At 48.0% G+C, this 288,358-nt stretch overlaps 4 protein-coding genes across 4 annotated transcripts; 1 reads left to right on the forward strand and 3 right to left on the reverse strand.

Moving 5' to 3' along the window:
• The first annotated feature begins 427 nt into the window (after window positions 1-427).
• Alx4 (ALX homeobox 4) lies at window positions 428-36,545 on the forward strand. Its single transcript, XM_032903763.1, has 4 exons — window positions 428-1,024; window positions 27,046-27,356; window positions 33,804-33,932; window positions 35,770-36,545. Exons 1-4 carry the CDS (start codon window positions 595-597, stop codon window positions 36,097-36,099), a joined length of 1,200 nt encoding a protein of 399 aa, XP_032759654.1. The 5' UTR covers window positions 428-594; the 3' UTR covers window positions 36,100-36,545.
• Window positions 36,546-53,544: 16,999 nt separating this feature from the next.
• Ext2 (exostosin glycosyltransferase 2) lies at window positions 53,545-187,811 on the reverse strand. The gene is made up of 14 exons (XM_032903764.1): window positions 187,631-187,811; window positions 178,439-179,004; window positions 176,889-176,978; window positions 170,045-170,161; window positions 156,511-156,706; window positions 154,217-154,356; window positions 149,560-149,653; window positions 118,532-118,663; window positions 96,197-96,386; window positions 88,211-88,377; window positions 64,721-64,864; window positions 62,279-62,407; window positions 60,945-61,027; window positions 53,545-54,192 (listed from the first exon to the last, which is right to left on the reverse strand). Exons 2-14 carry the CDS (start codon window positions 178,972-178,974, stop codon window positions 54,054-54,056), a joined length of 2,157 nt encoding a protein of 718 aa, XP_032759655.1. The 5' UTR covers window positions 178,975-179,004; window positions 187,631-187,811; the 3' UTR covers window positions 53,545-54,053.
• Window positions 187,812-193,330: 5,519 nt separating this feature from the next.
• On the reverse strand, window positions 193,331-207,562 carry Accs (1-aminocyclopropane-1-carboxylate synthase homolog (inactive)). The gene is made up of 15 exons (XM_032903765.1): window positions 207,412-207,562; window positions 205,585-205,875; window positions 203,363-203,422; window positions 201,804-201,874; window positions 200,761-200,830; window positions 200,404-200,470; window positions 199,734-199,831; window positions 199,184-199,261; window positions 197,974-198,074; window positions 197,136-197,225; window positions 196,213-196,258; window positions 195,983-196,124; window positions 194,105-194,247; window positions 193,847-194,000; window positions 193,331-193,747 (listed from the first exon to the last, which is right to left on the reverse strand). Exons 2-15 carry the CDS (start codon window positions 205,804-205,806, stop codon window positions 193,650-193,652), a joined length of 1,440 nt encoding a protein of 479 aa, XP_032759656.1. The 5' UTR covers window positions 205,807-205,875; window positions 207,412-207,562; the 3' UTR covers window positions 193,331-193,649.
• A 5,906-nt stretch (window positions 207,563-213,468) lies between these two features.
• On the reverse strand, window positions 213,469-228,173 carry LOC116900341 (probable inactive 1-aminocyclopropane-1-carboxylate synthase-like protein 2). Its single transcript, XM_032902094.1, has 15 exons — window positions 228,119-228,173; window positions 224,496-225,049; window positions 223,252-223,311; window positions 222,771-222,841; window positions 221,961-222,030; window positions 221,670-221,736; window positions 220,647-220,744; window positions 220,351-220,428; window positions 219,900-220,000; window positions 218,369-218,458; window positions 217,201-217,246; window positions 216,965-217,106; window positions 215,047-215,189; window positions 214,806-214,959; window positions 213,469-213,898 (listed from the first exon to the last, which is right to left on the reverse strand). Exons 1-15 carry the CDS (start codon window positions 228,138-228,140, stop codon window positions 213,741-213,743), a joined length of 1,854 nt encoding a protein of 617 aa, XP_032757985.1. The 5' UTR covers window positions 228,141-228,173; the 3' UTR covers window positions 213,469-213,740.
• Between the last annotated feature and the right edge of the window lie 60,185 nt (window positions 228,174-288,358).

Genomic DNA, 288,358 nt, shown 5'->3' on the forward strand with positions numbered 1-288,358 from the left:
AAACCGTGCGTCAATTTGCAGCCCAGCTTCAGAAGCCAAGGGATGGCTGCACTTCCCCAGTCTAGCCTAAAATCCAAAAGGCCCCGAGGCTTCTCCGGGTCGAATCGCCTCTAGCCTGTGAGTGGCGTCTCTACTGAGAGGAAAGGAGGGGCCGGGGAGGGAGGACGGAGCGCTGGAAGAGGAGGGGAGGGAGAAGGGGGAGCAGGAAGAAGCAAGTCAAGAAAAAAAAATCACTTTTTTTTTCTGCTTCAAAACCTTAAGAGGGTTTGGGAGATCTGGTGAACTTTCCGAAGCATCCGAATCATTTTACGAAGCTCTTGGTTCTTTCTCTGGGCCAGCTGTGGGGAGTGAAGGGGGAGGAGAAAGAGAAGAGGCAAGCAAAGGAAACAGAGAAAGGGAAGAGAGTTTTTCTCAGAGAGAGAGAGAGAGAGAGAGAGAGAGAGAGAGAGAGAGAGAGAGAGAGAGAGAGAGAGGCAGGCCAGGGCGCAGAGCACTGCCACCGCCTCCTTGCCTCCCCAACTCCCAGCCAAGGCGCGCGGTGGCGTCCTCGCGCCCCCGCCGGCGCCCCCGCCCCGTCACCCGCGCAGGCCAGGCATGAACGCTGAGACTTGCGTCTCTTACTGCGAGTCGCCGGCCACTGCCATGGACGCCTACTACAGCCCGGTGTCGCAGAGCCGGGAAGGTTCGTCGCCTTTTAGGGGATTCCCAGGAGGCGACAAGTTCGGTACAACTTTTCTGTCGGCCGCGGCCAAAGGACAGGGATTCGGGGACGCCAAGGGCCGGGCCCGCTACGGCGCGGGGCAGCAGGACCTGGCGGCACCGCTGGAAAGCAACGCTGGGGCGCGGGGATCCTTTAACAAGTTCCAGCCGCAGCCGCCCACCCCGCAGCCGCCGCCCGCTCCGCCCGCGCCGCCTGCGCATCTCTACTTGCAGAGGGGCGCCTGCAAAACGCCCCCGGACGGCAGCCTCAAGCTCCAGGAGGGCAGCGGCGGCCACAACGCGGCCTTACAGGTCCCCTGCTACGGTGAGTGCACGTGCGGGACACCGGGCCCGGGGACCCGGCGGTCCGCGGCTTCGCTAACCCCAAAACCCTCTGGGCTGGCGGGAGGCTGGGGGAACTCCGGGTCTGCCCAGAGGACCGAGCGATTCGAGGGCGTCCCTGCGTCCTGCTGCTTCCCCAGCCCCGGCCCGGGCACAGAACACCGTGACTTCCCGGGTTTTTCCTCCGTTCATCCAAACTTCTCGCTTTGCGCTACCCCGCGGGGCCGGACTTGAAGCGGATGCTTCGTCCGGGTTCCCGGCGGGCGGGTGCTAGAAGCTTCTCCCGCGGCACGCGGCGCGCGGCTCCGGGGCCGCCAAGGTTTCGCTCTCCGGCCTGGCAGGCTCCGTGCACCGCAGGTAAGAAGCTGCAGGTGCCGAGCGCGTCGGGCAGTCCTGAGCGCAATCTCCGGGCTCTGCACTAGAATCGCCGACAACGCATCGTGTCGCGAAGCTCTTGCCGGTCTGTGTCCGGGAGAACCAGGCACCTCAGAAAGCCCGAGTCCTGGCCAGGAGCGCGGACTGCATAGGCGACCGTGGCCAGCCCTTCTGTGACGTCTAGAAGTAGCTGGCATCGGGAAAGCACGGTTTAGTACTCAACGGGTGGGAAAGCAGTGATTCTGAGATACAGTCAGCACAGGACTGTGAGCAGAAGGAAAAAACTGGCTCCTGGTTCGGGCCCACAAGGAACCTGATCGAGATGGCCTAAATGACCTCCAAGCCCCCTTGAAGTAGCTGCAGGGTTCAGGCCTGAGTCCTCAGTGCTCAGCTACCATAGTGGATGCGACAGCTGATCAAATGAGTTAGGAAACCAAAGCCATTCTAGCGCCTAAACTTTCTTTCTTCCTGTAGCATCAGAGTTAAGGAACAAGCCAAAACTCCAAGAAGGGAGAAAGACCTTCTCCCCAAGGCCTTTGTCTTTAGGCTGGGCCCTAGTGAGGTGGGCCAGTTCTTGACAGAGCAATGACTCTGGTTGTCCCACTCCAGGTGGGATATAGAGACACTAAGCCTGGGGACACAGGTGAGAAGTGGTAGAGACCTTGATGGCTAGAATAACCCTGGGGACACAACCCAAGTTTAGTGTGCGCGCTTATATACACTCCTTCATATTGAACGTAATCACAGAGGGGGCTGGAACACGGTTGCGGGACTGTAGACATAATCTCCCTTTAACCTAAACTTGAATTCTACACACACACACACACACACACACACACACACACACACACACACACACACACCTTTATTGGCTAGCATGGTCACATACCAAATGCATACATTCATGTGGCTTCAGAAAGTATAAGCCCTCAAACTGACAGGACAGGGCTAAAAGCAGATCTAGAAAGATCTGGTGACCCTTCCTCTCCACCTCTGGCTGGAATAGGATCACTCTACACAGGCACTCCTTCCAGGCCCAGCTCCGGAACCCAGGCCTTGTCACTTGTGACTACCAGGTGAGAGCCGATGGCAGGCTCCCTACAGGAGTACGCCATGTGGAGGGGTCAGGGTGGTCAGTTGATTTCTTCCCCCTGCACTGTATTTTCATAGTTAAAAAAAAATCCATTAGCATGACCTCAGAGGAGGCTGTGATACTAGTCAAAAAACAATAACAAAAAACAAAACAAAACAGTCAAACTACTCTCAAGACCTTGGTGAGAAAAATGTCTTAGGGCCTCCCTGGAGTCAGAAAGAAGGCTAGGCCTGTGACTGACCTATGGGAACATTCAGGATACACAGGCATTATACCACCTGCATTTATTGGAAGGCCAAGGAAAGGAGCAGCTCCTTGACCTGGAACTGCCCCTAATCCACAGAGTGACCCCGGTATGAGTAACTCTACTAAATTCCTATTTCCTCATTGATACCAGGGCAGTAAAGGAGACGTCGTAAATGCCGGCCCCCTCCCCCCATGCAGCCGGCCTCCTACCCACTTCCGTCTCCTTCGATCTCGCGTTGGAGACTCCTGAATTGGAGGTAAGGGAGGGTTTCTCGTGGCTTAGGAACCTCCAATTCTGAAGACGGGGCCAGCTCCTGCCCTGGCGGGGCCAGAGTCCTAGAGGGCAGGTTGGGAGGAAAGTCAGCCTGGAACCTACAAAAATGAAGCTGGATGCTGCCTGGAGTAGAGTCAGTGCTACAGGAAACAGACAACCAAGGCCAAATCACTGTTCCTGTCCCCTCTCTGAGGTGGCTGTCTCTGTACTGAAGGAGAGATCACATCCCCTAGGATGAGGCACACTGAGTCCAAGAGAAGCAGAGGCAAGAGTCTGGCCCGTTAGGAAGTAGCAGGGAGGTCTATGGAGTGGGAGCACTAACCTACAAGCGGGCTGGGAAACAAGACGGGCAATTCAGAATTGACAATTCTAGGGCACCGTTATAAGGGTGGCTACTCAAAGCCGGGAGAACACGGGCTCCAGCAAAAATCCTGAGATGTTCCCAGGAGCTTGGCAAAGCCCCGAGGTAGAGATGGACGTAGGGATTGGCCTGGCCTCGGCGGCTCTGGATCTTCTGCCCGCTCTGAGTCCGGACCCCAAAGCAGTTCCAAGTGGTGGGGAGCCTCGGAAACCTCAGCCTCAGAAAAACTCTGAGGTCCCTTGGGAGGAAAGTGCAGGCCTGGGGGCTGCCCTGAGGCTCAGCTGAGAGAGTGCAGGCCGGGCCAGAGTTTTTGGAGACTCCTGAATTGGAGGTAAGGGAGGGTTTCTCGTGGCTTCAGGCATCCTTATAGGATCCCGAACCTCAGGTGCCCCACCTTTATTTAGTCAAAGAGCAAAGCGAGCGTAGAGCCATATGCGTTTTTATGAAAGGGCTCAACGGAGAAGCCCTCGCCCACTGCGATCTAGACCCCGCCAGGCTCCCTACGGCTTTTCAGCTTTCTGAATTTCTGGTCTGCTCTCAAGGCGGCGGGTGAGAGCCTCGGGAACTGCTCAATGGGTAAAGACCCGCGGTGCTAGGAAAAACCAGGGCTCGGGGCGTTAGGCTCCGCAATCCTCCTCCTGCAGTCTTACCGGTACCTCTGAGGTTGCGGCTCAGCTGGGCACAGTCCTGCCACCTCCCCTTTCGCTTTCGATTCGGTGCACGCAGGTTTTCGTTGAGCGCAATTTGGGACCTCCAACAGCTCATCCGGAATGCAGCGCTCTGGGCGCCCAGGTCTCAGAGCGCTAGGGCCAGACTCGAGCCCGCGTGGCGCCGCAGAGGGGGATGTTCTGATTTCCCGAATTAAACGAAATGTTAAACTCTAGAGGTATTTCTCTTCCCCCACCAACTACCCAGTACAGACACTACTCACAAACGATGAGTCTTATTTGATTTAGTCAAGAAATAAGGATCTTTTGTAAATCCTCCTACCCCTAAAGATGGAGAACGGGGGGCGTAGGAGGACAAGGAGAGCGGCCTAAATCAATCCTCGGGGCCTTTGAGAGAGGATTAAGTCTCTTCTTGAAGGCCTAGATTCCCCGCCAGTTTTAGAGGGAATGCAAGAAAAGAATAGCTTTTAATTTTGTACTTGTTAATTTCCATAGCCCCCAGCCTGCTCCAACAACCCAGGCCTAAAGACACGTTCTTAGCTAGAAAAACAGAAGGCTTATATTAAAAGTCTAATGTTATTTTGAAATCAATGGATTCGGCATACATTTTTCTTTAATTCACACTTAGTGAGGTTCAAAGTCTTAAGTGGAAAAGTCTGGAAAACGGATAGGAACTTGCTCAACCATGGCCCTCTAGGTGTTGAATATGCTCACGAAAACTTTCGAGGGGAAAAAGCCTTTGTGTGTGTGTGTGTGTGTGTGTGTGTGTGTGTGTGTGTGAATAAAGACATTTTCAAGAAAAAATTAGAAGCACGGGGGGGGGACCCCATCACGTTTCTCATAGCAGTATGTCAAGGGCGACCTTTTAACTCTCTGGCGTTTGCACAGCACTGACCATAAAACGAGGCTATAACCAGCTAAGTCTAGAACCTTCCTGGGCTATCTATTCGGGAGCCATCAAAGCCTTCAGTTGCCCTTGAGGTTCCAGACGCGGAGGAAAACAAATTCTGACACTCTGCATTAAATCTTGCTAAGGTCCCATAGGGCTTTGGTTTCCAGCGACAGAAAGACGGACTTTTCTGGAGAGTGCCTTGATTCGGTTCGAGGGCGGGTTTTTTCTGGGAGCGCTGCGCGCAAGTGGCGTTGTTTTAGTGGCTGAAAGACGAAATGGTAAACCTCCGTAGCAGCTGGGAGGGAGGAGAGGTTGGCGGCCGGTGCGTTTGAACCGGGTTGTCTGTTGTCCGCGGATGCTCCGGGCACCTCAGTGCCCGAGGCAGGAGGCAGGGACTGTATGGAAACGCTAATTTCCCGAGCCTCCCGCCGGCCTGGGATTAAGGCTCGCGGTGGTTGCGCTAACAGTGGCGAGCACTAATAAACAGATTGGGTGAGTAGGAAGGTAGGTACTGCTACTCCTGAGTCCTTAGTCTGGAATCCTTCTTGCTCAGGAAGCCTGAGAACTTAAGCGCTTGTCACAGGCTTGTGGGGGACGTCCGGTCTGGTGTTGGCTTCTAGGTGCCACTTGCGCGCTCACTGACAACCGCGGACCTCTCTAGGTATAGCTTGAAATTGTGCAGTCCCCTCACCAAGGAGTCTGAGATGGTCATCTGATTAGGAAACCATACCAGTGCTTGGATCCTGGCTACAACTAGGTGATGATTCTCTCTAACGAAGTCAGAGTGGAAATCAACGGTGACCCCTTGTTTAAGCGCTAAGAGCCACCAGCTCGGCACCATTAGACAAGTGAGAGTCAGCAAGGAGATCCAGCAGCCCTTAACCAGGGTTTCTTCTCTGATACCAGTTACCAATGGCCCCCGGGGATCGCACTTCTCTGCTATAATTGTGTGAATGAGTGACACCCCCATCTCCATTAAAGGTGCTTGTGTTGGTTAATCTTTAGAGGTGTGGAGTAGCCTGAGGCCGGCAACCATTGAGCCACTGGGACCTAGGAAGCCAGTCTTCCCAGAAAGCCTACAAAAATTAAGACGGGTTCAGATGCCTTCTGAGCCTTCAGGACGGTGCTCCCAATCGCATTGAACTCTTCCACTCTGTTCCCAGCACATTCTGTAACTTTTCTTCCCCACACCCACTCCCAACCTTCAGCACCAAGTAAGAGAGAGGGAAGGGAAATTAGTTAAACCCGGGGGCTCAGATGTTTGCAAAAGGTTGAGCAGAGGAGCGAGGAAGCGCAGGGGTGGTATAGCACCGGGACAGCCTTCGCTTTAGTTTCTCTTTAAGAGGCAAGCCGTCGGGTCGCACCCAGAGTACTTCTGGAGAAGTAGGAGCCTTAAGGGTTAGCAGTGCCACTGCCTGACAAGGTACCTACCTGTCCTTGAGGCAGTGCTTGTGCTAGGGAACCCAGGTTTCTAGCGAAGGTCCGGGAATAGAGAGGGAAGCCGCTGTGCGCCTGCCGCACATTGGTTCCGCAAAGCCGATTCTCTTGGTGGGGGAAGAAGCTCTTCCTGAATGAGGAGCCCGTGCACTTTTTAGAAGGTGGGGCTGGGACTCTGTGCTACCGAGATCAATATCGTGATCCAGAAGGGCCTGGAGTCCAAGGAGGGTTTGAGTACGTGTGCAAACTGTTCTCCTGCATGGCCTTAGAGAAAGTCCTCTCTGCTCCTGGCTTCTAATTTAACACAGAAAAAGAGATCTGTAGACTATGCAAAGATTGTCTGAGGGGATCTGCGGGGGACCCCCTCCTTTACTTTCCTACCCCCACGTGTTTTTTTTTTTTCTCGGAGGAGTCCAGATAGATAGAGTGGGCAGAAAAGTCTTTCCTGGAAGCAGAAACCTGTCTTGAATGAGATCAGCAGTCCCGACAGCCCTAGAAGGTAGGGCTGGATGAAGGGTCTGGGCTCCTCGTTGGGGTTTAAATACAAAGGTAAATCACTGTTCTTTGGTGCTCACATGGCACCAGGCTCAAGCCAAGGACGCAAGAATTCTGGCGGCTCCCAGCACAGCCCTAATCTAATGTTCCATTTATGTTCCCCATCCCTGTACTTAGCAGTTGCCTACCAAAGGCAATAAGGGCTTGGTGAACCAAGGGAATGTGGGCCTTCTGTGGCGAGAGCCTAATCCCTTCTGGTATATGTCCTGGAGATTGACTCTAAGGCTGAATGAAGAATTGGTGTTTCATTCAGAAGGTTGGGTGCATCTGAAAGTCTGCCACAACCCGTAGCTTTCCCCCCTCCACCCGCCTGTGTGTGTGTGTGTGTGTTTGTGCGTGTGTGTGTGTGTGAGAGAGAGAGAGAGAGAGAGAGAGAGAGAGAGAGAGAGAGAGAGAGAGAGAATGTGAGCTAGCATGCCTCCTACCCATAGTTACTGGGTCCTCCTCCTACTGTTGAGTGAGTTGGGCTATAACTGTGTGTATTAATGTCTGTGCACTCCTGTGTGAAAACTGTATGTGACCCCAACCATGTTGTCACCCCTGGATGGGAACTTGTGTACTTGGGTGTGTGCAAGGATGAGTGCCTGTGTGTGGCTCTAAAAGCCCCTCCTAGCCCATGTACAACTAAGCTTCCCCTTCAGAGGTTTGTGCCTAAGGCAGGCTAAGTGGCTGGCTGTGTGTCTCTGGCTCCAAGCCGCCCTCCTTCTGGCTGTCTGTTGCAGCTTCCCTGAGGCTGACTCACAGACTAGCAGTCTCCAGGTGGCAGGTCTCCAGCAAGCCCTGGAGTCCCAGATTGGGTCCGTCCAGCCCACCTGCAGTGTCGTGAGACTTATATCCCCTTCGCTGGATACTTGGATGTTCATTTTGCCTTGCATGGCTCACTTTAAGACACGCTATCCTAGCAAGATCCTGATGTATTTTTCAGACTCCTTTTAGTAGATGAGCAGGGAACCAGGAGATAAGGGGCCCCCAAGCCCAGGTTATAGGGAGGGCAAGAATACCTCTTACTGGTAGGTGGAGAGACACTGGGATTTGGGAACAATCTGGTTGGATTGCCTTCTCTTCATATATGGAGCTATGGGAACCACATTGCAGGAGTACCCTGAGGCCAATGACCCACCTCTGCCTCTCTCGCAGTGACTGCCTCCCAGTGCTGGGGACCTTGGTGACCCCAGGAACCATTGTTCCCGATTACAGACTTAAGCGTATCCTGGTATCCCTATTGGGTCCTGCTCGATTTTGGAAGAAATAGTCTTCTCCTGTGCCAATGTCCCGTTTCACAGACTAGGATCATCAGGCCTAGGATGCCTGATTCCACTTACTTATGACTCCTCAAACTGTCTGTCACTGAGCCAGGCCCTGGGAGGCCCGAGATGTGCTGGACCCTGCCTCTGCTTTCAGGTCCAGAGAGAGAGGAGCAACCTCCAGTTCCTCTTCCCTGGCACCAGTGCTGGGCGGGCAAAGTCTCCCCCAGGCTGGCTCACAAACTGCAAGGGCAAAGATGCGCCTGGGTGGACAGCTAGTCTGAAGCCACCGCCCTAGAGCCCGGGTGTACAGTAGTCTGAAGCCACCGCCCTAGCCTACCTGGGCTCCCTTCTCCAGTAAGGGACGGGAACTAAGGAGTTTGAAGACCTTTGCCAACTCTCCTCTTCCCCCTCGTTGCAGATCAAGAGATCTGGGTGCAGGTGCTGACATTGCAGTGGAATTGACCCTGACCTTTAGCACACACTCTCTAGTGGCACTTAGGGACTTCATTTGTTGGATGTGGCTATTTAGGACTTGCTGACTAAGAGGGAGGGGAGGAGGAGGAGGAAGACTTGGGAGCATGGAGAGAAAGTCCTGAGTCCCCACCCCACACACACTCACATCTTTGAGGGAGCTAGAGTATTACAGGTGGCGATGGTGGCAAAGTGTTAATGGGGTGTCATTTGCTTATTATTATTGCTGTGTTGGAGATCAAACTCAGTCTCACACATGCCAGGGAAGCACTACACCACTGCAGACTCTGATCGGATTTTAGGAGAGGAATGGGAACTTTGAGGTCCCCCCAGGATATGTGAGCCTCCCCGACAACTAGAAGTTTCCCTGGTCCTGTCTGTAGCCCCGCCATTCAGATGCCCCCACTCACAGCACGGCTCAGTGAGTCATTGGTCTTGGCCCCATGACAGACAGGACAAGTGTATGCACATTCAGACACAGGCCGCCATGTCTGAAATCCTTTCATGGAATCCGATGGTTTTGCATTGGAAGCCTTGGTCCAGGTCTTGGGGCCAAGCAACCTTTAGAGACTTCAAGAGCCTTCCTCTCTGTCCACTGCATTGTACTTACAGAAGGAGAAGGTTGGACTACCTGCTGCAGGGGAGAGTTTAGCAGGCCTTGCCTGGTGTTTGCCCTAATTTTTCCTTCTACAGGAAGTACTGAAGGCTTCTTGTGTTCTATTTCATTGCAACCCCTTTGTGATGCCATGAGATTGGTACGCCCGCCAGAGACCCGGTAGACAGTGAGGAATATGTACAGGCTGGGGCAGCTAGGAAGGGACAAATAAGTTCTTGACAGCCCCAAGACAAAGCATTCTTTTCTAGGATGAACCCCATATACTTTAAAATCTTTCCAAGGCTATTCCAGATGGCATAGAGACAAAAGACGGGGTCTATTTCAAACATGGCTCCCAGAGAGGTCTTTCTATCATGTCTGGGGTGCCTGATCAAGACTGGGTTTTGGCACTTGGGTAGGGTAGTGTTCCAGGCCTGACTTGGACCTCAGGCATGCTTCTTCACCCATGCCTGGTGTAAACAGCGCGGCCCAGGTACCTAGGAGCTCGAGTGGGGATTATGTTTTGAAGTGCTGGTCAAGCTGAGAACAGTCAGAAGAACTGACTAAAGCATCTTCCTCTGAGAGACAGAGGAGGACTGTGTGAGGCTCTGTCTGTGTTGCTCCAGATCATGTCTCTAGACCCTAAAACAAGGCTTGGGATACACAATAGGTGCTCAATTGGTGTTTGCAGATGGATGCCTGATAGGAAAACGGGAGTGAACATTTCCATTTCTTCTCCTTCCTTCCTCTTTCCTTCCTCTGTGGAGATGGGTGGCAGCCCACAGTACGGACCTCTTTCACCCTTCTGGAAAAGGATTTCACTCTGCAAGGAGCCTGTGGCTCAGGAGCAGGGAGGTCGTGGGTAGACAACCATTTGTTTTGCAGAATTGCAGCAGTTTGGAGGAGATCCATCTATCCCCAACTGTTCCCCTTTAAGTTCATCTCCAAGGCCACAGGCCTGGTGTCCAGCTGCTGTGCCTGCCAGGCCTGGCTCTAATCAGGTGGTTGCTTGCCCCTCCTGAATCTCCTCAGACCTTGCCTGCAGTTAGCTCTAGCTTCTGCCTCCAGCCACATCCCGGGACTTTTGTTCATTCCTACTGCCACACACACACACACACACACACACACACACACACACACACACACACTTATACACTCACAGACTCATACCTCACGCCTGGTAATGTCAGCACTCAAGGGTGGCTTCCACTACTCCAGACTGCCAGGCACTTGGGGGAGAATGCAGATAGAAACAGAGCAGAGCTCCCTTCTCCCTCACTAAAGAGGGAATAGACTTGCATGAGGTATGGGCAGTGCCCTGGGAAGGTTCTTCTATCAGCAGATCCTGTGTACAACACCCCAGTCAGGCATATCCCAGGGTCTGACTGTGAGTGAAAGGTTTCCCACCTCATAGTCCAGCCTCACTTGGATGAGCTACATGGGAAATCCCAGAGAGGTGGCAGTGGTCTGGGATTCCTAAGGACACCTGAACCAGTCCTCAGAGGCTGACTCTGTCAGTCAGCAGAAGGGGCAGGAAATGGGCCTCTGTCATCAGGAATCAAGGGTTTGGGTGAGCAAAGGTCTGAATGCAGCATGATAGGTTGTAGGGAGTTGGAGTCCGAGGACTGGCAGGGGCCAGCTGTGAGGACCTTCATTTCCACAAAGGCTTGGGGCTTAGGGGACCCCTGGAGGTTGCCGAGGGGGCTGTAAAGGCCAGCCCCTTGATGAGTGTTGTGCTGCTTGGTGTGAGCTCTAAAAACAATTTCAGAAACTTTAACCGAGGGGGAGACAGTGTTTGTTTTCTTCATGGGAGTAAAATGTACAGACATGACATAAGTCTGAGTGTGGCCTCAGGCCTGTAAACCCAGCACACGATGGGGTGCGGCATGAGGCTTGCTGTGAGGATGAGGCTAGCCTGGACTACATCAAGGACCTTCCTGAGTTCCATCAAACTGTGGTAGGAAACCTGTCCCCACTTTATAGATCCTGTGCAAGTAAGTTCTAGGACAACCTGGGCTACCTGGTGAGTTCCAGGATAGCCTGAGCTACAGCAAAAGACACTTCTACATATATGTGCATGCACGCACATATAATATATAGCTTTATTACATGTAGCACACCAAATTATACATAGCAGAAAAGTTAATTATTTTAACCATCTTTAAGTGTACAATTCAGTGACATTAAATATACCCAAAATGTTGTATAACCATCTCCTCTGTTTCCAGAACTTTCCCACCATTTTAAATAGAGTCTCTACCTGTTCAACAAAAGCTTACATCATCTCTCCCCAGGCTGCTTCCCTCCACTTTCTGTCTCTATATATTTCCCTAATTTCATTTCAATTTGTTCGAATCCATTCTTGGCCATCTGTGTAACTTTTCAGGAGAAATCCCTATTCCAGATCCTTCTCCATGTTTTGAATCCATTTGTTTGAATGTTTTGTTGGTAAGTGGAAGGATTTATTATTATTTGTGCTGGCAAGGATTGAACCTGGTGTCCCAGGCCTGTGCCCTGCCATTGGTCCACACTCAAAGCCCGTAGAAGACTCTTTAGGCATTTGGATAATAATCTCTTATCACACAGATGGGTTATAAGGATCACAAAGCCTCCCTTCCTGTGGGCTGCCTTTGCCTCTCAAGTGGATGCTGTCTTTCAATAAATGAAAGGTTTTCATTTTGACAAATCTAGTTTACCATTTTCCCTCTTTGTCACCTATTTTTGGTGTCACATCTACATTGATGGCACCCACGTCCTGGATTTCCATTGACTTCTATTACTGTTGGGACCCTTAGAGCAGGTCTTTGGTCTGTTTTGTGTCCGTCTTTGGGTACAGCATGAGATGGGCATTAGCTCCATGTGTGTGGACTTTCCATCCCAGCACCTCAGCAGAAAAGGCTGCCACCGCTCCAGGGAGCAGTCTTGAGATGCTGGATGAGAACTGCTCACCTGGGGAACCTGAGAGCTTCCCTCGGGCATCTCCATCCTCTTGTCCACTCCATCTGTCTGTCCCCAGCAGGGCTCTCTCATGTGAGGTCTGGAATTGCAGAATGCACAGGGAAACACATAGGCCACTCTGTCTCTCTTCTTGCCTCCAGGTTAGTGATTGGCCAGCCACGGAGATTCAAGTCAGGGACATTTGTTCTCCAGGAACCAGAGCTGATAAGGGAGGGCAGAGCTGCAGGCCAGGGCTTCAGAGATGGCCCCTAAGCTCTTGGCTATTTGGGAGCCCCTGGGTTTCTCCAGTTAATTCTAGTGAGAGTAACCTCATATTATTAACATGGCTCCAGAACCTTCTCCCTGTGTGCTGAGAGGATCCCCTGGGAGGAAGCCCATGACCTGTCTGCTGCAGGCTTCATGCTGTCAGTTCTCTTGTGTAGCATTAATTCCCAGAAAAAAGACATTCACATTGCCTGTCCTCTGCCCAGTCATCAATGAGTCCACCAGGCCTTGAGTTCCAGGCACTGGGCCCAGGGAAAGAGGCTCCATGTCCTAAGTATCAGACCAAATGATCAACCACAGCCTTCTGGGGCTGTCTGTAGGCAGGTAGCATGCACGATTTCTAAAACCTTATTTACATGTGTGTGTGTGTGTGTATGTACACATACATGTACACATGTGTTTGTGTATGATGTGTATGTGAGAGTGCGTATGCCACAGCATGTTGTGGAAGTCAGATTTTTGCATACATATGTGTGTGATGTGTGTTGCCATGTGTGTAGACGTCTGTGTACAGGTGCGTACACATGTGTGTTGCCCAAAATTGATGTCAGGTGTCTTCTCAATTGTTCTGTCTTGCAGAACCTGGGGCTCCCAGGTTTTGGCTAGTGCAGCTCTGCTTGCCCCGGAAATCTGCTATCATAGATGGCAGCCATGGCTACCCAGCTTTGACACGGGTTCTGGGGATTAGAACTCAGGTCCTTATGCTTGAGAAGCAAGATATTTATCCACTTAGACACCTCCCGTGTGAGATTTCTTTGGAAGCAAATATCAAATGGCCTTTTCTAGCCCTTAGAAAATTAAATAGCGGCTTTGCGATGGATTGCCCATGGCTTCTTTCCTCCTATCTAAGAGAGAAAAGCTCTTCCCACTCTCCGTCTGTCAGTGAGTCTATGCCTTACAACAACTGCCTTTCAGAAAGGAAGCTGGTCACTGGTGAGGGAAGCAGTCTCCTCCGAGATGTACATGACTTCTCCAAAGGCTGGAAACCCAGCTACACCAGAGCCTCACTTCCAAGGTATTTATAGTTAGATACAAGGCAAGGAAGGGCCACGGAGGCTGGCGAGACATCTTCCTTGCCCACAGCAAGGGCTCCATCTGAGGCGGAAGCTGCCAACAATATACATAGCCAAGTGTGGAGAACAAAAGGAATGGAGTTCAAGGCCTGGCTTTTATGGCAGTTTCACATGTTCTGAAATTTTACAGCAGTTACAAGTGTTTCACCTATTACAGGACCTGCTCCGCAGATATGAAATGAGCTCGGACTGAAGGAGACCCTGGGAGCCACACTGCACAGAGTTTATGGTCCAGTCCATACACGTCCAGGCAGCTGAAGCTGAGAGACTTGGACAGGCACCTGGAAAGGACTGGGAAGTGAGGGTGCTCCTGCCCCTGAGGGGTTTTCCCTTCCCTCTTGCAGCTGTGTGGACCCCATACTTAGACTCTATTATGTGCCCTGGGGGATTTCTTGTGCAAAGGGACCCAGGCTTTCTGCCTCGTTACCATTTTCCAACCATCTGGGGTGTACATTGCTCAGCCTTGCCTCCTAGGCAAGGAAATGAAGGCGCATAACTGTTGCTCCCCCAGAGATGCCCCGGGAGGCTGAGTGGAGGGGTAGCCTGGGAGCATCCTTCTCTCCTCTGCCGTCTCTCTGGTGAGGACAGTCAACATCCCTAGTACAATGAGGCTGGCTAGACAGAGCTTCAAGCTGGCCACCTCAGCACATGGCAGCTTCAGCATAGACCAAGGTTGCCCTGGCAACCCCTCTGTCACCTAGGTAAGGTGGCTCACCTTCTCGTTCTACCAGCCTGTACCTCCCAGCAGCCTTCCCTCTTGAGATGAACATTTGATACTTTGTATTTTGCCAGCTTGTTAAAGTACCCCAGAAACGCTAGATGAGTGAATGAGTGGGATTGGAGGACAAAGAATGGCAGAATAAGGGTAAACCTGTGTCTGTTCCACCCCAGATCCTTCTCATTCCTTCATATTGAGCAGGATTTAAGCTTCTCCGTCTTGCCACGGTATGCTGGAGGGGACATCAGGGATTCAGGCTTTCTTTTGTTGTGAGAAGAAAGACAGGATCTGGGTTATCAAGTTACTGGTATTTGGGGACATACTCAAAGCCACATGGTTTAAAGGAGTCAAAAGAAGCAGTGAGCAGACTGACCACGGGGTTAGAAGCAGGAAGACATGAGTTCAGGTCCCACCTTTCACTGTACTCTGCCACTCAGGCTGGCACACAGAGCTTGGGTTTTAAGGCCTGGGCTAGGCCCTCATTGGCAGAAGCTGGGAAATTTCCAGTCTCCTCAGAGGAGCAGTTAATAGGCTAGTTTGAGTTCTTGTTGGTTTTCAGTCCTTAGATCAAGTAGCTCCTTGACCTTTTCAACCTGCAGCAGCCAGCCCTTCATTTTGTGGACTTTGGTGTCAAGGCACAATGCAGGGTTCACTTAGCAGACTCTCCTGTGACAACTAGATGGTACTTGTTACCTGTCTGTGCCTTCCATCAGGTTATGGCCCTGTATGTAAATGCATGTGTGCTCATGTGTGCGGAGGCCAGAGGTCCCCCTCGCTTTGGAGATGAGGTCTCTCAATAGGTCGAGGACGTGTTTGACTAGACTGGATGTCCAAAGAGCCCAGGAATCCTCCTGTCTCCAACTCCTTCTCTATTGTGTGTGTGTGTGTGTGTGTGTGTGTGTGTGTGTGTGTGTGTTCATGCCATGGTATTTGCGTGGGAGTCAGGACAGTGTTTGGGAGTTGTTTTTCTCTCCTGTAACTGTACAGGACCAGAGAATTGAACCCGAGTCTTTAGCCTTGGCAGCAAGCACCTGTACCCACTATGCCATCTTGCTAGCTCAGAAAATGGAAAGTCTGATAGATTCAGAGAGATTTTATTTTCAAATTCTCAGCTGCAATAAAAGCAGCTTACGGCCCTTTGCTCACAGACTTTGCTACAGGCCTAAAAGTCACTACTGAAGGAAGTGCAGCCTTTACCTGGGGCCCCTGAAGGGCTGGGTGAGATGGATTCACAAAGAGGTGCGTGAGGTATGCTCTGGAACTGGCATCATGGCTCTGCTTAGGACATGGGAGCAGACATTTGAGCCCGAGGATGCTGGGTCATGGAGCAATCACTCCACTCCACCCAGGCCCTGTGCTAAGCGGTACAGAGTGTGCTCTGTAGAGGGATCCTGGATAAGAACAGATCCCTACTGGCTCTTATGTATAATTTCTCCATAAAACCTCTACATTTTGCAAAGGGTTCAGACTTAGGAAGAAGTGCAGTGGGGAAGCCCAGAGGCCCCACACATGGACGCTTTACCACGCCAGCTAAGTCATCCTTGATCTTCTGGGTCTTAAATGAGTCAACAGGCAAATGCTGATTGGCCAGCAGGAACACAGCTATTAGTTTTCTGTGAACTGACTAAGCTGCCTGCCTGCCTCTTTACTTCTAAATACTTTGGTGCACAGTTATGGAAGAAGTCACAAGTCTATTCTTAAGGTCCCTGACAGTTGGCAACACTGGTCTCATGCAGGGGGCAGCCTACTTGGTGTCAGCATGGAGGTGGGTATGATGGGTATGAAGAAGCAGCAGAGAGGAGCCGGCCTCCTGCACTTCCTGCTCTGTTTCCCTTCTTCCTGGGCCTGGTCTCTGGATGTCTAGCTGGTCCCACCAGGCATCTGTCCCACTAAGGCACCTGCCCTGCAGGATGCAGTGGAACTGTCAGAGTCAGGCCACTTTCTAAATAAGCCATCGCCCTCTCTGTCTCCGTTTCTGAAGTTGTGAAATGGGGTGTAAAGAGGGAGTCACCACTGCAGGTCCCAAGGACCATGCAGACCACAAAGTACATTCCCTGTTTTCCACTGTTCTCCATGGTGCTCTGTGTTACTTCCTCTTCCTTCCTTGACTCTGACAGCCCACGCCTCTAAACCAGGAAAGACCCTCCCATGAGAAGAGCCCAGAGAACATCTGTGTAAGGTGGGGCTGTGGGGCCTGCCTCTATTAAGAACCCCCAGGAGATCACGGGCCAGGGGTTACCGCTCCTAGCCGTAAGGCGATCCACCAGCAAGACAAGGTGGTAAACTGAGTAGTTTTGCCATAAGACAGTTATTCACAAGTGAGTCAGATGTTTCCTGCATACCTACTGTGTGCCAATATAGCTGGAACCCAAGAGATACTTAGGGTTTTGCAGGGAGGGAGACGACCTCCAGGAAAAATAAAAATAAAAGCCCAGACCTCAGGCCTTTCATTCAGATGCTGTTGATATAAAACAGGTCTCTGTCTGGTGCCTCATTTTGCCCACTGGTTCGATGAGCTATGACAAGGGCAGCAAGATCTCTGTGGCAGGTAAGCAGTAGGGATGGATACCTGCAGAACTGGTAGATCCTCCCAGGAACCTTCTTCAGATCACCCCAACCCCACCCCCCCACCTCTTTGCCTCAGGCCCAGAAATACTTTATTGGAACTACAGTGCCTCTTAGTGGTAAGTGTGGGAAACTGCAGCCTTGCTCTTGGCCTCTGGGAGTTGGACCTACAGTCTTGACACAGAACCAGCACTGAGGGTGAGCAGCTGCCTGAGACTCCTCCCAGGGGTTGGCCGCCCACAGGACTGGCCCCTCCACAGTGCCTTTTGCACTGCTAGTGGCACGGATTCACTCAGAGTTGTAGATCTGAGGAAACATCCATTGTTAGCCCAGAGGTTTGTTCAGGCTGAAATAGTCACAGGGCCACCTTCATGTCTGCTTCATGGCTGATTTCTTTGAGCTCCTTCTTGAAAGGTCTCTTTTCCATCCATGAGGTAACCAGTCCACACAGGCAGTGTATGCTGAGGTAGGGAGACCCAGGACACTGTGGTAAGGACAGAAATCCACAGAACTAACTCACTCTCTCTCTCTCTCTCTCTCTCTCTCTCTCTCTCTCTCTCTCTCTCTCTCTCTCTCTCTCCTCTCTCTCTCTCTCTCTCTCTCTCTCACACACACACACACACACACAGAATCAGAGACAGAGAGAGAAGTGCAAGAGACAGCACAGGAAGGGCAGCCTCAGAGGCAAGAAACCCAAGGCCACCATGTGGCACATGGTGGGGGCGGGAGTGCTACTGGGGGTGGAGGGTGAACAGGTCAAACTCAGTTAAGCAAGAGGGGGTGATCTGGCTCACAGGGCCCTGAAAGCCACAGTGGGGTTGGCCAAAGTAGCAGAATACAACAACGGACCACGGTTTTGTTGCATTTGACCGCCAAATACTGAAGGAGTCATTCTGTGTATTTCTCATCAATATTTGGGGTGTTTTACTGTTTGTTTTTGAGACAGGGTTTCTATACATAGCACTGGCTGTCCTGAAACTTGCTCTCTAGACCAGCTGGCCTGGAACTCAGAGATCCACCTGCCTCTGCCTCCCCGGTGCTGGGATTAAAGATGTGAGCCACCATGCTCAACTTCTGGAGGTTTTAAAGTGTGTGTGCATGCACGTGTTTGTGTGTCTCTGTGTGTTTGTGTGTATGTGTGTGTGTGTGTGTCTGTGTGTATGTGGGTGTGTGTGCACATGTGCATGTGTGCACACACACACAGCCACATGGAAAGCAGAGGTTGTCAATGAGGTGAGTGTGTTCTTTAATTGTTCTCTACCTTATTTCTTGAGATGGTGTCTCTCCCTGAGCCTGGAGTTCACTCATTCACTGGCTAGGCTGGCAGGCCAGCAAACTCCAGAGATCCTCCTGTCTGCACCTTCCCAGAGCTGCGATCATAGGCCTGTGCCAGTGCAGCTGGCTCCTTATGTGAGTGCTGGGGACCGAACTCGGGACTCGTCCATCAACAGTGTTCACTGTTGCTGTGTGCTGTTTCAAGGAGTATCCTGTCGTGTATTTGGCATCTGAATGAGGCCTCTGGGAGCTGGAAGGAACTTCTGCCGTGGGTTGTGGCATGATGTGTGCCCGCGTCTTAGACACCTACTGGCTGTACCCAAGGATATAAGCCTACAGACCAAGAATCTTAGGAGGAAATCTGGACTGGACTTGAGCATTGGCAGTCAGCCAGCGGTCATAGAGGCCTTGACTTGGAGTCCGTCATGGCCCAGTTGGGAGGGAGGTCAGAACCACCCCACCACGATAATACCACCCCATTGTAGCAGGAGCTTTCTCTGAAGCTGCCCTCTCCCATCCCACTCCATCCAGGCCTCTCGCTTCCCATAACCCCACAGCACACTGTCAGCTCCCTGTCAGCACAGGCTTCCCTGGGATTTCCAGTCTCTGATTCAGATAAGAGCTTATCCTCATCCCAGAGAAAGCCAGCCAGGACAAAACAGGCCAACAAAAGGGAAAAGTTAGTCCACATACTCAACTTTCTACTTCTGGAAAACTTCCAGTATTTTCCAAGGATAATCACTCCCTGCTTCCTTTCCTAGCAATGAGTGTCTTCTTTCCACTTGCCAAAGCCCCGTTCTGTAATGGGGTTCAATCCTTCATTCATCAGGTGTTTACTGAGCAACTATATGTTCCCAGTGCAATACTAAACGCTGGACACAAGGGGTGATGAACGATTTCCTGCTTTCTAATGGGGAGGGGGACAGTAGGAATAAAGGAAAAGCAAGCAAACCGATAGATGCACAATAATTCATGTTTAATCCCAACAAAGACGCTGCACAGAGTAGAATGCACGGAATCTGTGTATGGGAAGGATACCCTTTACCCTGGCTATTTCCATTAACCTCAGCTTTCTACACAGTAGACCATTGGACCTGGTCTCTCATTCATTCCTTAGGTCCATTGTTAATTACTTCTCTAGGATAAGGCCCTAGAAGTGGGACTTTGGGGTGAAGGCCTTTGAACGTTGAATGATGTTCAACACCATTTTGTATCTTCTCATTAATTACATTTTTCATCCCACAAAATAACACCGTGAGAGATGAAGCTCGGTGTGAATCTGTAGAGTCTCTAACGCATCCCCATACAGATTTCTGTACCCATTGACCCCATCACAAAGGCACGATCATATAGTTCGAACAGTCTCTCACATCAACGTGCTCTCTTTGTTGACAAACTCGCCCCCTCCCCCATCCCCTGGCGCCCTGCAGCCAACCCTCTGCCCTCTGTGCCTCCATTCCTACCTTCCCAGGCTGAATGGGTCACACAGTGTGTGCACTCTCAGGCTGGTTCTTTTACACGTGCAGTGTGCTTCCGAGACTCCCCCATATTGTCAGGCCGGTGGGTTTGTTTCTTTACTGAGTGTTATTCCACGTGAGCTCCTCAGCCTGCTCCCATTTGCCTACTAAAGGACCTTTGTTGCATTGCTCAGCTTTCTCGGACTGTGACCAGATGCTCATGACAATCAATTTAAAAGTAAAGAGGGTTCTAGCTGCTTTGGAGGTTGTATCCCAACACCTATCTCTAGTCAAAATGAGATTTGCTTGCCAGAGACGAGCACCGTTCTGTGCTGATGTTACTCTGTAGCATGGGATTGGATCACGGTTGGCTGTGTTGCTTTGGGTCAGTGATGATGTAGCCCATCGTGGCAGGAACAGGATGCAGAGGAAACTGCATGCGGGAAGGGGGAGAGGAGAGATATTCGTGCCCTATAATCCTTTTCAAAGGCACATCCCCAACGATCTAAGACCCACCCACACTTCCCTATAAACCCCAGCTCCTAAAGCTTCCCTCACCTTGCATCGTTGTCAGTTGCTGAGGACCAAACCACATGGCACAAACAAGCCTTCGGGGACGTTCAGAGCCAAGCACAGTAGTGTTTTCTCTCTGGTTTGGGTCTCTGTCTCCTCCCAGATGGGTCCTCATTTCTTAGAGCATTTGCCGAGCTGAGGGCTTTGCTGGAGCCAGGACTAGGTTAGTCTAATCACATAAGAAGCTGCTGACAATTGTGACCGCTGTGACCTGCACCCTGAGTTCCTGTCTCTGTATCTCTGTGAGGGGGTGCTCTGGGGTCTCACCCCAGTTTTCCTTTGTGCTTAGTGGTAGGATTGATGACCTGCCTGTCCCCAGGTTCATTGGCTACCCGTGTGTCTTTGCTGAGCTGCCTGTTCACATAAACCGCCACCTTAAAACAAAAGCATTTTTGTGAACTAAACTCCACACCCAATTCAGATTTCACTATTTCCCATGTGCCGGTGTCTTGGGACCCTCCATCCACTTCTTCTGTCCCCGCCACCTCCTCTGGTCTGTGCCTCCTCATTTCTTCATTAGGGCTCTCTGGCTGATGGGTGCTCAGAATAAGATGCCTTTCGTCCCTGACTAGCTCGAGCACTGGTTGTCACACTCTTTCCCGTCCCGGCTCACCGCCTCTTGAGTGAGGACACACATGTGCTCCCTGTGTTCTTGCTGTCATGCCGCCTGGGTACTTCTTCCTCTGCAGCGTTATTTACCAAGCTGCCTGCTAAGCTAAAGACCTCTGGACAGAGCCCAGGGGCAGATGAGGTGGGTTGAGGATTTATGTGATCAATGGCTAACCTTTAGCCTCCACCCCAGGCCCCCAGGACTGTTTGGACAGCGGTGGGTTTAGTCAGTGCCCTTTAAATAGCATGAAAGGGCCCCGTGCTGGCCTGTTTTGTTTAAGGAGATTACATCGGTGCTGTGCACTTCGCCACAGGGTGTGTGGGGCCGGCTCACCCGGGGAACAGAGAGAGCCGCATGTCCCCCACAAAGCAGATGTTTGGAGGGAAAATAGATGTAATCAAAACCACGGAGGATAAAATTACTCAGACCCTGTAGCCATACATGCCGTGAGCACTGCCTATGCCCAGCCACACACGTACACACGCTCTACCCAGGTCCACACTCGCCCATCCACACTGACACACAACTCTACACATGTCTGCACACTCATGACCCTTGCCCCAGGCAACTGGAAACATGTTTCTCCCACACCCATCCCCAGCTGCAGGCTGGTGCCTATACCCTAGGGGCTCACATCCTCTGAATAGATGGATGCTAAAGGGGCTCTTGGTGCCCTCTAGAAACAGTCACAGGAAAGAATGGATGGCTGGAAGGAGGAAGGAGGGAGGGAGGGGAGGGAGGGAGGGAGGGGGAAGAATACCTTGGAAATTTCTTGAGAGCTTTGGATGACCCTAGATGGGAAGGCATGGTGGGTAGAAGTTAAGGGAAGGAAGGTGGATTTCCTATTTTCTTCCTTTCACGAGCTGAGCCCCAATGGCCAACACTGAGTGGGATCAGTTTGTGATGGTTGGTTCCCAGACGTGGTCTGTAGCCTACCCAGAAGCTCTTGCTTCTCATTCCCCACCTGGGAGCGTTACTCCACAGGAATAACACTGGCTTCAGATTGTTCTAGAGCCTTTGGCACTCTGAGGGAAGACCTTTCTGGAGTAGGCATTACTTTGAACATTCACCCCTTGTCTCCCTTCTCTGGGTAGTCTTGATCTGATTGCTAGGCTTGGTGGTGTGTCCAAATGAAGGTGGATCTCTGTGAGTCTGAAGCCAGCTTGATCTACACAGTGAGTTCTAAGCCGTCAGGGGAGGAAATATGGAAAAGGGGAAACTTTAGGTCAGGATAAGCCAGGCTCTACTCGCTGTCTTGACTTAGGACACACCCACAAAAGGCTCCTTGCATGATTTGGGAAGGAAAACATTCAGTCAGAGTAAAATCTATGCAATGTCCCTGAAGGCTGAGGGAAAGGCAGGCTTGCTGCTGATGGCCTGGATTCAAACCGGCCTCTGTTGCTGCTCAACTGACTCCAGTACTGGGGTCACAGTGTCGAAGGATGCCACAGCTGGGCAAACTGGCACTTCCGGAGGCCACTTCTCTTGTGCAATGCAGTGGTCTGACACAGAGACGACTACTCTCTGGTAGGTGATGGATGCTGGTTTAGATCAGCAGTTCTTAACCTATGGGTCAAGACCCCTTTGAGGGTCAAACGAGCCTTTCACAGGGGTCACATATCAGATATCCTGCATATCAGATATTTACATTATGATTCATGACACTAGCAAAATTACAGTTATGAAGTAACAAGGGAAATAATCTTATGGTTTGGGGGTCACCACAACATGAAGAACTGTATTAAAGGGTCACACAACATTAGGAAAGTGAAAACCACTGGTTTAGATGCTGGCCCCTCCCTGCTGGTCCTGCTTGCTGTGTAAAGAGAAATGTCCTTTAAGGTCCACCCTGACTTTTTCCCCACCCACTTTCCCTCAGTCTCCTCCAGTCTTGGAAAGTGACATGTGTGTGCTCAGTTCCCCTTGTGTACCTGATACATACCTGGTCCCCTCTCCTGCTCAACACCAGCCATCTGCAAGTCTGCAGTGGGGCTGTGCAGAGTGGCTGCACGGGGAGGGCACACTGTAGTGTCTCTTGGCCATGACTCATCTTTTCTTCCACAGCCTCTCCCCACATATTTGAGCCTGTCCCTCCCTATGCTATGAGCTGAGACAAGACGAGTGACAAGACGCTCCCCTTGGGCAGTTGGAGAGCCGGACACCGAGGGCTTCGTTCACAACTAGTCAGAACCCCCCAGGCTGTGAGGGCTGAGAGGAGGACAGAGGGTTGACTTCCGCTCCCTGGGAGAGCTGTTGCAGGCACCTGGAAGGCAGGATTTTCTGGGCAGGCGGTGAGGGGTGAGGGTAGCAGGGAACCGGGGAGGACAATGGCCTCCTCTAGACAGGAGTAACCAGGGATTTCAGACCCATCTTATTGATGAGGAGTGCCAGCATGAGCCAGATTCTGAGCTACACAGGCCTTGCCCAGGCTACTGCCCTAGCCAGCCCCTCTGGACCTTTTGGCTGGCTTCACACAAGGTCCTCCATGCTTCCCTCGTCTCTGGACCCTACCTAATCCAAACAGACCCTGTCTGCTGAGGATCTCATAGGAGTCGTGGCAGGAACCATAGGCTTTAAGGTAGCTGGATGGCATACTTCAGACAGAAGAACTGTGTCCCAAGTCCCTGTAGCTGGGTTGGGGAAGGACCTTGGAGAGCTGGACCAGGAACGATAAACCAGATTCCCAGAGGACAAACAGGGGCTGGCTCAAGGTGCATGGCCTGGCTTCAGGGGCCCCAGGAGGAGGGGCCTTATAGATACAAAGCCAGAGTCTCCGGCCTTAGCTTGTCGTTCTGAGATAGGTAAGTATGGTTATAGACCTTGGGAGATTTCTCCTTTATTGTCTAGAGTAGGAGCCCAGCTTCAGCATTTAAAGCAAGAAAATTAATAATCAAAATTAGCATGCTGACTAGGGTAAAGGTTAACAACTGAACTCTCATTCATACCTGCTGGGAGACGGGAAAATCAGTTTTCTCCAGTGGAGTGACACTAAGTATATCAACTCCTCCAGGGTAGACCTCATGTTGTGTTGTAGGTGACAAACATATAACAGACTCCTTCTCCTTCGTGTGTGTGAGTGTGTGTGTGTGTGTGTGTGTGAGTGTGTGTGTGTGTGTGCGTGTGTGTGCTCAAGCTTTAATTTGGTTACAGTTTGGTGGGTTTTTTGAGAAGGTTGAATTTCGTTTCCTTGGTTGTATTAAGTTTTTATTTGTTTTTTGTTTTGTTTTGTTTTTTCTTAAAGAGCATAAGTTGGGTGAGGGATGGTGAGAGGATCTGGGAGGACTTGGGGGAGGGGTGGAATATGATCAAAATATATTTGAAGTTAAAAAATGTTTTAAATAACTAAAAAGTGAAAAAAAGGGCTGGCAAGCTGGAGGGATGGCTCAGTGGTTAGGACTCCTTGCTGCTCTTGCAGAGGACCTGGGTTCGATTCTCGGAACCCACACGGTAGCTCACAAGCATCCATAACTCCTGGATATTCATGTGGTGCACATTCGTACATAAGCAATGAATGTTTACGACGTTGGCATTGAGGCTTGGGGAGATGGCTGAGTTGGTAAAGCGCCTGCCACACAGGCGTGAGGGTAGAACCCAAGAGCACACTTAAAGCATCTGGGTGTGGTGGGATGTGCTTGTACCCAGCACTGAGGAGGTGAAGCCAGGTGGATCTGCGGCACTCTCTGCCCAGCCAGCCTAGTGGAACAGTAAGCCCCAGACCAACGGAACACCCTGCGTCCAAAAACTTGATAGATGGCTCCTGACCATGTGCATAAGCACCCGTGTGCACGTGTGAGCATGTGCACACACGCGTGCACACGCACACAGAGACACACAGATGCACAGTCCTTCTGGGGCTTTGATCTCAGTGCACACTTTGCTGTGTCCCCATCTCCCATTCACTTGTTCGTGGGTGACTAGATCTGGGCAGGGATACACCCTTACTTCTTTCTCATCAGAAGACTGTGAGCACTGCCATCCTCTCCTGTGGGGCCGGGATCTAGCTCTGTACTGAGGGTGCCTAGAACTTCATCTTAGTCACCTGTGCTCAGGGGCAGGACTTACGGGTGCTGAGAGGCCCTGGAAATAAGTCCTATGCCCTGGTAGTGTAGTCCCAGAGCAGGAGCGGTGTCTGTGGATAATCAGGGCATATCTTTTCTCTCTCTAGCTTTTTTCCCCTCAGTTTAAATGGGAGGCTAGGGTTAGTCCTTCCACCCCTGGTTTCTGTGTAGCTGCCCTCAACTGACCCTCATTCCCATGGGGTTCATGGGGCAAGGGTGAGCCTAGGGGACAAGGATAGGCCAGGAGGGGTGGCAGCTGCCTTCTCTGGCTGGGCTGCCAGGAAGTTGCACAAGAGGAGTGCTTATTTTGGGTGAGCTGGGTGGGATTTCTTTTCTTAAAAAAAAAATGAAAAAGAAAAAAAAGCATAAAACTTATTTGTCTGCCAGGAAGATAAATATCTTTGCTGGAAGCTCTTGGTTCTGCTGGCAGCTGCAATTCACACAAAGCTGTCACCGAAGCTGCGCTCGCTCGCTGGCTGTGTAAGTTGGCTTCACATGGCTGCCATTTGTAACGCCACTGGTTTGGTCAGCCACCCCCCCATAGATGCTTCCAGGCCTGCTCTGGGCACCCTCTCCTCCCTTTCTTCAGTGTCAGAGTTGGAAGGAGACTGACAGGGGCAGAAAGTCTCCCTCACCCTTCCTAATGCTCACAGGGAGTGTGGTAAACTTGAAGCATCAATCCCCCAACCCCTGATCTGAATGGCATCAGGAGGTCAAGGTTAGAGGCATCATCCTGATCCAAAATGCAAATGGCGGCAGGAACCTGTTTCCAGAAGAAACAGAGAGTCAGACCGGATGACACTTATATTCACCTCACACGCTTGTTGTGAATGGATGGGACTTGTGCGCATTTAAGGATTTCCCACCATCTCCCTCCACGTCTATTAATGGTTCTCCCACTGAACCTATCTCTTTCTTCCCAAGTCTCAAATAAAGGTATGTCCAGGTGCTTGCTCTGGCGGCATATGTACTAAGCATATGGCCAGAAAGGGGCTTCCCACATCTGGAGACGTGCCTTGATTCCCATCCCATCCCCTGGTGCTTGGATACATATGTGCACCCCAGGGACTCCTCTCGTGGAGAACTTGTCCTGGGTCACAATCCTCTTATGCTGGCAGGGCCTGGAAGCCTCAAGGCCAGACCAGAAGCAGGCATCAGTAATGGTGGAAGGTTACATAGTCAGCTGGCTGAGTGCCTCTCCCTTTCTCACAGTCCATAAGAAATATCCCATGGGTCTCTTCATTCACCCCAAAATTATAAAGGGGAAAGTGAGCCACAAAGGCTTCATTAGGAGAGTGGAGCTGTAAAGTCAGAGGTGTGGCACAGAAACCCTGGTGCCTGGCCCTGGAGCCCAGACTCTGAGGCCCCTGCTATCGTGAGGCAAGTGTGTGTGCTCGGATGGATGGGTGGGCCAGGAGCTCCTACCCTCCTACCCCGGTCTCCACCTCCCCACTCATGACCTGTGTGGCTTGGCTTGGTTCCTTGAGGCTCTGATTTTCCAGGAATCTACCATGGGAGCCTCATTGTGTCAGCAATCGGCAGTCAGGGCCTGGGCTGTGAGCTGTGTTTACAATGATTCTCTGTGGCCCCTAAGAGGCCATCCCCAGGAGTGAAGGATGCCTCCCAGTTGTGGTAGACAGTGGCAGCTGCTATGAATGGGACCCCAGCATGCACCCACATTTCAGTGAACCCCGCCTGCTAAAGGCCCCTCTGCAGACAGTGTTATAGGTGGAGTGGGGGGATGTGGGGTGGGTCTCAGTGCTAAAGTCTGAGACAGTCTCCAAGGCTTCGCTATGGAATACCATGATACCAACTATGGGTATCAATGTTGTCCTTTCTCTTTCCCACCAAGTCCACTGTGGCTAGAGGAATTCTACCCAAGAAAACCTCCATATTGTGTCAGATAGCCATTGGGCCCATTTCCAAAGAGATTTTGGCTCCTTTGAACCCTTCTAGGGGAGGAGTCTTACAGCCATAAAGTGGAGAGAAAGCCACCAAGGTCAGACTGACCAATCTAGAGCTACATAACACTGGTGCCAGAAGGGCCATTCTACGATGATGCCACAGAGGGTGAGGGAGGGGGACAGACTTGCCCAAAGTCACCCAGCAGGTTGAGGAAAAACTAGAGTATGGAGCTTGAATCTCTTGGCCTGGTACTCAGTGTGCCTCTGGGAGGGTCAAGTGTCCTCCCCTCTCGATTCCCAGATTCAAGTTTCTAACCTTCCTTTCTCTTCCTCAGCCAAAGAGAGCAACCTGGGTGAGCCAGAGCTGCCCCCTGACTCTGAACCCGTGGGCATGGACAACAGCTACCTCAGTGTGAAGGAGACAGGGGCCAAGGGGCCCCAAGACCGGGCTAGCGCTGAAATACCAAGCCCCCTGGAAAAGACCGACTCTGAGAGTAACAAAGGCAAGAAGCGGCGGAACAGAACCACCTTCACTAGCTACCAGCTGGAGGAGCTGGAGAAAGTCTTCCAGAAGACACACTACCCTGATGTGTATGCACGGGAGCAGCTGGCTATGAGGACCGACCTCACCGAGGCCCGCGTGCAGGTCAGCCATGACAGGGCCAATACAATGAATGCCCTCACCATCACTATCCAAACCCAATTTAACCCCACTCAGCACAACCCAACACAGTCCCATATAGCTAGCTGAGCACAGTGCAACCCACCATACACAGGTCGGTTCAGCCCCAGGCCAGCACAACTCAATGCAGCATGACCCACTTACTGTATAGCACGATCCAGTGCAATGCAGCTCAGACCAATACAACCCACCTCAAAACGGTACAACTCGCTACACACAGTTTCGTACCTCAGCACACATAGTTTAACTCACCCAGTACAAGCCAATCCAACAGCACAATAGAACCCAGTACAACCCAACAAGACCCAGCACAACGTTATAATAGCCCAGAACAATCGAGTCAGCATAATTTACCACACACAGGTCAATTAAACTTAATACAAACAAACCCAATGTAACACAGCACAATACAACACAGTAGAAAGACAACCCAGGACATGTTATAGCTCAGCTCAACCCAGTACAACATGGCCCAAGCCAATATAATAGAGCCCAACATAGCCCAGCAGACCTAACACAGTCTAGAACAACACAAGTCAACTGTGTGACCCACAGTACACAGCTCAGTGCAACCCTGTACAACCCAACTCTATCGAATCCAATATTAGCCGAACCAATGCAATGCAACTCATCTCTCCATAGTACAACATACCATACACAGCTCAACCCACCTCTCCATAGTATAACATACCATACACAGCTTAACCCATCTCTCCATAGTACAACATACCATACACAGCTCAACCCAGTTCAATACAGCATAACCCAGTGCGACCCAAACTCAACACGCTCATCCCAGTCCAACCCAGTGCCAAACAAACTCAACACAGTCATCCCAGTCCAACCCAGTGCAACCCAAACTGAACCCAACACAACAGTGCCAGACTGCAAACTCAACACAGTTCACCACACACAGCTCTATTCAGCACAGTTCGACTCAGCTAAACGCCACCCAACTCCACGTAGCCTATTATAAAATCAACAGGACCAAAGCAGGTCACTTTCTTCCACTTGTTCTGCTTCCTCTTAGGGATAGACTCTATGACTGGTCACATTCTCTTGCCCCTAAAATGAGAAACCCGTGATTACTCACCGTGTTGTTTGTGAGACAGGGTCACATGTAGCTCAGACTGGCTTCTGTCTTGCTATGTAACCACAGCTGGCCTTGAACTACTGACCCTCTTGTCTTGCCTTTCGTGCTCTGGGATTACAGGTTTGGGTCACACCTAGCACACGCAACAAAGGCAGCAAATATGTGCAATTCAGTGGCCCTGCTTTTCCAGAGGGTGGTCCCCTGTAGGAAATCATAGAAACAAAAGAGAAAGCCCAAATGCCAAAGTATGTATGACCAAGCCCACAAGCAAGAGTTCAAGCTTCAGTTTAATATGATATCAACTCCATAGTCAGATGGCTTTTCAGCCCAAAGCATGACAAGAATGACACCTGTGGGTTCTGTGCAGGCAGGAGCCTGACACATGTGAACACAGAGGGCTTCTTTTCTTTTTTAAACATGTATGCATGTGTATGTGTTATGTGTTCATGCATGTTATGTTCATGTGTGTTTACAAATGATGGGAGATGCATGCACAAGTATATGTGTGTGTGCATATGTGCATGTGTCTGTGTGCATGTTCATGTGTGTTTACAAGTGAGGGAAGACGCATGCACAAGTATGCATGTGCATGTGCGTGTGCATGTGTGTGTATACACACGTGCGCACGCATGTATGTGAAGGTCAGAGGTTAACATTAGATGTCTTTCTCAGTTGCTCTTATTTCTTTAGACAAGCTCTTTCCCTGAACCCCAAGCTTGCCAACTTAGCTAGACTATGCGACCACTGAGCCTCCTCTCTGCCCCCCTGGCCAGCATTGGAGTTACAGGTGTGCACCCCCATGTTTGGCTCTTTCCAGTGGGTTCTAGGGATCTGAATTCAGGTCCTCTTGCTTCCATGGTGAGTACTTTACAGACTGAACCATCTCCACAGTCCCTAGGCAATCTTCCTTTTTAATGGGCAGGGCACTGTGGCCTGGGCCACAGGGAGTCAGAACAAAGAGCTCCACCGTCCTGGGCAGTCTCATGGACACTGTAGCTTCTGTTCTCCTGGCAGTTACGAGACCAGCTGAAGGACCATCAGCTTCAGGAAGTCCTGTTTAACACATGGAGGCATCTGCCATTTAGCTTGGGCACATAGAAACTATGTGGAAAACCTGCAGCCCCTAGACGCCGCAGTTGCTGGAGCGTGCTGCAGTCTGTGGTGTGATGAAGAACGGCAGAGCAGCTGGGCTTTACTGTCGTGCCCCAGCCTCTCGTGTCCCACGAGACCTCACCTCCTGAGATTCCAGCTCCCAGAGGAGCCCCAGCTTCAGCTCAGGATTGGGGGTAGACAGAAGGGGTAGAGAGGGGGCAGCTGGATGCAAGTCCACTGTACCAGTAGACAGGTAGCATGTTCAGGTGGGGTAAACCTGTTTGCTTTCTGCTTGTATGTGTGCACTTGTGTGTGTGTGTGTGTGTGTGTTACACGCACACTTCTGAAATGAATGTGTGTGTCTAGAGCTTAGGGAACACTCAGCAGGAGACAGAGAACAATACAGACCAAGTATTCTGAGTCACTGCTATATAACCAGGTGAGTGCTTTGTTGACACACAGGGACATACCCAGGCCTACTTCCGAAACGCTGAGAAAATTTACAGCTAGAAATTTGTTTTAGTTTAAGGTCAGAAACCATTTCAAGAAATGGGGTGACTATGTTAAAAAAAATAAAACCCCACCAGGGTTAGACTCCTTGTTGTTTAAATTCAGCCTTGTACTTCCTGACAGCCAAGGTAGAAAGGGAAACCCTAATATATCATCTATCTTCCTATCAAACAGGAAGGTTATGGAATTACTGAATGGTAGTTCAGAAAAGACCACGTCTTATTTTGATGAGGAAGGAAGACCCAGATGTTGGAAGTGATTGCCCAGAGTTAACCACGATGCAGAAGCAGTTCTGAGCCTGGGATCCAGGACGCCCCAGCTCGGGGACAGTGCTTTCCGACTAGCTTGCTGTTCTCAGGCACATGCCAGATTGTTCTTAGACTTTTCTCTGTACAAAGGCAGCAGGGTGGGTGGGATCTCTATGTGCGTCAAACCTCTGGGTTGAGCTCTGAGCCTGGCAGTGCCCTGGGGCCGGCGGGGGGTGGGGAGTGCAGGGGTGTACTAGAACCGCCTTGCTTGCCTCTGCGGAGTTTGCTCAGGACCCACACACTGCTTGCTGGTGGCAAGCCAGGTGCCTGGTGTACCGTGATGGCAGGAACAGGGAGGGGCCAATGGGTGGTCCCAAGATGGTCCTTCATGGGAAACAGCCTGGGGTCTGGCCCTGCTCCAGGGGGCTTCGAGGCCTCTCTCTGCTGTCTGGGATTCCAATCTCCACAGCTGGTGTCTGAAGACAATGAGACTGGAGCCTCCCCGCCCTGGGCCACCCCACCCTGGCCCCAGATGGGCTGCGGTTAGAGAGGCCTCCTCCAAGACAGTTGGTTCCTTGAATGGCCTAGTCCTCCAGAGAGGCCTGTGCTGAGTGGGCCAGGCCCGGGTGGGCTGGGAACGGGGTGGTCCTGGCCACAACATCCAGAATGGAGGCACGGCAGGGACCTTGGTGAGCTCTCCTCCTGGGGGCTTATAGAGACGAGCCTGTGGTTGCACGAGCCCCGAGGCACAGAGGCACAGTTGGGGGTCAGAGATGGGAGGACACCGATTCTCTGCACAGAAACACATACTGGAGTGCAGAGGGAGGCACCAGGTACCATGGTACTTCTAGAGGCTGGGAGGATATTGAAGGCAGCCAGGCTAATAGCTTCCGCCAACGGGGGGACAGAAAAAGGCAGAATTTAGTCTCGGGCCTCAGGCACAGAGTAAAAAGATAGGGACTAAGGACCACCTGGAGAAGGAGGTCCCTGGTAGGCCAGCCCCACCGATCTGGGTTTATCTACTCTGCTCTGCCCCATCTCCAACCACCTTCATCAAATCTTCATCAAATGATCCTTCTCCCCACCCTCCCCCAAACAATGCTCTTGGCTACCCCTTCCCAGATAATGGGACTCACACCCCCCTCGAGTACCATATCCCATCCCTCGCCCCCACTCCTCTCATCCCTGATCCCTTTGCCTGACACCGACTTATGCTCTGGACCCTTCTCAGGCAGACCTGGTTCCCAGAGTCCGTCCTCAGTGATATCGTACACCTCCACCTCCTCTCCACAACAGACACTGGAACCCTCAGGCACAAAACCTTAGCAGGAGCAGCAGCAGCTTCTCTTGCCTCTGCCCCCCAAGAGAGGAAGGAGTGGGGCTATATATTTTGGTGCTTCTAGTGCCCCCCTCCAGAAAACCCTGGGAGGCGGAGGATGGAGCGGAAGACTGAGCTCAGTCTGCAGGAAATTAAACATGAAATGAAAACAAGCTCCTCTGATTGATTCCTCCAGCCCCCCCAGCCCCCACTGCAGCCGCTGATAAAGGGGATCCCATTTCACCATGCAGAAGAGCCCCCATGTCTTCCATTCTCCCAGTGGGCATCCTGGGCCTTCACCCCAGGCCTAGCCAGAGTAAAAGTACCCTTCCCCCAGGCTCTGGGGCAGGGGCCGAGACCCTGAACCTTAAAGAGAGCTGGTCTCTAGGGAGGTCACAGGAAGGACACTGTGTGTGTGTGTGTGTGTGTGTGTGTGTGTGTGTGTGTGTGTGTGTGTGTGTGTGTGTACGCGCGTGCACACACATGCACATGACCAGATAGTACCTTTGTGTGTAAATGTGTATATAAGTCAGAGTAGGAAAGTAAAGGAATACACCCACTTTCCCTACCCGACTCTAATGAGACACACTTCCTGCAGACTTTGACCACTTTTCTTCAGCAAGAGAATGAGGTCAGGAGTCATAAACAAACAGCTCAACTGTTCTAGAAACTTCATGCTGTGTTCCCATCTGCTGTCTCCACTTCTACTCTGACATCAGCCCAGACCTCAGCCCCATCCTAAGGATGTGGAACTTGAGGATTTGGGCAGTTCAGGCACTGCCATGGGCCCATTTTTAAAAGATGCCCTGGAAGCCTCCCATGCCAGCGCCTCAGGAAGGCCCACACTTACTGTTCCTCATCTTTCTCTGCCATGGTTCTTGAGGAGTCTGGGTGTTCTCAGGCAGGATGGCAGAGAGGCTACTCTGGTCTCCATCTCAGAAGTGTGGCTGATTGCCACAGCTAGGGATGCCCTGCCCTGCCCTGTTAATGTCTTTCTCAGAGTCTAGACCCCAAATAGCAGCCTGGGTGCAGACCGCAGGGGCACAAACCTGTCCAGCTTTTGCCACTGTAATGGCTATCAACAAAGCTCACAATTGTGGACCACGCAATTGAGTTACAAAACCAATGGATTTTTAAAAGTGTTTTAAGCAAGTTTACACTTTTGTGTTGGGCTGTGTTTGCAGCTATCCTGTGGTGCATGCGGCCTGCAGGTGACAGACTGAGTGCACATGGCTGAGCCTGTGTACATCTGAATCTACTGAGCCCACTGGAAGATAGAGAGAAAGCTGTCGGCATTGTCCTCTAGGAGAGCCTGCTCTGCCCTCTTCCCATTGTTCTTCTCTCCTGCCTCTCCGACTGCATCCTCCTTTCTGTCCATAACCAGCCCAGTTCCCTGGGGTAGCAGCCTGCTCTTGCCCTTTTCCTCGTATCTTAGGAAGGTTCTCAGCCACCCCATCAGAGATCCACATTTACATCTCTCCTGGCTCTGAGTTTGGTCAAGCCAATGGTGTAGCACCTATATACCTCAGTGACAGGTAGCACCTGTCCAGCACCAGTCAGTCTGTATAAGATTTTTCAACAGCCACCCTACCGACGCCTCACTAAGGGCAAACTCCACAGTCTAGCTCTTGTTTCCACACATCTTTCCTGTTTCAGAGGGCTTCACTCACCATAACATGAAGGAATTGGCTAAGGGAAGAAATTTCTAGAAAAGGTCTTCATAGCTCGATGGGATTCTTCCTGGAGTCTGGAACCCTCTGCATTTTGCATACAGTGCCAGGAAGACCAATGACCAATGGCTTGTACTCATTATCTATGTCTCCTGTGTGTGTGTGTGTGTGTGTGTGTGTGTGTGTGTGTGTGTGTGTTCGTGTGTGTGTGTGTGTGTGCAATATTTGCCTGTTCTAGTATCTGAAGCTTACACAGTTAGGCCCCAAATCACACTGATGGTTACTGGAATAATGGCATCCTTCCCAACTCTGACAATTCTACATAGTTCTCATACCAAAGAGGGAAAGGTGCAGATTGACTCTTTGTGCCCCTAACACACACACACACACACACACACACACACACACACACACACACACACACACACTGCCTGAGAGCAAGGCCTAACCCCTGTGACTACTCGCTGCTTTGTCCTGTAGGTTTGGTTCCAGAACCGGAGGGCCAAGTGGCGAAAGAGGGAGCGCTTTGGGCAGATGCAGCAGGTCCGAACCCACTTCTCCACGGCCTATGAGTTGCCCCTCCTCACCCGAGCCGAGAACTATGCCCAGGTACATCCCCCTGCCCGTTATGTTGCCTCTGACCCTAGACCTGGGATGATGCAGAGGAGGAAGACTAGGCTCAGGGACGCCAGGTGTATGCCTGTTTGACCCTGACTGGGAGACCGAGAATGCTGGGACAGTGCTGTCCTCTGCTGTGGTAAGCATCTGGCAGACAGAAAACCAGGAGCTTTCCAGGGTGTTGGCTGTCCCTCAGGGCACTCCAAGTAAGGATGTGCTGAGATAGCAAGGACTTGTGGTCAGGTTGAAATGCACACGGGCCCAAGACAAAGGTTCCACGGAGTCTTAGAGCCTTGCTCTCTTCATATGTATCTGCAGCTCTCTGAGGCCCAGCTTCTTTGTGTGTAAGTTGGACACGATGTAAGTGTCTGCTTCAGCTCTTCTGTAACACTATTGTAGGGTCTAGGGTCATTGTTTCTGGAAGGTAGCTGCATGGGCTTGACACTCAGGCATCTGCCTGCTGTCTCCCTTCCCTTTTCCAGAAACTTCCCTCCTGTCCACCAGCGAGAACAAGGAGCATTGTGAGTGATGCCAGGCACTGGGGCATCTGGACAGATGTCCTCTTGTCTGAGCGTGCATCCCTGGCACCTCTCTCATGACCTACCTCTGCCTAAGCCTCCTCTAAGTCCTGAGACTTCCCAGCTGCCAGTCACACCAGTGCTCCTGAGTGTGCACAGCTGCGATGCTATCAAACAGCCCCCGCCATCCCACCCCTGACCTGGCCAGTTCTGTACCTCCTCCACCTCCCCCAGGATTTGAGGGTCAGAGGGCAGACCTCGCTGTGAGGCTGAGGAATGAGGGGTGTCTAGTACATCAGCTTCACCTCTGGTCACATTCTTTAATGCCTGTCTTCCCTCTCCCTCTGTCTTCCCAGGGCCAACCCCTGGCTCTCGCTCTTTGCCCTTGATGGCTGCCATCTGAGCTCAGAGCTAGAGGGAGGGAGCCAACAAGAGACATTTGCCCGTCTCTCCCACCTGCCCCACAGACTCAGATCCTAGATCATGTCCAGGAGGGGGTGGTGATCACATTGTCCCACTCTGGGGCATGCTGGGGCCAGGATCAGTGTGTGCTCAGTCTACAGGCAGTTCTTGAGAGCATTAGGAGTTCCTGTGGCCCTTTAGGACCCACTGCCCAACTGGTGGTTCTAGAGGCCTCCTTGAATTCTTGCCACCTTAGGGATGTGCATGCTAGGAGAATCCTGTCTGAAACAACTGAGAGCCTAGAATGTACAGCTGAAAGGAGCTGGTCCTTTCTTCAAAGGGAACCTAGGCACCCCACATTCACCCCCTTGGAGATGCTTAGAGAGCAGAGGACACTGAGGCTAGATGTGGGAGCTGGGGAGAGAAAAAGAATATCAGTAGAAGAGAAGATGTGTAGTTGAGCCTCACCTCAGAGGTGCGGCCACTTCTTCACTGCTGGACTAGTTGGGAACCTTCAAGGGTTCTGTCTTGGAGCCTTAGGCATTGACCTAGGCCTATGGGAGCACTCAGATGCCTGCTCCCCACAGTGATCCCTACATCGCCCCGACCTGCAAGCCTGGAGTCTGTGTCGTCCGCCCCCCGCCCCCAAAGATGCTCTCAGGTCAATCCAGAGCAATGCTTTGCCTGGACCCTAAGGCAGTTTGAAACAATCCTTGCTACTGAATATCGGGTATGGACCTACCCTGGAAATTGAAATTCTAAAACATAAATTCACCACCAGGGGTTCCCTGGGCATCTTTAATGTCAGACACGAAAGAATGGTTTCATTGCAATGATGGACAGCTGAGCCCTTCTGTCCCACTGCCCTCCCAGCTAGCCTGTGACATCTCTTCTTTCACTGTCCCCAGATTCAGAACCCGTCCTGGATTGGCAACAATGGGGCTGCCTCGCCAGTGCCAGCCTGTGTGGTCCCCTGTGACCCAGTGCCTGCCTGCATGTCCCCTCACGCTCACCCTCCTGGCTCTGGAGCCAGCAGCGTCTCCGACTTCCTGAGTGTCTCTGGAGCCGGCAGTCACGTGGGCCAGACACACATGGGCAGCCTGTTTGGAGCAGCTGGCATCAGTCCGGGCCTCAACGGCTATGAGATGAATGGCGAGCCAGACCGCAAGACCTCGAGTATTGCTGCCCTGCGCATGAAGGCCAAGGAGCACAGTGCAGCCATCTCTTGGGCCACATGACAGAGCCCCTCCTGCCACTCCTGATGTCATCCCTTTCCCTGGGGCCCTGGTCATGCCCCTGTTTTCCAGGCCCCCAGCTTCCCATTTGACTTTCCTCTTAGGAACCTGGCCTGGCCCAGGGGCCTGGCCCTCAGCACTTTCAGCCACCCCAAGTCTGAGACCCCAGGGACTGCTGGGAGGGAGGGGGCGAGGGTAGGCTCTTGCCCCTCCCTGGCTCTGAGGTCATGACCCCTGCTCCCTGCCAAAGGCAGTGGAGAAAGCCAGGTGGCCCTGTGTGTAGCTTTGCATCACGTAAGCTGAGGCCCTGTCTCTCTTCCTGTTCTTTTGCCCCTTCCATTTGACTTGAGTCAAAGTTGGGCTCCCTTCCAGACCTAGCAGCTTCAACAGTCCAGCCTCGTCTAGCCTTCCTTTTTTCTGTGGGGTCTCCTGGTCTCCGGGCCTATGGCTGCGTGTCTTAAGTAACAAGCTGCCATGCAGGGCCGGTTCCTCACTTCCTTTGCTCCCTGAAAACACATAGAATCCCACGTTCTGTATCTAAGGCGTCTGCTCATCCACCCACCCAATGGGCCCTGGTGACTGTGTCTTTACTGTCCCCTGTGACAGATGTGCCTGGAAGAAGTAGGAGGTGAGAGGAGGGGACAGAGCTGAAGGACGCTGTTGAAGTCCACCCCTAGCCCTCATGGAGATGTGGGCCAGCCTTTGCTCCTGCAGCTGGCTTTGGTTGACACTGTGAAGGTGGTTGCCAGGTGTGAAGAGAGGCAAGGACACAGAGTTTTCCCCCACTGCTACCACCACACATGGCCATCGGAAGCAGAGAAGATCCCAGAATGATGACCCAGTGGGCTGAACCTGGGTACCACCTGGTGTCTTCTACGGTGGAGAAGTCCCTTGGTCAGCCCTAGTGCCTCCTCAGGGCCCCTCTGGGAGGAGTTGAGATATTTGTCCTCTCCCTCCTGGTCATTCATTGGGGCTGTTGGGCAGTGTCTTGGGCTGGAAGAAGTTACACCTTGGAAGACATAAGCTAGAGCACAGGGCCATGGCTGAAGGGATCAGGAGCAGAGGACACGTGACCAGCTCAGCAGCCTCCAGCCAGGATGGCCTTACCATGTTCAGACTAACTATGCCCACCCACCACCCTGCCACAGCGTCACATCTGCCGGAGCTCCCCATACAGGGTAGGTGGAGATTGGCGCCCCTCTAGGATAAAAGGAGAGCCGCTTTTCAGTCACCCTACACACACTCTCAGAGATCCTATCCTTCCTTCTTCCCCAGAGGCCATGATCTCTGCCTCAGCTGGCCTCAGGAAAGGCTCTGCCTCTGCCTCAGGAAAGGCTCTCATCAAGCCCCACCAGGTCCACTCCCCATGGCAGGAAGTCCTCCTGAAGCCAATCCCCTATCTGAAGGAAGGGGCTCTCTGTCTACCTGACTTGACCTGGAGCTAGGAACTAGGATTTGAAGTGGGTCCAGCCCTCACCTGAGCTGGAGCACAGAACCACCCTTGAGGTAGGTCCCTCAAGCAGGTGGCCTTTTCCTGAGGAGACACACTTGCCTTTTCTACCTTCTGCCTTGACTATTGGCTCACTAGGCCCAGGGTTCAGCTCTCCGAATGGCCTCTTAGGTTGGGCTGAGGACGAGGACCCCTGCCTTCGATCTGTTCTAGGTCTCAGTGGGTGAGAGGGAAGCATTACCTTCCTGCTGTGTGTCCTCATCTGCTCTGGAATGTAGACAGACTAAGCCCTCAGTAGAATGCAGACTCTGGGTTGGGTCGGCCACTCCTAGTTCTTGGAAAGATCTTAGGAAGGCAAAGAAGGTTTGTGGTACCGAATTCAGGGTTCTTGGTGGCTTGGCTTTAATGCTTCAGACCTTTGGGGATCTAGGTCTGTCTTACATGGTCTCAGAATCTATCAAGAGAAGGAAAGACATCAGGTCAGAAGCAACACCTTGGGGACCTTCTTTCATGGCCGTTATGTAGAGAGTGAGAGCCTGGGCAACCCAGCAAGAAGGAAGGACAGGGGGCTTTGGTAGATTCTTCTGAGAGGGAGTGACGTTTAACTTCAAGTTCTATTTTTGGCCAGGCTAAACACAAAGTCAGGAAAACTCCAACCCGGAAGCTTCAGAATGAAAATAGTTTATAGAAATAAATCCCCCTTCGTTCCCAGACAGCCAAGCATTGACATGCCTTCTACCATCGCTCCAGATGTAGACATTTTCACCTAGGCTGCTCTGGAAGGCCTTGGTCTCAGTTGATGCCTGAGTTCCCACTGGGCCTCCTTCGTGTCTTAGACCGTCATGGCAACCTGGCTTCCTAAAGAGACAGAAGCGCAGATGAAGCGAGAGCTCTTCCTGCTGGGTGGTCACTGCTAGATGAGGAAGCTGACTGAGCTGAGGCCAGCCTTGCCTGACAGCATAGTTAGGGGCCATGCTTAGTCCCGCCTGCCTGGCTGTGCCACAGAGAGCAGTCCTGCCCACCACAGCTCAGCTATCCAGGGGCCCCTTCACAGAACCGGGCCCAGGTTCTGGGGCAGACAGGCAGGCCTCCAAGTTTTTCTTTGAGTTGTTTCTTCCTGATTCTCAGTTCTCACAGCCACATCTCCACCTTTGAGGAGCAGGATGAGTGGGGATTTAGGCAAAGAGGCAGCAAGGTCTATGAGTTCTCCAGCATACACTGCCAGGATCATGTTGGACACAGCTCGGATGCCCATCTCCCTGAGCAGACAGGAAGGATTCTATGGAAACCACCATGTCCCCTTTATTCAGTCAATTATCCTCTGGGCTATCCTTGGGCAGAACATCTCTGGGGACTCAGAGGAACCCGAGGTTAAAGGTCAATAGGAATGACCCTGACTATCAGTTATAGAGACACAGACCCAGCAGAGGGAGAGAGGCAGGCAATCTGGCCCCCAGGATGCTAATTCATAACCTTACAATTTCAAACCAGGGCAAGCTTCTATTTCTGCCCTCAGCTCCATTTTGCTGCAAGGATGCCATAGGGAGGAGTTCCCACTGGACAGTATCTCCCACCCTTCCCCTTCCTTTGCTCCCCTTTCACTCACACATAGAGCTAGGCCTGTATACTACTGATTTTGGAGGACCGTTTTCAATGTCTAATAATCTGTTTGGGTGTGCCGTGGTCAGAAAAAAGAGAGAGAGAGCGAGAGAGAAAAGCTGAGTGTGATGGAACATGAACCTCAACAAATACTGGCTGTTCTTGTAAGATAGTTTAACCCTGTACAAATGCAACTTTTCTTTTAGCTTAATGGCCTGGGGTGGAACATTCAAATATATAAATATATATATTAAAATACATTAAAATTTCAGAAAAATGTAAAAAAAAATTGAGGTCCGTTCCATAAAGTTTTACTGCCTATACCACCATGTAACTACGTTATAGCAAAATATTAAAGAGAAACATTCTTTTCTTTTAAAGTAAGTTATTGCACTTACATCTTTTGGAGAGGGGAGGAAGGTGGGAAGAAGCCCCGCCCCCCAGGAGCTGAGGGGCTGAGGTGGGCGAGAGGCAAGGCAGAGGCATCTGACACTCCCCTTTTGTCGGGGACAGCCCAGACTGTCTGTTTGGTTGTTGTTGTTTGCAATAAACTCCTTCCTCCTCTCAACTGGAGTCTGTCTGTTTTGTTCCCGACTTATGACAGATGAAATGTGATCAGAGAGGCCTCTGAAATCTCATGTTAATTGAAGTCGGCAAAAAAATACTAACAGTGCCCTTTTGAACTGCTGACACAGCGCAGGATGGGTTATCAGGCTAGATTAACAACAGGTGGCCAGCCAGCCCTCCAGCACAAAGAGGGGTGCATGGTCTGACAGGGTCTGGACACGCCCCCTCTTCCACTGGGAGCAGCAGACAAGCTGCAGGGAGCAGAGATGCTTAGGCTTGCCTCTTGGGCAGGGGGACAGACTGTGAACCACACGTCTGTGCCTACGCTGTGCCAGCCTCCACGACCCCACTGTCCCCAAAAACAGTGCCAGTGTGCTGAGAGTACAGGACAGGCCTCTAGGAGGGAAACGCAAGGCCCCGCCTGGCTCTGGTAGAGTACTGGTTGGTAGAAGGAACTTTCCCATCAGGAAAAAAAATGGGTAAATGAGTCTGAAAGCCAGGCTGTGAGGACAAAGGATGAAGCAGACAGGGGCTGCAGGAGGTGCCTCAAAAAGAGGCACTGGGTCTCGGAGTAGCTAGTGGAGAAATAGGGTCCCAAGGCATAGGAAGATACCTTGTCCCAGTCCCCAAGTGTGGGGAGGGTTTAATGATTAGATACAAGCATAGGTTATACTCACATGAGATGCATTCATGGGTTATACAAGCATGATATACAAGCATGGATTATATATGCATAGGATGAATGAATGGGCTATACATGCATGGGCTATACATGCATGAGATACAAGCATGGATTATACATGCGTGAGATGCACACATGACTATACATGCGTGAGATGCATGCATGGTTATACATGCATGAGATGCATTACTGGATTATACATGCATGAGATACATGCATGGGCTATACATGCATGAGCTGCATTCATGGGTTATACATTCATGAGATGCATGCATAGGTTATACATTCATGAGATACACGGATGGGTTATATATGTGCAAGGGGTCATGAACGATGGTGGCTGTTCACCTTCTCATCCTCTCAGTCCAACCATCTGAACACTCTCTCAGAGACACCTCAGACTTGCTACCCAGGAGGAGGAAATTCTGTGTAGCACAGATGCATTCCAGATAGATCTGTAAACATACTTTAGAAAATGACAGCTGGCACACATAGGGCTCGGGGTCGCAATAGCATTTGGACTCTTACCCCAAATCATAGGACAGGAACTGAGGCAGGGCAGGAAAAGCCACCTGTGCATGGAAACAGTGGGGCACTGGTTCTACCACCCACTTCTGCTTCCTCCTTGGGAGTTAAACACTTCTGAATCTCAGCGTCCAGACAAGTGCTGTTTCTCCAAGGAAGTCCGGCTGTGGGAGAAACTGGCTGGGTCATGCATCTCTAGAGGAAGTCCTTTCCAGAGACTTGTGCTTCTAAGGACAACCATCCCCAGTAGGCACGGGGGGTTGCCTTCAGGACCTCTAGACACCCAGATCAAAGATGCTCAAGTCCCTCCTACACATGGTGTATCCCCTCCCAGTTTCCTTTGATTGCCTCTCTATCCTTAGCAGTATTACTACAGCGGGAACGCCAGGTACATACACAGAGGTAAATTGTACTGTCTGTGATGTAAGGATAGGATGAGGTTATCGCATGCTCAGTAGGGAGGCACACCTTCTTTAATGTTTGTCTCTGTGTTGAATCTGCTGACAAGACACCTGACACCATGAGGGGACTGACTCTGCTTTCAGGGGAGGGAGAAACTGTCATTGAGTATGGCCCCAACCCCCTGTCTGGCCACCAAACACACACAACTCATGGTCCCTCAAACTCTCAGACCTTTCGTTGTCACCGTCTTTAGGCTTGCCATTCATCTGCCTAGAATTCCTGTCACCTCCTGGATCTCTCTCTCTAGGCAGTCTCCTGCTGATCCTGTGCGTTTCCTCCAGCCGAGGCCTCTGTGGAAGTCCACTCAGTATCCACTGCAGGGCATCTGCTTCTTGGGAGAGTGTGCAGCACCTTGCAGACAGACAGCCCTGTGACGACGACTCTTATCTGTGCACATCCCCACACAAAAGGGTTTCAGGACCCAGGATGTGCTCACACTGGAGAGCAGGTTCTGAAGCTTTCAGACGGGACTTGGAACTATGGTTCAGGGTTGGGAGGGAGGTCGGAGAGAGCCAGCACGGACTGGTGGTATAGCTCAGTTGGTGGTGCGCTCCCTGGCATGTAGAAGCCCTGGGGTTCATCTCCAGCACTGCATAAAACAGGCATGATGACATATGCGAGGCATTTGGATGGCAGAGGCAGGAGGATTACAAGTTCAAGGTCATCCTCAACTATAAAGCAACTTTAAGGCCAGCCTGGGCCTCATGAGACCCTGTAGAGATGGGTGGTGAGGGGAGGGGAAGAAGACAGGAGAGAGACTGACAGACAGATAGACAACACCAGAGGCTGAGTCAGGCCTCTGGAGAGCAGCTTGTGACAGTGAACCCTGCTGTGTCCCTCCTGACTCCTGCACATCTGTGAGGGGCCACAGCATGACAGGGGATCTGATCTCACTATCTCTTCATCCTGGGGTCAAGCCATCCCAAGGCTGGCTCCTCACAATAGTGCAACAAATTCCGGCACAATAGTGTTCCTCTTGGACCTCTCCACTCAGTCCTGGACTCAAGTCCCATGTTTCAGTCTCCCTTAGATAACCCTGTGCCTCACACCCTGCACTCTGCAGAGACGTTTCCCTGTCTTGGTGCCAAGCCCAGCCAAACTGCTTTGCCCCTGTGCCCCCTGCCTTGCTAGAAGAAACCCTGCCAACCCTGGCCACCATGAGTGGCTTGGTCCCCAGACAGCCGAATGCTTGCTGTGCTGAGAGTGAAGAGGGGGCGGGGGCAGGGCTCATCCTCCATGGCCCAGATTTGCATGCTCAGCAGCTATGGAACAATGGACCCTCCACAAATAGCACAAATAGCCAGCTCCCTAAAATAGGGCTGACTACAGATCCTCTGCATGTTCATGGTGAGAAGACGTGAGCCGGCGCCAGAAGACAATGGGTGTAAGAGTTGAATTTTTCCCAGGAATTCCGTGTGATTCCAAACAGATTTTTTTTTCTTTTTAGCTCAACATAGACCAACAGGCTTGAGGAAAGGCAAGCGTGCACACAGAGCGCCGGGTTTATGGCCATGTGCGTACCATGTGTTAAGGTGTTGCCTTGGCTGGTGGGGAGCAAACCCTCTGTGGTCCTTCGTGGGGTCCCCCTGCAGCCCTTCAGGACATGGCTCTTACATGTTCCAGGATTGGCGTGTGTGCGTGTGTGCGTGTGTGTGTGTGTGTGTGTGTGTGTGTGTGTGTGTGTGTGGCACTGCAGTGCTCTTGCTGTGGCTTCTGGGATATCTCTTTCAGTTTTTCACAAGTCCCCTCCCCCTCTCTTCTCAGCTGTATCTCTATTACTCCCAAGTTCTCGGGGGAAAGCTATAGCCCCACCTATACCACGGAATGAAAGAAAAATGGAGAGATATATGTAAGGATTGAGATAGAGATAGAAAGGTATACATGCATACATGCATACATATACACATACATATATTACATACATACATACATACATGCATAATGCATACATACACACATACATTACACACATACATACATACATACATGCATACATACATACATACATGCATACATACATACATGCATGCATGCATACATGCATAATGCATACATATACACACATACGTACATACCGAGGCAGTGGAGAGGATTGGATAAGGGTGGGGTGCAGAAGCAGCCCGTATCTCCCCTCTCACATAGATTTACACAGAGAGCTCTGTCCTGAGGACAGAGGGGGAAAGCCAGGAAGTCACTATCAACCAAGATCAGAGTTGGTCTTAAAGATGGCTTTTGCTCTGCTGCTGCAGGCTCAATTCTGAAATGCTTTTTGCTGCACCTCCCTGGCCAATCCATAAAGCAGAGAAATGGCTCTCCGCTCCTAAAGGGGCCAAGAGTTAAAAGGTTTGACACAGTGAAAGGTTGTAGACACAGGGACACAATGCAAGCAAGAGCTTACTGCCACTCAAGTGGCTAAGGGCAGGACACCAAACCTGGGGGACGGTCACCAAGTGTGCCATCTGACTATGATCCTACATTTCCGGGATGAATAAAGGTGAGCAGTGTAGCACTCGCTCTCCACGGGATGCCAAAACTAAGTCCCACAGGTGAGGCAGCTTAAACAGCAGACATTCAGTTCCTCACATCCCCAGAGCCTGGTCCTGGAGCTGGAGTGGTCTCCCTGTGGCTTCTTGCAGATAGCTACTTTGTCTCGGTGTCCTCGTGTGTCCTCTGTGTAGCCATGTGAAGTAAAATGGCTTAGCTGTCCCTTCTCTTTCTTGCTGACAGAAGAACCCTCTCTCATGGCCTCCTTATAGATGTTGTCTCCAAACACAGTGGCACAGGGTGGTTGTGTGTCAGGGCTTCTGTGAATGAACAGGGGTGAGGTGGGGCAGAATTCAGTCACTAACAAGCAGTGTGGCTTGTGTGTGTCATGTAGGTAAGGAGTAATGGGGATGCATATGAACAAGTGGTTGATCCTTCCTAGAGGATCTCAGGGGTCCCGGTGGCATGGCAACCTCTAGTTTAGAGCCCTGTCACTTTCTTCCTACTCTCTCCCTGGTCCATGTCATCAGAACTCAGACTAACATGCAGTTCTGTCCAGCTGTCCGTAGTGAGAACCCTAATCTGAGAATCTTCATTCTGCTACAGGCTGGGGCTGCAACTCTCACGTGTAAACTGTAGGTGTCAGCCTCATTGGCTGAGTGAACACCTACATTGTCTCTTGTGGGTGGGAGGGCTTTCAAAGGAATCTGGTGTGTATGTCAGGAATAGAATAAAGAGGGTTTGCTCCCAGCATGGGTGTCATCCACGCCATGGCCTGGGGTCTGGGATAGAAAAAGAGACTGAAATCACTCCTTGTCATTTACTGCCTCACACAACTGGTGGGACTTTAGTGACCAAGTCTTTTCACTAAATGAAATGACCCTGGAAGGCAGAAGTTATCTCTATTTCTTTTTTAGTTTGCCCATGTCACCAACACAAAATGCTTTAGATGAGGCAAGTTCTAACCAAAAGCAATTGACTTCTCACAATAATAGGGGCTGGGAGGCCAAGCTCAAGGTGTCAGCAGTCATGGGCTGGTGTGGTACCTTCTTCCTTAAGTGGTAGGATGGACAAACATGCCTCTCTTAGGTCTCTTTTATAAAAGCACTAAATCCTATTGATCTCCCGTCTGCCTGATAGCACTGGAGACCCTTTAGTAGTCTAGAACATGGATCAATACGGTTTGCTTTCTGATACCCATCACCTGTATCATGCCTCTGCTTTCCCTGAAGAGCCAGGCCCTTGCTTACTCTAACAAAGAACCATCTTTGTTTTCAAAGGTTCCCATTTCCTAGCTCATGGATATCTGCTCTCTACTCTCTGCCCACTCAGGGCTTAGCCTTCTCTTCTTAGATAGGAGCTCAGATCATTTTAAACCTTTCCTTTCTAGTTTAAGTAATTCAAGTCAGGTCTGCCTCGTGGGATGCCACTCACACATTTGGTACTTTTGATCTTAACTAAGTTCAGATTTTTTGGTGTGTGTGTGTGTGTGTGTGTGTGTGTGTGTGTATGTGCGTGTGCGTGTGCGTGTGTGTGTGTGTGTGTATGTGTGTGTGCTTGTGTGTGTGTGTGTGTGTATGTGTGTGCATGTGTGTATGTATGTGTGTGTGTGTGTGTGTGTGTGTGTGTATCAACCCAGCAATTATTTAGAAATGTGTTATTTAATCTCCAGCTACTAGGGATCTTCTCAGATATTTGTTACCAATTTCTGACAATTATACTGGGTTCAGAAGATGTAGTTCTTTTTTTAAATAAAAAATGAAATTGCATTTCATTATTTGTGTGTGTCTGTGTGTGTCTGTGTGTGTGTGTGTGTGTGTGTATACATACATGCAAGTCACAGAATGGGTGTGGACAAGGACAAAGGACAATCTGTGGGAATTAGTTCTCTTCTTCCATTATGTGTCTCATACTCAGGTCATCAGATTTGGCAGCAAGCACTGTTATCCACAGAACCATCTCATTGGCCCAAAGTATGTATTTCTAATATTCTCAATTTTTGTAATGTTATTGAGGCTTACTTTTGATGTAACACAATTAGGGAGTGTGTGCACGCAGTTTTGAGAATTGTATCTCAGCTGCAGTAGGATGCAGCAGATGTGCATTAAACCACAGTGTTTGACAGTGTTGCTCGGGTCATCTCTGTCTTCCTATCAGCTTGTTTCACTAGTCACTAAGGTTGGTGAGACATATCATACAACCCCATGTTCTGTTTTCTTCTAGTTGGTTTTGCTTTATATATTTGAAGCAGCTGTTTGTTACATCCATTGATATATTGATGACTTGACCATTTATCATTATCAATACTGAACGTTTCTCTTTCTCTCTAGAAATAGAACCACTCCCATTTAGACTTAAATGCACCGTACTTTCCTGAGAAGAGTGTATAATTAATTGCCCTTGCTGTTTTGGTTGCTATAAGAACCTACCACAGATGGTATCATTTATAAAGAGTAGAGTTGTACTTAACTTATGGTTCTGGAGATTGGCATCTTTTTGGCTTCTGGTGAAGGCCTTCTTATAACATGCCATAACATGGCAGGAGACACGGCCAAGGAAGATGAATTTGCAACTCCAGAGAATGAGAACTCACCCACTTCAACACTGGTACATCAGAGGTAAGGTTTCACACATGGACCAGAGAACCTAGTAAAGCCACAGCACTAGCTGATGATCTCTGTAGTTTATTCACAGCGATTAGGCCATTTATATTTAATGTATTTATTGGTATGTTTGCATTTAAGTCAAAAATATTTCTTTTTGTTTCTGACTGGTTTGTTTATTTATCTTTTCTTTTTCCTCTGTCCTTAAATTGAGTACTTTTTTGGTATTTCATTTCCAATGTTGCTTTAGCAACTGTGCTCTTAAAAATATTTTAACTGTTTGTCCTATAGTTTATGTATTTGTAATTATCTCAGGTAGCACAGATTAAAAGATTTATTTATTATTTTGTGTGTGTGTGTGTGTGTGTGTGTGTGTGTGTGTGTGTGTGTGTGTGTGTAGGGGGCTGTGCACATGCAGAGGCCAGAAGAATATATAAAAGCATGAATAAAATTGGAGTTACAGGTATTTGCAGGGCACCTGGCTTATTATTTGGTGGCAGATATCCTGGCTCTGGTTGTCAGGATTGCACAGTAAGTGCTGTTAACTGAGGAGCTGTCTTTCCAACCCCAGAGACACACTCTTGACATTTCCTCTCAATACACCACCAGTCTGTCATTTTTTCACTAATAGTTTTACTTAGTTGATTCGAGACAAAAATCTTGGAGTTATCTGTAAGCCTTGATTTCTTTCGCCTCCTACCTTTGATTTCTCAATACATTTAGTAGACATTCTAGGCAGTTTAAGTTCTTACCATTCATGCTCCCATCTCTCCCTTTGTGCATAAGTAGTGGCCACACACAGGTTCTTAGGCTAGCTCTTCTCTCAAGTCTTGTCTCTTCATGGCTTGGTGCTTTTCAAGATTTAAAGATTTGCTTAAACGTGCTCTCTAGCCACCCTCCACACAGTACTTTTCTGTGCCCCAGTCGCTACCTGTCTCCAGCATCTGCCTTCTAGTTGTCATAGTATCTATGGATATCTGAAATTACCCTTTCTTGTACTTGCCATGGTTGTCTATTATCTCAGATTCTTGGCCTGCTGCTAGCAAGCATGTGGTTTTGCTCAATGGAGTGCCCTCCCAGCATGAATGGAATCTTACACATAATAACTCAGTAAAGATTTATCAACTCAACGAATCCATCACAGTAGGCTTTTCCTTCTTTTCTTCCTTCCTTCCTTCCTTCCTCCTTTCTCCTTCCTTCCTCCTTCCTTATTCCTTCCTTCCTCCCTCCCTCCCTCCTTCCTTCCTTCCTTCCTCCTTCCCTTCCATTTATTCTTTCTTCCTAATCAAGAGAATTATTAATAGTTAATGGAATAAAAACATAGGAGTGAATATTTACTTTCTCCTGGTCCTTTCACTAAAAGTGAATTAAGTCTTACAATTCTCTTAATAGACTTTGGGGTCTGGTTGGAAAAGACGTCTCCACTGAGTGCAGACTGATGTGTCCTGAGATGAGGATGGTGGTCTGATGCTTGGTGGCCCAGTGCCTCAGAAGTGGTAGGATGTGGTTATAAACTTAACTTCAAATGGACAAGGCTGGGTCCTAGCCATGGTCTCTTGAATAATTTTGGTCCACTGTCCAAAGCTAAAGAAACCAAAGCCCTCTCGAGAGAGATCCTCTTTCAGGACACTCTTCTCACCCAGGCATCCATATCCCAGGTGCCCCATTACATGGCTGCCAGGTTCATACAGATAGCATGAGGCTGAGAGGCACACACATCCTTATGTGTAAAACAGATACCCATCCTTATAACTGCCAAGGAGGGGCCAGGGAAGGGGGAAAGGCACTGGCTCTTGGATCTCCCATGCACTGGGGAAGATGGAGTTAATGAAATCCATGCTTAGCCATGTTGTCAAGATATCAGACCAAACTGGTGACAAGATCAAGGCTGTTAGGAGGGAAATTGCTGGGCCTGTGTCCAGAAAGCAGGACAGGGTACTTGGCGCAGAGTAGGCAGAAGGGAGATGAAGGTGAGTCCCACAGGATCTCCCAGAGAAAGACTATTGGAAATCCTAGAGGGGCTCTGCCACCAATGCACAATTTTCCTTAATTTCCTCAATTGTGGCTGTTATCCCCGTAATGAGAAACACAACTTCACTTCTAAGCAGGCAGTGAGGCTGGCAGAAAGCTGAAACCTGAAAATCAGCAGATACAGGGCTGCATACAGCCTTTTCTAGTGAAATTAAGCCACATCCAAAACACAGGGAAAGGGCTCCAAATAGCTTCAGACAGCAGCCAGCCAGGCAGGGCCCTTACCAGGCACCGGATGGACGCTCTGTGGACTCGTCAAAAGGGGCCCAAATCACAAGTGCTCATTTCAATAACATAAGAAAATAAACACGGGCCTTATTTATAGCACAGGAAAGGGACTGGGGCAAAAGACTGCTCATTTGGTAATCCACCCTGATAGGGCGGACAGGATCCAGACCCCCAGGCTCTCTAGTAACAGGGTAAGCTGGGAAAGGGGCCCGAGGAGGGTTGGCAGCCAGCATCACCAGGTACAATCTGGGAAAGACCCAGGTAAGACAGAGAAGAGGTCAGTGACATCTTGCTGTCTGTGCTCTGGCTGAAGGAAGGACAGCCTGTGAGTAGATAACCTGCGGGCACTCAAGGGAAGGTGGATAAGCCAGGAAATAAAAGAACCTTCCAGAATCCTTGTAAGTGGGGTCATCAAAACTGGGGCATGTACAGGTCCTCATATACAGCTCAGACCAGTCTCTGCTCATAGCTGAGGCATTCACTGGTTCCCAACATTCAGCTGGGACAGACACTGGAGTCCCAACATACAGTTGAGACACACACTGGATACCCTAGTATAGTTGGGTACCCTATACTAGAACCTAGCATACCTAGTACAGTAGGATGTATGGGGGAGTCTTGTGCATATAGTTGGGGTGTATACTAAGTACCAGAATAAGGGTGGGACTGGAACACAAATCCTCAGAGCTTTGGCCAGTGATGGGCTCGGGATACATGCAAGCAGGACAGGCTCTGTGTCAGCTGCAAGTGACAGTGTAAAGGACAGTATGCTGGTTGTGGTGAGCCCGTGTGACATCAGTTTGCACTTGTGAGAAGTTTTTCCAGCAAGGCTCCGTGGTGGCAAGGCCTGGTGGGTGGCTCTGGTCTAAGGGACACTAAGTTCCACTCTGTGGCAACTCTCACTCATGTGCACCTCCTGAGAGGCAGTCTAAGAGCTGGCGTTTGCTGAGCGAGCCTGTAGCAGACGGCTGTCTTTAGGAGCGTAAGGAAACCTCAATTAGAGGTCCAGCCAAGCCAGAAGACAGGAAAAGGCCATGGGAAGGCTGCAGTCTTGAGGAAACCAGATGCTGGTTATGAGAGAGAAGCCTGGAAGTTGGGAGTTGTGGAGGCAGTCTCACTCCAGCCATTTCCTCTCAGTCACCAGCATCCGTGAGCCTGACATTGAAGCCCACGGCAGCAGGATACCTATGACTCCACGCTTTTCCCAGGGAACGTGAGGCTCTCTGCATCTACATCTTCAGATGAACTCTCAAGAGAAGGGACAAGGCTTACAGTCTACAGGGGGGCTTGCCTGCCACTGCCCTGTGGTGAACAGCATGGTGGAGAATGGGGCGTCATGAGTTGGGGGGCGGGGGGAGATTGTTTGCAGACCTTCATCCCATCATGGTTGGTACATGAGGTATGGAAGGTAGCCTCTGCGTTTTCTCAGAAGTAGAGAAAGGATGAACGGTAAGCGCTGGCCTGGGCTGGGAGCCCCTGGACTTGGACAGAGCTCTGTGGTGGGTGGCTGCTCAAGTTAAGTTCAGAGTCTCCCTGGATGGGAGTTGCCTGTGAGAATCGTGTGCATTCCTGCCAGAATCTCTCAGCAAAGCAAAGCAAAGCAGAGGAGACTCATGGCGCTGCAGGGTGGATATGGGTTGGAGGCATGGCTCAATTGATTCAGGCTTGCCTGGAAGGATCAGAAATTCAAGGTCACCCTCCAAGTACCTACTGAGTTGGAGGCTAGACTAGGACGAGACCCAGTCTAGAAAACAAAATAACACATGTCAATGCTGCTGTCCCCGCTCCCCCCACCCCTGACAAAAACCATACATTGGTGCTGATGGGACTCAGCAGCTAAAGGTGTTCTTCTCCTAGTAGGACCACAAGTTGTGAACCTAACAGAAACCTTGGTCAAACCCAACCCCGTCCTTGACATGACCTCTGCATCTTAAGTTTGCCTTGGTCAAAGCCATCGATGGTTCCTGTTTCCTTGCCATTTGTGGTCAGGTCATCCCTAAAGATGCTGGGATCCAAGGATTCTATGTCAGTCTCTCAGCTGATGTGGGCAGGAGTCTGCCTCTGCTGGTGCTGCCCAGCGCATCCCAGGAGATACTCCCTTCCCCACAGACAGAAGAGAACTCAGCATCTCACACCTAAAACCATCAGCTCGAAGGACTGTAAGCTTGGCAAGGCTGGAAGCCAAAGCAGTCAGGGTCTAGAGAGGCCAGCAGAGCATCACTGGGCTGAAAAGTCAGGGAAGAGGATGGCATTTTCATTCAATCTTTCCAGAAAAGGGTTTTGGCCTAAGCCTGTCTGTGCAAGACATGGTAAAATGAGTAAGAAAAGCAAGAACAAAACAAACCAAACCAAAAAACAAAACAAAACACAACTAACCAAACAAATGATGAACAACTAAGTAAAATTAATCAGAAAAAAAATGTCTTCGCAACCCCGTCATTCTCTGAAGGCACATCTCAGCTGGTCCTGGGGAGGGCGGTGGATCAGTGCACACAGTTGGGCCAGATCCAGGGCCAGTTGGTTTTCTTCTCTATAGGCCAGCGAGCTGCAGTTCCTTTAAAAAGATGTCTTATTTTGGAACCAGCTGTTGTCTGCTGTAGGCCAGAACATGGCGTTTTAATTAGCATTATTGTTCTGCTTCTGAAATCAGGCTCTGTGGCGTCCCAAGGGCAGATGGTCCTGACCCAAGCTTAGGCAAGGCTTGCTGGCTAAGTTTGAGGACACAGGGGAGGGTTACAGTCCTTGCCCTTCTAAGACCCCACTACTCGATATGTCTTCTGTCCTGTTTCTATTGAGAGAACCAGCTGTCCCTGCAGACAGAGCCTTTGAGGTTTGGGTCGAGTCTAAGATACAGTTCCATGCTGTAAAGCCTAACTCCACCCTGTCTGGAAGCTATGGGGTATTTTGTGGAGTGCTACTGTCCAGCGGAGAGTCGTGTGATCCTGGGGGCTTCCAACATCTCAGATTACAGTTCCTCTTCAAAACCAAAGTTCTCTTTTTCTTTAAAGTATTTCTGTGCTGTACTTTTTTGTGTACCTGCTCCGATATGAACACGCAGGTCACGTGTGCACACGGAGTCCATAGGTCAGCCTCTGGTGGTGCCCTCACTCTCCTTGTCTTTTGAGTCATGGCCTTGAGTTTTCACCTGGAATGTGATTTGGCTAGGACGACTGGCCAGACAGATTCTCCTGTCTCCACCTCCATAGCAAAGGGATTTCACGTGTGTACTGACATTCCTGGTCTTTCTACAAGGGTTTTGTGGATGAACTAGGCTCTGCGTGCTTCTGCTGCACTTTCCCAAGTCCATAGCCTCCTCAATTAGAAAAAAATGCATGTGGGTCTGTGCGAGATGGTTGGTGCGTGTGTGGTCAGGAGACAACTTTTATGAGTCTTTCCCTGAAATAGCCAGGCTGAGGGTGATGTCACTTAAGCTCACCATGAGTACAGTCCCTGGCCCTCTTCAGGGATTTCCATGTGTCTCCCTGTTCTCTCCATTCCATATCCCTCATCCTGGAGACAGGCTGGTGAGCCCTTAAAATGTAGATGTAGACACACACACACACACACACACACACACACACACACACACACACACACACGCACGCAGAGTAAATCAGGTAGTCCCCTCATGCATCACCAACAATGGAGAGGCCAGAGGAAAGTTTCTGAAGCAGCACAATTGGAGGTAGAAATCTAAAGGATCTGATGCTAACAGAGGGTGAAGTCCGGAGTACCGCAGGAGGGGCGAGGGCACATGCTGCTGATGCAAACACTCCAGCTGTGCCTTGGTCCTTCAACTGCAGATGCTTACGGTGGTCAGCAAAGGATAGTACTTGGTGTGCCAAGTGGGATCTAAACTGGAAGCTGACTCCTCTAAGGCAGTTGCAGGTCCAGTGAGACGGTGTGGCACACTGTGCATGCGTGTGTGCGTGCACACAAATGCCACGGTGTGCTATGTTGTGAAGATCAGAGGAAACCTCTGGGGTGGGTTTCCTCCCCTCCCTCCACTGTGTCTGGGTTCTGGAGATGGAACTCAGGCTATCAGGCTGGTGTGGTAAATGTTTTTATCTTGCTAGCTCTGGAGTGACTCAGGACCACTGTAAGTCAGCGTTCACCACGCTGCTCCACAGAACAATGGGTGGTGTGTGAGCAGCGATGACTGGCATACAACTAGGTTTCTGTAATTATATCCATACTCTAAGCAAATTGTTATGTATTTTGTATTCTGGGGACATATGTTATGGCTAAAGCCCAAACTGTGGCTAATCTTAATATTAGACCCAGATAAATCTGTTTCAAATCTCTAACATTTAACATTTGCCAGAGTAGATTTGTTCATCAACTGGGCTTAAAGAGGTATAATTCACACATGTGCAGCATTAGGAAATGCTGAAATGTAATGATTTAAATACACTGGCAACTGCTGAGACATGGTTACTGCCGCAGTATTTAACATTAGCCAGAACCCTGGTCACTGCTACAGCCACGGCAAAAGAATAAGGGATCCTGGGCACTTCCTTGGGTGGGGCGGGGGATCCCAATTCAATGCCCTCAGTTCTTAAACATGGTAGGAGCTAGAGTGACTCCAGGGGGGCAATCAGAGGCCCCTACTTCCCGGAGCACACCTATGAAATGCCCAGGCTGAGGGAGAAGGACTCATCACTCTCATGAGGCTCCTGGGTCCTTCTTGATGCAAATGGAGCTGGGTCCTCCTGGCCTCATCTTCCTGGATGGTTGCTAGCACAGAGGGTGGGGTTATATGCACAAAACAAGGAAGGGTCCTTGGATAACCAAGAACCAGCATTCTAGACAGAAGAAAAAGGAGTAAAAAATAATTTTAATCATATCAAAAAGCCAAAACGAAGACTTGTTCAGGGACTGTCAGGACACATCTTGGCAGCCTGTGCTCTGCTGTGTACTTGGGCTCATGACTCGGGTCCCAAGCACAGTTCTAACCCTCAGAGGTACTGGGATCTGTAGCATGTTTGAGGTTTCCCCAGAGTCTGCAGATGTGAAACAACCTCATGCCTCTGCTGTGACTCCTGGGATCTGAAGCTGGACAGCTGACCCTCTGAGGCAGCTGCAGGGTCAGTGAGATGGTGAGCTGGGTTGGCAACCCAAGAGCGATAGGCTGGGCTCCAAGCTGCACTTGTCCCTGAGGCTCCCTTCCTTTGGCATTTTCAGAGTCCACGGAGGTGAGAGGACAAAGCAGGGCTCATAGCTCAAGAGGCTCCAGTGTGTTTGGGGAAGTCTGACCCAGGCTGGCCTCCTCACCCCCACAGTGAATGTTGTAGGGCTCCTCCACAGCCCTGGGAACCGGTGAGCTTCACAAGCTGCCGATGTTGGGGAAACTCTTCAGTTTCTCAGGGAAGTCATCTTTGTAGAGTACGGGGTCTGCTCGGTGCTCCACCACCTTGAGGGGCATCGTTCCGAAGACGGAAGCAAACTTATTGATGCACTCAGACCTGTGGGGTGAACGAGAGAGGGATGAGCAGAATGGAAGCAGTTAGCATAGAGACAGCAAAGCTCAAGGGAGCCACTGTCCACAAGAAACCCAAGGTGCTGGAAGGGTGTCCGGCCCATCCTGGGCTCTGCAAAGGGCTGTGATGGAAAGCAAGGTGACCCCAGGCTCCTGGTGGGTCAGAGGGAGAAAGTGAATAGGGGATGCTGTCTGCAGGCTGGCGGGTCAGGACATCTGCCCATCCCCCTCAAATTCCAGTCATTTTTCCAACACTGCAGGCCTCAAACCCAGGTGGATTAGCTCCAACAATCCTTAACCCCATGTCTGCCAGCTATAGGGAAGGAGGGTGATGAAAAGGAAAGAGCTTGCTAAAGTTGAGGAGATGGGTCTCATCCATGCAAGGCAAAGGAACAAAGGGATTGGTGACTCAGAATTTCAAGCAATAAGCACCTAGCTCCCCAGCACTCATGGATGGAGTTCAAGCAATGAGCACCTAGTTCCCCAGCACTCACGGATGGAGTTCAGCAATGAGCACCTAGCTCCCCAGCACTCATGGACGGCCTGTAAATACCCAGCCGAAAGCATGCCTTTCTTACAGCCCAAGCTCACAGAAGGTTTCCTGTGTAAGTGGTGTGATTTTTATCACTCCCACACTAGAACCAGGACCAAGAGCAATTTGGTGACAAGAGCTGGACACAGCAAAGCAGGTCTTCCTCTGCTCCCCCCAGGCCCTCAAAGCTGAGCCTCTCCTCAGAGGAGAGGGTCAGTCAGGCCAACAGAGTGTAGCAGGGTGGTGAGAGGGGGAAGCAGCTTGGGAAAGCTCTTTTGAAGCTGGGGCCCAGAGGGATGGATTTCAGAGGGTCAGTGCTGGCTTAGGCAGCTGGCCCTGAGAGTGATGGCAGGAAAGGCTGAAGAGAGCACGGTCACAGAGCAGGAGCTCACAGGACACTCACCACCACCTCTTTCTGGAAGTGCCATAAGCTGCTTCCACAGAATGTAAACAGAGAGGAGCTCTGGGCTTGGGAAGGTGGCCTTTGTTAGGGTCATCAGCTCTTCCCTGCTTTCTTACACTTTTGAAAAGCTTATGCCATGGAATCATGGACTTATGGCCACCAGTGTCAACAGATTACCAACACCACCAAGAGGTAATGTTCATTACAGCCTTCACTCAGAGCGAGGGACAGCCCCAGGGCTCAGGTGCCTCCTCTGTCCCAAACTCTAATGTGGAGGCTGAGACACTAAGAGGTTAATGTGCAAAAGCTAAAAGTAAAATAAAATAACATTAAATGGGCCACAGCCAAACCCAAGGTTCTAGCTCTTGAGACTAAAGACTGAGTGACAAGACCCAAATTTACTTATTAACCTGTGTGGCCCAATAGGAGGGGTAAAAGGCCACAACTCCAGAACCTCTGCTCCGTGCCAGATAATTTACCTTACATCTTACTGACTTCTTAAAGCACTCCAGTCCCATTTTGACTCTCTTGCCCAAGGCCTGAGTTTATATTAGCCTCATGTCTTAGGTGAGGAAAATAAGATTCCGAGAGGTTAACTAAGTTGCTGGAGAATGATGGGCTAGCAAGTAGTGGAACCAGGATTCAAATTCAGGCCAGCACTCTGCTCTCCTCAATTCTGGGCAGCTGGGTCTCAGAGACTGGGCATGGGGAATGCCTCAGGGAGGCTAGAGGAGGGGTGACATCTTTCTCTCTCTCTAAAAGAAATTTTTTGAAATTACCTTACTAACTAATGGGCTCCCCTAAGGCTTTCATACATCCTTAGTTTTGGCTGAATTCCCCACTACCCCCTTCTCTCCTCTCTCATCCTTGCTTTAACCCTTTAATCCCCAGTTTTCCCCTACTTCTTTCATTTTACGTGCATTCTATGGAATTACCATCCCAGGATGGACAATATTACTCCCAGAAGATATGGGTCATTCAGTGAAAACTGCCACACAAGGTATGGGATGTCTTCCTATAAGTTAACAGTCAGTAAGGTCTCTCTAACAACACAGGCCACTGCCCTTGGTGACCCACCATAAAACCACATGGTAAGACCTTATTGCTGAAGGCACTATTCACTGTGGATGTAGGACAGAAAAGTTAATCTCAAACGGACGGGGACACTGTCTCCCTGTCCACTGGCTTTCGTAGTGTTGGGAGTGCTATGTGGGCTCCAATGTCAGACATGTCCACTTGTGCAATAGTGTCATGACTGTTATAGAGTAAACTAACCTGTGGCTCTCTAACTGGATTTGAGGCCTGCTTCATAGGAGGGAACTTCGTACCTCATACAATCCTGGTCAAAAGCCTGTCTCTAGGTAGAACCTGGCCAGTGTAAAATGATTATTATTCTGATAAATGGTCATGCTATCAAACTACCTTCTAAATATTTTCACTTATTAAAAACCTGGGCTGCTCTCTTCCTTGGTCAGAGACGCTTCTTTATGCCGTGGGCAGAAGTCAATAAAGTGCTGAGTGCTCAGGTCTAGGCAGAGCACCTGTATCAAGTCCCTGCCTCTGGCAAGGCTCAGGGAGGCAGACAGAGTATAAGAGCCAAGGGATGGGCAGACAAGCAGTGGGGCCTTGTCTTCTGCACATGACGTAGTTATTGCAAATATGAACTCAAGTAGGTAGGGTTCCTTGCACAGGACCTGATCAAGAAGAAACCAGCCAACCCCCCCAGGATTGATGGGGTATGCGAACTCCAGGCCCCGCCCTTTACTGGGAGGTGCTGGCAATGGACAGTTGCTGGGTGGGGTAGGAAGACTCATTCTTTATCGAAGACGCAAGGACTGGTAGATTTCCTATGTCCACTGGACAGTCTCACACCCATGGCATGGGCAGCACTAACTGAACTGAGGGGTTATAAAAAAAGACGTATACTTGGGAGGGCAATCTGTTGAGGGGAATGGGCAGGGATTTGGAGGGAAAGAGGTGATAGATTTGATCATATTTCATTGTATGCAGCATACGATCCTTGAGAATAAAAGGGGTTTAAAGAGAATGAAAGACAAGAGGATAAGCTGACCATGCCAAGGAGCTTCCTGATCTTTAATCACAAGTCCAAAGCAGCACAGGCTAGCCCGAGTCTCTCTGCGGTGTTTGCACACAGCAGCAGCTCATTACTCTTCCTCCCGAGGCCAGTGCAGCAGCTCTGTCTGCATAAAAGGACTGCAGCTCTTGCTGGGTGGGAGTGACTCACAGCACTCTGAGGAGTATTGATGACATCTCTGTAACCAGATCTGCCAGTTGCCCAACTGGCAAGCTGCCACTGGGGTTCAGGACAGCCTGGTTGCAGTCACTGCCCAGCTGCTTGGGCAACTGTCTCTTTCCTCCCTGTAGTCTGTGCTGGGCAATCGACACTGGGTCATTCTTGACAGTAAAGACCCTTGGCTGTCTGCTTTCTTCTCCCACAGGGCATCTGGCTGGGAAACAAGCGGACTGAGGTAGGCTGAGAGTGTGACTGGCTATGGATGGCTCACAAGAGTCACACTGTCAAATGTCCAGCCAGCCCACGAGATTCCTGTCCTAGTCTTTTCCAACCAAGGGCTGCACACTAAACTGCTAGGTCTATGTCTACCCGCTGCACGTGTCTAGGGAAGAGAGGATTATGGGCCTTATTTTCCTGTCATACACAGAGCCTTTTAGACACTGTCAGGGCAATGAGTGTAAAGGATACTGCAGGGCCCAACCCAGATCATGGGTTTTCAAGCATGTATTTACTTTAGTCCCTAGTATGTAACACAGTGCTTAGTACAAAGATGACCATATCTGTTTATAGGCTTTTGGCTGGACACCATAATTTGATATATAATGGAAAAGCTGAAGTTCAGGTAAAACAAGCCAACTTCCTTAGGTCAGACTCATAACTGGGAAAGACTGGACATAAAACTGCTTTAAAACAACACTGTGTGCCATGGCACCCTTGGCAATGATTCTGGTCAAAGAGAACAGCTAAAACGTCTCCTTCTTTAGGATCTAGAAGCCCCTGGAAATAGACTTGGAGGAGTAAAAGCTACTTTTCTACTTAGTGGATAGTTCTCCAAGCCTTGGACTGAAGAAGCAGACTGAACCCCAGGCCCCAACATGAGGTCAATGGATGGTGAAGCAGTTTCTAGGGCCCTGGCTGGTGACAGTGCGCTGTGCAGCGGGAGCTGACGCTGAGCAGACCACGTGGAAGGCTCTTACATGAACTGGCTCCTGGGCTCCAGACGGCCCAAACCATCTTCCTTCTTCCAGCCTAAGTGCCTGACTTCCTAACCTGGGACTGACCTCTACCTACAGAGCTTTGCTCACAGCTGACAATGCGTTTGAAATCTGTCTCCCTTTGTTCTGTGACCTGCTGGCTGAGTTACCCTCTGCTTTAGGTCTCCAGTAAATAATTAAGTTCACAGACCCTGTCCCTGAGTGTATGTCCCTTGCAGCTTTCTTGTTTCGGGCTCTACATACCCTGTCTTTCTTTCCTCTATGCTCCCTTTGACTTTCCTAGGTCGACTGCTGTGTCTGGGCAGGTAACTTCCATCCGTCTTCATTTCTGCTGCCCTGCAGAGGACGAGCCCTCACAGCCACCCGTCCCCCTGAGGTCTCCCATGGTTAAGTCTCCTGCTGCACCCATTGCCCTGTTCAGGAGACAGCATTCACCAACTCCTCACCCTCCTCTTGTATTATCTGCAGTGAAAGATCCTGCCATTCTTCTTGACTCCAAAACCCAAGTTACTTCAGTCGTTACCTTCCCACACCTACAAATGTGGCAACAAAACTCTGGCTTGACTTCCTTAGGAAAATGGTGGGCACTTTCATTTGTGCTTCAAATTGGTAGTCCACTTGTCTCTTTAGTAATCTTTCTCTCTTATAAGATACTTAAAATTAATCTCAGAGCAATTCCTTGAGTAAGTTAGTCCCCTAGTCAAATCCTTGGTGGCTTCTCAGAGTCTGAAGGAAAAACTAAAGCTCTTTAATTAGTTCCCCTCCCACCGACTTGATTGTCTTACTCAGAGGATTGAGGTCCTGTGTGTGTGTGTGTGTGTGTGTGTGTCTGTATGTGTGTGTCTGTGTGCTATATGAGTGCAGGTACCTCAGAGGTTACTAGATTCCCTGAAGCTGGAGTTGGGTGTGGGGAATTGAACTGGGGTCCTGGGGAAGAGCAGAAAGTGGTCTTAACTGCTAAGCCATCTGTCCAACCCCCTGGTGATTTCTGAAGCCTCCCTTCACATTTGTCACTTTAGACAAAATTGTTCTGAATAACCCACCTGGTAACAACAATCCTGTCTTGCCTCCCCTTATTATAAACTGCACTTCCCTTGGGGGGACGCAGATTAGGTTTTATATACATATAATGGCTGCTGTGTAAGCCGTTGTTGGTAAATATAAATCACTAAGTTGTACAAAGTGACTGTAACTCTCAGAATGTATTGATTCAACACAGGCCTGTTTCCACAGTTCTCTTCTGAATCAGCCTCCATGGCTCCCTGCTCAGAGCACGTAACATCTTCCTAAGTGCTCTACCCCGCCCTTAACACGGCTTTAAATCTGCTATGCTCTCATGCTACAGAAGGGTTGCTAACCTCAGCATGAACTCCAAGGCTGCCAGCAGGTCAACTTTTCTCCCTTTGCCGTACTGTAACCTCCATGTTAACTGCACTGACAACCACTTGTCTTAATGCTGTGAATTCTCTCCAACACAGGGAGTAAGGTAGGTTTTAATAAGCATTTTGCCTACTCTGGTAGAATTACCACTGGAGCCTCTTCCCAAAGAGTTATGGTAGATAAGTAACTCTGCCATCCTTACAACATTTACAGAGTTACAGGGGACACTCATATATGATTTCACATCAACTGTTGGTAAAGGCCATAGCTCTGAGTAAGATATCTATGTGGGAGCTAAGGAGGTTATTTAGGGTTAGAAAGAAAATATCACAGAAGCGAATACCAAGTGGAAAGTGTCTGGAGTGTTTTCCTGTGGCTATGAACTTCAGAAGTGAACTGTCAGCAAATACACATGCTGACTTGTGGGAACCTGCACCGGAGGCCTCCTCGGAAAGGCTACTGCGCATTCTTGGAATACACTTGGGTCCCTTGACAACCATGCTTTCGGCCCCAAGGTAGAGGGGCATCTAAAAGAGTGAGCAGACTCAGGAGCTGTGAAGGCTGGGGACGGTGAGGGTCTAGTACAGATTCCAGGGGTCTGGAAGAAAGACATGCAGGACATGGTTCTTAGGAATCTTAGCCCAGGTGACATGCCTCACCAAGTGTGACTGCAGAGGAACTGACAGGATGGTCCAGTCACCCTGCTGTTCCAACCTTCTAAGCCTGGCTGTCAATCCTGCCCTTGGCAGGTGCCATAGTGGGGTCAGCGGAAGCAGTTGGTCTCTGCTGGGTTGGGTTTAATTCTTTCTAATCAAGCATTACTGTAGCACCGAGCTATTACCCAGAGAAGCAAGCCTGTGTTGCCTTGGAGACAGCTCACTCCATTCAAGTGACTGCAGACAGTTGACCACTCTGTCTACACACAGGATCAGCTTCTAGAGCTTAAGGCCAGCTATATTTTTCAGACCCTTCCAGCCATTACAAATTGAGTGAGTAGCATCCCAAATTAATTCGCTGGGTGACCTGGGTTTGAACTAACTCAATTCCCACAGTGCAAAAGGAGGTGCTGGCTTCTAGCAGCTGTCCTTCTATCTCCAACATAGGCCCATAAACAGGCTCAGGCAGGGAACACGGATGTAGGCTAGGGTGGGCTTCTCTTCCAAGGCATGCTCACCTCTCTACCATGTGAGTCTGGTCTAGTGAGAGTCCGTCGATGGCTGTGCACTCAGGACACTTGAACTTCTTTCTTGGGGTTACCTGATGAGGAAAATGAGATACACCTTGCTGTCAGTGCCAGGACTATAAAGCCATACCATGATGCCACTGTGCTGTGAGCAGGGGCAGCTTGTTCGTGCATACACACATGCACACACACGCACACACCTCAGCTTTCCTCCATTCAATCTGGGCTGCCTCAGCCAAGGACAGAACTCCCAAGGGCCCAATAACAGCCCTTGGAGGGCTTTTGCCTTCTGTAACTGGGAAGAAGTCGTGATGACAAGCTCCTTAATTCCTGTTTAATGACTGTTTTCTCACTGCCAAGGTCCTTGTATAAACACCATTTGTTCTTGCAGTCATGAGGGCGATGAAATACAGCCTCCCACAACTTACAGCCGAACCTTAGTTCCAACAGGCAGCCTTTTGCCTTCTCTTGCTAAGGCCCAGGGCTGGAGTAGCACCTCTCCTGGTGTTGCCAGCTCACTCCCAATTCCCTTGGTGGGGGTGGGGGTAACTAACCAGCCCTCACCCTGAGACTCCTCTGCCCTAACTCCTCTTAACCCCATCCACAAACCTGAGACTCTTGGTGATCAATCGTTCTAGCAAACTCAGGAGAGGCTGCTCAAAAGGGGGGTAACTGGGAAGGACAGGAGGATGAGCACACTGACCAGGTCAGGACTCATATCTCCATCCACATAGACTCACATCCTCAGGAAGTAGCCACAGCTAAGCACATGTTGAAAAAAAGAAGCTTAACATCTGGGGTCCCTGAAGGGCAGCCCTCACATCTTATAATCTTCCACTTTTCTTGCAGTTCCTTGCCTTCTGAGACACTCAGGGACATGAGGGGGAGTCAGTAAGATGTCACCCATGTTATCAGTCTAAACTTTGAAGATGGGGACCCTTCCTGGCTGCAAAAGTCAATTTCTCACTGCCCAATTTCACATGGGTTTCTAATCCAGGAGATAAAGACGGTCCTGTCCATGTGAGTGGACTTCTACAACTGACCTGTAACTTGGGCTATGATTATAGCAAACACAGAGTTTCAGGAATAAAAATGGTATCTTTTCAGGCCCAAAGACTTTTTGTTTTTTCAGCTTTTCGTATGCTGTGGCAAAGGTACTTCAAAATCATGACAGTTGGATCTTGACAACTAAGGATCAGGACAACTGCACAACCATTCTATTCTCTGTGCAGAGTCAGCACCCATCTACAGTTCCTACAGCTTCTCTGGGTCAGGGAACAACACTGGGTCCCAGAGAGCCAAGTAAGGGTGGCATGGGCTCTTACCTTGATGACAGCTTTCCCTGTGACATTGGCCACCAGGAAATTCATGGCAATATCTTCACAGTTCATGTGAGCATCTACCCAGTTCTTGATGTCCCCAGGCATTTTGTAGGTGTACAGGTAATTAAAATACTGTTGCATGAGACAAAAATGAAGAAACATACAAAAGGAACTCAGTGGTATAGGGACAAGATTCAACACAAGACTTTACTGGTAGGGAGGGAAAAAAAAATTAAGGAGCCCAGTGCCTTTAAAATGGGCTGGTAAGATGGTCACAGGTAAGCCTGCTGTGCACTAAGGCACACGTGTGTTGTACACACACACACACACACACACACACACACACACACACACACAGGGGGAAGGGTATTAAACAATATGAATGTGCTTTTTTTCATTAAGATCTACTTTAATGAGATTCTTGGGTAAGTGACAAGAGCAGATGGACTGCACACATGTGCTGAATTCCCCTTTAAAGTAAAAACATGCAAATAAATACAAGGCAGACAGTTTATGAATATTACATATAATAGATCATAGGTGTATTGTAAAATAAATGCTTCCACTGTCTTCCCATTAATGTGAAGTGTGAGCCAAGCCAAACAGTAAGGATGCTCCAGCAGGGCTTGCTGTGGGCCACGTCCTGAGCTGAGAAGGAAGGCTTGTGAACAAGAACAGCCACAGACAAGAGCGAGGCAAACTTGAAATTACCCTAAGTCCCAGGAGTGAACTAGAAATGAAATGAATGGGTCAAAAATGAATGGGTCAAAAATGATTAGCTTGTGTGGTGGTGTGCTCCTCCAGTTCCAGCCCTGGGAGCCTGAGCCAGGAAGATTGTGAGTTCAAAGCCAGCCTGGGGACCTAGCTAGATCCTGCCTCCAAAAATAAATGTGTGAACAGACACTTGAATAAGTACTTACACTACTGAGATAAACTCCCGAAGTTACAAACAGTAGTCTATTTGGTTTGTTTTATTAAGACCAAAACCCATTTCTTGACCTAGAATTTCAAAAAAGAGGGAGCAGCAGTGATGACCTGACCCCACAACAGAGCAGCAAGGAGCTGACAGGCTCCACACTGCAGGAACCGCACTACAGAGCTCCGCACGTTTGCTCTCCTACTGCTGACGATGCATGGGTCATTCTTTTTAATGAATCCCTATGCTTCCAGAGAGAATGCCAGAGCTGGGCTGAATATTCTAAAACCAAAAGCACAGCCCCAAGCTTACCCTAAAGAACAGTCAAGGGATGAGAGTTAAGAGCAGCCACTGCTTTTGCAGAGGACCTGGGTTCAGTTCCCAGCATTCACATTGTGTGACATACAATGGCCTGTGTGATCCAGCTCAGGGGATCCAGTATGCCTGGGCTCTGCACTCAAATGCATATGCCCTCTTCCCCCATATCTACATCACTAAAAGTAATGAAAGTACACAGTTTTGTTTGTTTGTTATTTTTTGGGTTTTTTTTTGAACAGGGTTTTTTGTTTTGTTTTTGCTTTTGTTTTTGTTTTTCTGTATAGCCCTGGCTGTTCTGGAATTAGCTCTGAAGAGGCCTTGACCTCAAAGAGGAAAAATCTTAAATAAGTCAAACCCATGAAGTACTGAGTCTCAGAACACACATGGCAACTGTCACCTTATCAGGAACTGGTCAGCGTTTACATAGTAAAGATTCATTCTGTTAATCAAAATAGCTAAGTTTAATTTTCTAAGGGCACTGTTATGCAAAGGAAGGCAAGGCAGCCAATTTTGTGTCTTGCTGGCACTGACAATATAGGAATCTGCTCTCTCTGTTGTGATTTTGCCTTTAGGAACCTATCATAATGGTCACAAGCACAACAGTTATAAAAAGGATATAAACTGCTACTTAAGCATTAGATATTAGCATTCTCTGAAATAACAAAAATTAAATAACCAAGGTAGAGAAATACATACATATATGTATACATACATACATACATACATATAATTTAAGGAGCATTAACACAATGGCTTATTACCAATTATGCTACTAAGTAACTGTTTTGAATAAAGGTGAATGGTATGAGGAAACACTTTAATAATGAGCGAATGGGCAGAAGAGAATGTGTACAACCATCTAGGTGTGTGTGCGCAGAGGAAACAGAGGCCAGAAAAGCATCTCACAACCACGCCCCAAGTGACACAGTCAGCAGCTCTTCCTTACCCTGCTGATAGGGACTTTTGGTGCTTCCATATTGACAAGGAGTACCATACAACGTGGCTTTTCTAAGCCTTCTAGGTAACACATTTTTCCTAAGCCCAGTGAAGGCCCCAGAAATTAAACAAGTGAATTAAACAGGTGCTGCATTCATGCACACTGTGCCCACACCCTCACCCTGTGATAGAAGGCTGCACCCATGCACACTGCGCCCACACCCTCACCCTTGTGATAGAAGGCTGCACCCATGCACACTGCGCCCACACCCTACCTTGTGATAGAAGGCTGCACCCGTGAGCACCATGGATACCTCATTGGTCCACTCAGACTCATACTTCCACTTGTTCATCTCGTGGTCCCAGAGATGCAGGCGGCCAGGGTAGCCCACCAGCCGGTCAGGAAATTCCCGCCAGACCTAAGGAGAGAAGCACATCAATGAGCCACCCCTGGCCCAGATGGCCACAGTTGCTGAGGCCCCCAGACTGGCCTTGGCAGACTCCTGGGGTCAGGACAGACTTCTGAGGATTCTGCTGGCAGGCACTAGTGATCCACCAGTGTTCAGAGACAGGGATTTTGATTTCTTCTAGAACGTCATGGGCATGCTTGGCCGTTTCAAGTCGTGTAGAAGAAGGGCTTGCTGAGTAGTGCCTATGCTAGCTAGACATGAAACTGGTGGCCCTGTCCTCCTTTGCATAACATACATTTAGAAAATTAAACTTAGCTGTTGGATACATAAAATGAAGCTACTCCCATGAATACATCACACTCAGAGTGTGAGTGGGGTCTGACAGGGTGGCAGCTCCCTGTGTATTCTGAGAATCAACACTTCATGAGTCCATGCCCTGGAGCATTCTGGGAACAACTGATTTCTATATTTAGGAAGGGTCCTCAGAGTTGATACTTTGGATGGACAGAAGACGGTGCACTAGACAGACATCCAAGAGGCATGTCTGGTACTTTCTTCCATGTGTCCCTGTAACTTAGTTTGACCTTTAGAAGCAAGGAGGGAGCTGAGGGTGGCTAAGTTGCCTAAGTACCTGCCATGAACACACCAGGATCTTGAGGGTTCTTGAGATCCCTAAAACCTATGTAGGGAAAAGGCAGGAACACAGCGGCCCCTCTAGCCACAGAAGAGGAGACAGTGACAGGCAGACCTCTGTAGCCGTTTGGCCAGCCGGGCTGGGTAAATCACTGAGTTTCAGGCTCAGTGAGAAAGCTTTTCTCCAAAAATTAAGGTGGAAATGGATCAAGGGAAGACACCAATGTTGACTGTGGACACTACACGTGTACACCCACGTGCACACAGCCACACTAATGAGTACACATGGGACCACGTAAGATGGCTCAGTGACTAAGGTGCCTTTCACCCAGCCTGGTGACCTGCATTATCCTGAAGACTCATGTGGTAGGAGAGACAGGACTCTTGCCGGTTTTTCTGACCTCCACATGCACACCACGGCACACTCACACCACACCCACAATGAATACATTAAAATGTAATGAAAGACTTTTTTTTAAACTAAGCATACACCACTTCCCCAATTCCCACCTCAGATATAATAAAAGGCTCAATAAGCAGGGACGATTTTGCTGCTCGCCCCACCATGATGCTCCTATCTCCTCTGCTGGGTCAACCTTCAGCAGAAGTCTAAAGGACAGCACCCTCAAAGGCCCCACTTATTTCCTCACTCTCTTTAGGGAATCTCACTTCATCCTAGCCGCTCAGATGCCCAACATCTTTTGGGCTACTCCCACCTGGATCAAAAAGTCTCTCTCCTAACATGCTGTGCAGTACTGTACTCTGAGCAAGACATGGCCACTACTTTGTGATCTGACCAGCTGCGGTTGCCTGCACCAGCCCCTTACCAGATCAGGCCTTCGGGTTGAAGTTCCTTCACAGAGAGGAGGACTGGGAAGGTCAGCAGCTCTTCCCCTGAGATTCCAGCCACTCCCTAGCTCCTGTAAGCCCCGCCCAGCTGTATGCAATCCTTTCCAGGCTGCCTGTGGTGGCAGGAGGTGCTGCTGCATATGGGACACAGAAGGTTGGCTGACGGGGACTTCACCTTAATACTGCTTTCTGTAAATGGTCAAGTGTGCAGGGTTGGGACTTTTCTGCAATGCAGGTTTTTAGGGTCGCTCACACTCCTGTAAGCCCAATAAAATCAGTTCAGCAAGACTTGGGCAGAAGGGCTCCGTCAGTTTGACCATTGGTATAGTCCATCCAGGACGCTGTTCACAGGAAAAGTTAGCAACTCTAACAATGGCCAGAATAGAACTCGATTCCTAGCCCAGAAAGATCCCTCAAGCTTCTCTACCTTAGTAGCCCACACCCAGGCAGCCTTTGTTCTCCTTTCTGGATTCATTACAAAGTCCTGCTGGCTCTACTTCAGGCCACCTCTAACTGCTACTCCTGCCATTCCCTGGATCTCCAACCAGATCCCATGATGGCCACCTCTTCATCCCCATGCTGCACCTCCTGTCCCTTCAAACTGTGACTTGCCCAGCATCTCTAACTGGACCAGTCTAGAAGTCCTAGAAGTCCTACCCGTCTTCTGAGTAACTCAGCCAGTATGCTCTGCCCTATTGTTTCATGAAGATTTTTATTATGTGCTTATCTATAGAAGCAATATACGATCATATTCCAGAGCAGCAAGCAGATCCCGCCCAAGCAACAACACTGAATCTAAGGAGGACATGTAGGTGCCCTTCTCTAGGCGCAGCCAGGGTGCTGGCAGCTGCTTCTCTCCTCTGGGACCACCTGGGGCTCTCATAAGGGAAACCACACACTGGGGGCTTGGATCAGAAACTACTCAAGTAAGGGAAATATGGGAATAATATTGTTATGAGAAGCCTAACACAGTATTTATATTATTATTAAAATTGTGGTACATCCCATAAATAAATAAATAAATAAATAAATAAATAAATAAATAAATAAATAGCAATGGTTGATCTTCAGTGGACATTTGATGGGATTTAGGTTTGCTCACTTTCTAGGAGGATATTTTAATTGTGTAAAATTACCCACCCTGAATATGGTTGGCATTTTCCCATGGGTTCTGGTCCTGGACAGAATAATAATAAATTGAGCTGAACACTCAAAAAAGAAAAAAAGAAAGAAAGAAAGAAAGGAAGGAAGGAAGGAAGGAAGGAAGGAAGGAAGGAAGGAAGGAAGGGAGAAAAGAAACTACTTAAGTGCAGGCGACTAGAAGCCTGAGTCAAGGTCTGTGAGTCAAGCACGTGCTGTGTCTTCCGGCACATTTTCCTAGCTTAAGCAGCAGTTCCCTCAAAAGACACTCTTAGCTTCACACAAATGCCACCTGCAGCCCCTGCTTCTCTTTGTCAACATCTCATTGTGCTATGACCTCAGTTATTATTTACGTCTCTCTAGGAGCGCTCCAGTGGACTGAGACAGAGACTCTTACTCACTGTGGTATCCAGGCCTAAAGACCAGCGCCATGCACACCACAGCACTCTACACTCACTGCTGAGGCACAAAGGGGCTGAGACCAGAGGGGAGTCCTACATTTTCATCATAGCCGTAAGAGTGCACACAACCACTTTGAAAGAGGCATGCATAGCACATTCCACTGGTTAGTGTCAGTGGCAAACTTGAGCGTCCCAAGTGTGACAGGCACAGGAGCAGTCTCCCATCCCAAGTCACATGTTGCAAACTGCTTTTCCAGAAGCTGGGGAGGGACACTGTTTCTTCATCATCTCTAGTTTATGGAACAGCTAACCTGCGCTGTGAGCATGGGAGTCATAAAGAGCTTACTGTTGTACGGCATTGGTGCACATAACAGGGCACTCACAGTAAAGAGCTTACTGTTGTACGGCATTGGTGCACCTAACAGGTACGGCATTGGTGCACCTAACAGGGCACTCACAGTAAAGAGCTTACTGTTGTACGGCATTGGTGCACCTAACAGGGCACTCACAGTAAAGAGCTTACTGTTATACGGCATTGGTGCACATAACAGGGCACTCACAGTAAAGAGCTTACTGTTGTACGGCATTGGTGCACCTAACAGGGCACTCACAGTAAAGAGCTTACTGTTGTACGGCATTGGTGCACATAACAGGGCACTCACAGTCTTGCCCTCATTAACACCATGTTGTCACCAACAGAGCTAATGGGCTACAGACAACACGATAACTGCAGACAAGTGAGTCTAGGGCAGACGGTTCCCAGGCCGTGTGAGCTGCTGCTCATGTGCTCTCTCCTATGAGGTGTGTGTTTCATCAGATTAAAACACTGTGATGCTATTATAGGTTTAGAGAGGCAGGGCAGGAAGAGTTGTGTAAGCGGTAACTTCTGTCTGTGGGCCAGGGCAGCCCTCTTTCCCTCAGCATTAGTGAGTCAGCACCTTGCAGGCTAATCTGCCTCTGTGGACACGAGTGCATCTTTAGCTCCAGCACACAGAGCTAAGCAGCTGCAATGGCAAGATGGAGGGATATGTCCAACTCGCCTGCATGGCTGGGGGGTGGCAGCTGCCTTCCTGGTGACTTGGAGCTAACACTGCTGTACACTGAAATCAAAGGAAGGCCTTCCCCCACCTGCAGCCACCACCTATCCGTATTATCATCTCCTTTTTATTATTATTGTTGCTATTATCTGCTCAGGTTTAGGGCCAAACACTGTTAAGATTGCAGTATGGGATTCTTCCAGTTGGCTGAAGTCACTTACTAACTAACCTCGGCCCGGACTTAATCCGTGACACCGAGTCACAGACTAGCAACCTACAGTGTGCTGAAAGGCACAGGAGGTGTCCTGAGTCTTGGGTTCCTTTCCTGAGCTCTGGCAGCTGGATCCAATCAAGATGCCACCCTTGTCACTCCGTCTATAACTCGGCCGCTGACTACAGGATCAAAACAGAGGGAAGCAGACGGGAAGGCCCTCACTAACCAGCGGTGTAGGGTGTAGAAGCAATCTGATTATGCACACGGTAAAACATTCTCCCAGTCAGAGCAGCAGTGCCCACTCCACGCCCTTTCTCGCTGAGCACCCTGCTCCAATCCCACTCCTGTCCTCCAGGGTGAGAGCTTTACATTTGTCTCTGAGACCCACCTATCCTGCGTTAGTTCCTACTCTGATCCAGCCACAGGCCTTCTAAATAGCACCCCGGTGGACATTTACTGGCATAGCCCTGAGGATCAAAGTCTGTAATAATCTGGATTTTCTATCTGAACACACACTACAGATTCACAGTATTCACACAGCTGCTCCTTCTGTGATCACCACCCCCAAACACTTCTCACCTACTCAGAGAGGTTTTCTGTTTTCAGCACTCACAGATGTAATTACCTGGGCTACTTTCTACTTTCTTTAAGACAACACAAACAACTCCCCAAACCAGAAAGCCACGAGTTCTTCTTTGGCTTCTCACAGGATAAGTCGAAGCAGTTCTACCTTTGTTTTAGTCTCAATAGGCAGCCTAACCAGACCCTTGCACCCACAGACACTGCACAGGGGCGTATGGCCACTTAGACTGCTGCCCCACTGGGCCAGTCACCATGGTTGGTTTCTGTCTGCCATCTGGATTAGGTGAGCACTAATGTCCTTTTCGGGCAACGATCTGCTATGTTCCCTGCTCTTCACAGACTGGTTCTAGGAATGAACCTATCCAGTGTGATCTGTTTCAGGCTGTACATTTCCGAACAGACTGGCTCCCACCAGTGAACTTTGTTAAGTGACATATACATTAGACCAGACCATAAATGTTCCTGAAGAGAGGATGTATGCTACCTTCTGAGCCAGCCTGGGGTGTACAGTTAACCTCAGGAATCAGAGAAAGGAGAGGAAAGATGTGGCCACATGTGGTGTGCATCTGGAGGTGCAATCCTGACACCAACAGCAAAACAGGAACGCTGCAAAGTGGCTGTTACAGTCCTCCCTTCTCAGTTCCACACTGCCACTGGACTATAGGGATGACACAAGCTCCAGGATGACTGAGACCAAAGTACAGGGAGAAGAGCTAAGGGAAGCCACAGTTGGTGCATGCCTGTAACCCTAGCAGAAGTGGCACAGGTAAGAGGCAAATGTGCATGTGTATGAACATAGTTCCAAGGGTGTCCCACTGGGCTATGGTTTCAGGTTTTTGCTTGCCTACAGCTTCTGAGCTGTGTCAACTGCTAAGAATCATAGTGGCACAGAACTCTATGAACTAGCTCAAACCCTGTGGTCCCATGCTTGGGTGAGCCAAGGAAGAGCTGAAAACAGTCAGCAACATGCAAAGACCTTTAATGAGTGGTCTCTTCCCTTCAGGCTCTGTCTTGTATGCTGCCCAGATGTGGAGCTGGCTGGCCTCCATTAAGAAGACAATTACAGGATTCATATTGTCTCTGTCTCTCTCTCTCTCTGTCTCTCTCTGTCTCTGTCTCTCTCTCTCTCTCTCTCCTCTGTGTGTATGTGTGTGTGTGTGTGTGTGTGTGTGTGTGTGTGTGTGTGTGTGTGTCCATTCCTGAATGCACATATGGAAGACAGAATATTGGGTGTATTCCTGAGACAAGGTTCCTCACTGAACCTAGAGCTAGGCTGGTGGCCAGTAAGACCCAACAACCCTGTTTCTTCTCCTTCACCAGAGTTAGGATTATGGACATGTGTGGCCCCACATTGCTTGTTATGTGGGTGCTGGGAACCAACCTGGCTCCTCATAGAGGCATGGCAAGTTTGCCTAGTGTGCTTCCATACCCGGCTTTCTCTCTAGGCCCCAATCGCACCTTTTACACTTACAACTTCCTGAGGTGAAGTGCTAAGGGGCAAGGCAAGTGGTTTCTCTCTTAGCTCAGGCTCTGCATTGCACCAGTAGATGGCAGTTTGTCAGAAGATGGCTCTTTGGAAAGCCTTGGTTCATACCAAGGGCACAAGAGAATGCTGACTAAGTAGGGAAGCTCAGCCATTGTCACCTAGGAGCTTCCTAATGCTGACTAGCATTGATAGATACTTGCACAAACACAGTGTATTCCACAACCAACCTGAGATCACCTCAGTCTGCCTGAGGAACCCTTTCAAGCCATAGCAGAGTTCTGTTTAAAATCAACCAAGCAGGAAAACTAAAAGCACAGGGAATTTTGGCAGCATTCTCGTCTGTCCCAGTCTGCCTGAAGGGTAGGCTTTGGTATGGGTACATGATGTGCGCTTCTCTTGAGTGGCTTCCTCAGGCCCAGGGATGGGCTGTGCTTAGCTACAGAGAACACAGGATTGTGTGCTGTCCCATCTTTCACTGCTGGCCACTACTGGGAAAGCATTTCTGAAAATGGTGGCTCAGAGAAACTTGCCCTATCCTTGAATCCATATCTGATCACCTACGGGTTCGAGAAGACTCAGACTGGGTGATTAGAACTATGAGGCCCTATTCAGATTGTTCCCGGGATCTGCAGCCTTCAAGATCATCTGGAAGGGAGAAGCCATTCCTCCAGTTGCTCAAATGTTCCTCCCAAGATGAAAAACCTGACCTGCGGAGGAAGTGCCTTCCAAGACTTCATGGTTAGGCTGCGCCTATGTGGGTCCAAAGTGCTAAAGCAGCCTGCGTGTGCATCAGGACCTATGGCTTCCCAGCATCCTAAGAAGTACGCCACCACCTTGAGCTCAGTCCTTCACCTGTGAAACCAGACTGAGGCTAGTCTACATCACTCAGTGCCAGTATTCTTCAGCCTGTGTTGTGACAGGTACTGTGAGAGCTACAGAGCTCACTGATCATTCAGGTGGACAGCAGAGCAAGGTTGGGAACAGCAAGGAGACATGACTGGGGGCAGTGGGGGTCGGGGAATATGACTGGGGGCGGTGGGGGTAGAGGGACATGGCTGGCCTTCTGTTCCCATCAGCACTGATCTTTCTAAAGCAGAAGCTTTATTGTGAGTGTTTCCATTTAGAATCAGCAGCTCCATACTCATGGCACGAAGAGAAGCCCCATCAGCTGTGTGCAAGCTAGTGTGTTTCCACAGCACATCTGAGTGCCTCCTGGAACCTCAGATTCTAGGGCAGAGGAAGAAGCACAAGACCAAAGAAGCCAAATGAAAGATTCAACCTGACTGCTCTTCTTCATGAGGCAATGGATCTTTTCTGAGAGATGACAGAGGAGGAGAGGAGGGTGCAGGTGAGGGGCTGGGAGGAAGGTCAGGACTGGGGTGTGCTCAAGCTAGTTCTGTGCCCAAGACCACTACCCCATCCCCACCTACTCCCAAATTTTTTTCTTCATTTCCGGAGTCTCAGGTGTAGTTACACTACTTCGTGGCCTGGTCCTAGGAGGCTATTCAATGGCATTAAAAGCACGATGAGCAGGCAAATGGCAGTTTCCTTAAATCCTGCAGAGAGGACAGGCAGGCTGCTTTTACTCAGGGGACTGTTACTGAGGCTTCGGGTTTCTGCACTGGCTTTGCTGAAGCTGTCTCAGTGACTGCAGATCAGGGAGGCCTGAGCGCTGTGCAGAAGTGAGTTCTGCTGCCTCCAGCAGCTGCTGGGGTGGCTCTCGTCACTTTGCATCAGGGACGATGCCAAGAGCAAAGCTGATGAGTGCCTCCGTTTTTGCATGCAGAGGAAGAAATGATACTTGCAAACTGCTGAGCTTCAGGGACCTTCCTGTTTCTGCCTCTCCAGCTCTGGGATTAAAAGTGCAAACCCAGCTTTTGTATGGGCGCTGGGATCGATGTGAGGTCTTCCATTTTACAGTGTGCACTTTACCCACGGAGCCATCCCCAGCCCGTTGTTGCTGCTTTGTGCTGTTAGAGCTTTGGGAGGGTGTGCTGTGTGCCCTCGAGTTTCCGGTGCATGGTCCTGCGGCTAAGTGTTCCGTCTTTTCTGCTTGCTGCTGCAGCGACTCCTTCCTGGTGGGGAGTCTGTGTGTGCCCTCCTCTTTCTGTCTGGATGGCTGGGATTTTACTGCTGACTTCTGAAGAGTCTTTGTATGCCTGACGTGTTTACTTCTTGGTTGGACATGTGGTTTACAAATATTTTCTCTGTCTGTAGCTTCTCTTTTCATCTTCTTTACAGTGTCTTTTAAGGAGCAAAATATTTTTATTTTGAAAAGACCAATTTACCAATTTGTCCTTTTATAAACTAACCTTTTGTTGTCAAGCTTAGAATTCTTCTCAAACTCCTTGAATCTGAACCCCCACCCCACCCCAAACCCAGTTTTGTGCTTTACATTTAAGTATGTGATTTGCTTTTGGCTAATTTTGTAGAGGGTGTAAAGTTTAAGTCGAACTTTCCAGAACTGTTTCCAAAAGACCCTGCCTCTTCCTGGAACTGCGCTAGTACCTTCTGTCAAAAACCAGCCTGTCCTGGTGCACCTTGGAGTGTCCCACACTTCAGGGAGAGGCACGTGTCTTGTTGACATGAGGTTTTCACCTTCTGGGGAAAGCAAGTGGTACACTCACTAGGAAGTGAGCATTTGGGGAAAGGGCTGAGGGTAGAAAGGGGACTTGTGGATTGGGGACAGAGGGGCAGAGACAAGAAGAAGCTTCGAAGTTTTCATTCTATAGGAGGAAAGTTTAATTACAAAGTTAGGATGGATCCCCATTGCTCACAGCAAGAACAGCATAAAATTCCTCTCTGCCATTTGTTTACTGGCTGGTAGGTAGAAGACCAACACTCCACTGCACAGCATTATGGGGACATACTCCAACAGTTCTTTATAATTCTACTCATAGGGAGTCAATTCAATGTCTGAACCTTAACTCCAGTCAGTCTGCGAGTATTTACTGTATAACCACTATGAGCCAAGAGTCTAGGCAGAGAAGGGCTGAAAGAGGCACCACAATCCCTGCTGAAAGGACCACACGGCCGCCAAGGTTTGTTTATCACCAAGCCCGGCATCTCTGTTGCACACGTGGTCAGTGCTCTAGTTGTGAGAAGCGGCCAGTTTTTCCCTTCCAAGAAATGAGTGTCAACGTGTGATTATGACCTCCACCCAAACCCTCATATCTTCAGCCCAACTCAAAGGCTACTGAGGAACCAAGAAGTATTACTTTTAAAGGTTGCCAAGTTTTGATCTAAACCAGCCAGCAGACAGTAGCAAATACACAGCAGCCATGATTAATGAGAACCCTAGGCACCCATTTCCAGGCAGCAAGAAATAAATATGATCTGAGAAGCAAGCAGTACATTTCAGGCTGAAGAGGTCATCTTGCTTTCTAGAGATTCATCCCATAGTTTGGGCATCTTCAAGGGCAGAGGCCACCTTGAGCCTTTCAGCATTTTCTCCCTCCTTTCATACAGTACCAGGTGGGAGAGGGATCACAAGCCTGTCTTAGATCCAGAACTTGGCAGGCTACAGTTGTGTACATCCTGCCTGAGCACCTGGGTCTAGCATCTCTAGCAATGAAGGCAGGCAAGCGGTCCTGGAAGAGAAGTCCCTCCCACCCGATAACTATAGCCAGAGTCTGAAACTCTGAATTCCAGAAGTGCCAGAGTTCCCTGTGATCAATCTCAATGAGACAACAGGGAGATTGGAGACAATAACCCTCAGACACAAGAATCTGCTCAGGGTTGTATATCACTGCAGATGGCTCCAGCTCAATGGGGTGCGGGGGGCGGTAGGGGTGTTTGTTCAAGCATCACACTGGCTCTACCTAAAAATGGCCTTCCCATACTGTGAGCATGAGTTGCTGAGGCCTAGGGCTGCTCAGGGAAGAGCCAGAGCTACCACCCCAGCCCTGTCGAACATTCACTAACCTGCCTCCCTATGAGTGTGTGGGGAGGAGACACCTTGGACAGGGAGACCTGCAGTGTAAGCATGACCCTCCTCCCTGCGACAGGGACAGCCCTCCAGTGCTGTCTCATTAATGGTTATGTAAACACATCCTGAACTTGCTCTCATCTGCTCAGTGGGAAGACAGTGTCACCTCACTATAATTCCCATCTGGGTGCTTTTCCAAATGGTTGGCTGTTATTTCAATGTTCAGCATATATATACTGAAATGGAATATATATATATATATATATATATACATACACACACACATATATATATATTCCATTTCTTTCCCTTAACATTTTTGTTTGACTTTTTCTCCAGTGGGGCTTGGGTGCTTCAGAAGGGCCTGGCAAGATCAGGCCACACCACAGCATCTCTCCTTCACCTCCTCACCTTCTGCCTTGTCTCTGGATGTCCTTTCAGCAGCGCTCACAGCTCTGACAGCACACACGAGCTATTTTCCCTCCTGTCTCATGCAGGTATAAATCAGTGCAAGCCGGACAGGGTGAACAGGTCTGCAGGCTGCACCCCAGGAGCTGGAGACACTATGGACAGGACAGATCCTGCCTCTGACTACTGTCTTCCCATGTCTGCCTGGGGAAGTGAGGTCCTTCAGGGGGTACCACTTGGCCATTCTGTCTGCTAAAGACAAGAGTATGGTTCACAGCAACTCTTAGGGCACTTAAGAAAAGTAACAATCAGAGGCGACAGACAAGATATTCAGACAGGCAGACAGATGTCCTTTACAATATAATATTGATGCTATGTCCAGGCTCAGGCACGTGGGCTCTTGTAATGGTCTACCACCAACAAGAAGATAACTGGAGACAGTTCTCAATTCAACCAGTCACTACTGGCTAGACCTAGAAAAAGTCCAGGAATCTGAGGTAACCAAGAACCAAGGCCTGGAAATCTGAGGTGCTGATTCCCACCAAAGCCTGTGATGTCTCCAGTACCCAGATTACTCAACCACTGTTCTGTGTGCCTTGTTGTGTGAGTTCCTTGGGGAGACAGAAAAGAAAGGTCTATTCACCCAAATGTTCTAGCTTGCCTATTTGGCTGACAGACCAAAGAAACCTTCTGTCAAGGTTGTCTTGGGAAGTTGTCTGGGGTTACTTACTGGAGCACAGACAACTCACTAAGAGCTGCAGGTCTGAAAAGCCCCACCCACCCAGTCAACCTCCTACCTCCTGCATATTCTAGTACCCAAGGCCATGGAAGCTGGGACAGGGAGTAGTGACCTCCATCACAGGGGAGTGTCTTGTGACTTCCTACTCCTCCCTAAGGAGTGTTAGCAGCCTCATCATCTCCACAGTCTGCGAGCAGCTTTGTTGTTCTGTTTAACTTGCTGCTATGAGCATGGGACAAGGTATCTGTGGGTCACCACAGCCACTTTGTTTCCTGATGGTAACTGTCCATCCAGCTGAGTAGAAACAACCTCTATTTCAATTCCTTCATGGATCCCTCCGCCTCTGTCTCAGCTGTATAAAAGCTCAGTTTTGCAGGATCCTAGGTAACTCAAAGGCTGAGCCTGCCCACAAGCCCACAGCCCACAGTAGGGTGTGCCATAAAGAAAAGTCTTTATAGAGTGCCGTGGATCTCCAACAAGCCTGGTTGAACATGGCTCCAGGCTAGGATTGGGATCCTAGGAAGGTAAGCAGTTACATCCAATCAGGAGGCAGAGGACCACACAGAGACTCCCTTTGCACTCTCTTGCTTCCAGACCTTCCTGGACAGCCCAAAGCAGTATAGGGAGATCACATGTCTCTTACATTATTGCTTCACCTTTGAAGGTACTGACAAGCCTACTTTTAGATGGCCTGTTTTCTTCTGTAGCCATTATAATAAGACGAAGAAACCCAACTATTTAGAATTGCAGATTGTACCCTCTCCTCTGCTGTCCCTGGATGCATATAGCTGGCTGTATTTTACTAATTTTGTTTAAAATATAAATGTCATTGTCATACCACCTCTGATGAATTCAATTAGCCAAGTCCCCCATCATTCATTAAATCCATGCTCTGGGCAAGCAGGCCCTGTTCTCCTGGGCTCTCCGATCATTCCAACACGCAGTCTCCAGACTTTCACCACCTGGGTCTCACTTGTTTTCCTGTCTCCAGTCTCTGTCACCACAAATTTATCCTGGGATCAACTTCTTTTAACACACACCTCCCAGGAGAGACTTCAGTTAGCCTTAGAGTCTGTCCACCCCTCCCTCCTTCCCTCCCTCTCAGCTGCCCCTCTAGCTGCCTAGCTACCTAATGTCCACCCCACCCCACTGCCCACACTCACTCTCACTTCGGAGCCTTCCTCTAGATGAATCCTGCATCAGGAAGACCAGTGGGGAAGGAGCTATGAGAACAAAATGGGACAAGCCCGTTTGCTGTCTTCCATGATCTTTTGAAAATATATAGTTGCCATTACCTTGGGCAGCTGTGAAAAAAATAATGTAAATAAGTTCTCACAATTTATTAGCACCGGGAGGCTTGAGCGGCCTCTGCCATCTCTGGATGCTGAGCGTCGGTCGGCCCGTGCCTGACAGCACACAGCCGCTCTGTTCCTTCCCACTCCTGCATGGAGCCCTAAGTCTATATTTATAGCCAACATCATTAGTCAGGAGCACTTCACCTCTCAGGTGAAAAACGTCCAACACTTAAGTGCCACTAATAATTTTTTATGGTTGGAAATGTGGATCAAAGTATGAAAGGGAAAATAAATCCACAGGTCTGTACACTCAGCCAAGTCTCCACGGCTCATTTTCAACCACATGTTTTAAACTGTCTCTTAGAGACGGGGAGGGGAGTAGGAAGAAGTTGCTTTTTATTTCCCTGCTCTTTAGTGTCTGAAATAAAAGCAGACGGACTATGGGGGAAAAATATCAAACATCCAAGTAACATTATACACTGCTACTGTTCCCCAAGGAGTCACTCGCAAATGAGTATCACGAACTGAATAGATACTTTCCTGGTAAAATACATAAACAGATAAATAAATTATCCCAGGCTGAAAAGAATCTCCCATCTGGTAGCTCACTAGAGCTTGTCAAACAAGTCAGAAACATGCAGGGCCAGAGATGATCATTCCTAGCTCCTGACTGCAGGGCTGGAGAAGAAGGGAAAGTTTCCCAGGGTCCTTTGCCTTCCAAGAGGGAAAGTAACCCCACCGAGACAGGCAAATAACCCATGCTTTCTTCCAAGGAAATGATTATTTCTAGTGCTGGATCCAAATGTTTGTGCACTCAGGTCACAGGATTGGAAGGAACACTGGCCCAGCCTCACGCTCCAGACTTTATTCCTCTGTACCACAGTGTTACACGGTCGTTCTTAAAGACGTAAACTGACCTCTCTGCAGCTCTCCAGGTCCTTGGCAGCAAAGCAAAGAGGAATAGGGTGATCTCTGAGGTCCCGGCACATTCTCACTATGTTTCTTCTGAGCACAACTAGAAAAGCTAACACATGACATACAGAGATCTGAGCCTGTCACCTGATCATCAATGAGGCCAGGGCTGGGTCACACCTGGAGTGAGCAGCCTCATCTGTGTTTTGTGTCACCTAGTTCTGCTAAGATTCAGCCAAGGCCAGGCTGAGCACCACAGGGCTCTACAAACTTCCTCTTGGAAACAAACTGCAGGTCATACTTGGTTCCCAAGCTAATAATACAGGGCAACTTCCTCTGTCACTCGCCTCCTGTGAATCTTTCTTGTCTTTGGGACATGTGTGTTCTATGAGCTGGCCTGTAGTCTCTGCCCTATAACCCATAAGCATGGTGTGAAGGCTACTTCACAGTGGTCTACGTCAATCAAGCCTTCTAGCTCTTTGTCATGCATTGCCTTAGTGTACCCAATCATGTGTGGAAACAGTACAGCTCTGGCCTGGGCCTGCACGCCACACCTGAGCAGAGGCACTGTCAGACTGAACTAAGCAGACTCAGTCTGAAGTTTCTAATGACATAGCTGGGCACCCTTCCCTCAATATCTAGTTAACGTGCTGGTTGCTCTAGATGTTACTCTACACACACACACACACACACACACACACACACACACAGAGAGAGAGAGAGAGAGAGAGAGAGAGAGAGAGAGAGAGAGAGAGAGAAACACACACCATAAAAAAACCCCATATACCTGATGTAGCAAAGAGGGAATGTCAGTGCATGCATATAAATGCATATATATCAATATTAAAACCAATGATCTATGCTATCAAGTAAAAAAACTAGAAAAAAAACCCACTGATTCAAATTTACTAATGCAGAGTGGTGATTAGCACAAAACAAAACATAAGAAAGCCCAACAAAGCCAAGCCAATTCTCTGAAAGCACCATGACAACTGATCTAACCTGACCCTAGAGCGCACCTGCAGACCAGCAGTCGGAGGCAGAGGCTGCAGGATCATGAGTTTGAGGACAACTTAGGTTACAGTTCGAGCCCCTGTGGGGAGAGGAGAGAGGTGTTGAAGAGAAAAGGAAAGAAATGACTAATATCAAGAATAAAAGGGACGCATTATCCCATATTCTAGAAGCTACTGTACATTTACATAATTTATCAAAACAAACACAAGACAGCTGAGCAAGTCTGACTGGTACTGGACGCACTAGGGAAAGCAAAAGTGAGGCGGTGAGGCCCTGCTTGGGGATGAAGTGAGTGAGACAGGACGGGAGGAAGAGCCACCATTGCCAATGAGGCCTCTGCCCAAGCTACAGACGCAGGGTCCAGCGAGGCGAATCTGAGTGCGCCTTCCTTGGTATACGCACTTGTGCAGACGAAAACACTCATTTTTAGGATGCTGTTTTCTGAGAATCACTTGAACCCAGGAGTACTGCTAGGATAAGTGCAACCTGTGCAATTTATACGCATGGATATAAACTGTACAGATCTACAGCTCCTGCTGCAGCCTGCTGGGCCTCCGTCAGCTCTATTTCTTCAGCTCCTTTTTCCCCACTTTTCTCCCCTGAAACTCCAGTGAATGGCACTGTTAAATAAAGCGCTACTCTTTGTCTGTTTGTTTGTTTGTGTTTTGAATGACTGAGTAATTGCTGGTGAAGACTCTTAGGCCCTGGCTCTTGCCCACTGGCCATTGTCCTACGAAGTTCTTACAGTATTGAGCTCAGGGTTGTATAGCTTTAGTGCTGTCGAGTCTACTTTGATCTCCTATCTTCTTTGGTGCTGCACTCCTTGTTTTCCCTGTTGTCTGGCCTGCACATGCTGCTCATCAGAGCACTCTCAGCAGTAGCCACTTCCTCCCCTGGGTGTTGACGCCTCTCAACTGTCTGCCTGCATGATAAAACGTTTTAGAAACGTTCTCAGTATTTCATTTCTTTGTTTCTTTTTCCTGTTACTGTGATAAAAGCAACTTAAGGGGAAAAGGGCTCATTTGGCTTACAATTCCGGGTTACAGTCTGCCATGTTGGGGAGTCACACGGCAAGAATGTGAGAGAATGATTATCACATTACATCCATAGTCAAGAGCAGAAAGCAGGGAATTAATGTGTGCACACGAGGGATCCCTGGAGCTTACTAGCCAGCAACCCAGACAAAGACCTGGGTTCTTGGCTTACTAGGAGACCCTATCTATAAACAAGATGAGTGTAGGTGAGGATGACATACAAGGTTGGCCTCTGACCTCTATAACGATTTGCACTCATATACCCATATCCACACATACATTTGCACATATCCCAAAATATGTGCACTGTACACACACACACACCTTTAATTTAACATAATCTATGAATTATAATTGTCTATGAATTTTCATATAAATTTCATAAGGTTTTCTTAAAAGTTAATGACTAGCATCTGCACTCAAACTCTTCAAAGCTTAGCTGTCTTTCATTCTCATATCTTACCTAAAAATGCCTGAGAGTACAGTGTAAGGGGGGAAGGATTTAATTTTGGTTCACAGTTTCTGGGGTTTCAAGCTATGGCTTTGTGACCCCACGAGCAGAGGTCAAATGTCACAGCCACAGAAACAAGGAGTAGAAAGAGGCAGGAGGAAAAGGAGTTCCTTGGGAACATGCTAGTGACCCACTTCCTCAACCTAGACTCTACCTCTCACAGAGCCCACAACCTCCCAGACAGCACCTCCAGCCAGGAACCAATGTGCACACTAGAGCCTGTGGGCCCATTTCATAGCCAAGCCATAATATTCTGCCCCAGGGCCCTGAAGGCTCACGACCATCTTATAATGCAAAGCTTATTTAGTCCATCTGCATGAGTCCCTGAAGTGTAAACAGTTCTAACACTGTTTAGAAGTTCGAAGTCTCCTTTGCAACTCAAGGCAAATGCTTAGCCATGAGCTGTAAAGCAAACAGCAAGTTACAATGACACAGAATAAACATTCCCAGCCCAGAAATATAGGAAGCGGCATGGAACAATCAAAGCAAGATGCAAAAAGGCAAACGCTAGTTTGTGCAGTTCCTTATCTGCTACCCTGGCTATGTGGCAGCAGGATGTGTGCTTCAGTAGGCTTCCTACCTCTACCACCTTGCTGTTTTTGCACCCCTCACGGCCCTGTCCTGCGCAGTACGTCTCACTTATTGCCTATGGCTTCCCTAGGCAGATGTCCTATGTCTCTTGTAATTATATTTCAGTGTCACACGGTGACTTTCTTTGCCCTCTTAGTGGCTTCCAGCTGGAATAGCAAATCTTCCACATATCAGTCCCTTGGCATTCCTCGGAATGGTGGGGTGGTGGGAGCCCCCCTCTCCTCACTTTTGTACTCTGCATCCCTGCAAAACCAGTGTCAGGTGGACAACACCAAGGTCTTCCACTACAACACGGCTCTATGTAGCCCTGTAGAGATGCTCTTGTCAAGGAAAAGAAGTCTTATAAATGAGTCTAAATTCTTTATCTTAGAAGTATGTGGTGGGGAAGGCCTGGCCAATTCCCTAGGTACCCTCGGGGTGTCTTTTTATTATCTAAACACAAAGCTTGGCTTCTTCCTAATGATACTAATCTCTTTAACAACCATACCAAATTTGTTTGCAACTTTCAAACTGTTCTTTTCTGGCCAGACTGCACAGTGTTTTTGGATCCTTTTACTCTGCCTTTTATGACTGATTATGGCTATAAATCTGGCTGAAAGCAGCTACCAACAGCCACTTCATAGTCTGAATGCTACCAAGGTCTTGAAATTTTCTCTACCAAGTTTTAGGGCACAGACAAAGATGTAGACAAATTCTTTGCAAGAATGTAACATAAATGGCTTTGGTCTAATTCTAGACAGAGACTATTCCTCTGAAACTTCACTGAACTCAGCAGCTCTTGTCTACCTTTCTGCCAGTGTTCTACTCTTCTGGGCATCTACTTGAATGGCCCATAAAGCTCTGCCCACACCATCCCAGAGCTTCTCTAGCTCTCCAAATTACTGCAAATCTTCATGCAAACCAGCTCCAAAGGCCCGTTAGTCAAATGGCCAGGTTCAGTTAAGCTGTAACCCCACTCCTTGTAGGCCTGACCTACAATGCTAGGAAGGGTTTATTTGGTTCATGGTTTCCCAGATTTCAGTCCACAGTTGCTTGGCTCCAGGAACTGGACAAGACATCATGGTCAGGGAGTGTGTGGTGGAGGAGCTTCATGTTCTTCATGACAGGAAGGGGATGAGTACAAGAGGAAAAAGACGGGGAGAAGGGAGGGGGAGGAGAGATGGAGGGAAGAGGGATGGGGGAAGTAGAGGAAGTGGGAGGAAAGAGAGGAAAAGAGGGGAGGGAAGAGGAGGGGAGAAGCAAAGAGAGGAGAATGAGGAGGAAGGAGGAGAGAAGGGGAACATTTGAAAATGAAAGTATTAGAATTCCTGAGAGTGACGATAGGTGTTTTTTCTTTTTGAGTGGCCAAACTTGGGAGTTTACCCATTTTGTTAATCTTTCCAAAGAGCCAGGTTTGGCCATGTTAATTCTTTGGTTGGCCAGTTTTCTACTTCACTGAGTTTAATGTTTGCTTGCTTGTATTCTGTCCCTTTTCCCATTTGCCTCATGGTTTTCTTTTCAGTCACTAATTTTAAACTTTTATTCTTTTCTAATCCAGTAATTTATGGCTATGATTTTTTTTCTAAGTACTGCTTTAGGTGCATTCTGTAATATTTGTTTTCTAAGCTTGGAACTTACAAGCTTATAATCCCATTCATTCATTCATTCATTCATTCATTCATTCTAATCCAGATTGGCCTGGAACTCACTATGTAGTCCCTGCTGGCTTCAAACTTGTAATCGTCATGCATCTGTCAAATGCTGTGATTACAGTTGTATGCTGTATAGCTGGGTTTGAGTTAGATGTTACCTACCTACAGAATCAAAGACATTTAAAACATATTTATAAGAATATGTTCCAATGGGTTGGGGATTTAGCTCAGTGGTAGACCCTGGGTTGGTCCCCAGCTCAAAAAAGAAAAAAAAAAAAAAAAAGAAAGAAAAGGAAAAAAAAAAAAAGAATATGTTCCAATACCATTGAGTAAAAGGACCTTATCATCTGTACTGAACCAGCTTGGCTCTTTGGTTGACAATTATCTAGCCATATGTTTAAGTACTGTGAACAATGACCTCTGGCTGTATCTTCTTTAGCTTACAGTAGCTGTGACTACCCCACACAAGACCTGCACAAGACTAGTGTTCCATCATAAAGGGAAAGAGAGGCTCATCCGGTCTGTCCTCTCCCCCAGCAATAGATAGGCAGTTGATGGTTGCCAGAGCAATGACAAATTCTTCAGTAGTGTAGTACTGTTAAGCTGCCCAGGCTACTGTAAGTAATCATAAATAAATTCATTGGATCAGCAAGGTAGACTTGAGTGGAATGCTTGCTTTGGTCTGTCAGCCATATCTGGGGTAATCAGATGTTTCTCCTCTCCCCACAGCTGTTCACACAACAGTGGTCCATTTCTCAACTCTTATTTCACTGACCTGTATGTCTAAATTTGAATGGCACCAGTGTGTTGTTACAACTTTACATTAATTCTTAGTTTTTAAATGCTACAATGTTATTTTCTCAAAGGGTTTGGATTTTGCAAGGCTATTCTATTCTTATTTAAATTTTAGAACTCTGTATGGATCCTAAACACTTAGATAAAAACGACACAATAATGACACAATGACGATGAAGACATCAACAACAGCAGCAGCAGCCAGGCATGGTTGCACATGCCTGCCACCGTGGCACTGGGGACCAGAGTCAGGCAACCATTGATCTGTCACCATGCTGCATTTTCTAGAAGTCTATACATGTGAACTCAAACTCTGTTCTCTTCTTCATCTTATTTCATGACTCTGCATAATTATTCTGAAAAATATCCACATTGTTGCATGTATTAGTAGTTCTTCCTTATGTATTGAGGGCTGGGGTATAGTCAGTGGTACAGTGTTGAGCTGGCTCTGGATGCCTCCCAGCTCCTCCTCCAACAAATCCTATTTACTGTTTAGTCAATTCCTATTGCAGGATATGCTATTGCTTGCTTCTCCATTGGACTGACTGGCAGACACTGGTTTTGTTTCTCTTCAGGTTCCGGCTATACTGAATAAAGCATCTATGAATATCAATCGGTGTACAGGCATTTGCATAAACTCATGTTCTTACTACCCTAGACCTTATGTGCTGTGGGAAGAATGGTGGGTGACATGGCAGGTGCTGCTATGGCTTGGGTATGTCTGTCTCATAATGGTTCACATGGCAGAGTCCTGGCCCTCAGTTTCACAACACAGAGGTGATATGGGAACTTTAAGAGACAGGGCCTGGTGGGAGGTCCTGGGGTCAATGGGGCACAGTCATCAGAAGGAATTAAAGGAACTCTGGTGGGTCCCAGTCTCTGTGGAGATGAGGTTTTAAGACCTGACCCCTGCACTGCTCTTTGACTTCCTGTTTTGACATGTGATCTCTTCTCTCACATATGCTCCTCCCACAGCAACATCAATCATAAGGTCCTTGCTAGAGGCAAGCCAATTCTGGCACTTGCCTTGGAGTCTCTAGAGCTAGGAGCTGTATTTCTGATCTTTTTAAAAGCCTTTCGGCCAGGTGTGGTGGTGCATACCTGTGTGCCCAGCACTTGGGGGTGGAGGAAGGAAGACCACATAGTGAGTTTGAGGCCAGCCTGGGGTACATGAAGAAAAAAAAAAAAAATATATATATATATATATATATATATATATGTGTGTGTGTGTCTCTGTGTGTGTGTGTGTGTGTGTGTGTGTGTGTGTGTGTATCAAAACAAAACAAAAACAAGAAACCACTAAATAGATAGTGTAAAGCCAGTTTGTCTTGGATTTTTTGTTATAACAAAAATATATAATACATGTGTTTAAAGCACACACCTATGTTTAGCCTTTTAGTCTGCGCTTCACCACAACATTGCATCTGGATGACAAGTCACCACAGAGCAGAACCTGAAGGGTCTGTGACCTACTGAGCCCATGCACCCTAGTCATGGAGGTCAGCCATCCGCTGCTGTGGAACTCAATGAACTGCATTAGGACTTCACACTGGAGACTATGCCAGTGAACAGGATAGCCATGGTTCCTACCCTGGTGCTCATATTCTAGAAGAAAAAACTGAGCACTAAAGAGCAAAGCTCTGAGGTAATGACTTCCTTGTTTTTTAAAAGAGGTAGTAAGTCCCCTGAACTTTGCCTAGATGGGATCGGAAGCTTCTCTGAGATCCCCACCCCTGAGATATCTGGGAAGAGGAAACTGACAAAACTATAATCCCAACAGCTCGGCTCAGTGCCAAAAATGGTTCTGGGCTCTGACACAATTCCCTAGGATGCCTATTTTTATTAACTGATTTATTTACTTACTTAGTTGATGTCCTAATTGCTGCAGGAAAATTAACTTTAGGCTTTGAAGTGGACTTAGAAGCAGCAGTCGTCCCTTCACTCATTCAGCAGAGCACCCTCACCAGAAAAACACTCCAAACAGAGAAGCCAATAGGCACCAGCCTCAGAGACCACAGGAGAGCAGGCCCGAGCCATGAGGACTGAAGCTACAGGAACAGTGTGGCACTTCCTGAGCTGTCTGTATGGCAGGACCAAGAAAGGTTGGGAAGGGAGATTGTCACTGCCACCGTATGGAGGCATAAGCTAAGACCCGGGTTTCACTTAGCTCAGCCTTCTTGACTAGATTTCCTTCACTGTCCAGAGACAATGACCAGGAAGGCACCCACCTGGGCAACATCATTGAATATTCCTGTTTCCACTGCACTTTTACCACCCACCCACCCATCCACCCATCCATCCCTCATCCACCCATCCATCCCTCCACCATCCATCCATCCATCCATCCATCCATCCATCATCCATCCATCCATCCATCCATCCATCCATCCATCCATCCAACCATCCATCCATCCATCCATCCATCCATCCATCCATCCATCCATCCATCCATCCATCCATCCATCCATCCAACCAACCAAAACCTTTGTAAACCTTTGTAAAAGGTACAGAATTGTTTACTAATAGAGAGAGATTCCTCTTCCCCCCTGGCTTGCCTAGAGAACACTTTATAATCTTTCTACAAAAGTGGGAAAATGTGTCTTAGAGTTCCTGCTGCCGGATGAACACCATGATCAAAGGCAAGTGGGAGGGAGGACCATTTATTTCACTTTATAGCTTGTTCTCCACCATCCATGGAAGTAAAGAAAGGAACCTGGAAGCAGGAACTGATGCAGGAGGAGCAAGCCATAGTGCAGTGCTGCTAATGGGCTTGTTCCTCATGGCTTGCTCAGCATGACTCTAGCTTGTGTCAAGGTGACATAAAAGTGGCCAGCAGACATAATATAACAAATGTCACTCATATTCTACTAGGTATAACGACCTAAGCCTCTCCCTATGACTGAAGGTAAACCTGAAAGATGAAAAAAGAAAAAAAGCAGGCTCTGCCAGATACCCCACGTTCCTCCCTGGCTGAACACCTGACCAGAGTGTCACATGTTAATCTATGTTACAATGCCTTATTATCAAATGAGACTAGATTTAAAAGCAACACAAAATGGGGAAATTTTAGCCTTTAATTTTGGTAGTATATTTGTTTAGGTTCCTCTTTCTTCCCCCTTAAATCAATCTTTAAGAACTCCAAAAGAAATTTATATAATAAACATATATGCAAAAATTATGGCTGCACTGGATAGGCTGTCTGTCCGTCCTTCCTTCTTTCCTTCCTTCCTTCCTTCCTTCCTTCCTTCCTTCCTTCCTTCCTTCCTTTTCTTTCCTTCTTTCTTTCTTTGAAACAGGTTCTCACTGAGTGGCTTTGAATGTCCCTAATGTGCTGTGTAGATCAAGCTGGTTTCAAATTGAGAGATCCTCCTGCCTTTGCCTCCCTGACTCTTCCGCCACCAGAATTAAAGATGTGTACTACCATGGCTGGCTTAATTTTCACTTTTTTAAGAACCCCAAATTCAACACATCCTGAGAAAAGAAAAGAAAATGTCTCCTGTCCCCCCAAAGGCAGTGTGACCATAGGATGGATCTCAGCACTGTCCCCTGTGCAGCTGGAGGCAGGAGCTGAGCTCTCCACGGGGCTCTGTCAGACGTGGGCCTTGCTGTCGCCAGCATCATCTCTCTCACATCCTCCCTGACAGGCCTCGTCAGCTCCCACTGCTGCACAACAGGCTTCGACTCTGGCACTTTCCCCCAGGGAGACCTTGCCTGCTCCACGCTTAACCCCTGAACTCAACCTAATCCATCAGCTGCCCCAAAGGAGCAGTGACAGAGACAGGCAGCCAGTCCGTCCGCGCAGAGCTCAGAGCGCAGGCCATCAGAGGGTGACTTCCAAACGCTTGCCAGCACTGCCATTTCTGGACCTATCCATGCTTTTACTACTATGGAGCCAGCTGGTCAGGGCAGAGGAACCTGATGCTTGGAAACATCCACTAGATTGTTCAATGCTATAGACAGACTTCAGAAAATATCCTCTGGGACTCTCATTGGAGTTCCCAAGACTGGGTACAGCTGCCATTGGAGAACTGGGGTCCCCAGGACTTACAAGATAGCTTTACAGCCCATCCTAGGCACATGATGGACAGTTTGGCAATCACAGCTGTCGAGACTGAAATACTCGGCTTTCCAGTGGACTGCTGAAAAGAGCCTCACCTCATAACCAAACTGCAGCTCATCAGAGGTCAGCATGATGATATCATCATCGATGGCCAGCACGGCCTCTGTCTCGATTTCATCGTAAGGGAAGAAACGATTACTTAGCTTGTTTTCTGCAGTCCTCACAACCTTCAGGGGAACACGGATTTTGGGCCACAGAGATTCTGGAAGAAGAATGAAAAGAGGTCTTTACTACTCACCTAGTTCTGTGAGGAGTCAGAGCACCTTGTCCTATCACAGCCAGAACGGGAAGCTTCCACCAGGGACTCTTACATACAGAGGTGCCAGTTGTAGGAGGGGAGGCTCTCACCAATGCACTATCCTCTACAAACCTTTATGGCATTACCAATTCTCAACCATTTCCAGCTCCCAATGAGGACACAGGACAAAGGTTCAGATTGCCACAGTCTCAGGGCCTCGGATCTCCTACCTGAACTTTACCTCTCCTGGCGGATACTCTGCAAAGTGCTTTCCCACCAGCTCAAACTGGCCTGAGGATGCCTGCCATTCCTGTACCACCATAGCCAGCCAGTGGTGGGTGCACCTTACCCAGTGGAGCCCACCACATGTCCTGGACTGAATGTTGCCTTCCTAACTTAACACTTCCCCCTCCATTCCCTGACTCACCAGGTTTGGTTTCTCAGCATGAGGAAGTGTCAGATTTCTAGGTCTGATTGTGTGGGCTTTTCTAGTCCACTGAAAAACAACAACTCACTCTCCTTGTTCCAACCCCACTCTGCTGTGAAATGACCGGAGGCACTCCACCATAGACTCATTATTTTTTATACTGCATTTAGCAAAGCACAAACCAATGCTCTGTTGGTCAGTATGGTACCTATGTCTACAGACACCGGATTCTTCACACAGCATTTGTTAGGTGAGACCAGGAAAGCTAAGCTTGCTGCTCCCACCAGTTTCCTCCACATAGTTGGAGGAAACGAGATCTAGTCTCAGTCACTCCTAAGCCACCAAACTGAAGATACAAGATGAAAGGGTAGATAGCCAAAGGGAAAGCTGGTCTGACCAGAGGCTGAGTATCTAACCTCTGCAGAACTCAATACGGACATGCAACACTGCTGGGGTGCTCGCAGGGCCTCAGGAGGGCCCTGTGTAGTAGAGAAGGCTATAGTGAAGGGAGGCACTTCCAACTTTAAATGTGTTTGTGTCACAGAGCATGAAGTATCCAACTCCAAAATAAGATGGAGTTTACAAAAGAACTGGACCCCCCCCCCCAAAAAAAAGTGACCCTCTGGACTACTGTCTTTTAAAGATGACCACAGTTTATTTTTATGTCTGGCACATTATCAGTAGCCATGTAGGGTAAATGTACAGCCATGTAAATGGGAGCTCTGCCTTTTCTAGGAAGCTTTAAAAAGCCTCTTGGTTTTCTTTTGTATCTAGTGTATGTGTATGCATGTGCATTTGTGCACATCACACTGAATGCATAGGATTCAAGAACTGAACTGGTTATCTGGTGTGTGTTCACATGCTTCTGCCCACTGAGCCATCCTGCCAGCCCTCTGTGAGCTATTAGAGGGAACCCCTTCTTCTCAGGAGTCACAGTGGGGACTTGATTGCTCAGTAGGAATATTCTAGATCCCTCAGAGATGTAGCATTATCCGATATATCCGACAACCTTCTATATGTCAGAAACTACTGTCAAAGCAGTACCTACACAACTCTGAGAGGTGAAGAGTTTGTCCTGTAGCATTGAGTAAGAAACAAAGGCTAGTATTTAAGTCAAGTCTATTGAGTAACAAAGACCAACTATGACCCTGGCTATAATCCTCTGCAGTGTGAGAATTCGGTTTCTCTAAACCTGGGGCACATTTCTGAAGGCCCAAAACCCATCCTGACTCTTGTTTGCATCAGATTCCTACTTAAGACAAGTAAAACCCCTGTCATGTAGCTACCAAGTCCCAGATCCTCAGAACCTGAGCAAACGCCTACAGCAAAGGGGGTTAGCCTCAGCTACGAGACCAAAGGCACTCAAACGTCTGGCCTCAGAACTGCCTTAAATCCTTAAAACTACCAAGAATCTCCAAGGCCTTTAAGTCATATGGATCTACATAAGTATGAATATATTTATACAAACACAGACTTACAAACACACTATGCCCAACGTTATCAATTAAACCGGGAAACTGTAAAACATATGTACACATGCCATCAGCTGGCAGAGTGGAGACGCCATCTTATATCCCCCACTGTGAGAAAGGAGAGATGGCAAGGGTGACTCAACATTACTGAGAGTGACCCCACCCTCTTAACTCCCCAAAGACCCCGTGGATGCTCAGGGTGCCTGACTCACACATGGAGAATGACTGGGTCTCCATGGAACCAAAACCAAATCAAACTTGTGATGCTCCTGCCTCAGCAGCCTGAGAGCTAGGAGTATGCGCCTGGCTCACTGTGCCCAGCTGTGGGTAGGGAGAACCCTCCACAGAGCAGAAAGCACCTCAGACCACTGAAACTGAAGATGTGGTGCTTTGGCCCTGCTAATTCCACAAGGCAACAAACAGCTCGGCTTCCCCCTGAACAGGAAAGCGGCTCGCTGCCACGGTTAAGTGGAAACACGCCTCCGTGCTGCGTGGAATCTGGACTTTCACTTGGGGAGTGTGTACAGCTTGTTCACCCCACAGGCGTTTCCACATTCTTTACCTATATATATCCAAAGAGTCACTGGAGACAATGTCCATAAAGAGCTAACTGCCCCTGTAAAGTCTTTGATGGGGGAGTTTTAGAGAGTGATGAAAGCCAAGGAGGATGATATGGAGCACATGTGGAAGCCCAGAACAAGCCGAGCCTCCTCACACACACGATTACCTCCCCCTGCCCCATGTGGAACCTGGGGAGCCGATGCAGCTTTGACCAAAGGATCCTCTGCTTAAATGGTGTTGGGCCAGTGCTACCCCAGGCCAGGCTGCAGAGATTCTGCCTTCTCTTCACTTGTTCTGGAGAAGGCAGTCCTAGCCTCAAGCTTTGGTCCTCCTGCAGGGCAGATAGATTGGAGGACAGGAGCAGAGCCCTGAACACGAATAAGCAACCTGCTGTGGTTTAACCCTAGAAAGACTGTGTTCAAAAGGCATTAGGGCAGGTAGTTGAGGCAGGGCAGAGCCTTGGGGCACATGGGAGAGAAAACAGTGCTTCCAAAGCAGCTCCCTTTTCTGTCTTTCTCTCAGTCTGACTCGGATCTAGCTCTCCTACATAAACGCAGGCTTCAGATTCAATGACCCACACCCGCTACCTCTGCCATATGCAACTTTGTGATTTGGGCGAATGACCAACCTGAGCTTCATTTTCTTATTTTTGTAAGATGATGATGAGAGCAGCTTCCTCATGGGCTTGTGAGAGAGACTGGAGAAGACACGAGTGACCACTTCGCAAGTCCCCAACCTAGGACATGAGTAGATTGGGTGACGGTCTCCATTGTAGACCATGAGTGGATTGGGTGATGGTCCCCATTCTAGATAGGAGTGACGCAGTCCCCATTTCAGGACATGAGTGGATTGGGTAACAGGACTCAAGAGCACGGGGCACCATCATCTGCACAGAAGGGTTCTTGGACTCTGACTCCCTGTGGATAACTGGAAGGTCAGACAGACAGACATGGGGATGCTCCCGCTGAGGCAGCAGAACACAGCACTGGAGTGAAGAGTTCTCAGGTCTAATCCATGGCTGAGTCTGCACAGGGGCTCCTTCCTTAGTCCCTTAAAGTTGAAACAGAACGGCATACCTTTGTGTGTAGTGGCTAATCTCATGACTGTAGCAGGCAGAACAGAAATGCCACCTATTAATACGATGCTAACAGGAAGAACATGAGCAAACTTATGAAAAACAAAAGTGGAGCCAGGTGCCCTGTAAGTCCACGGAATGAGCCACTCCAGCCCAGAGAGAGCCCTGGAGTCAGGGGCCTGTGAGGATGCTGAGGGTTCCACCCTCACTAAGCATCGAGAGATGGCTTTTTTCACATTAATCCTATTAATCTATGAGTGTGGGAAATCTTTCCATCTTCTAGTGTCTTCTTCAAATTCTTCCTCAGATATCTTTAAGTGTTTGTTTTAGATGTTTCCCACTTGCTTAGTTAGTTACCCCGGTATTTTCAAGCTGGCGTCTATCTAAGAGCCTCACTCACCCCTCACTGAGTTCATGGTACTGGCAGGTCCCTTGCCTGCTAGGAGAAAGGTCATCATCATCATCATCGCCCTGCCTGCAAAATATACTAGTGCGGCAGTGGCACAAATGTCATGGGAGCAGCCAACCACTGTCCGGTTGGATTTAAGGCCCACCCATGAGATGGATCCATGTCTGACACTGCTGAAGTGGCTAAGAGCCCCTGAGGTACTCACAGGCCGGGGAGAAAGCCGCATGCTACTATTCTGCTGAAGAAACAAAGCAATAAGATAACTCCCAATGGCATTCTACTATACTGACAGGTCAGTGCCTCGCCTGGCCCCCATCAGAGAAGCTTCTTGTAGCAGATGGAACTAATGCAGAGACCAACAACAGGACAGTGTGCAGAGAGTGAAATGCTCTGGAGCACCCGGTCCCCAGTGGGATGTCTTCATCAGAGCCCTCCCCTCAAGGCTCCGGGATCTGTGTGGAAGAGGAGGCAGGCAGACTGTAGGAGCTGGAGGGGACAAGTGACTGCAAGCAAAGTACCTTTCAGGTACAACAGGACTGATGCATACATCAACCACAGAGTCTATGGCAGCTCTCACAAGGCCTGCACAGGTTCAAGCCAGACGGGATCCCAGCGCTGCTGATACCTCCTGGCAAAGGGAAAAAACCAAAACAAAACAAAAACCCCCAGCTTTCTCCAGTGGAGTCCCACTGGGTATATCAGCTATACTCAGGGCAGGTCCCATGCCTAGGAGCTGCTGGCCAACACAATACGAACTCAATGGTATTGTTGTAGACCTTGTGCTCTATTTTATTTTGTTTGGGCATTTTTGTCTAATTGGCCTTTTGCTTTTTATCTTGACCTCTGCTTTTGTTGGCAGGTGGGTTTCTTGTATTGTTGCTGCTGTGTATTTACTAATTACACCTGGCCAAAGTACACATGGCAAGGCAAATACCCTCCATATCCCTCAAGCTTAGAGCTGAAGAGCTGGAGAAGAGGGAGGAAGGTGGTCCTTTTCTTCCTGATATACCTTGAAAACATCGTGACGGAAACTCCCCTGACTTCCATTGCCTGGCTTACAGAGTTACTTAAACTTTAAACTCATCAAGTTAGACTGAACTGTAACCCAAAGTTGAAAGTATTTGGTTGGGTTGGAAAAGGGGTTGGGGGCTGAGAAGGAGTAGATTGCCGCCTTCACTAATCCACCCGGCAGCAGACATGCTAACCACAATACTATCCTAGCAAATGTAGAGAAAAACATCACTTTCACCTCTAACACTCAAAGCCTATGCTTGTCTGCTTCATCTTCCTTTTAATATATAGATGAAAAACCCGATGCCTTCACTGACACCAAGTCCACAGCTGACAGACAGCCCCGCATGAACAAGCACCCCAATGGTTGGACAGGCCACAGTCTCCCTGAACAACCAGCCAGACCAGCTGACACACCACAACCGAGGCCTCATCAGGCGCTTTCCTCCTTAGAACCAAAGTGTTCAGAAAGCTAAACTAAACTTATGGTCGTAATATTAACCACTATATTTTAGGAAGGTCTACTGAAAATTAACAGGGCTACCCTGTTCCAAATGCAGGGTTTTGCTCTGCCTTTCATCCCCCAGTGCAGAGCTGGAAACAAACAGCCTCTCCCTTCATACCTGTTCCCATAGAAGTGACTCAGACCCACGCTCCTTCAAGTGGCTACCAGGAGAAGCCTTTTTGGCAGGCTTTATGTTCTATTTTGTTTCTTGACTTGACATATGAAGCTGTGTGTGTTTATGGGACGTGGAGTGGTAGCTCAGTACAGACTTGGCCAGGGGAAAGATCCAATCAGGCACCGGCATCTCTATCACCCCCCCCACCCCCCCCGCAGAGCCTGCACTTGGCCTCGTGGCCAGGACTGAGCATCGGCTGGGTGGTTATCCTCTAAGATGGTGGCCGTAGAGACAGGAGCAAATCCACGTGAGTGAGAACGGAGTAAAGTATGCTCATCCTCTGTGAGTGAAGGAGCCAGTTAGCAGTGCAGGACTTGGAGCTCCAGTTCACGTCTTTTGGAAAGGGCAGCTGTAACTCATGAAGCCAGGAGTCTCATAGATGATCTCTGACTCCTGCCCTCCATGGACCATTTAAATTTTCCTTTATGGTTTCCTTCCATAAGCATCGCTTTTCCCCTCCCACTTTCCTTCTCCAGCACCACCATCATCACCACGGTCAGCACCACCTACATCATCACTGAGGATGGGGTTTTAGGTGTGTTCCACCATACCCAGCTTTCCTTTCTTGTTAAGAATCAGACAATCAAACAGAAATTCTGAAAACTGGTCACATTATAATAACAAGGAAAAAACTGGCATAAACATCTAGCAAATAAAAAATCAGCTATGCTTGGGGGCATAACACAGATAGGGCTTTTATTTAAAAGAGGTAGTTACAAGGCCTGGGAGACGGCTCAGCAAGTAAAGGGCCCCTTTGAACATCACGATCACCTAGGTTCGATCCCAGACACTCTTGTGAAGATGGTGTGAGGTGGTGGGAAGGTCAGTCAGTGGAGGGGCTGCCACCGAGCCTATAAGCACTTGAGCTTGATCTTCCAGACCCACGTGGTATAAGGATACAGTCTTATCAGTTGTACACACACACACACCCCACAGGCATGCACACACACACTACTTGCACACACATAATGCACAGGCATGCACATGTGCACAAATAAATAATAAAGTTGTGTTCAGACCTCTACATCCATGCTGTGACACACATACATGTATGTGTACATATATACCTCATCCTAACACATACCGTAAATAACATTTAAGAAATTAAAAATCTATTATTTACTCAAATGATGGCTCCTTAAATCTAAAAGAGAACATGTGACTCTTTCAGAAAATAAACAAGGCATGAAATACTTTTTTTTAAAGCATGTGTTGGTGTTGGAAGACACTAAAGAATTTTCTTCGGCAAATTCTGAGTGGCCTCACAGAGAGAGAAATGATGCTCTCTCATAGCTTGGGCTCTCACCCACCACTGTGGCTGCCAGGGCTGGCCATCCTGACTTCAGTCTAACCAGTTAAAGGGGACCAGTCATCAAAAGCAGATACTACTGTCAGGCAATAAACTAGACCTTATCGGTGACAGCAGTGCACATTACAAACTTCAAACTCATTCCTTGCTCTAATCCATCAGAAACTTCCTGGCTTTAATGGGCTCTAAATGGCAGGAGCTTTGAAGTCCCTGGGATTAGGGTCAGTAATAGACAGGCTGAACGAGAAGCTAAATGCAGGTGGGACAAACTCTTGTGCATCACGAATTAAAAACAAATTCAATTAATCAAACAAGCCTCACCCTAGTCGCTGCAGGAGATGACAGGGGTGGCCAAGGCAGGGGGCAAGTGCTAGAGCATCCAGCCCGTTCCTATGAGAACCCATTTTAGGCTTCAAGGCTTCAGGGGCTGCGGAGCTGACCTAATCAGAACAGGGGCTATCATTTTTTTGTTTCCTCGAAGGAGGGCTCAATATCAGAAGAGAGATAAGGGAACAGAAAACTAATGCCCTGTAAACCGAGTTTTCACGTAAACAAAGCGGCTGGGAGGCAGAGGGAGCGGAGACCTGTTTCCCACGGCAGATCGGGTCGCCTTTGATCCCCTCGACTCTTAAGCTCCAACTATGCCAGGGCTCAGAGTTCACCGGGCCACCTAGAACACTCATGGTGAGAGGACTCCAAACACCAGGGTCACCTTGCCTTAGCCTGGTAGTGTTGTTGGCAGAGGATGGGAGCATGAGTCCACCCCAAGTCAGTGCAACTTAGGGGTTCAGAAAAGCCCCAAATGCCTCCTTCTGACTAGAGCTCTTCATTCTTCTTACCTTCTGGAGGGTTTTTATTCTGATTATTCCAGACCACCAGCAGCTTGGACAGACTGGGCACCTTGGACACCTCGGTGATGACCCGGAAGAGGCTCTCCACACGGTCATAGGTGAGGACAATGGCAGTGAAGCCTTGCGACTGTGGTGGGATCAGCGGGAGGAAGAGCGGGTTGCTCACACTAGCCCACTTCTGCAAGAGGACAAGAAGACAAGGGTCAGAGAAGGAGCTGTAGCAGGTTGGCTTTGCCTAACACTAGCAAGAGCTCAGCCATCCTTCCAAGTGTCCCCTCCTCACTGTCTGACACCACTGAGAAGGACACAGAAAGAACACCTGAGTTGAGAAGATGTTTCCACGTGGTGGATTTAAAACACACATCTACCTTTGTTTCCTTCCCGGACCACTGAGATGGCAGCTGATGGCTGTAAAAGAATGGGGTCCATGATAGCGAGATGGAGGAAGAGCTGAAAGGCTGGGAGGGTTGGAGAGGCCACAGGCTGGAGAGGGCATGTCCTTGACCCTGCCAGGAGGGGAGCCAGAGCTCAGAAATCAAACTCTGCTGAAAAGGCTGTGTCAGGCAGGATGTGAGACTCCAGCTCGCAACCCTCCCTTCTCCCACTCAGCCAGGTTGCTTCTCTGTGGAAACGGAATCTCCAGACAGGAACACAGGCGCAGGAGGCAAACTCAGGATAAAACTTGGATGTTGAGTGAGGAGCCTGCGGCTGCCTTCGACTCCTGTCCCAGCCATGTGGCTGTCTTGGCACCTCTAGGTCCCAGGGAAGCCCCCAGGCTGGACTTGGGTCCACAAGGACCTACTGATCAGCTTTCAGTGTCTCCTCTCCTAATCATGAGCAGATTCTAGAATCACAGACAGTTCAAGAGCGTCTTTAGCACAAGTGGCAAACCAAAGGAACAGACAAAGCTCAGAGCAGACAGACAATGGACACACAGAACCAAGTTAAAACAATAAGTGATGTCCCCAGGGAGAAAAGGTTTTTCAGCCATGAAAAAGTTATTTTTATTTTAAAATATCTGTCAAAGACTGGAAAGAACTCTTGGATGTTAAAAGCCATGAAAGGTGTGTGTGTGTGTGTGTGTGTGTGTGTGTGTGTGTGTGTGTGTGTGTGTGTGTTTTAAGGGTTAGGTTTCTAGGCTAAGAGATAGTAAAATATTCCAAGCCAGTAAAGAATAAAACAGAAGAAAAAACAGGACAGTTAGTTCGGCATCCGTTTAACAGGCGGTCCCAGAAACGACGCAGCAGCAGCAGCAGCAGCAGCCGCCCCCAAACCACAGAATATGACAAGTGAATCTGTCACAGAAATGAAGCACGCTCTCAGTGTACCATGGGACAGCAAAGCTTCAGACTGCAAGGGACCAAGAAAGAACAAACATGGGGCATTTAAAACAGAGAAATAAAGAAACCAGAAAGATAAACCAGTGAAACTACCCGCCACTTCTTCACAGTGCAGCCGGGGACACTCTCTGCAAAGGTGAATCTGGGTGTGAACATGAATTTCCTGGACAAGTCTCAAAATCTCTCCATTAATTAGAAATTTGATTAAAATAAAGCTTTGAAAGTAAGAGAAAAAAGTAATATGACCTTTTACTTACTATTAGAATCTTACACGATTTAAATATAACAATGTAAGTGAAAACTCTTCTGTGCTGATGACAGGTAGGAAACTTTATTAAAATAATCTTACACATTTTAAGAACTTCCTTTGAATAGAATCCATGTTCAGTAGGTAAGAATGCTTGCTCGGCAAGCACAAAGACACCTATATAAAAAGGCTGGGTATGGTCACAGGCATCTATAACCCCAGTGCTGTGGGAACCTGAGACTTGCTAGCTACCCAGGATTGCACAACAGGAGAGCCCAGGCTCAGTGAGATGACACCTTGACTCAAGGCAGTAAAACCAAGTAGAGATAAAAACTCAAACCTGATATCCTCCTCTGGCTTCGTCTGTATGTAAACAGGCTCCACTCCCAACTACATGTGCACACACATATACTATACATACACAGAACACAATGGTTCTGGTATTTTACATTTTTTTTAAAAAAAAACTACAATAAAATATATGTACCATGTCCCATCTAAATGGCTTGTAAGTACACAATGGGTGTCATTAACTGACCCACAACTGTATGTTAGCAATTTAACAGCCAGAACTGCAGCTTTCACAAGGAGGAGAATGTGGAAAGTCCCGGCTGTCATTCTGGCTGCCTGAGTTCCCTATAACCCTTGAGTCTCTGGATTCCCTATCAACCTCATCTATGCCACTGATGGACACCCATCACCACACATGTGGCAACAGCTGTGTGCCAGATGTGACAGTGCGGGCCAGGAAATGTACACAAACACATGGAATACACATGGGTGGGGACACGGGGAGTCCGACTGGGATTCCTGCAGCCCTGATATGACCGGGAGATTAAAGCCTACAGACAGTGGCTGGATGCTAGTATCCATACCAAGAATCTCGCTACCTTCCTAGGAACCATTTGGTTTCCTGCGTCGAGCCTCCTCCTTCATCTGGTCGTGACTTCTGTGGAACTGCTAAGTCAGCAGGAAGTCTTATTCGTAAGTCACAAGCACTCTTCCAGGACTGCTTAGGTGCCCTCTGCTGTTACCAGCCCAACCGACATGCCCAGAAATTATGAGCCTTACAGTCCACCTAAAAACACCGTTTGAAATGAATATTTAAGATCACCTAATGTGTGGAACGAGGCAAGGCTCAGTGAGCAGTTCCTAAGTGCCATGCACAGGGTCTCACATCCATTAGCTCATTTGAAACTCAACCCCCTAGAAGGGTTGTTCTCATCACAAGTGATGGAAGTTTGGGGCTAGCGATCACAAATTGTGTTCAAGGAAGCCCAGGCAGATTGACTTCAGCCCTTCCTACACACACACACACACACACACACACACACACACACACACACACACACACACACACACACACACACACGGGTGGGACTTCAGGAAGAGGAAGGGAAAGGGATGCCAGCATTCAGTATATCTACCTCTTCACTAAAACAAAAGTCCTAAACATTCCTGATCCTTACTATCAATGCTGTGCCAATTCTGTGCAGGAATCTACCCTTAGGAACTGTAACTGTAGAAAATATGGACAAAACGCACCACACACACAACTCCAGGATAAAGTGGGCACATAAATTTGCAAAGGTAAATACCCCACAGATGCAGAAGGAAAAACGATTAAAACAACAAAACAAGGTCTGTGCTGTGGGAAGAGGGGGAGAATGCCAACGTACTTGGATGCCTGTGCAGTGTGGATATGCAAAGCCAGCCTCAGGGGATGGGCACCCTAAGGGCACTGGGCTCTGATTTTAAGGTGCTGTCAGGACTGATCTTCTCCCTGTGACTTTAGGAAGTGAGTGGTCAGGGCAGGGAAGAAGGAAAGGGACAGTTTGCTGGGGAGAACTGTCATTTCCCACACTGCCCGCCTGCATCTGAAACAGGGCTGGAGCCCTGGGGAAGGCAGCACATGGGGGGCAGATGGAAAAGCGCTCACCAGCCTGAAATCTGGCCAGCCGCTTCCTGGAACTCCAGCGACCAAGATGAGTACAGGAGGCACATGTGAGCTACAGATCCATCAGAGTCGGACACACTGCCAGAATGAGTCAGCGTGACTGGAGAAAGCTCGGGAACCAGGAGGCCTCAGCCTGAGCCCAGTCTCTCCTTAACAGCTATGTAACTTGGGCAAAGTACTTCATGCCACCTATGCCTCAGTTTCTCTCTTAAAATCCTTGTGACACTGCTGCTACCTATCCAGGTAGTGCTACTTGGCACGAAAGAGGGGAAGGTACAGTCCTGGGCACCCACGACACCGGAGGAGGGGAGCCAGTGACTCTCTCAGAAGTGGGGCTGTCTAGCAATCTAGGGTCTCAGGATACTGACTCTGTGAAATCACGCCTCCTCTCCAGCTTCCTTGGTGTCCTGGTTTACCTGAATTCTACCTCTGCTACTCAACCAAATAGACTATTTTTATTTCTATGATTTATTCTTCCCCTTCTGAGCCTCTGTTTCAACCACACCAAAGGCTCTGTAGGGAAGGGGATATAACATCCACTGCCTGCAACAGTGCCTGGTGTCATTCAAAACAACATGGAGACCAGAAGACTTCTGACAACTTAGGCCCTACTGCAACTGTGCTCTGTAGAGACAGGAAGCATGAGTTTTGAAATAGTTTCCAACTTGGCTAATTTATCTTAGAAATACTTCCCAAGAATCTCACCATGTTTCGAACTGTAGAATTTTGCTGCAATATTTAACTGATACAGAGGTCTTGCCACTGATTATACATGAAAACATAGTTGTCAGCGTCGTTTCCTCTTCTTTGAGAATGGGACCGTGGCAGTACCTGTTTCTTTGTGGGCTGATGTTTAATTTAAATGAGACTGTGTATGCAACACTGAGGCTAGAACACATGGCTATCAGTTTACCCTCTCCTCCCACTCTGTGCTTTTTGTCTGCCACAATACACTGGCCACGCAGAAATCACTGGCACCAGTAACGCTCCAAGAACACATGTGTGTGTCTACATTTCCTAATCATGTCCTCCAAGCCTAGATCAGTGTTCAGATGCAAAGATGAACACATTCCTCACTCGCAACAGGGGATTGGCTGGGGAAGGGAGCAGGGCAGAATGATAAGTTAGAATGCCGAACAGCAGGCAGTACATACAACAGGGCTAAACCGGACTCCACACCAGCGAGCAGAGATCCACCAACACCCCCTACCCTGGGGAGGCCAGCTGCAGAAGACATAGGCAGGAGAGGCTGCCAGCTGAGCAGAGAGCTCAGAAGACAGGGGAGATCAGAAAGGCTGAAGCCAAGGCATAAGAGGCCCCATCCAATGGGCCTTTTCAGGTCTAGGACTACCTTCTTTGTTCTTTTCTCTTCTCCCGAGTAGTGCTTTACTGATGAGTAAATATGTCTACCTTTAAAGCTCACAGGTAGGAAGCCTTGGTGAGCAATGGGCTTCTGCACCAAGCACCACCCCCTCCTTGAACATAATCCCATTTGGCCGCAGAGCTCAGCAGCAGGGTAGAGCAAAGGCAGCTTTTAATTGGGGCGCATGCCTTCAGAGAAGTTCTGTGCTACTGGAGTAAGGTCAACAAACCAAGTCCGGAGAAATATTCCACTGGAGAGGGGCATTAAAAAAAAAAAAAAAAAAAAAGGCATTTAGTCACCCCTGAAATACCTTTCAGGACTGACCCCTGCTGGCTGGTCACAGAGAGTGTCTACAGTCTGGGACCTCTTGACCCCACTTTCTGCAGGAAATCAGGCAAGTTTAAACCTCCATAATTTACTCAAGGCTCTGGCTTCTGCCAGGAAAAAGCAAACAATGCTGTCAATTAACCCTAGTGCCTGATTAAGTCTCCACTATAGCAAGGTGGGGACAGGAAAGAAGGCAAAGCCATCCATGAGTTAGGATGATAGGGTTTCCAAACCTATCACGTCTCAGGAATCTACTCATTCACAGGCATTAGGAGATGGGTGAAAATGGGCATTATTTTACCAAAGCACTGGCCTGGGCCACACTGCCCAGCTCTTTTCTCACCCATCCTCCCACCCTGTTTACCTCACCCCTAATGGATATTTGCTGTGGAAATCCCACGAAGAAACCTTTCATTGCTAAACTGCAGTCACACAAAAGTAAATCATAATAATAACAACCATGGCAACCGCCCAGCCTCAATGTCAGCCACAGGGAAGTGCTTGCCTTCATTTTGGTGGAAGGCTTGTGGGTTCCTTTCTAGAAGACTCATGTTTCAGGATGCCTTACAAGTGCAGCCTGGGGAGACCAACCTTAAAGTCAAAGGTAATCAAATGGCTTCTCCTTCAAAACACTCAGACTCGGGCTGCACATGGAGGAAGGTGTTCCTGTACGTCTGCAGCCCTATCCTGGAGTATTCAGTATCAGAGATTATGGTAGCCTGAAGCCTTCCTGGCCATGGTGACTGTGCAGAAACAAAATGGCCTTTGCCAGCCATTCTGAAAAGGTCTTGCTGGGTTGACTTGGGGACTGTAAGAATCAGGAGGGAAAGGCTGCTTTTCATGACTAATCGCAGGCCTTGTCAACCTGAGTAGTCCCAATACCAGCACAGAAGAAGCCAAGGACCAATGGAAACCTAATTCCCTTGGCTCACCATGTCAGAGACGCCTCACGTCCCTCTGTATAACTTCATACAGAAACAAGAGACTAGGACAGACATTAGGTCGGCCTATATTTGATGTAAACAGAGGCACTTTCCTGAGCGGAAAAACGAGACGTCAGAGAAGAGAGGAAGAGAGAACCGGCTATTACACAGAAGCCTGGAGCCCCTGTAATGAGCAGCCCTACCTATTCCTACCTTGATAGAAAGGGCAGTCTTGTTGTTTTGAAGTTATCAACCCTTACTTCAATGTGGTTTCAATTATGAATTACCAGACTAGAGGGGGCTGGGGGAAAAAGCTTTGATTTATTCTTTTTTGCTCCAATTATGCATGATGTGTTTCCACAGAAGACTTTGAAAAGTATTTCATCATGCCTCTTATCCTGCAATGGTCAAAGGGCAACACCGACAGGAGTTAACCCCTTCCTTCCTCACCCAGGTTCAAAGAGACTACGGGTAGATGTGGGCCACGGGCTCTGAAGCAAAGGAAGCCATGAGAGGGTTAAGAGTTCACATCATGTTACTCACTCGCACAGGGGTGGTGTCCCCTGTCCAAAATGGTGAGATGATATTTATGTTAATGGTTACTGGGAGATATGAAAGGGGCAATCAGTAATGTGGCCCATGCTGCCTTAACCATTAAACCTCTACAACCCCGACTACCCACAGCTTTCTTCTAGAGCGTGCTGACGGGCCCATGTGTCTCCAAGCAAGATTTCTTAGTTCATAGAGGAAAGAATTGAAGACAAATCTGGAGTCAACCTCCTGCCTTCCAGATAATAACTGGTTGCTCTGAAAAACAAGAGTAATGGCAGAGGTCAACTTCACTGACGACACGTGAAACAGACATAGGGGTGACAGAGATCAAAGGCCAGAAGACAAAGACAACTGTCAACTATAGGGACAGTCAGCTGCCAGCCAGTCGGGAGCTCTGCCGCCTGCCTCCATGCACTTCTCCACGAGCTTCTTTCTGATGTGGTGCAGGGGATAGATCGGATCACATATGATCACATGATCACATGGCCTCCCTTGCCATGTCTGAGGACACCGAGAGCCACCGTGATGAGGGTAAATTCAAGCATTTCTCTGTCCTCCAGGTAATGGGGCCTTCTCTGGAGGCCCAGCCTACTATGGTGTCCTATCTCACATTTATCTGTACCAATTTGCCTGTGGTTTATTGGTCTTCCTGGGTCTGAGGCCTGGCACTGTGGAACAGTTCTCCAAATTCTCAGCCATCTTTGTTTCCAAAAAGGCCTCTCTCTCTTCTACTTCTCTCCTCCTGCAGCTCTAAGCAGGTGTTGGCTGCTTACTCTGCTCTCCACACCATGTCAGTTTCCACCGCTGTCTCTTTGGGCTGACCTCACCCTCTAGTCTAAATGGGGGTCTCAATAGCTCATTTCTGCTGCTCTTACCCAGGTTTCATGGTTTTGTGGTTTCTGAGGGGGCTCTAACTTCGCTTAGCACTTTATTGAACGGCCTGAGACCTGGACTGAGGATAAAGTCCTCAAGGCAAGGACTGAGCTTCAGAGCATGCTGTACCCAGTTCCCTCTCAGAGCGTACCTGGACCAGCCCTGCGGTGTGAACCTGGCCCACAGCCTACTTGGGGAGGGGTGGTTTGTGAGCACAGGTCTCAGCACTGAGCCAGTCTAGGGAGGTTTCAGGTCACAGACCAGCTCTCCATGTCCTGGTCTGGATGGGTCACAGGTGACAAATCCTGCTCCTGATGCCCCCACTTCACATTTTGGTCATGATGAATCTTTGCATCACTAACGATTCTGGATTTCCACAGTGACGCTTGCTATGCCCCATCCTTCCAGGGCAGCAAGGGCCAATCTGTTTCGGGGCTCAGCTTCCTTTCATGCCAGCTCAACAACTACTTAAAACTGACCACAGTACTTCTCTGGTAGTCTATTACTCAGTTGGGAGAAATCTTTCTACATTCACACGGTCAAGTTAGTCATGCACTACCATGTGCCTTGTTTAATTTGAGGGCCAACTCTGTGTGTAAGTTTACTGAAATAATTCTCTATGAAAATTTGGCAGTAATTATATAACAGTTGAAATGATGGAAACAGAGAACTTCTACACAGGACAGGCTACAGTTCTTCAGACCCCTGTTTTGTCACCAAAAAGGTGAGGTGGTCCATCATTAAGATGCTGGTGATTCTGTGGTGCTGCGATCACACCCAGGGCTTCTGCACTCTAGGCAGGGGTTCTGCTACTGAACTGCACCCTAGCCCAGAGGAAGGTCCTGAAAGCCTCACTCCCTTCACCAGTCAGAACCCAGTTAGCAGAGCGCTCCTGTTGGGTGAAAGGATCGCACAACAGAAATAGTTAAGACAGTCACCTGGGTAATGTAATGTCCCGCTCTACACAGAGTCCCATCCCATTGTAGATTCCTGTTTCCATATGATAAAGCACTATACACCCTGACATCTATATCTGTGGTTCTTGCATACAAAGATTCAACCAAGTGTGGATTGAAAACACTTGAGAGAAACGCTAATTCTGTAAGGAACGTGTAGAGACTTTCCTTTCTTGCTCTTATTCCCTGAGCAATAAAGTAAAACTGATGTTCACAAAGCACATACAGAGACTCAGGCATTAGGAGCAATCTGGAGATGATCTGTCTATAAGAGAACGAGCACAGATTCTGTGCACTCACACCACTGTACACTAGGGGCTTCAGCATCAGTGGGCTTGGTATCCACGGGAATCCTGGGCCCTCCACACAGATGCTGAGGGTCAGCCGCATCGGGGCCAGAACAGTAGCAACTGCTTAAGCACTGTGCCATTTACAAAAATCTTCCTTGTAAATTATACCTCCAATTTTTCATAATCATACTACTTAAGAATTACCCTACACTATTCCCACTTTACAAATAAAGACAGTAAATTTCAAAGAGGTAAGAAATCTACACTGGGTCAAACTAGTGAATGTTCTTGAACTCAGGTTTGAGTCCAAAATGCCCTTTTCTTTGAAGGTCCAGACACCAATAATAATCAGAAATTAACTGTGAAGCACTCCTCTGTAGCACCCGTAAGCCCAGCCCTACAGATATCAAACTGCTGCAGAGGGAGAGTCCCTCAGTTGCCCCGAGCCACTCAGATCACGAGCAGTAGGGGGATTAACACACAGTTCAGAAATGTCTGGGTAGCACTTAGCTTACTGAAGGCTCAGGGTTAAACCCACCTGACTACCTCTTGGAAAGGCTGCTATTAGCTGAGGCTTGGCCACTTCAATCTTTTACATTTGGCCAGATGCCCTCCCTCCGTTTACAGTGCCAAACTCCTGTCAGGAAGAGCTGGAAGGGTGGCCACTGATTGCCTTTCAGGTAGTAGAGGAAAAAGTTGACATTTCGTCTTCTTAGTGCTTGGAAAGGAAGGCGATCATTTATAAGAACCTCATCTGGCTGTAGCCTCCATCAGTGGGATGGACACAAGCCAGTGAACACTCAACATAAGCCATATTAAAAGAATTTGGAATGAGCAAAGAGAAGATTCCAGATGTTGATACTTTCAATAATTCATGAGTTATAACAGTCTGTAAGCAATAAATTTCACTAAATATATCTATGATATGACTGCTTGAGATATTGGCAAAAATCACAACCATTGATTTTACTGGTTTACAATTTGATATATTAAAAATAGCAATTCCACTGTTCGACGGGGGTAGCACAAAGGATTGAGATTATTTTTAGAATAAACACACCATCATCACCCTCGAGTTCATGAGGATGCGGACAATATCTGAAAGAAAAACCTCCGTGAAAGTACTCATGCCTCACTTGATTCCAAGAACCAAGGCTCACCTGTAGTCCAAAGACAGCAATTGAGACTATTAAGCCAGTACTTCCCATATGAGAGGGTAATCAAATTTGCAATCCCACCTAACTATCTCATGCTTGAAAAATTCTAGCAGTTTGAAAGAACACGCATGTAGACTTGTGTGCTGGCAGCCCATTGCTCTATCAGCAAGGTCGGCTGTGAGGTGGGAAGGTTTCACAGGCACTCTTGGGAACGATTAAATTACAGCTCAGGCATTTGAGCTCAGAGGGCCACCACAGTTTTAACCAAGAAAACCAGAGTCTTTGTATGGCTGTGGGAGGACAGGAACGCAGCCCTCTGGGAGAGCTGGTAAGGTAGAAGGGACAGCATCCACAACACAGCCATTTCTTAATTCTCTGGAATTTCACTAAGGCATATGTTTTGTCTACTGTGCTTTCCTCTGTTTCTTCTTGGGGGAAGAAGGAAGGCATGGACCCACAAAGCAAAAGGAACATCGAAGGAGACAACGATGGATCTGGGGCTGACAAATTTTTGGAAGCTGAACACATGGTGGTATTTCTTTTCAAAAATCCTCTTGCTGTAAAACACATAGAAATGTAGGATAAAACACAGTCAAACTCCCTTTCAACCTGTAGCTGAGGTCACAGGAAAAAGGAAAGCCCAGAGGCCAGGAACAAAGTGGAGACCCAGGGACTGGAAGGCATTGGCTGGGCACAGTGGCACCAGAAGGGCAGAGGCTATGGCGGGGCCCAATGGTGATGCTCAGCGCCAGTGCCTTTGAACTGGCCAGGGAGGGAGAGAGGGAAAGGAGTCTTGGACACAAAGCCTGTGTGATCAAGGAAGGAAGAGGAGCAGGAAAAGCCACCTACAAAGAGACACAAGCAACATAATACACTCCTCTTTCTGGGCCTGAGCTTGGGTGCTGTCAGAGGTCTCCTTGGGAAAGTTTAGAGAAAGCAGTCTTTCACGCAGGTTTGGATGTAACAGTCTGTGTGAAGGTACAGACACTCCACCTGAGGGGCTGAAGTAGGAGTGTGATGTATCTCTATGTTGTGTCTAGAGAACCTGAAGAAGCATTAACTCCTTAAATAGTCATTAACCGTAAAGAAATGAATGAAATGAAGTAGAGTGAAAAAGGAAAATCCTAGGAAATACTCTCCCTGCCCAAGTTGTCAAAATTTACACACTCATACACACACACACACACACACACACACACACACACACACACCTCATCAAAGATGAACTCCTGCTCCAAAATTACAAAGCCTTCAAGGAAATAATATAACCAAAGCAACAGACATTGACCCATGAGACAATGAGTCCTCATAAGGAGCCTGGAAAACTGGAGAGGCAGACAATAACTGTCTTAGATTCTTTAAGACATAAAAGACACTAAAGGGAGTCAGCTGAGTTCGGAGTTTAAGGTTAACCTACATAGTGAGACACTGTCTTAACATAAGGGCCAAGCAGACAGATTTGGTTAAAGTAACCAAAATGAACTTCTACAAATAACCACTGAGGTTTAAATCACAATGGATAGATAAAATGGCAGAAAATATTCACAGAGATGTGAAATGTGGGAAACCCAGGAAACAAAAAACAAGAACAGAAGGTAAGGCAGAAGAAAAAGAGTTGCACATGAATTTACCAGGACTCCAGAAGGGATAACTAGTGAAAAATATAAATGCATACCACTCAGAATAGGTGAATAGAAAACTTCCAAAATAACTGACGATGAGAGGTTTGGGTTAAAGGAGAAAACAGCCTCCAAAGCCAGGAAGTGCTGCCAGCCTACTCAGATGGGAGCCCACACGGAGCTCAAAGCGAAGGGTGCAGACTTGGAAAGTAAAGGTATTTACAGTTGGGAGAGCCACAACTTCCCTCACATGACACAGAAGGAGAGGAAACCGTAATGAGGCACTGGAAACACCCGGAAGAAGCCTGTGAGCCACACCAGCACCACAACCCCAGGACAAACTGTGGGTTGAAACACCTCCATGGGTGGAACTACCTTTTCTTTCACAGGGGTCACATATCAGATATCCTGCATATCAGATATAGTATAATTCATAACAGTAGCAAAATCACAGTAATGAGATAGAAATAAAAATAATTTCATGGTTGGAGTCAGCACAACATGAGGAACTGTGTTAAAGAGCTTTCTAGGGTGAGAGCCACAGTGGAAGGTTCAGGAATACACCTGTGCATACACACGGGAAATGCAACCGTGACAAAATGGTAACACCGGAGGAATATAGGCAAGGGGTATATACAACTTTCTACTTTGAAAAACTTCAATTCTGAACTGTGTCAGAATAAAAAAAAACATGCTGGGGATACAGCTCAGGGGCATAACATTGATCTAGGACATACAAGGCCTGGGTTCAACCCCTAGCCTCAATAAAACAAAAAAAGAAAGAAAGAAATGGAATTTTTAGACAGACAAGGAGGCAAACACCCACAATCCCAGGGCTCATGGGTCTGAGAAAAGGAACGTTTATGTCCAAGAGCCCAAGACCAACCTAAGCAATAGTGAGTCTCAAAAAGAAATAATGAGCAAACAAAAGTCTGACTAATAATGAAGGACATAGCAAAGCAAAATCAATCGATCAATTCTTTGCTTCCCAAGAATATCTGTAAAGAACTACAATACAAAAATGGAGGTCACACCTGTGAGAGACTTCTTACTTGGTCTGAGGTGGGTGAACCTACTCTAGTCCAGTCCAAACCTTGGAGGCAGGAAGACACAGGCCTTAAATCCAAATCTCAGGGCAGGAAGCTACACCTTTGATAGGGTAGGCTATACCTCTCTGGGAGTCTGTATGAGGACACAAAGAAGGAAGCTTTGGCTTTCGCCTGCTTGACCTTGCCTAGCTAACACACCCACTTCTTCGTGAGCAATGGAGCCTACATTTTCCGGATTCCAGCACATAAAGAAGACTGGCTGAGGCCTCCAGCCTTGTGGGACAAAGCAACTACTAGCAACTACTAAATTCTTGGATGAGAGAGTGGGGGTGGGGATTTATTCCATTAGTTCTATGACTCTTGAGAACCCTGACTAATACACAGGGCAAGATACCATCTACAAAATGAAGGGAAAGGACGGTCTCCCTCCCTTACTCAGCTTTCCAATGCTTGGGGCCCACACTTACTCATCCCTTCTCTGACCCTCACCTGGGGCACAAAGATAATTCCCCAGAGCAATAAACCAGTCTAAGAGAGATAACCATTAACACCAACATCTGGACAAATGCCAGGGTCCCCACCTTCCTGACTCAGTGCAGCCCATCACTGGCAAAGCTTGTCCAAGCCCAGACCTTCCAATCAGCTTTCCGTGCCTCACTCGCAAGAGCGATGCCACCACTGACCAGGGGCTTAAAGAAAGCTTTTACTACAAAAGAGCAAATAAAATCTTAGAAAAGAAATAAAAAGGAAAGAATAAATAAATACAACCACAAACAATATTTTCAAAGATGGAAAATATGCATCCTTAAAATGAGAACTAATATGAAAGATTAGTTTGAAATAAAAAAAATTGTTGGTTTCTACTCAAAAGAAAAGTTAAAATATAAAGGAAGGAAATGTCACAGAAATGAGAACAGAAAGATGAGACCAGGAAAGAAAAGCAGCAGAGTTATGCCACACATTTACCATTTAGGTGACAGATGCCACAGAAACAGGACAGAAGAAGAAAACAACAAACGATATTCAAGAAGAAAATGCTTCTGCACTGAAAGGCATGGATTTCTAGCTTGAAAGAGCTCGGAACAGCACTGTCAGCAAAAACGCTCATGTGAGGACGCATTACCCTGAAATTTTTAGAACACAGAAGCTGCCAAGAATGGGGGAAAGTTAATATTAAAAGCCAAGAACCAAAATGTTTCTCTTTCTGAGATTACATGGAAGCCCAGGAGAGACAACAGAGCAACCAATTCAAACTTCTGAGTAAATGTGCCTCCACCACAATTCTGCGTCCAAGCGCTCACCACACGGGAAGTAAGTGCATTTCCAGACACCCAAGGTGACTGAGCATTATCTCCCTCTCCTGTGCACTGCCCTAGGCAGCTCTTTGGAAGGAAGAAACCCGAAAAGGAAAGATACTAGGCCCTGGAACGGGAAACAGCACAAAGCAGAGAGGAAAGAGAAATCCAGAGAGGCAGGGGATCAGGCTACAGCTATACAGAGACCAAAGGGACACATCACATTGCAGGAGACAGGGCTCGGAAGCCAGAGAAAGAAGCCTGGCCTTACCTGAGCTGACCGTTTACTATCTCAACTAGAGTGGTTAGTGAAAAGCACTTGAAATAGAACCAAACAAAGTAAAACAAAGATATAGCCATCAACTCCCAGGAAAAGAGGATCTTAAGTACTACTCATAGCTCCAATTACACACTAGGTAAATGCCATTTTAATGAAAAGTGGTGACATGTTAGTGCTGGTCATATACACACAAAAAGACACAGGGAAATGAGAGAATGGGAGAAAAAGCACCAATCTGGACAAAATGGAAAAGATGTCTCTTTGGGAGAAACTTTAAAATTCCGCCCAGAGCATTTTGTATGGGAGCAGGAGACAAGCAGAGGGGGTGGGAAGAGTTGAAAGCAGCTGCCCCAGAGCAGGCTCCGCTTCTTATGTGACTATGTACATGCACCTGCGAAACAGCATTGTTTTTTTTAAATGATTAAATACTGCAGAGAGAGAGGGAGGGGGCTGGGATAAAAATCAAGTGTCAATCAAACTCTGCAATGTGGCCATTTTCTTTTTCTAGTCTACAACTATCATGACCTGATTATGAGACAATCTCAAATATTGCTTTGGAGAGTCTTAAAACTATGGTCTGGGATTGCTGAGGCAACCTGGAGGGAGCCTGGCCATGGCTCCCAAAGGCCAAGGGCCTGCTGTGCTCATGCCTGCTAACTCGTGCACGGCAGCATTGCTGGGGCAGCCAGCCCGTCCCCTGCTCATCTGCTGCAGGCCAAGCCTCCACGCACTCTAAAACATCATTCCACTTGCTCCCTTCACACATGCTGAGCACTGTCAAGAGGCAGCAGGGTCTGATTCATGAATGCTGGGGCCCACGGAACGACAGAGGCAGGGAGTGGGGATGTGTCCCGCTCTGTGTGCTACCCCACATGGTGATGTGTCCCTGTCGGGGTGCCACACAGATGTCTGTTATACAGTGGAAGAGCTCTTCCACTGCAGAAGATTTGATTGACACAGTTATGACCTCAGACACACACCAAGTTTGCCTTTCACATTTCCTATATATTTTCCCCATTTAAATCTGGCTTCGGGCCTGAGCCTTCCTATCCTCCCTCTGACCAGAACTAGTCAAGCTCCTTAGTTTTTGCATCTTCCTATCCATAGACCAAAGCCCAGACTTTTGGCTTTTCCCTGCAGCTCCTCACAGAAAAGTATAGAATTTAATGCAGTCTACTAGACCACTTATGCAAAGGTTACCTAATTCATGATATACTTCTAAAAGCAATATAGGAATTTACTTAAAATGCAAACTAAGTTTCTGAATTCCATACGTAATTTTGTCTTATATAGGTAGTAGGTGGGAAAGGATCCTAGAATCAACCTTGGAAGGCCTCTTCAGGGAAAGAACAGGCCTCGAATTCCAGAGGTTGTGTTGTACACAATCCAGAAGCTAAAGGGTGGTGCTGAGTTGAACTAGGCAATTTGTTAAACTGGTGTCTTTCCCACTTCATGCATCTGACCCTCCTTCCTGGGCTTCCGAGTAATTACTGCCTGTTCACATCTACGGTTAAGTGATCTTTCCAGAACGACCACAGCCATTGTGAACAAAAGCCATCTGGACAGCTGAGGTATGCTGCCTTCAGCTGTAGGCAAAGCGGTGACAGACATAGCATGAACAGCCTCTGGATATTTCTAACCTAAATCCTGAAGGTCAAATGGAGGGTCGAGGTGAGGAGAGATAAGCCTCCTCTAGTCAGCGAGCTGGGGTGTGGAGTCAAACTCCACATGGAAACATGGTCCTTAGGTCAGCATCATCATACATTAGACCTACGGCCTGGGAACCTGTTAGAAATGTGAGTTCTATTCACCCACCCTAGCCAAGCTGGATCTCAGGATGGATGGGCAGGACTCTGTATTAAAGTACCCCACATTTGCCCAACTGAGCCCACGGCTGGCACCTACCAGCCAGGAGCTCTCATGAAACATTTCAGAGTGTAGACAGTCCCTGGCACTTTCTATATCCAAACTCTGGGTTTGGCCAGAGGCTGGCAGGAAGTACCCATGCTTAAATAATCCTGGTTTATCTGCAGGTAAGTGATCACTCTAGCTGATTTCATTGGAACAAGCTTTTGTTTTATACAGTTACACACTTTAAGCACACCCCACCACCCTCCCATTACCCCCGCAAACTCCTCATTTTCAATAGCTGGGATGAGAATGCCTATTTTTCTTCTGTGTTACAGGTCTAATGTCTTAAGGTATCCACTGCTGTGATAAAACATCATGATCAAACAACTTAGAGAAGAAAAGGTCTATTTCAGCTACAGTTGTGGTCTATCATGAAGGGAAGGCAGAGAAAGAACTGAAGGCAGGAACTGAGGCAGAGGCCCTGAAGGAATGCTGCTCAGGGCCTGCTCCTCATGGCCTGCTCAGCCTGCACCCAGGACCATCAGCCCAGGGGGTGACACCACCCACGGTGAGCTGGACCCTCCCATATCAATCATTAATCAAGAAAATGTAATAGGCTTGCCTACAGGCCAAGATGGGGTATTTTCTTTTCTAAAATGGTTGACATAAAACTAGCCAGCATATCTGACATAGTAAATGCAGACAGGAAAAGAGAAGGCAAACTTTCCTAGTGTTGTTGCTGATTAAAACTTGAAAAAATATCTAATCAATGAGTGAATAAAATCACAACACTGATAAGATGGAATAAAAATCACATTATAGACAAATAATGAAGAAATTCACAATTTTAAGAAGATACTACTTTTAATGTTTAAAAAGAATGTTATTGACACAATTCAGTTTCATTAGCACATGCTAGAGATCCAAATGCAGCATAATACCCTGTCCCTGTCTCAGTCTCCATCTCTGTCCTTCTGCATCTCATATATCTGAGAGCAGGCACCCAGAATGGTGTCTGGGAAAAACCTGGCTGCCTGGCCATACCAGAAATGGTTGCAGGGATATCGAGCAATCGAGGCAGGGGGTTTGGGGAAAAGATGACAACATTTGGCTGGCAAGTACAAAGACAGAAACAGATCATGGGTAAACAAATAGGAAAGGTAAAAGATACAGGGAGCTCTGGGGTGAGCTAAGAAAAGTCAGGATAAAACATACACTCTTTCTTTCTCTCATTTATTAATTCATGATGTATAAACGCATGCATATATTATACACACATATATCTGTATATCTATTTTTTATGTTTGAGTACTTTGTATGTACACCTGCACACTAGAAGGCGGCATCAGATCCCATGGGCCTTTAGTCATAGATGGTGCCACATGTGGTTGCTGAGAATTGAAATCAGGACCTCTAGAAGAACAGCCAGTGGTCTTAAAATGCTAAGCCATCCTTCCGGTCTGTATTTTTTCTTTTTAAAAACAACTTTTGATGTGCCTGTGTGTTAGTGTTTGTGTGTGTGTGTGTGTGTGTGTGTGTGTTAGACTTTTTTTTTTTTTGGTTAGACATATTTTTTTCAACTTTTAATCAGTAATAACACTAGGAAATGTTCAGGAGTATACCTGCACACACATTTGTGTGGAGGCCAGGGATACACCCCAGCTCTGGGATTATAGGTATATGCCACCACACCTGGCTTTTTCACAGGAGTTTAGGAGATTGATCCCTGGTCCTCACCTTACTGTCTGAGAGTTCGTTCTCTCTCTCTCTCTCTCTCTCTCTCTCTCTCTCTCTCTCTCTCTCTCTCTCTCTCTCTCTCTCCATTCCTATTTGCCTCTTAACCAGCTTGAGTTCAGTGAGAAGTCCTTTCCCAGGTATAGTCTCTAATCTAGGCAGACATGCTACTTCCAAATAGTGCTCAAGGCTCTCTGTAGCAAACCCTCAAAGGCCCTGAGAGTGGAACACAGTGAGACTGGCCTCACCCTATTGATTAGAACAGTGAAGCACCTGGTGATAAATGCTCCAGGAGGCCACCCCTCAATGTCTGTCACCCACGAGCCACAGCCATTTCTATATTGAATGGAGACAGCTGTATCTATCCAAAATACGGCTTTCACCTCTCATTCCCCTGTCTGAGCATGCACAGAGCAGGCGGGAGGCCAGCAGCACACCTTTGAGCATCCCAGAGCATCCTTGATTTACTGACCACAATCCACACCTACTCCCACCTCGGGTGTCTGACATTGTAAATTTGCTGGAATCTAGAGGAGACACTCCCCTGCAGGCCGGGCTCAGAGTAATCTCATCTAGAGTCAGTTAAATATTCCTGAGGGGAGGGAGAAGTCAACTCCACATGAATCATTGCTACCCAGCCTCCCACCTACGGCTTCCACCGAAGACTCAGAAGTGAGCAGCCCTGGGCTGTAAATCAGGAACTCATCACCTGTCTGACTACAGAGGTGATGAACACCAAAGTGTCCTGAACAGGTACTTAAGAAAGAACCAAATGAAAACTATCAAATGCATTTCTGGTTATGCACCTAGATTTATGCACTCATGTTCTTCACCGAGCTCTAAGTTCCTCTCTGACCATTCTGCCTTAAACTCCAAGCATACCCATTCTAAAAACACTTTCACATTTTCCCTTAGTCTATATATGCAAAAAGAGAACTGAAACTCCAATCATTTATTCTTAGAGCTCTAGATAAACACACAGGTGAAGTCCCTAATTCCCAGACAGTTTGCTGAGTAGCACTTGCTTGCATTCTACAGACGAGCACACGTGAGAATCTTCTGCTCAAACCTGCACCATATGCTAGTTCAGGAGTTAGGTTCCACACTGAGGGGCTCGTGGCTCCCATGGGACTTTACCGGCAGTGTGAAGCCCACGTCCTCACCTGTTTACACAACCTGTCAATTATGTGACCAGCACAGGCCCCAGGCGTTATGTATGCACCGTGAGACTACAGAGGACATCTATCACTTCCCTACATTCTTAGCAGGTGGTATGTGGGGGATGACCAAAATAATGGCTATCATACTGGCATGTGAGTCCTACAACTGCTTAAAACCTCAGAGGAAATTATGCGTCCATGTGTGTTAGGTAATGGGAAGAAACAGAGTCCACACTTTCAGAGGTCGTGCTTCCTGTGTGGGGACCTGCAAGGCCTTGTAGAGGAAGGATGTATGGCAGTCCCTGGGAAGAGGGGCTGATGGCAAAGAAAGGCGCACTGAACTCCTCAAAACAATCAGGAGAGAAGCTAGGAAGGCAACTGAAGCCAGACTGAGAGAGCCCCTCAGAGTAAACGATGTCTCTGGCTCCCCAGACATGGCTCCAGTCCACCTGGACTAACCCTCTCCTGGGTTCCTCAAGTTGTCTCCGATGCTGTCCCATCATTATGCACACCAGTCCTCCACACTTGTTTTTTGATCCCAAATGTCTTACTCTGTTAATGCTGTGGTGGTTTCTCAACATCTATACAGAGCACTGACACCTCAGTTAAGTTATGGGTGTTTTGTGACCCAGTCCTCCTCAGGCTTCATCTCCTTCCTCTCAAAAGCTTCCTCTTCCTCTTCCTGCTACAGTGCCCTTGAGGCTCCCAAGTCCCCTGTTCCCATGTCTCTCTGTACCTCCATTTGCTGAAGAGGCTGTCTTTCGTGTGCTGTGTGGTCTTGACACTGTTATCAAAAAAGTAAGTGGTCATGTACTCTATTGCACTAGTGTGTGCGTCTCCCTTTGTGCCAGTACCACATTGTCTTTTCCACCATTGGCTCGGCAGTGTAATCTCAAATCAAGTTCTACATACATGTAACAGGCCTGGCACCAGTTTTTGTGTTTGGGATTTTCTTGGCTCTCTGTGTTTTTTGTGCTTCCATGAGAATTTCAGGAGCTTATTTCTTTTTTCTAGTTGTATGGAGCCTGACTCTGGAATTTCTGTGGGGACTGTATTGTCTTTGGATTACTTTAAGTAATGCTTCAGTCTACGAGTATCAACATGGTTCCCTCGCCTACTGTCCTCTTCTTCCATCAGTACCCTCAGAGTGTACTATAGAGGTCTTTCTCCTCCTTGGTTAGGGGACTGACTGGAGCTATCGTGAAAGAAACTTTTCTCCTGGTTTCACCTTGAGAAGTTAGTCACTGAGACAGAAAAGCTTTTCATTTCTCTAGGTTGATTTTGAGCCCTGTCACTTTGCTGAAAATATTTATGTGACCTAAGAGCTTTCTGGTGTCCACAGACTCTAAGTAGGACCACGGTGTCAGCAAATGGGGACAGTTTCCTACTGCGTCCCTTTCACTTCTGTCTTGCCTTATTGCTTTAGCTCTAGTGCGGAGGAGTGAAGAGTGGGCACCGGTCTCATTCAGGGTCTGGGGAAATACTGCCTGCTTGGCATAATGCTGGCTGGCTGTTCGCCTCCAAACTATACTTGCCTTGACTTTACTTCTGCCTTTACTATACTGAGGTAACTTCTTTCTGGTCCTATCTCCTTCAGGACTTTTATCATGAAGCCATCTGAACTTTGTCAAATGCCTGTCCCTTATTCACTGAGAAGATCATGTGGTTTCTGTCTTGAAGTCTATTCATCTGATGTGTAACACTTGTTTGTTCGTGAATGCTGAACTAACCTTGTATCCCTGGGATGGAACCAAGTTTGTTGTGATATATGATATTAATGTCCTCTTGAATTTGGTTGTAAGTATTTTGTTGAAATTTTTTTTTATCCAGCCATGGAAGTCGGTCTGTAGTTTTGGGTGCTTATCTGGTATGGTATCAGGATAATGCTGGCTTCACAGAATGTTTGGCAGTGTTCCTTCATTTTCAATTTTATAGCACAATGTGAGTTCCGTGTAAGCTCTTCCTTAAAGGTTTGCTCGCACGTAGGAATGAACCTGCCCCATCCTGGCCTTTCCCTTGGGAAGACTTCATTGCTACTCAATTATGCTGCTTCTTACAGGTCTGTTTAACTTGTCTTTGTATTCTTAGACTATTTCATTTCAGTGGGTGATATATACTTAGGGATCTATCCACTATGTGCAGATTTTTCAGCTTTTTGAAAAGTTTCCACAATATTCTCTAGTGATTCTCCGGATTTCAACGGACTCTGCTGTAACAACTCCCTTCGTCTCTAACCTGTCGGTGCTGCTCTGTTCTTTCCTTTGCTAGTTCGGTCAGAGCTTTGTCAACCTTGTTCATCTGTTCGAAGAATCAGCTCTTCAACTCTGGAAGTTGTTCTTCCACTTTCTAGTTAATTACCTTCCAACCTGATCTTTGTGATATCCGGCCACAGTGCATTTAGGTTTGCTTCTTGTATTTCTAGAACCTTTAGACACCATTAGGTAATTTATTTAAGATTGCTCTGATTTTTAAAAATTTTACTTTACTTTAGATGTATACATATTTTGCCTGTGTGCATGCGTGTGTATTAATAAGTGTACCTGGTGTATTCCTAATTATTAGGTATATTACTGGTCGCTGGTGCCTGTAGAGGCCAGAAGAGAGCGTCAGATCCTCCGGGCCTGGAGTTACAAAGGTTGTGAGCTACTGTTTAGGTTCGGGAATTGAACTGGTGCCTCTGGAAGCTCTCTTAACTGCTGAGCTGTCATACTAGACCATTTATTTCTTTTTCATAATTTGACCATGAACTGCTGTGACTGGCTCCCTCTCTTTCCCAGAAGCTTGGTAGGCTATGCCACCTTTTCATCCGAGTGTAAGAACGTTCATCTGCCTCCCTCACCCCCTCAATAACTCACTGTTAACTAGGGAGTACACTGTTCAATTGGCAAGTGTTTATGTACTCTCTGTGGTTTCTCTTGTTGATTTCTAGTTCTGTTCTGTTGTCTAAGAGGGTAGAATTGCTTCAGCTTTCTGCACCTGCTAAGGCTTGCTTGCTCAGTGACACCTAATGTGACAGTAGAGAAGGTTCTATGGGCTGCTGAGATGTGTACTCTGTTATCTGTTGGATGGCACAGTCTGTAGCTATCTGTTAATCCAATGGTATGGGTTAGCTCTACTGTTCCTCTGCATTTAGATTGAAAGACCTGTTTAAAGAAAAGAATGGTGTCCCGAAGTCCCCCAGTATTACCATATCAGGACTTAGCTGACCTTTCATGACATTTAGTGTTTATAAGTTGGGAGCCCCCAATGTTCTTCTGAGACAGTGGCATTCAACTATCCTTTTCCTGGGTTGTACACATTCCTTTCTCCCATTCCAATGGTTCATGTGGCTAGCACAGGAACTCACTTACCACAGCAGGAGGGTCATTCCACTCTTCATAGGAAATGGCTGCATATGGATAGATCCTGTCATTGATGATCTGTAGGGTGGCCAGGGCGATGGCTTTAATGGACTGGAAGTATGCCTCCCAGAACCATCGTGCCTACAAAGAAAACAACAAGATGCAGGTGAGCCAGTGGGATGTAGGGGACCAGATGCCCTGTCATAATCACTCTAGGGCTAGGTGATTCCTTTATTCTGGGGTGAAGGGTGCTCCCTGCTACCACACCAGCTCTGTCAGAGGTGTGTCTTTATTGATGGCAGTCAGAATAGAATAGAAACCAGGGAAGTACACAGAGTTGTTGTAATAGAAGAGGGGCCTGTGATGATGAAAGTACTATGTGTTATGTCTGGCCATGTTCAGAGTCTTTTTTAAAAGGTTTTTTACAAGGCTGAGATAGCCCTGTCTATGGTTAATGCCCTTGCCAAATAAGCATATATATAAATGCGAGGTGGGCATGGAGCCTACACATAATCCCAGGATCAGAAACTAGAGATAGGAGATCCCTGGAGCAAGATGGCTAACAAGACTGGTCATAACAGTGAGCTCTAGGTTTGACTGAGAGACCCTGACTCAAAAGAATACAGTAGAAAAGCAATGAAGAATGATTCCTCATCTCAACCTTGTGCATTCATATGTACACACATAAGCACTCACACACACGCATACTACGCACATGAAAATGGATAAAATCCCTTAGATATAACATATAGAGAGTATGTTAGAAGTCTTGTGTGCATGGGTAAATGATCGTTTATGTCTATGCAACTTCTAAGGACAGCCCTGGCAAGGCAAGAAGCATTCTAGCACCCCAGATACCCTACGCCATGTCTAGCCAGCATCTCACTCCTTTAAAGGCACCCATGACTCAGATTTCCCTCAAGTTCACTCTTGAATACATTCAATTGGCTTCAAATGATGACAAATATTCTCTTGTCATTTATTTGGTGTTACTTGGAACACCTAAATTATGTTCTGGAATCAAGGTATGGCTGGCCTCACAAAATGAAATGAAACACACACACACACACACACACACACACACACACACACACACCCCTCTCTCTCTTTGGAATTTAATGCAAATTTGTCATTACTTTTCTTCCTTGAAAGGGTTTAGAAGACACAGCTGGGGGAGGTTTCTTGTGAGTATGTGTGCCAATGTTTTATTTGTTATTTTTCCTTCTTCATTTGAGTCAATGTCTCACGATATAGCCCAAATTGGCCTTCAACTCCCAAACCTCCTTTTTATCCTACCTAATGCTAGGATTATGGGCATTTGTCCCCATGCCTGGCATTATTTTATAATACTTGAGACAGCATCTCATCCTGCAGCCCAAACTTGCAATTCTCCTTTTTCAGCATTCTCAGGTCCCAGGCTGCATGCCTTAAAGTTACTGATTTCTCTATGCAGACATAGAACAATGAGAATCTGGATGTGTGAGCTTTAAAAAGGACCATTTTCCAAGGAAGATCTTATCCCACTTAGATTGTTAGATTTCCTGAGATAAAACTGTGGAATGAAGCCCCTTATCCCATCCTTAACCTGTCAGTGCATTCTCTCTGGGTGCTTGTCTTTCTGACATGTAGTCAATTTGAAGATTCATTTTAGAAGGAATATTTTTGTTATTTTTTTCTTTTTCTCCATCATATTTTCTATGGTTTTTATTTCTTTTTAAAACATTTGTTTATCATTGTGTGTGTGTGATGTGCATGTGAATGTGCTATGGGAGAGAAAGTACATGTGCCAGGCAGAGGCCAGAGGAAGACGTCAAGTGTCTGCCTGTCTCTCTACCTGTGTACATGTGCATATGTGCACCTGAATGCTGGCCAACGGCCAACTGTGGAACACAGCCTCTAACTCACGATGCCTCCAGTCATTCCCCCAGCTCACAAACAGCAATTCACTTAGAGAGGAAGCAAGCTCTGCCAATAATCACAACTCAAGTGTCTCAGCCTGAGAATAAGTGAGCTTCTTAGGCTTAATTGCTTCTGCAGGACCTTGATGGTAAGAGCTGAGAAGGCATAAGTTACAGCCCCACCGGGCCTCTCTGTCAGCTACCTGTCCACAGAGACAGGGAGGTTTCAGTCACGTGGACAATGTTCTCTTCCCAAGAGCAAACACAAATACTATGTCACCTCATCTCCAAGAAAATATATGAACTACCTTTCTAGCTATCCTAGAAGTTTGAGGGAGGGAGACTTTGGCAGCCACATAAATGCTCCTGGTGGCTGTACGGGGGAAGTTAGTCATGCAGGAATAGATCAGATCAATAAGATCACAATTAGACATTTAACCAGATAACACTAAGCGAGTAGAGCATTCAGACTTCATAGTATAAGATCACCACATTCCAGACATTTACACACTCGAAACTCTGAGAGGGACAAGACTATAAACGACCCAACCAGGAGCCTGGGGACATGAGTCAAAGCAGTTGCTGTGCAGCCCTAAGGACTGGATTTGGAGCCCCAGCACCCAGGTGAAAGCCAGGCAGGAGTGATGGCCAGCTATACTCCCAGCTCTCAGGAGGTGAATGGAGGATCCCTGGGTGAGCTGGCTGAATAGACTGAGTAGAATCAGGAATTCTGGTTTCAGCAAAAGGCTGTCTCAATAAATAATGTGTTGACTGACTGAGGAAGACACTGGATGCCACCTTTCTAGCTGCACACACCGGTGCATGAGCACATTTGCTAACACACATGTAAACATGCATATATGTACAACATACACGAAAAAACTATCATAAGTAAACAGGAACTCAATTGAACTTGTTATTTCCATTTATGTATCAATTAAATAGCAGGAATGTTTTTGCTCTTCAGTAATGCATGCCCATGGGACCAGCAATAACTGGTTTGCATAAGAACCAGTGCTGGGAGGGAGGCAGTGACAGGCAGCTGATGTGTTTCGCAGCTGTTAAACCTTTGTGCTTCCTAAATCTGTAAGGTGAAGGGTCACAGTGTCTATCCTGTGGAGCTGAGAAGATTCTAGAAGCTGAGGTTTACAGAAACCATCCCCAGGGCTGCTGTAAGCTGAGCATGGCTGTTCTCCCCAAAACATATGCTATGGTTTGAGATATAAAGCACCCTCTACAAGTTCATGTGTCAAACTTGTTGGCTTCCAGTGGGGGTTCTATTTCAGAAGGTTCTAGAAACCTAAGAGGGAGAGCCTGGTTGGAGGAAACATATCACTAGAGGCATGCCTTTGAAAGCTATTCTGAGTCCCTAGTCCCCTCCTTACTTTCTTCTTGCCTACTATGAGGTGAAAAGCTTCCTCCTCCACACGCGGTCACCGTGATGTTCTATTTCTGCAATGGCTGACAGTGTGAGGCAGCACTAGTCCGTGTCTTCTGCTGTGCGTGCAATCCTACATAGAAGGACAAAGTCCTTTATAGTGAGTCGTCTTTCTATTTTTTGCCCTTGATCTTCTCGCTCATGCCTGGCTAGAATGCAGACATGGCTGACTGCAGATGACACTGCAGGTATGACAACTAAGCAGAAAAGGCCAACATGCTGAAAGTGACAGGGACAAGGTATAGGAAGGGAGGGTGGACTCCCTGATGGCTTTGCTGCAGATTGCAAGGCCATGTGAGGCAAGAAGAGCTGTATTTTTAGCAAACTGCAGAGGTGCCCTGTTTTGATTGAGATTTTATCAAAAGGGAACATCAGTTATTTTTCAAATGTATGTGTGTGAGTGCTTTATCTGCAGGTATGTCTGTGCACTACGTGTATGCCAGCTGTGTGTGACAGCCAGAAGAGGGTTCAGGATCTCCTGGCACTGGAGTTACAGAGGTTGTGAGCTGTCATGTGGGTGACTGAACATGGATCTCCTGCAACAGTGGACTGTGATCTTAACAACTGAGCTATTTCTCTCAGTCTGAATTGCTGGATTTTTGTCCAATGATTTTCCTTGCTTTATAAGGTGATCTTATGAGGGCCTCCTTTACTGTGTTAATTCAGTAGTTTGTACTGACTCAACTCACTCAATGTTAAGCAATCTTACATTCCTGCCTTCATTTTGTCATGACCTGCCAACCCGTTCCCTCTACTGCTCAGTTTGCTTGGTAGTAGTATTTTTAGGACTCCTGTGTTCACATAGCACAAATCACTGATTTTAATATGCACTGTTATTTTATATAACACCAGGGACAAAAAAGATCTTCAATTGAATTATGAAATAGAGCTAAAAATATAACAACATACTCTTGATGTCAGTGATGTTATTTTTAATTAAGTATAGGGATAAGGGTATGTGTATGTGAGTGTACATACTACATAGACCAGAAGACGGCATCAGATCTCCCTGAACCTGGAATTTCAGGCATTTGTGAGTGGCCTGATGTAATCAAACCTGGGTCCTCTGCCAGAGCCAGCAGTCTGTGCTCTTAAGAACTGAGCCATTTCTGCACCCCCAGAGACAATGATGGTTAGATGTAGAAAAATATGGGGCTTGGAATCTATTAAGTAGAATGTCTTCTTGTTTGGCCTCCAGACAGGCCTGGGAAGGCAGCAGTCACCTGCTCCTGTACACCAACTCATTTCTGTTCATCACTGTCAGGCTAACAAGCCTACTGGGAAGGGGAAACAAAACCACAGTCAGGCTTCCCATAATTTAGGTTGCCTTTAACACCATAAGTTTTCACCAGGACATACAACTCTGAAGGTCATTAAGGAAACAGAACATGTTTCTTAAACACCTCACCAGGACAGTATCATTAACAAAGTCAAGTGTCCAAACTGAGTGCAAAGACCCCATGCATTCAAGAGTGAGTAAATGAGTCCAGTGTGTCAAACACAGCGAGTCCCAAGAAACGCATAATCAATGAGGTAGGTCGTGTGAGATTGAGATTTTATCAAGAGCAATCACAGTTTAGATTCCTGTTGCGTCATCAACTTGACGAAGGTAATGGAAACAGTGTGAGACATCTAACTTGAGCTCGGCCATGAAATTCTTCCCAGAACACTGATGAGCTGCTTCACTTCCTGGGTCTCAGTGCAGTATCTTTAAATGGAGCTAGAACCACGTAATCCTCGAAGATCCTCCCACACCTGACACTACACCCAAATTTCCTGTTTCCTCTGCTCTTCGTTGTTGAGTGTCTCTCTCTCTCTGTACCCTAAGACTTACCTGGCACTCAATGACAACTTGGTCAAGGAAGAAATAAAGAAAGAAATTACAGACTTCTTAGAATTTAGTGAAAATGAAGAAACAACATTCCCAAACTTATGGGACACAATGAAAGCTGTGCTAAGAAGAAAACTCATGGCTCTGAGTGCCTGCAAAAAGAAACAGGAGAGAGCATATGTCAGCAGCTCGACAGCACACCTAGAACAAAAAGAAGCAAATACACCCAGGAGGAGTAGAAGACAGGAAATAATCAAACTCGGGGCTGAAATCAACCAAGTAGAAACGAAAAGGACCATAGAAAGAATCAACAGAACCAAAAGTTTGAGAAAATCAACAAGATAGATAAACTCTTAGCTAGACTAACCAGAGGTCACAGAGAGTATATCCAAATTAAGAAAAACAGAAATGAAAAGGGAGACATAACGACAGAATCTGAAGAAATTTAAAAAATCATTAGACCCTACCACAAAAGCCTATATTCAACAAAACTAGAAAATCTGGAGGAAATGGACAATTTTCTAGACAGATACCAGGTACCAAAGTTAAATCAGGAACAAATAAACCATTTAAACAACCCCATAACTCCTAAAGAAATAGAAGCAGTTATTAAAAGTCTCCCAACCAAAAAGAGCCCAGGACCACATAGGTTTAGTGCAGAATTCTACCAGACCTTCATAGAAGACCTTATACCAATACTGTCCAAACTATTCCACAAAATAGAAACAGACAGAGCGCTACCCAATTCCTTCTATGAAGCCACAATTACTCTTATACCAAACCACACAAAGACACAACAAAGAAAGAGAATTTCAGACCAATTTCCCTTATGAATATTGACGCAAAAATATTCAATAAAATTCTTGCAAACTGAATCCAAGAACACATCAAAATGATCATCCATCATGATCAAGTAGGCTTCATCCCAGGGATGCAGGGATGGTTTAATATATGAAAATCCATCAATGTAATCCACTATATAAACAAGCTCAAAGATAAGAACCACATGATCATTTCATTAGATCCTGAGAAAGCATTTGACAAAATTTAACACCCCTTCATGATAAAAGTCCTGGAAAGAACAGGAATTCAAGGTCCATACCTAAACATGGTAAAAGCCATATACAGCAAACCAGTAGCTAATATTAAACTAAATAGAAAGAAACTTGAAGCAATCCCACTAAAATCAGGGACTAGACAAGGCCACCCACTCTCTCCCTACTTATTCAATATAGTACTCGAAGTCCTAGCCAGAGCAATCATACAGCAAAAGGAGGTTAAAGGGATACAAATTGGAAGGGAAGAAATCAAAATATCACCACTTGCAGATGATATGATAGTGTACTTAAGTGACCCCAAAAGTTCCACCGGAGAACTACTTAACCTGATAAACAACTTCAGCAAAGTGCCGGGGTATAAAATTAACTCAAACAAATCAGTCATCTTCCTCTACTCAAAGGATAAACAGGCTGAGAAAGAAATTAGGGAAATGACACCCTTCACGATAGTCTCAAATAATATAAAATATCTTGGTGTGAGTTTAACCAAGCAAGTGAAAGATCTGTATGACAAGAACTCGAAGTCTCTGAAGAAAGAAAATGAGGAAGATCTCAGAAGATGGAAAGATCTCCCATGCTCATGGATTGGCAAGATTAATATAGTAAAGATGGCCATTTTGCCAAAAGCAATCAAAATTCCTACTCAATTCTTTATAGAGATAGAAAAAGCAATTTGCAAATTCATTTGGAATAACAAAAAACCCAGGATAGCAAAAACTATACTCAACAGTAAAAGAACTTCTGGGGGAATCACCATCCCTGACTTCAAGCAGTATTACAGAGCAATAGTGATAAAAACTGCATGGTTTTGGTACAGAGACAGGCAGATAGATTAGTGGAACAGAATTGAAGACCCAGAAATGAACCCACACACCTATGGTCACTTGATTTTTGACAAAGGAGCTAAAACCATCCAATGGAAAAAAGATAGCATTTTCAACAAATGGTGCTGGTTCAACTGGAGGTCAGCATGTAGAAGAATGCAAATCGATCCATTCTTATCACCCTGTACAAAGCTTAAGTCCAAGTGGATCAAGGACCTCCACATCAAACCAGATACACTCAAACTAATAGAAGAAAAAGTGGGGAAGAGTCTCAAATACATGGGCACTGGGGAAAATTTCCTGAACAAAACACCAATGGCTTATGCTCTAAGATCAAGAATCGACAAATGGGACCTCATAAAACTGCATAGCTTCTGTAAGGCAAAAGACACTGTCATTAGGACAAAACAGCAATCAACAGATTGGGAAAAGATCTTTACCAATCCTGCATCTGATAGAGGGCTAATAACCAAAATATACAAAGAACTCAAGAAGTTAGACCACAGGGAGACAAATAACCCTATTAAAAAATAGGGTACAGAGCTAAACAAAACATTCTCAGCTGAGGATTATTGAATGGCCAAAAAGCACCTAAAGAAAAATGTTCAACATCCTTGGTCATCAGGGAAATGCAAATCAAAACAACCCTGAAATTCCATCTCATATCAGTCAGAATGGCTAAGCTAAAAAACTCAGGTGATGCAGATGCTGGTGAGGATGTAGAGAAAGAGGAACACTCCTCCATTGTTGGTGGGATTGCAAACTGGTACAACCACTCTGGAAATCAGTCTGGAGGTTCCTCAGAAAATTGGACATTGAACTACCTGAGGACCCAGCTATACCTCTCCTGGGCATATACCCAAAAGATGCCCCAACGCACAACAAAGACACATGCTCCACTATGTTCATCGCAGCCTTATTTATAATAGCCAGAAGCTGGAAAGAACCCAGATGCCCTTCAACAGAGAAACGGGTACAGAAAATGTGGTACATCTACACAATGGAATACTTCTTAGCTATCAAAAACAATGACTTCATGAAATTCATAGGCAAATGGAATGAACTAGAAAATATCATCCTGAATGAGGTTACTCAATCACAGAAAAACACACTTGGTATGCACTCATTGATAAGTGGATATTAGCCAAAAAACTCAAATTACTCAAGATGCAATCCACAGACCACAGGAAGCGCAAGAAGAAAGATGACCAAAATGCAGATGCTCCCACTCCTTCTTAAAAGGGGAAAAAAAAATCCATAGGAGGGGATATGGAAGCAAAGTTTAGAGCAGCAATTCAAGGAACAGCCATTCAGAGCTTGCCCCACATGTGGCCCATATATATATACAGCCACCAAAACTAGGTAAGATTGATGACGCTAGAAAATGCATGCTGAAAGGGACCGGATATAGATCTCTCCTGAGAAACACATCCAGAGCACGTCCAATACAGAGGTCAATGCTAGCAGCAAAGCACTGATCTGAGAACAGGACCCCCCTTGGAGGGAATTAGAGGAAGGATTGAAAGAGCTGAAGGAGCTTGCAACCCCATAAGAAATGCCAACCAACCAGAGCTTCCAGGGACTAAACCACTACAGAAAGACTACACATGGACTGACCCAGGGCTCCAACTGCATATGTAGCAGAGAATAGCCTTGTTGAGGCACCAATGGAAGAGGAAGCCCTTGGTCCTGCCAAGGTTGGACCCCCAGGGCAGAGGACTATGGGGGGGCAGTAAGGGGGATGTATGGGGGGGGATACCCATATGGGGGAAGGGGAGGGTGTGGGGAGGGTATGGGGGCTTATGAACAAGAAACTGGGAAGGGGAATAACATTTGAAATGTAAGTAAAGAAATATATCTATAAAAAATTTTTTAAAAAAAGACTTACCTGGCATTCAAAATCCCTTCTATCTGTCTGCCCAAATATGGCCCTAAGTCATATCACAGACACACACTCACATGCATGCACACATTCTGTCCCACGGACTCAAGATAATTACTTTCTTTGGGAGTCCTTCTTCCTTTTAAATATTGTCTGCTTTCTCTTTCATCTTCCCAAATCCTCTCTGAGGGACTACCAGCTTCCAAACCAGCATTTAAGGAGCTTAGACACCTCTACTCTGTCCTCACACAAGTAAAATCTTGAACAAACTTTAAAAAAAAAATCAACGTTTTTTTCTATCCTCCAGGCAAATGAGGTGCCAGGACAGCCACCTCCCCCAAACTGAAGACAACAATATATGGAAACAGAGCCCCAGTGTGCTGTACAGAACCTTCTGCAGTTCAGTGCCAATGGGAGAGCTGAGCTGAGTGACAGCTATCTGCAGAAACACAGCTACAGAGTTCTGCACTTGTGAGTCTTACTAATCTCTGATGTCTGCTGAGTCTCACAGTGAACATCAGAGACCCCTTGGGGCTTCTGGGCAGGAGCAGGGAGCGTGTCCTAGCTTCATTTCTGTTGCCTTGATAGAATAACTTGACAGAAGCAATGCAGGGGAGGAAAAGGTTATTTGCACTAACATTTTGTTTTTGAGTCTCTTACAGACCTGGAGCTGGCTGAGAAAGCTACCTAGTAAATCCCAGGAATGCCACGTCTTGCTGTCACACCTGGGTTCTGGAACTCTGACTGAGGTCCTCATGCTTGCATAGTGAGCACTGCTGACTGAGACATCTTCCCGCCCTCCATTACTTCTCCTGTGCTGTCTACTTTGGCCATTAGGGACTTTATCGTATCATTCAATGTTATTTTAAATTACAGTTCTGATACTTCCATCGTCCCTCCCATGCCCAATTCTGTCATGAATGTTTTTCAGTCTCTTCCACCATTTTTGTCTTTTGAAGGCTTTACACACTTGTTGTGGTCCAGCCATGGTGATCTGAGGGAGAAGAACTCAGGATAGGCCTGTGGTAACAAGACGTGGGGCAGGGGGAGTGTTCTCTGAGCCTCCATCCACATCTTAGTTCCCTAAGACCGGGGTTCTGCACACGTGAGTGGAGAGGTTGAGCTGAGCAGAGGCAAACGAACAAGCGAGCGAGTGGTCATTTCCTGCTCTCTGCTCTGGCCAGTCTGTTGGAGGCAGAGAACCCAGTGATGCATCTGGTTATACATGCATATGGATATCCTGATGTATAAGCTTATTTTAAAAATGGCATCAGGGAGGGGATGTGGAGTGCTTGTTCTTTAAGGATCTGTGCTCTGTGCGTTATGGTGCACGGTTATTTAAAAACACACCCTGAAGAGCAAACCAGAGTTAAGAACAACAAACAAGCAAATCACAGCTAATGTGACAGCATAAAAAGTTACACTGAAACCCCAAAAGAAAAGGTGGGGCTGTGGCTGAGGGCCTGGGCTGCTGCAGGCCCCAGCACTTGGTTCTCAGCATTCACACTGGTCAGCTCACAGATGCATGTAAGACCAGCACAGGGAATCCAATGTTCTCTTCTGGTCTCCTTGGTACCTGTGTGTGTTTAAATAAAACTCCAAAGGCAAAAGAGAAGAAGGAAAATAAAAATGATATCAAACAAACCCAGAAACAGAACAGACATCTATGGTCTTTAGTTTCTAGAGAAAATGTCACATGGTTGGAGTCATGTAGTACTGAACTCTATAATTCTATTCACATGAGACCTGGAAAGACAAATAAAAATACTGATGGTTGTCACTGGCTATCAGAGACTGTGAACAAAGCTATGGGGGAGAAGTGGTGGTGGTGGTGGGGTGTGTGTGTGTGTGTGTGTATGTGTGTGTGTGTGTGTATGTGTTAATTGACAGGAAAAAGGCATAAGGGAATTTCTGGGGATAGTGAAAATATTCTATTATCTTTGTTATGATGGCACAACACTATATATTTATCAAGACTTATGGCGATTCATATTTTATGGGAGTGAATTTAGTTTATTAAGTTGCAACTTTAATAAAATGTATATAAGGAAAAGAAATGAAACAATAACAACAGGAACAAAACGGAATGAAGCACAGTCAGCCATCTCTCCCGACCGGTGTAGGCAGGACAAGGAAGAGGCTCTAAGTCAACATGGGGCGGAGGAGTGCACGACCATGACCCCCAGCTAAGGCAATACTGAGAGTTGGCGGTTGCTCAGAGAGGGAGGGTTAATTCTCTTTTATTACATTTTTTACAAGTTTTATTGATTGATCAATCCATCAATCGATCAATTAACTGATTGATTGATTTGAGGCAGGGTCTCACTGTATAGCCAGCCATGGCTGGCCTAGAACCTGCTATGCAGAATAGGCTGACTAGAACTCACAGAGATCTACCTGCCTATGCTTCCCCAGTACTGGGATTAAAGGTGTGCACCACCACAGCAGTCGAGGACAGATGATTTTAGCTCGGTGATTTGGTAATGATCATGATTTGGCAATGGTTATTCAAATCTATATGATGGGCAGTCAAGGCTGAGGCCTGGCTAAACTTCAGACTCTTCGAGAGGGTGCTTTCCTAGAGTATGCTGTGTGGGTGAGGAGTGCCTGCTGGGATTGGGGTGCTGGAGTGGGAGAGGCTGTTAATAAGGAAAGGCTATATGGGAACTCTATATGTTCTACTCAACTGTGTTATGAACCTAAAACTGCTCTAAAAGAAACATAATTTAAAGAGAAAAAGCTATCCATACTTTGAGGTTCACATCTTCCCTGAAAGCATCCCGAGGCTCTCCGACACTTCATTGTCTGCAAACCTCAGCACCTGCTCTGTCCCCTGTGACCTCAGGGGAGAACAAGATAAGCTGTAGGGACTGATACTGGCAGCAGGCGCACAGTGCAAATAAACTTTGCCAGCCCTGCACAGACGCAGGCTTCTGAGAAAGGGCCATGCTTTTAAGGTGGGGGATTCCCTTGGTTCTCAAAGCTTCTGTACGCTGGAGCCCCAAACTTCCCTTGGAGCAAAGCCCCAAGTTCCAGGAAACTGGAACAGAAGCAGGAGATAGAATTTTAACCTTAACACTACAACTATCTCTCCCCGGCAACAGCAGAGGACGAACCAGGCCCCATGGCAATGACTATTTTAAGAGACCCTGTTGCTCCAGAGAACAGCTGAGAACCATTTTAATGCAGGCGCAGCTGAGGGCAGGACTCAAGGGACCACACCTTGCTAACCAAATACTTTGCTCTCCTAGGAGCCGATATACAACATGGAGCCTTTGCTCTGATGGCCAGGCTAGCTTTGAACTTAACATCCTCCTGCCTCAGCCAATCAAGTTCTGGAATATAGGTAGGTAAGCACCACATGCAGCCAGTAATTCTTGCTATGAATCAGTTTCTCTTAGGATTTGATCTCACATTTCTTACCTTGCATTTCTATAACCCTGAACGTACGTTAGAGTTTAGAATCCCTTCTGGGCATCTGCTGCGACTGTGCTGCCCCTCTCTCCTTCTCTTTCTTTTTTCTTGTTTTGTGGGTATTTGTGCACATGCATGTGAGAACTCATCCACACGTGTGCATTCCAGGCCATGACCTTAGCATGTCTTCTTCAAGCACCTCTCTATCTGACCCTTTCAGACAGGGTTTCTTACTGAAGCTACAGCTTGTCATTTTGGCTAGGTCAGCTGGCCAGCGAGCCCCGAGTTTCCTCTTGGATCCATACCCTGAGCAGTGAGGCAAAGCTGCATGCATGGCTTTTACTTGGGCACTGGGGTCCAAACTCAGGTTCTCATGCTCACTTATACCAGAGCCATTGAACCATCGATGCAAACCATCCTGCCGTTCAACATTATTAATAGTCTACCAAGTTGGCACACAGGTAGTGAAAAAATATTAAACCAACACAGTTACAATCACACGGCCTATTAAATAATCCCCCATTTTCTCCTTCCCACCCTTCCTGGGAATCATGTTTGTCCATACCTTCCTCTCAGGTGCCAGAGCGTGTTACTTTAACTCCAGCCCCAGCCCTTCTGTTAGCTGTCTCTGAACCCCACCCCTCCTTGAATCCATGTTCCTGGTGCTGAATGAACATTACTGTCAGCCCATGTCTCCCTAGCACAGTCCAGAGAGTTCCTAAAGTGTCTCAGTGTCAGCGCACCCCACCTCATATGACATACCACACAGCTTCCCTTTGTGTCACTGAATTTTCTAGAAGTTCAAGATCTTATCCTTTAACCCAAAGCTCTGGGTCACCCTGAGGTCAGAAGGCAGGAAGAACATGGTTGGTATTCAAATTCTGCCCTCAAACGATTGGCTGTGAAATCCCCAAAGGCTCATATATAGACACATGTCATCCATTCGGAAGCAAAGTGTCCCTTTCTTTTATCTCCAGTCTCACTGTATATAAATTATATTTATGGTGGGTGATTAAAGAATTAACATTCAGCCTACATAGTTCATTTAATGTTGCTTATATGTGTTTACAACTGGGAGAGAGAGAGAGAGAGAGAGAGAGAGAGAGAGAGAGGGAGGGAGGAGTTGGGAAGAGGACACGGAGGTGCTGGAGGGGAAAGAACTTAGGTAAATGAAAAAACTTCATACAGTACCATGTATGAAGTTCTAAAAAAAATTAAATATAGCTAATAAAAATGAATTAATATACAGTAACTCCTTCAGAGAAAACACTCCAGTACACCCTCCTTAGACATCACAAACAAGTGTGAAAGTCTGAACAGTAACACCCACAGGAGTAGTCACTGGCACTGCAATAGTGGCTTGGTGAGTTCACGAGTTTTCAATTAGGGTGTTTTTCAGGGGTCAGTATACGTTTACAAGCTCTTTACAAGTTCACATGGCTTTGGATTACATGGCTGATTCCCAGAAAGGAACTGCAAGCCTAGTTTTCAGAAAAAGAGCTAGAACATAGGCAAACGGAGGTGAGTGCGAAATGGGATGCCTCACACCTTTCGCTACATCATAAAATAGAATTCAGAAAAGAAGTAAATTAACGATTAGAGAGAAAACAGAAAAACCTGGTGCAGGCCAGCAGCCTCTAGGCACAGCAGCACTCCATGTCCCAAAGGCACGTGTCCCCCGTGGAGTGTGACAAGCAAGCTCAGCTCTGCTCTGGGTGAGGCTGGCAGCATCCATCAGCATCCTCACCCCAGCACTGGCCCTGCAGACCAGGCTGCCCGAGAGCGCGTAGGTGTTTGCCTGTTTTACTCCTTGGCTCATGCCCAGCACTCAGAAGTGTTCTGGGACTGGAATGGGGTAGCAGGTGGGGGGTCAGGAAACACCTGTCGGTTAATGAGGCACTTGTTATGCAGAAGGCACCATTTTAAGTGCTTTACCTGTATTCATTCATTTAATCCTCACAGCTCAAGGAATTACTCCTGTTTTATGATGAGAAAATTGAGGCACTGACAAGTTCATGGGGGTTACTGGTCCAGCTTTTCCCTGACTTAAGATTTAACCCAAGGAACACAGAAGTGTGTGCTGAGCTAGGCTCCCACTGAGCTCACTAGAGGGATCAAACAGCAGCTGAAAATTCTACAGTCTACAAAGTCCAAGTCCTTGAGAAGCCTCCTTTTCCCAAATGAGGAGGCCATTTATGATCTGGCCCAGCAGAGGGCATGGGCTGCTATAAGTCTAGGAGCAAGGATGAAAGATCTTCCTGAGAATGACCCCAACCAAGAGGTTTCAAAACTCAGAGACTGGGGCTTTCAGAAACACAGTATTCTCTTTGATTCTGGTAGAACTGTTCTGCTCATTCTAATACAGTCAGGAGCCAGCTCTCACTAGTATATAAAAGCAGAAGGAATCTGGAGGCATCTGAAGGCACAGGACTTGTGCAGGGTGACACACTGGGACCCCAGGAAAGGTCCAGGCTGGTGGCCACAGTGAGCTTGAGCTACAGTGAGATCCTATCTCAAACAATCACAAAGCAAAAAGGAGGAGGGGGAGGAGGGGAGGAAGGGGAGGGGGGAGGAAGGAGGAGAAGGAGGAGGAGGAAGGAGGAGGAGGAAGGAGAAGGAAAGAGGAGGAGGAGGAAGAGGAGAAGAAGAAGAAGAAGAAGAAGAAGAAGAAGAAGAAGAAGAAGAAGAAGAAGAAGAAGAAGAAGAAGAGGAAGAGGAGGAGGAAGAGGAAGAGGAGGAGGATGTATATACTTTTTGCCACATGCCACATGGTGTTTCCCAGCTCTCTTGGGAAGCTGTGATAGGATTGCAGTAGGTTCAAGTCTTGTTCAAGGTATATTATGTATTTTTCCATCTACCCAGCTACCTCTGTCACTTCCCTGTGATCAGGAACCATGTTAGAAGACCCCACTAGAAAACACTGAGGACAGCTGGGCTGAGTCACCTCTTGAATTTTACAGTAGCCTGTCTGCATTTTCTGCACAGGGCAGTGAGGTACACCTTACTACTTCTTCCTGGTAAATTTACCCTTGTGAAGCATTATCCTTCCTGTCTCGATTCCTACTGCCTGTCCTTAGGAGATAGCAGGAATGTGTTAGGAAAACCACCTCAGGGTAGACCTCACAGTGAGGTCCTTCTCAATGGAGCCGCTAACCCACAACTATGGGCTTTGTTTGGCTCTTGTACCTGACACTGTCCAAGCTGAACTGTGTCTATTCCATAACCCTAGGAGATATGACTATGGAGAAAGAGCCCTTAGAAAAGTGAATGGGTCAAAATGAGCTGGGCAGGGGGTGTTGCTCCAATCTATCCTTACCAGAGAGAATTTGGACAGAGTGATGCATGACCTCATGGGACAGTTTGTGAAGAGGCACAGGGAGGGGGCCACCAGTGAGCAAGCAGCCTCGGAGAATCCAACACTGCTGTTTCATCGTGTACTTGAGCTGCCAGGCTGTGAAAAACACCTTGCTGGTGTCCAAGTCATCTGGCTTCCACTACTTTGCTGTGGCAGCCCTAGCTGACTAACTCAGACATGAGCGGAGAGCAAGCACATACACTGATAGACACCACACCCCCACGCCACCCTGAGAACAAAGACCTCAGCCTGTACAACTCACAGTTCAGAAGCTTCCTTAAACTAGGTATTTAAAAATTATTAAGATGATTTTCACAGTTCAAAAGGTGATTTTAAAAAAAAAGAATCATAGTGTTTCATAAATAAAACTTCACACTTTTAAATCACAGGCTTGCAATTCTGCCAATGCTTAGGCCACTTACTCAGCTTCTCTGGCCTGCTTGCTTTCTCTGTAGCAGAGAATGGCAGCTATCTCACTGAGGAGTGACCAGTTCAGAACTGACAGAAATACCACCCCACCCTTCCCTGAGTGAGAAGTGTGAGCTCAGAACCATACCCAAAACACTTCTCATGACCACAGAACGGCCAAGGGTCAAAGGCAAACACAGTGTAGTCTTCGTCCTGAACACAGACCCTGCCACACTGTCCTCTTCTTTCTAGATGACGATGTAATTATCAACAGTTTGGATTCTGGGAAAACGAAGGGCCTTACCGAGGTCCCTCCATCCAGGACTTCACCTAGGCTAAAGATATCACCAGCAGAAGATGGATTTTCTACTGAATATTTTTGGAATGACAAGTTTGGTTCTTTGCCAAAGATGGTAGGCTGAAATCCTCTAATGCCTATGTGTCCCCAGGGCTGCCTCTAAATAGCAAAGTTTTGACTCCTGTTCCTTGGGCAGGAGTCATACAGGGGTGGGAGGGAGAGGTGGGAAGGCAACCTCTGTTCTTTGTCCTCTTGCAAGATGGAGTTGTCCCTGAAAGTTGGGGGGCGCTGGGCTATCTTATGACCCTGGCTTGTTGGATATGAGGCGTCAGGACAAAGCATTGGAGTCCCGTGATCTTTGTAACATCAGTGACACTCCTGGACAGTGAGGGTGGCTTAGGAAATTGCCTGTTTCTGTGGTCTTCACAATTCTCTCAAAATAAATGCCTTGGGCAAAGTTGGGAGAAAATGGAGTAAGAGAGGGCTCTGTGATCACTCTTAGGAAATACCCCGGGGTAATGACCTCCCGTCCTGTGGGAAACAAGAAGGGGTAGAGGAGGAAAGGGGGAAGCCTGAGTCATGTTTCTTGACATGTGACAGACAGGTCCTGAAATAGAAAGCCATAGGTTTCCAGTCTCAGGGGTATCACCTTCAAATATGTCAACGTTCTTAGGGTGGATCAGTTTTCCCAACTGCTGAGGCCCTGCTGTGAGGTGAGGTCCTAAGCAAAACACAAGGCCTGACTGGGAGCCTTTGAGGAGGCAGGAGCCTTGAGGAGTTCAAAGGCAAGGCCGGCCAGTGGCCTGCACCTTCAAGAGCCACAGGGGTGAAAGGTTACTAAAGCAGGAGCCACTGACCAATAAAATTATGTTTGCCCAACTCTCTCAACAAAGAGACTAGAGACTGCATTCTGCCTGCTAAGATTTCGGAGTCATTCTGCCTCCAAATCCCACTGTTATCCAGGCCAGATAAGGAGCTTCTTCAGGGCCCAGCAGCTGACCAGCCTTCTCTCCCGGCTGGCTTCTTGAAAGAACTGAAAGGTGCATTGGAAACCTTTAATCAAGGTCTGTCATCAAAAATAAACAAATAAGACTACAACTTGGGTCAACCAGCTATAAAGGAATCTGCCTGGGGCGAGATTTCGAGTGTTTGCTATGCTAAAACCAGGAGAAAGAAAGCATGCGTTTGTTTAACTAGAGAAGGTAAATATAAAACAAGACTTATTCCAACCAGGCCCACTTGAAAGGCCTGCTCCTATTAATTAAAACACCACACACCACCACCACCACCACCACCACCACCACCACCACCACCACCACCACCACCACCACCACCACCACCAAGTGAACTGAGTCTGAAGACACGGCACAACCAAAGGCTCACTCACCCCCAAAACTACCGCACTGGCACAGGGCCCTTCCGTTAGGGAACATCTGCAGACAGTGGTAGGGGGTGCTCTTAGGCAGGTTCTTTTATTGATATGGACGTGAACTCAGGAGTCAGATGCTCTTACTGCCCTTTCTACTGTACATGCATTCCAATGAAAAGATAGAGAGAGAGTCATTGGTCTACCTGAGTAGAGTCCCAATCCTCTATGAACTGCTGCTAACTGCTGGAGAGCCAACCCCTGCTCCCTTTCTTCCATCTCTCAGCAGCGCTGGGGTTTCTTGCTCCTTTCTCGGAATGCCACTCAGCCACATAGCCCTCACCTGCAGCTCAGAGCCACGAGCAAAGTCAAGGAATTTCTAAAGTAATACCGTGCAAGCATCCAGGCCTAATCCAATTAGGCTAAAATTCACATTTGCCTCAATACAAATATGAACTTTAAAATCTTAAGAAGAAAATACTGTTCCTTCCAGTAAAAGCACTGGGCCTGAAAGGTGACCAGCAAACCAAGTCACCCTGTGTCCTTTCTCACTGTCCTTACTGCCGTGAACAGTAGCTAGTTTATGGTGCTGGGGAACTGAACCCATGACCCTGCACATTCAAGGTAAATGCACTCCCCTAAGCGGCATGCCAACCTGGAGGTCCATGTTTAAATGTAACAAACTAACCCTCAAGTGTCCATAAGAAAGAACACTACGTTGCCAGCAATGGTGTACAGAGAGCCACACTGTCACCACTCCTGAAGTCATTCAGTATTAGCAGACTTTAAATGACAATAAAGAAATAAATGCATGTAATCACTGCCTTATGCTCCAAAGACCCACAACCCAGCATCATAAGATGAATCATACTATTATAAAATTATAAATCACATCAGCCCCAAATAATTATGCAACTTCAAATTCTCTAAGCTCCTGAAAAGCTTAGGGAGGCAATTTATATCCAGATGTAAAGCTCGGTCTTAGCATTTGTAACAACAGACAGAAATCTTTTATTCCAACTGTTGTCAAAGATGGTAGCATATTAATCATGCACCGCGTTGTGTAAATAAACAAAACAGCTTATTTTATGAATCAGTTTAACTCTTACTGAAGAGTTGAAAACACTGTATAATGAAGTCATAAAGCCTACAATGACATTTTCCTATAAGGAGTTCTCAGAGATTTAATAAATAGTCTCACCCTGTGGGACACCAGCTCAAAGACTAAGACAATTCTTATGCGGGCAACAAATTAATGTTTAATACCTTCATTAAAGAGGCCACATCCTGAAGCCAGGCCTCATGTTGGGGACCCATTATGAGGGACTAAGCTGTGGTTAGCTTTAGACAAGGCTTTCTGCTGATGCCTAAGAAGGAATCAGCAGCCACTTGTTCCTCCCTGAACTCCTAGAAGGAAGGCTCAACCCCATATTTACAACGTCACACTTACATTATCCAGTGTGGTCAAAATTACAGTATAAGAGAGGGCTGGCGAGAATACACAGTGTTGAATGGCACTTGATGCACTTGCAGAGGACCTGAGTTTGTTCTTAGTGCCCACAGGGCAGCAGCTCACGACCGTCTGTGACTCTGTTCCTAGGGAATCCAATGCCTTCCCTGTCTGTCCAAGGCACCAGGCACTCACACGGTATGCAAACAGACATGCAGGCAAATTTTATATACATAAAATTTTAAAAGCATGGCACAAGATATTATATCCACTTCATTATCTTAAATTACAATTAGAATATCAATGTGTCAAATGGAAATAGTGAGAAGGTAATTCCACCATTTTGGAGTCTGAGACTCTCTGGCTTCATTGTCCTTCAGTGTTTGCCTATCACTACACTCCCTTTAGAAGGTGTAGGAATAGTAATGGGACCAGTGTTTACATTGTTGCTCAACTCTACATTACAGCTGCATGTCTCAGCCCAACTACCATACCACAAACGCTCCTTGCTTTTTGTCGCAACCTCAAGCTAAATGGCTGTTTTAAACTGAACATGCTTGCAAAACTACTAGAAAAAGGAAAAATAATGTCTATGACAGAAAGGGGTACAGAACATGTATATGTGTATGTGTATATGTATGTCCCCTGACTTTGCTTATCACCACCACGTCCCTCCTAAAACTATCAGCAGAGCAGGGGGACAGAGGACAACCCCCACACCCACACACACCCATGGCAAGGCTGGGAAACTGAGGGGGAGGAGGAGGGGGCTCAAAATGCCTGGAAAAGCATTCTGGGTGGGAGATGCCAAAGATTTTGAAGCTCCCATCAAGCCACTGGCCTCAGTCCAGGTAATGGCTTTTCCTTCCCTTCAGTTACTGGCCGAAGAGTTTTCCAGCAAAGAAAGGGAAAGTGGAAAGGTAAGGAAGGGGAGACTTCCAGTCTCTTCTCTGTGCAGGGAAGGGCAGAGGCTCAGCACTGATGGGCCTGGGGCTCCACAAAGCACTCTGGGAGGATTCTGAGGAGGGGGTCTAAAGGGCAGGGAAGCAGACTTAGCAAAGTCCCTTCAGCTTCAGTAACAGCAGAGCTGTGGACACACAGATGCAAGCTGGAGCTGGCCAGACGCTGCTTTTAGGAAAGAAACCACTGCCAGTCTGGCCATCCCACCCCACCCCACCCCACTCCACCCCACCCTCACCCCCACCCCATCCCCACCCCCCACCCCCAGGCTTGCGACTTCCTCCAGGAAGGCATGTTGCCAGGGAACAGTGTTTGTCAGCATGGGGTTAAAGACGGAAGTTCCTAGAAGGCCCTTTCCATCCCGGCTTCATCCTGAGTCTCTCCCTACCAACAGCAATAGTGAGGCTAGATCCACAAGGGTTAATGACCTGGCTAGCCCAGGCGCCCCCAAATCGCCACTGCACTGCCCAATCTCTTCTGCCTGGCAGTTTTCTTCAGTTTTAATATCAAAAATTTCACACGCCTGCTTGAGCTCCCGGACTCGGCAGAAAGGCCCATATAGCTGTCAGCAAACTGATAAGAATTTCCAAATGACTCCATTGGGCCTCTTTATAGAGAAGAGCCAAAGCAGCCCATAAAGCAAGAGGGCAGGGGCCACGGAGAGCAGCCCCTCACACGGCTGCGCCATGGCACTAAAATGAGCCTCAGATTTATGGGAGTGTTTTAGCCCCTGGCCTGAAGCATCTGGGGGCTGAGACTCGTCTCTGCTCTCCAGTGGGACTTCAACTGTGAGAGAGAAGGGGCCCGGAAAGGCGGCTGAGGGAGAGAAGGGAAAGCAGAAAGTAGAAAAAAAATCCCGCTCTAAAGCACACCCTCTACAGCTGATCTGCCCAAAGGCCCTGCCTGCTGGGCTCACACCCACTCCATCTAGGTCTTCACAGCTGTCCACTACCTACATGGTAATCTGGATTTTAATCTTCCTCTGATGGTTTACTTTGTTTTTAATGTTTTAGCACCCCACCAAAAGAATGAATAAAACTTATGACTTGGCAGAGAAGAGATGAGAAGATGAAGGGAAAATTCAGTAAGAAAAAAAAAATCATTTCACTGGCAAGGGGGAAAGTTATAACAGGGAATTAAAGCAAAAAGGCTGAGCAGGGAATCAGTGTTTACCTCCCTGTGAGCCCTGTGGATCCTGAGAGAAGAACAGAGGTGAACGCCTCCACGCCAAGACGGAGGGAGTTCACCCGAGCCCACAGGACTCCATTCTGTTTCAAGTTTCCAAGCCCAGAAGCAAATGCATAATCCATCCGCAGTGCACTAACTCACTGTGGTTCCTTGAGGGAGACCATGCTCCTTCCTAGGAGGCGCTTTCCCAAATTCAGATGCAGACCCCAGGGAGTTCCTGACTGACCACCAGCACGGAGCTGGGCCAGAACCACATGCTTTAAATACATGATCTCACTCAGCAGCGGATGAGACCTCTAGGCAGTCTTACCCAGCCAGGTTTACACGGGAACACTGAATCCTGGGGAGTTAACTGGCCCGTTACAGAGCTCATCCACAGGATCACAGACTCGAGCATCAAAATTCAGGTCTCTCCCACTCACAAACCGTGAGGTTCCCACTACCACATTTAAAAAACTTTTTTGACTAGGACATAGTCAAAACATACAAATATGCTTTCTATGGGAAGTTAAGACAGATTTTTAACTTTTTGCCCTAAGGATTGAGCACAGGGCCTTGTGTGTGTTAGATTCTACCGCTGAGCTATACACCAGCCCAACAACTCAAGACGGAAGCCAATGTTTCAGGAAATAATTACTTTCACCATATAACACTCTAATAGTTTCCTATTCTCTTTTTAAAAAAAGAAAGAAAGAAAGATCCAGTTGTGACCCACTGCATTGACCCCAGCTCACCACAGGCTGGAAAACACTGCTGTATATCACATAAAAACAAAAATCAAATACCCGACTAGACACCATGAGACTGGGTTCCAATGCTCTGGCTATAGATGTATCCTCAAGGTTAGAGGGGCCACAGGCCTTACAGTCATTGGTAAAGTCTGAGGAATGCCTGATAATGTCTAAGTTTTGACTTTTACAAACCTTTAACTACCTAGCCTCCTCTTCCTCACACACATCATTCCTCTCCAAGTATTTACCCCTTCCTCCTAACTCACCAGGAAGCGCTCTGCTGCTGGTCTCCTCCCAGCCAGGGATGCTTCTTTGGACTCCCACTTATCATCCAGATCTCCAGTAGAAGACAACAATGTCCCAGCCCATTCCCTCTTCTCTGGCATAGTACCCAGAGTTGAAGTCTCCTTTCTCCTGACCCGCTCTCCTCTGGGAGACACTTCTGGCGGCCTTCAGTGAAACTGGGTATGTAACACTCCTGACATATGATTTCTCATTACTACTGACATTTGCGCCAGTAACCTGAGGTCCCCTGTGAAAGAACAGGCTGCATTCCTGCATAGTGCCTCCTTTTAATCACCTTTAACAGGCCAACACATGCTAGGAACAAGGTCTGTGCTTAGGATAAGTCAGTAAAGCAACTGCTGCAGACATAAGGACCTGAGTTCAGATCTCCAGCACCCATGTAAGAGGTAATGCATGGTAGTACAGACCTGGAACCAGTGCTGGGGGTTGGGGGGAGGAGTGAGGGGCAACGTCAAGAGATCTCTGGGACTTGCTGGCCAGTGGAGCTAATTAGTGAGCACCGAGTTCATGAGAGACCCTGTTTCAGAAATGTAAGCGGGGAAGTGATATAAGAAATGTCAACTTCTGGCCTGCACACACATGTGCAGACACATGCTCATACAAACACAAAACACACACTACACGTGTGTACATGCATGTACACACACACACACATACATACACATGCACATGCTATGTATGAATTCACTGGACAGTTGAGTAAATTTCTGTAGAAAATCCAAGCACTGAACAGACGCTGGTGTCACAGAAGACAAGACTAAGAGAGCTGTGCCACGACCCAGTTGTGCTTGCACACGGACAAGACATACCAAGGCTGCCAGAGAACACGGCTTTATGGTCTCTCCATCTGGACCTCGAGGATTTAAATCTCAGAAGCTATACCAAACAACTGCAAATCAGTCCAAATCTTAAAGACAGGAAAATTTATTTACAGGCCCCAGTGAACTATAAATCTGAGACAGTTCTATTAAAATGCTTTTCTTGGCTTCCCATCAGATACTTGGTAAAAGTCTTTTTCCAACAAGGTTCCTAATACCAAAGTTTCAAAAAAAAAAAAGTTTTAACATACACACAGAGCAATGTTCTCCCTTAAGATGCCGATTAAAGCAGTCCTTATTTACCCTGTTTAAACAACTGCGTGGACTGGTCCCTCACAGTGTGGGGTTATATACACGGAAAACTCAAACACAGAATACACAGTACTACTGCAAAAACATGCATTGAAAATCTCCCCCAAGTGGTAACCCTCAGCCAGGCTCTCCTACCGGCCACAGGGCCTCTGGGTATCAGAACTCACTTCTCCTTTCAAAGGAAGAATTCCAGCCCAGAAAGTGTTCCCTCTGAGGGGAAGCAGCACAGTAGCATTTTTCTTCTCTGGTGGTGCTAGGGTCTAAAATCAGGACCCCTGCATGTGGGGTAAGGGTTCTACCACTGAGCTGCTCTGCCAGCCCCATACTTTCTAAGAGCAAGCTTCAAAGCCAAGTTGAAGAAGAAGACAGCAGAGTAGCTTACCAGAATTAAAGAAAAATCATTTTGTGTGTGTTTGCATGTGTGTGGGCTTCCGAGAATATAATATATTAACTTACTACATGGATGCGTGTGCATGTGAGAATGTTAGTGTGTTTAGTATAATTCTGAGTATAGTCCTCTAATTTATTTAGTCCGTGTATGTGTGTGGATTTCCAAGAGTATACACGTGAACATGTGCAAGTGTGTACATAGTTCCAAAAGTATAATCTAATTTATTTCTTATATGTATATTTGTGTGCGAGTATGTATAATCCCAAAAGTATAATTCACCAATTTATTTATTATATGTGTACGTGTGTGTTGAGTGTGTGTAAAGTTCTAAGACTGTAATTTACCTGTTAATTGTGTATGCATGTGTGAATGTGTACATGCACGTGTGTGACACTGCTGCTGTTTGGAGGTCAGAGGACAGCATGTAGGAATTGGTGCCCTCCTCCACCACATAGATTCTATGTGAACTAAGGTTCAATCCCTAGGTCAGGCTTGTGCAAAGGTCACACAAGCTATCTGTGCCATCTCAGGCCCTCGACTTCGTAAATAAAATAGTATCCATTTCACAGTTGGGGAGAGGGGGAGGAATCACATGAATTACAGCACTGATCCCGGAAATCGGTCGCGACACCCTTTCTTCCTAATGTATTTCCAGGAGCGTCCAGCTTGAACTGTCTCAAACAACCTCTTTGGGAAGGAAGCAAGGTGAGGTGATGGGAAGTCAGCCTGACTGGCTGGGAATTTGACCCGATCTCACCCACAGCCCAGGCCAAATGGCCCTGGTGTCTGAGCGCATTTGTGGCAGAACACTGTGTGCCCTGCCGGCCTTGGGCTGCGTGGTCTTTGGAAGATTACTGAATGTAAAGAGCTGACTCTTCTAATAGCCTATCTCCCTCCCGTGGAAAGAATCTGCTTTGTAAACTGGGGTTGCTGGGGTGGGGGTGATAGGCAGACTGCCATATAACCTTAGGGACAAGACAGTTAGGTTGGCAGCACAAGGGATCCTCGGATAACACAGTCTGGGTGACTGAGGTGTCTAGACACATGAAGGAACTGCAGAACACTTTCAAAACGGAAAGCTTATGGGGCTGGAACAATGGTTCAGCAGTTAATTCCCTGCACCCACATGGCGGCTCACAGCGGTCGGTAACTCCATTTCTAGGGGATCTGGCACCAGGCATTCAGGTGGCTGACATAATATGCAAGCAAACCCTTCCGTGCATAAAATAAAAAACAAACGAAAAAGGAAAACAGTCCAGAAAATCTTGTAAGACATGGATGAACCAATATTTTTTTTAAAATTATATATGCTTACTACATTAAACTTTAAAGACTTGAGGGGGAATGGTATATGCATTGATACTAAGACTGGGAACGCAGGCCATGAAGAACAAAATAAAGGCACTGAGTCCTGAAGAACTGCACCATCTGTCCAGACCCGCTGTAGGGAAGGAAGCCGACAGCACTTCTGGGCTCTGTCTGCTCTGCTGAGAGTTCTGACCCATCTCAGACTCAAAGAGCTTGTGTGTCATTGTCCTCCCTTCAACGCTGTGGCCTCAGAACAGCTGTGGCTATGGAAACCAAATCCTGGAGTACAGTGCATTCTATACAAACAAGGCAAACAAGAGTGCCCTCGAGGTGGCTCGCCCACACATGAAGCACGTGGCCGTGAGTCCGGATGGGCACAGCTCCCCTGCCCTGTGGCCTCTCTGGCTCAATCTGGACCCCTTGTTAGATAGGTAGAGATGCTGACGCCTGGGCTCACTTGCTACGCAGTGGTCTGTCTTTTCCCCAGTCAGATCCCGACATCCCCAAGTCATCTCTGTAGCACATCCATGTGCAGCCACATCTACTAGGCGGCCGCACACGACCCTGAGATGCATCAGAGCAGAAACTCGCAGCTTCGGTTTTCCTGAGTGCTGGCGACCAGAGAGAAGACAAGATGTTCAAGGCCCTGGCACCTCAAAGGCCTCTGGTCAGCTGAGTACAAAGGAGAGTTCAAAGGCGAGGCAGGCTCCCCACTGCCACCTCCTAGTGTTGCTAGGGTTAGAGGTCACTGTGGTGGAGCCACTGACCAATAAAACGGTGTTTGGAAACTCTGCTCAACAGATAAACCAGGGGTCTACTTACACCTTTCCCCCTTCACATAAAATTTCTAACTAGCCAGTCCAGCATCTCCCAGCCTTTTGAGACAGGAGACTGCATGCTTTCTCTTGTGATTCAAGGGAGGCTCGGGATGAATGTGCCATTTGACTGTAGAAAAACATTTACCTGCAAATTTCCTCCTGCCCTTGAACAAAACAAAGCTCATCCCTAAGCCCCACTCAGAGGCTGTCTGCCAGCCAGGCTGCCTGGGCAACTGCTCCTGAGCAACGCCTGTCCGTCCATCTGAGCTTAGTGTACTCTAGAACTTGGACGCCATCTTCCCAAACAGCTCTGCGGGGAAACACTGCATCCCGAGATAACTTTGCCATTGTAGCAAGAGTCACAAATCCTTTCTGGGGCCCATAATCTCTCCCTGAAAATAATTAGGGCTTCAGTAAATTAACTAGTTAATCAGCATAGGGTACAATAAAGTCTAAGTGAGAACCAGCTCACACCCACTAACTGAGGAGATGGCTCCCGAAAGCTGTGCAAGGCACAGCGAGACTTCCAATGCTGTGCTGTTCACACTGCTCTCAGAGAGTTTTCAGAATTATCTATTGGAGACACTTTTCTTTGATGGTCTTCTTCATAACTCCTGACTTCCTCACAGCTTTGGCTCAGTTAAGGTTCTAGCCCTATCTGTAGGTATAACTCCCTCCATAACCCTCTCCTTTAGGCCAACAGTAACAGTGAGAATGATAATGAGTGCATAACATTCAGATCACAGCCTTTCTTTTATATTTATATTTAGTTAGTTTTAATGCCCCCCCCCACCTCAGTGAGTGTGTGCGTGCCTTGAGTGCTGTCCCATGCTGGTAAAGCAAATGCCTGCATTGTCACTTGAACAAAATGGTCTCCAGAGAACAGCAGTGAGGACTGTGTCCCTTGAGAAGCAAGCAGTTCCTGGCACCGGGGATTTCTCACAGATTTAATCCATGGCAGGAAAATTAGTCACTTAAAAGTAGATGGAGACCCCTGCTGGCGACAACTGTTCCTGCACCTTGTTAAGCTCTTGCTCTAATTCTCTTAGGATGATGTCAGGCCCTGGTGTCAGTTCATACTGACCCCTCACCTGGCAGGGAGGTAGGAGGCCCAGTGATTGCAACTGGTTTTCTTCAAAAAGCATATGCCTAGATTACAAAACAACCTGACTCTGAGCTCCCAGGGAAGGTTCACTTAGGTGTGTGAGTAGTTTCAACACTCCAGCCAGGGTGAAGCTCAACTGAGGGATGTAAACAGAAGGCAAAGGCAGCGTGTGCAGTTACAGAGCAGTGCACACCTTGGTGGGTCTCCCAAAGACCCATACGTAAAGGCTCTGTCCTCAGATGGTGGCGGTGGAGAGCACCCTGGACTTTAAGGGGTGAAGTATGAGGGGTACTCAGGGTGGGCGTGCCCTGGAAGGATGCCGGGGGGCTTGACAGTTCCCATCTTGCTCTCTCATGATCACTCACCATCACATGTCCCTTCCATTAACATGGCAGGCCAAACCAGTGAGCTGACAGACATCACATGTGGGCCTCCAGATTCTTTTCTTTCTAAGCTCCAGTACTTCTTTATAGTGCCATATAGTGAGAGGTGAGTGAGAGGTGACATATCATCAAAGGCTCTCACCCAAGGATACCTTATGGCAATGACAGATGCTGGTAGCTCTGGTTTCTAGTCACAGTTCAATTTTGTCAGCCTTTACATGGAAATTAATTCAAGCGTGTTTACTTGGGACCAATCCAGTTCAGAAATGTGGAGTTAGGGGACAAAAGAGGCCACTTGGGGAACACAAACCCCGAGAAAGGCAGGCAGACTGATGGTTATCCTAGAGCACCTTGGACAGCTGGGGAGCAGCCCCAACTAAATGAAGACTGGTAAGCAGGGGAGTGAGAGCGGAGGCAGAGATGCCCCAGAGCTGGTGTGATGGGAGGTGCCCACCAGCGGAGGTCGGGGACCTTGTGACCTGAGCTATTCAGGAAGAGAAGAGATGACTCCTTAAATATCAGTGCTGGCTGGGAGGGTAATGTTCCTGCCAGAGACAAGACTTCATGGAGTTATTAAATGGCTGTTTAGAGCATGCCGGGTGAGTCAGCTAAGCCCTTCATTCCATAGATGATAAAATGAAAGCCCAGACCACTCAGTGCCTGAGATGGTCACACAATTAGTATGGATGGAGCCATGGCTCAGTGCAATCTTCAAACTCAATAACAAGGAGCAGCATGCTTTACGTGCCCTTGCTTCATTCCGTCTCAGCTGTCCCAGTGACACCACACCTGCCACTGACAACTGACTGGAAGTCAGGCTTGTCCCAGACTGACAGCTCCCACCCTGATCCTGCTGAGAAACCATGCCATTCTGTGGACTGTCAGGGGGTGCTCTGTTCCACAATGTAAGTGATCTCAGCATGGGGCTGGTAGGGCAGAAAGGAAGCTAAACAAAACCCACTCATCTCCCCAGGCCAAGCTTCTTCCTAACATTCCCACAGCAGAATCTTATGTGAGGTGCAATCTCATTTCATGGCTATTCTATAATTAATCTAGTAAACGAAGATACCATGGGCTAGGGTATGGAGGCAAATGCCTTCCATTCCAGCACACTGGAGGCAGAGGTGGGTGGATCTCTATGAGTCCCAGGTCAGTCTGGTCTACAGAGTGAGCTTCTATCTAAAACTTAAATAATTATTAAAAGAGACAAAAAGAACCAAACACCCAGGCTCTTCAGGGGCACTCTCCAATGCTATAGGTTCATGGTGAAGATCTGACAAGCTCTAGACAGAGTCTCAGATTCACAAAGCTCAGATGAGGTCAACAGCGAGTAATAGCAGGAAGTCCAGAACCTCTCAGCAAGCACAAGTGGGCTATGAGAAGCCAGTGGGGATGCTACCAGCATCCTGCAGTCTCTTCTCTCCCAGAATGGCACAAAGCTCTTCCAAAAGGCTTTCCAGGGCAGAGCCTGATCTAAGTGCAGGCTGCCATTTCACCCAGAAGATGCAGGCCAATCACTGTGTGAAAAGATGCTTAGTGTCACTTTCGCCTGCCTGTGTTAAAGGCCTGATCCCTGACTGGCAGTATGGAGGAGGGGAGTAAAGCTTCTAGAAAGGAAGGGAGGGGGTGGCTCAGGTCATGGGGATGCACCCTTGAAGGACATCATGGGGCTCTAGCCCTTTCCTCTCTTCACGCTGTACAAGAAGTGAAATGCTCTGCTCAGCTCTATATTCTGCTGTGGCCTGCTGTCCCTCTACCCAGCAACAAGTCCACCCAGTCATAGCCCAGAATCTGCTGAATATCAAGTCCAATCAACCCTTTCCTCCTTGTAATGTAATCATCTCCAATATTTGTCAGTGAATGAAAAATTACTAATACAGCACTGAAGTACAAAGGGTGGGACCAGGCACAGCCATTTTCCCTCTCCTAAATCCCTGGACACTGTAAAGCAGAGGGAGGCAGGGTACCAGGAGGGGCTGAGCAGAGAAAAGGTAGATGAACATCTGGGCAGTCTGAGAATACACTTAGGAAGCAGGTAGCTCTCCTACTTATCCCACAGCTGGGTGACTGTTTGCCTTCATCCAGAGAGTCTGCTCTCTGGCCACTTGGCCAAGAATAAGAAGCCAGGCTGAAAGTGTGGGCTGCAAGCGGAGGGCCTCCAGTTCTCTTCTCACTCATCTCCCTCGCCCAGGTATGTATGTGTGTGTTTATGTGTATGAGTGTATATGTATGTGTATGCAAGTGTGTGTGTCTGTGTGTATGTATGTGTTATGTGTGTGTATGCATGTATGTGTATGAGTGTGTGTGTCGGTGTGTGCCTGTAGAGTGTATGTGTATGTGTGAGTGTATGTATGTGTCTGTATGTGTCTGTGTGTGTATGTGTGTGTTTGTGTATGTATGTGTGAGTATGTGTGTGTTTGTGTATGTATGTGTATGTGTGAGTATGTGTGTGTGTGTTTATGTGTGTGTTATGTGTGTGGAGGCTAGAGGTCTACATCAGGTTTTTCCTTGATCCCTCCCTACCTTTATATATTTCTTTATTTGATACAAGGTCTCCCTTACCTTAAGCCTGCCACTAGAATGAGTCTCAGGGATGTGCCCGTGCCCACCTCACCAGCACTAAGGTTACAGGTATGTGTCACCAAGCCTGGCTTATTACACAAGTCCTAAGAATACAAACTCAGGTCCTCATGCTTGCACGACAAGCATTTCACTGACTGAGCCCTCCCTCTGTCCCATGTAGATAATTCTGAGAAAGATTAAAGCAGTAAAAATTCACACAAAGAAAGACAATCACAGCCCTGAGTTCAGGGCCACCGTTTAAATGTAAGTTGTTTGACAGTGAAGCCTGGTTAGGCTCCTTTAGGAGAGAGTCACGAGACAGAATGGGAACATGAATGGGAACCCATGAACGGGATGGTGGCGCTATCCAGGCAGCCAGAGAACTACTCGGAGAAGGGTCAAAGGAGGGAGGCAGACCCACGGTGAACAGGGAATAAGACCGTTTGTCACAAATGCTGTCTTCCTTAGGACACAGTCAAACAAACGTGCTGCCTTGCTTCCCTGGCTGTCTTGGTCACTGTTACCTGTTATCACTTGGCACCCTCAAGTCACAGCAGGGGTCCCCAGCACAGCCTGAAATCCATCATTAATCTAAACTAGTGGTTCTCAACCTATCTAACACTGTGACCCTTAATACAGTTCCTTGTTATGGTGACCACCAACCATAAAATTTTGTTGCTACTTCATAACTAATTTTGCTACTGTCATGAATAGTAACGTAAATATCTGATATCTGATATGTGATCCCCAAGGGGGCTATCCCCTGCAGGTTGAGAACCACTGACCTCAACGTTATTTGAAGCAACTGGCCTAATGATCCCTTTCTGAGAGCTGATACAACCATGCACTTGGTCAAAGGCCCTCTGTGTCCAAGCCACTGCTCCGGTACCCACTTCCCCTCCCCAGCCAGGTGTCTCAGCTTCGGCCTCTTACCTGTCTCTGCATCTCTTCAATCTGCCTCTGTGGGATGTTCTGCAGGATGCTGTACACATCTGACATCTTCTCCTCTGGAATGACCACAGATGCCCTGGAGACAATAGCACTGTTTACATGTGCACAGCCCTTTTCAGAAAGCAACACTTTATGCTGTCCTCTTTCCATCAGCCATGCTCTTTGTCTGCTCTGTGCTCTGTCCTCCCTGGCATCACTGTCACCAACCACGACAACTTCTGTTCTTCCACAGGGCCTTTGTATGTGAAATGCTGCCTCCTGGTCTACCTTCCTTACCCTTCTTAGTGCTTACGGAATTAACAATTACTTCCCCCAATTAGCTTCTACACAAAACCATCCGTTGATTCAGCATTTGCTTATGACAGACCTACTATGCACTGGGAACTGGCAATTCAACAGAGAATGTCAGAAGAAAGTGAGGGGTGAGCAGGGCATGAGAAGGCCTGTGGGAAGAGAGCTCTAGGCACCGGGCTAATGAGTGAAAGGCCAAGGAAGCATGGGGTTGGGCATGGTCCAGGAACAGCTAGCAAGGAGGCCCCTGTGGCTGCCACAGAGTAAACAGGATGGAGAAGAGTGAGCCAAGCAGAAAGGGGGAGGGTGGGTTGTAATGAGGCACACAGGGGACCTTGGAGGCCACGGAGGCCTCAGTGCTGAGCTGGGAAACCACTAGGAGGTGGAAGCACAGTCCTGAGAAGCCGATTAAGCTCCGACAGCCCATGCTGTCTATGGGGTCGGTAAGTGACAGGAAGCAGGCGCAGGAAGAAGAACTGAGCCCCTGCGGAGGTGGCGGAGCTCCATGGAGGCTGGGCCTTCCTCTACCCTGTGCCACATAGGATTCACTCACAGACTGGGAATAAGGAGAGAGAGAGGGAGACTGGCATGGACTTCCAGACGTGCAGTGTGCTGTGCAGAGGGTGTAACTGCACTTGCAAAAAACAGCTGTTAAGACCTGGCTCCCGCTCCTGCCCACTAGGTTAGTCCACCCACTGCTGTACTCAGAGCACTCAGTGCACGCATGGCCTGCACAGACAGGACTTCATGGATAAGTGATTTTAAGTGAATAAATGAGTAAACGATTTTTGCTACAGAGATGGGACAGAGGACCAAAAAGGATGAATTAATCTGCCATCATTTCAAAGCCAGACACTAATAGCTGGTTATCTGACATCAGACCCCTGATGCCTGAGTCCTCCTGCTGCTCACCCATAACTCAACACTGAAGCTGACCTTGATCTGAAGAAATCCTTTCACAGCTGCTACATCTACAAGGCTCTCACCAATGTCTCACCGTCCTAGCACTGCCCAGCCAGAGGCTGACCAGTTACATCACAGCGTCTGGGAACCATGGCTTCACTGCTCTCCCATCAGGAAGTAGAGAGCATCCTTGACAAAGGCCTGACCTCACTCCTCTTGGAGAACCTGTGGCTGACTGTGACAGTGAAGATTTAAAAGAAATGTCCTGTAGGCTCAGATATTTGAACACTGGGTTTACAGTTGATGGTGCTGTTTGAGATGGTTAAGGGGGAAGTGCGGCCCTGCTGAGGAGGTGGGGAGTCCACAGCCCCGCCTGCTCCCAACCCTACTCTGCTCTGTGCCTTTGACGGAAGATATGGTCTCTCAGCACCCTGATCTTACTGCCATGCCCACCCACCATTAATGGACTCTTATCCTCTAGAACAGCAGTCTTGAACCTATGGGTCACAACCCTTTAGGGGGTTGAACAACCCTTTCAACAGGGGTTGCATATCAGATATCTTACATATCATATATTTACATTACAATTGTATATTTTGATAGCTTTGGTAGCAAAATTACAGTTATGAGATAGCAACAAAAATAATTTTATGTTTGGGATCACCAAACATGAGGAACTGTATTAAGGAAGTATTAATTGCATTAGGAAGGTTAAGAACTATAAGCCTAAACAAAGCCTTTCTTCCGTAAGTTGCTTTGGGTCAGGGTATCTTATCACAGGAACAGAAAACTAATACAGCACTGGCAAACATCAGGAGCTCAATAAATGCTTTCCTGCATGGATAAATGCTGGAAGTACTCCTCACTTCCCTAAAATATAAAGAAGGACTTCATATGCTTATCTTCGAGTAGCCAGGCTCCTGCTTCTTTTCTGGGATCGCACAGCCCTCTACACATGCATCTGCGAAGGTTACATGAGTTGGCCATGCCAATCCAAAACTCCAAGATCCAAAATGCTTCCAAAGCTGGTTTGTTGATCACCAACATGACACCACATGTGGGAAATTCACACCATAAGAATTCATGCATAGAATTATTAAAACTATCATGTGATTTGCTTGGAGGCCACCTGCATGAGCAGCCTACAGAATATGAATTTCATGTTTAGATTTGGATCCCTCCACAAGATGCATCATTCTATGTATGTAGATATTCCAGAATCCATAACAATCCACAGTCAAAACACTCTGGCCCCAGCATTCAGATAAAGGATGCAGAACCTGAATCCTGCTCATCTGCACCACTAGATTCCAGCCTCCTCAGAAAGAGAAACTATCCTATTATTAGATTATAAAATGCTATCATATTAACAGTAGCTTTCTAATAAATATAAAATGTAGAAGTTAGCCAATTGGTGCTATTTAAGCTGTTCAAATGTCTTTGCTATTATACTTGGATAAATTATCATAAAGAGTTGGTAGAGAAGAAAGCAATTAAATATTTGTGGCAAAGACATGAAATTTCAATAGTCTTCTAGCATGTATCTTGTGGAAATGACACATGGGACGAGAGGGTAACTCCTGTGAAGACCTCCAAGCAGAATCTGTCCGCCTGTCCTGGAATTTCCAAGCTTTGGTGGAGGGAGAGCATCTCCCTAACAGCCAGTACCCTGTGCGGTTCCACAGCAGCTGGACCCATCCGCACGTATGAGTCTGGATGCCTGGGGGCTTGGATTAGAGTCCCCGGAATAAGTAGGGTCAGAGGCTCTCCAGCTGTGTCCAGCTGCGCCAGCCCAGGGGTAGCAGCTGCTTCATGAAGAGTCAGGTGTGAGCACCTTGGGCTTTGTAAGCCAGCCAGTCTCTGCAGTCACTCAGCACTGCACAGGTAACATGTAGACTCGGGGCACAGCAATGACTCGGTACAACTGTATTTACAAAAACAGCCCACTAGACTCTGTGAACTGCTCTAAGCCCTTGTGCTAAGTCTGACGGAAGACAGAGCAATGAGCTAGAGTAATGGCAGCTGGGGACCGCTCAGCCTAGGGCTAGTCCCAAGGTGCCTTCCATTTAGGAATACTTGCATGAACATAACTTGGGATTCCAGTCTAGATATGAAGGTTTGTTTATGTTCTGTGCATTTGTTACGCATGCAAACTGAATGTACAATACACCAGTACCCTCTGATCGTCCACTCTTACTAAACTTCGGTGGCTTCAAAATGTTCAAACTTTAATATACTTTAAATGTACTGATGATTTGCAAGGCAACGAACGGCTGCTACCTGGGGGACTGTAGGGCTGTCCTAACACAGGAGCTCAGTGCTGGTGACTGAATCCTCTTGGCCAGTCAGGGGCTGCAAGTAATGCTCTGAAGAACTGTGCCAAGCCAGCGGACCAGGCTCAAGGCTGTAGTTGCTACAGAGGACTACAGTGGTCAGTTGGTCTTAGTGTTAAGTGCTCCAAGGAGGTTGCCACTGCCATCCGAGGCCATCATCCTAGCCAAGCTTTCCATCGTCCCTGTGGGGAGAGGCTACTGGGGAACAAGACTGTCAAGCCCCACACTGTTCCATGGAAGGTGACAGGTCCCTGGGGCTCTGTGTTGGTGCATCTCATCCGTGCCCCTAGAGACACTGACATTGTCTCTGCTCCTGTGCCCAAGAAGCTACTGATGATGTCCGGTATTGATAACAGCTACAGCCAGAGGCTGCACTGCCTCCACCTTTGATGCCATCTCCAAGACCTACAGCTACCTGACCCCTGACATCTGGCAAGAGACCATATTCACCAAGTCTCCTTATGAGGAATTCACTGACCATCTTGTGAAAACCCACACCAGAGTCTCCCAGAGGACCCAGGCTCCAGCTGTGGCTACCACATAAGGGTTTTTATACAAGAAAAATAAAACGAAGTAAGTCTGGGAGGAGGAGGAGGAGGAGGAAGGGAGGAGGAGGGAGGAGGAGGAGGAGGAGGAGGAGGAGGAGGAGGAGGAGGAAGGAGGAGGAGGAGGGAGGAGGAGGAGGAGGAGGAAGGAGAAGAGGATGAGGAGGAGGATAAGGATGAGGATGAGGAGGAAGAGGAGGAAGAGTAGTAACAACAACAACCGCCCAGCAGTGTGTGCAGCGCTCACATGGCTGTGGTCATTCTCAAGGTCATGTGCTTTTCTTAGACAAAGGACTTCATTATGTCACTCTCATGCTTATGTTCCAGGTACTTCGATCTTATCTACCAACCCCATTCTCTTCTGCACCTCTGTACACCAGTGTTTTGACTATGAGATATTACATAAAGCCACAGTGGTCAAAAGCTTCAGGCTTTGGAATGTTCTGACTCACAAGTTCAACCTGAAGGTAGTTCTCAAACCCGGGAGTGCATCACAATGGTCTGAGAGGCCTTTCTTTCCAATATTGGCCAAGCCACCAGCTACAATTCACTAGACAGTATACCTACCTCTTCCAGTCCAGAACTTCAGAGAAAGGCAGAATGTAAGAGTCTGCAATGACAACTGGGACACAGCCAGCCTGTAAGACATCGCTCAGCACTGCCTGGCCCAGCCGAGCTCCTCGAAGAACCGTACAAAAAGTAGCCTCCTGCAGCAACACAAGAGAGGTGGAGAGTTACTGAGCGACTGCTGGATCCTTGAACATTCTGACGTTCCCAAGGGTTAAAGCTAAGCAGTGCCGAGGTATCTAGGAATGGCCAGAAGAGCTCCTACCTGTGAAACAGGAAACACTCAGCTGGCTGCAGAGTTCCCCACCTTAATTCTTCAGTGCCACCCCAGTGCCACCAGGCTTCAGTGCCAGCATCAGTCTTCCTCTGGTCAGGTGACCACACGAGGTCCTGAAGACTGGCTTCTACTAGTGCCAATGAACTGTGTATACACGCTTGGCCTGTGGTCTCAAAACTGCCCAAGGCCAACTTCAGCCCAGCCTGCAATGGGGCAGGAAGATCTAAAATCTCTGCCCTCCTCTGACTTAGCCAGGCAGAGGTGACCCTTGACTTTAATTCCAGAGGCTAATAGGTCTCTGAGTTTGAGGCCAGGCTGGTCTACAGAGTGAGTTCTAGGAGAGCCAGGGCTATACAGAGAAACCCTGTCTCAAAATAAACAACAAAACCACTACCAACCTTCCTTGCCCATGCATCTTACTCTCAATGTGGGGAATGCTGGGAAAACAGAAGCTGTACAGAGAAAGCACAGGTGCCATGGGCACTGTACCCCAGAATGAGACCCTATGTCTCCTACTTGCAGTTTCCCCACTTTCTGTCTCTTCAGGGGGAAATGGAAAGATTAAAAATGAAAACACAACTTCATCTTTAAAGTCAGGAGAAAAAGTCAGGCAAAGTGGTTGGGAAGATGAGGCAGGGGGATAGTGAGTTTAGAGACAACCTGGGCTACATAGTAAAACTGTTTTTGTTTGTTTTTAAATATCCTGTTTCTTCCTTTCCACCAACACAAAGTAAGTGTAATTTTAAAAAAGAAAATTCTATCTGAAAACTGATTACTGAGCCATGTGACTGTACCACTGGGGCTGGTAAGATGCCTCAGCCAATAAGGACACCTCCTGATGACCTAAGTCTGACCCCGGCACCCATGGGGTAGAAGGAGCAAAGCAACTCAGCACAGTTGTCCTTTGACCTCCACATACTGCACTGTGGCGTGTGCATGTATACTTGCAACACATATGTACATACCTGTTCACACTAAACGGCTTAACAACACATATGTACATACCCGTTCACATTAAAAGGCTTAACAACACTATGTGCATACCTGTTCACACTAAACGGCTTAACAAAAATTTTCTTTAAAAATAAATAACAGGTCAGAAAAGGGAAAGGTCAGAAAAAAAACAAAACAAAACAGGAGAAAGTCAGCCTCCAGCGCTGAGGGGTGAGACATACGGTGCCTGGGCTGCAGCTGGGCAGCTTGCCTGCCCGAGGAGTTGCAGCCAGATGTGGACACATGCAGATTGCTCTTCCTGTCCAGACAAAGGTTACTATAAACACTGGCTGCATCTCCACCCCTACCAGCCAGAAACTCCAGAGGGAGACTGGGAGGGTATTTTAACAATTTCAGGATGGGCCAGCTCTCTGGAGATTTGAAAAATTAGTAAAAACATAAATATATAAAAATTACATCATCTCCTTGATAGTTCTTCTTGAACTAACCTGTCTTGATTTTAAACATTTAAGTGAGCAAGGCTATGACTCTCCTTTCCTAGCACCATGCCCTAGAATGTCAAATATTCTGCCCATAAACAGTCCCCCAGGGCTTTGTCTAAGTGAGGCATGCTGTTGGGTGACAAAATGCCTCAGAACAAGAACAATCAGAACAGTATTGCCCAGGGAAAGCCAAGCATTCCTGTGGGCTGTCGTGGTCTAGAGAGGCAACTGGCCACCTTACAGAAGGTCACTTCTCTGTACCAGCCCATCAATACGAGGTAAAAGCAAGAAAAATTTGTGCCTTTGGCCTCTACAGCTTCTTGGAAATCTAGAGGATTTGAATTTTTGAAGTACAGTGAGTATCTGAAGGATATTTAACCTTTACAGACCAAGCAGCTCCATACAACATAAACATACCATCCACTCAGGTACCCTGTGGTCTACCCCTCCAGTGAGGAGCTCCATCTTCTCCCCTGGGGTAATACTCCAGCCACTTATGGGACACAGCTCCTGGGACTGGAGTCAGTGTCACTCTGCGGCAGTGGTGCACCCTGGGCTAGTGACTCTCGAGTGGCACTCACCTGCAGCACTTGGGGGTAATCGAAGACCTGGTGCTGGTGGCAGCGCTTTCGGACGGAAAGGACGCCCTCCGAGAGATTGGTGCATTTGTCTAGGACTAACACCGACTCTTTGTGTTTGGCCTGGAGGGCTTCTAGTTCCTCTCTGTACTCAGGGTGGATGGCCATCTGAGAGGACAGCAGGAAGTATCGCCGGGAACTAGAGGGGAGAAGAAAAAGGGATCAGTCAGTTGGTCAGGTCAGACAAAGTTTAACACTGGACTTCCAGCAACAGGTATTATACTGTGTTATACTGCTGGATATTTAAAACATTGTATACTATATAAAAGTAAGGTATGGCTTACTTCAATTCTGAAATAATAAAATATGAAATAACAAATTGTTATTTATGCAAAAGCTCTCTTTTTCTACTTTTTTCTTTTTGTCCTTTTGTTTTGAGACAGGGTCTCTCTATGTGGTCCTGACTGGTCTGGAACTTGCTCTGTAAACCAGGTGACCTCGACCACAGATATCTGCCTGCCTCTGCCGCCTCTGCCTCCTCAGTGCTGGGATTAAAGCCATGTGCAACCATGCCCAGCAGAAACAGTCTCAGTACTGTGGGAAAGGGCTCACGGCACGCCAAGCCTACAGCACGTGCTGTAAACACAGGTATGCACACACAGAGGGAAAGCAGGCTGAACTTGGACAGAACAATAAAAAGTTATCCTTTATTAAACCTGAGTCTGGGGTCTGAGGAGAAACTGAAGGCTGGGTGCATCTTCAAACAGGGAGAGGGAGTCCCTTGATATGTGGCAGTGTCACACAGCATGTCACACAACAGCAGCAACAGCACATCTATGCTGTGTAGGGACTCTCCGACAAGTCTTTATTCCCAAAGCCACAAGGGTTGGAGAGGAAGCTAACCAGAAATGGAAAACAAGCAAGCAATAAGACAGAAACCTCCCCTTCCACCCCCCAGGACCTATCTCCACATTTAGGGAGGAAGGATGCAGAGAGAAACCAGGATGAAGAAAGACACCAAAGGTCCAGGGCTTTGCAGGTCTCCAAAGACACAGAAATGTGAGCGTGTGACACACGTTAGATGTCCCAGATACTCAGGAGGCTGAGGCAGGAGGTGACTGATCATTGGCCTTCAAGCTCATAAGCAGATTAGTTCATGTGTGGATTTACAATTCATGAATTATACAGTGAGTTACTTATCGGGTAAAGGTGTTTGCTACCAAGCCCAATGACCTGGGCTGAACCCCTGGAACCAGAGAACTAACTCTCATTAAGTATCCTCTTATTGCCACATGTGCACTGTGGCACATGCACGCGCACACATGCGCACACACACACACACACACACACGCATGTGCACACACACGGACATGTACACATACAAATAAACATAAAGCACTTAGTGATTTGGTCGGTTCCTGGGAGGTCTTAGAAATGTTAGGAGAGGGGTTCACTGGATGATGCGTGTGGCTGGGGTGTGCTTGAAGTATGTGTTCTGTCACCGGCACTTCCTCGTTCTCAGCTTTCCTGGCTGCTCTGCGATAGCAGCTTTGTTCTACCACAGTCACAGCCCCATGGTGTCCTGCTTCAGCAGAGGTCCCAAAGGAAGTGGACCAAGCATGGACTGAAGCCCCTGGAACCAAAAGCTAACCCTTTCCCCAAGTAAACAAGTCTAGAGAGTCGATAAGGCTGCTATCAAAGGGATGTGGGAGAATGGATGGCGAGCGCTTCCCTAGGTTAGACACTTACAGTACAGAAGTACAGAGCAGGCAGGATACAGGGAGGGGCTCTGTGGCCAGGAGATCACCACTGATGAGAAAATACATATAAAGTAGGTTCTGAGAAAATGGACACCCCCACCCTTGCTTACCCTGAAAAGCAATGCAGTGCCACATGCATCCTGCTCAAACTGGTATAAGTCAGGGAAAATTGTGTGTTTTGCACACAGGCTAATAAAGTCCACACAGTACTGACTGTGTCTTTTCTAACTGCAGAGAGTCTTACACATACCTACAGTCAATGAACATTCACTGCAACTGAGGTTACCCTCCCAAAGCAAAACACTTTGGGCTCAAAATTCACGTCGGTAAGGGAAGGCATACAGAACGGAGAATCAAAATGGTTAGATACAGAGGATCATGGGAGCCAGAAGGGAGCTACAACTATGGAAGGCCAGACCAGAATGGTCCTGCAGTGCTGGACGGAGACAGAGCCAAGTGTGGTAGTACACAACAGTAATCCCAGCACAGAGGAGCTGAGGCAGATGGGTGGCCTGTTCAAGGCCAGCCTGAACTACATAGTTAGAACCTTCTCTCAAAAATCTATAAACCTAGGGCTGGAGCGTAGGGGGCTCAGGCAGTAAAGTGCTCTCCACATAAGCCTTGGGGCCTGGGTTAATCCCCAGCGTCACTAGTGGGGACTACATGCCTACAGAACACGCCTGTGCTACTGGAGCTGTGGATGTGAAGACAGGAGGATCTCTGCAGCTTGCCGGCCAGCCAGTCTAGCATAATTAATTACTCCAGGTTACTCAATGCCCACAACCCTGCCCAGTACAAATATGTAGATGTGTGCAGGACTCTAAACAGGTTCCCCTGCCTGTGCGCGGCCTCTCTCCGAACCATAGGGACTATGCCCACTTTAGTTTAACTATGTAAAAATTTCAGGTAGATTTGTTTTCCTTCTGAGGACTAAAGTTAGCTGTGACTATCATGTTTCCCCTCAGCTCCACTGATCTCAGTAAAAGTCAAATCATGCTGAGAACGCAATGTCTCCCTCAAAAACAAGGGCTGTAAACTCCTGATTTAGCTCCTTTTGGAAGGAAAATGACAAGAATTCCAGCTCGTTCCACATGGTTGTGAGAAGCAGCTATCAATAGCAACAAGTCTCAGTTTCCCATTGAAGAAGCACTGGGAGAGCTTTAAAATAAAAACAAAAACAGAGTTGCTCTGCTGGACAGCCCCCAGGAGACGTGGGAATTCCCTGAGAAACACCTCTCACAGAGGGCAGGACCTCAGCATGCTGCGGCCAGGGCATCCTCCATGCCTTCCCCAGGGAAGAGGATGAGGAGGCCAAAGACTGTCTTCACTTTTAGTCTTTGGAGGGCTGAAGAAGGGTGTCCTTTATAAAAGCAGCATTGCACTGCAAGGCAGCTCTGAGGTAGCCAGGGGGGAAAGGCCTTGTCCAGTGAGCCCTTGCTTTCTGGGGCTACCATAAAGACAGCAGAATCTCTCATGGGTTACTGAACCACAGAATTTTAAAACTAATTGTAACCTCAAGTGATCTCAAATCCCATGTAGTCATACATAAAAATCAAAAAGGTCAAATTACTAGAAAATACCATGTCTAATGACAGTTTAAATCTCTAAAATTAATCATCTTAAAGTGGTCTCTGGCATTTCAGTGCTGGCCCATCTCTGGGCTTCAGTGTTTCCATCCCTGGGTTAAATCTAGAGTGAGCGATGGAGTCCTGAGCCACCAGGACAGCAGCTGGATGAAGACACGGGGAGGATCACAGTGAGTTAGGGAAAGGGCACACAGCACACTAGTCCTCGCAGACTAGTCCTCACAGACTAGTCCTCACAGGCTCACACAGCACACTAGTCCTCACAGGCTCACACAGCACACTAGTCCTCACAGGCCCACACAGCACACTAGTCCTCACAGGCCCACACAGCACACTAGTCCTCACAGACTCACACAGCACACTAGTCCTCACAGGCACTAGTCCTCACAGGCCCACACAGCACACTAGTCCTCACAGACTAGTCCTCACAGGCCCACACAGCACACTAGTCCTCACAGACTCACACACCACACTAGTCCTAACAGACTAGTCCTCACAGGCTCACACAGCACACTTTCCTCACAGACTAGTCCCTCACAGGCTCACACAGCACACCAGTCCCTCACAGACTAATCCCTCACAGGTTCACACAGCACACCAGTCCTCACAGACTAGTCCTCACAGGTTCACACAGCACACCAGTCCTCACAGACTAGTCCCTCACAGGTTCACACAGCACACCAGTCCTCACAGACTAGTCCCTCACAGGCTCACACAGCACACTAGTCCTCACAGACTAGTCCTCACAGGCCCACACAGCACACTAGTCCTCACAGACTAGTCCTCACAGGCCCACACAGCACACTAGTCCTCACAGACTCACACAGCACACTAGTCCTCACAGACTAGTCCTCACAGGCTCACACAGCACACTAGTCCTCACAGACTAGTCCTCACAGGCTCACACAGCACACTAGTCCTCACAGACTAGTCCTCACAGGCAGCACACTAGCACACTAGTCCTCACAGACTACAGCTACACACTCACACAGCACACTAGTCCTCACAGACTAGTCCTCACAGGCTCACACAGTCCTCACAGGCTCACACAGCACACTAGTCCTCACAGACTAGTCCTCCACAGGTTCACACAGCACACCAGTCCCTCACAGACTAGTCCTCACAGGTTCACACAGCACACTAGTCCCTCACAGACTAGTCCCCACAGGCTCACACAGCACACTAGTCCCTCACAGACTAGTCCTCACAGGCTCACACAGCACACTAGTCCTCACAGACTAGTCCTCACAGGCCCACAGCACACTAGTCCCTCACAGGCTAGTCCCTCACAGGTTCACACAGCACACCAGTCCTCACAGACTAGTCCTCACACAATCACACAGCACACTAGTCCCTCACAGACTAGTCCTCACAGGCTCACACAGCACACCAGTCCCCACAGACTAGTCCCTCACAGGCTCACACAGCACACTAGTCCCTCACAGACTAGTCCCTCACAGGCTCACACAGCACACTAGTCCCTCACAGGCTAGTCCCCTCACAGGTCCTCACACAGCACACTAGTCCCTCACAGGCTCACACAGCACACTAGTCCTCACAGGCCCACACAGCACACTAGTCCTCACAGGCTCACACAGCACACTAGGCCTCACAGGCCCACACAGCACACTAGTCCTCACAGACTAGTCCTCACAGGCTCACACAGCACACTAGTCCTCACAGGCTAGTCCTCACAGGTTCACACAGCACACTAGTCCTCACAGACTAGTCCTCACAGGTTCACACAGCACACTAGTCCTCACAGACTAGTCCTCACAGGCTCACACAGCACACTAGTCCTCACAGACTAGTCCTCACAGGCCCACACAGCACACTAGTCCTCACAGACTAGTCCTCACAGGCCCACACAGCACACTAGTCCTCACAGACTCACACAGCACACTAGTCCTCACAGACTAGTCCTCCCAGGCTCACACACTAGTCCTCACAGACTCACACAGCACACTAGTCCTCACAGACTAGTCCTCACAGGCTCACACAGCACACTAGTCCTCACAGACTAGTCCTCACAGGCTCACACAGCACACTAGTCCCTCACAGACTAATCCCCTCACAGGCTCACACAGCACACCAGTCCCTCACAGACTAGTCCCCACAGGTTCACACACACACTAGTCCCTCACAGACTAGTCCCTCACAGGTTCACACAGCACACCAGTCCCCTCACAGACTAGTCCCCACAGGCTCACACAGCACACTAGTCCCTCACAGACTAGTCCCTCACAGGCTCACACAGCACACCAGTCCCTCACAGACTAGTCCCTCACAGGCCCACACAGCACACTAGTCCCTCACAGGCCACACAGCACACTAGTCCCTCACAGACCAGTCCCTCACAGGTTCACACAGCACACTAGTCCTCACAGACTAGTCCCTCACAGGTTCACACAGCACACCAGTCCCTCACAGACTAGTCCCTCACAGGCTCACACAGCACACTAGTCCCTCACAGACTAGTCCCTCACAGGCTCACACAGCACACTAGTCCTCACAGACTAGTCCCTCACAGGCCTCACACAGCACACTAGTCCCTCACAGGCTAGTCCTCACAGGTTCACACAGCACACTAGTCCCTCACAGGCTCACACAGCACACTAGTCCCTCACAGGCCCACACAGCACACTAGTCCTCACAGACTCACACAGAACACTAGTCCTCACAGACTAGTCCTCACAGACTCACACAGCACACTAGTCCTCACAGACTAGTCCTCACACGCTCACACAGCCAACTAGTCCTCACAGACTAGTCCCCACAGGCTCACACAGCACACCAGTCCCTCACAGACTCACACAGCACACTAGTCCCTCACAGACTAGTCCCCAGGCTCACACAGCACACTAGTCCTCACAGACTCACACAGTCCTCACAGACTAGTCCTCACAGGCTCACACAGCACACTAGTCCTCACAGGCTCACCAGCACAGACTAGTCCTCACAGGCTCACACAGCACACTAGTCCTCACAGGCTCACCACAGCACACTAGTCCCCACACGACCACACAGCACACTAGTCCCTCACAGACTAGTCCCCACAGGCTCACACAGCACACTAGTCCCTCACAGACTAGTCCCCATAGGCTCATACAGCACACACACTAGTCCCCACAGGCTCACACAGCACACCAGTCCCTCACCCACTAGTCCTCACAGACTAGTCCCACACGCCTCACCCCGCACACTCGTCCTCACAGGCCCACACAGCACACTAGTCCTCACAGACTAGTCCTCACAGGCTCACACAGCACACTAGTCCTCACAGGCCCACACAGCACACTAGTCCTCACAGACTAGTCCTCACAGGCTCACACAGCACACTAGTCCTCACAGACTCACACAGCACACTAGTCCCTCACAGACTAGTCCCCACAGGCCACACAGCACACTAGTCCCTCACAGACCTAGTCCCTCACAGGCTCCACAGCACACCAGTCCTCACAGGCTAGTCCCTCACAGGCTCACCACAGCACACTAGTCCTCACACACTAGTCCTCACAGTCCCCACAGGCTCACACAGCACACTAGCCTCACAGACTAGTCCCACAGGCCCACACAGCACACTCCTCACAGACTAGTCCCCACAGGCCCACACAGCACACCAGCCCCTCACAGACTCACAGACTCACACAGCACACTAGTCCTCACAGACTAGTCCTCACAGGCTCACACAGCACACTAGTCCTCACAGACTAGTCCTCACAGGCCCACACAGCACACAGGCCCACACAGCACACTAGTCCTCACAGGCTCACACAGCACACTAGTCCTCACAGACTAGTCCTCACAGGCTCACACAGCACACTAGTCCTCACAGACTAGTCCTCACAGGCTCACACAGCACACTAGTCCTCACAGACTAGTCCTCACAGGTTCACACAGCACACTAGTCCTCACAGACTAGTCCTCACAGGTTCACACAGCACACTAGTCCTCACAGACTAGTCCTCACAGGCTCACACAGCACACTAGTCCTCACAGACTAGTCCTCACAGGCTCACACAGCACACTAGTCCTCACAGACTAGTCCTCACAGGCTCACACAGTGGCTCACACAGCACACTAGTCCTCACAGGCTAGTCCCACAGGTTCACACAGCACACCAGTCCCTCACAGACCAGTCCTCACAGGCCACACAGCACACTAGTCCCCACAGACTAGTCCCCACAGGCTCACACAGCACACTAGTCCCTCACAGACTAGTCCCCACAAGCGCACCCAGCAAACTAGTCCCCACAGCCTAGTCCTCACAGGTTCACACAGCACACTAGTCCTCACAGACTAGTCCTCACAGGTTCACACAGCACACTAGTCCCTCACAGGCTCACACAGCACACTAGTCCCTCACAGGCCCACACAGCACACAGTCCTCACAGACTAGTCCCACAGGCCCACACAGCACACTAGTCCCTCACAGGCCCACACAGCACACTCAAGTCCTCAGAGGCTCAATCAACACACTATCCCTCACGGGCCAACACTTCACACTACACCTCACAGACTACCACTCACAGGCTCACACAGCACACTAGTCCTCACAGACTCACACAGCACACTAGTCCTCACAGACTAGTCCTCACAGGCTCACACAGCACACTAGTCCTCACAGACTAGTCCTCACAGACTAGTAGTAGTCCTCACAGGCTCACACAGCACACTAGTCCTCACAGGCCCACACAGCACACTAGTCCTCACACACTAGACCTCACAGGCTCACACAGCACACCAGTCCCCACAGGCTCACCACAGCACACCAGTCCTCACAGACTCCACACAGCACACTAGTCCCTCCCAGTCCTCACAGGCTCACACAGCACACTAGTCCTCACAGACTAGTCCTCACAGGCTCATACAGCACACTAGTCCTCACAGGCTCACACAGCACACTAGTCCTCACAGGCCCACACAGCACACTAGTCCTCACAGACTAGTCCTCACAGGCTCACACAGCACACTAGTTCTCACAGGCCCACACAGCACACTAGTCCTCACAGACTAGTCCTCACAGGCTCACACAGCACACTAGTCCTCACAGACTCACACAGCACACTAGTCCCTCACAGACTAGTCCCCAGGCCACACAGCACACTAGTCCCTCACAGACTCACACAGCACACTAGTCCCCACAGACTAGTCCTCACAGGCTCACACAGCACACTAGTCCTCACAGACTAGTCCTCACAGGCTCACACAGCACACTAGTCCTCACAGGCTCACCACAGCACACTAGTCCTCACAGGCTCACCACAGCACACTAGTCCTCACAGACTCACACAGCACACTAGTCCTCACAGACTAGTCCTCACAGGCTCACACAGCACACTAGTCCTCACAGACTAGCACACTAGTCCTCACAGACTCACACAGCACACTAGTCCTCACAGACTCACACAGCACACTAGTCCTCACAGACTAGTCCTCACAGGCCCACAGCTTGGCCCAGTGTCTCTCATTTCTCAGCCACAGCCCTGCGGACGTTTGGGGTCATTTTCTCCTTGTGGTGGTGGGATCCTGTGCAGATGAGTTAGCATGGCAGGCCTGCTGCTGTCCTGTGAAAGTTTTGTTAGTTTGGCTTCTTGACTGGTGTCTGGGAACTTGGATTGGGGATGGTTCCCATCACCCACAGAACTGGTAAGAGAGGTTCACTGTGCCCAAAACATATAAACAAGACTGCCTGTGCCAGGCAGGGCCAGCCTATCCCATGCTACATTAACATGCCAAACTGAAGATCCTGTGTACATGACAAAAACTTGCTTGCTCTACAGGAACCAAATGGCCCACAGAGACCACCCATTCGGAATGTAAACAGATCCAGCCTTGGAACAGGGTGCCGAAGTAACCCTAGCCTCTGAATTCTCCATGAGAATTGTTTGTGAAGAGTTGGAGATTTTAGCACATCCTGTAATCCTAGCACTTGGAAGGCAGAGTTGGGAGAACTGTCACAAGTTCAAGGCCAGCCTGGTCTGTAAAGTGAATTCCAGCCTCTCTTAAAAGAATTATCTGTAAAGTATGCATAGAGGCCCACACCTATAATCCTAGCAGGTCAAAAAGAAAGATTATAAAGTTGAGGCCAGCCTGGACTACATAGTGAAACTCTCTCAAAAAAGCAGGGTCCATGAATATGTAGAACTTGTCTGATACGCAAAAGGCCTTGGGTTCAATCCCAAACCCTGTTTAAAAAAAAAAAAGGAAAATAATTTCTTTGATATTTTCATTTTGATAATAAATAGTATAGAAATAATTTTATTTTTTCATATTCAATGACAGATATTAATTTAAAAATTTTAATACCTGCCATGGTTAAACACTCCTAATAATATTTATGCTGATTTTTTTGTTTGTTTTTGTTTTTATTTTCGTTGACAGGGTTTCTCTGTGTATCCCTGGATGCCCTAAAACTCACTCTAGACCAGGCTGGCCACTAACTCATAGAGATCTGCCTGCTTCAGCCTCCTGAGTGCTGGGGTTAAAGCCACCACCGCCTGACTCACGCTGAAATCTAACTCTCACTATGAAGCGTGAAGAAGGTGGAGACATTGTTCAACTGCAGTCTATGGAGGTGAGACCCCAGGAAGGGGCTTACAGTTAAATGAGGCCATCAGGGTGGGGCCCTAACCCAGTGGGTCTGCAGCTCTAAAAGAGAAGAGGAAGAGGAAGAGGCCCAGACAGGAGAGGCAGTCTAACTGTGTGATGCCCAGGTACACAGATGCGCTGACAAGGCCTTGCCAAACACAGCTGCTTGTCCTGACACCACAGCTCTTAAATAAAAGGAGAAATGAAAAGCCTTTATGCTTTACAAACCACTCAGTCTGCGGTAGGTACTCAGAGCAGCAGACAATAATGAGTGCTGTGGACCAGCCCCAGAGCTGTGCGGGCGCCAGGCAAAGCGACAACAGGTACAGTGGGGGATTTTTTAATCTTTACTACCTGCTTGGAAATTTCCCTAAGTGTTGGGGAAACTAGGAATCATGCGTTCGTATGAAATGAAGACAGACACGCGCTGTGAAGAAAATCTTCCTGGTGGTTCAAACAAAAAGCACACTAAAGTGGGGCCCATTATCACTCAACATGCAACCCTACCGGCTTGCCAAACTCATTGATCCCTTGATAAGTCCACATCCAGCTGAAAGGACAGAATACGCGTCAAAGAAAACCTGTCTTCTCTCATGCTAAATTACAGAGATAGAAATGCTATTAGTTTGGTCAATTGGTAGTACTTAACTTGCAAAAACAATTAGGTTTTACAGATATATAAGCAACCACAGTTTAGATTGGTCTTTTAAAATAGTTTTTTTTTTTTTTTTTAATTATGTGTATAGGACAGTGATATGTGCGCATGAGTGCAGTGCCCATGGAGGCCAGAAGATGGTGTCAGACTCCTGGAGCTGGAGTGACAGGCGGTAGTGAGCTGCCCAAAGTAAGTGCTGGGAAGTGAACTTGTATCCTCTGAAAGAACAGAACATAATTTTCACCAGCGAACCATCTCTCCAGAGTCAATGTTTTAAAACTATATTGTGTTGTATCAAAAATAACTAAAATGTAAAGGGTTTTGAGTTTAAAAAAAAAGTCACAAAGTTGGAAAACTCAGTTTACCTACTTCAAAATCTAGTACAAAGCTCCAGTAGCCAAGTGAGCGAGGTGCTTCTTCAGGACTGACTCACGGACGGGAGCAGACCATCTAATGAGGACTTCTATGGCCAGGTGAATCTCAGTACACGCATGGTGCTGAGAGCACTGGACACGCACACGCACATGCACACGCAGGAGAATGGCTCTGCACCTTACCTCACACAGCACACTCAAAACACATCACAAACCTAAAACCACAGAAACTCTTAAAGAAACATCTGCAAATCTTCTAGAACCTTGATACAGTCATGGTTTCTCTTTTTAATTGATATTTACACCAAAAGTACAATAACCTAAGCGAAACTCTGATAAATGGGGGCCTGTGAGAGATTCAGAGGAAAGAGTTTGCTGTAAAAGCACGAGGACCTGGGTTCAATACCCAGTACTCACTCATGTGAAAAAGCTGTGTGGTGGCATGTGCCTTCAACCCTGGTGCTGGGGAGACAGACGGGCAAGGGGATTCCAGAGCTCCCTGGCCAGCCGGACTCCATGAACTGGTAACTCCAGACTCAGTGAGACCCTGTCTCAAACAAGGTTTGCAAGCATAAGGAGAACAAGTGAGAAGACATCTGAGTTCAGCCTCAGGCCTCCAAACACAAGTACAAATGTCATGCCTAACTCCTGATAGTGAGAAGGAGACAGACAGAAAGGAACACAGAGAGCAAGACAGACAGACAAAAAGGGAGAGGAAGGGAGGGAAATTGGACTTCATTAAAAGTAGAACCTTTTGTACCTCAAAGGTCACTCACTATCACGAAAGTAATAAGCAGTACAGAACAGGAGAGAATATTTGCGAATCGCACACTCATCAAGGCAGCCATGCCTGGACTATATAAAACCTCTTACAATTCTGCAATAAGAGGACAAAATTCAATTTCAAGTGAGCGAATAATATGAGCAGGCACTTTTCCAAAGAAGTCACACAAATGCCCATAAGCATAAGAAGAGACATGCAGCAGCCCAGTCACTAGGGCAGCACAAAGTGCAGCCACAGTGAGACAGGGCCCACCACATCCCCTGGGGAGGCCTGAATCAAAAGCACAGACAATGGCAGAGCTGCAGAGACCAGGAGGATTGGAGACCTTAGACAGGGCTGGCGTGCAGTGCCGTAGCCTTTGGGAACTCTGCTCCAGTGTTTCCTCTGTGAGTTACAAGAGAATTGCCACACAGCCCAGCAATGCCACTCTCACTATAAAACCAGGAGACCCACAAAATGCAGGCTTCCTCAAAAGTCTGCATTGGAAAGTCCACGGCCGTACGTTCACACAGCTAAACATTAGAACTAATCACAACCGACTGATGACCGGGTGAATCAAACGTGGTGCAGACACACAAGGAAGCAGCCAATGAGGAGAGAAGTACCCATTCTGGGCGTGTCTTGTGCAAGCAAAGGATTCCAATCACCAACTCACTAGCTCCCACCATGAAACTACTTCTAAACAGTCTCCAGCGAAGAAAGGGTTAGACAGAAGGCCCACCACATCCACGCAAGCAGACCTTTCTCCTTACTCCACAGATGAAAACACAGCCGACGAGGTGTCAAACCCACTTCTGTGGTTAAAGAGCAGACCTGGCCCATGCCCCATTGCATCGACAAATTCCAAAGACCAAAGAGGACATGTTTCCCATGAGTTAAGGTGCCACTGCACCAGTGTCGCCTGGCTTGGCTGGTAAAATGCCTGCTACACAAGCCTGAGGACCTGGTCCAGATCCCCAGAGACACGGTAGAAAGCCAGGCACAGCAGCATACGTCTAGGGCCCAGTCTGGGTGGGAGGCTGGGAGATCAGAGGGACTGAGGGTCCAGACAAGAGAATCTCTGAAGCTCATTGGTTAGACAGCACAGCTATGTCAGTGAGCTTCTGTCTCAGAAAAACAAAAACTGGAGAGCAACCAAGCACAGAGGGCCACTTTTGACTATATACATGCACTCTCATACACACAAACACACTCATCCACCACAAATACACACATGCACACACAACACACATGCACACACACAACACACACACACACATTCAAGAGATGAAGAACATTCAAATTTTTTTCAAAACTGAAGGAAAAGTCTCTGAGAGCAGACTCACAAGGGAGACAGTGGTCAGACATCAGACAACTTTGACAGACATGCAGGGGAGTACGGTTTTATCTAGAAGGCATTGGAAAGGCAGGGACAAGCTGGACGGCAGGAATACTAGAATCAGGGACACAAAACAGGCCATCACTTAGCACCCAAAGATGGCAGTGGGCCAATGCAGGCAGACGCAAAGGAGAGGGAGCGGACAGATCCAAGGCTACTTCTGACATGCACAGACTTGCTAATTTGCTGTCTAAGGCAGAGAGGGAGGGGTCCAAGATACTACAAATTTCTATTTTGTGAAATTAGTAGACAGCCCTGGAGCTCCCTAAAATACTGAGAGCCATAAGAAGGGCAAGATGGAGCAGGCCAGCATCCAGAGTAGACGCCTGGCTTGCTGGGGTACCCCACTCTGAGTGTCGCCAGCACCCACTCTCTGTAACTGCACACTGGTCATGCTGAGCAACCTTACCCTGGTGCTTTCTCTGGGAGAGTCACTTCGGCTGACAGTGGGCTGAAAACAGGAATGCTGACATCGTAGCCCTGCCGGTAAGTCCAGGTAGAAAAGCCGCCACCAGCCAGCAGTGCCCTGTAGGAAAAGACTTGGTTAAACACTGAGAAAGAAAGGTCGTCATGAAAAGTGCCAGGGGAAGGGATGGCAATGGCTGCGTCTCAATAAATACAGCAGATGATGTGGGAGTCCCTGTGCTTAAGAAACACTATACAACCCTAACTTCCAGCACACTGCCCAGGCGCAGCTGCCTCCATCAAACAACCAGCCTTCCTCCACTGCCTACCATCTTTCCTCACTTCCCAGCGCGCGTGTGTGTGTGTGTGTGTGTGTGTGTGTGCGTGTGTGTGTCTGAGCTGTAGCACATGTGTAGAGTCAGAGAACGGGTTGTGAGATTTGGTTCTCTCTACTCACTATGTGGGTCCAGTGACAGAGCTCAGGTCCTGAGGCTGGGTGGCAAGCCCCCTTACTCACTGATCTACCTTGTCAGTTTCTGTGACATCCTTCAGACTCCACTTGACTCCCTGAAAGCAAACTGTATCCTTTTTAAAACTTTTATTATTTTTCTGTGCTCTGTTTTGCCTGCATGTATGTCCACACACCACTTGTGTGCAGTACCTACAGAGGCCAGAAGAGGGCATTCAATTGCCTGGAATTAGTTACAGATGGTTGTGAGCAGCCCTGAGGATGCAAGGAATCAAACGCAGATCCTCTGGAAGAGCAGCTGGTACTCTAAAACACGGAATCCCCTCTCCAGCCTCCATACTCCATTCTCAACACACCCACTGCTGTGGTGTGCAACAGGGGTAAGAGCAGGTCTAGAGGAAGACTAGGCAGTCATTCCTCGCTCTCCGGGAACCCCACAAACTACAGACATGGAAAGCAGACTGGGCCAGCAGGTATAACATGTCACACTACATCAGCCCACACTCTCCAGGCCTAGCCCAAGCAGCTCGCCCTCCGCCATCCTCGAGCTGTGTCCCTCGCACAGCCTCCACCAGCTCCCACTGCCCGGCCCAGCCTGGGGCTTATTAATCCATTCCCCAGCTGCACCCGCAGAACCTCTCTTGGAGTTTGTGGGCTCCAGCATTCTTTCTCCTTAATTAGAAAACACCGACCACATGTTTTAACTGGATCCAGCAACTGTGACGATGACACTTCATCAGACAAAGGAAGCAGGTGTGGGTCACAACCACCTTTAGCTATTCTTCTGTCCCAGGGCACAACCCATCGAAAGCACTTTCTGGGGTGACTTTACTAGCTGCACACACCTCAGAGTCTGAGTAAGCAAAATGTCTGAACTGAGAAACCGCATTATTCTTTCAATGTTGATCACTACCAACCCTCTCCACACCCTGATGACAACTTACACTCCAGTGTAGCCAGTTTTAGGTTTAGAGATTTTAAACCACCCTGAAAATCTCACTGTTTGCTTAAGCACTCTGAAACCGAGAACAGGCAAGCGGGTAAGGAGCAGGCTCAGAACCTCTCCAGCTGCCTGTCTACTTCCAAGATCCTCAGTACCAGCACACGCGCTGCCGTTTCCTGACTAACATGCAACACTGAATCCGTCCAACATGATCTTGGGCGGCTCTGTGGCTGTGAGGCTCAGGGCCACTGTGCAGAGAGGCAGACAGGCACATCGCAGACAGGCACCAGGCAACACAGCGAAGCCGGTTTTGTGGGTGAAAGGCTATTACCCTCAGCCCCACAGGGAAGGGGGATGTGGGGTGTTTCCTTTCTCACATCAACATTCACTGTTGTCCTGTTATGTCCGTGTGGCCCCAAACACAGTATATTGTGGGGGAGGCAGGGAAGCATGTCTGAAGCCGGCCTGTGTCACACACCCATACCCATGCAAACATACACAGGCCATCCTTGTGATCTCAGAAAGGAGCCTGATAGGGTGTCACACTGGCCTCTGGCGAGGCCTGCTCTGAGGCGCCTGCACTGTAAGCCTCAGCCTCTTCAGCAGAGCGAGCTTCCCATGGCACTGCAGTGCAGAGTGCCAGCTGCCTCTTCTCAGACACATGTTTCACATTGCCTGCAGAGTGGATTTCTGAGCAGGACATTCTGTTTTCCTACCACCGATCCCCAAACTGGAGCTCAGTTCCAGAAGAGATGGAATGGAAAACTTGCCAGGAACTCTGAGTTGATGATCCTGCTGATGGCCAGCCAAAGGGCCAATCAAGAAGGTCTCCAGCACGGTGCTAGCCAGGGCTTCCTGATTCTAGAACAGTTCCCCTGTCGCCAATGCTGAGCCTTTAATCCCACACCTTTAATCCCAGCACTTGGGAGGCAGACTGGCAGATCTCTGAGTTCAAGACCAGCCTGGTCTCCAAAATGAGACTCTGTCTCTAAATAAATAAATAAATAAATAAATAAATAAGAAATATTGTTGAACAGAGCTTGGTGGTGCACACCTATAATCTCAGCTCAGAAACCTGAGGTTGCAGACTGTGTTTCAGGCTCGTCTGGACTACAGAGAGAAGATATCTCAAAACAACACCTACTCTATGTCCGGAGAGATGGCAGTCAGTTAGGAGTGCTTACTGTTCTCACAGTAGACCGGGGTTCAGGTCCCGACACACACAACTGTCTGTAACTGCCTCCACTTCCAGGAGATCCATGCCTCTGGTCTCCAAGGGCACCTGCTCACATGAAGTGCACATAAACTCTTGATCCAGGCCAGGGCACCTACTCACATGACCTGCACACAAACACATCCAGGCACACATACACACTTTAAAGAAATTGTTTCCTAGGTGCTGTTGATGTTTTAGGTGTGATAATCATTACAGTTAATACAGAGATCCACACAGGAGTGTCTGCATATGGAATGATATAAGGTCTGGGATTCGCTTCTAGATAATAGGGAAGCACCAGCTGGACCAAGACTGCCTGGAGTTGGTGACAGTAAGTCTGATGGTGGGGGGTATGGAACTCACTGTGCCAACCCCCTCTTCTCCTGAATAGGGTTCAAGTTTCCCTAGCAAGTTCAAATCAATGACTACACACCCACACCAATGCAGAAATATGTACAAGAAAAGCTAATGAAAATTCAAGGTAGTAATATTCCAGATCGTGTCTGAGAAAATCAGTATCAGGTGAGCATTAAAGAAGTCTAAAATGCTCTCACTAAAGTTAAACTTAAGGTGCATGTGGGGGAGGGGGGACTATAGTTGTGACAGTTTTAATTGTTAACTTGGCACAATATAGACTCACCTAGGAAAGGACTTTTAGTAAGGACTTTTCTAGGTTAGGTTAGCCTGTGATGCCTCTCAGGGAGAGGAGAGAGGTTAGCTTAATTATGCTATTAATTATGAGAAGACCCAGCCTCCAAGCAGGTCTGGGTGTGGATTGTACAAGAGAGCAAGCAAGAGGCGTAATCACGCACCTCTCTCTCTCTCTCTCTCTCTCTCTCTCTCTCTCTCTCTCTCTCTCTCTCTGCTCTCCACTGTGGATGTGAATAGCTGCTTCCTATTCCTCCTGATGTCCCTCCAGTGACGGACTGCAAGCTAAATAAACACTATCTCCCCTAAAGCTGCTCCTGTCGGGGTGTTCACCTCAGAGACAGAGAACGAAACTCAGACCTCTTCTAACAGCGAGGATCTCTCCTCTCCCTCTCCCTCTCCTTCTCTCTCCCTCTCATGAAATCAAAAGAACAAGCTGTTTGGTTTGACTCATTACACACTTGCGCTCATATCAACTCTTGTGCACAGTACCTATGTGTTACATATACTGTTCCTGAAAATTCGAAGAGAAACAGAAACACATTTACGCTGCATGAAAGATACACTTGGACTTTGGACTGTAGTTCAGTGGCAGAGCAGGGGCTTAGCACACAGAAGGCGCAGAGTGTACTTCCGTTCAGATCCTTGCATTCCTCTAAGCAAATACTGTATAAGCATGCACATCCAGGAGTCAGACTTCAGGGATCTGACCTAGCACACCTCCTGATTCCAGCACATCAGACACCCGGCTCCAGCTGACCCTACCCTATGCTTCTCCAAACACACAAGCAAGGGATAAAGCCTCGAAAAACAAACCTATGACTCCACCATAGGCATGTCCACTAGTGACACAGACAAGGCATAGACCAACTACATGCCTATCCCAACAGTTTCACCTTCCTGGTTCCACCACCCAAATACCAAGAACTCCAACGCTCCCCCTAACCCCACCCCGCTTGGCACCTTCCCACATTTAATGCTTCATTAAAGGTTAAAAAAAAAAGTCTTTCACAGAGTATACAGCAAGATCCTGGCAAAAGTGAAGTGTCCTGTCAGGCATGGTGACACACATCTGCCACTCCACACTTCCACACTCAGGAGACAGGCAGAGGATGGATCTTGTGAATTCAAGGTCAGCTTGGTTCACATAGTGAGTTCCTAGCCAGGTGGGTCTACACAATGAAACTATGAATTTTTTAAGTGAAATATCCCAAACAGAGCAAACAGAAAGCACACCCAAATACAGAAAGCCTTCTGAAAGCACACACCAACAGGAGGGGTAGACCCTGCACCCCACCCACTCTTTCCTGACCTTGTCTGTTCTCAGAAGCATCTCCCTCCTCAGAAGAACATCGGCAACTGTTTGGCCCCACTGGAGTCCTGGGTCCACACACACGTAACCTGTTTCATTTTAAAGCCAGTGGGAGCCATCATGCCCTTAATGTTAGTAATGTTATTTTTTCAGTTCTACAACGTTGGAATTTGATGATCCTTCCTTTGCCCATATACCTTATAAATCTCTGCTTTTGTCTAGGTGTCTATAAAAGCAGCTCGGTGAGCAGGGCAGTCAGAGATCACCTGGGTTAAGAGCTGCTGCAGATGTGTGTGGTTACACTGCCCTCTATTGGCCACAGAGCTCTCGATCCCTGTGTAGACACACAGCTCTGACGTCCATGGACCTCTCTACATATCATGTGTCTTCTAATAATCATCCTATTACCAGACAGAAACTCAAAACTGACTTACGATAGCCACTAGTAACACAGAAGGTTCAGACTAGCCATCTGGGCAGACACATGACACTGTACATTTCCACAGGTGACAACATTAGCCTCTGATGAGCTGAACACAGCTGGTCTCGGGATGTGACCTCTGTTAGTAACGCTGATCCCAAGTTCAGCATCATCTAACAAGACTGTGGAAAAAATGAATCTGCTCACACACTTATAACACTCCTGTAACCTGAACACTGTCCTGAGCTGGAGCCAAACTTTCTGCTTTCCTCAACACTATCAGCCAAACACTAAACTAAGTAGCATGCCCAGCACCTCATTCTGGAACTTTCCGGGAGTCAGCAGCTAAAATGAGTAAGCAGATGCATGAGAGGGCAGGAATGAGTGGCTTGGGGTCAGGGGCATGACCAGTGGCCAGCTTTCCCCACTCTGCATGTTGGGTGGGCTCTACCAGGGAGAACGAAACAAGGGAGGGAGGAGTGGGGGAGAAGTTCAGGTGAGGAAAACGGGAGGGAAGGAGCAGGCAATGCCGGGCACGCTGGCACAGGCTCCAGTGCCTTTGCACATCCGCCTGCAGTGGCTGTGTTCTCTCAGCTAATTATGCTACCCAAAAACCTGCTCACAGAGTTCCACACACAGGCTACAGAAGCCCGCCCCCAGTTGTTTCTGATTGGGAAATAAGTTGCCAACGGCCAATGGCTGAAGCAGGGAGACAGAGGAGGGACTTTTAGGATTCCTGGACAAGAAATGCAAGTGAGGGGGAAGGGAGTCAGCCCTGACAGGGGTGCAGGACGGACCACACCATGAAAGTGAGGAGGGTGAGATGGCCGAAGTGTAGGTGCAAAGGGAAAGCAGCCCCATGGGAGGAAACAGGACAGCAAAGATAAAATACAGATCTGGAAATTGTTAACTCAGGAATACTGGAGGGAAGTATGTGCTAGCTGCTGCGGGGAGGATTGGAAATGCCCAACCATCGAGCTAGTTAAGGCATACTAAATATAAAGATTGCATGTGCGTGTCCTTCATTCACGAATCCAGAGCTCAGGCACGTACCCACAGGCAGCATAGAGCAGACTTTATTTTTTTTTTTTCCACATGGAAAGGTTTAATGAAATAAACAGAGTAGAAGAGGAGAGGAGTAAGGGCCCTCCATGAGCACGTGGAGGGAAGGGGGAGGGGAATGGGGAGAGAAGGAACAAAGGGGAAGAGCAAGGGAGCAGGGAGCAAGAGGAGAGTAGAGCAGACTTTAAATATTCACACTACAGCCACACCGCTCTCCTCAGAAGCTGCAGGACTTTTGGCAAATGAGCCCACATTCAGAAAGCATGGGAACCATTAATCCTGAACCTAACTGGCTTGGAAACTCAGCTGCTACACTTGAAACGAACACTAGCCCAGTCTAGGAAAACAAGATAGTTCTTAGAGCTGTCCCAGGCCCCCAGCTCCAACTGTTTCCATGGGTTTACACAGGTTCAGCATTTCTGTCTTAAGAAGGGAAATGCCTAAGAGGGTTTTCTACTTTAATAAACAATTCCAATCATAAAATATATCCCAGCAGGTTCAGGAACCTAATTTATTTATTTATTTATTTATTTATTTATTTATTTATTTTAAGACATAGTTTCTCTGTGTAGTCCTAGCTGTCCTGGAACTCACTTTGTAGCCCAGGCTACCCTCAACCTCGGAGATCTGCCTGACTCTGCCTCCTGAGTATTGGGATTAAAGGCATGCGTGCACCCCATACCCGTCTAAGAATCTAACTTTGTGGGAACAAATGGTTCCTATTCAGCTTACCCAATCCTCAGAAATCCATTGTGGGACAGCCTCCCAAATGCTCACCTGTCTCTGGGGACATCCAGGGCAGTGTTGTAATCTGGGGGACCTCCAGGCAACATGTTGAACAGCAGGTGATTTGTTCCTCGATCCCACCTATTGAGAAAGTAAATAAATGAGAAAAAACCATAACCATGAAGCAGTGAGCATGTAACATTACATCACTTATGCAAATGACCCAGCCCAAAACAGCGCCACCTGCTGGTCACAAGCATAAATAGCCACAAGAGGAAGGTCTGTTTATTTGTCCAAAGGGACAAATAAAAAATTAGAAACATGTATACTTACAGCTTGTCTGCTACATAGCCATTTCTGATCATAAAACAAAACAACCCTGAAACCTACCTAAATGTTCAAGAAACAAAAGTAGGGCTGGAGAGGTGGCTCAATGGTTAGGAGCACTGGCTGCTCTTCCAGAAGACCCAGGTCCTAACCCCAGCACCCACATGGTGGCTCACAACCATCTGTAACTCCAGTTTCAGGGAATCCAATGCTCTCTTCCGGCCTGTGAGGACACCAGGCACACATGTAGTACACACACATACATAAAGGCAGAACATCCATACCTTTAAATAAATTAAAATTCTAAAAAAAAAAAAAAAACAAGTAAATAAGCTATAGAAGTCTCAATAAATATATTACAGAATATCTATAAAATGGAATTCTACACAATGTTCAGAATTGTATTAAAAAAAAAGTGAAGGTCTAGAGAGATGACTTGGTCAGTAAAGTGTTTGCTGTAGAAGCGTCAGGACCTGATACAAAAGCCAGGTAGAGCGGCGTATGCCTGTAACTCCTCTGTTGGGGAAGCACAGACAGGAGGCAGGATCCCACAAATTCAGTGAAGGATCTGCCTCCAAAATTAGTTAATAATTTAGGTAGCAAGTGATAAAGATACCCAACATCAACCTCTGGGCTTTGCATAGATATTGTCTGTGTGTGTGTGTGTGTGTGTGTGTGTGTGTGTGTGTGTGTGTGTGTGTGTGTGTGTGCATGCCCTTGTGCTTGTGCATACACGCTCAAACCCACAGATACCATGAAATTATTTGGAAAGATATTCACAGTGCATTATGAGAAATGAAGTGTCTATAAGTTATGATCACATAATGCCATTCCTGGCCCAAAAAAATGTTTTATAACTATACGCACATAGAAATTTTACACACACACAAAAAAGGACCTAATAAGCCCATTTAAACAGTAAATGTTGTCCACAAGTCTTACATCTCTTTTGCTAAGCTGCCTTTCTAAGCTTTTTACAGGAAACAGGAATGACCTAGTGCCTGGGGTAGAGGTTATACATTTTAATCTAAATTAGGTGTAAAAAAGATGTATAGGAGAAGAGCCTTCCTTAGCTCCAAACTCCATGAAGCCCCAGGCTGACACAGCAGCACAGGATGGCAGACCCCAGCTGCTCAAAGCTCAGACCTCCAGCTACATCAGTCACTCACATACTTGTGAGGTAGACGAAGTATCTGGAGACCAGGTTAACACATTCCTGCCACTCCATTCCCTTCAGGTCATCCCCTGGGCTCTGGTTGCTAGGTGTCAGGTACCTGGGAAGCTGGGCCAGGGCCTGCGCTGTCTCCTTGATTCGAAGGGGGTTCTGGTTCAGCACATCAATGGAGGGGACGAACAGACAGGCCCGGCTGATGTCATCTGTGTAGTAGTCACTGTCGGAGATGGCTGTGAGCAGTTCATTGTACTCCCGGGAGATGGCGCTGCTCACCGGAACACCGGCGTCATCCACGTACTTCTTTAGGGGGTAGATGTACACCTTGATTTTGTTCTTTGGGTTGAAGCCGCAGCGGTAGACATCGAAACACGTGTGCATTCTACAGCTGAGATCCCCCCGCTCTGGGATGGGGCTGTCAGCTGGCAGCCTGACCACTGGCACTTCCCGGATGCTGCGTTTCTCCACACCCCCGTCGCTGGAGGACTCGATGGAGTGAGGCCAGAACTGAAACATGCCGGTGGCGATGAGGCCCAGGAGGACGATGGAGAACAGGGTGACGTAGTAGATCCGGTGCTTGGTCTTCATCCTTGGGATGAGGGCAGGACCCCGGATGTTGGACTTGACGGACGCACACATAATGACACAGATGTCCTCGTCCTCACACACCTGGTCACCAAAGACAAAAATTGGGGGGGGGGGAGGTTAGGATGGCAATCAGTACCCTGACAGGATTAAGTTGTTCAACCCTTTTTTTTTTTTTTTTTTTTTTTTTTTTTTTTGAGCTGGACCAACCTAGGGCCTTGTGCTTGCCATAGGCAAGCGCCTACCACTGAACTAAATCCCCAACCCCAACACGCTTTATTTGTTTTCGCTTGTTTCAAGACAAAAATCTCATCAAAATACAAGCTATAGTCTAGTCTACAGAGTGAGTTCCTGGAAAGTCAGGCCCACACAGAAACCCTGTCTCAAAAAAAACAAAACAAAAACAAAACAAAAAAAAAAAAAAACAAGCAAACGAACAAACAAAAACCCAACAACAAAACCCAGGGAACACAACAATCAGTAACAGCCAAGGCAATATGTCTCTGCGAGGGCCCAGCCATCCTCCCCAGCAGGTCCTGAATCTTCAGTTATAACTAAAGCCCAAGGAAAAGGCCTTAAAGTCAACTAAATGAAGATGATAGGGATCCTTAAAGAGGGAAAAAAAAAAAAGCCAGGGAAACACGAAGAAACAATAGAGGAAACAAGTAAGTCCCTCAAGGAAAGCCAAGAAACAGACAAACTGTTCAAGATATGAAAGTAGAAGCAATAAAGAAAACAAACTGAGGGAATTCTGGAAAGGAAAATTCAGGAATGCCAACAGGACTTCAGAGGTGACCTCACCAACAGAACACAGGAGATGCAAGAGAGAAACTCAGGCCCTAAAGATATAGTAGAAGAAATGGTTACATCAGTCAAAGACATTATTAAATCTAAAATAAACTTCCTGACATAAAACATCTAGGAAGTCCGGGACACTACAAAAAGACTCCAAATAATAGGAATAGAAGAAGGAGAGGGTTCCCAGTTCGAAAGCCCAAAAAATGCTTTCAACAAAGTCATAGAAAAAGTATTTCCTAACCTAAAGAAGGAGATACCTATAAAGGTCATTAAAAAGTCTACCAGCCAAAAAAGGCCCAGAGCCAGATGGTTTTAGTGTAGAATTCTATGAGACTTTGAAAGAAGAGTTAATACCAATACTCCTCAAATTGTTCCACAAAACAGAAACAGAAGAAACACTGACCAATTATTTAAATGAGTACACAGTTACCCTGATATCCAAACCACATAAAGACTCAACAAAGAAAGAAAATTAAATTCAATTTCTCTTATAAACATACATGCAAAAATACTCGATAAAAATGCTTACCAACTGAATGCAAGAACACATCAAAAAGAACACTTAGCATTACCATAGGCTTCATGCCAGAGATGCAGAGATAATTCAACATACAACAAGAGTAAATGTAACCCAACATATAAATAAACTAAAAGAAAAAAAGCTTGTCATCTCATTAGATACTGAAAAGGTCTTTGACAAAATCTAATAGCCCTTCGTGATAAAAATCTTGGCGGGATTAAGGATACAAGGCACATACCTTGTGTGCCTTGTAACCCAAACATAATAAAGACAATATAAAGCAATCCAATAGCCAAGATCAAATGAAATGGAGAGAAACTCAAAGCAATGCCATAAAATCAGAAACAAGATAAGGTTGCCCACTCTCTCCTTGTCTATTCAGTATAGTACTTGAAGGTTTAGCTACAGCAATAGACAATGAAGGAGACACAAATTGGAAAGGAAGAAGTCAAAGTATCTTCATTTGCAGATGATATGATAGTATAATAAGTGACCCAGAAAATTCCACTAAGGAACTCCTATAGCTGATAAACACTTTCAGCAAAGTGGCTGAATGCAAGATTAACTCAAAATGATCAGTAGCCCTCCTACATACAAGTGACAAATGAACTGAGAGAGAAATCAGGGCAACAACACCCTCCACAAGATCCTCAAATAATATAAGATATCTTGGGGTAACTGACAAAAAAAAGTAAAAGATTTGTATGATCAAAAACTTTGATAAAGTCTTTGAAGAAAGAAATTGAAGAAGGTTTCAGAACGTGGAAACACCTCCCATGTTCATGGATTGGTAGGATTAACATAGTGAAAATGGCCATCTTGCCGAAAGCAATCTACAGATTCAGTGCAATTTCCATCAATCCCAGCACAATTCTTTACAGACCTTGAAAGGACAATTCTCAACTCAGTGTGGAAAAACAAAACCCCAAACAAGATAGGTAAAAGAATCCTATAGGTAAAACAATATGCTAAAGGTCTCACCATTCCTGACTTCAAGCTGTGCTACAAATTTAGTACAAGCTGTACAAAAATTGCATGGTGTTGGCATAAAAATAGACATGTTGATTAATAGAACTGAGTGAAGACCAAGACATAAATTCATACACCTATAGACACCTAATTTTTTATAAAGAAGTCAGAAATGCATACTGGAAAAAAAAGACAGTATCTTCAACAAATGGTGCTGGGCAAATGGGATGTCTGAGTGTAGAAGAATGCATATAGATTCAGACTTATCACCCTGCACAACAAGTCCAAGGGGGTCAAAGACCTCAGCATAAAAGCAGACCCACTGAACCGGATAGAAAAGAAAGTGGGAAACAGCCTTGAACACATAGGCACAGGCGACAACTTTCCGAATGGAATAGTGTAGGCACTAGGATCAACAATTACTAATTGACACCTCATAAAACGGAAAAGCTTCTGCAAGGTAAAGGACATTGTCATTCAGACAAAGCAACAGCCTAAAGAATGGCAAAAGATTTTTACAAACTCCACATCCAACAGAGGTCTAATATCCAAAAAAAAAAAAAAAAAACCTCGAGAGATTGGATATAAAAACATCCAATTAAAAATGAGGTGCAGATCAGACAGAATTCTCAATAGAGGAATCTTAAATGGCTAAGAAGCATTTATTTAAAGAAATGCTCAGCATCCTTAGCCATCAGGAAAATGCAAATCAAAACTACTTTGGGATTCTATCTTACGCCTGTCAGAATGGCTAAGATTAATAACACAAGTGACAGCGCACGCTGGCAAGGATGCACAGTAAGGAGAACGCTCCTCCATTGCTAGTGGGAAGGCAAACTTGTGCAGCTACTACGGATATCAATATGGTGGCTCCTCAGAGAACTGGGAATCAACTGATTTTAAGACCCAGCTATAGCACTCTTAGACATATTCCCAAAGGACACTCCATCCTACTACAGGACGTTTGCTCAATTATGTCCATTGCAGCTTTATTCACAATATCCAGGAACCGGAAACAACCTAGATGCCCCTCGAGTGAAGAATAGATAAAGAAAACGTGGTATATTTACACAATGGAGTATTACTCAACTGTTTTTAAAAAAACAACATTATGAAATTTACAGCAAAAGGATAGAACTAGATGAAATCATTCTGAGGTAACCCAGAAAGATAAATGTATGTATTCCCTTACAAGTGGGCATTGGCTATTAAATAAGTATTAATCAAGCTACAATCCACAGAAGCACATACCCAGAGAGGTCAAGAGAGTTCAAGGGAGAAAGCATGGGCCTTCCTAGGGGAAACAGAGTAGGTTTGGGGTGGACTGGGGGAGGGTAGTTATGAGAATGGGAAGGATCAAGTGGAGGGGAGATGAAGGGAGAGTTCAGGGAGAGACAGCTAGACCTGGGGGTAGGGGACACTTGGGGGACAGAGTGGAAACCGAGTGCAGCGGAAACTTCCTGGAATCTGTGAGGGTGACCCTAGTGACAACTCCTAGGAATGGAGGATATAGAGTCTGAACTAGTCATCTTTCATAGCCAGGCAAGGCTGAAGAGATACGGGGCCTAAGCAAGGTGGTTCGGTGGTTCTGTGCAAGCATGAGGACCTGAGTTCAAAACCCTCAACAACCCAACAGAAAAGGCCAAGGGTGGCTACCCGCACACCCAGGACTGGTGGGGTGGGGCAGAGGATGAGAGAGTTATCGGGGCTTGCTGGCCGTCAGTCCAGGTCAGCATTCAGTGAGAGACCCTATCTCCAGGAAACAAGGCAGAGAGTAAGGTGCATCCTCCTCTGGCCTCCACCTACAAATACATATGTGCAACCTCCATACATACATATCACACACCACACACATACAGGCACACACACACACACACACACACACACACACACACACACACACACACACACACACACACACACACGCGCGCGCGCGCGCACACACACAAACACAGAGAGAGATCCAGCATCACCCTTGATCTGCAAGATATGGGTTTAAAAACTGGCTTATCTGAAAACCTTTTCTATTCAACAGGTGCCAACCTTGTCAGTTCTTGACATTTTCCCTGGCTCAACAAATCAGGCAGTGTCTGAGCTGGCTGCCCACTTCCACTGCCCCGTAGTTAAGGACACCACCTGGCCACTTCAGAACTCGGCCTTTCTCAGAACTTGGGAACCAGTCCCATGGTAGCATGAAGGCCAATACCTGACAGCCAATGCTGAGCTCACTTCTCAAAGGTGTCAGCACCGCACTGGCCATTCCATATTATGAGAGCGGAGAGGGTGGACTCCCCCAGAGGCGGAGCAAGTGGGTTAGCTCTGGCCTCAAAGAATAAACCCAAAGAATAAACTCAAAGAATAAGCTATCTGCCTCCCTGAGCTTCAAGTTGCTTCCTCCAACACTGCCACAGCAGTCCGGATGCACCCTTGGTTGCACCCCCTGCCCGCCACCCTTGGTTTCTGGCTGTGGCTTCTACTAACATTCTAACTGTATCTAACTCATGTGGGAAACCATTATCTGGATCCTAACTGTCTCAGTACCATCCTCAGCCTGTCCCTGGTAAAAAGGCAGACCCGTAGTTATAATCACCAAGAGTGTTAAACACCCCTGGGGGGCAATGAAATCACCCCTGGGTGGAAACCAGTCATTTAGGTCATGGTTCCATCCAAGCTTCAAGCCTGCCTGGCAGCACCATAGGACCAGCTCCCACTGTCCTGCCTGGGTCATTAACCCTGGGTCACGAGAACACACCCATATCCACACCCTGTTTTATATCCCGCCATTTCATATCCCCAGCCCCACCCCCCGCTGCTGTTAGTCCACACACAGCCAGGTCCCGCAGCCACAGACATCTGAAGACACCACTTAAGGGAAGCTGAGAGCAGAGGGAGGTGCAGGCAGATCCTGAGTGCCCATCGAAACAGCTGACCCAGGGAGGGCAGCTCGCCTCTGCCTTAAAGACCTGCTGCCAGCCCCGAGGATCTGGGAGTCCCAAAAACACTGAGTTCTCAGTGGTCCCATCTCCCAGGATTTCTTCCCACCGGTAGCCTTGACCACAGATGCCAAGGCTGTGTGGCTGTGCATTCGTTCACCTACTTTGCATTTCCACCATGATGAGGATCGGACCCCAGTAGATCATCACATCTGCCCCCAGCTGCAGGACACCCCGCCATGGAACCTCGCATGTTTCACGGTGTGCTATGAGTGGGCATCTGGGCTGCCCAAAACAGAATGCCTAGCATTCTCTGATATGAAGGCTTCTAAGGGAGACACCAGGAGGCAGCCGCTACCCTTCTATCACCATAGGCCATACCTGATCAAGAGCTACAGCCACCATGCTGGGCTACCTCCCTCCGACCTGGATCTCTCTCCACGAAGCTACAGTAGGAGTCCTACAACTGTTACACCAGAGTACAGAGGTTGCTGACGCCTTGCTTTACCCTGCCCAAGGGGTCCCTGCTGCCATCTGAGGGTGAGCAAGTCAATCCAGCACATGTTCCCGTGGTGCTTGCAAGCCCCTTCTGGATGCGCCAACATGGTCTGTGCTCTTCCAAACTAAGAGCATGAGCGGAAGTGTTTGGTAGGAGGGGGGCTCTGGAAAACCAGAGAGAGGAACCGGAAAGCAGAATGGTGAAGATGGAGCTGGCTAAAGCACTGAGCAGGGAAAAGCACTTGATTCTGCTAAGAGCCCCCGAAGAGTCATTCAGAACACACCTCAGAACCACCTGACAGGTAGGGAGCTGAGGCACAACAGCCCAAAGCCACCCAGACATGGGCTCAATATCCAACATCTACCCCAAACGTCTACACCAAACTCTGAGGAATAATGCTGAGAGGGTGGCAAGCGCTCGGGCCAGCGCAAACACTCATAATAAAACAAATGGGGTAGGGGGAGATGAATGGAATGGCAGAGTACTGGTTGGGAACAGACTAGGTCCTCGCTAAACCCAGGAATACAGTTGTTGATGTTGGTGTTGTTGGAGAGGGGGCTGAAGAGATGGCTCAGAGCAAATACTGCTTTATTATCATCATCATCATCATCATCATCATCATCATCATCATCATCATCATCATCATCATCATCATTGGAGAAGAGCTAAAGAAATGGGTCAGCAGTTAAGAGCAAATACTGATGATGATGGTGGTGGTGGTGGTGATGGTGATGATGATTATTATCATTATTGGAGAGGGGACTGGAGAGATGGTCCGGTGGTTACAAGCACTTGCTCTTCCATAGGTTAGGTTCCCAGCACCCACATGGAGGCTCACGACCATCTGTAACTTCAGTTCCAGGGAATCTGATGCCCTCTTCTTGCCTCTGCAGGCGCTGCACACACATGGTACACGAGCATGCATGCATGCAAGCAGGCAAAACACTCATACAAAATAAAAACAAGTAATAAAGCAATTAATTAATGAAGATGAGGGAGGCCTTCCCTGTGAGCACCACCTTTTACTACGACACTTCCTTACAGCACCTGCCTCACTTAGAGTGGCCTGTCTGCTCTGCTGGTGTCCCTCTCACAGTCTAGTCAGTATTCTCAACATCCAGTATCAAGGGTAGAACATACTGGATCTCAACCTGAATGCTGGCTGAGTGAGTGAGTGAATGAATGAATGATTAAACGAATGAATGAATGAATGAATGAATGACCAAACATCTTTCCTTCCCAGTTGCACTGGGACACTCACCACTCTACACTCAGGGGAGGGGCTTCTGACCGCCATCCTTCCTGAACTGGAATTTCCAAAAGGGAAATGATGGTTGTAGGTTTCCACTGGTTCTAGGTTTTCTGTGCCCTCCTCTGAACACCTCCTCTCCCTGCACCCATCACAAACAGCTACACCCGAAAGAACCACGGGCTACGATGGTTTGGTTTGGTTTTCCATTTGTGTTGGGACAGCCTCCTCCAGCCCAGGCTGGTCAGGAACTAGATGATCACCCTTCTCTCCCTGCTCTCACCTCCTGAGTACTGGGATTGTGGGCATGCATCCCTGCCTCAGTTTATAGGGCACTGGAGATCCAATCCAAGGCCCCATGCATGCTGGGAACTCTACCAGCTGAGATACAGAAGCACCCATCCCTGATAAACCTGTGCTGAATCCTGGAGACCGAATCCTAGTTTTCCTGGCTGCCCAGTTTCATACCATAGCCTACATCTCAGATCCTACAAATTATCATCCTTCAAACCTGTCAAACACCCTCCCTCTCAATTTAAAAAAAAAGTCTGGAACCATTCATCCAGCTTCAGAGCACTGAGCCACTGGAACGACTCTAACACCCATCTACGGGCACGGTGAGACACACTTGACGTTCCTGGAATTGCTCCTTCCTAACAGTGGCCTGAAACACCTTTCTTCCAAGCTCCAGGTTACAGTCAATGCACTCAGCCAAACGTTCCAGGTCACAATTTCCTATTACCTCAGCCTTTTCCGAGTGGTCCTGCCTGCTGAACTGCCTTTGCTACACAGGATCTCTTCTGAAAACAATGTAGGCAAACAGACACAAAGTCATGATACTTGATACGGTTAGAATTAAAGTTCCAGGGTGGTTCACTACCCCTAAAAAGGGTTTCCAGTATAAAGACACTGTTTGACTGTGGCAGTTACATCACGGTGAATACATTATGTACCTAACTGAGCATTTTACTCTACACTTGTGGGTTTACTATGTCTTATTTCATCCTCCTGACAGCTCTGTGTGACAATCTTCTGAACCTCACTGTGGTGCAGAAAGGTCAACAGCAAGGCTAAGGAACTTCCAGGGTTCCACAACAGAACTCCACGGCTGGGCTCCAGCGCACAGCAGCCTGGTTCCTCAGATGACTATCCAAGCGCACAGGCTAGAGGAACTAAGAGGCTGAAGTCAGGGAAAGTGATTGCAATACAAACTCGGCCGTGTTGATTATTACCGTGAATTGCCTTGAGCACCAGAGTACACAAAGTTCAGTTAAAGTACTTAGAACTTATAGCTGACTCTAAACAATTGAAATGGACATGCCCCAGACTCAAGACAACATCCACAGACCCAAGTGAAAGGACCCTTCTAGAGTGGTACTTAATAAGTGACACCAAACCAGTGTTTGACTTTCAAAACTGGACACTGTTGCCACCATCGGGAACACATCTCCCAACGCTCAGAGCCACTCTCTGAGCCACACACCCCACCGCGTTCCACCCAGGACCAGCACTGGACGCCACTGGTCCGGGATAGCCAAGGTACAAGGCCTCCCAGGGAGGACTCGGGTCCCGCAACCTCCAGTTGCAGCAGGAAACAGATGTCCTGGACAGGCTGGCGGGCCCGGGTAACAGGACATAGGTACAGATGGGGCAGCGGGGCAGCGCTGCGGTGCTCTTGCAGCCCCCGGGCTCCCAGAGGCCCAGCCCCGAGGCCCACCCGGTCGCCCGCGCGCCGCGCTCACCTCGGAACCGGCCGCCTCCCGCTCGGCCCCGCGCTCCGCCACCGGCTTTGGCCGCGGGGCGCGAGCCACGGCCGTGTCGGATCGCGCGGTGACGGGAGGCCGCCGACAGTACCAGGTAAGCCAGAGCCAGCCGGGGAACGCTGCGCCGGCCTCCAGTTCCCCACGTCTGACACGGCGCGCACTGCGCATGCGGAGCGGTAACGCCGCGCCCCCTGCTGGACAGGAGGAGTCAGCACACGTGAGCAACCCCGCCCGGGGCAAAGGCAGAGTAACAGCCAGGGCGCACCAAGCTCCTGGATAAAACTGTCAAAAACGCAAGCATCTGTCTGTGTTAGGCGTAGTGGCTCATACCTGTAATCTCAGCACAGCAGAAGTATCACCCACTAGTTCCAGGTTAGCCTAGGCTACATAATGAGACGATCTCCAACTCTGCAAAGCATTCTTATGCCCACAGGGCAATTTGCAGTGTCCATCAAGGTGTAAAAATAACGCCCTGGACCTGCAATTCCAACCAACCTGCTTCGTAGTTTACCCTGAAGAAAGTCTCACCACTTATTGAAACATTCACCACGCCGTTTTTAATAATAGCACAACACTCAGAGCAACGAGAGTAAACTACAGAATTAGGGAACAACAAGAGGAGGAGGAGTCATACCAATTACCAAGGTAATATCTCCAAGATAGGCTAATGAGAAACCAGGGTTTCCTAAAAATGGGCAAGCACGGTCACTTTTAAGTAAAAATGTGCTTGTGCAAAAACAGAAGAGAGAAAATGTGTTGAGCAGCTGCTGTGTCCAGGCATAAGTAAAATATTTTTCTGCAAAAGACAACAAGCACTTATAAAATTTTGGAAGTAACTGGAGCGACAAAAGTTATCGCATGCATAGTGCCATCTGTCAAAAGGCAGCAAAAAGTGTCCTTAACTGAAGGCGCACCTAACCCAGCTTGCCTTTCCTGGCTGTAGTTCTTCTGTCCACGGGACAGATCTATTTTACTGCCACCTAGTGGACATTGTTACTTATAGCTTAAATATCCACAGAGATTATTGTCTGGAGGCCTATGGAGGTGTTCATCAGCAGCAAAGATTCCAATATTTTGGGATTAATATCTCCTTGTTTTAGACATAGAGAGATTGGAAAAAAACATAGGGACATAAGATTCTGTGCACATTCTTCTTCCCCACATCTAATAGAATGTGGCTCTATCCTTCACACACACACACACACACACACACACGCATGCTACTGAACTTACTATATACACACATTTGAGAACTGAATGGGTGATGTCAGGACCATCAGCCAATGGTACCACAACCAAATTCCTGTAATTACACAGAACACTGGCTTGTATCCTTTTTAGAAAGAAAACTTTTAAGGTATTATTATTATAGTTGTTGTTGTTATAATTATTATTATTGTTGCATATTTGTTTCTCTGTGTGACAGAACTGCATGAAGGTGCATGCCAGAAGATGGCATTGGGTCTCCTGGAGGCACAGGGAGTTGTAAACTGCCTGATGGTGCTAGGAATCAAATACTAGTCCTCTAAAAGAGCAGCTTAACTTCTGAGCCACAACTCCAACCCAAGGTTTTATTCTTAAAAGCATGTCAACAGTAGCTATCTGCACTGGGAGATTTTGTCTTCTTTCTTACCTGTTTCCTTTGTATCTGTGTGTATTTTTAAACATGTTTTTAATACATGCTAGCATTAAGTGAAATTTTACTGTGTTGCAGAACTGTGTAAAGCATAGACTTTGGGAGTCTTTACCTGTCTTGATCACATTTTATAGCCCTAGGCTTGCACAGTGCCTGGAACTAGGCAAGTGCTCAGTGTTGAGTGACTAAAGGGGGGCAGGTTCAGGAAAGTGAAAGCGCTAACTAGGAATAAGACAAATGTCCAAGTGAAGTTCATAAAGCAGAGAGTGAGAGGCAGCAAACGGTGTAAATACAATGTTTCAGGCTCAAGAGGAAAGAGGCCACATGCAATTGAAAAGATCTAAGTTCAGGCAAGAGTTAACATCTCAAGCCAGGTGTAGGGGCTCACTCCTGTAGTCCTAGCATTTGGGAGGCTGAGGCAGAAGGATGGTGAGTTTGCAGACAGCTTGGGCAGTATAGTAAAACTCTTGTTTACCAGGGGTGGGGCGGGGTGTTCTCTTGTCTTGAAGAATCTTTAGGATCCTGACAGCTGACGGGAACTCAGAAAGAGGAAAGAAAAACCTGTCTGTATCAAAAGCCTGGATAAAGAAGCAGGAATGGAAAAAGCAAGCACTCTATCTACCAACCCAGCACTTAGAATGGTGCAGCTACACTTCTAGGTACATAAACCACACAGGTAATGAGAAGCAAGGAAGAATAGAATCTGTGCTATTAGAAGTTTTGCAAATGCATGGACACTCTGAACATCTCTTGTAATGTCCATTCCCTAAACATAGCTACATGACTCACTAGAGTTTATAGTTCTGATATCTGCAGCTGCTCACATACTGGTTTTTTTTATTATTCTTATATTGCATGCAATCTAGAGATGATTCGCATCTACAGGGGAGCTGGGGAAGGTTACCCTTGAGTTGGAAGTAGCCTGGGTATTCGTTGTATATAAAGCTGAAATAAATAAATGAACTGCCTTGACATGCAGTGGGGACTCTACAGATTATCAGAGATAAAGAATGTCTTTTTTTTTTAATATCGAGAAACTGGAGGTGGGAGGACTCCATAGCAAGACTCTTATCTCAAAAGCTAAATGAATAAAATAGTCAACAGAGGGATGCCCCTAAGTTATACACAAAGATGAAGCTATTTTTATACAGGACTTAGGCATCTGCAGATTTTAGTATTCCTAAAGTGGCCGTGGCCCAATCTTCCTTGGATACAGAGATGATTGTATACAACACACAAAACAACCATGTTTCAGTAATTAAAAATATTATAAACAATAACTTTTTACCACTTTGGGGGAAAAGATACATTTTTCTAAAATATAAAATTGAAAGATTAAGGCAGGTTATATCTAGCTAGAGAATGGATTATTAAATTGCATAAAGTGCAAAGCAAATTACTCAGAGGGAACAAAAGGGAAGGTAAATATGAAAAAGACAGTAAGAGTCTCAGAGGCAGCCAGTCTATCACGTGGTCAAATAGGACTCCAGACCATGTGATTGTGTTAAACGAGAACGGCCCCCATGGCTCATGTAGTTGGATGCTTGGTCCCCAGTGAGTGGAACTGTTTGGGAAGGACTTGGTCTTTGCAGAGGAGGTGTGTCACTCAGGAGGGCTCTCCCAGTTAGTGCTCTCTCTGCCTCCTTCTTATGAATCAAGATGTGAGCTCTCAGCTGCTCCTGCTCATTGGCCCCTTCATCATGGACTGCATCACTCTGTAACTGAGAGGCCAATCAAACGCTCTCTTATGAGTTGCTTTGGTTGTCACGTTTTGTCTCAGCAATAGGAAAGTAACCAAGAGAGAGGGAGAATGAGGGAAAGGCAACATTTAATAATAAAGGCTGAAGAAATTCCAGAACTGGTGAAGAAACCCACAGATCCAAGCAAGAATCATGTGTACATAAAATGAGATAATAAGACAATTCCGTATCTTCACACAGAGCGATGACATTATATGTCACCAATGATTGTGACTTTTTTATTATTATTTATAGATAAGTGTTTTGTGGGTTTATGTGGTGACTGTCAAAAGAGGGCATCAGATCCTATTGTAGATGGTTTTGAGCCACCATGTGGTTGCCGGGGACTGAACTCAGCACCTCTGTTGGAGCATCTGGTGCTCTTAACCACTGAGCCATCTTGCCAGCCTGATACTGTCCTTTAAAGGCATGGAGAAAGTGGGACGGGAGTGGGGTGATGGGTTGTCTTGGAAGGAGTCACAGGTGCAACAGGAGCAGAGGAAATCAGGAAATAACCACTGACCCCAGAGTTCTATACCCAGTAAGATTATATTCCAAAAAGGGAGCAGAACCAGCATCCTCAGACAAGCAAGGATTCAAAGTCTGTTGCTAGCAGACTCCTCACCCCCACCCATCCACCCAGGAGCCGCACAACAGGCAGAGACACGTCTGTGACTCTCAGTGGAAGCTTCAGAAGCTCGGGATGACTCTGATCAACTGAAGCAAATGTCACCCATGTGAAACAAGCCTTTGCAGGGTCAAAACTAAAAGGCAAAAAGGGACATAGACCACAAACCCAGCCAGCGATCACCAGGGATACGAGGCCTCCTGTATATATATAGGGGAAGTCGAGGCACACTTTCCTATTAACAAGTTGTTTGGAGGTATTATATTCTAGGGTAACAGCGAGCAGGAAAATACAGTGTATATGGTACAAGTGAGTAGAAGATGAAGAGGGGAAATCCAGAAAAATCCAAGAAAAGGGAAGAAAAGTGAACTAATGACAGAGAAAACCCACAAAACAGAAAAGTAGTCAATCTACAGACCAACCAAGAAAACAGCAGAAAGAACGCACAATTAAACAGTACACGTGATGAAATTCCACTTTATGATTGTGTGTGTGTGTGTGTGTGTGTGTGTGTGTGTGTGTGTGTGTGTGTGTGTGTGCAGTGCACACAGGGCCAGAGGGGAATTAGATCCCTGAACTGGAGTTAAAGATTGGCTATGAGCTGCCCGCTGTGGAACTAGAGTCCTCAGAAGAAAAGCAAATGTTCTTAAGCACTGAGCCATCCTTTCAACCCACCACATTCAGATTCAGAACTAAAGCAAACCACTCTTTTTTTTTTTTTTTTTGTTCTGGAGCTGGGGACCAAACCCAGGGCCTTTCGCTTGCTAGGCAAGCGCTCTACCACTGAGCCAAATCCCCAACCCAGCAAACCACTCTTACTTGGGTCCTGACCCTAAAAGTTTGTAGCCATGAGGTTCGGAATATTATTCCATCTAAGACTCGGTTTCCTCATCTGTGAGAGGGTATCCTGAGCACAGTGATGGACGCCTGCAGGATGCCTGCAAGGCACAACTGACCGTCTAGGCCAGCCTGAGCTATGATGATTTACTGACACACCCGTAATGAGCTCATTCTGGGTCTCAGTAATTTTCTGATTTCACTGTTTAAGTTACACCTGCCACTCCTGTCCTGGCTGATCTCAAACTCACAGGTGCAAGGAATCCTCCTGCCTCAGCTGTTCTTGCAGATGTGACTATAGGTACTGTACTGCAGGCCACCAATCAGACATTCATTTGGGATCTTCACTAAAGCACCCCTCAAATGGAACAGGCAGCCCCCTTTGTCGGTTTTCTTAGCACAACCCAGACAGCCTTGGTTGAGAAATACAGCCTCCAGTCCCTCCCCTTCCCTAGCCATTGCTAGGCCATGTCTTTGGGGGCAGCAATGAAGGCATCTCCTTCCCAGGTAAGAAGTGAGTCCTGAATTTGAGGAGACATTTCAGCTCCACTGAGGAGTTCCTCCTAACAACCACCATGAAATATTTCTCTCTGCATCCCAAGTTGAGGCCTGTCTTGGGCTCCAAAGACCTGAATAAACAGAATTCATTCCAATCATTGGATCATGCTTTAAAACATCATCCTCGGAATGTTATCACTCTCCGTGTGTGTGTGTGTGTGTGTGTGTGTGTGTGTGTGTGTATGTGTGTGTGTGTGTGTGTGTGTGTGTGTGTGTGTGTGGTGTGCTGATCCTCTAGCTTGTTTCCCTGGCAACAAGAAAGAGGCAGGAAGGCACCATCACAAAGAATGAACGTTGCTTTTTTACTCTTGTGTCCTAGAAAGGAGCTGTGATAAGGAGCAGTCACGACTCTCCATACTGTACACTATTCACAACAGTCATCCGGCTGATCCTAATCCTGTTGAATATGGGTCAGCAACAGCCCAAGATGAATATCAGTTTAAACAGACTCCCACTGCCAGCAGAGGGCAGGAAACAGTCCTTCCAGGCCAAAGCCAAGTCGTGAATCCCACTGACAAATGGGGCATCCACGCTCAGTCTCCTGTAGCCCTACATGGCCAGGTCACAGGGACAATGGCTGCTTGAGAGGCAATGGTCAGCTCATCTGGACTGGCTATGTAGCTCCTGGGTGTGACAGCGAGAGGCATCTTCTACCACTTGAGATTGCCCTTTTAGCACCTGCCGCATCCTTTGCATTCCTGAGAAGAAGCGAGAAGTTGTCACCACAGGGGCTGCTGGGGTCAGAAGCAGGGGCTCCAGAGGACACGGAAGGGAAGCTGGAGGAGGAGACTGCTCACCCAGGCGGAGCCGGTTCTCCTTGTCCGAGAAGACCACGCGGAACCAGCCGGGTTCTTTGCACTCAAAGGTCTTACCAGAGGACAGCAGCACCTTGTTGTCCAAAAATCGGCGCCAGAGTATCGCCTCCTCCTCAAAGGTGCCTTCGCGCAGGTACTGGGAGGGTGGAAGAAGTTCAGATCGAAGGAGACCCTCCAATGCCTTCATCTACCAGGTGAAGGCTTGGCATTTTTTGGTACCCATGCCTTAAGTTGATTTACCTTTCTCAAGTCAACCCAGATGAAGAAGCCTGCCCCACGACTCACAAAGGGGATCCCCAGGGCCCTGAGCTCCTCTGAGACATAGGTGTGGGCAGCCTTGAGCCGGGCATGGTTTTCTGGCAGGTACACCTGGCTGATCCAGTCTAAAGGAAGGGAAGTAAGAATATACCACCACCACCACCACCACCACCACCACCACCACCACCACCACCACCACCCCACCCCACCCCAAAGCCCACCCCATGCATTGTCACACCATTGGATTCATCTAAATGCTAAACGAAGAAAGGGTGTAGCAGCCAGTACCACAAGAGTGCTTTTTTTTCTCCGATGGCTTACTGAGTCATGGGCTCATGAGCTCAGAAGGGCTGGGAGTTCAGTGTTCAGTATAAAGTGCTTTTGATCCAGGTATGCGCATGGGAGCTCCTGGACCACATTCAGGAGCCCAGAGAATAAAGTCCCTCAGGCCTGGAACCAAGCCAAAGGTGCCTGCGGTTATAAAGTATTACTTAGAACCACACAGACCAAGGTCCTGCTCCCAGCGGGGCCTCTGGCAAGTCAGGGGAAAGGCAGACTCTGCAGCTTCAACCCCTCCCTGATCTTTATCAATTTACTGATCAATTTGGTGGGAGGGAGCTTGGGGCATGAGGGATGGGGGTGCACGGCTGAATGATTTATTACACGGTCGTATATGAAAGCACATCACCACAGTCAGGATCCTGAGTGACCCCAAAGATTATCCTCATGCTAGTTAGACTTATGGCCCCTTCCCATGACTGATGGTATCTATTGAGACAGGTTTGTTCATTCCCAAATGACACCGGAACTAGCCTCATGTGGCCTGAAATGTCTTGCTCGTAGCTTCTCTTATCAGTACAGCGTCTTGGGGGGAAATCCACACTGCCCTGGATTTTATTCCATCCATGTGGAGAGGACACTGGGTGTCAATTCGTCTGTCTGAGGGGGAGGATACTGTCTGCAGATGTGAGTGATTAAGAAAGAAGTAGTTTATTCACGCAAAGGTTCCATGTTTGGAGCTCTGGCTGCGGGGTCCTTTGATAAGTATTGAATTGTTTGTCACTGTGGCTGAAACATCTGGCCACATCAGTAGTGTAGGAGCAAGTGACCTGGCTCGCCGGTAAAGGGCCTGTCACTGTTTCTACAAAACTTTAGGCTATTAGATTGGGTGTTTAGCATCTTGTCCTCCTTCTCCTCATCTGTAAAACCATGGGGGAACTGTATAGAAATTCTCAGGGTCCTAGGAGGGAGTGAGGTAGACAAAGAGAGAGCATCTGAAAGGCTGAGTGAACAACAATTCCATGAGAGCTTCACCATCTAAACCCATGGCAGGAGGCAGGGACAGAGCACAGGACTCAGAGACAGAGAGCTCTCCATCACTGAATTTTCTCAGTAACTCCTGATCTCTTTTGAAAGTGTCCAAAGATAATAATCATAAGTCCAATTTTTTTTTAGGTGTAGTCCCACTAGGTTGCCCAGGCTTTCCTGGATCTCCTGATCATAAAGCATCCTCCTGCTCCAGCCTCCCAAGTAGTTAAGAGTACAGATGCACAGCACTGCACCCAGCCTGTGAGCTTCCGTTAGCCAAGCACCCATTGTATGCCATGGAAGGTTCTAACCAGATTACAGATCATGCTCAGTCTACAAAGCTAGCACTGTTATCAGCCCCATTCTACAGATGATGGACCTGAGGCTCAGAGAGGTGAAGCAAGCAACTGAGTACAGTCTGGACCCAGAAATGACACTCTCAGACATCACCCAATTTCCCCCACAGGAGAGGCACTCATGAGCCCCAGCAAGTCCTATGTGCATGCCAACCCCAGTCCTCTTCCTTTCAAGCCCCTAGTCCCAGACAGTCACCATGGTCCCGGAGCAGCTGTGCCATCTGGTGTTGGACCAGACCACTGAGGCCATGATAGCGGCAGAGGGAGGCCACGGCAGTAGCCACGTGCTGGTTTTCTGTGTACAGGACACCGAAGCGAAGCCCAGACATCCCAAAGTCCTACAAGAAGACACATGCTAGGCCATGGCTGACCCTCACAGAAGAAACCGATTCTATTCCCACCACCCCAGGCTAGCCAGGAGCTCACCTTGCTGGTGGCCCACATCACATGTGTTCTCTGGGGGTCGGGCAGCCTACAGAGAAGAAAGCATGGAGACGTAAGCAACCCAGACCCAGCAGATCGCAGATCTGTGGATGGATGAGTAGATGGATGGATGAAACTGGGTCTCGTGTCTTTGAACCACCGATTCTCATGCTTCTCTCAGAATGGGCCAGCAGATGGCCTGCTGCCTGTGTCTGTAAATAACATTATATGAGAATACAACCAAGCTCACTGGATCTGTGTCTATGGTAGAGCTATGGGGGGAAACCATTAGACCTGACATCTGAGCTGGAATTTAGCTCAAGCACCATTTCCTCAAAAGGTTTCCCTAACCAACCCCAGGAGTCCAGGCCAAGCAGGTGCCTCAGACAGACCTTCCCACAGCTCCTTGCTACCTCTGTTTCAGCATTCTTGCCACTATCATTGAAATTGCTAGCTATGTCTTTAGCTTCTGAGACCTTTGCCTATCTAGAAATATAGATAAGAGGATGGATGGGTGGGTGGGCAGATGAATGGGTGGATGAAGGGATAGATGGACAAAGGAGGTGAGGGGACAGATGAATGGATGAGTAGATGGACGGACAGACAGAAAGACTGATGGGTGGATAAAAATGAGGCTACTCTAAATACAAAGCAAACAGCCAGAGTCCAGTTTCCCATATACCAAATATGCCTTCAAAGGATGCCAAGCCCTGGCTCCCCTAGAGTTATTGGGAATGACATAGAATAATCTGAAGACCTGGTCTACCTAATTGCCCCTAGCCTGAGGACCAGTGAGATCAGACAGATATTAATAGAACTACCTTGGGGCAGCAGGCCAGGCAGGCCGTGTGGATTGACCTAGATAGAAGCTGGAGAAACTAAGACAGTCCAGGGACTGGTAGGACCAGCTACAGTGGGAGTCTCACCTTTCCAGGCTGAGGACACTGCGGTACCCAAGAGACTCTTCAAAAACAGACAGCATGTAAACCTCATCCATGATCACATGCAGCTTGTGCCTGGAGTGGGTAGGTAGTAGGAAGGAGAGAGCCAAAGCTGTCACTCACTGTTGAATAGCAGTATATCAGAAACCCAGAGGACCACAGTGTAGCCCAGGGCTACCAAACCGTTTGCCCAGGAATAACCACGTTGGTCTATATTTTTACAAAGGGGGACTGCACATATAAAGCAGTGGATTCTGGAGCTTTTGAAGCACTGCAAGACAGAGGAGGCACCCTTGGGGTCCTCCATGATGGGCTGGAGACAAACTCATACTCATGTCTGTTCCCACTCCTGATTGGACCACTCTGAGGCTCTGTCAAGCAGGGATGACAAGTGTTCATTTTTTATGGGGCTGCCGTGAGGAGAACCACAGATACAACACAGAAAGTGTTCAGCTGGGAAGATCAGCTGGTCGGTAAAGCGCTGCAAACACGAAGGCCCAAGTTTGATGCCCAGGGCCCTGGGGTTCACTGGTCAGATAGCTTCCCATACTTGACAAGCTCGAGACCAGTGAAATCCTTTCCCAAAAGCAAAGCATCTGAGGAATGACTGCTATCTTCCACATTTACACACACGTGAACACAGATAAACATATAAATACATAAATGCATAAATAATCAAGTGTTCAGCATGGTGCCTGGCCCTAGAGCATTACAGATGGTGTTTAAGAAACATAGGGAAACACCACGGCAGGTAGTTGCCCACAGAGGTCTAAGGCCACATCAGAACTCTCTCTTCCCACTTTGTGGGGCAGGTAGAACTCACCTCATGGCAAATCCCAGGAAGTCCTGCAGCTCTTCAGGGGAGTAGATATCACCCAGAGGGTTTTGGGGGTTGATGAGGATGAGGCCTTTGACCTTGACGCCCTGAAACCGTCCAGGGGGGAATGTCAGTACATGCCCCACCCCCAACTCCAGAGCCTTACAGTCTCACTGGATGAAGCTGGTAGCTGCCCAGGGAAGCACGGCAGGAACACGATCCTGACCCAACGAGAAGCAGATGAGTAGGATGAGAATTACATCTGCCGTGCAGTCCCTACTATGGAAAGAAAGCAGGCAGGGAGCAGGGAAACATGTCAGCTGCTGGCACAGAGGCTGCTTGTGTCAGAGGAATTGTAAGTGGGAGGTGAGAACTTTCACGGTTCCTGCACTGAGCACTTGACAGCTTGAATGGCAACAGTAAATGCAGGGAAGTGCACAGATGCTGAACATGGGCAGAAAGCAAGTGCAGGAACTCAGGTCTCTGCCTTTCTAAGAAGCCCCTCAAAAGGAGCAGGATCACCCCTCAATTTGCCAGAAAGACTCACTAAACTATAGACTCCCGTGACCCACATTTGACCCCGAAGCAGAAACAAAAGCACTAGAGTACGAGGAGTGTCCTTTTTAATTAGCATACTGTAGTAGTTTGAATTAGAATCTGCCCCCTTTCCCCCACACACACACAAAGGTTCACGTTTGAATACTTGGTCTTTAGTGGAACTGTTTGGGAAGGATGAGGGAGGTGTGGCCTTGTTGGAGGTAGTGTGTTACTGCAGACCAGAATAAAAAGCACTTCTCCAGTGCCATGCCTCTCTCCTTCCTGCTTTATTTACCCTGGTCATGGTATCTCTTCACAGCAATAGAACAGTAACTAAGGCACATACACTCATTGAAAACAATAACGGGCTTCCCTTTTGACATTTTCGTGCATATATAAAACGAATTATGATCCTATCCCACCATCATCTGCTATCCTTTTTTTTGGGGGGGGGATTCCTGATGAACTTCCCTGGTCCTCTATATACCGTGGTTTCAAAGTCTTTTTCTAATGAAAAAGCCCTCCATAGATACAGGATTCTGTCTGACTGCATTCCCAGGATGGCTCCATAATCCACCCCCCAGATGTCCCTATCAATGTAACAAGCCCAGGAGATGAAAGGTCTAGCCCCTGCTGAAATCCACCCACTCCCAGCCCTGGATTTGACTGAATCTCCAACCTCAGAGTTAACTCCTTGCAGGGCCATCTCCAGCTTCTCTACGGTGAGCTGGAAGGGACGTGTATTCAGTCCAGTTACCTGGGAAAAGACCCACCAAAGTCAGAAGCCAAATTCAGTGACATGGCCCCAATCCCAAACTTGAACTCTTGGGACTCTCTTTCCCTATCGTCCCCAGCCTCTTGGGTACAGCCTCTGAAAAACAGGAAGGGCTGCTTCCCCTTCCTGCCTTCCACCCCATCTTATCTCTTAGATTTCTGGCAGAGGCAGCAAGGCTTCTCTGACTGGCTCTCAGGACTCCCAAGGCCTAAGCTTGCCCCTTTCCACCCTCTCATTTATGAAGCTAGTCCTTGGCTTCTCCATGGATACAGGATCTTAGAATCTGTGGCTTGGAGCTTCCAAGAAACCCAGGCAGAGACATCCATGTGACAACAGAAGGCTCCACTCCTGTTTTATAGCAGCTCCAAACCCCCAACACAGGCTCCTTCCCATCCACCCACAGCCTCAGAACCAGGAAAACGCAGGTGCAAGAACTGGGCTGCAGGCATCTTACCTTGCTGTCCAGGTAGACATAGGCTAGTCGGATGTTGCCATAGAGATAGATGTGCTGGGTGATGGCTCCGTAGTAAGGGGTGGGGATCAAGAGGACTTCTAGGAGCAGGAGTAAAGCCCATTAGCCTCTGACCTGGATACTTCAGACCCTGTCATGTGTGCCACTGTCCTTCCTAGCCTCCACCATCTCTAGGAAACATTTGGGGCAAATCCTTGCTCTCAACTCCCAAAACCTTAAAGCTTGGATCCCCCAAGATCAGGGGGATGCTCCTTCACTTATAATGAGTTCACATCCAGATTAATCCACTATAAGGTAAAAATATATAGAAATGTACTTGGCCCGCCTAATCTCCTGAATATCCTAGCAACCTATAACAGGGCAGAGTATTGGTGTTGACTCAAAATCTCATGACTGCCTGCAGGTAGAGTCAGGGAGCTCATTGCCCCTGCACAGCATTGTGAGAAAATACCCCATCACACGGCACTAGACAGAACCTGCCATAGTTCAAACTTCCTAAGACCAGGGATGTAGCCTAGTAGGTAGAGGGCTTGCCTTGCATACACGAAGCCCTGGGCTCCACCCCCAGCACCTCACCCAGACAACTGTGGTCACAGCCCAGCACATCCTCCCTGGACAAAAGCTGAGGGAGTAGGACATGGAGTCCACTTACCTCCTGGCTCGCACAGCACTGTGGCCAGAGCAGAAAAGAGAGAGGCACAGCCATTCAGAACAACCACCTGGGAATGATGGGAGACAAGAATGCCTCTGTCAGGTGACAGAGAAGAAAGGCCATGGAAAGTGCCCTGGAGGTCCATCCTGACAGAGGTCTCCATTGGCTCCCAGCCAAGCTGATTTCAGGGTACCTTGCTCTTGATCAAGTGAACGAGAGATGGAACTGAGGATCTCTCCCAAAGGTGGGAAAGTCAAGAGGACCATAGTACAATGGGGTTGGGAGGCAAACTAAGTGAGAGGCAGACCCAAAGCGCCCTCCCTGACAACCTCCACTCCTAGGGAAGGCGTAACTCACATTTTCTGGTTTGAGGGGTGCCGGGCTCTTACAATAGAAAGACAAGAACCTTGCCACTTCTTCCCGGAGGCTAGAAGAACAGACCAACAAAATATGACACTTGTCAGAGCATATTCAGCCTAGTATACTCCAGAGCCCCTCTGGGAACCTGCAGGTGGCTGGCGGCCACTGCCCCATCCTCCCTTCCCAAGGTGGCAGACATTTATCTCCATTCCAGCATACCCTCCCTCATCCAGCCACAAAGCATTCTGGGTCTAGGACACCCAACCCCACCTAATCAGGAGACTCCAGGGGAAGAAACAAACACCACATACATCTAGCTGATAATGATAACAGTAAACACTATTATAACAGGAACTGTTAACCATGGCTCTTGCTGAGCTCCAACATCACACAAACGTTATTCAGAGACTGTTTCGTGGTGGCTGTCATTACTATCATTCCCATTTTACAAATAAAGAAACTGAGAGAATTTGAAGGAATTGTTTCCCTTGCTAGTAAGTGGCAGAGTCCTTACTCATGCCCAGTAGCCTGCCCCAGAGCTCACCATCTGGACCATGGATCCCTTAGAACAGTGCCTGACCCTCAGTAAATTATCAGTGCACAGCATAGTCAGGACCATCCCCTGGTCCATCAAACCATTGAGAGTGGGCCCCAGTCAGCCCCCTTGTCATCTCTAAAGCTTCTGGAAAACCAAGGACAGTCTCCTCACTTGCCACAGACTTAGGGTCATGGGAACCAAGCTGGGAGCTCTGGGGATGGAGTTGAGGCTGACAGGCCAGCCCATGGTCACCAGGTCTCCATAACTATGTTCTCAGCCTATGGCCAGCTTCTCCACTCAGTCTCTCCTGATGTTGTAGACAGAACAACACTTTGTTGAGGTGCTCCCCTGTTGAGGTACGTTACAGGGTGAAGAGCACACCACTGGCCAGTTGACCCTTCTTCCTGTTACACCAACCAGAAATGTGTCTCAGCTCTACTCTACCTCCCTGGGGGCCAACACGTCCCATGTCGGGACCCACTGGCTTGGGGTGACTACTTACAACAGATGCCCTCTCCAGTCAGGGTACTGCAGCAGAGATGGTTCCACATGAAGCATGTCGTTCTGTGTCAGCTGGGGACACACAGGAGAAAGAGCAAGGTTGACGGCCAACACTGTCACCTACATCCACACAGCACCTTGGCCTTTACCATCTAGGGTTTCTCCTGCTTCTCAGAGAAACTGTGCAAAGAGTACAAGGCAACATCCCCAGGCCCATTTCACAGATAAGCAAGGCAAGGCTCACAAAGTGAAGGCAGGGCCCCCGAGCTAGCAAGCGGCAGCACTGAAATGATATCCAGAACTTTTGGCTCTAGCTCTCTATACAACAAAAATGAGAGGGGTGGGTGCAGAAGTAGTGGTGGGAAGTCGTGACGCTCAGCCTTCCCAGAGGTCGGAGGAGGTTCCAGGGTTGTCCTTGGATCCAACTATAGTGGGGACTCAAGGCACTGTCTTCTGCAGGCTCAACTCAATCTCACCCTTTGCATACAGTGGTCCATCCCTTGTAGACCATCCATTGCATAACCAGGTACTGAATTAGTGGCAGTAAAGCATCATGGCTACAAAGTCAAAGACAGACAATAACATAGGGTCCTCGGACAGGGGCCCAGAAGAATTGGAATCATGTACTTCTCCATGCCTGGGCCCAGCCATTCCCCTCCCTTCTGTCACTCCTTAGAGCTGGTCCCACATGGAAGCCACTGGTATTCTGTAGCAACTGAGCATTTACTAGGTGGCTAATCTGAACTGTAAAGACTTCCTAAAAACAAGTTTTAATAAATATCAATAATTGTACATTCGTTACCAGCTACAATGATCATATTTTGGATCTATTAGGTAAATGAAATATTACTGGAACTAATTTTGAGTTTTGGAGAGTTGGGACATCTGATGAAATTTTAAGAAATCTGATGAAATATTAAGGAATTTTGCAAGCTGGATTAGAAGCAGCCATAGAAGCCAAGCCTGGCAGTGCACCCAGTTACACTGGAGGCTGAAATAGGAGGCCTTGCAAATCTAAGACCTGCCCAGACTGTGGAATAAGTTCAAGGTCAGCCTCTGCGACTTAGACCTTGTCACAAAATAACAAGTGAAGAAGGCAGAGAGTGAGGTTTGACTTGCCTGGACTGTGTAAATGCTAGATTCAATCTCCAGTGAACAAAAATAAAACTAAAGACCAGGGATGGATATAGTTCTATTGGTAGACTGGGTGGGGAGGTGAGGGAGGGGGAGGGAAGGGAGGAGAGAGGAGAGTTGTTCCCAAAGCAGATCTGGAATCCATGTCCCCAGCTCTTAAGTCAGGGCCACTGAGGTGTGCAGCAAGCTTCAGTGGCAAAGGATTCAGAACCCCCTGGAACTGGTGATGCCAGTCCCTGAGCTCGCTCACCTGGAGCTGGTTATGCCAGCCCCTGAGCTCGCTCACCTGGAGCTGGTGATGCCAGCCCCTGAGCTCACTTACTTGGAACTGGTGATGCCAGCCCCTGAGCTCGCTCACCTGGAGCTGGTTATGCCAGCCCCTGAGCTCGCTCACCTGGAGCTGGTGATGCCAGCCCCTGTACTCACCCGCCAGGACAGAAGGTCAAAGCAGAGTTTGTTCTCACTGGTGCCCAAGTTAATGATGCCCTGCAGACAAAGGGTAGAGACAGGGTGAGCATGACAAAAACACTACCAGCAAGGACCCAGAGGAACCCACAGCCGGCAGAGTGGGTACCACCCACCCTCTCACCATCCCTTCTTGTCTTTGCTCAAGCTGGGCACTCACTAGGTTTCAAACTCCCATCCCCCATTTCCAACATTGTCCAAACACTATCTCTAGCGAGAAGCCTCCCCAGTGCCCTACCTTCCGGGCCCTTCGCTTCTTGGAGTCCCACATCTCTTTCCAGCCTGCCCTTAGAGAAAACCACTCAATGTCTGTCCCATGCCCCAGGGATCAGGGTACTGCTCCCTGCTAAAAGCTAGCTCCCTAAAGGCAGATTTATGCCCAAGACACCACAGTGTCTCTCCAAAAACGTCATAAATCACACTCAGCTAAGAATAAAACAAGAGTGAGGGTTCAGTGGACAGCCCCCATGCAAGTGTAAATGGTTCCCTAGGGAACCCAGCTAACAGGACGCAACATCTGGCTGCCTCTCCATAGGTGTTAATCCTAATGGAGGGCACTGACTCCTGACCCCTGCCTTCTGTGAACAGTGAAGGAAGCAGGAAAGAAATAAAAAAATAAAATAAAATAAAAAATAAATAAATAAAAACATTAAACTTGAATGAGCTGGGAGCTAGACAAATGTGTGAGAGGCAAGCACTGTTTCCACCACAGGCAGACAAGTCCAAGTCCTCACAGCGTACTCAGCCAGCCACTCGTCATGCCCCATGGCTGAGACCCTAGAATAAGCCACCAGGATTGCTGTCCAGATCACTGCCACAGCCCCCACCTCCTCTCCACTTCCTCGCCTGTCATCAGGTGGACTCCATGTGGAGACCCTACGGTCTAAATTGTCTTACTGACATACACACTGCATCATACACACTGCTCCTCTCCTGAGCATTTCATACCCTTCCCCCCCCCCAAAAAAAACCCAAAGCCTTTCTGAACTCATCTCCCCCACTCTGGCTTTACTGCAGCCTGCTTGGTCCCTTTGCTGTCTGCTGATCTGATCCAGCCTGGGGCCTTTGTTCTCGCAGCGGCAGGGCTCCTGGTGGGCTGTAGCCTCTACCATGGCACCCTGCACAGAGACTGAATCTGCCAGCTGTGTCTGATGGAAAGAACATGCAGAACTGATGGGATGTCACTTCTAAGGTTAGGTCATAAACGCATGTGGCTTCTGTCTTGGGTACTCAGAGTCCCCTATTCTGTCTTAGATCATCTGCCCTGGAGGGAGCCAGCTGTTGTATCCGAGGCCACCCTGGGGAAAGGTCCATGTCGACAGCAACAGATGTCCACCAAGAGCCACATAGGTGAACGTGGAGATCTTCCCTGTTCATGTCCCACCCAGGCAAGCTTTCAGGTGCGATTACAACATCAACTGCAGGGTACCGTGACGGAAACCCCTGACCCTAAGACACTCACCAGGAGTACTGAGCCCCAGCAATTAGGAAATGTTTGTTACTTAAGCTGCTGAGATTTGGGGTGACTTGTTACAGCAATGGATAACTAACACACTCTCTTGCTTTTTCCCCAAGTGTTTGTTCTAATGTCACCTGAGTAAAGTTGCCTTCTGACACCCTACGTCAAATAACAATATTTTCCAGCCCACCATCTTCCTCTGCCCCCTTACCCTATCTCCATCTTTTCTGCAGTACCTATCAGTAAATGTTATATTATATTTGTCCTGCCTATCTCAACTGAAATTAAATACACAGGGCGGGATTTAAGTTTTGATCACAGCTATGATACCAGTGCCTAGAACAGTCGCTGATACCTGATGGATGGATGCCCAATAGATCAAAACCATTAATAAGGGTTTATTGTGCAGCTCTTTGACCTGCTACACTATTATGTATAATAGAGAATGACAATCAAGGCAGATGATATGAATAATAACAGCAGTTACTATTCATCAAGTATACTACATGACAAGGACTGTTAATTTCACATCCCTGGTCCCACTTAATGTTGACTCTTACAGAGCAGACATTACCAGCCCATCTCAGAGACAAACTGTACATAGAGCAGACATTAACAGCCATTTTGGAGCCAGAGGACCATAACTCCAACCCGGCAAGCTAGGTGCTGACTGCCCTGCAGTTAGTTTGTTCTTGGGTCCCCGTGGGGAGAGGTCTTTACTCACACTGGGGTTCTTGTCCTCATCATACTCATCCATGTGGTAGGTCCTATAGCCCTCCTCAGCCGAGTCCCAGAACCATTTGATGATTCTTCCTCTAGAGGACAGGCAGAAGCTGTCAGAGGAGAATGTGGCCGTGGGGTCACCCACTCCATAGAGTTTGGGCTGTTTCTGGTCTGGTTTTCTGAGGCATTCTCCTTGCAGATCATCACCATAGCCACTTTCCATGTCCTGAGTGGAGGTTGAGCCTGTGCAGGTAGTAGGTACCGTGGAGTCCTTCTGAGGAAGACAGAATATCTGCCAAAACACAAATGCACAGACCTGCTGAAGGGTTTGTGTGTGTGTGTGTGTGTGTGTGTGTGTGTGTGTGTGTGTCTGTCTGTCTGTCTGTCTGTCTGTCTGTGTATAGGCTCAAGAACATCCTCCTCTGGTGGTGTTCTGGGAGCTGTCCACATTGGTTTTTGAGAGGGTCTCTCACTAGGCCCTAATGTTTGCAGATTAGGTTAGACTTGCTAGCCAGTAAGGCCCAAAACCTGCCTGTCTCCATCTCCCCAGCTCTGAAATCATGAGGAGAACACATCCAGCTGTTTTTATTTGGGTTCTGGGGGATAAAACTCAGGTCCTCATGACTGCCAGGCAAGAAAAGCATTTGACTGACCAAACACTTTACTGCCTAGGCTGGTTTGCCCCTCCCCTTTTTTTCCCTCTCTCTCTCTTTCTTTCTTGGTTTTTCCTTTTTTTCCCTCCTGAGACTGCCCAATGCTGGCCTTGAACTCTTGGGCTCAAGTGCCTCCCTAGTAGCTGGAACTATGACATCTCCCTCTTCTTGCAAGCTGTGTATCCCTTGTGTCCTTATCTGGTTAAACACTTCAGCAAACACAATCTGTTGAGGACCTATGAGCACCACACCATGCTTGCTCCATATAAACAAAGCTAATCTCCTGTAGCTTTAGCTCGCTCAATTTCTACATTTGTTTCTCATCCTGCAGCCTCCTGGTCACCAACAATCTTTCCCCATCCTTGCTCACCTCAATCTCAAAACACCCGGCTATTTCCTAAAGAGATCACTCCTGTGGTTCTGGACCTCTTGTGTGATGGATGGTCAGGATGTGTGTGTGTGTGTGTGTGTGTGTGTGTGTGTGTGTGTGTGTGTGTGTGTGTGTGTGGGATCAAAGTGCAGGATGGTCAGGGTGTGTGTGTGTGTGTGTGTGTGTGTGTGTGTGTGTGTGTGTGTGTGTGTGTGTGAAGGGGGTAGGGATCCTAAGTGCAGGCACTCCAGGATCCCGTCTCTACTCACAAAAGAGACAAAAAGGGCCCCAGAGGAGGGACTCCTGTCCTCCTCCTGCTCTGTAGGAGCTTCCTAAGCATCCCTTTTCAAGCCACACCTACGCTCTGGTGGGACCAATAATCACTTCAAAGAGCAACAGTGAGGCTCAGAGGGGGATAAAGCACTCATAACCAAAACCCAAATCCTGGCTGGTGGTCAAAAGTCTGAAATATGAGTCATTCTATCACAAATACTCTCTGATTTCCTTGTCTTAAGGTCCAAGTCTTACTTGGTAGATGGCTGATGGGGGGCGGGAGGAGCACAGAAAATCACTCCCCCCACCTCCCCAGCCCCACACCCACCGTGGCCCGCAGTTTACTTTTGCTGCAAATCCCGGGTCCTCCCCAAGGTGGCGGTACTTTGGCAGAGCACACGCCTGCTCCACAGACAGCCTCGATCCGAGGAAAAACACGACCGAGTAGGCAACGTGGCATAGACCAGAGCTCACACAGAACCCGGCAGGAGCCTAAGGCACTGCAGTCAATCCGGTCTACCCCAAATCTCACCAGCCCAAAACTGGCAACCAAGACAGAATGGTCTGCAGGGCCCGCCCGGGTTTTCCGGAACCACAGAGACTGTAGTGTAACTGCACTCAGGATTTCCAGACCTAAGGGCAGGAAGCGATTAAGAGAACCGGGCTGTGAACCTGGCCTTTGGTGTACAGTGGCGAATAGCAGCACCTACTTTGGACCTTGGGTTTTCACGCGCGGTATTCTTGGGGCTGTACTTCCGGGACACTGGAGTAGCCCGCCCCCTAGCGACCTGGCGGGGACACAGGGAAGGAGTCGGTACTCTGCCTCTTGGTCCCAGAGGAGGAAGCTCTGGGTCTTCAACACTTCCCTGCCTGCCAGAAACTGTAGACAGAATTCAGAAAGTGGAAAGAAACAGAGAGATGGAGGATCTTGGTGAAGACAAGAATACTCCCACCCCTATCTCTTCTCTCATTGGCTGAGCTTAGATCCCTCTTGCATTTCGGACACCCTTGGTCAGAGCCTTTTGAAGATTGGAAGTTTCTTCCCCAGTTAAGATAGGCGTCCTCTGGAAATACCATTTCTCCTGAACATCATCTGCTCATGAGATCTCCCCGCCATCCATCTGTAAGAGCTACTCACAAACCCCAGAAATTCTGAGTTGGAGGGGAAAAAAGATTTACAAAAGAAAAACAGAAATGTATAGACCTGTATGTATACATTCATATGACCATGGGGACATTGAATTCCAGTCTATACTAAATAGATTTTTAGAAATGTGAGGGAGACAAAGGAAAAAGTTCAGTCCTGGGTACCAGAAAACCAAAGCAAACAGGCAACAAGAACTTTGAAGTACTTTTTACTGTGTGCCTTCCGAGGAATGCTAAATTGAGTGCAAATACCAAGTCGAATAACTCCACTTTTTATAGTTATGCAAGGAAGCAACCGCCTGTCGAACACAAACTGTGAGGCCGAGACTGATAAATAATGTATGTATGCAAATATAATACTGTCACCTACAAGCTTCTCAGACTAGATCAGGAGCATGATCTAGGTAGTTCAACAATGGCTACACTCACACAGGAGACGCTGAGGACGAGTGACTGCTAAGTTGACAAGATAGCATGCCTCAGTAGTTCCAGTCTGTCTCTGAAGGTGTGTTGGTTTGGATGAGAACGGCCCCCCATAGGCTTATGGTTTTGAATATTTTGTCCCCAGTTGGTGAACTGCTTAAGGATTAGAAAGTGTGCCTTTGTGGGCAAATGTGTATCACTGGGGATGGCCTTTGAGGTTTCAAAAGCCAAGCTCAGTCTCTTTCTCTGTCTTCTGCCTGAGAATCATCTTAGCTACTGCCCCAGCACCAAGCCTGCCTGCGGCCACACTCCCCACCATGATGGTAGTGAACTAACTCACTGAACCTGTAAGCAAGCCCCCCAGTAAATGCTTCTTTTTATGTTTCCTTGGCCATACTCTTTCATCACAGAAGAGAACAGTAAGACAGAAGTAATCATCTTCCAATACTCTGGTTTCTCCCATCGTCAGGATTCACAGGAATCAAGAAGTTGAAATGGGAATGGTTCCACTCACTATCACCCTAGTGACCCATTAGGAAAACTGTTGTTGTCTCCTGTCTTTGGGAAACCCAGAGTTCTCCTGACCTAAAAGTTTTGGTTTCAGATAGGGGAGCGCTGCTGCCTGGAGACACAACAAACACTGTGTTGAACTGGAAGCTAGGGCTTCCCCATGGCCACTTTGACTGTCTGGGGCTCTTACGTCAACAGGCTAAGAAAGGAATAACAGTGTTAGGCGGGGTGATTGATCCAGATTGCTTCTCTACAGTGGAATAAGAAAGACTGTATCTGGAATGCAGGAGATCCTTTAGGACAGTGGTTCTCAACCTTCCTAATGCTAAAATCCCTTAATACAGTTCCTCAGGTTGTAGCAATCCCAGGCCATTAAATATTTTGTTGCAACTTCATAACTGAAATTTTGCTACTGTTCTGAATCATAATGTAAATATCTGTAAATATGGCAAAGGGCACAGACCCCAAAAAACGATGACATGAGTCAGTCTTCCAGGAAAAGCACCAAGACCTACTGAGATGCTCACTGAGGGTAGAGGAACCACAGAAGGGTAATAAGGAAGGAAATTCTAAGTACAGCTAAGACTAATCACTGAAGTGAGGATCGTGAGTGATGTGAATGCTTCTGTCCTGTTGTGTTAAGAATGTGTTTGCACGGGGTTGGGGATTTAGCTCAGTGGTAGAGCGCTTGCCTAGCAAGCGCAAGGCCCTGGGTTCAGTCCCCAGCTCCGAAAAAACAAAAAAACAAAAAAAAAGAATGTGTTTGCACTGATATTTGTTTTCTTTTGTCAATTTCCTTATCATTGAATGTTAACATCAATTAAGAGAATATCAGTGGTTATCATATTTAAGTTATAAGATACTAAAAGAATGTCCCTCAAGGGAACATTGCCACTTGCTCTAAAATACATGATGTGTTTACGGTTGTACATGAGATAGTTACATCATGCTAGGCATAGTCATGACCTCGTTTTTTTCACATGGAAATTAAGCATGGTCTAAGAGATGATTGGGTGTCAAGATGACAAGGGGTGGACTTGTGATGGGTATTCTTGGCTGTCAACCTGACTACACCTGGAATTAACTAAAAACTGAAGCATCTGGGCACATCTGGAAGGAAGTTTTAGTTGACTGGATCATTCGAGGACAGAAGACCCACCTTAAATCTGAGCCACACCTTGTCACAGCCTCTATAAAGGACACGGAAGAAACTTCTGCTTTTTCCGGCTTGCTCCATTCTTGCTGGCAAGTTCATATATCTATCCTTCTGCTGAGGCCCTCCCTCCCTGGCACTAGAGTCTACTTTGGGGGGATTCTGAGGTACACTGAAGACCAGCTGAGACATCAGCCTCGTGGACTGAACAACTATTGGATTCTTGGACTTTCCATCAAGAGATTGCTATTGTCGGATTGGGTGGATCCCTGCCATAATTCACTCTAATAAAGCATATTATATATGAATATATATGAAGTTATATCAATATATACGCCAATAGTTCTTTTCCTCTACAGAACCCTAATACTGAAGGCCTGGAGGATTCTGGGAGAGCCTCTGCTCCTCCGTCCACATTAGAAGGCTGAAGAGGCATCAGAGGGTTTTCTCTGACGTTAGTGAAGGATGGCTGCAATACGGCAGCAGGGGCAGCAGCAGAGTAGGTGGCTTGGAAACTGAGTGAATCCGCCAGTGACACACAGAAGCAAGCAGGCCAAAGGGCAAGAGCTTTTCCCTCTGCCCAGCACCACAGTGTGTCACCCACACTTAGGGTGGATCTTCCCACTTGATTAACCCAATCAAGAAAAGCTCACTTGCCCCCTAGTGGATTCCAGATTTGGTCAAGTTGACAACCAAAATTAACCACCAAAGCCACAAGACAAAATCATGCTGTGTCACTAGGCAGCCTTGCTGGCCTGGAATCTCCTAGATAACTCAGACTGGCCTCAGACTTGTAGTGTCCATTCTGCCTCTGCCCCCTAAGTCTGGGGACTCACAGGCGATGCCACTATGGGCCACTATGCCTCCCCTTTCTGCTCTCAAATTGCTTTTTTTCAGGTAATTGTCATAGCACTGAAAAAAAAATAACTAATACAAACAGCAAATGTTAGCAAGAAAGCGAAATGTCCAGAACTTTACAAGACAACTTTTTTATTACATTTATTTACTTCAGGCATGTGTCATTTTATGCGTGTAGAGGTCAGAGGACAACTTATGAAAGTCGCTTCACCCCTTCCAATGTGTGGGGCTCCAGACATCAGGCTTGGTGACAGACGCCTTTATTCACTGAGCCATCTAGCCAGCCTCCCATCTGAATATGGAGTTGAAACAGACTCAGAAACAGACTAACGCTTCCACAGAGGCCATGACTCCTTCCATCCCATGCCAGTGAGACTGCTAACCTCCTTTATAAAGGCCTGAGAGTGTTCCCGGTCTCCTGGGCTCTTCCAGTGAATTCCCTTGCAGCCTGAGATAAGGTCTCACTATAGCCCAGGCTGGCCTTAAACCCACAATTCTTCTGCCGCAGCCTCTTGACTACTAGGATTATAGGTATATACTACCATGCCTGGTTCAAACCCAGTCTCTAAAGAACATTATCTAGCACAACAAACTTTGAAGAATCAGAATTTATCAAACTACTTCCTGTGACAGTTAATTTCTGTAATCAACTTGACTGGATTTAGAACGGCCTAGTACTATCTAGAGTACACAACTCTGGGTGTGTCTGAGTTTATTTCCAGAGAGGTTTAACTTAGGAAGAGTAACCCTCAGTGTGTGTAGCACCATCCCACAGGCTGGAGCCCCAGACTGAGACAGGAGGAGGAGCAGCATCCATCTCTACTTCCTGGCTGTGGATGCAACGGGCCCAACTGCCCCATGTTCTGTTGCCACAGCTAAAGGCTCACCCCACATCACAGCTTTGCTACTCCACCGTGGTGCACTGAAACCTCAAACCGTGAACCAAAATAAACCCTTCCTTAAGGTGCTTGAGAAAAGCAATGTACTTCCTTTCATCTATTGAAAACAGAAAAGGAGGAAGAGGAAGGAAAGAGGAGGGAGAGGACCTACTAGGGCTAGTGACATAAACCTGTAATCCTAACACAGGGGAAGCTGAGGACGATGCTGTGTGTTCAAAGCCAGCCTGGGTTATATAGAAAGACAAAAAGAGGTGGGAACCTGTTCCCAGAGGAAGGTGTTTGGACACAAACCACGTGACTAACAAGGCTATCAGTGAGTACTAGAAGCTTTTCCATCATCCACAAAAGGTTATGGCTCTTGGTTCTGTGCATTTCACAGCCTCCAGTAGGCAAGGGCTTCCCAGAAACTCAGGTGGGTGCAATTTTAACAGCAGGAAGGTCAAGGGACAGGAAATTGAAAATCCCAATTCTGGGCACTGGGGTCTATGATCCCCAAGCCTGCAATTTATGTGAAATCTTTACCCCTAACATGACAGCTATCAGGTAGAACTCTTTGGGAAGTGATCGGATCATGAAGGCAGAGGGAGCCCCAGCCCTCCAATCATGTGATGTTATGGGAAGAAAGAAGATGGGCCCTACCAGACACTTATCTATTGGGTTCTTGGACTTGACAGCTTCTAGAACTGTTAAAAAAAACAGATTTTCATTCTTTATAAGTTTCTGATATTTTATTATAGCTGTCTGAACAAACTAATATTCTAAGATTTGTCCTAAAACCTTTTGGAAGATCTCTGGCATTTGAATACCCATAATACTCCATCCAGTTCTTCAGCCATTCATAAGAGTAGAAGATTGTGTGTTTATAAAGATGGCACGACTCTTAGTGCTCCTTTAGCATCTGACTAGGAGTCATTTCTTCCCTTTCTTACAGGCCTGCCAAGACAGGAGAGAGAGTGTGTGTCAGTGTGTCAGTGTGTCAGTGTGTGTGTGTGTATGTGTGAGTGAGTGTAGGTGTGATTGAGTGTAGGTGTATGCGATTGAGTATGATTGACTGAGTGTGAGTGATTGTGAGTGAGTGTGTTGGGGAGTGAGTGTGTCAGGAAGTGAATGTGAATGTGTGTGCCAGTAAGTGTGAGTGTGTACGACTATATGAGTATGTTAGTGTGTTCATGTGAGTGTATATGTGACCATGCATGAGTGTGTGCATGTCCACATGTGTACATGGGGAAGTCAGAACAGGACCTCAACATCTTCCTCTAAGACGTTCAACCTTGTTGCACCAAGATGGGACTTCTTGCCTTTTGGGCTAGACTTGATTGATAGTGAGATGTTATGGCACACCGGTGTGTGCGCCATTCCTCCAGCGCTGAGGATATAGGTACTTAAATCCATGCCTAGGTTTTTACATGGGGTACCTGGTATTTGAACTCAGGTCCTCATGCTTGCAGAGCAAAGCACTCTAAACCTCTGGGCTATCACCCCAGATTTCTCTCAGACCATATTCTTCACATGCAAGCTTGCTTTCCAAAGGACTTAGAACAAAACAAAAACTCATCTCCCTCTAAAAAGGAATGCGAACCAGAAACAGCAGGCCGGGAACTGGAGAAAACAGAGCCAAGACTTTTATTAAATGGTGAGTATAAAACAAAGCTATCTAAAAAGGAATCCAGGGGACTGCATTCACCACTCTGGGGTTCCTTAGGCCTTACCCCTCCTACCACAATAAAAACGCCATGTGTGAGCGCAGGACAGGTAGCAAAGGCTAAAAGAAACAAGGCTTCTAAAAATGTCAGACACTCAGCTTAGGGGGCTTGATGAGCGAGGTCAAAGCACAGTGGCTCCAATTCCTCCTACTGTCTCCTGCCCACGAGACTACTTTTGTGGGGGGGCCTGAGCAAGAGACAGCGGGCTGTCTGGAGCCACTGGGTGGAGGCAGCCATCTACATCGTCCGTCCCAGTTGACTTCTCCTGCTGTTCTGTTATCTCGCCTTTTTTGTGCTCAGCAAGCACCTGGCAGAACTGACCCATGGCTAGAAGGTGCAAAAGAGACAGAAGGAGAGAACGGATGAATTAAAGGTGTGCACACGGAGCCCAGACGGACCCTGGGTGGCGGCAGACCATCAGAGCCTCTGTTTTTGGTGCTGAAATCAGCCCTCCCTTCTTTGGGATGAAACTGGAAGACAACCTGTTCTATCTCTCCTGGCTCTATTTGAACCTGAAGACAAATCATGAGCCTGCCAGAAAGAAGAAGGTCTGTGTCAAAGTCTGTCCTCTGGCTTATTTGCTTCTTAACCTTTCCCAGGGTTTGATCATTTACTTTTGATACAGGGTCTCTGTATGTGGCCCAGGCTAGCCTTGACCTCTGACCTCCCGTCTCCTTCCAAGTGTCAGGATTGCAAGCGTGAATGCCCAAGCCCAGCTTCCCTCAGCCTACTTTCCACCCTAGACTAAAAGATATTTCTGTAAGACAGATTTTTTACAAGGCTAAGTGGCTCGTTGCTCATGTCAGCAGGTAGGAAAATGTCTGGTGACTCATGCGATGCTATAACCAATTATTCAAATAAACGTTGTGTTCTCCATGTTGCCAGAGGAGTGTGCGAATGTTGGTAGAACATACGACGGCTGCCATGATCGTTCGTCCACCACATCCACTGGACTCCAGCCCCACATGGGGCTTCTTAAAGGCTCTGGTCCAGAAGATAGTCTCAAACACATGGCAGACACAGAACAAGGATACTCAGAAGGTGGGATGTAGGGAAAGATGGGTACTTAGAGAATGGATTACTTCCTGTTTATGAAGGAGTGTAATGGAATAGAAAAAGGTGACTTGGGGAAGCTGAAGCTATAGGCTATTGAAGACAGAATATATTAGGGAGGAGTTGATGGGGCGTCTTTACTGGGGTAAAGACTTGGGGTGGGGACACCAGCAGCACTCACCCACTTGTAGTTTAGGGTGTTTTTCTGCAAAGACGAGGCGGAACCAGCCAGGTTCTATGCACATAAAGGATTTGCCACTGGATAACAGCAGCTTTTTGTCCTGGAAGCGCTGGTGAAGGATCTGCTCTTGGTCAAACGTGCATGGATTCAGATACTAGGAAAGGGGACAGGGAAAGGGGGCAGAGCTGAGTGCAAGACCAGCTGACTGGTAAGCCCAGTGCCTGCCATTTCCAGAACTTACGGCTTTCAAGTTGATCCAGACAAAGAGGCCAGAGCCACAGTTGCAAAAGGGAATCTTCAAGTCCTCCAGCATCTTGGTGACATAGTTGTAAGCCTTCCGGAGCCGGCTGTGGTTTTTAGGCAGGTACACCTTATTGATCCACTCTGGATGGGTAGAGAAAGAGTACCACGGATCTTACAGAAGACATCTGGGGGTGGAGGGGAGGTTAAGGAGAGGGGTTCTTCCAAAGTGTACCTTAGCTGGGCTTCCTGTGAGCCATGAGCCACTTCAATACAAGATGGAGTCTGTCTTGTTGCATCTGAACTGATAATATCCTGGCACACATCTCTTTTATAGGACTGTAGAGGGGACAGTGAGCATCTTAATGCTCTACTAGAAGTTCCCTTTGAGTAGTAATCAAGGCCTGTAGCCAAGGCAGCCCACAAAGAGGACTGATGCCACTGTTGTCAACTGAGTGAGTAGTAGATATTCAAAGCTTTCGCTTGGGCTCTTGAACCCCACACACTGGATTCGGAGAGCCTGTCTAGTCTCTGGGATGAATTCAGCACCACTGTTCTCAGAGCTAATAACAGGGAAAGAGTGACATGAGGAGGCTGTAGAAACCTACCTTATACTGTTAAAAATTTTAATTATGCTGGATGGTGGTGGTATAGGCATTTAATCCCAGCACGTGGAAAGCAGAGTCAGATCTGAGTTCAAAGCCATCCTGGTCTACATAGCAAGTTCTAGGACAGCCAGGGCTACATGGAGAAACTCTTATCTCAACAACATCAACAAAACCCTAAACAAACAAGGCTTTAATTATGTGTGTATGGGCCAGTCTGTGCATGTATACGTAGGTGGTTGGGGAGTTGGATCTCCTGGAAAAGGGAGTTATAGGAGGTTGTAAGTTGACTGCTGTGGGTGCTGGGAACAGAACTAAGGTCCCCTGGAAGAGCAGCACGTACTTTTAACCCCTGAGCCACCTCTCCAGTCCCATGGCTATGTTATACTCCCAGAGCATCTAAACAAAAATCTCCTGAGGATGCAGTTTCTAGGTAAATCTTAAGTACATCTAAGGTTAAGAACCAGTATTGAAGGGGCTGAGGTCCAGTTTCTGCCACATATAAAGGAAGCTGGCACCATGGAGGGTTGATAGCTAGTCAGATTTCTCCTTCCTACTTCTTTCCCCACCCAAAACTAAAAGCAAGCTGTCTAGCTACATTAGTTTGTTTCTTTAAATACCATGGTTTGTCTCGATATAGTCCCATCTATTGGTTTGAACCTTCCAGTCTGGCATCAATTACAAGAAATTAAAGGGAAAGACTCTCTATGTTTTGGCCATAGCATTAAAGAGGTAAGTCTCCTCTCAGGCCCAGCATTCTTTTGAGGTTCCTGAAGAATCTAGGGGCTATAGATCTAGCCATGCCAACTCTCCCCCAAAACATCTTTCTCCTTTGTACCCCCTGGAAATTTATTTTAATCCACATTGGAAAAGTCAATGAAAATGACCCATTGTTGGCAAAAGAAACTGTTTGCCTGGGGCAAGTACATCCAGGAGAAAGAGACACTCACTGATCTCTGCTAGGTGTGATGGTACATGCTTTAATCACTTGGGAAGCAGAGGCAAGAGAGGCAGATCTACATGTTGAGTTCATATGAGGGCAGGGCCACATATTGAGACCCTGTCTCAAAGATAAAAAAGGACTGGTGTTTGAGAATCTTACCTTCACGTCTTGGGGAACCATTCATAAGCAGTTTTCTAAGAGCAGAAACTATTAGGCTTTCAGAATTAAAACCCAGCCTGGTTCCAACAGGCCCTCCATCTTCTAGCCACACCCATGCACTCACTGAGCTTAACCCTGAAGGTAAAGAAAACCCAGCAATCCCCCGTAGCCATAAAGTCGTCAAGATGCTATCCTAAGGTCCCGCTTAGTACCTTTGTCCTGGAGCAGTTGGCGTAGCTTGTACTGAGTGATGCCAGAGACACTATGGTGGTAGCCGAAAGCTTTCATGGCAGAGGCTACCTCCTTGTTGTGTGTATAGAGAACACCAAAGTGGATGCCAGACATGCCGAAATCCTGGAGAAGCCGAAAGAGGAACATGTAGTTTTTCTTACCTTTGGTTCCTCGATCCCCTTTCCTTCCAGACCCAAAGACAGGTGCTGGGGTTTACCTTACTGGTGCCCCAGATCATGTGGATCATGTTAGGATCAGGCAAGCTGGAAAGGAAATGTAAAAAATTCAAAGTTAGGGGGAGTGATTGAAAGATGGATACATGGCCTCTCTGATGGAAAGGAGAACATGGATATGAGGTTCTTCCTAGACAGGGTCTAACATGCCCAGGCTCAAGATAATGGTGGCAGCTAAGCTAGAAGTCAACACAAGGTGTCCCTGAACAGCATACAGGGAACAGTACACATGTGCCCACTGAGGGAAGTCCAGGGCCGTCAGCCTGACTGACTCTGCTACTGTGGGTCTGACTGTAGATCTGGTCCAAAAATCCCTCCTTAGCAGCTGTCCTTTCAGGAGTCAGCTGCCTACCATTTCTAGAACATGCTCGCCTGCTCACCTATCCATTCTAGAATATACCTGTCTCTTACTGTCCCACCTTTATTGAATCTGTCCCTTCTGCAGGCATGCTGTGTCTTACTTTGATGAAGTCTTATCTCTACAGACAAATTCTACATCTCCCAAAAGTCTGAGCTGGGCATAGTAGAACATACTGTGCAGCACTCAGGAGGTGTAGGCAGGAGAATTAAGAGTTTGAGGCCAAGTTGGGCAATACAGCAAGATGCTTTGTGAAGAAGTCCCTATCTTTCCTTGATACATACGTGTGTGTGTGTGTGTGTGTGTGTGTGTGTGTGTGTGCATGTGCTTGTCTACATATAGGTGTGAAAGACCCAGGTTAAAACTGGTTGTCTTTTTAGATCACTTTCTACCTCCCCAGTGCCATCACCTCAGACAAGGTCTCTCAATGAACCTGAAGTTCTTCAATTCAGCCAGGTTGTGTGGCCAATGAACTCCAGGGATCTGCTTTGCTTAGCTCCTCCCCAACCTCTAGGTTCACTTGTTGCCATGCTGCTTTCACATAGGTTCTGGGAACTCAAACTCAGATCCTCACGCTTTCCTGACTGACCCGCCACCCCTTGACCACACTTGCTGCCTTGCTCAGCATTCACTGATGCACAGAATGGCATTAGGACTTGACGCTCATGAGGGCAGTGGACACTTGGTTCATATTCACATCCCCACGGGCTCACGGAAGTTCCTGCTTCATGAAAGCACCTACAAAGCAGGAGGCTCATAGTTCTTGCTCCCAACACCAGTGCAGACAAACTTACTTTTCTATGCTCAGGATGCTGTGAAATGTGACAGTTGGCTCAAACACGGACAGCATGTAAATCTCATCCATGATCACATGCAGCTTGTGCCTGCAGTCGGGAAAGGAAAAAAACACATCTAGTTTCTATCAACAATTTTAAAAATTATTACATTTTAGTGTGTGTGTGTGTGTGTGTGTGTGTGTGTGCGCGCGCGCGCGCATATATATGTATGAGCCCAACCCTATGTTTGCACTCTCAGCATGGTCTATGGATGGAAGGCAAAGAACAACTTGTTAGAATCATGTCGCTCAGTTTCTCAGGCTTGGTGGCAGGCACCTTCACTCACTGAGCCATCTGGCCAGCTGTCTTCGTAATCTTCACTCACTCTCTTTCCTGCTCTTGGATACAGGCCATGGATGCCTATCATCCCAGGAGCTCACTCTACACCTCCCCAAGAGGCATTATAATATACAAGGGGGAGGCACATAAGAAGGAAACTTTGCTCTGACTGGCAGTACAAACCCAAAGATACCCATGAGATAACCCTTTAAACACCAGTACAAAGGAGAGGAGGCAAAGCTTCCCAGAGTGTTTAAGTCAGTGACAGGCAGCAGCTGCCACTCAGGGTCTAAACTGAGTCACAGCATCAGGTGGGCTTTGAACACACTCGTGTCCTCAGTTCCCCACAACCCTCGGACACAGCACCATCACCCCATGTCACAGATGCAAAGTAAGGTCCTGAGACAGTTCATTCAACCTAGTAGGGTCCCAGAGCTCAGGTGATGGCTAACACCAACTGTGAATTTCACAGGATCTAGAATCACCTAGGAGAGTAGCCTCTGGACACACTTGGGAGGAATTACCCCATTTAGGTTAACACAGAAGCTAACTGAGTAGAATAGTCTTGTTCTCTTTCCCATGGACCCCAGCGTGACCAGCTGCTTAAATCTCTTATTACCCTGTGTCTCCTCTCCTGTCATGATGAGCTGTACCCATGAGTCACAAGGCCAGGCAATCCTTCCTTTTGCAGGGTATTATGAGAGCAACAGGAAAGCAACCCAGGCAGCCAGAATTTACACTGGGTTCTTGATGGCATTCCTTGTTTGTTTGTATTGCTGGTCGATCTGGTTTAGTCATAAAGTTTGAGTGCTGTTTCTAGAAAACAAATAGTCTGTCCTAGAAAGGCTCACTGCAGGACTCCAGAGGCAACTGTTGCTAACCTGTTCCTAGCAGGGAGCTGTGAGAGCTTCTGACCATTTGTCGTCCTTGGCACTACAGCCCAGGTGGTCTGGAAACAGACACTGGGATACAGCACTTCTGCAACCATGAGTGGGAAAGCAACGGAGCCATGCTCGATGCCTAGGGTCAGTGTCTGTGTGGGAAGAAGCTGGACAGGAAATGGAAAGACAGAAATGGTGAGAATGGTGGCCCTTTCCCTCCATTCAGTAGCCTTCCTAGAGCCTTGCAAAGCAGGATGGGTAATCTTGGGTAAGTTACTTCTGTTTCTAACTTCTTGCCTACACATGACCACACAGGGTGGAACACATACTTCTTGGCAAAGACCAGGTACTCTTGCAGTGACCCTTGAGTGTAGACATCACCCAGAGGATTCTGGGGGTTGATAAGCACAAGGCCTCTGACCTTTTTTCCCTGAGAAGAAACCCAAACACAAGAGTGAATATAAGTCCTTTGCATCTCCCCCCAAATCCCACCAAGCATCCTTTACAGCTCGAGACATCTAACTTAGGACACCTTGATAAAGCCTAGGTAGGATCTCATGGATGCAACTCCATGCTGTGAGCAAAGGAGAAGAGGAAGTGTTCTGGAAGTTTCCATAGATGGAACTCACCTCTACAGTGAAGTCAGGTACTTAGAACTACTTGCTGTCTTTCCTATCTAGAGAAAGCCCCCACATCTTGTATTTAAGTCTTGTTATTCAGCCTTTTCAAGGCCAACAGTGGCAACCCTGAAATTAAGGCTCCCCCACTCACCACCCTTACCTTCTTCTTAGCCTGGGTCAGGGTAAGCTTGAGCTTGTCCACAGTGAGTTGGAAAGAATACTTGTTGGTCTCGGTGACCTGGGAGACATATGCTGCTGAGAGAGGCTTGTACCTGAGCCCAGTTTCTCAGCTCCCAAACACCATACAGTCCTTGGCTTTCATGTCAGTATGCTGGTCCTACATGGCTTCTTCACCCTGGTATCTGCCCCACTCCCACCATCAGTTAAAGATCTGTACCTTTGGGGCCCCTAGAACAGTCACCGGATGGGTGAGCAGGGAAGGGGCCACATTCTGACCTGGCTCTCCAAGTAGACAGGAATAAGCTCGACTTTTGAATAGAGGTAGGAACTGAAGGTGAAGCCATTATAGCACGGTGTGGGGATCAGAAGGGCATCTAGGAGCACAAGGAAACAAAGCTGTCTTCCAGTCATCACAAGCAGCAAGGCTCCCAACACAAGAGCCCTGTGTGGCAATCTCTTTTCAGTCCTTAGGTCCATTTCATTAAAAAATGGTACATTTTTACACATGTTTATTTGGGGAGAAAACTCTAGCTCCCAGTTTGCAAGCACACTTAAGGGGACATAGAGGGGTGGTCACAGGGAGCAATTCGGAGTCCAAGGTATGAAACAAATGGGGCCATTCCCATTAGAAAAGTCTTTGTGTTGATACGCCAGTGTCTGTGTGGCTACATGAACACCCATATGCATGCACATGTGAAGATCAGAGGTCAACTCCTGACTCCTTACTTTGGAGCAATACACCTTGTTTATTAAAATAGTATCTCTTTATTGGTGTATCTAGGCTGACTGGCGAGCAATCTTTAGGGATCTGCCTGTCTCAGCTTCCATGGCCTTGGAAACACATGCACCACACACACATGCTACCATGCCCAGCCTTTTAACCTGGGCTTCAGGAATCTAATTCAGGTCCCTGTGCTTGGGTGACAAGCACTTTCCTGACTGGGCAGTTGTCCTTATCAGCAAACTTTAAAAAGTCTTGTCCGTACCAGGCTTGACACTAAAGGTCATAGGTCATGCCTAAGGTAAAGTTTCCTAGTGGTGGACCTGGTGAATTTCATTTCTCTCTTTTCTTTCTCATTCTCTTGGTCTTCTGGGCCTCATCATTTAAATCACCTCTTTGAGAACTGCCACATGCTTCTCCCATGTTTAATGAAGACTCTAACTCCCTTGAGTTCCCAGAAATGATATCTCTGGGAGGACAGAATAGGAAAAGACCTCAACGGTCTTCTCTTCCAAAGTTCAGTGCTTAGGTGTCCCTGACCACATGCCAAAACAGGCAAGCAGAGCCTGCTGACTTACCACCTGGGTCACACAGAACCATGACCAGCGAAGAAAAGACCGAGGAGCAGCCATTTAGAACTACCACCTGAGGACAAGGTCCAAGAGACAGAGTCAAAATCAGTATCTGTGTGACAAGGGTATGCACAGGTCATCCCCCCCTCCTCCCAAAGGGCAGGTCCAGGGTCCGCCTCAGTTGGACTTCCTCCAGAGATGACTTTTCTTGTGCCCTGCCCCTCTGAGAGGTTTCTCCCTGTGGTCTATAGATGATGCAGAAGGAACCCATGACAACTCTCCATTGCACTCACTCACATTTTCTGGATCAAGGGGTGTAGGTGCCTTGCAGTAGTGGGTCAAGAAACTAGCCAGCTCTTCCCGAAGGCTGTGGACAGACCCAGAGAAACCCTATAGATCCCAGGCGCCCTTCCTCATCCAGAATCTCGATGACACACTTTTAAACATAGTATCCAACCTTAAGGAGATCTTTACTATCTAAGCCAACCTCATCATAAAGAACAATAGACGAAAGTTACCTCTCCAGGGTCATGTGGCTATTGAGGTGGGAGAATTATAGACAGATGTTTCTGCCAGATTAGTCTGCCTCCTGAGAGGTTTTATTCTTTTTTGATACTGAATGCAACATTGTCACCTACACAGTTCATATTTAAAACTCAGCCAACAATTCTCAATGTTTTAAATAAGTTAACGGATTTGTGTTGGGCTGCATTCATTAACCATCATGCCTCTAGCTGGACATGTCTGTTAGGCACTTCCTGGAAGTTATTAGTCAAAGATACAGGAAGGTAGTCAATCTTAAATATGGTGCATTTGGGGGAAGGGGATATGGCTCGGGCAGGGATAGATACTTCCCTTGAATACATGAACAGAACCCTGGGTTCCATCTTCAGCACCACGACAAAAGCAAGCATGATGGTATCCACCTGCAATCCCACACTCAGGAGGTAAGGCTGGGAGGGCCAGAAATTCAAGGTTATCCTCAACTAGATAGGGAGGATGAGGCCAGCCTGTGCTACACAAGATTCTGTTGCTGATTTTTTATACAGCCAATGGATGATGAAAGGTGCCTGTGGACAAGAAACCCTAGGTCTGAAAGGCACTTACGATGGTTCTCCTTTCCAGTCAGAGTACTGCAGCTGGGCCTCATCAAGGAAGTTCATGTCGCACTGAGTCAACTGTTGGCAAATAAGAGCATGAAGACAGGGAGGTCAAGCGGGCCTTATTTTGTTCTATGTTCATGCATAAGTCTCTGCCCTGGGAAGTTACAAATCTCCCAGGAGGGGAACAAGGACATGTGCTCCTTCGTGAATGGAGGCTAGCCTTGTCAGACACACATATGCTTTAACAGAAGTATCTGACAGTCTTCCTAGGCCAAGGCTTTTGGACTGCTCACTGCATAACTGGCAGAATACCCTTGGACAGTCGGCCAGGCCAGGAGCTTAGGGTATGATATTCTAGAAGCGGTGTCTTATCTCTCCCCATGCTGTCTTATGTTTTCCCCCTGGACCTCCCACAAGTTGAGGAATAGGTCAGGGAACTGAGCCCAGAGGAGATAAGTCTCAACTAAGCCTAGAGTGTTGCTTACCCTTGCTGTTATCAGATCAAGGCAAAGCTTGTTCTCGCTGGTACTAAGGTTGATGTAGCCCTGGAAGTAAAAGGGATGTAGATTAGCCCTCTCACTCCATCCTAGGATACCTTTAGGCATGCAAGAAACCGCCATTGTAGATTAGTTCAAGGGAAGATTTCACTATGCCACAGCATAGTTCAATGGGTGTCTAGCGATGTTAAGTGATAGAAAACATCTCAGGAACCTAAAGTTTTGCAGCTATCAAGTCCCCTCCCCAGTCCAACAGACATATCAGAGTAGTCGGTCTGTTCTCTGTGTACTAGCCACTGAATTCCTTGGTGGCAGGCCTTAGTTAGACTCACTGTTTCCTGTGAGCGACCTTAGGTCTCAAGAAAAGCATTCCATTTGGTCAAAAGGAGGAGGAGAAGGGAAGTTGGAAATCTACCAGACAAACACATTGGGTGGCGCGCAGAACCTCTCTAGCTCTAGCCAGATCCTGGAGCCTTATCTACAGCAAACCCTGCCTGTACCCATCTCTGCTATCTCATGGAAGGGGCCTCCAAGTTACTGGAGGAGATGCGGCCCTTGCGTACAAGAGAGGTAACAGATTCAGTTCCTAGGAAAGCCACGTGATGCCTGTACACAGCTTAGGCGAGGAGCAGAAGGGGAAGGCATGACCACAGCCACAGATGACTCTACCCTTTGACTGGAGAGCTCTGTTAATCTCCTCGGCTAAAACCCCATTGTTGGCTGCTTGCTGCCCTTGGGGGACATTTGAACACTAATCACATCACTCATTGTCTCTACTCTGGCACACAGGTCTTCCTCCTGATCATACCAGCTCTTCCCACCTTCCACGCACGGTTCTCACCCCTCTAGGAACATCACAGCCACCATCACATAGGCTGACTGGTTCAGATCCCTTCGGTGCTCTGGAAAACAGTATAAACTCTGTTTCTCTCACGGCTGCCTACACCCGCCACTGTGCTTTATTTTTTGAAGGCACACTCATTTCCCAACGTGAGCACAGTGTCTGACTGCTGAAGCTAAAGAAAAGGTGGTAGGGATGAAGGGACTCAAGACATTCCCCTCCCTCAGGTCTCCATCTTCTGGGACATTGTCAGTGTATTGTCTATAATTATATCACTATTCTAAGAGAATAATGTCAGAGCATCATAAGGAGAGGTAAGCATAAGAGAGGTGCGTGGCACAGGACTCAATACATCCTAGTGATCGGGGCTTTCAAAGACATCCCATCTTACCGAAGGGTTCTTATCTTGGTGGTACTTGTCCATCTGATAGGCCTCATAGCCCTGAAAGCTTAAGTGGTAAAACTCATAGATGCCAGTCCCACGCTTGGATAGGGTGCGGTCGGCAAAGGCATCCTCAAAGTCACCCAGCCTAGGCCTGGGTTGGCCAGTCTGCCAAGATGACAAGGCCTGGTGCCCAGTCTTGATGCCACATCTAGAGTCCGAGCAAGGGAGAGGAGGCACTTTGAACTTCAGTTTCTTTACAGTGTTAGACCATATGTGGTTGATGATCTGAGACAGTAAGAAGCCCATCTTCTTTTCCTGCTTCCTGGAGGCTCGTGTGCATTGCTGATCTCCTGGTGGGAGGCACTGCATCTGCTGGCTTGTCCGCTGCAAGAAGTGGTCCATGAAGGCACACTGCAACTTCAACATCTTCTCCTGCAGTATTTTGAAGGCCTTCTTTCTGGAGGACCTCTTCTTTAGCTGATCCTGGGGTTTGAAGTGGATGCTTTCCCAGTGACTTGGAGTCTGGGTGCTGCTTTCAGTCTTGGCAGCCTGGCTGGAGCCTACAGAGAAAGAGATTGAGTACAGGAAACACAAGACCGCTTTCCCTGAGGATGCTGGCATGGTTGTGAACAGCACGGATTCTCAGGCTCATCACCGGCTTCTCCCACCTCTATGGTCTGGGCTTAGGCTCTAAATGACTCAGAAAGCTCAAGAGCAGGGGTAAGCATCCCTGGCTCAGCTTCTGGTGCGTTCTACCAAGATGCTGTTAGAATGTGGCCTGAGAACAAACAGTAAGGCCCTCTAGGGGAAAAGAGGGAGCTGGCCTTTTCTAGGTTCTTCCTGTGCTCTAACCAGAGCCAGCTTCATCAGGTTCTAAATGCAAAGGGTGGGGCTTTTGTTGTCCAATCCCAGTACAAAGTAAACTATCCTCCTGAAACAGGTCAGTATATGATTGCCTGGAGGGTCACATTTGGCCTCTCACCCGTTTTTATGGGTAACAGGCAATCAGGGACTGGGAAGATGGCTTAGTTGGTAAAATGCTTGCTGCACAAATAGGAGGACCTGAGTTCACTCGCCAGCACCCATGTTAAAAAGCTGGATGAGGCAGCAGGTACAGGTCATTCTAGCACTTGGGAGGCAGAGGCAAGATGAGATAGAGTTGAACAGTTGTGATGGTGGCCATGCGGCCCTTGGAGCTTCAACTAGTTAAGTGCTTTTGAAAAATATTTATTTATGCTGGGTGGTGGTGGTGGTGGTGCACATCTTTCATCTCAACACTTGGTGGGGACAGAAGCAGGCACAACTATGAGTTTGAGGCTAACTTGGTCTACAGAACGAGTTTCAGGAGAGCCAAGGCTATACTGAGAAATCCTGTCTAGAAAAACCAAGCTGGATGAGGGGTACGTGCATGTATGTGTGTGTGAGTGTGTGTGTGTGTGAGTGTGTGTGACTGTGTGTGACTGTGTGTGAGTGTGTGTGAGAGTGTGTGAGAGTGTGTGAGTATGTGAGAGTATGTGAGAGTATGTGAGAGTATGTGAGAGTATGTGAGAGTGTGTGAGAGTGTGTGAGAGTGTGTGAGAGTGTGTGTGTGTGTGTGTCTGTGTGCGCGCGTGTGTGTGCGTGTTTGCATGTGTGTGCGTGTTTGCATGTGTGTGTATGCATGTGTGTGTATGCATGTGTGTGTGTGCATGTGTGTGTATGCATGTGTGTGTATGCATGTGTGTGTATGCATGTGTGTGTATGCTTGTGTGTGTATGCTTGTGTGTGTATGCTTGTGTGTGTATGCTTGTGTGTGTATGCTTGTGTGTGTGTATACGTGTATGTGTGTATACGTGTACGTGTGTATACGTGTATGTGTGTGTGTATTTGACCTGTACTATGTTTGTACACCACATGCATGCAGTGTCCATGGAGATCAGAGGGAGTGCTAGATATGCTAGAACTGAAGCTACAGATTGTTGAGCACATGTGCAAGTGGTAAAAATCACACCTGGTCCACTAGAAGAGCAGCAAGCACAACTGCTGAGCCAGTCCTTCAGCCCCCAAAGCTTCAGCTAGTTATTATCTGGACCTTATTGAAAAGGGTTGCCAAATCCGTTTTAGAACATAAACCTTTCTTTTTGCTTGTTTCCCCATCCTCCACCAAGACTGTCAATACCAGATACCCAGCCCCTCCCATCCTGACCTCACACGATTCCTATTATGCCATGACAGCGGTTTCACTTCTAGTCTCTCTAGCTCAGGGTGCAGCCTCAGGTTTGGTCCATCTGAATCACCTAGCAATGTGACATAAGCCTCAGATAGTGAAGCCAAGTTCCTGGACTTTGGTTGGATAAAGCCAAAAATATTTATTTCTAATATTTCAAGCTCCCGAACTGTACTCAATGAACATGCTACCAATGTTTCTAAAATCAGGTAGGAATACCAGAAACGACCAAGAAGTACCTTCTTAATGCCTCAGTGAACCAGCAAAACAAACCAAGAAGCAAACTCTAGGTGATGGGGCTGGCAACTGCCTCTCATTCTTTAAGACAACCTCCACCCCAAAAACTAGGCTTATACCTCTTCCACCATATGCTGTGATCCCCAGCTTCTTCCAAACAACAACAGCAACACCACACATATGTCTAAAGCCTCATTGCTTCTTCTGCACATGTATAGTATCCACACTTCAAAGTATTAAACACACTCTGCAACATCTAGGAGGTTCGGTGGCCAGCCAATCTAGCCAAGAGAGCATCTGTAAGATTTTTATCTAAAACACAAGGTGGAGAGACTGATCAAGACACTCAACATTGACCTCTCCCCTCTCCATATCTACACACAGCATGCACACAGCAACACATTCTCCTGGAAGACTTTAAGAAGGAAGTGAACATGGGTTAAGGTCATTAGGGAACTTAGAAGTTGGGGACTCTGCCAAGACTTCTTATATAGGAAATGTCTATCATAAATGATGTTGTAGCACAAAGAACCGTTTCCTCTAAAGCCGAGCCCTAACTGTTAGAATTGGGGTTCATCAATCCTGTCCTTCAAACCCCTCAGCCATACCTTGACTTTAGTGTCCCTAAGCCTGCCCTCATCTACTTTCCAATGTCTACTCATCCTCCATATTGGTTAAAATCAGTGTCAGGATGAGAGAAGTGGCTGCTGCCATGAGCTGTGGGAGGGGGATGGAGCCAGGCAGGGCTCGGCTCATGGCTAGTGTCAGGTTCCTCTCAGCTTCACCTGGTCTATCTTCCCACTTAGCTCCACAAGTCTTGCTTGATGGACGAGAAACCAGAGGCCCAAAGGAATGAATCAAGTCTACTAGACACAGACGTAGGAAGTGTTTATCAGGGAAGGTTCCGGGCACATCAGCCTATAGTTGCTGTGCCTAATGTGCCCCAGCACAGACACGATTCAACCCAACACAAAGTCAAAACTTGAAACATCGAGGTTCCTGTTGCTTTTCTTCCGTAACTCCATTGCCCAGTTCTCAAGCACCAACTTTGTAGAGAATGTTGTATTACAGCGTTAGGTCTAAGCAGTTGACAATAAACCTCCACTTTGCTTTAAGCTCCAGGACGCTGTGGTCCAAAGTTCCTACCTCCCTCCATCCCCACCTTGTGTCACCCCACCAAGCTCACCTTCTTTTCCATTTTCACTCATGTCTATAAAGTCTAAATCCTTACGCCCCCCTAGAGTGTCTTCGTCATTCAGGGAGCAGAAGCTTGCTCCACTGCCCCCCTCCTCTCGCTTTTAAGCACAAGGTGGCTCTCAGGGTAATGAGTTCCATCTTTCTCCCTTCTGGAGCCATCTGCCCAGCAGCTCCCTGTTACCTAAAATGGCCTTGGCATCATTACAGAGAGCTGGCTCCATGGCGTTTCCTGCTGAAGCAAATCTGAAGTGTATTGGCATCAGCTGAAGTATTCACGAGCTGGGAGGGCCCCTGCTCTTCGAAGAAGCCTAAAGCCAGGGCCTGTGTGCACAGGCAAGTCCTCACCGACAATGGAGAGCCACTAGAGGGAGAGGGGCCTGCTCAAAGCCTTTGGTGCCTCCCCATTTCTGAGGAGGCCATGTTTGAAAGTAGGCTGAAGTGGGGTTTAATCAGGACAGGAGGGACCACTGCATAAAGAGACCTGAGGCAGAGCTCCAAGATCCCAGGCACCATCCCCTAGAGCCCAGGACTTAGGGCCTCCTGCCTGTGAGGTTTTGGCAAGTGTCCCCTTTCTCCTTACTAAAGACAGAGGCCAGTAAATCCATACCCCAGGTGGTGCGAAGACTAAATGGGGGATGGGCATGTGCTGATATGATGGGCAACTGTGCCTGAGCTTTCTGTGACTGTCCAGGAACAGATGAGGACCCAAAGTAGCCTATCCTTCCAGAATTCCCACACCCTGTTCTCAGACTTTAAAAGAAAAGTGAGGAGGTGGCACATGCATTTAATCCCAGAACTTGGGAAGCAGAGACAGGAGGGCCTCCCTGAGTTCAAGTACAGCCTGGTTTACATAGTGAGACCCTGTCTCAAAAAATATGTCTGGCCCATAGCCAGGTGCTGGTGTAGTAGGTCTAGGGGGCCCCAGGACTCTGGGCTGCTACTGCCCACTCCTCCTTTCTCCACATGACAGCTTTCCCCCCTCATTAGGCCTTCCTTTTTTGTTGTTTTTTTCTTTTTTTCGGAGCTGAGGACCGAACCCAGGGCCTTGCGCTTGCTAGGCAAGCGCTCTACCACTGAGCTAAATCCCCAACCCCAGGCCTTTCATTTTTAAAACAGAGCCAAGCAACTGTGAACTAAATAAAGCCTTCAAAACCATGCATGGAGATAAACCTTCTGTCTTTCCAAAGTTGTTTGCCTAAAGATTCAAAATATTAATAGATGTTAATACCTTATAAGTAAATGGATGAGTGGGTAGGTGGGTGGATGAGTGGGTGAGTAGCTGGGTGGGTGGGTGAATGGCTGGGTGGGTGGGTGAATGGCTGGGTGGGTGGGTGAGTGGGTGAGTGGGTGGGTGAGTGGATACCCTAAGGCATAGACTAAGGTCTGGCTGTATGTAGGCTTCTCTGCTCTCTGGTTCCAAGACAAACAGAGAGGGATCTTGATTAACACTTGTTTATTCTACAGTATATTGAGTTTTAATTTTTTGTTTATTTATTTATTTTATGTATGAATGCTCTGCTGTATGTATACCTGCCTGGCAGAAGAGGGCATCAGATCCTTCTATAGGTCATGAACCACCCATGGTTGCTGGGAATTGAACTCAGGACCTCTGGAAGAGCAGCCAGTGTTATTAACCATTGAGCCATCTCTCCAGCCCACATTATATTGATTAATACGTGAAGATGATAACTTTAAAATTAAACGATTGTATGCCCTTGGTGAATGTTGGCAGCAGAAGGAAGAGTTTCCTAGAGAAAAATCCCTTGTTTATAACCTGCCACAAATGGCTGTCTTGGAGCTGCCTCTTTGGGACATCATTTCCAGCCATTCAGACATAACCCGGATTTGCCAACAGGGGGCGCTAAATCCTTATTTTCTTGCTATTCATGGAATTTGTGGCAGTCAGTGTAGGTCCCAAAAGGCTGCAGTAGGAATGAAGAAAGGCCAAGTGCAAGCCCGTAGCCATCACCCTTCAGCCCCCGGTGTATGGTAGGTGACAGCAGAAGGGTTAGAATTTAGAGATGCTGAGGCCTACTGCCAGGCCACCCCAGCGTCTGACTTCTGGCATCCCCTGATGGCTCAGAATCTGGATTTTCAAGATGGAACACAGTACCTCGTCTAGTCTTATACATAGAACACATCCCTAGTGTGATTAGAAACCAGACTCACCAACCACTGCGTACCCCACCACTTTCCTCAGAGTTCTGTTCCAAAACCAAACAAGATTCCATGAGCAGCATCTGACTTGGCTAGCTTTAGAAGGCCCTGCATTTGAAGGTGGGGACAGCAGAGGTAGGCTACAGTAGCTGAGGAGGGGAGACTCCTCCCTTAGCTGCTCCCACTCTCGGCATCCTTCAGAGAGCAACCTGGTAGGTCTGGAGATAGAGGTTCGGGCCAAAGCCTGCCAGGAACATCTCGAAGAAAGGTTGGTCGTGATGATCAGAAGCCCAGAGAGAAACGGGGCCTCCCTAAAAGGACCAGGCTTACCCGAGCTGTGGCTGCTACCTGGAGTCTATACCATGACTCTGCTCTGTGTCCCAGGGCTAGAGTCTTGCATAAGAGACTTCCTGACCGTTTGATAAACAAAGGGTCTAATCTATGGGTGACCACACTGTCCCCAGCAAGGTTCTTCAACCTCATCCAAGATCAAGCTACTTGCATTAGGTTGAGTGAAATCTAGCCTCTTCCTGGGCCACAGAGACTCCCTGAAGAATCCTCCTGTAGCATGCTTGTCTTTGGGCTGTCTGAAACGACCCAGAGTGAGAGGCTGAAGAGGACATAGGCTACAAAGGGTTGGGTGCCAAGTGGCTCCATCCAGCTTCTTCAAACCACTTACCCTACAGGGCCTGTCCTTCAGAATGACCCCTTCTCTCCAGAAAGTCCCTGCTGCCTGCAGCCTCCCTGTGCCCCCCAGACTTCAGCTCTTCCTCCATGGTTCTCAGAGCACTCAGACCCCCCCCCCTTAACCGGTGGGGACCATGAACACAGTAGGAACCAAGCACACAGTTGGTACCAAGTCACCGTTTTTGTTTATTTGTCTAGTATTTGCATGGGAAGTCAGACCCAAAAAAGCTGTTCTGTCTTTCCAGAGAATTCTGAAAACCCAATTTGCAAACAACGACATCTGGCCCTGTTGGAGAGCAGCAGGAGCAAATTAGCCTTGCTCAGTCATAGACACACTCATTAGTGACTGCCAAGCAGCCAGTGGGCCACATGCACCCCAGAACAGACTGCAAGCCAGAGAGGATGCTATTCAGTAGGGAGCTGGACAAAGACCTGCAGGACCTAAGGAGCATGCGTCTCCATGGAGTGGTCCTACAGGCAGAGCAGCGACTGCAAAGTCCCTGGGGTAGGAATGGCCCCACAGCTGCTATATATGAAAAATGGATTTCTGAATTTATAAGCCAAGCGAGGACTTTTGTATTCTAAATGGGGGGAGTGGGGACTCAGATTTTTCTGGACCCAACTGTCATGGCTTACTCGGTGCAGAGGGGATAGGGCAGGCAGCCTGTGGACATGTGAGATATACCTCTGCTTGGAACCTCTTAGGAAATGTCTTTACTGTGAGGTTATCACCTGGGTTTCTGTGAGCCACAGCGTAGCAGGCAGGGCCCTGCTAACCAATGCCATGCCTCATCCAGGCTTAATGCCCTAACCCCTGGTAGGCCTTTGGCTAGAGAAATGGGTCTCAGCGGCCTCTCATCCCACCCCTACCCTTATCTTCACGGTGTGAGAGAAGCCATCCTTTCCACAGACGTCCCAGAGGCTGAGAATCATATTCCCAGGTATACTCAGGGGATTTTCTGCCAACAGGTACAGGGGAGCCTCTGAGTGCTTCCTGCCTCTCCTCCCTCCTCTGCTCCCTCCCCCACACCCTGGCTTTTCTCTGGAGCTTTTTCTGAGAGTGGTTCTGATAGCAGGCCCCTCTCTCTCCCAGCTCTTAGCATGACCTGGTATCCAGTTCCTCTTCAAATATGAATAAGGCTGTTCTGGCCGGAGCTCAGTTCCGCCGCGGAGCTGTGATAGGTCTTCCCTGGGCTCTTTCCATTTGCTTCCCCAAGGTCTTCTACCCTAGCTAGCCTGGCTAGCAAATTTCCCCACCCCCAACCCCTGGGACGGGGCACCCTGCTTGGGCACAGAGATGTTCTAGTTTTCATAGATACTATTTATCTACTGGAAGCCCACCCCTCAAAGCCAAGCCTCTTCCCCTGGGAGGTCAAGTGACCCTCAGCCCTTGGGAGTGTGCTAGAGGGGACAGGAGCCAGCAGCAGACCGTGGGAGACTCTGTGCCCTGGTTCCCTGGGAGGGGAGGTCAGGGGGACGTCTGGCTGTAGCAGACACTGAAACTGGGTAATTGTCTAGGCCCTCTCGGGCTCCTAGTCAGGGCTTCTGGAGTTACTTGTCTATGGGGTATGGTATGGAGTGCTGAGGTCTAACAGGGAATTGGCAAGATCTATGTTCAATTCTTAGCACAGACTCTCACACAGATACTGTGTGGCTCTGGATAAGTAACTAGACATCCCGGCCCAGTTATCTTCTCAATTACAAAGGCAGGTCAGGAGGAGGGGCTGAGAGAAGTGTGAGTTGACCTTTGACCTGCCACAGTGTGCCCTGCCACCTGCCCATCCCCCAGCCACCCATCCCCCACCGGATAGCTTAAGCTTCTGTTGCTTTTGTCATTTCTCTTTGAGCTGCTACTTAACTGCTGGGCTTGCTGTCTCCTGAGATTGAAGCTGTTACAAGAAATGTTCCAGAGGGAACCCTGCTGACTGCTCTTACTGTCACATCCCACCCCCCACCTCCATCTCTGCAGAGAAGCCACCACCTCCCCTCTCCCCCAAGGGGCCTCTTTCTGTAAAGGACTTGTGACTTTCCATGGGGCCTTTTCTGCCCCTATGCCTGTGAGTGGCTTCCCAGTGCTTTCCTGGCAGAAAGTCTGCTCTTTCCCCAGAGACACCTCCTCTGGCTGATGGCTTCTGTTGACCAGGATCTGCCTCAGACCCAGACTCTGAAACTGTCTCCATTTACCCCTTCTTTCTGGGCCCCGGTGTCCCCTGCTCCTTTCTCCAGCTTTTCAGAGCCAGATGGAGGGCACTCCTTCAATCCCCAGAGCCCTGGTCATGAAGCACTTTCTGGTCAGCCTTGTCAGACACCTTGGAGAACTACCTATGTAACAGTTTCATCCTCTTAGCCTGTAACACCAATGGCCCACAATGAATATGCTCAATTTGTGCTCTTGTACAATGGCTCTGGACTTGGCCAAGGGTACTGTCATGGACAATAGCACATTAGAAAACATAGAAGCAGAAGCCGCATGGTGCAGGAATGCCTTCTTGAATGTTGGCTCTCGTTGGGTGGAAGAAGGCTCAGCCTTGGAGAAGTGACATCCTATAGAGTGTGACAACACATATGACTCTACTGAGAGGGTAGAGGCATCTGCCAGATACTAGCCCTGAGGGAGCCCCTCTTGGCCACATCACGGGTAATCCTGGCAGTACCCAAAGAAGGAGAAGAGCCAGACAGCTGAGCCTCATCAGCCCACAGAACCGAACCATGCCTGGGGGTGCTCTGCCGCGCAGCTGTAGACACGGAAACAAGCTCCTCAACCTAGACACAGTATTATTTTCATCACCTCCATTCTCAGACGTTAAGACTGAGGTTCAAAGAACTGGGGTACATGTCCCAAGGTTGCCCAGTAGGCCCATGTGGTAGCTACGGACTTCCTGTAACAGACAGGTTGACTGACTCACAGCCCAGTTACTGTCCCAGGGTTCACCATTGCTGCCCCCATACCTCTGTGTGACCCTGCCACAACGACCAGCTTTGGTTCGTGAACAGCAAAGTCTGGACTCCCCAGCTGGACTGAACCGGGGGTTGTGTGTGGAGGTGGAAGCCTCAGCTGCCCAAGCTTCTCTTCTCTTCAAGGACCCCAGTATAATGACGCTCACCATCCCCTCTGCCCCACTGCCTTCTTCCTCCACAACTGGTTCCCCCAATAAAGATCTTTCATTTCTAACACCATGGCAGGCAGGAAAGGCTGGGCCAGGCCTGCAGTTCTCTTCAGTTTTTCCTTTCAGGAAGAATTGACATCTTCAGACATTATCTCTCCCCTTAGACCTTGTCCTTAGGCAGACAAACAAAAAGGAAAGCTCTCAGCTCAAGAAAAACAGGTCCTGGGCCCCACAGACTTATGGAGGTGAGAGGGGACAGGGACTGCACAGGACACCTGGCCCTCAGGAACTGATGCCATCCAAGAGAGCCAAGGAAGCCATGGCTGATTCCAGACCGTGCACACACCATTTCACAGGATGCTCTCCTACCCGGGGAGCCAAGGACTACAAGCTCATGTCAGGGATCCCAGTCTTAGTGCAGGGAAGCAGCTGGCCCTGTGCCATGGCTATGCAGCAGAGCTGAGACTTAACCTCAAAGGGAAATGGGCCGGCCAGTGGGGTGTTCTGAACCCTGCATGTAGATGCCTGCCCTTCACCGTGTTACATAGCACTGCCCCCTTAGCAAAATGCTTGCCATTTTCATGAAACCAGAGACCATCACACTGGGCTATTGGTCCCTTGTAGAGGAAGGGTGGAGGAAGGGTCATGGAGCCCTCACTTAAGTATCCAAGCCACTTCTCCCAACCATGTGCTTGCAATCCTATCCTAATTACCCACAGCTTTGGGCTACTGTAGCGGCTGGGGAGGGCTCTCCATCTGCACAGCCAGAGGAATGCCCTCATCCAGGCTCAGTGTAGACTTTCTAGTATGTCTGCTTTCACCCACACTCCTGCCCATAACCCCTTGCCCATGCTCTTTAAGTAACCCCAATAAAGTCATTGGTTCCCCAGGGTGAACTCTGGAAGGATCAAGCTCTAGTTTGTCACTGAAACCTTGTGAGAAGGGTTAGATGTTGCTTGGGTCCCCACCTCCACACACACACAGGGAGAAAATTCTTGTAAAACATGGTTCCCTTGGAGATCCTGGTTACATGCCTGGGTAGCCCCTCAGTCTTAATTTTCCCACATGTAAAACTGGGACCCTTATGTTGCCTTCTAGGGACCTTGCAAGACTGAGTAAAGACTTTGTGAGGAGCCACTGAATTCATGCTAGTTCTCTTTCTCCCTCTCCATTGCCCCCATCTCATAGGAGCCCTGGGATCCTCTTATCTCTGCCTCCCAGCACTGGGATGTACGTGCACACACTGCTACTACACTTGGCTTTTCATGCATGTGCTAGGAATCTGAACTCAGGTTCTCATCCTTGTGCTCACAACAGGCACGAGGGTCTAAGCCCTCTACCCAGCTCGATCCACAGTAGCCCTGACCTCTATCCCCACATGGAGTTGTTTCCATCCCACTACAGATAAACCCAGAGCCTAGGCTGACCACGATGAGCAGAGCAGATCCATAATTCCATATTGCCTTTATTCCAGCAAAACATGTCAACAACTAAAACCCTCACAAATCAGCGAGAAACAAAAACTGAAGGCTCTAATCCAGGACCCAAAAAAAAAAATCCCCGGATTCCTTCCCCATGAGGGAGGTTTTCCACAGGGACCAGCCTTGGCTGGGACTCATGTGCCTGCTCCTTGAGAAAGCTCCTGGGATAAAAATAGCCAGGCAGCAGGCGGCCCTTCTGGGGCTGGGAGAAGTGAGGGGAGGGGGCCTTGGCTCTCTCCATTGCTCTGTCTCTGAGAAACAGGAACCAGAGCAGGGCTTCATATCCTAGTGTCTGAGAGTGTCTGTCTCCTCAGAGGGTAGAGGCCATCCCAGAGAAGAGAAGAGAGAAATGTACTAAGGATATGGCTGAGGAGTACTTGCCTAGCATGCAGGAGGTGTTGGGTTCAAGCCCCAGCACTCACTAAACCGTGCGTTTTTGTGCACACACTCAGGCGGAGGAACAGAAAGATCAAAAGTTCAAGGCTATCGTTGGCTACATAGCCACACTTGAGACTAGCCTAGGTCGTCTCAAACCCTGTCTCAAAAGATGAATAAATGAAAGCTCAGAGCTTGGTGCGGCTGGGCGTGGTAGCACACTGCTTTAATCTCAACACTAAGAAGGTTTGAGTCCAGCCTGGTGTACATAATAAGTTCCAGGCTAGCCAGGACAATGTAGTAAGACCCTGTCTCAAAAAAATAAAATAAAAAATTAAGGTTAGGATTCTTCACATTCAATGAATCAGAGAAAATACTGTTAATGTTCTCGTTGTGACCAGAAAGGACAGAAGCTTGAAGACAAGAGACAGGGCGTTCTTGTTGCCACCAAACAAGACCAAGGAGCATTTTCATTCACTGTAAAAAGTAACCAAACTCTCACAGGGCCAGGGGACAGTAGTCTGACTGCTGAAATGAATTGAAGCCAAAGCAGTCATTTCTAGGAAGCCTTTCTTTTATGGGGACTGTCCTGCTGTCCAGGAGATCCAGTTTAACCTTCACCCTTCTCTTTCCTAAGTGATCTCCTGGCCAGCTTCAAGATCAAATTGCTCATCTGGAGGGCTACCTGAGCTCAGACAATCATACTAGCAGAATCAGGACATCTAAGGAACTTGGAGTCTGGGATATAAAGTGAAAAGGAACCTTCAAGATTGTCCTGTTCCCTCCAAGGCCTATGTGCAGGTGAAGCATCTAGGATCAAAGAGGGAGAACTGAGTCCAGGTTTCACAGCAAGGGTTCTGGACCCCCATCCAGGGACGCTGCCAATGAGTCTAGCCAGGGTCTTTCACGTTCATCAGTGATGGCCACGCATACATGCCTGCTGTGCACACATTTCTGCTGGGCGAGTTTGAGGTGTATGGGTGTGTATGTCATGTTGGGCATACAGAGGAAACTCTCAGGTGAGGAGGCAACATTTAAGCAGAGGTCTGAAGGCAATGGAGGGTGAGCCGTGAATCCTGGCAGGCCAGAGAGATGGTGTCTATGAAGTACTTGCCATGTAATATGAAGAACCAAGTTCAATCCCCCAGATTCTTTGTTAAAAAGTAGACCGTGACGGTAGACCATGCTGAGGAGGCAGAAACAAACGGATCCCTGGGGACCGTTGGTCAGGCAAGCAGTCCGTCCAGCCTACTGGGCAAGCTGTGGCTGATGAGAGACAGTCTTTTAGATTAAAGGGGGCGGGGCAAGCACGATGACTCAGCAGGTACAGTTGCTTTGTCACCAGATCTTATGATGGATTGAATCCCCATGATGGAAGAAGATAACCAACCCTCATACCAAATGAGCTGTCCTCTGACCACTATACATGTGTCACGCACAGGCAGGAGTACACACACACACACACACACACACACACACACACACACACACATACACACACACACACACACTAAATCCTTTTCAGACAGCATCTTATTATATAGTCATGGCTGGCTTGGAATTTGGCATGTAGATCAGGTTAGCCTTGAATTCATAGTAATCTACCAGTTCTCCTGTCTCATGAGTGCTGGGATTGAAAGTATATGCTACCAAAAAACAAAAACTTTAAAAACCAGGGAAGAAGTCAACAAGTGACACCCAAAGATTTCTTCTAGCATCCTCCCCAGTTCACACACACAGGAAAACATATAGGGGAACATATGGGAACATATCACACACACACACACACACACACACACACACACACACAGAGAGAGACAAAAAGGCGTTACAGGTTGTCAGACTAGCAAAGGCCCAGCCCCTGAGCTTAGCATGTTAAGAGACAGCAAGAAGCAGTGTTAGAGGACAGAAATAAATTCAGCTGTAATGATTGTAGACTTTTTTTTAACTAATGGATAAATATAGGAGGCTGACCAGCAGCCCTGGGACAGAAGACTTGAACAAATCAAAAGCCAACTAGGTCTAGTGGACATTGACGGAACTTTCCACTCAACGGCAGCAGAGTAACACATTCTCTTTAAACTTATGTGCCGTGTCTGTGCCTGCAGGGGCCAGAAGAGGGCATTGGATCCCCTGGAGACAGACTTACAGGCAGTCATGAACTGCCCAGAGTGGGTGCATGGACCAAACTCAGGTCCTCTGCAAGAACGAAAATGTTCTAATCACAAGCCATCACTCAGCTCCCCAGTGCACATTCTTCTCAAGCACATATGGACGGAGTCCCAGGCTTCGAAGGTTTAAAAACACTGGAATCATAAAGAATTGCCTCTGCCCACAAAGGAATCAGTGTAGAAATGCATTGATCCTCTACAGAGCAGCAGAACTAACAGCATTTGTGAGAAAGGATATTGTCTGTTTGTATGAAGGGGATTTCTGTGAGGGAACGACACTGGCCGATGTAGTTCACAGGCTGAGGAGTCCGTGATCTGCAGCCTGAGATACAGGAGAGACAGAGGCTGGTTCCATACTGTGGTGAAGAGGCCCACATCAGATCAGGAAAATACAGATACCCCAGTTCAAAAAGATGATGGGCCGACAGGTAGATTCCTCCTTCTGCCTGGTGCCAGGCCTTGTACCTTACGGGGTCCATTGACTTAAATGCTGGTCTCACCTAGAGGCGGCCTCAATGACACAGAAATCGTGTGCAGTTCGGCACTGGCCAGCCTCCAGGAGTTAAGGTTTGGAAACAGACTCTCAGACATAGTGACAAAAGGCCAGGTGTTAAGAAGACATCTAAAATGCACTTTGGTATAACCATCAACTTCAGTACCACAGAGGACACTGTCAAAAAGGTATAAAGAACCTCCGAAGAGAAGAAAAGAGTTTGCAAGTCACACGACTGATGAAGAGCTAGCATTAAGAACATACAAAGGACCCAACAATAAAAAGACAGCTCAGTCTTTTAAAATGGGCAGTTGACTTGAATAAGCATTTCTTTATAACCAGAATACACCGGCAAAGATGAAAAAAAAAAAAAAAACAAAAGCTAAACACTACTAGATAGGGAAATGAAAATCAAGACCACACAGGTGAGCGAAATGGCTCAGTGGACAAAGGAGCTTCCTGCTAAAGTCAGGGGGCCTTGTGATCCCTGATCCCTGTATAGTAGAACAAAGTGACTCCCTCGACGCACTTGTCCTCTGACCTCTACAGGCGAACCATAACTGTATGTGTTCCACTCTACCCACAAACAAAACAAATGTTTTTAAGGCACAAAACAAAACAAAACCCAAACAAACAAAAACCCTCACAAAACCACCAGAGCCAGCATTTCACTCAGCTGGGACAGCTGGAATGGAAGTGATAGACAAGCTGGTCTTGAGGGCTGTGCTTGTAATTCCAGCTACTCCAGAGGCTGAGGCAGGAGGATTTCAAGTCTGAGGCCAACTGAGCTACATAGCAAGATTCCCATGTTTCTTTAACAACCCTTCTAACATTGATCCTAAGGGTGCTGGGTCTAGGCCCAAGGCAAAGGGCCCTCAGCTTCTGGCTGCACATGCCACAGGAGGAGGAAGTAGAAGAACCCTGGCTGAATTCAAGCCCCGAATGTTGGCTGCAGCCAGGTTGCTCAGGCTGAGATGTCCCACACCAGTGAGTAGCGTTAGCAGTGGGTGGTAAGTAGAGGCCCCTGCTGGTCAGCTCAGTATTGGAACAGCTAGACTGGGCGTGGGGAGCTTAAGACTGGCCAGACCCCCTATCCCACACCCATCCCAATGTGGCTGAGCTGCCTGCCTGGGGTCATACTGTTCCCTGAGAAGTCAAACCTCTCCTGAACACCACACCTTCAACCTCCTGGGTGGAGCCAAGGGGCCCAGCCACTGTGAAGCTCCTTCCCCAGTGAGGACCTGGGGCGGGGGTGTGGGAAGTACAGGGGATAGACACACCACATACAGGGAACAGTCCAAGATCCCTGCTGGGTGAGAAAGACTACTCTGGTCTCCTGGGGCTCTTGTTCCAGTGTCAAAATATTTTTCTAAAACAGTTATCCCAGGAGACCCTGCTGGTGTGCCAGAACCACCTCACCATACAGTTTACGGGAAAATCATTACCATCTGACAGTGGCTAATCCCAAGTCTGCCCACGTGCTGTACTGTCCTAGAACAGAGAATATTCCAGGAACTCCTCCATCCATCTCGTCAGCCATCACAACATGCGTCATTTACCCGGGCAGGAGCTAAGCCCTCTCTCCACATCAGCTTTCAGCTCTTTCCCCGCACAACGGGACAGGAACGTTCATGATTCAGGGAGAGAACTGAGGCATGGGGTGTTATATCAACTGCCCCACACATCCCCACATGTGACTGGTGTCCCCTGAGGTTGTACAGTGCAAACTTGCACATGACATGCGTGACCTCTGACTCCTCATTGGGCCTCACAAGAGCTCCCCTAATCTGTGAGTCTCACCTGGAGTGCAAGGTCCAGGTCAAGTTCTACCCTAGCTCTTTGAACCTGAAGAGTTGAGTGGCTCCTGGTAGCACCATTGGTCACATCTGTCTAGTTGCCTGTGTACATCTGGAGGTTCTAGACAAACTCCAGCCGCCGGGGCTGGCCTGGAAACGACTTTTTTCCTCCTGCTTCACCTGTCAAGATGCCAAGGGCTCTATAAATATTTGTTCGTTGGCTGACCTCCAGGTGGTAAGAGATGAGGCAGAAACCCCAGAAATAAATCAGACTTCCAGAACCAGAAAGGTCTCGAAAAGAGTGTGGCCTCTCTATTTGGTAAATGGGTAAACTGAGGCAGGGGTGGGGGGGTGGCTCGCCCAGTATCACAGTGACTGTGGGAGCTCTGACTCTCATCGAGAGCTCTGACCATCAACCACCTAACCTTAGCTCTCGGCCCTGCTTTCCCCCTAGATGGAGAGACCCAACCTTGTCTACTTGATTTTGGGGAAAGTCCCCAGTCACGGGGTGCTATAATTTGGGGTTGGAAAGGTCCTTCACAACTGCCCTTCAGTTTGAGATGACCCCCACCATTTGCTGGGAGGTAGTCTGAGATGACCTCCAACCCAAATCGATCCTGTCTTTCTCGGAGTCTATTAAACCAGCTATTCTGAGTGATCGTGTTACACGGATCCAATTTCTCCCTGAAAAAGACTCAGATGAGGAGCTACCTCAGAGGGCACTTGGGACCCTCTCCAGTTCTGCTGCCCCAACCCCAGCTCTGCCAGCACAGAAATGGCAACTCCCAAAGGGACCCTTGGTTAGAAGCCAGCGGCATCCCTCGCCTACCCTGGTGACTAAGCCGAACAGCAGCGACACTGCAGCGGCAGCCACCACCCAGAAACCTGGGTTTTTTCCACTCCAGAAAACAGCTGTCACGATGTGCCCTGCCCCCGCCCACCAGACCAGCAATGGGTAGAAAATAAGATGATTGTTCCCGGGGTCTCATTTTCCTGGGAGCCTCAGATCTGCCTCCATTAAGGTATGCAGCACTGAGTGTCAGGATGCTCTTCATGGACCAGAAGTGTATGGGGAGCGTCACAGCCACATGGGGAATAGCCAGGCCTGCTAGAGGGAGGATCTGTTTTTCAGACAAAGGAGATGTTTTTTTGAACAGAGGATGAAGGAAATAGAGAAATGCACCGGGCATAGTGCTCTCGGCCTGGCAGGCCTGCTCGCTTACCTGTCAGAGTTAACCAGACACGGGGGTCACCATCCTTCCTTACATCTATGGAAACCGAGGCTCAGAAATAGGAAATACTTGCCCAAGGTCAAAGAAATGAGATTTGAATTCCAGTCCATGAAGTGTCTGTCATGCACACCCCGCCCCCAGGCTCTGCCTAGCACCCCAGCCTGCTAGAGTTCTCCATCTTCAATTGCCTGCTGAAGGTGAGCCCAGCCTTTTCTTACTGCAGACCTGTGTGAGCATAGCTACTCTCAGGCTGGGCCTCAGGCTAGCAGTGAGGAGCCATGGATCTGGGTCCAAGAGGTTCTGGATCTGGGCTCTCTGTCCCTTACCTAGAACTGAAGTACCTGTGGCCCATATACTGAAGGGGGGGGCGGGGGTCTCTGCTGAAAGCTGGGAAATGATTTGTGCCTGCTAATGAGGCTCAGGAGTGGGTCCTACTCCAGCTCAACCATTGGGGGAGAAACCTAAGAAACGGGAGCTGGACCCAAATCTAAGCTGTTCAGCGCTTGGTTTGGGGCACTTATTTCACTGTGGTGCACATCTAGTACCACTGTCGTCCCCTGTCCATGGCCTCAGAACCAGCTCTGTCTCCCTTAGGAAAGGAGTGTGCCTCCTCAAGCCTCAGTTTCCCCAGCTTCAACATCAAGGTCAGTGGGTGAATTCAGAGCCAACCTATAGGGCAGGATGGGTGTCTGCAGGTGTGAAAACCCAGCTCCTTTCCAAGAAGACTGATCTGCATGGCCCCAGACATCGCTTCTCTGCTCTGTGTCCTGTAGCCCCCAGGGTAGACCAGGCAGGTCTGACTTGTCTTGTTTGTTTTTTAAAGTTGCTTATTTGTTTTGATCTTTTGTGGAATGCTATGTCGGGGGGTGGGGGGGGGCCTGGGCTGGAGAGATGGCTCTCTCTCCGGTGATTAAGAGCATTGACTGCTCTTCCTGAGGATCTGGGTTCAATTTTCAGAACCCACACGGCTTGCACCTGTCTGTAACTCCAGTTTCAGGGCTTCTGATACTTCCACACAGATACACAGACGCACAGATGCACAGACGCACAGACCACACACACACACACACACACACACACACACACACACACAGGCAAAACACCAAGGCATATAAAATCAATTAAAAAAGAAAAAAAGAAAAAGAAAAAGAAACCTTATAGAGGCTGGGCTGGCCTGCATCCTTGGTGCTGGCTGGGGTTACCAGTGTAAACCAGCATGCCCAGTGTGAACCAGCATGCCCAGTGTAAACCAGCATGCCCAGTGTGAACCAGCATGCCCAGTGTGAACCAGCATGCCCAGTGTGAACCAGCATGCCCAGTGTGAACCAGCATGCCCAGTGAGGTTTCTGTTTTGTTGTTTAAATTTGGTTTATGGTGGAGATGGTTCTAGAACCATGAATTGGTCCTGGTATAAAACTGGAACATCTCAGAAGCCCAGGACATAAAGAACTTTCTGTACTTCTTCACACTCATGCTGATATCTGTTTAGACACTCACATTCTTTTACATACATTCCCTGCACGTAGAGGAGCTCATTCATTTATTTCTGTCTAATTGGCTCTAGGTAACAACAACGTTCTCACTGGTTTGACCTTTGTTTTTATCTGTATCTTGGGACTCTTTCCTTATGGACACAGTGAGGTTCTGTCTTTTCCTCTCTCTATCGGTCAACGATGATTTCTCAAGCAACTACCATGAGGCAGACCCTGTAAATGGTCATTGTAATGCACCTAAGTCATGTGTATTTATTGTCCTGAGGGCGGTGCTGCCTGAAGTGCTCGGCTGCTGATGCTGAGGGCCACATAAGCATATGTGTTTAGATGAAGATGAATCAGAAAAGCACACAAAGAAGGGATATTCTCAAATCGGGAAGAAAAAGCCAGAGAGCGTGGTCTGCAGACAGGCACGATGCATTGGGTCATAGTGGACTGGGCCACTTCTTGACTATCACAATCATCCTATGTGCTATGGTAAACAATGCATATAGCACAGACCTTACTAGCTAGCACATCTTTATGCATTCAGCCCTTCACACAACTCTAAGTGGAACTGTGAAATAAATCCCTAAAAGATAATGTGCTGAGTCAAGGATGTCTGCTTTTACACTGTGTCTCTGTATGAGGAGGGATGGATGGGACGAGGGCACAAATGTATCCAGGATTGTGTGCATCTGGGTGCACGTGTATGTGGCGGCCTGCAGACAACCTGAGTTGTCATGCTTCAGGCATTGAACACGTTTAGTTTTTAAAGCTGCTGTGCCTATTGCTGTCTTGTAAACTGGCATACAAAGTATGTTCACTTCTGTTTGTTTGAGATTGTCTCACTGGCCTGGAATTCCCAAGCACACTAGGCTGGCTGGCCAGCAAGCCCTGGAATTCTTTCTCCACCTCCCAGCACTGGGATTAAGTTTGTGCCACTACAATGGCTTTTTTTTTTTTTTTTTTTTTTAAAGATGTGAATTCCAGGGATGGAATTCCAACTTCACTTTATCAACTGAGCAATCTCCCAGCCCTGTCTTTATGGTTCTGGTAGACATCATTACATTATCCTGGAAACAGTTGATCAAGTGTTCTGTCCCCATAAGGAGTAGGCCAGGCGTGGTGGCACCTCTGTCCCAGCTACTCTGGAGGCTGAGGCTGGAGGTTCACATGTTAGAGCCTGGAAAACACAGCAAGAACCGCAAAATCAAAAGAAGTGGGGTATAGCTCAGCGCCAGAACACTTGCCCAGCACGTGTGAGGCTCAGGGTGTGATCCCCACTCCCACAAGGTAGATGAAGGGGAAGAATGGAGGCTTCTCTACATCTAGGCATCTCTGGATCTTTAATGAAGGCTGAGTACAGATGGTATTGGCAAGAGGCAGACCACCATTTCTGGGACACCATCTCCCTAAAGAGCTCATGGGAGCAATCATACCAGGACCTTGGGAGCACGAACAGGAAAAGAGGCTGGCAGGGAGGCCTTTATTCTTGTCTCCTATGTCTTCTCCAAGAATCTCCCATGGCTGATGCTGTCCTCTCATTTACTGTACCACACAAGCATGCAGAGTCCAGTGGCCTCTCACTGCCCAGTAAGGACTAGCTTCCGGCCCCTCCATTCAGATACCCAAATCTGCAGATGCTCAAGCCTCTTGTATAAACTGACCCCCCCGGGCAGTCTCCTGTATACTTTCAATCAGCTCCAGATTGTTCATGATGCGTAATAAAATGTAAGTGTTGTATAAACACTTCCCACGCTTATTGTCCAGGAAAAATAGTCTGTGTATATTGAGTTGAGACATGGCTTTTTTCCCTCCAAGGTCTTTCAATCCTTGGCTGGCTGAATTCGCAGACATGGAGCCCATGGATGTGGAACCTCACCTGGAGCATTGACTGTATTTGTGCAAATATATACATCACAGGTGTTTGCTATCAGACCCCAGGACCCTGGATTGGCCGTATTTACATTTTCAGAGGTAATCAAATAGAATCTGCACTTTCTTCCTCTTTTTTTTTTTTTTTTTTTTAATTCTTTTTTTTCGGAGCTGGGGACCGAACCCAGGGCCTTGCGCTTCCTAGGCAAGCGCTCTACCACTGAGCCAAATCCCCAACCCCCACTTTCTTCCTCTTTATACTCCTACCAGGGAATCCTCTCCTCACCTCACCCTCCCTCACACAGACACCCAGACACAGCAGAATTCCCACCACCATGCCTAGAGCTCCTGAGAGACCAGGGCAGAGGGGCTTCTTCACAATTCTGTTGTCTGTGAGAGAAACGCAGAGTTCATGTGTGCAGATATCACCTCTCTCCTTTTTATCTTTAAAACTCCCTTCTCTGGGCTGCCCAGATGGCTCAGTAGGTAAAGGGGAAAACTTTGTTAAGCACAGGAGACAGAACGGTGAGGAAAACCAGACTCAGTCCCTGCACTCAAGGACTGGCCGAAGAGTGGAGGAAGCAGCTATCGCTTCCACAAGCTCGCCAATAAGTCTGCTGAGCGTCAGGCAGCCGGGGTGGAGCTGGCCTAACTGCGTGGGGGCTGGGAGGGTGTGCCAGCCAAACAGATGTCCAGGTGAGCGGCGATGAGCCACTGGAGGGTGAACATGAACATGAACAGATCTGGGCGAGAGCCAGGGAGCGAAACCCCAGTGGGATGAGGAGAGGCCAGGGTTTGGGAGTCTTGGGTCCTGCTTCACTGTGTGGCCCTTTCCAAAGCCAGGACGTGTTGGAAACACCCCAGGTTCCAGGCTCTGGATGCTGCAGCCCCACATTTTAACTTATTTGGACTTTTCTGTCCCAGCTCTTCCACCATGCAGCTGGCCTCACTTGAGTCACCCTCTCTGACTAAGGGTGAAGGTGACTTTCCAGGGATGTGTTTATACATTCTTCTTAAAAAGTAGTGTAAACTCCTTAAGGCCGGCTCTCACATTTGCTAAACCTTATCCAGTCATGACATGCCTTGTCCCCATCCCGCTTTTGCCTTTCCTTTGACTATTTTACAGACCAGACAACACCACAGAGGACTCAAGCAAGAGGCCTGGAGCTGGGAGAGCTCGCCTCAGCAGGCAGGTCCCAGGTTACAGAGGTGGCCGCCTGGGATATGAGAGCGCAGAATCCCAGTCAATATAGTCAAGCAAATCAAAGCAAAGCAAACAAATAAAACAACAACAAACAACAACAACAACACCAGCAGTTCTGCAGAGAACGTTCAGAAAGAGCTGGCTTCTCCTGTCATGTGACCCACTCAGACCTGAGAAGTAGCAAATAAACTTTGCCAGTCTAATGCAAATCTCAAACCTGAGTTAGCTTGGACTGTCTGCCTGTTTTTATTTCAGGGGCTTCAGGCCTGTGTCTCCACCAACGAATAGATGGGTCTGCACACATTAAGTATCCAGTAAATGTTAGTGGGATGAACGGATTTTGAGGATGCCTTGTTTGCCACTTATATACCAGCCCCTTCATTTGGTTCTTCTGTTGTAAATGAGTTGCTTAGAGCAGGTTCAGATTTCATATGGTATAGTGTGTGGTGTGTGTGTGTACATGTGTGTGTGCATGAGCACATGTATGCATGCACCACCGTATCTGACTTTTTGTGTGTGTTAGATGTCTGAATTCAGCTCTTCACGCTTCTGCAGCAAGCATTTTACCACCTGAGTCATCTCCTCAGCCCCCATCAATCACTTAATAAAGGAGAGGAAGGAAGGAGGCGAGGGCTGAAGGCTGGTGACACAATAGACCCCTTCAGAGCTTCCAGGTGGTTAAGTTTTAGTAAGCCAGGCTTCTGAATAGAATGCCCAACTCATAGGAACATTAAAAGATACACCAAGGGGGAGGGAAGGGGATGTTTGCCCGAAACCGAGAAAGGAATAACACTCGAAATGTATATAAGAAATACTCAAGTTAATAAAAAAAAAGAAAATTATAGATATGTAAAAAATGACTACACAAATTGACATTTTACAAAACTGCATAAAATATAAACATTTTAGATGGTAAAAAAAAAAAAAGATACACCGCCATTCCCCCCTAGAGCTAGAATAAAATTATTGGTTTGTCATTTAAGTATTGAAAATAAACTTATTCCCCATCCCTTATTTCTTTGCCACCTATGAGACTTCTGAGTCCTCTTAGGGATGCTGGTACGGTGGCTCTAATGGATCAGCTGTGATCTCCAACCCTTACTGCCCTGCAGAGCTACTGAGATGGCCGTGGGAGCTGTGCTTCAGAGCTCACTAGGCTATGCTGGAGCCTCCTCCATGCTCGGGAGGAGGCTGAGACATCTCTAGACCTCGAAAAGCCAAAGAACAAAGGGACGGAGGGTGTTTGATCTATGACTAGGGAAGGTTTCCATGGAGTATGAAAAGAAACATGTGGCTTCGAGGCACCCAAAGTCAACCCACTTACTGATTTCTCTAGGATGCCAGAGCTCCAGGGAGGCCTGGGGACATAGTGACATTCAATGATGAATGTATCCTCGTGGGTATTCTGGCCCCTGTAGCTCAGTCTCTGCTCAGCCCCAGGTGATCCTGGTTTCATCTGTGGAATGGCCTTGACTTTGGCACATCTCCTGTGCATTATTATAGGCCTTCCTGCTCATGTTTCTTTTCCTTATTTAATTTCATGTTCTTGCTCCAGCCTGTTACATCAATCCTTCTGCAGGTCCTGAGCTAGGCTCAGGCTGCTGGAGCTCTCCCCGCCTGGACAAGTCTGTGTAGGGGTGAAACTGAGTCACACCCGCACTCTCATTAGAGGCCTGGGGACACAGGTGCTCCTTCCACTTTGGTCACTGCATCTCACAATGGTGGCGCAATGGGCACCTTGTTAAACCTTGTTAGCAATCAGACTAAGCAGATGCTTGTGTCTTAGGCTGTGGGTCCTGAGGTCAATCTCTGGCTTGGGTGGAGTTCCTGCTCTGACATTTTCCAGCTGTATGTCCTTGAGCCTCAGTTTACACATCTGTAAGTAGGAAGTGGCGCCCGCTTCTGAGCGTTGTCAGGGAGAGGATTTTCATTGCTGCAGGTAACATAGATGATGCACTGGACCAGCATTCACACGTGGCAGATGTTCGACCTCCATGACCGGGTGGCTTGGACCATAAGAAGCAACAGGAGGAGACATGAACCCCAACCACAACCATTCCACAGATAAGGAAACTGAGGCCCAGAGAGGCAGAATAATTTCCCCTGGTGGACCACACTGATATGTGACCGAGTTACACTTCAATCTCAGACATGGCCTCAAGCCCACCTTCCTAATGCTATCGACAGATGAAGAAGAAACACGTGTCAGAGGAGCCCTGTGGAGGGGGGAAAGAGGGAGGGCTCAGATGCTAACACAGCAGGCAAGCACGAGGACCTGAGTGCCATCCCTACCACTCATGTTTAAAAAAAAAGAAAGAAAAAAAGCAGAGTGTGGTGCTACAAGTTTGTCATCCCAGTGCTGTGTGGGTAGAGTCTGGCAGATCCCTGGGGCTCACTAAGGATTACTATTCAGCTGTAACAAACAAACAACAACAACAAAAACAAAAACAAAAGCTGAAATTATGAACTTTACATGTACATAAAATAGAACTAAAACGTATTATATTGAGTGAGGTAACCCAGACCCAGAAAGACAAATGTCACGTGCTTTCTCTCACTGGAGGCTCCTGACTCAGATTTTCAGATGTGACTACCTAGCCTACAGTAACTGCAGAAACCAGGAACTTGAAAGGGGATGGTTTCCCAGATAGGGAACAACAGAGAGGGAATAGGGATCCAGGATCTGATTTGGGGGATGGGGGTGGGAAGGGAGATAAATACAGAAGAAACGGGGGAAATAAAACAGTAAGGCCTGAGAAGACCATGAGGAATCATTGACTATTTACCTAGAAAGACTATAATATGTGTAATTCTGTGCACGTGCGCTTGCACGTGTAGCTTTAATGAACTTTTCTTATCTGAGCTGACAGTGTTCCCTCCAAGAGCTAAAGATCACCCAATACCAGACATGAGGAGCCTTCTTTTGAGTTGTTGGTCAGGGCTATCCAAGAGGTCAGGGCTATCCAAGAGACTCTCAAAACTGCTGTTGCCCTTGGTTACCCACTGAGGTGGGAGTAAGTCTGTCTCCATTGCTGAAGACACCATGCATTTCAAAAACAGGGCCCAAAGGCCCCTGAGCTGGAATTGACCTGCACGCCACTTCCCTGAGGGAGCTGGACCCTGCACGATGTTTCCAGAAGTTGTGGCACACACCACTCCTGCATCAGTTCATAACTATACCACCTTATGGTTAGAGGAGAGATGCTCACATACGGAGCTCACATACAGATGCTCGCATACTACTGTGTGTGTCAGCCCAGAGCTTGGTAAGGTCTCTGTTCAATATTCTATATAGGTTAATCCCTATTAGAAACCAACAAGACACGTGTGCATGTGTGCAATCACTTTCCAGATAAGTCTTAGGCTCAGAGAACTGGAGTGCCTAGCCCAGGGCTGCACAGCTCCATCAAGGCAGCTCTACTGGGGCCTTTCCTACTGGATTTAGGTGAAGCCTCCATCTGGGCCTCTTTTTTGTCAGGGTTCCAGCAAGTCTGGTTGGGAGGGGAGTGCTGGAGCCAGGGACTGCTTTTCTCTTAAACTGATTTCCAATAAAACTCACTCCCCAGGGAGTCATCCATCTGAGGAAGAAGGGTCCAGTAGAATCCCTGGGGTGGCCCTGGGCAGATCTGGCAAAAACCAGAGCACACCCGAGTCTGCCTGCTACTCCCTTCCTCAAGGGGCTGCCAGGTGGCGATTCTGGCCTTGTATGGGCAAATCATCCTGCGGAGCCTGGCTTTGGAGTGAGCTTTCTCTATTTTAGGCCCTAGGGTAGCATTGGTGTCTGTCCTCAGCTCTCACTGATAGAGTCACCAAACATGATCCTGATGCAGCCATGAGGTATGGGGTAGGGGGACAGTACTAAGCTCGAGTCCCCAACCTCAGAGAGGAAGAGGAGGAAGGGGAGGAGGAGAGAGAGATTAAAAATAAGCACGACATGATATAGTAATTAGCTACAATTTTCCCATAGGCACCACGCTAAGGGCGTTCAAAGGCTGGTCTCTTTCAGGCCTTAGGGAGAGGGACAGCATCTTCATTCATGTTCTTCAGGAGCCTTCTAAAAGCTGGTGGCTGGCACCTGCCACTCAGACGAGCGTGTCTAACCCGCACCTGAGTGCAACAGCTTCAGCTCACCCACAAGCCAAGCCCCCCATCTCCACAAGGGATCTAGGCCTCCTGGGTCACTTGAGTGACAGACTCAGGCCTAGGTCAGTCACTCAGGCTCCAAGGCCAGAGCTTGGCCCTTCTACTCTGCCTTAAAAGTCCAGCCAGGCCTGGTGCCCTTGAGGGTAGCTCCCTGTTGACCTGACTCTGAGGGCAGTCTGAATCTGGGATGCAGTCGCTGCAGAGAAACTCTGGGGTGATGGAGGTAGGGCAGGGACCTTGGGCCTGTGCTGAGGAAAGTGGGAAGTCCACTGAACACGGCCTCCCGTCCACTCTGCAGCTGATTCACTCCATTCACTCTAGATCTAGATGTTAGTAACCTGGGTTCACGTTCAGCTCTAGTCCTCCATCCCCCTGGGCCTTCCGTGCTTCACTTGTAAAACAAGGTTAGAGAGCCCACTCTCTCGTCCAGCTGTCGAGAACATGGCATACTATAGCAACATGTCCAGATTTGCCAGAAGCCTGGGGGTGTGGGACTTTCAGTGGCAGAAACAGGAAGTGTCCTGGGAGATCAGGACTACTTGGTGGCCCTGTGGGATGTAGCATTGGAGGCATGGGCCTGGCTGGCAGGGAGAGGGTGGGAGGACACCCTCTCAGCACAGACCCCTCTACCGCTGTCGCAGCCCCCTCCTCAGCTGCGGCTCCCTTGGATGCTCCTGCCTTGGCTACAGGAGGTTGGCCACCCGGAACCCCAAGCCTGGAAGCAGAGCAAAGCCTGGGACTGCCCTCTTTGCCCCTCCTGCAGTGAAGCCCCTTTGTCCTCGGAGCCCTTTCCTCCCCACCCTGTGATGCCGGGCTGGGTGCCAGCTGCAATTACAGAATCACTTATTCACTGTGTTCTGCACGTGCGGTGGTAACTAGGCAGCTAAATGGGGCTGGAAAGCACGGCAGCCAATCGGGGGAAAGCACAGCAGCCAATCAGGGGGAGGGGTGCTGAATGGGACAATCAACTTCACTAGGTGGGGGCGGGGCCGAGGACAGGAAAGATGGGGGCTTGTGTGGGGAAACCATTCAAACAGCCACCCCCTCCCTCTACAGCTGCCAAGCACAATGGGGGATGGGGTGCACCCAGGAGTGGGGTGCACTCAGTGAAGAAAGAAAGCGCAGGGAAGGCCTACAGAGGAAAAACGTTGGGCAGCCAGTCCTTTGAAGATAAGGCCAGCCTGTCCATCAAGACGCCGCCATAAAACCCCCGATGGTCTCAATGTTCTTTGGTTTAGGAATCCACCCTTTCCGGGAAGCCTCCCCCGACAGGAAGCTGCACCCCCTGAACAGGAAAGATTTCTCTAAGTCACGCTTGTCCCCGTGGAAAGCCCTAGCACATTCCCAGAGCTCTCAGTAAATGTAGGCTCTGGGATCCTGGGAGGGGCCAGAAGCTCCCAGGGGCTGCCTATGTTGCTGGACTTGCACCACAAATGGTGAGAAAGATCCCTACCCATCTCCAGGGATAGGATGGGCCTAGAAGGGAGGACCCTGAGGTCATGTTTCTGTTGTTTGACCTGAACAAGCCTCCTCCAATTCCCAGATCCTTAGCGGTACTGATACTAATAAGAGGGGTATTCCCATCCCAAGGCTAGGCTGAGGTGGAATGAGGAAACTAGTGTGACCCTGGCCTGTAGGGTGCAGAATGCAGAATAACTTTCACGGGAGGGGCTGCCCTCAGCTTGGCTCCATAGGCCCAAGAAACCTGAGAAAGAGGGGGAAGGGCACCTGATCTCAAATTTCCTACCAGGCTGGTAAACTAATTTTCTCACCTCTTTGTGTGTGTGTGTGTGTGTGTGTGTGTGTGTGTGTGTGTGTGTGTGCATGTATGTTGAAGAGTGCATATGTATGTATGTGTATGTGGGGGGTGTAAGTATGTATAAGGGTGCATATGCATGTATGTGTATGTGTGTGGGGGTGCATGTGTGTAAGGGTATATATATATATATATATGCATGTATATGTGGGTGCATGTGTGTAAGGGTGCATATGCATTTATATGTATGTATATGGAGATTCCTGCGCGTGTAAGGGTGCATATATGCATGTGTGTGTATGTATGTGTGTACGGGTACATATGCATGTATGTGTATGTGTGTGTATGTGCATGTGTGTGTAAGGGTGCATATATGCATATATGTGTATGTAGGTGTGAGGTGCCTGTGTGTAAGGGTACATACATGCATCTATGTGTATGTATGTGTGTAAGGGTGCATGTGCATGTATGTGTTTGTGTGTGCGAAGGTCAGAGCTCAGCCTTGGTTGTTGTTCATCAGGTATCATGCATCTTGGTCTTTTTAGACAGGGTCTCTCACTGGGACCTGGGGCTTTGAGGCTAGGCTAGGCTGACTGGCCCAACAAGGCCCATGGATCCAACTGCTTTTTCTAGGATCACAAGCATGTGCTGCCATCTTACCTGACTTTTTTACATGTGCGGTGGGTCTTCACACTTGCATGGCAAGCACTTTACCTACTGAGACATCTTCCCAGTCCCTAGTTCTCTTGACCTTGATTTGGAATTCAATCCTGAGCAATTTGGGATGGGTGAGTAGACAGCGGGAAGAAAGCAGCCCAGAAAACACCTGCTTCATACCCCACCCAAGACTGCAGACTGACCTCTTCGCTCCCAGTTCCCTCACCTGAGTCAAGGTCCAACCCCTGGCTTCAGATTTCTTCCTACATGCAAGCTCTGCTCCACTCCATCCTGGGGACTCACAGGAGTTAGAGGCTACAGGTGGAGAGGCAGAACTTGGTCAGGGTCTTGTACACTTGATTTTATTGTCCAGGACATCTTCTAGGACAAGAGGCTAGCTTTGCTCTGCCTGCCTGCAGCCTTCCAGAAACACAGCCTCCTCTCCTTCCAGAGTGGGAGCAGCTCCCTGCCGCGGTCCGACTGAGGTTCTTTGGGGCAAACCTCACTGCTTTCCTGGTGTTCTCAGCTCAGGGAAAGGGTTGGGTCAGGGGTGGGAAGCCACTGTTTACTGGGTAGAATTTCCATTGGGCAAGATGAAAAAAAGCCCTGGAAATAAACTATGGAGATATTTAATGTCATGGACTTGGACATAGGGCACAAGGGACCTTGTTACCAGACAGGCAGAAGACCTGATAAGGTTGAGTGAGCTCAGACCCTGGGAATCTCAGAGATTTGAGATCAGCAATTGAGCCACTCCCTATCCATTCCTGTACCTGCTCTGGAACACATAACCACGACACCACACTGAGAGAACCATGGCAATCCATCTAGGAAAACACCTAGAGTCCTTCCCCATGTAAATAGAGCAACACTAACATCCCAAACTGAGCCAATACAGAACACCTTCCCCTAAATTCCACCCCACTCCACAATGTTTATAAAGTCCCCGTCCACCCGGAACAAAGCACACAAGTTATTTTGCCGAGGACCGTCTGAGAGTGGCTGTTTTTACTGAGCTATAACACTAGGGAAGAGTTCTCTCCTGAGGCATTCATGGCTGAACCTTGACCTGCCTGGCTGCCCAGGCTCATGCCACCACTGCCCCTGCCCCTGCCCCTGCCCCTGCCCCTGCCCCTGCCCCTGCCCCTGCCCCTGCCCCTGCCCCTGCCCCTGCCCCTGTCACTGCTGTGTTGCAGGAGTGGTAACGGGACCTCAGCAACCTGCCCTGCACAGGCTGGCCAAACCTCCTTGCTTCTCTTCTGAGAGCTGCCAGCACTCCTGGATTGACCGGAGCCCCATGGAAACTATTTTTCCTGGTTCTGCTTCAAACCTTTGGGCAGATAACAAATGACACTTGGACATTTGAAACTGACCAGAATGGTGCTGAGGAGGTGATGACTCCACAGGTAAAGTGCTCGCCCTGCAGGCATGAGGACCTCAGTTCTGATCCCTAGTATTTATGTAAAACCTGGGTGAGTACAGCAGTAGTTTCAGTGCTGGGAAGGCAGAGACAGGGATTCCCAGAGTGAGCTGGCTAATTAGACAAGCCAGGTTGGTGAGCTCGAGGTTCAGGTGAGAGACCCTGCCTCAAAATATAAAGTGTGGAGTAATTGAGAAAGACATCTGATGTCTGCCTTTGGCCTCCACATACACCCCTATACACGTGCAAACACACACACACATGTACACGCACACGCACATGCGCACGCACATCACATGTGTACTGCACACATGCAATTGTGAAAACACAAGGCTGAGGTGAAGAGGTGGGAACACTTTATCACCCACGTGTGTGGGTGGAAAAAATACCCAAGAGGAAGATGAGATGCAGCCCCTTATAGGGAGGAAATGACTTCTACAAGGGAAGTGGTGAAATAGTCTTTCAGCAGGAAGCTATCAAGACCTTCTCCCTCCTTCCTCTAGAGAGCCTACCTTCACAGCACCCCTCTCCACACACCCCCCCAGCCCTGAGTAAGTCCACAGTGACCATTCTTGCTTACAAGGTAGGAGTGACTTTTGCTTAGTGTCTATTTAACTTCTAAACCAAAAGCCACTGCTAGGTAGGAAGGCTATCCCCATTTCATTGGGGATAAAGCTCAGAGAGGTTACTTATTTTCCCTGAGGTCACACAGCATTCAGAGTTACAGAAGCTACCTGGCCTTTCCAAAAATCAACCCAGGCCTACGAGTGTCCCCCTCCCACTGACTGGCAGGTCCCAAGGAGCAGCCGTGAGGGAAGTGAATGATGAATCTTAAAATGGTCCCCTGGAACATTGTCCCCCCCACCGTGAAGACCAGTCAAACAGAAAACAGGGGAGGGTATCTACTGAACTGCCAGAGACCCTTACAATACAACTTTATCCTAGAAATGATCCAAAGTCTTCTTCTAGAAACATCTCCCTGAAGGTGGATCATTCCTGAGGTTCTGACTAGCTACTGGAAGGTAAGTCGGCCTGTTGGCATGGGGCTAAGAAGCTCTGAAAGGGATGGATCCTTCAGGTCAAGGCTCAGCAGTCTTTGTCTCAAGCCTCTTCCTCCTGCCCCACCATAGAACACAGATAAGGGAGGGCTTAGGAGGCCAGGAGTCCTGGGTGGGCAGAGCAGAGACCTTTCTCCTCCTCCTTGCTTACAGATGAAAGGAAAAACAGAATATGACAAAACTGGGATTGGAAACTCATTTCAGTCTTCTGCTGGCTTGCTACCAAGGCCCCCTCCAGAACCATTAATCCTTGGAATGAGTCTTAGGCTATGGAGAGTACTTGGCACTATAGGGCAGGAGGTGAGGGTATGCCAAGAGAAGGGGGTTCAAATCCCATAGCCCTTAAAAGCCCCTTGGGGGAGATGGGGAGGGAGCCTGAGGAATAGGACTCAGCCTCTTCCCACACATTCGTCCTCACAAACACCTCCCTGTATAAAACACACACATATATACAGAGAGGGGGGGGGGGAGGGAGGAGGGGGAGGGGAGAGGGGGAGGGAGGAGATCTATATTACAGAGAAGAAATAAATACAGGGTAAACAGTGTGTCAGTGGCAATGCAACAAGACATGTCTGAGCAACAGTGGGCTCATCACTGCTCACTGCTCTAACAACACACGCGATCTCCTGACATGAACAATTCAAAGTGGACAGACTCATCCGAGCTCAGGTTTCAGGTGTGTCAGCCTACCATCCTTGGCGCCGTTGTTTCTGGGCATCACAGTGGGGAGGGCATGGAGAGTATCAAGGTGAACAGGGAGCGGAGAGAGAAAGAGGAAGAGAATGGGGTTTAACCTCCAAAGGCATAGCTCTAGTGAGCCGCTTCCTCCAGCTGGGCTCTGCCTCCCAGAGTCTGTCATCTCTCAGACGGCGGCACCAAACCGAGGTCAGACATTCAACATATGAGCCTACGGAGAGTGTTATGTGCAAACCATAGCATCCTTCCTCATTCCTGAAAGGTCCATGATGCAAAACACCTCAAGTTCATCAACAAGAGTCCCCCAAAGTCCACATTGCTCCGAAGGCTAAGACCTGAGTCCACAGCCATGGATCGCTCGTCCTGCCATCTCCAGCGTACCTTCCCCCAACTCAAACTCTCACACGTTGCTCTTGCAGGGACATCCTGCAGAGAATTCTCCTGTCACACGCTACCCGGGTCCCCAGGCTTTCCTTTGAAATATGGGTAGAAGCCTCAATAACTCCATACCTGAATTCTGCATTTGGTGCAGAAGATGTCAAGGTCTGCCACCAGCAATGACAATAGTAGGGCCATAACCATCATAAGCAGCCTGGGGACACATGGGGTCAGTGCTGAACACATTGGGAATGAACTCTGGGGGACAACTCCTAGATGAACACCCAAAGTTTCCTTTCAGAGGAAAGTATTCCTCTGAAATGAGTTAAGTCTTTGATGAGTGGAGCTTACCCATTGCCTGAGACATACTCAAGGCCTGTGTGTGTGTGTGTGTGTGTGTGTGTGTGTGTGTGTGTGTGTGTGTGTGTGTGTGTGTGTGTTAGCTATGTGTTTTATTGGAGACTGACTCTAGGGCACTATTCTCTATTGGCTAACTCTGATTATGTCTCTACTGACTTTAGAACCCTGTTCTCTATGGCTAACTCTGGCTACCTCACTATCCTTCTTTTTATTTTGAAACCGCATCTCATTAAGCTGCCCAGGCTGTCCTTGAACTCACCTGTAGCCCCAACAGGGCTTCTGATCCTCCTGCTTCAGCCTTCCAAGTAGCTAGGACTACAGGCCTGTCCCACGGGGCCTACATGGCTCCTTTTCAATCTCTTTACAAACCATGCCTGTTTAGCCCAGACTTTACCCAGCCTTTTCACACCCAACCACGGGTTTCCTAGTTCTACCTGAGTCCTATGCAAGCCTGGATAAAGCGCCCAGCAATAACCAAGCCACAGTCTGGGTACTGACGACCCCTAGACTTCCCTCCACTAGTTTAGTTGGGTCGCCATCTCTAAACTTGACCTCCACAGAGTCTCAGGACATGAACAGAATATGGACATTTACTCCATCTGAAAGCTCAACACGCAGCTCTTGCTGTTCATACCTCAACCGGCATTCCAGTCCTCCTGGGTCCCAACAGAATCACTCACCACGCTCTGCCCTCAGAGTTTCAGGGCCTTTACAATTTACATCCTCCAACTTCTTCATGTTCCTTCCACAAACCAGTCCCAAAGGCTTAAGAACTGTACAGTCAAGTTCAGTCACAGCGATGACCCTACTTACTTGATACCAATTTTCTGTTACTTATGTAGCTGTGACAGAGATTCGTGGGAGAACGAATTAAGAGGTGGTTTGCTTTAACTCACAGTTTCTGAGTTTCTGTGCCATCGTCTATGTCCCTGTTGGTTCTAGGCCCGTGATGAGGCAGGATATCAAGGAGACAAGGCTGTGTGGAGGAGGAGGCTTTTTACCTTTCAATATACAAAGCAGACAGAGAGGAGGGGACCAAAGTACGGATGCAACCTGTGTCTTAGTTTACTTTATAGCTGTTGGGATAAAATACCCTGACAAAGGAACTTACAGACCATTCTGTAAGGGACAATCCTGGCTCACCGTTCCCTGAGGGATGCTGTCAGACTTTGGTTTCTGTTGTAGTGATAAAATGCAACTTGGAGAAGAAGGGATTTGTTTGGCCTACACTCCCACGTCATTGTCCATCATTTATGTGAGTCAGGGCAAGAACTCAAGGCACCAACCAAAGCAGAAGCCATGCAGGAACACTGCTTACTGACTTGCTTCCCCCAGTTTTCTCAGTCTGCTTTCTTGAAGGGTCCAGGGGTACCAGACTAAGAGCAACACCCCCTCCCTCCAGTGGGCTGGGTCCTCCCGCATCAATCATTAATCAAGAAAATGCCCCACAGAGGTGCCTACAGTTCAATCATATTGCCAATGGATATGCCCTCTCCTCAGATATCTAGTTAACAAAAAATGAACCAGCTCCGACAGAGCTGATCATGGGTATAGGAGATGTGACAGTGGGCAAAGAAAGCATGGTGGCAGGGGCAGGAGAGCAGCTTGTCACATGGCATTCACACGCTGGAAACAGAAAGTAAACAGGAAGTGGCACTGGGCTAAAGTCTTAATGCTAAGTCAACTGCAACCCCTTCCTCCAGTGGGACTCCCCTCCTGACAATTCCACAGCCTTCCCAAGCAGCCTCACCAGCTAGTGACAAAGTTGTTCAAACATGCGAGCCTGTGGGGGACATTTCACATTCAAGTCACAACCTTCAAAGAATGTTGTCTCCAGTGACCTACTTCTTCCAGCCAGGCTCCGCCTCCCAACCCTTCCTCTCAAAATAGCACCGCCAGCTGGGGGGAATTAAGTATTCCACGTTCAGGCTTTGAGAAACATTTCCTATTCAAATCATAGCAACAAAATAACCATGCACAGCCAGAAGCCCCACTCCAGGCTGCAGTGAAGGGAGCTGGGATGTTCCTCTGACTGCACTCATTTGTTAAGCTATGCTCGGCTGAGATAGCCTGAACAAAACAAGAGCTACAGCTCTTCCTGGCCTCCTGGGCAGTCCGAGAGCCAGCTATTGGTCAGGGCAGGTAGGTTAGTTCAGTGTAGCTGGTGGGGTTGATTCAGTACATTTCTCAGGGGCCTGTATGCAGCCTTATGCATTTAGATTCGGGCAGGATGGAGCTCCCTGTCTTTGCTGGGATGCGCATGGGATGTCTTGAGTGACATCTTCACCTCTCAGGTGGTCACAGCTGTTCAGAGACCTAACTGTGGCCAGAGCAGCATCTCAAGCGCTGCAGGGATGCCCATTTCCATGGCCAGATGCCCCTGGCTAAAGTCTGAAAGGGCTCTTTGAAAACTAAGCCTCTTTTCCCTCCAACTTGCAGCTGCTGTAGGTGGAAGCCAGATCCTTCACTAACCTTTGTTGGATTGACCAGCATCCTCATCCTAGCTGGGCACCCTGGACAGCTCCCCAGTGGTCTGCCCACCCCTCTGCCTGCCCTCTCCTCCAGCCCTCTCTCTGCCTGCTCCTTCTCTCCAGTCACACAGTAGGGCTGAGGATCATAAGCAGAGAAACATACACTGAAGATGCACCACTATCTAGCCTGATAGCCCTCAATGAGGACGGTGGTTGCGACCCCGAAAGGAGAGTTTTGAAGGTGCTACAGCAACTGGGGTTTGGGAGGTGGGGGGCTGGCATGTAGTGGATGGAAGTCAAGGTGGCTGCACGTTAAGACACACAAGCAGAACCTCCTCATGTGTAGCCCAGCCCACGTGCTTCTGTGTGTTCCTGCTGAGTTCTGCTTCTGAAACTTGAACCAGGCTTCTCTCCAGCCTTCTGGCCCCAGCAGGTTTACAGCGAGCTGAAGAGACCACATATGTGAAATTCTAGACTGTTGATCTGAGAGCTCCACTTAGGAAGTCACTGCTGAGGGAGGGGTTTATTTTTAAATATCTGAGCTTAGAATATCATTCTATTTTTCATCCAGATGAATTTACTGAAAAAAACAACCAACCAACCAACCAAAACCCCAAACAGCCTTGCTGTACAACCTGGACTGAGGTGACACTTGTGATTCTCCTGCCTCTGTCTTCTGAGTGTTGGTGTTAAAGGCTGCACCACCATGCCAAGCACAGCCTTCTTAAACTCTATTTTCCTGCTTTACAATGATAGTACAGGCCAAGCCCGTTCGTTCTCTTTGGAATCTTAGCTGTCTACCAGCTCAGAAAACACAGCTCATCCTCCCCGGGGACGCAGCTGGAGACACTCAGTGTCATCAGTTTCCACTCTGTCCTGTCTGCCTGGGTAGCTGGAATGCTCCCCACAAGTTTTTGGGCAGCAGCCGGGCTCTGACTGTGGATAGTCTCACCATCTCTGATAATCTTGAAGTCAACTTGAGTGGACTGCCTACTGCCAAGGAGATCAGTGAAGTCCGTCTCTAAAAGGTGTATGCCACCAGCCTACAGTCTGGGAAGCTGGGTGACAGGCTATAAGAGAAAAAGAAGGGCCAGAGAGATAGCTTACTGTGCATGGTACTTGTTGCACAAGCATAAGAACCTGGGTTCTCATCCCCAGAACCCACATAAGCCTGGATTTGGTAGCACATGTCTGTAGTGTGAGAGCTCTTACTTTAAGAAGGGAGGCAGACAGGGGGAATCCCTAGAAGGTAGCAGGCCAACTAGCCTAGACCACACAGTAGATAAAAACCAGTGACTCCCTGTCAGATAAATTGGAAGCTGAAGAATTACTTTCTGCCAGGGTATTTTTAAAAATAATAGCAGCAGAAAACTAACACAGAAATCTGCCCAAAACTAAGAGGTGGGCGTAGCTGGAGGAAGTCTGTCACTGGGAGGATTGGGTTTAGAGGACTTGGCCCCAGTCCTGTCCTTTCTCTAAGGTCTCTGACTGCCATGAGATACCAAACCCGGCCCCTCTGTACCTTCTACACCACTGTGTTCTGCCTTACAGAGCCCTAGAAACAGTGTGGGCCAGGATGTCAGAGTAAAGCTCTCCTTTGATTTGTTCTGTGGGATATTTGAGTTGTACTCTCCACAAACCCCAGCACGTGGTCTCCCCCAGTGCACGGCCATCTCACAGGTGGTGTGAACCCAGGCATCAGGGGCTGCTGTCCATCTTCCACGACCCCACTTGCTCTTTCCACCCTTTCCGTGCAGATGACAAGGGCCTCGGTCATGGTGCAGCCACGACCCTGAGAAAGCCAGGCTCCTTCAGTCTCGGATGAAGGAGATCTACTACAGTCCCGTGGGGAGCTGCCTGATCGGGGCCTAGGACGATCCTGAAGATGAGAGCCTCTGCCCCGGATGCTACAGAGCTCCATTGTGTTAGACATTCGACATTCTGTGATCTACTCATTACTGCATCCTGAAGCTCGGCCAACTGATGTGTTCTATAGTCCTAGCAGGTAGTGACACTCAGGGCGTATCTGATGAAGTGACAAGACCCACTGGTCCAGGCCTCTCTCTTCCAGTGGATTGTGGATGTCCTAACATGAGTCACACCCTTGCCTGAGTGAGCTAAGGTTGGTCATCAGATGTTTTCTCCACACGGATCCTGATTTAGTCACCCGTGTCTCTGTTAAAAGACAGGGTCTTCAGGAGACAAAGGCACACAGACTCGACCCTCTAGATCAGATTAAGAGACCAGGGGCTCTGCTGTGGTTCATGTTGGAAGTGGCCCCCATGAGTCTATGCCTTTGAATATTCAGACCCCCAGATTGTGGCCCTGATAACTAATTCAGCATCTTAGGCCCCCTTTCCATCTGTCTCTTCTACCATGAAAGGACATAGTGTTCTTCCTTTTCAGAGGACACAGCAAACAGGCACCATATTAGAAGCAGAGAGTAAACCCAGACACCAGACTGGTTTGTTGCTCTCAGTCATCCCAGACTCCAGAACCCAATGACTCACTCTAAGGTCATCTGGTAGGATCAGGGAACCAAACTCAGACTGGGAAGTTCCACCTCAGCCTTTGCCTACATTAACTCAGCAGCACAACTCCGGAGAGCAGAAAAGAAGGCTCTTTATCTCTCTTTTACTGGTGGGTAAGGTGAGGCACAGAGAGGAAAGACCGTGGTCTAGCACAGATAGAGGTGGGACACCAAGACAGGAGTGCTGGGGTCAGACCTCTTGCAGAGAGAGGGGAGGAAGGCAGACAGCCAGGGAGGCCGTCGGGTTCCTGGATGGGTAACAGACAACTCTTGGGGCTTCTGTTTCTCCTTCTGGCCTGGAATCCAGACAAGCCTGACTGCAAGCCAGGGGACAGCCTGACCTGGACCTCCTGGCCAGGCCAGCATTCGGAGTGGTCTTGTTTCTCTGCAGGAGTCTAGGTTGCTTTGAAACTTGAAACCAAGTGTGCCTGGATTGCAGATGGCTCCTGCCCAGGGACCTTCCTCCTTCCTTTCCACATGGCTAACTACTGCCTCTTGATGGGTGCTGTGCCCCCTGGGAGTACAGGGTCTAACTACAAAAGCCTGTGCTACCTGTGATTTCTGCAAACTGAGCTAAGCCACCAGTCCCTCATTCCACTTCCTCTCAGTGCCTGACCCTCACCTGGACTGAGTGGGGGCTGCAGTGCCTGGGCTGGGAGCCAAGGCTGTGGGGGAGGGAGGCAGATGTCATGGGGTGCAGACCAAAGGAAGGGAAGGGCAAGGACAGGACTGCTGAGTCCTGTTGTCACAGACCCATGGCCACCACATGGCCCCACAACTGAAAGGAAACAGGAGGCCTCTCAAAATAGACCAGCGTGTGGCTGGGCTGCATTTCCCAGCTCCCACCATCTGGCCAAGCCTGGGCTGGAAAAAGAAAGGCAGGGGAGGGGAGAGCCTGCGTATGGATAGGCTCTGGACTCCTGTGGAGCAAGGCCAAGTAGGCCACCCACCAATCTCTTAGCACCTCTTCCCTTTGACTCCAGCGGCAGTGCGAGGCAACGTCATCGATGGATAAGTTAACGGAGGCTCAGAGGGGTCAAGAAACTTGTCCAAAGCTACTCAGCTGGGAGATGACAGAGTTAGCACCACAGCACCTTATGGCCACCTGCCACTGTTGATCTGATGTCATTGGGCTGCCTCTGACCTTAGATCAGATCTCTGGGAAAACTAGAGCCCGTACTCATCATGGAGGTCAGTCTACGGTCTTGTCACAGCTGCCTGTGACAGCCACAGCAGCCACAGAGAGTTTAGATAGAGACAACAAAAAGGAAGAGTGGCTTGACCCCAGACAACCTTGCCTAGGTACCCCTCTGTGTGTCGGAGTCCTGATACAAACCCTGCAGACCCACATCCTCATCTGTCACCCCGAAGCTGGTTCCAGCCAGGCCCCCACTTCTATGCTCACCCACATACCACTGGCATCACCCAGACACCCACCATAATGATCCAAGCACACTTTCCAGCATTGCCCAGGCTCGATGGGACCTAACTAGCCTTCCAAGTTGTCCTAAAGGGATGTGGCCAGGAGAGTATTTGTCATTTTCCCCAAGCAGATCCTATAGTTCGGGGAGCTGAAGGTTGCATGTACAGCAAGACAGCCAGCTAAGACAGCAATCTGTCCTTCATACAGTCCCTCAACAATCATGTACAGGGTAATTGCTGTTCCTGAAACCATAGCTAGGCGAGCCACACAGGAATTGTCTCTGTGTTTCAGTGATCAGTCCATTGCCTCAGGCTTCCTTCATGATGTTACTATTACGGTGACTCCACTGGCTACTTCAGTACTGGGTCCTTGGAGTGAGATATAAAGGAGCTTCCTGGACCTATACTTACTAGGACACTCACCCCAGAACAGTACCAGTGGCCAGGTCAAGCCAGGGTCCCCAGGATATCCTGATGACAGAACGGTCTGGGTACCAGCTATCTGAAGGCTTTCTGAAAGGGAGCAGTAGCCTTCAGTCCCTCAAGGGCCCAGATCAGAAACAAGGAAGGAAACAAAGGGAATGAAAGGAGATAAGGGAAAGAGGAGGCAAGAGGAGAGACAGAAGACAAAGAGAAGCAAAGAAAAGATGCACCGGAAAGGACAGCAGAGAGACGGGAGCTGTGAGCTCATGCACTCCACCCAATGGACGCACATGAGAGCCAGTCTTGGCAGCCTATCTTCTCCTCTCAGCAGCCAGAATAGGACAGTGCAAGAAGTGGTGCCCAGAGCCCGCAGGACCCCAACCAGAAGTGGTGCCCTTGAAGCTAGGACTTCCTGGGAAAGCCTTGGGAGGGAACGTGGTGTTTGGGCAAGAGACTGGAGCCTGCGGCTTTGCTTCTGTGCGTTTGGCTCAAGCAGCTTCTTCTTCCTGGCCACGCAGGAGTGCTCCAGACCATACAGGAATGCTCTAGATCACACATAAGTGCTCCAGGCTGCTCGTGAGTGCTCCAGACCACACAGGAGGCTAGGAAGGGCAGCAGGGTTATGAACGCAGGCTGGATGCTGCAAAGACCAGTCTGCACTTGATCCAAAGGGAACGAAGGAGAAGTGGGAGGACACTGGGAAACAGGGCCTCAGCACTGAACCTAGGCTGACTGGACTCTGCTGTTTAGAGGAAGTGTGTGGCACACCTGGCTGGCTGTAGAAGCCTGTGCCTCGTGGAGCAAGGCTGCCTTCTGTGACTTCCAGGAGACCCGATTTTCTCCTCTATAACCCGGGATAAAGAACAGTGCTCAACCCTACAGAGTGAGGATTAGATGAGGTTAGATGCAGAAGGGGCTCAGCAGACAATACTCTATAAATTGTTTGCTAAGCAGGGTGTTCAGAAGGCAGAGGCAGGAGGATCTCTGTGAGCTCGAGGCCAGCCTAGTCTACATAATGAATTCCAGGACATGTAGAGAGACCAGTAATAAGATTCTGCCTCAAAACAACCACCACCACCACAACAAACCCACCAAAAAAACAAAAACAAAAACAAAAATTTGCTTGCTATTATTAATTGTTGCTTTAGTTACCAGCTTTGTTGATGTTGACACAAGGCTAGGTCAGTGCCTATCCCTGGGACTATAAAAGGAATAAAAATACAACCCAGTGCCATGACTTCATGGCCAAATGCTCAGAGCAAGCCAGGAGCCACAGTTGTTCACACTTTAGTATAAATTACTGTTACATCCTACTGTCCTTAAAAGAAGAGAGGAGACTTCCTTGTTGAAAGGGCCAAATCCATATGAGGAAGGGCCTCACAGCACCGAAAACTCCTGCTAGGGAAGCCACAGAGTCTCTCCTGTTCTGGGAAGGCATGGAAGAAGGGTTATAGATCTGTCCCCTGAGTTTCCAAAGAGACCCTTCCAGATTCTAGAAGTCCCCTGCATCAGTAGGAGGAAGAGGCATCCCTTTAAAATATCTGTAAGGAAAAGCCTCACTTGCCCAAAGCATGTTGTTCCCACCATGTTCCCACCATGTTCCCACCATGCTCTGGCTTCAGCCCTCTCCATCCTTCCACTGGACCCCAGCCTTGAACCTGAGAGACGGACTCTCTTGATCCTGTTTATTTGCTAGGTCTCTGGGCTTTTCCCTGCTTGCTCCTCCCACAAATCAGAACAGTCCTAGGTCCTGGCCTGAGTGACCTTCCAGTCTCAGAGGGGGCAGATCCTGCCAGGGAACAGGGCCAATGACCCAGATTCCACTTCCTGTCTTGCTTCCATCCATTCCCAGACACCAGCTGCATCTGGAACTGACACAGGCCAGCAGGAAACCTTACATAGACCTCTGCTGGCAGTGACGGTCTCAGCGGCATGCCATCTCTGAGCTGGGTACCTGCAGTTCTTCCCCACAGCCAGGCTCAGCCACAGCACGGAACCAGACACCACACTCACCCAGCCCTAACTCCCAACTGACAGGACAGACAGAGGCCCAGAGTGAAGCTAAACAACGGGAGGCTAACTGAACTCACAGTCACCTGACCCAACACTGTCTCCTCCCAGATTCTCAGAAGGTCCCGCAGGCTTTAGGTCTAGAAACCAGTACCTGGGAGGGCTGGCAAAGAAGGGAACTCCTGTTGGGTGTACCCTACAGGCATTGAGGGATATGAAGTCCATTGTCCAAGGCCTTGCCATGCCACAGCATGGCTATAGTTGGGGTGTAAACATCTTTGGAGTTGTATTTTCTCTGGGTCATCCTAGAAAGCTTCGATTTTCTCATCTTCTAGGAAAGTAAGGTGAGGAAACACTGCCATTCAGCCACAGAAGCTTGTCATGCATACCACGAAATGAATCTGTGCTGCAGACCTAGACGGGTTTCTGCACGAGAGGGGGGGGGGTCCAGCCGACACGCAAAGGACCATGGGATACCAGTTGAGTCAGCTACGTGGCAAAGGCAAGCCATGCTGAGGTGCGTGTGGTAGAAAGGAGGATGGGTGATCCCTAACTCTGAGCAGGTGACACTTAGGCTGAGCCAAGAAAATAAGAAAGAATACAGGGGTACAAAGCCCCCAGGTGAGCAAGAGTTCAATACTGTCATCCAAGAAAGTGCCACTGGGTAGCCGGAGCACCCTGGGAGAGACCCATCATGCCAGCCAACACCAGTCTCCTTCTGACTGGAACATAGATCATGTCTTGGAAGTACCACAAAGCCAGACAAAGGTAGACTGAGGATTTCTGTGTTTTAAGATTAGATTTTCCACTGGATAAAAGGGTGAATGTGGGTGAGAGTAGAGACAGAGGCCGGGAGATGTGTTGATGGCAACCGGAGCAGACTACCTGAAGAGAGCTTGGGCTGGTCAGGACGACCCGCTCGCTCGCCAGAGGAGTCATTGAGTGTAAGAGGAATGAAGAATGACTCCAGTTGTCCTATGATAATAGCTGCGTGGTTGCCTTTCCCAAGCTGTGGAAAGTGAAATGAAGCCCGCAGCCAGCCTCGGGCAAGCCGAGCCTGGACCACCCAGTGCTGCCCAAGGGTGACTAAGTGGACAGTTAACAACCATGGCCGTCACATTACTTATGCCTCTCTTGGTTGCTGTGGGCCTTCCCACCACAGTGAAGTGCTAGAGGGCAGGCACCCCAGCCAGACTAGGCCCCTGGCTCTGTTCTCAGGAAGAGTGCTCAATGCTGGGTCAACTGGGCTTGTGGGGAGCTCATAAGTATTTATCAACAAGCAGTGTGCTCAGAAGCCGGAACCAGAGTGATGTCCTCAGCCAGCTCTGGGCCTGCCTGCTGCTCCCCTGGGAGACTCCACCCCGGGACTGCTCTCTTCTACCTCTGTTGCTCAGGCTTCCCAGCTTCCAGCCAGGAAATGCAGCCCCAGGCTTAAATCATTAACTGGAACCACCTCTCTCGGCCAGCCTCTGTTTGCATCAACACTTTGCCTCTGCTAACTTGAAGGGTACTTCAGTTCACCCTGGGTGGCACACAGACAGAGGCCGAGAGGTGCTGGTACAGCAGTGGGGAGCACAGGCCGCCTATCACCTGCTCTACAAGGGCACGCAAGAGTCTAATGACCTCCTGCTCCCCAAGGACACTGAATTTAAAATAAACTGCAGTAAAGCGTCTAAGAAGAAGAAATCTCCCTTTATCCATCCAGGCTGCTAAATAAAAACGCTGTAGGTTGGTACTGTAAACAACAAAACTCTATTCCCAGTCCCAAAGGCTACAAGCCTGAGATCCTGGTGCCAGCAGCTGGATAGGACCTGCTTTCTGGCACACATAGATAAGGATCTTCTCTGGAGACCTCAGATTGTGGAAGGAGGGATGGTCTCTTGCGCATCCTTGTAAAGGCACTGATCTGCTCACATGCTCCACCCTAACATAATCAGGTCCTAAAGGCCCTGCTCCTCATTGCACAATCTTTTGGGGTGGGGATGGGGGGTGGGCATGGGGGTGGGGTGGGGTAAGGTCCTGATGGGTGAATTGGGAAAGGGACAGGGACCAGCCTGAAGCTGAGAGTCAGTGGTGACTCATAGATATTGTAACCTTTGCCCAGGGAGAGTGCGGGGCTAGTGCACACGGGTCAGGTAAGGAGCGAACTTCAGCACACAGCTCTCTCCAGATTTTGAATGGGAGTCCCTAGAGGCTGGGCCTCCTGTCTTAAGCCTTCCAGATTCAAGCAAATTCCATGCTTCGGGCAGTTTCTGTCCCTGATTATTTCCACAACTGCCAGAGGCCCTAATGAAGTGGTTCCCAACCTTCCTAATACTGTGACCCTTTAATACAGTTCCTCATGTTGCGGTGGCCCCCAACCATTAAAATTTATTTTCATTGCTACTTCATAACCATAATTTTGCTACTGTTAGGATTGTAATATAAATATCTGATATGCCAGATACCTGATGTGCAACCCCAGTGTAAAGGTTGTTCATAAGGTACTGAGACCCACAGGTTAAGAACCACTACCCTAATGAAAAACATTCACTGTATTTCACTGGGCTGCTTTAGAACCTCCATTTCCCCGTTTGACAAATGGGGTGTTGGATGCAACATGGCCAATTCATGAAGTTTAAAAAAAAACTGAGAGTCTCCCGCATCTCTGAAGCCCAGCTCTGAATTCTCCCCTGGAGAACCCAAAGACACCGAGATTAAAGGGCTGCAGAGAGGGCTCTTGGCACAGTGCTTGCAAGATGGAGACAGGTGGACCCCTGAAAGCGGGTGGCCAGCTAGATAAACAATGAACAAGAAGCTCAGTGAGAGACTTTGCCTCAGAAACAAGGTGGAAAGTGATTGAGGAAGACATTCAGTGTTGGCGTCTGACCTCCATACCCACACACATGAAAGCACAGAGAGAGAGAGAGAGAGAGAGAGAGAGAGAGAGAGAGAGAGAGAGAGAGAGAGAGAGAGAGAGAGCGCTCTATGTTCCTGTCACCACACAGCTATCCAGAGCCTCCTCAGGAGTTAGTGACTTTGAGCCAGGAGACCACTTCAGAGCAGCGCCCAGTCATTTCCCAGCAGACACATGCCACCTGCTCTCTCCACACAGACCCATGGCCCCATGCCTAGAACAGTTTTCCTTGGTTGGGCAAGGCTGTAACAGGATCTAATTCTGCTTGGAAAACCCATTGTGTAACTCTGCCCTTCCGTGGAAGGCATGCGGCCACCAGGAAAGGCAGCGTGAAGGAGCCAGGACTTCCTTTGAAGTAAATATCCCAGCAAGACCCACCAAGAAATGTCCTTTTGAACGTTACTAACTCTAGGCTACTGCGAATTTAGTCAGAGCTGGTGATGGCGGTGTACTGGTCTAGTATCCCGGGAGTGCAAGCCTCGTAGGGCCATTGTCAAGTAGACACAGAACTCTGAGGCATGATTGCCCACCATAAACCTTCTGTTTGGATCTAGAGGGGGTCTGAGTCTGTGACCCACCACTGTTTCCTCTCCTAAGACCAGCAAGCCATGTGCTTTCAGGAACTACGAAGATATTTTGAACTAAGTCTAAATGAAGCAGACAGCGTGACAGGGAGATGGAGGGGACGTTTCAACAGCGAAGCCACCCACAACCATGCTTCCTTATAACCCAAGGTACCCTAAAGACAACGCCAGAACTCATCCTTGTCTGGAGTGCATAGTAATGGCCGAATGTGATATACACCTATTGCGTGCCAGCCAGAAACGGGACTGGGAATATTATGTTTTCTCAAGAGTTTCATAAACAAGAAAGTGAAGGTTCCAGGAGGGGGAAGGGACGAGAATCCCAGCCAGGACCTGGTGACTCCTTTCCTGTCACCACCCGGTCCCTCATGATATGCTGAGTGAGGACATTTACAGAACTGACCCAGGCGTGACACCTCCATCTGCTCAGTATTCCTTAAAGAGTAGCATGCCCTTGTAATCCCAGTTTAATAGCATGCTGCGATCCCTTCCCACTGTCCGAGTGGCCATCCTGTCCTTGCCCATGGCAGCTCCCTCCACTTCCTTGGGCTCCTAGAGAACCTTTTCTGCATCTCTCCCTTCAACCCAGCTCCCTAGCGCACCACCCCTCTCGTCTCTGCACAGCACTGGCCACCACCCAAATGCGTCTTGTGTCCAGGACTGTCTATTTCCCAGAGCGCACTGGACCTCCATGAAGGTCAAAACGGCATCTCCATGCCAAGGAAGTATCCCAGGTGGGTGCAATGAAATCCTCTCTGCCCCAGGCTGACCTTGAACTCTCTCTGTAGCCAAGGATAAATGATTCCTGTGCCTCCTCCTCCCACATCCCACGTGCTGGAAGTATAGCTGTGTGCCACCAAGCTACGTGGAGGATTAAATTCAGGGCTTCATGCACGCTAAGCAATCATTTTATTATGCGTTCTAATCAATAGTGAGTATCAACTGACTACCTCTCCCCGTGTAAATATTTCCTGCATCCTCCACCCATCCCTAGGTCCCAGTAAAGCCAGAGTCCTAAACCCCTGACCCTCTAGGCTCAGGTTAGAGGGTAGGGATCTGTATGCCCAGCCTAGGTCTGTGATAGGGACCCTGCAAAGTGCCCAGCAGATGGCCAGAGTCACACATACCAGTGAAGAAAGCACAGTGGCCAATTATTATATTATATTTATAAAAAATATGAAACCAGAGAAGCTGTCTAGAGGTCCAGAGTAGAGGGCTGGGGTTGGTTACCCTGACAAGTTCCCCTGAGAAGTAAAGGGGAAAAAGGAAGGCTAGACCAGCTCAGTCCTATCAGACTCTGCAGCTCCCAGGCTGCAGTCAGGCTAGGTGTAAATTAGTGACAGGGGATTTCTGAGGGAAGCTGAACATGTCACTCATGGGAAGCTTCATCAGTGCTACCTCAGCAGATGGATTTTTAGCCACTGAACACTTTCCAAACCACAACCCATCAAGCATCCACCAGTGGAGATTCCATGCTCAGCTCCTTGGCAGAAAGAATGTTCTAGATAGAGGTAGAAACTGGGAAGATGAGGGTATTCAGGACAGGGAAAGGAGGAGAGGAAGCTGCTGGACACAGGAATGTCAGTCAGCCTGCCTCACAAGCTTATCCAAAATCCACCTTAAGACAGGCACCACATCCATGTCCATTCCAGCCTGGTGGCCTGCCAAGAAAAGAAGCCTAAGGGTGTAGTGAGCAAGGCCTCTGGAGCTCATTTGGCTCAGGTAAGCCTCTTGGACCCTCCCTGGCACACTTTCCAGAAAGCAAAGAGCCAGCCTCCTTCCCACCTCAAACCCACCTTGGGGAGGAGCCAGGGCAGCAGTGATGTAAACATTTGAGCCTCGATTCCCTCATCTGTTAAATACAAGCCCTGGTTATACACTTCCCTCAAAGTTTGCTGCAAGGACTGGATGAGATGATTCAGACCAAAGTTTTACAGGACTGGCACTTGGAATGAACTCCACACTGGCTAGCTACAGTGAAGAAAACAGAGCCAAGTGACAAATACCTTAGGAATGAGTGGGGGGAGGGGAGATGACAAACAAAGGGTAATTATCTCTAGTAAACAGTGAACTCGTAAATTATCAAAGACAAGACGAAGCTACCTTGAGGAAGTTCATGAAAGGATGAAAAGAGGTGATTCTCGAGGAACAAAGTGCCCAATAGACACTCAAAGACCTGCTTGTTTTCAGTTGGGCAATCACTGTGTGACATTTTAATACCTATAAGCAATGAGTAGGGACCGGTGAGGGTAACTGAACTGAATAAATGTCCCCTGACAACTGATCGAGTCTTTGCATGAGGGCCACGGCCAATTCTCTTTGCCAGCTCATGTGAAATAGCCAAAGATTCCCATACAAGCGTAGAACACCCTATTATCCCTGAAGTCCAGCTTTACCCCAAGCCTTTTTTTAACATCTTTTTGGTGTCTATGTGCATAATGTATGTGTGTGGTGCTGGTGGGGCTTCTTATGACATGTATATGAAGGTCAGATGATCACTTCAGAATTAGTCCCTGCCCCACCCCCACCTTGTTTTAGGGTGCGGTCTCTTGATTTTTCCTCTGGTCATGAGCTTCCTATCTTTGTCTCCCATCTCCTCTTAAGAGCATTGAGTTACTGACATACTGATGATATAGGCTCTTGGGATTCGAACTTTGGACCTGATTCTGACACAGCAAGCCCTTTATCCATTGAGCCACCTCCCCAGCCCACCAGTCTACCTTCAACCACACTTTTCTTCCCACGTTCTTCCAGGCAGTGGTGACCATGGTTTTCTCTACTTCTGTGAGGTCAACTTTTTAGCTTCCTCATGCAAATGAGAACTTGCAGCATTTGTCTGTCTGTGGGAAATGGTTTTGGTTTTAAGACAGGGTTTCTCTGTGTAGCCCTGACTGTCCTCAAACTGGCTCTGTAGACCAGGTTGGCCTCCAATTCAGAGAGCCACCTGTTTCTGTATTCCACGTGCTGGATTAAAGGCATGTGCCGCCACCACCACCCGGATTGTAAGGAATGCTTTCAGTAGTTGACAATACCCTGTAATAGTAAGGATCCAGCAAAAACAGGCAGCTAGCTAATATATGTACAGTGGACCGAAGGGCTGGCTCAGCAGTTAAGAGAGTTAGCTGCCCTTCCAGAGGACCTGGGTTTGGTTCCCAGCATCCACATGGTGGCTCACAAGCAGCTATAACTATAGTCCCAGGAGAGATCCATGGGTACCCTGCATGCAGATAGTGTATACACACATGTGGACAGAACACTTGCACATATAAAATAAATTTAAATTATATATAAAATGTGTTTATCATATTGTATTATCACTTATACTATTTATGTGCAGCTCTAGACACCAAGGTGGGTTCTAGACCAGCAAAAGACTTGTCAATGAAGATATACAGTATGTATCTTGTAAACTGACTATTTAAAATTATTTATGTCAAGAAAATAACCTGGAAGAAGAAAAACATAGAAAGGAGTTTTCCTTCCCTCCCTTTCTTCCTTCTTTCCTTCCCTTTCTTTCTTCCTTCCTTTCTTTTATCTTTCTTCCTTCTTTCTTTCTTTCTTTCTTTCTTCCTTCCTTTCTTCCTTTCTTTCTTCCTTCCTTCCTTTCTTTCTTTCTTTCTTTCCTCTTTTCTCTCTTTCTTTTCTTCTTTTAGAGTAGGTTGGTCTCAGACTCATAGGCTCAAGCAATGCTCCTGCCTCAGCCTTATGAGCACCTGATAAGTATAGGTACAAGCTACAGGTTGGGCTATACCAAAAGATAATTTATCAGTTTCATGTTTTCTATAATAAACAGACATCTCACTTGTGTTTAGAAGCAAAGCCCCTGAAATGGAAAGAGATAGTAACTGGAAGGTTATCTCAAGTAATCACAGTTTACCACTTAGGGACTAGATTGAGAATATTCTGGAAAGCATCCACTTATGCCAATGTAATAGTGCAGAGGGTCGGTAGACAGATCAGTCCTTCTGAGTGATGAGTGTTTTCTTTTTCTTGTAGTAAGAGCCCAGGGCCTCCATAAACACCAGGCACTTCAGCCCCAGCTCCTGTGTGGATGGCCTCAGTCAAAATGATGAAGTAGACACCATGAGCAGTTTTACCTTGACCAGACACAAGCCACCTCAAACCTGTTCACGAGACTGTCCTTGGACCCTCACCCCAACTGAAGCGAACACAACCGAATCCATCCCCATGCAGGAATAGTGATAAAATCAGTAGCACACGGCATGGTGGCATTCATAGCCCAGTGGTTGCAGTCTAAGAGTTGGGTCAGATAGTAAGAGCCCTGAAACGCCTTACCAGAGCAGCTGACACAAGAGCACACCGGGATACACCGAAGGAGAAACACTGGGAGAAGAGCAGCCTTTCCTTTTATTGTGAAACACCACCCTCTTTCCTTTTACTGGCAAAACACCCCACCTTCTCCATCCGGAAATTCCACACGATTCGTGCGAGGTTCTGACGCATCAGTCAATGGGATATTTCTTAAAGCCCAGCTCAACCCCAGGGAGTATGGTCTCAGTGCGGAGAGATAAACAAGCCCCCCACCTCAAGGAAACAGCCAGTAGGAATAGATGTCTCCCTTCCTTCCTGGGGGACAGGATCCCCTGGGAGGTGTGGGCAGAAGGAATCTTGGGTGTGAGGAGACTGGAGAGGTTGTTTCTAGCCCCTGACCTGTATCTTGCCAACATCTCTGAAGAGCCTATGTTGATGGACACAGCAACTTGTAGGAACTTGTGGTGCATTAAGCCTTCTCTCTATTTGGGCCTGGGAAGTGACTCAGTAGGAATAGGCTGCTTGCCTGGCACACACAAAGCCCTGGCTTCCATCTATCCCCAATACCACATAAATTGGGCATGTTGTTACATTAGGAAGAGCAGACGGTCAAAGCCATCCTTGGCTACATGGAGATGTGTGTTGAGGCCAGCTTGGGCTACATTTGAAAAATTGGTTGCCTTCTTACTGAATTTATTTCTTAAAGTGTTGTTGTTGTTGCTGCTGTTGTTATTGTTGTTGTTATGTGCATGGATGTTTTGCTTGCGTGATTGTCTGGGCTGCTTGCGGATTTGATGCTTTTGGAGGCCAGGATACACCCTTGGATCCCCTGGAACTGGAGCTACAATGTAGGTGCTGCTGTCATGATTCCTTCCAGACAAGCTGGTGATAGGAGAACTGTCCTTGACCAGCTTGAACTGAAGCCATCACGCCCATGGTTAGATGCCGGTTATGTGTGGAGTACAGTCTATGTGCAGTAGAAGCATGCTGCCACCAAGTCTCCATACCACCCTGGTCATCACAGCCCAGTCTTGCAGATGTGGCTCAGGGAGATGAGGTACCTGTCCAAAGTCACACAACTGGCTGGAGTGAGAGTGAGCTCTAGTGGGTCTGTCTGAATTTTCAGAGAAAGGGGGATCCAAATAATAAAGGTAATGCAAATGTCTATCTACAGATGATGGCTAGACAGACAAAATATGGTATGTCCATTCAATGAGATAGTACTCAGCCATAAAAACAAATTCTGAGATGCACTACAAGATGTAGAAGTTGGTTCTGGTTTTTCCTCCCAGCCCCATGCTCCCAAGAATAAGATTTAGATTCAAAATATATTTACAAAGACCTTGGCCATATAGCTAGGCTCGTCTCCGACTAGATCATAACTCATTATAACTGACTTACTCTACTCTATACTCTACTAGGTAACTGGTTACCTGTACTCAAGTACCATATGTCTGTCTTGTCACATCTTCCTGGGCAAATCTATCCCAGAATTCTTCTGCCTCTAGATGTCCCACCTTCCATTATACCCTTTCTTATAGGCCATAGGTTTTTTTTTAATTGACATATAATGGATCCATACAGTACACAAGATGTGCTCTCTATAACAAGGTGGATAAATGTTCAAGACATTATGCTAAGTGAAAGAAGCCAGACTCGTAAGGAATGGTTCCTCTTCTGACAGTTCCTAGTGTAGTCAAACTCATGGGGACAGCAGAATGATAGCTATGGTCCTGGAAGCTGGTGGGTGGTGTAATGGGAGGCAGTTCTTAATGGTAGCATTTTAGCATTGCGGGATAAAACAATCTCTGAGATGGATGGTGGATATGGCTTCCCATTGATGTGAATGGGCTAGATGCTGCTGGATGACAATCATGAGCATCGTCAGTGTGCACATGTCCTTCCAGCTTGGGATCATAATGGCACAGGCAATCAATCTATCTGTGGCTGTCCTCTGGTTACCTCCACAGTGCACCAGGCTCTTGTGGGAACACAGATTTGCCCTTAATACCTGGCTTAGGTTGGGATGGGTCAGAATGGCCTCTAAGCTGGCAGCCTCTGTCCTCTGTGAAGTCTGCCGAGACAAGTCAGGCACAAACAAAGGCCTTCCAAAAACCACCCATCGCCTTCAGCCCAGGCAGGTTGACAGCAAGGCCACTCCACACTCACGAATCTTCTCTGACAGCTGCCATTGGCTGGGGGTGGCTCACTTCAGGGAGCACCTTTCTCTTCCTGAAATGGATCTAGGAGGCTTTCAGGCAACTGGGAGAGGCCAAGGCATTCAGAGGTAACCCTGGTAGAGTCCCAAGATTGATGGCCAGATTTAAATATGACACCACACAGTACCTCTGAGCTGGAAGAGCACGAGGCAATGGACACTTCTTCCACTTAAATGTGTTTCTTGCTCTTAATCCTGAAGCAGTTCAAACTCAGAAACCACTTGTTTCTGTCTGTCCCCACCGCCTGGATCATAAGAATTTAACACTTCACCAGATTTGTTTCAGTCCTCTTATTTTTTTGTGTGCATGTGTGTGCATGTTAGTATGGTGCACATGTGCTGCAGGCGCACATGCCCATGTGTGCATGTATGCATGTTGTGTGTAGAGGCCAGAGGTTCAACCTTGAATTGAGATCCTCAGGCACTATTTAGCCTGGTATTTTGAGACAAGGTCTCTCACCTGTCTGGAGCTACTCTAGCAGTCTAGGCCGACTGGCCATCAACTCCAGGGACCTGCCTCTCTGTCTCCTTGGTGCTAGGATCACAAGCACATGGTGCCCCCATGTCTAGCTTTTTAACATGGGTGCTGGGGTAGAACTCAGCTCCTCGTGCCTGCAAGGCAAGCACTTTATTAACTGAGCCATTCCTCCTGTGTTATATAAACACAGTCGGAAACTGTTTTTAACCCTGTGCATCTTTTTTCCCAGACACACTCATGTAACGCAGCAGCCCCAGCCTGTGTATTCAGAAGCGGACTGTTCTGTGATCCTCAGCACCTAGATTTCACTCAAGCCTCTGTCTGTTGTTTGTCTTTAACACTCAAAATACAGTACGAGTCTGGACCACGTTAACCTGTGCAGTGGCTTTATTCGTTTTAAGGACCGTTTAGCTTTTGTTACACAATTATCACAACATGCTGTTACCTAAGGACGCCAAGAGATACACTGAAGGCAGGACATGGCCTGGCTTCTTACCCTTGTGCTCTGGGGTTTTTGTTTTGTTACTTCTGTCATGTACAATTAGCCTCCTTCTTCACATTTTACACACACACACACACACACACACACACACACACACACACACACTCCCTCGTGGATCTCAGTAGCAGAAATCCTGGATCTCACCATGTGATCATTTCCATACCCACCGACTTGGTCAGTTTTGCTAAACGAATGATGTGAAGTGCTGTAGGTGCGCTCCTGTACTAGTGCACTTAGACACATTATCAGCAAGGCAGACCAATAAAACACAGGGCGTCTGAGGCCTGTCTCTGGGAAGGCTGGGCTGGCAGGCTTCCTTGCACTACCAACAATGTAACTGCTGTTTACATGCCCTGCACTGGGGCCTTCTGTAAACTGTTCAAACCCCTTACCCATTTGTCTTGCTGGCTGAGAGATGGTTTCAGTTATTCCAGACATGATTTATAAGTGCCCAGTGTTTCTCTGCATCTGTGATAGATCTTGTTAACTGGTATATGATGTCTTTCTCCAATAGAGAGGCTTTGACTGATTGTATCTTAGTGTGATGCATGAGTCATGATAAAAGGAGATCTTGTTATTGTTTGCAAACTTTTCCCCCCATTTTCATGTGTATGGTGTTCATGTGCATATGTATATACTCGTGTGTGTGTGTGTGTGTGCACGCGCGCGTGTGTGCTCAGGTTTTGCATGTGTGGGGGTGCAAATGTGTAGGTTGTGTATGTAGATGCCCAGTTTGATGTCAGGAATCATTTCCAATTTGCTTTTGCAACACACTCATTGAGGTAGGGTCTCTCAGTCAAACCCAGCCATCTTGCTCTGAGGATCCCTGTCTCCACCTTCTGGGGCTGGAATTACAGACTGACCATACAATCAAATGACAATTACATGGGTCTCTGGGGATTTGAACAGCAGTTCTCACACTTATGTGGAACATTTTAACCACCAAGCTAGTTCTAGGGACCTGCAAATGTTTTAAATCTGTCAGGAACACATAACCAAGTGTGGTAGGTAGGTAGTAACTCGTGTTTTTGTTTTTTCTTCTGGATAGACACTTAGTCCCAGCAGGGCATCGTATGCTGCCCATCCCCCGCCCATCTGCAATGCTTGTCTCTCCATCCAGTCCTCCCATACTTGTGCAATCTGCCTCTAGGTTCTCCTCTCAGTCCCCCATCTGCTTCCTCCTACTCTGCACAGCATTGTTACATCTTCAGTAAATACTAGTATCTTGAATAAAGATGTCTCCAATCCCCCCAGAACTGCCTTTGCTCTTCCAGGCCGACACCCCTTCAGCATGACTTTTTTCCTAAACTGATAGGAGACATTTATTCAGAAACATAAATTGTGAGCTCAGCCCTGAAGTCTGTCTCTTGCACATCTTAAGAGTGTGCCAGGCAGTGCCATCTTGTAGAGCAGTGGGGCTTGGGCCCCGATCCTGCCTGGGCCCTCTCTGGTCCTCTGACTTGAACTAGCTCCTCCACTTGCTCTTGACCTGGCTTTCACATCCTGAAATGGGAACAAGAAATAGAATCCACCTCACAGGGTCACTAGGAGGGTTGAGGATTTAGAGTGACTTACATATTGCTAGGGAATTTGTAAGCACAGAGCTAACCTGATTGAGGGCTTATGTTCTGATGTCAGCTGTCCAGATTACAACACCCTCACCATTCACTCACTGGGACAACAACGAACTTCCTTGGGATGAAATGTGATGTGGGAGAGGCTGGAGAGCAAAGGCGTGGCTCATCCCGCATTCAACAACGAGGAAAGCAGACCCAGATCACGGCTCTCTAGCAAGGAAGTCAACCAGACTGGCAGTCACCAGGCCGACTGGCTATGCTGAACACAGACAGCTTCTTTCCTCCGAGCTCCACCCAGACCCCATGCAACCAAAAGGTTTAGTTCTCTTCGGGAGCTGGTGAGATGGCTCAGCTGGATAAGAGCACCTACTGCCAGGCTTCCTTTGGTGATGTGAGTTTGATTAGAAGAGAACTGTCTCCCACAAGTTGTCCCACACATGTTCTACGGACTAGGTCCAGCCACAACCCCCCCCCCAATAAATAACTGTAATTTAAACATTTTAATGTTTAGCCTTTTCCCATGTCCCTCTCATTTCTACCCATATTTCTGTCTTGACTCTGCTTTGTTTAATATTAATACCGTTGCCCTATTATTTTACTGTTGAGCGTTTGCACGCTCTAAACTTCTCATTCTTTCAAGGTGACTTTCCGTCTTAGACCAGCAGTTCTCAACCTGTGGGTTGCGACTCCTTGGCAGTTGGAGAACCCTTCCACGGAGGTAGCCTAAGACCACTGGAAAACAGAGGTGTATACATTATGATTCATAGCATTAGCAAAATCTCAGTTATGAAGTAGCAACAGAAGCAGTTTTACCGTTGACGATTGAAACAACATGAGGAACTATATTAAAGGGCCACGGCATTAGGAAGGTTGAGAACCTCTGTTTTAGATTCATGTAGAGTTTGATATTTGAAATCTAGTTTTAACTTTATTTACTGATTAATAAATTACCCTATCATTTTGATTTAATTTAACCATATAATTGAGTTCAGATCTACCACCTTATTTTGTGTTTTTTGCTTAGTCTAGCCATTATATGCTTATTGATTGATTGATTGATTGATTGCTTTTGATGGCAGAAGGAGCTGTATATTCCCAGGAGCTGGAGTAGCAGAGACAGTTGTGAACTGTCCTGTGGGTGCTGAGAACCGTACTGAGTCCTCTGCAAGAGCAAGCCAGTGCTCCTAACTGCTGACTCATCTCTCTAGTCACGCCTTCCGTTTTCCTTCCCCATCGGTGGCACTGGACTCATTAGTATTTTGTGCATTGAAATTGTTACCCTGGAAGCTGGGTCGATGAATCCCAAACTTGCTGGAATCTAGTGCAATTTCAATCCTTAATTCCACGCTAGGCCACAGAAGAACCTGAGCTGTTTAAACTTCCTTTGTTAATTTCCCAGTTACATGGCATTTGCTTATTTGTGTGACAATCCAAAGAGTTCAAAGGTTATAATGATTTTATATAGTCAGTGTTCATTACAATTTACTTTTTCTTCCTCTCCTTGTCTCTGCTTTAGTTTAGTTTTTCAAAGCAGTCTCGTAGCTCAAGCTGACCTCAAACTCTCCAGGTGGCTGAGGATGACCTTTCCCGTCTTCCTGCCTCGACCTCCAGGGTGCTGGAATTCCAGGCAGGCGCCACGCCTCCTTTTGCGGTTTCTGATCCACGGATGTCCATCTAGGATAAAGAATGTTCCTTTCGCCTGAGGTTCCCTTTCAGCCTTGAGTACAAGTGAGTGTTTGAAAGCTTCTATTTGATTCTTTGTATTCAGCCTTTTTAATACGAAAATTGTCCACAAGAACAGAAGAAAACAAACTGAAAGAACACCCACACGCTGTACAGGGACCAGCTAAACCCAGGGTCAGCCAGCGCTGTTCTCTGCTCTGCTGCCCCATCCCCTCAAGATGAACTGCTCAGCAAACACCTAGCATCCTTCCATTTCATCTGCAAATGCTAGCTCTTTAAAGACAAGGACTCCATCTTTAAACAAATCTGCAGAGTCTACCAGGAAAGAAGAAACAACAGCAGTGACTCACTAAGAATCTCACCAGCATTTCCCCAAGTGCCATTGCTTTTCTTGGGACTTGTTTGGTTAAATTGGGAAGGTTTTCTATATGGTTGTTGGCTGGTCTGTTACTTATGTTTTTTGTAGATTCTCTCTTCCATTTCTCCTCTTTGCATTTGTGGCTGTCATTACTGAAGTCTGGATTTTTCTGGCTGTACCCCACTTGTGGTTTCATGTGCCCTTCGGTAATGTGTTGATAGGTTCAGGTCTGATGAAATTCACGTCTGACTCTTTGGCAAGACTATAGCAAAGGGGATGTTGTGTTTTCTGTTGGGAAGCGTGTTCCCTGCTGTCTGGGTGATACAAATTCAGACTGAAGGCCACTGTCAAGACCTAGAGCGTTAACAGCATGCACTGTTGTGTTGCCAGCCCTCGAGAGGCTGACGAGGATGGATCACGAACTCGAGTTCAGCCTGGTCCACACATCGAGACTGTCTCAATAAAAATAAAGACGAAAAAACTTCTATGAAGGGAAACCTTTTCTCACCAAAGAAAAAAACCTTTTCTCATTTGCTGACCTTAGCATGGTTTAGATAGACAGAACTCTTTCCCTCCATGAAGCATTTTCAAGGGTAGTTTATTCCTTGCTGCCTTCCAACAACGGCTTCCTAGTGTCGTCATGAATTTGCGGATTTGAGCATATCTGATGTGTTTCAGTGTCCTCGTGGGTGCGCTAACTGCCCCTCCCTCCCATGACCAGAAGGACTTACACAAGCTATCCTTGTGTCTGACTGACTCTTATAGTGTTTCACGGCTTTTTGGAGAGAGACATCATCCTGGGCTCACCCACACATTTCTACAAATCCCCATGGTAACTGAAATGGTAAACAGTATTTAAAGACCACAGTCTGGAAGCTGGGGTTGCTTCTTATCACCAAGTTAGTCATTGTCCCTGGACTTTCCAGTGCGCAGAGCTAGCAAACGTATTCTTATGTCTACAAATATACTCATCATGAGAAGTCGAGCATGATGCTCCCATGCGGTTACTTCAGATTCAAGTTACTGAATCCACCAGTCACTCTCTCACACCAAGAAAAACGGCTCTTGATGGTTCTGATGTGCCTTGGCTTTATCCTACATAGAGCAGGGGAAGCACACTGGGCAGACTGTAAGATGGGTCCCTTCCCCAAAGAGCGAGTGCCTGAGAACCTCCTTGAATGCTGTGCCCCAGCTCTCCCTGACTCATGTGAGTTCACCTGAACCCACAATGTACACAACTCTCTCAGGACACCAACGCTGCTTCCAACCCTGACAATATGACTACTATAAACAATGCCAGGGTGTGGTCCTTTTTTTGAAACTGTTGCTAGGGGTGGCCTTGATTCCTTTGCAAACCTCCTAACATGTGAAATAACCACTGTATGGTGGGTACTTGAAGGACTTCTTCACTGTGTTAATATGGCACCAACTCGGTATATAACTGGATCGATTTATTCCACTTTTAATTCTAAGGATTCATTCTTTAGTTTTAGGTGCTAGAGAGATGGCTCAGCCAGTAAGAGCATGTATGCTCTTGCCAAGAACCGAGTTTTGGTTCACAGGGTGGTTCCCAACAACCTGTAACTCCAGTTTCAGGGGATCTTATGCCCTCTTCATACCCCAGTCATTGAATGCATATGGTGTGTAAAGGTAATTATGATGTTGAGGTCCTGTTCCCCAATTGATTTTTCATCTATCAGTAAAGAAAGCCATGGACTGAAGGTACAAGTGGGACTTCCAGGTCCCTGAAGGAAAAGGAGATACAAGGAAGGAAAGACAAGAGTTTCACCATGCTCCTGATGGAGAAAGGTTGAAGAGTCATGTGAAGTCCCAATATGGAGTGGCCACACAGGTGGCCATAAAGGGGGTGGTCAGGGGAGTTTAGCAACTAACGTTTAGGGCAAGTGGGAGGTGCTGAGCTATGATAAGGGCATGCTGTTCCAGACGGGAGATAAAGGCAACCAGCAATTGTGTCCAAAGGCAAATTGAAAAAGAATAATTGTGTGGCTTTTATCTGTGGATTCAAGGGAAGCCAGATGGGGACTGGTATCATGGACCATTCCCAGAGAAAGGTGGGTAACAAAAGCCACACTCAAAAGAGGTGCACATATACATACATACATACATACATACATACATACATACATACATACACACGTATACACACATACACACATATACACATACACACATACATACGTTCTCTCTCTCCCTCTTAAACAGGCATTAAATAAAGTAAAATTTAAATGTATTTTTATAATTATGTAAGAGATTACATACTTCCAAGCCAAATGCACAAAACAATTGTGTTCAGATACTCTAATCTCCACGGACTCCTTTTCTTTCCCACTGGTCTCTCATCTAACCCCAGATTTTTTTTTCCAAAAAAAATCATGGTTTGTACTTTTTTGTATTGTAAATAAACATATCACGTTCATGATCTCAGATGTAAGGTAACAGACTGTATGTGCCTTTTAAAGTTGCCACCCCTCAGAATTCCTTCTAGAGGGCAGTGCGAGGCTCTCCCTGTCCTCTGTGATGCGAGGGGGAGTTCCTCTTGCTCTTGATGGGCTTTGCACTCTTTCCAGCATTTTCTGTTACACGATAGCAATGTGTTTTGTCTCTTTGTCCTTTTCCAAAATTTCACTCGGAGGACTGTGCTTTGATGGTTCCAAGAAACCTCTTCAGAGGAGATGTGTTTTTGGAGCATCTGTGTTCCGCTACGCACCTCAGAGACACATTCAGGGCTTCTCCAGCTCCACCCGGGGAGCCAGCCACAGCCTGTTACTGAAGACCGGGTCACTTGACTTTCCTCCTTGGCTGACTCCAGTAATTGTGTTCTTTTTCAGTGGTTTCAGTGTGGTTAAATGTCTAGGTGTGTATTTGGATTTTTATTTGTTTGCTTAGAGTTGCGCAGACTTTGGGGGTCTGTAGATTGCTGTCTTCCATCAGTTCTGGAAACATCTCTGTTGACTCTTGGATATGACTTCTAAGTCATTCTTCCCTATCCTTGTGGCGCTCTGACAAAATGGATGCAGATCTTCCTCTGCTCCCTGCATGTCTCTTACCGTTGTTTAGACAATGACTTCTTCATACTCCACTGATGAGTTCTAGATGTTTCTTTCTGACTTATTTGGACACTGTGAAAGGGGACCAATGGGAAGATGTTGATGCTGGAAGAGGAGGATTACACGTTAGGAGCTGGCTAGTACAGTCTGCCTCCATTTCTGATTATCTATACGTATGATATCCCACCCTCACCCCCATACCCCTGCCAAAGTCTTGTCCTACTACAACACCAGCTTGAAGGCCAAAATCCCCTCACCTAAGTCAGAGTCAGTCACAGATGATGCCCCTGTGGTTCCCAAGTATGGATGCTTAGATGCATTCCTTCTCCATCTTAGACCCAAGACCTGCTGAGGCAAACAACTGTGAGTCTAGCAAAGAAAATCACCTGCAGAAGCTACTGTTCAAAGAAGGGGAATGAGAGGGCTGGAGACATGGCTCAGTGGTTAAGAGCGCTGACTGCTCTTCCAGAGGTCCTGAGTTCAAATCCCAGCAAGCACATGGCGGCTCCCAACCATCTGTAATGAGACCTGATACCCTCTTCTGGTTCTCTGAAGACAGTGACAGTGTACTCACATACATAAATCTTAAAAATAAATAAATAAATAAATAAATAAATAAAGCATATGGGAGACAGAAATCCCTGAACAGCAATGACACAGCCTACACTACAGAAGCAGGCTCCTGAAGATCCAGCCTTACTCCTCTCAGGAAGCAATTTCCCAAGGCAGGGCTGCACCCATAGTCAGCCACCCTGAGTCCATTTCTGTGAGAGCCACACACGGGCACCAATTAGTTGCTGTCTTGATCAGCTTTCTGTAAACTGTTTGAGGGCCAGAATCATTCTTTTTCATTTCTCTCCTTATCTGTCTTCCTAAGACTGAGCACTACTGGGCTGGAGAAATGGCTCAGTGGTTAAGAGCTCTGTTTGCTCGTCCAGAGGTCTGTGTTCAAATCCCAGCAACCACATGGTGGCTCGCAGCCATCTGTAATGGGGTCCGATGCCCTCTTCTGGTGTGTCTGAAAACAGCTATAGTGTACTCACATACATAAAATAAATTAAAAAAAAAAAAAAAGACTGAGCGCTGCTGTTTTAAAACTTCCTGAATATCTGGTGAGTTTTGGGGGTTTCTTCACTCCACAGATGGAGATATGCCTTCTCCATCTTGAGTGTTTGGTGAAAGACAACAGCCTAAAGCTTCTAAGAGTCCTGTCAGAAAAACAAACAAACAGAAGCCAACAAAATAAAAACAAAAACCAATCTGTTTAGTTTTTCCAGACAGGCTCTCATGCTGCTGGCCCAGCTGGCCTTGAACTCACTACGTCATCCAGACTGGCCTCAAGCACGGGGTCTTTATGGCTTGGTGTCTGAAATGCTAGAATTTCAAGAATGCACAGACACACTTAGCCTTCAGATGGAGTTCTTTGATGGAGTAAATACTCCTGAAGCTCCAGGGATCTTCTGTGAGGAAGACTATTCACAGATCTCTCCTTGGACGTCTGACTGAAGTCTTAATAAACTATCTGACCATCATACCCTAAACTGTTTCCCTGGAAGGCATAGGGCAGGGGGTGGGATTCAGCACCCTGGATTTGATCTTCTTCAGATGCATTTCTCACTGTTAGTGTCGCTTGCATCTGGGAGACACTGAGAGTTTTCAAATCTATTAAATCCCCACTTCTTTGTTTAACAGCTAAACTGCCTGCACTCCGTGCACTACGGATTCCCAATTTCCCCCCAACTGCCCCCTCTCTCCCATCCCTTTCTTCCTCCTCTCTCCCTTCCGTCTCCATTTCCCTTCTTCCATTCTTCTCTCCCCTCTCTTCTTCCTTGCTTCTCTCCTATCCCTTCATTTCTTCCCTCCTCTCTCCTGCCCTTCCTGCCCCTCCTGCCCTCCCCAAGCCTCCACACAGATTCCCCCTTTCCCGTCAAGAGGCTTCTCTGGGACAGTCAACTTTTCCCAAGCTGTCAAGCCAGGGCCCACTCTGCAATTCCAGAATCACCCCTACATTTGCAAGTGTATTTACCACCAAGTACAAAAATCTTGGTTGATAATCGATCACATCATAACAAATGTAACGGTTCAAAACACAAACATGAATCACCTCCCAGTCTCTCAGTGCCAGGGGTTGGGGGCGGCTAGGCTGGGACTCCCTTGAGGCTGTGGTCAGACTGGCAGTAGTCGACGGGGCTTAGCTGGACCTGTAGGAGCTGCGTACGGTGCATCTGCAGAATGTTGGCCCACAGACATTTGTGTCCACCACTCAAGCCTCTCTGCAGGGCTGCTCGAGACATGGTGGATGGCCTACAGATCTCACAGATCAGTGTTTGTGCGAGAGAGCTGACGTAGACCTTGGGAGCATCTTGGAAGGAAGCACTGGGATTGAATTGTACCTCTCCCCCAAATAGGTATGTTCCCAGGTGACTGAATGTGAATTTGGGGGAATGTGGGTCTTTCAAAATCTAATTAGGGTACAGAGGAAAATATTGCATTCTGCTAAAATCAGTGGCAATGGTCTCTTTTTAAGGTCGTGTGTGTGTGTGTGTGTGTGTGTGTGTGTCTGTGTGTGGTGTGTATGTGTGGTGTGTATGTGTGTGTGCATGTGTATGTACGTGGTGTGTACGTATGTATGTGTGCATGTGTGTGTATGTGGTATATATGTGCATGTGTGTGGTGTGTGTGTATGTGTGTGTGCATGTGTGTGTATATGTGTGTGTGTGGTGTGTATGTGTGTGTGTGTGAGAGTGTGTGTGTGTGTGTGTGTGAGAGATGTGTGTGTGTGTGTGTGTGTGTATGTGTGTGTATATGTGTATATGTGTGTGTATGTATGTGTGTGCATGTGTGTATGCGTGTGTGTGTGTGTGTGTGTGTGTGTGTGTGTGTGTGTGTGTGCGTGTGTGTGTGTGTGTGTGTGTCTGTGGTGTGTGTGTATGTATGTGTGCATGTGTGTGTGTGTGTGTGTGTGTGTGTGTGATGTGTGTGTGTGGTATGTGTGTGTGATGTAGTGTGTGTGTGTGTGTGTGTGTGAGTGTGGTGTGTGTGTAGGTCAGAGGACAATGTGTAAGAATTGGTTCTCTCCTTTTACCATGTAGAGCTAGGGAATCAAACTCAGCTTGTTAGGCTTGCTGGCAAGCTCTTTTGTCTGCAGAGCCAACATCTGATAGTTTTAGATACGGTCTTCCACCAAACCTGGGCTTGCCATTGGCTACACTTGGTGGCCAGAGAGCTGCCCGGGATCCAGCCTGCTGTCCCTCAGCACTTTAGTCACTTGCCCAGCTTTCTGCATGGGTCCTGAAATCTGAACTCAGGCCTTCATGCTTGCCCTGAGCCACCTCCTCAGCCCATATGAGAAGAGGTCGCAGAGCACAGCACACTGGTAAAGTGCTATGCAGAGGTGAGCATGCAAAGATATAGATAAAGGAAGACCAGATGGAGCTAGAGCTAGGAGTGCTGTGTCTGTGTACCAAGCACTGCCATAGATTCCTGGCAGCCATTAGAAGCTAAGAGAGAGGCACAGGATAGATATTTTCCCTCAGTGTCTCCGGAAGGCACCGCCCCTGCCAACACTGGACTTGCAACATCCATGGTGCCCTCACCCAGTGTGTAGTCTGCCCAAGGAGTCAGCATCTGTGTGAGTCTCTGAGTTCACAGATGTGCCCCCTGAGACGGAGAGAGGTCTCTACTTAGCTTTGCCCTGAGGAATCTTAAGATAGGCTTTCCACCAATATCCCCTGAACTCCCCCATTTGTCAGGCACTGTTCTCAATGCTGGAACCTCAGTGAACAGGAAAAACAGAGCTGTGCCTCCCAGGAGAGCTCATTCCAGTGATTTTCAGTTCTGTATCCGAGAACTTCGGCCTGTTTGATGTTCCTGTGTTACAAGGACCTTGCATATCCACTGCAGAGAAACCAAGTTCAGTTCTGGGGTGAAAGGAGGCTCACTTAACAAATAAAGTAACACAGCCATTGACTACAGAGTATAGCACACTTTTATAGAACTTGTCCAGAACGCAGGAGGCCCAGCTTTCAGTTTCCAGAACCAAGAACAATGGCATCAGGGATGAGTAATCCTAGGCAACTCATCCCCGAGTTTTCAGAGACCTCTATCGCATACGCTCATGTGCTCTGTGCACGCACATAAGTGGGTTTGAGCATCTGTACATGCATATGAAGGTCAGAGCAAGATGTCAGGTATTTCCCTCTGATGCTATTCACTTTATTCCCCCAAGGCAGGTCAGTCACTGAACTGGAAGCTTTCTGTTTCAGCTAGATTGGCTGGCCAGCAAGCACTCAGGGTCCTCCTGTCTCCTCCCCAGTGCTGGAGTTACAGGCACATGTGCATGTGCACACACACACAGACACCACAGGCACACACACACACACACACACACCACACGCACACAGACACCACACACATGCAGACACCACACACTCACACACACACAGACACCACACACATGCAGACACCACAGAAAACAGAGACACACACACACACACACACACACACACACACACAGACACACACACACAAACAGACACACACATATGCAGATACACACACACACACACACACACCACATGCACACACACACAGACACCACACACACACACACACACACCACACACACACACACACACAGACACCACACACACACAGAAACAGACACACACACACACACACACACAGACACACACACACAGACACACACAGACACAGACAAACAAACACACACACAGAGACACACACACACACACAGACACACACACACAGACACCACACACACACACACCACACACACACACAGAAACAGACACACACACAGATACATACACACAGACACCACACACATGCAGACACCACACACACACACACACACACACACCACACCACACACACACAGACACACACACACCACACACACACACACACAAACACAACACACACACACACACAGACACACACACACATACACACACAGACACACACACAGACACACACACACACACAGACACACACACACACACACATGCACACACACACAGACACCACACGCACATACACAGACAACACACACACACACACACACACACACACACATTTGGCTTTGTATGTGGGTTCTGAGGACTTGAGCCCAGAACCTCATCTTGCATACAAAGTTCTCCTGCCCACTGGGCCATCTCCCCAGCCCCAAGACCTCATTCTTTAAGAGAAGATGA

The sequence above is a fragment of the Rattus rattus genome, chromosome 5, assembly GCF_011064425.1.
Source record: "Rattus rattus isolate New Zealand chromosome 5, Rrattus_CSIRO_v1, whole genome shotgun sequence".
Lineage (NCBI taxonomy): Eukaryota > Metazoa > Chordata > Mammalia > Rodentia > Muridae > Rattus > Rattus rattus.

Excerpts from the sequence above, each read along its gene's own strand:
- Alx4 (XM_032903763.1), top strand. The coding sequence starts at position 595 with ATGAACGCTGAGACTTGCGTCTCTTACTGCGAGTCGCCGGCCACTGCC. Across the intron at positions 1,025-27,045 it reads CTTACAGGTCCCCTGCTACG|CCAAAGAGAGCAACCTGGGT; the intron begins GTGAGTGCACGT and ends TCTCTTCCTCAG. Across the intron at positions 27,357-33,803 it reads TCACCGAGGCCCGCGTGCAG|GTTTGGTTCCAGAACCGGAG; the intron begins GTCAGCCATGAC and ends TTTGTCCTGTAG.
- Ext2 (XM_032903764.1), bottom strand. The coding sequence starts at position 178,974 with ATGTGTGCGTCCGTCAAGTCCAACATCCGGGGTCCTGCCCTCATCCCA. Across the intron at positions 156,707-170,044 it reads CTCCCAGAGAAAGCACCAGG|TTCCCGGCGATACTTCCTGC; the intron begins GTAAGGTTGCTC and ends TCTCCCCTCTAG. Across the intron at positions 118,664-149,559 it reads TTGAAGAGATGCAGAGACAG|GCACGATGGTTCTGGGAGGC; the intron begins GTAAGAGGCCGA and ends TTTTCTTTGTAG.
- Accs (XM_032903765.1), bottom strand. The coding sequence starts at position 205,806 with ATGGAAAGTGGCTATGGTGATGATCTGCAAGGAGAATGCCTCAGAAAA. Across the intron at positions 199,262-199,733 it reads ATGTCTACCTGGACAGCAAG|GTAACTGGACTGAATACACG; the intron begins GTAAGATGCCTG and ends GTCTTTTCCCAG. Across the intron at positions 196,259-197,135 it reads AGTGTCCTCAGCCTGGAAAG|GCTGCCCGACCCCCAGAGAA; the intron begins GTGAGACTCCCA and ends TCTTCTCTGTAG.
- LOC116900341 (XM_032902094.1), bottom strand. The coding sequence starts at position 228,140 with ATGAGTGAAAATGGAAAAGAAG. Across the intron at positions 222,842-223,251 it reads TTGATCTGATAACAGCAAGG|TTGACTCAGTGCGACATGAA; the intron begins GTAAGCAACACT and ends ATTTGCCAACAG. Across the intron at positions 217,247-218,368 it reads AGCATCCTGAGCATAGAAAA|CTTGCCTGATCCTAACATGA; the intron begins GTAAGTTTGTCT and ends TTTCCTTTCCAG.